Source organism: Acomys russatus, chromosome 26, assembly GCF_903995435.1.
Source record: "Acomys russatus chromosome 26, mAcoRus1.1, whole genome shotgun sequence".
NCBI classification, from domain to species: domain Eukaryota; kingdom Metazoa; phylum Chordata; class Mammalia; order Rodentia; family Muridae; genus Acomys; species Acomys russatus.
This window is the reverse complement of record NC_067162.1, coordinates 21,669,049-21,954,474: the sequence shown is the minus strand read 5'-3', so window position 1 is coordinate 21,954,474 and position 285,426 is coordinate 21,669,049. Positions and strand designations below refer to the sequence as shown.

At 45.5% G+C, this 285,426-nt stretch overlaps 6 protein-coding genes, 3 non-coding genes and 1 pseudogene across 21 annotated transcripts; 7 read left to right on the top strand and 3 right to left on the bottom strand.

Moving 5' to 3' along the window:
* The first annotated feature begins 51,027 nt into the window (after positions 1 to 51,027).
* On the top strand, positions 51,028 to 51,170 carry LOC127209718 (small nucleolar RNA SNORA48). The gene has a single exon (XR_007833229.1). It is a non-coding gene; the product is annotated as a small nucleolar RNA SNORA48 (small nucleolar RNA).
* A 25,457-nt stretch (positions 51,171 to 76,627) lies between these two features.
* On the top strand, positions 76,628 to 98,563 carry Got2 (glutamic-oxaloacetic transaminase 2). The gene is made up of 10 exons (XM_051168691.1): positions 76,628 to 76,753; positions 86,868 to 87,024; positions 89,303 to 89,431; positions 90,716 to 90,775; positions 91,791 to 91,952; positions 92,134 to 92,238; positions 92,984 to 93,134; positions 94,251 to 94,416; positions 96,478 to 96,628; positions 98,314 to 98,563. The coding sequence occupies exons 1-10, from the start codon at positions 76,665 to 76,667 to the stop codon at positions 98,434 to 98,436; spliced, it is 1,293 nt and encodes a 430-aa protein (XP_051024648.1). The 5' UTR covers positions 76,628 to 76,664; the 3' UTR covers positions 98,437 to 98,563.
* A 12,455-nt stretch (positions 98,564 to 111,018) lies between these two features.
* Positions 111,019 to 122,122, top strand: Slc38a7 (solute carrier family 38 member 7). 2 transcript variants are annotated; one of them, XM_051168931.1, is made up of 10 exons: positions 111,019 to 111,429; positions 113,500 to 113,698; positions 113,920 to 114,064; positions 114,900 to 114,998; positions 115,750 to 115,807; positions 116,029 to 116,143; positions 116,634 to 116,781; positions 117,168 to 117,367; positions 118,584 to 118,638; positions 121,542 to 122,122. In XM_051168931.1, the coding sequence occupies exons 1-10, from the start codon at positions 111,160 to 111,162 to the stop codon at positions 121,642 to 121,644; spliced, it is 1,392 nt and encodes a 463-aa protein (XP_051024888.1). In that variant the 5' UTR covers positions 111,019 to 111,159; the 3' UTR covers positions 121,645 to 122,122. The 2 variants fall into 2 exon arrangements, with proteins under 2 accessions (XP_051024888.1, XP_051024889.1); XM_051168932.1 differs by lacking the exons at positions 116,634 to 116,781; positions 117,168 to 117,367; positions 118,584 to 118,638.
* An 18,327-nt stretch (positions 122,123 to 140,449) lies between these two features.
* On the top strand, positions 140,450 to 219,047 carry Cnot1 (CCR4-NOT transcription complex subunit 1). Of its 8 annotated transcripts, none has more exons than XM_051168953.1 (49): positions 140,450 to 140,612; positions 151,125 to 151,400; positions 155,827 to 155,934; positions 156,653 to 156,751; positions 157,828 to 157,896; positions 157,985 to 158,039; positions 158,503 to 158,706; positions 160,373 to 160,541; positions 161,959 to 162,085; positions 162,402 to 162,512; positions 168,308 to 168,478; positions 169,278 to 169,405; positions 170,299 to 170,539; positions 171,759 to 171,878; positions 172,615 to 172,737; positions 173,447 to 173,598; positions 176,366 to 176,516; positions 177,850 to 178,051; positions 179,179 to 179,307; positions 181,351 to 181,475; positions 181,714 to 182,000; positions 182,787 to 182,865; positions 185,977 to 186,207; positions 186,667 to 186,807; positions 188,488 to 188,667; positions 189,952 to 190,068; positions 190,709 to 190,819; positions 191,102 to 191,179; positions 191,363 to 191,540; positions 192,566 to 192,696; positions 193,774 to 194,070; positions 195,253 to 195,393; positions 195,487 to 195,591; positions 196,641 to 196,760; positions 200,535 to 200,726; positions 201,327 to 201,469; positions 202,282 to 202,390; positions 202,679 to 202,848; positions 203,763 to 204,015; positions 206,241 to 206,489; positions 207,963 to 208,126; positions 208,555 to 208,672; positions 209,878 to 209,979; positions 211,244 to 211,417; positions 212,748 to 212,897; positions 213,877 to 214,057; positions 218,021 to 218,153; positions 218,478 to 218,612; positions 218,771 to 219,047. In XM_051168953.1, the coding sequence occupies exons 2-49, from the start codon at positions 151,299 to 151,301 to the stop codon at positions 218,847 to 218,849; spliced, it is 7,134 nt and encodes a 2,377-aa protein (XP_051024910.1). In that variant the 5' UTR covers positions 140,450 to 140,612; positions 151,125 to 151,298; the 3' UTR covers positions 218,850 to 219,047. The 8 variants fall into 8 exon arrangements, with proteins under 8 accessions (XP_051024910.1, XP_051024912.1, XP_051024908.1 ...); XM_051168955.1 differs by having other exon boundaries at positions 179,179 to 179,322; positions 203,763 to 203,994; XM_051168951.1 differs by having other exon boundaries at positions 179,179 to 179,322.
* Positions 176,782 to 176,916, top strand: LOC127209717 (small nucleolar RNA SNORA50). Its single transcript, XR_007833228.1, has one exon. It is a non-coding gene; the product is annotated as a small nucleolar RNA SNORA50 (small nucleolar RNA).
* On the top strand, positions 189,434 to 189,570 carry LOC127209716 (small nucleolar RNA SNORA46). The gene has a single exon (XR_007833227.1). It is a non-coding gene; the product is annotated as a small nucleolar RNA SNORA46 (small nucleolar RNA).
* On the bottom strand, positions 214,422 to 215,030 carry LOC127209349 (ATP synthase subunit epsilon-like protein, mitochondrial; annotated as a pseudogene).
* A 1,174-nt stretch (positions 219,048 to 220,221) lies between the features above and the next one.
* Positions 220,222 to 223,292, bottom strand: Setd6 (SET domain containing 6, protein lysine methyltransferase). The gene is made up of 7 exons (XM_051168963.1): positions 222,956 to 223,292; positions 222,735 to 222,876; positions 222,434 to 222,628; positions 222,194 to 222,317; positions 221,205 to 221,385; positions 220,976 to 221,118; positions 220,222 to 220,850 (listed from the first exon to the last, which is right to left on the bottom strand). Exons 1-7 carry the CDS (start codon positions 223,275 to 223,277, stop codon positions 220,542 to 220,544), a joined length of 1,416 nt encoding a protein of 471 aa, XP_051024920.1. The 5' UTR covers positions 223,278 to 223,292; the 3' UTR covers positions 220,222 to 220,541.
* Positions 223,293 to 225,844: 2,552 nt separating this feature from the next.
* On the bottom strand, positions 225,845 to 261,440 carry Ndrg4 (NDRG family member 4). Of its 5 annotated transcripts, none has more exons than XM_051168725.1 (17): positions 261,327 to 261,440; positions 242,421 to 242,515; positions 239,420 to 239,464; positions 233,089 to 233,194; positions 232,706 to 232,826; positions 232,560 to 232,622; positions 232,334 to 232,394; positions 231,225 to 231,311; positions 231,082 to 231,138; positions 230,719 to 230,822; positions 229,852 to 229,908; positions 229,719 to 229,770; positions 228,859 to 228,906; positions 228,691 to 228,726; positions 228,512 to 228,563; positions 227,232 to 227,270; positions 225,845 to 226,536 (listed from the first exon to the last, which is right to left on the bottom strand). In XM_051168725.1, the coding sequence occupies exons 2-17, from the start codon at positions 242,490 to 242,492 to the stop codon at positions 226,382 to 226,384; spliced, it is 1,155 nt and encodes a 384-aa protein (XP_051024682.1). In that variant the 5' UTR covers positions 242,493 to 242,515; positions 261,327 to 261,440; the 3' UTR covers positions 225,845 to 226,381. The 5 variants fall into 5 exon arrangements, with proteins under 5 accessions (XP_051024682.1, XP_051024680.1, XP_051024681.1 ...); XM_051168723.1 differs by lacking the exon at positions 261,327 to 261,440 and adding an exon at positions 260,840 to 261,003; XM_051168724.1 differs by lacking the exons at positions 227,232 to 227,270; positions 261,327 to 261,440 and adding an exon at positions 260,840 to 261,003.
* Positions 261,441 to 263,867: 2,427 nt separating this feature from the next.
* On the top strand, positions 263,868 to 264,958 carry LOC127209234 (gem-associated protein 8-like). Its single transcript, XM_051168836.1, has one exon. It carries the CDS (start codon positions 263,954 to 263,956, stop codon positions 264,671 to 264,673), a length of 720 nt encoding a protein of 239 aa, XP_051024793.1. The 5' UTR covers positions 263,868 to 263,953; the 3' UTR covers positions 264,674 to 264,958.
* Positions 264,959 to 285,426: the final 20,468 nt, after the last annotated feature.

Genomic DNA, 285,426 nt, shown 5'->3' with positions numbered 1-285,426 from the left:
TAAGTTGTCTGACGGGTTTCCTGGATATGACTCTGTCCCAGATAGATGGTATTTGCTCGATTCCTTGGAAGAATAAAGAAAGTAACAGAAGTTTCTGAAGTGGGCTTGTTACAGAGGAAGATGTACGTGAGTAATAAAGCACCCCTGCCAAGTGCAGATATGCTTTGCCCTGTGACTGAAAAGTGCAGCCCATTGGAAAAATCAGAAATACAAACACAGTAACCCATCCAACTTGGGTATGTGTTAGCCAGTGACTGAGAGCCTGGCTCATCTGAACTTCTCACTATCCTATCTGGGTTCTCAATTAATGTCACATAAAGAAAGAGAGCACAACATTGCAAAAATTATTTAACCCCTCCATTTCCACATCTATAAAAGTAGGGACAGTACTGAAACCTAGCTCAGGGATGCTGTGAGAAATAAAATTTATGGATGTTTTTGAAACAGCTTTTAATACATAGTATAACATATACTTTTTAACATGTGCTATCTAACTAAATATATGAAATATCATGTTGAATACCTGATTGGATATTGGCTATGTAATTGAATATCAATTTTTTAAAAATTAAGCATTGTGAAAAACCAAACAAGACATATCTGTGGGCCACTTGTGGCCCTTTGTGTTGTCAATCTCGAGACCTCTGCTTGTTTTCCAGCTGCATCTTTCATCTTGAGCCACGTCTGGGTATAGTGCTATCTTGCTTCTCCTATATGGTTTCAAGAACAGCCCTTTTCCTGATGTCAAACACATGATGCCAAGCCCTCTGCCCTATAACCTGCCTTTCCCTTCATCTCATGGAGTCCTGGCTGGAAAACTCACAACACAGAAAACTTTTTGAACAGCTCCTGCTTCCTAGACTCAGATGGGTCGAACTGAAGCCTACGTTTCAACCTTTCTTCCCTGTGCTGTTCGCAGATGGTACTCAACACCTCCCTCTAGTGAACGTCCTAGCAGTCAGCAACATAGTGGGGACATGGGTCGGACACAGTTGGGAACGAGGCTTAAAAATAACCGCTTTCAAATTAAAATCTTAAATTGGACAGGAAAAGGAGGAGGAAAGGCAGGACAGGTAGGGCAAGTTTTGTTTGTTTACACCAGTGAATGAAGAGATAAAGAAAAGGAATATTTTGAAGGAGATGGGAGTGTGTGGCAGAATTGCTTTCATCTCCAGCAATGTTGTCAAAACACCCATGGATGATGCAAATGCCTGTCACACAAACCCAGAGGAAGCTTATTTACATGTTTGAGATGCACGGGGTTGTAAGTGATGGTTTAATTGGGGAAATCTGCCTAGTCATTTGAACAAGCAGACCTAAAAACAGACATACATAACATAGTGCTGAGAGGAAAATAAACTTCAGATGATTTCTCTTCCGTTGCCTTAACACAGCCCCCCCCCCATCTCCCTCTATCCCAGTTTCATTTCCATCGTAGAAAAAAAAAAAAAGACACTGCTCAGCATTTCCCAAGTCTCCTTAACCTTTCTGACTTCCTCACTTGGGGCCAATGGAAAACAAAGCACTCTCTCAATGACTGCAGACAGGCTCCAGGCAGCACCCAATCACTAGACTGACCTCTGGGTCTGGTAGGGTCTTCCTAAAAGCAAACCATGCAAAGGCTGACTGACTGAGGTATGTAGACAATCTAACTTGGTAACTAGAAAATAAAAAGCATTCAGAAGACAGGTTTTTTTCCCCTTATCTTTGCCTCAGTAAGGAACTGACATGTATTAGAAGGGGGAAAGATTATTTTGTCTCTAATAAGAATTTTTTAACTGGGAAGAATTATATCATCTAGCAATGATAATTGGCTCTAAGTTGGTCAAGTTTCTTTACATTTTTATTCAGGTTTTCAAATGTTATGCAATGAATAATAAATAATCCTTAACTCGAATTCTGTGGATGCCATCATATTAAATACATATTGGCTTCTATTCTTGTACTCACCCACTCTATCCGATTGTCAATCTAGTGTCAGTTATGTGTTAAGGAGTTTTAAAAGCTATGGTTTTAATCAGGCATGGCAGCCTATATCTGAGGTCAATCTGGAGCAGGAAGATTGCTTGAACTCATAAGTTTGATATTAGATCGGTCTGGGAAATATAGCAAACAATACATGTCTAAAGAAAATTAAAGCTAAGATTCCAGCTCACTTTTGTGTTCTTTTATGCCTCTCCAGAAATTGGTATTCTGACAATTTTTAATATTTTTATTTAATTCCTTGAGAACTCCATACAATGTATTTTTAAGAAAAAGAGAAAAGCTGAATATCACTTGATATAGTTGTAACCTCTCAAAACATGCAAAAGTGCACACCAAAACTCAGAAGGGCCCTGTAGAGCATGAACTGTTTCTTTCTTTTTGTTTGTTTGTTTGTTTCTCTGTGTAGCCTTCGCTGTCCTGGACTCACTTTGTAGACCAGGCTGGCCTCGAACTCACAGAGATCCACCTGCCTCTGCCTCCCGAGTGCTGGGATTAAAGGCGTGCGCCGCCACGCCCGGCTACTATTTTATTATCTTAACTGTTCTTTCTAAGGAGCCCTTTTGGTTGTCAGTATCCGACAGCAGCGGTAAAGTTTACCAAATACTCTCAACCCGCCTAACTTCAGCACTAGGGCAGTGGACAGTTCCGTGGTGCCTAGCGAACTGGTCTCAAAAGCTGCGCAGGCATAACACAGAAATGAGGGTAGCTTCAAGCCCCGAAGGCAATTGCCCTCGACGGGACAAAAATCTATGTCCCAAGGTCTCAGCGTCCCTGTCTGCCAAGGGGACATTTTTTTTTTCTGCCACGAGGTGTTTGCTTTCTATTGCTGTGATAAGGAAAAGGAAGGTTATTTTATTTTATAGCTTACAGTCCACCGTGAAGAGAAGTCAGGGTAGAAATCAAAGCAGGGACCTGGAGGCAAAAACTGAAGCATAGGCCATGGAGAAATACTGAGTAGTGGTTTCCTGTTCGTGACTTTCTTATAGCACCCAGAACGCGTGCCCAGGGGTGGCAACCCTCACCATGAGCTAGATCCTCTCACACCAATCAAGAAGATGCCTCCACAGATTTACTTACCTACGAGGCAATCTTCTCAGCTGAGGTTCCCTCTTATCAGATGACCTGAGTTTGTATCAAGTGTATCAAGTTGACAAAAACAAACAAACAAACAAACAAAACTAGCCAGCACATACACTAAGTTCAAACCCAGGGCCTTTCTCATCTTCATCAGGAGAGCTACCACTGGGATACACCTGCAGCACAGTGAGACAATTCCAAACAGTAATGGTTGATGTAATCTCTATCTATCTTTCTCTCTGTCTTCCTCCCTCCTTCCCTCCTAGTTATTATCACACCTAGGTTTTCTATAATCACCTCACCATGTCTTAGTTTAACCTACTGTAATGTGAAAGACTGTGGCATTTATTCTCACAGTTGCAGAGTCTAGAAGTTGTTTGGTTCTTGTCGACCCTTTTCTTGGTTTATTTATAGCTCCCCTCTAAGTATGTACTCCAGGACAGAAAGAGGGAGAGAGTTCCTGCAGCTTCCTCCTTCTACATAAGGGCACTAATTTCATCATGAGGGCCACACCATCATGGCTTAATCTAATCCTAGCTACCTCACAAAAGTTCTACCTTCAAATAGCATCACACTGGAGATTAGAGTTTGGGATTTCACCCTCATTCAGTCCCTAGCACCGAAACTCGAGCCTAGGTTTGAGTTGCTGAAATCCAGTAGCCAAATTAAACTGGCCATGGATAGCACCTCGCTACAGAACAAAACTGGAACATTGATCCTTGATGCTTGGATAAACTGTTAGTACATACCACTGGAGCTGGAGCTGAGACAAGGTCAGTAAACACTCCCACTTGCCCACCCACAAACCTAATCTGCAGCCTCTTGGCTTTCAAGACCCAGGTTCCCAGAAACATGAAGGACTCAATTTGTCCATCACAACTGCCTCCTTTCAGCCTGAGTTTTTTGACAGCCTAACAGTAGGAAAGTTATTATGACGGCCTGGGTTCTGCCAAGGACATGTGATGTATGTGCCTGCTGCTGCGGCACACCAGAAAAGCCTTCAGAAAGTCACTCTGCCTTAGGACAATGCCAGACATCTTCTTTCTGGGACAAGGACACTCATTGCTTTCACTGGTAGAAGTCACTGCTTTCACATATAGCATATATTGTGCCAGGCAACTCGACTCCACTGGTTAAAGGCCATCTCTGCTTTAAACTGTTTTTCATAGAATAATCTAATAAGTGTGAGTCCCAGATTTATCACTAAATATATGACCTTGCTAGTCAAAACTCAGAATCTAGTTCTGTGAAATGCCAATAACATAAAATTTACACTGTAGGTCATTGTAAGAATTGTAACATACAAAAAAAATCCCTGAAATGTGTTTAGTGCAGTCCCTGGACAAAATGAATTTCTACATGTTAAATGTTATTGAAATCACATCCAACTATAGCAACTGAACAATGCAAAAATACAAAGAGTTGAGCTTAAAACTTGGAGACACTTTAGGAGAAATGCAAAGTTTTTTCTTTATTCTAATCATTTCATTCTTATGCAATTTAACATTCATTAACATTTCATTTTGACGTGATAAAATTTTATTTAAGAAACAAAGCTAATCAAGATATCCATTTAGGGAGGAAATGTCTATGACTATGTGGATTTAGTCATGCACCAAATGCTTACTGAGTCCTAGCTCTGTGTGAAAGTGCAGAACGACAGGGTCACAGCGATGAGCAAGACTCTATATCCTCTGAGAGGAAACAGATGCCTAAAGTGTCAGTAAGAGCCCTCTATAGGATGAAGGTAGTAAGAGAAGACCTTATGATGAAGAGCCAGCTCCACTCAGAAGTGTTGGGTGTGGTAAGCGAAGCCTCTCAGTTATAACTGTTGAACTGGAATGTGAAGGGGGAAAAGTAGTTAGCAAGTTAATCCATGGGGAAAGGGGACCTGGAGCACAGCATACACACCAAGGAATCATGGGAGAACATGGCATCTTCTAGGAATGCCACATTAGACTACATTAACATCAGAACAGTGGAGAAAGAACGGAAGAGAAATGGAGCAAAACGATCCCCAGAAGTAAAAGCTCTCCATTATTTTTAAATGACCGCAGTGGAGTTATCATCAACCCTATGGAGTAGTAACATTGTGTATTGTAAAAGTAACTTTTATTTGCCTGGTTGTGATTGTCATCTCGGAGGCTTACTGCCTCCATCCGCTAATCTAGGCCTAGACCTGGACGCTTCGAGCCTCCGTACAATCTAATCTAGGCCTAGAATGCTCTCAGCCTCTGAGATTTACTGCTGAATAAGATCACTGTTTCTAGCTCTTTCTGAACTATGGCTGGTTGGCTCAACTCAGCCGTTCTGGCTCAGGCTCCAACTCCTCAAACTCAATGCCCCTCCCTGCTACTCTCTATCCTCCTCTTCAAACTCAATGCCCCTTCCTGCTACTCTCTATCCTCCTCTTCAAACTCAAGGCCCCTCCCTGCTACTCTCTATCCTCCTCCTCAAACTCAACGCCCCTCCCTGCTACTCTCTATCCTCCTCCTCAGACTCAATGCCCCTCCCTGCTACTCTCTATCCTCCTCCTGACTTCCTCTTGCTCTCTATGGTTTTTTTGTTATGTTCACCCTTGTCAACTGGTTGCTTGCTCTTACCTCTTGGCCTATGGTTGACTTTATTTATTTCTGCTCAAGCAGAAAGCTTTTGGGGTGTGTGCTTGGGCTGAGCCACACCGACAAGTAGAAACAGGTTTTTCCAGTAAACAACACAAACTTGGGGGTTCACAGTGTGATCAAATATCCTACAACAGCATATAGTGAAAGCATGTGTCCATCTTTATATGACTAGTTTGTGTTAAACACACACACACACACAGAAGTTGAGAGTCCCAACTCCAGGTGCTGTGCTCTGTTCTCAGAGTGGCAGCTTGCAAAGGGCTTACACATTGCCTGGGAAATTATTAGGAATAGACCTTTCAAAGCTTCATACAGTAACTTCTGGTCAGTATCTCTGACAGCATAGAGTAGAAATGTGTGTCTAAACACTCTGCAACTGGCTCTGGGTCACACTGAAATGTGCCATTCTGGACTGTACTGGAAAGAAAAAGAAAACAAAAGATCATTTCTTTGGCATAGCAGTCTGAAAGCTTGCTAGGAACTTATGTACATCACAAACATTTACCATGAAGCATTCTGAAAACATTATGAAGATGTTTAGTTTGCCAGGTGATTTGGTGGTTGGACCTTAGAAAGAACACAGTTGTGGGCGACCAGAAAATTCATCCCTTTTCCACATAGAAACCCAAGGGGGAAAAAACAGTTTCCAGTGTTCCTTCTAGAGTTGACTAGCTTTTTAAAAATTAAGTAAATTCATTTCTTTTCTTTTGCTTCTTTTCCCTGTGAGATGTGTGGGAACACATTACAGAGCTCAGATTAGCCTTGAACTTGTGATTCTCCTGCCTCAGCTTTCCAATTCCTAGAATTACATGTACCACCATGACCAGCCAAGTAAACTCATTTCTACCATTATAACATACTAGAGTGCAGGCAGACGTGAGTAGAAAGTCTATTAAGCCCCTTTTACTATCATTCACCTCTGTGTTCTCTTTGATTACTGTGTGTCATATATTTAATAAAATAGTGATAACTGGGCTGAATGTGGTAATGCATAGTTGTGATCTTCGTATGCAAGAGGCGAAGCAGAAGGACCATGAGTCCTGGGCTACATAGAAAAATTTTGTCTCCTCCCCTTGAACTATATATTAAGACCCTGTCTCCAAAAAAAAGGCAAAACGAAGCAGTGTAACAACAGAATGGATAACCTCATTCATGAAAAGAATAAACTAATATTTGAGTATATATACAAATGCATAAAATATGTTTTAAAAAATCAAGCAGACTTCATATGACTGAATATATCATTTGAAAAATGCAGTCTGAACACTGTGGTTATAACATTGATTTTTCTGAAATTAGAACCATTCTGCGTCCAATCAACCTGCCCTATGTATTGCTGACATCAACCATTGAGGTGATGAAGAAAAATCTGCTTTGTGCTAGTATCTGGCAAACTAACACAAGTTAATTTGTCAATTAAACTATCAGTGTAATAGAGGATGTTACACACTCACATTAGCAGGTTAAGAGAGGGGAACTGTATTATTCATAAAGAAAAACACAAGTCCACACCAGAAATTCAGATATCACTTAAAAGAAGATGAACAATGGGAAAGTAAGTTAAAGATGGGATCTGAGTGACCTCTAGCGTTAAGAAGGAGAATATGATGAGAAAGAAAATTGCCCATGGTGCAGAATCCTTTTTTTTTTTTTTTTTTTTTAATCCTATTATAGATATAATGTGTGTTTCATATATAACTTCATTGCATCATAGTTTTTATTTCCATGTGCTGAAAAGCCACCTAAGGAAAAAAAAGATCACCTAAGAAATAGCCTGTAGGATTTTACATTTCACCCTTCACTGAAACTCTGCTCCAACTTACAGAGTGTTAAAATGTCTTCTGTGCAGCGCATGAAAAACTTTGAGATCTCAGCCTCACCATGCAGACATCTTCAAGGAAAAAGAATGCCTGCCATTAAATGTTAAATAACAGTAGGTTTCCCAATTGACATTGAGAAAAGGTCAAGGGGATGCAGAGAGGCAATAAAGCCATTCCAATTTTAGTAGTGTTTGAGAGAGTGCTTACATTCAGGGCTTCACCTTCTAATGTATGCATTGATTTTTCTAAAAGCTCAGCTCTGATCACCTTCAATCAAGGTTCTTCAACCCCCCTGATTGCTTACCAAATTAAGAACAAACTCTTAGGCGGGTCATTCACGGGCTTGTGTAAAGTGACCCCCCAACCTTCGTCTCCTGAGAGGAAAGTATTGTAATATGACGTCCCAACATGTGCTGTCCGTGCATGTGCGGACCTCCCACCTGCCAGCATCTTTACTGCAGTTTTGTAGGCTTCTGTGGAAGGACAGCCCCAAGTCTGGGGGGAAATGGGCCTTATTTCTGACAATCTTATTTCATGCCTTATTTCTAATGTCTGATAGATATGTATCATTATAGTCATCAGTTGGCCTAACTTAACTGCTATACGGATAATATGTGCCCTGCATGTGTTGCCGTTGCCACCTCTGCATGACAGAAAGAAAGGTAGAGCAAAATAAAGGCAAAGGCATTTCTGCCACTCACCAATGTTAGGCTATGTCTCGAGCAAGAAAACCCACTCTCCCAGTTCCAGCTCCACACTGTAAAGCCAGTCCCACAGGAAGCGCTTTGCGACGCCAATGAGAAAATTAAAATCAGACAGCATATGGAAAGCTGCACACAGCAACTATTCCTCTCTTCCCACCCAAGCACCACCTACCTCTGCTCACCTCTCCATCTGAAGGAGATTGGGTGTCAGAGGACACCATCATGTCCTCTGGCTAGAGTGTCAGATTTTCCTATTCCTGCTTCTCCTGTTAAAACTGTTGTCGGCCATAGATTCAAGGAGATGTTAATCACACATCTGGAGTCTGATTACAAAGAAATACCTGATAATCACACCTGGATTAACCTTTGGTTTTGGCCTTATATGCTTTCTGCTCTGACTTGCCGCTTGGCCAGCCAGCTTTCTGGGCTCAGTAAATGAGTAAAAGTACCTTAGTCATATGTAGCCTTGGCTCAGGATGGAGAATCAAAACAAAGCTTTATTAGGTCATCCCATTTATATAAGGCATCTAGATGGTCAAAACTCAAAGAAACATAGTTAAATGGTAGTTTCCAGGAACAATACTGAAAGGAATTGTTCAATGGGAACCGAGTTACAGATTGGCAGAAAGAAGAAGTTCTAGAGACTGACTGCCCAACAATGAGAATATATTTAACACTAGTGCACTGTATATTTTAAAATACTTCAGATGAAAAAAAAAAGAAAGGGGATTTAAAAAAAATACCTAAGATGGTAAGTTTTGTACTGTATAGATTTTACCACAACTAATGGCTGTTTAAAAGCTCAGGGTGGAGCTCAGAGGTACAGCGCTTGCCTCACAGGCATGAGGTCCAGAGTTCAATAACCAGCATTGAATCTCAAACACACACAGAGGTGGGGGCAGACAGACAGAGACAGAGAGACAGAGACAGAGAAGGGGGACAGACAGACAGACAGAGAGAAAGAGGGAGAGCAGGGGTGAGAGGGAAAGAGAGAGAGATGGAAAATTGTCTTTTAATAACCTATTAAATAATTAGCCCCAAGTAAGTACCATAAATCCTATGTTGTTTTGAGTTTATGTTAAGGGTGATAAAAGGTGGGTTTTGCCCCCTTTGAATAGCATCTAACACATAAAAAGAGGGATTGATACTAACTCATTCTAGAAATTAAAAAATGAGGAGGGTGATCATCATCTTTTGCCTGGGGCAACAGACAGTTCTGGGGATAACTCTTAGTAAAGTCAGGGTTCACACAATTACTTATGTAATGCCTCAACAACAGTTACTAGCAATTCCTGATACCCCCTTACCTCCCCTCACCCACCCCCCAAAAAAAGACAAAAGGGGTAGTTTCAAGGCCAAACACAGACTTTACCTCTCCCTGTTGAGCAGGTAGGAAGAAGGTGGAAAAATTCAAAGTCTGCTTCTGCAGGTTGGATATCTTGCCTTATAAAGGGCCCTCTCCAATGAGCTGCCTAAAAGCCCAACCCTTAGTATTCACCTAGTGCTGAAACTGATGGAAACTTTGTAGTCTACTGCAAAAAGGAGCTGCAAGAACCACAGCATTGTGTCCACAGACCCTTGTCCTGTTCCCACTCAGTGTCCCCTGAGACACTGTCTCCAAAATGCAATCCAGGGTGTACTGTAGCCTGGGGTCACAGTTTGCTGTTGTTTTTGTCATCATGGTCTTCATCGTTGTCATCGTCGTTGTCAGGTTTAGGGGAGGTTAAATTAGCTATTTTGAACATTTTATTGATAGATAACACACAGAGGAGAGCGCAGGAGTCATAACCACACAGACTAATAGAGTTCCTTCCACCAGCTGACTATATTCTGTGTAACCAGTCTCCATCCGATCAAAGAAGCACGGCATCACCCCAGCTTCCAAAGCCCCCTCTGTGCCTCTTTGAAATTCCCCTGACGAAGGCAACTATAACACAGATGTGATTGCTCCTCCCATCACACGTTACTTTCATCTTTTTGTAGCTTTATATAAATGAGATAAGAAGGAGCTCCAGATTCTCGAGATCCTATGTAACTATAATTTGTTCACACATACTCCTTGCTATAATGTGAGTTTACTATGTAAACATGAATTGCCCGTTTGACTGGGATTGCACTTCTCTAGATCTTGGCTTTTATCCTACCTGACTTGGGATTCCTGTCAAATTTTTTGTGCCTTAAGTTTCTAGTAAGATTCTAGGACTGTTTTGACAGCAGACACAGAATTTCCTTGCCAGAAATTCTCAGATCCCATACTTTAGTTCCAAACACAATACCGTGTTAGAATCAGAAAACTCAGGTTTTCCTGGGGCCATTATGGCACATCCATGCTGGTAGACACTCTGTCATTGCCTTAAAAGCTAGTCTTGACATTTCTACATTCTATCGAACTCCATTCCAGTTGTTAAGTTCTATAGGAGTTCTATGAGCCAAACCCAGAACGGATTTCTAAGCTACAAAATTAATAAAGAACTAGTCCCTAGTATGAGGAAAAATTGAGTTTATTAAAGATAAGCATGCTCTCCTACTTCTGACTAAATATCAAAAGGGAATAAAGTCAGCATCATGGAGACAAACGTGCACAACATTTACTGTGTCACTATTCCTGATAGCTGAACCACAGCATTACGTTAAGGGCCTACAAACAGATAAAAGGTCAAAGAAGATGTATTTATGTATGTGCAATGGAATAGTATTCAGCCATAAAGAAGAGTGAGATTCTGTTGCCTATAGCAACATAGATGAGACTGGAGAGACATTGTGTTAGTTAATCTGTTCTCAGAAAGATACATGCATGTTCTCTTTAATATCAGAACGAAGAACTGTGATTCCTAAAGCTAGGAAGGTTAGGAAGATGAAATAAAGGGAAACTGGACCAAAGTACCGAAATGTGGACAGAAGGAATAATATCTCTCTCTCTTTCTCTCTCTCTCTCTCTCTCTCTCTCTCTCTCTCTCTCTCTCATATGTCCCACAGCATAGCGGGGAGACTATAGGTCCCAGGAACCCATTGTGAGTTCTACAGAGTCTACAAAAGAGAATCCCAAAGGCTCAAAGCACACAAAATATAATAAAGATCACGAAACTAGAGAGAAGATCAGAGGGTGGGTGGAGAGCTCTTAGAGAAGAAACAGTAATATGAGAAGAAAGCAAAGAGAGGATCTGAGGGAAGCAAGAGACCAACCAAAGCAGGGCAGGGACATGGCGAAGACAATGCAGAGAAGAAACCAAGAACACGTATAATGACATATACATGAGAAAGTGCCAAAGGAAACATGTTTGTTTGTACATATTTTTTTTGAAAAGGTAAGAAAAACAAAACAGCAATTACCCTAATTTGACCAGTATATGTTGTGTGCAAGTGTTAAAATATCACACTGAGCAACTATTTCATGGCAACAAACAATAAAACAAACATAATGCTACTATTATGACTCACACAGAAAATTTATCTCAAACACAGCTCTATATCATGACCCCAGATCTGGGAGTGTCAAGAAAATCATACATAGTAAGATGAAGTATGAAGCGTCCTTTACATACTGTGTACCAGTAGCCATATGCAATGTATATACGCATGTGTATATGCATAATATACAATCATCCCAGGTTTACTGGTATTGGTATTGTTAACGGGCTGTGTGTGTGTGTGTGTGTGTGTGTGTGTGTGTGTGTGTGTGTGTGAAGTGTAGGCCCTCACATGCTACAGCAGACATGTTGAAGTCAGAGGATAACTTTCCCAAGTCCATTACCATCTTCTTCCTTCCCTGTTTCGAGGCAGGATGTCTTTTGTTGTTTGCCCACAAGTTTCCAGCTGGTTGACCTGTCTCCACCTCCAATCCTGCCACAGTGCTGAGATTATAGATGTGCACCACGATACCCAGCCATTAATCCCAGCACTCAGGAGGCAGAGATAACAAGATCTCTGCCAGTTCGAGGCCAGCCTGGTCTACACAATGAGTTCCAGAACATTCAGTACGATGTAGAGAGACTCTGTCTCAAAAGCCAACACAAACAAGTGTGTGTGTGTGTGTGTGTGTGTGTGTGTGTGTGTGTGTTTCCTTTCAAAGCTGGGCTCTGGACATATATGCCCAGGCTAACCCTTAAATATTAGTACCCTGATAACCCCTTAATATACTAAGCCACAGCAGACATCATCACCAAAGTTAGGAAAGGACAAGTCTAAAACAACCAATAGAAATGTGTCATGTAGCCGGGTGTGGGAGCGCACGTATTTATTCCCAGCACTCAGGAGGCAGAGGCAGGCAGATCTCTGTGAATTTGAGGCCAGCCTAGTCTACAAGTGAGTCTAGGACAGCCATGACTACACAGAGAAACCCTGTCTCAAAAAATCAAAATTTTAAAAAAAGAAAGAAAGAAAGAAAAAGAAATGTGTTGTGTAATAAAAGATGGAGCACCTCTATAAGTCTCATAGATGACCCATAAGAACCTGGCCATGTTGTGTTTTGACTTATACTAATTGCTTTCAACTACTTTTCCCAGGAGGTAAATGATTCCTCATATATTTTACTCATTTTAAACAACCAACCATATCATAATAACTATCTGAGGCTTTAAACCCAAACCTCTCTAAGACACAGCCTGAAATTCCAGTGTCACTCATATGTTTAATAACCAAAAAGTAATACTCCTGATTTTCCTGTTTGAACGTAGAAAATTGACTCCTGGGAAGGCAGAGAAGCCAATTTGCAGCGAGCAGCTTTCATTTCCCACTTTTAATTCAAATCTTTATGAAATTGTTTGAAGTCGTGGCACTCATAGTGGCATTCCAAGGCAGCTCATGAGCGGCCCTGGGGAGGGGGGGGCGACATTTATATGTAAAATATGTCTGCATACCAACCCAACGGTCTGCAGACTTTGAGTCTTAGAAAAGGGGCATCTTTCCAGCCACAGAGAAAGTGATGAGGGTGACAAAAGATAATCTAGTTAAACTAAGCATGAGATCCCTTCAAAGCTGCCCACCACGGCTGCTTTGTTTCCTGTATAGAAAGAACTGTACCTGTCACTCATGCATAAGCACCTCCCAGAACCAGAGGCAAAACCAAGGGCGTGTACAGCGAAAAGCCCTTGGTATATATGCGGGAATGAAATCTTTGTGATCCCATGACATCATCAAGATGGAAGAAGAGGTAAACGGGGTGCAAGAAAAAAGGAGTGTGCTGAAAGACAGAATCATCTGCTTGAAAGTAGCTACGGGGATGGGAAGATGGCTCAGTGGGTAGGAGCACTTGTTCCCAAGTATGAGGACCAGAGTTCAAATCCTCAGCACCCATGTAAAAATCTGTGTGTGCCTATAACCCACATTTGAGAAAGAGACAGGGAGATCCTGAGAACTTGGCAGACCAGAAAGCTTCTGGCTCAGAGACCCTATCTCAGGGAAACAAGGTGGAAGGTAACAAAGGAAGATTTGTGGTATCCTTTTCATACACACATGATTGTACGCCAGTGCACTTGTGTGCAGGCACCATATACATAAAACATACATACACATAAATGATATAGGAGAGAAAACAGAAGTGTTGAGTATATTAGAATTACATAAGGGAGCTGGGCACATGGGCACATGCCTGCAAGCCTGACACTTAAGGGGCATTGTCATAAGGGTCATGAGTTCTAGGTCAGCCTGAACTGTTTAAAGAGTCTGCTATAACTTGAATGTGAAATGTCCCCCAATAAGTTTGTGTTTTGAATACTTGAGCCCTCTGTTGATAGGCTGGGGGGGGGGGGTGGAGCCTAGCGGAAGTAAATCAATGGCTTTGTGCTTTTGACAGTTATAATGGGCTCCCCTAACTGCTCCTCTCTCTCTGCTTCCTGTCTGCCATGAGGTGAACACTCTCTTCCACCGTCTCCCACCGCCATGATGCTCTGCCCAGACATATGAAGCCAGGTGGCCTTGGATTAAGCCCTCTGAAGCCAGGAACCATACAATGAATGTTTGCCTCCTTAAGTTTTTTTCTCAGGCTACATGAAAGTAATACAAAAAAAAATGCTGCCCCACAAAAAAAAAACCCTAAGTAAATAAATAAACTATATTTAAACAATAAAAGAGTAACCAGCTCCCCCAAAGAGATATAAAGGCCACATGAGATGGGGTGTGGAGTGCAATAATAGACTGCGCCAAACAAAGGCACCCATGACCATGACAAGTGACGTTCCAGGGAGAGGAGGGCGGAAGTAAGCAGAGAAGGGAGGACTTCGTACAGAGGCACACATGGAAAACAGACGGCACTTTAAGGGCCAGAACGAAAAACGCGGGACTTTCCAAAGGAAAATGCATCAGGTCGTGTGTTTGCGTTGATGAAACAAGGGGCAAGAGCAAATGGTTGCAGAGGAGGAAACAGAAGCTTTAAGTTCCCAAGCTGGATACACTTGTGAGGAGGCCTAGACCAGCAGGGTGCAATAAGGGAATTTAGAAAAGATGTCCATAGCTCCTCTGTGAAGAACGATCACAGCGGCAGAAGAGGTGGGCATTTGTCGGATTGTCCCTGTGAGGCTGGGACACCTGGGGTTTCTCCCAGCAGCTTCACTTTGTTCCAGAAAAAATAAAATAAAATAAAAAGAGAAGTTACAGGCAATGGGAGGAAGACAGGAGGAAATTTTGAAGGAAAGGGGATGAGATTTTACAGCTTGCACATCCTAAGCTCACTGCTCTCCAGCCGCTTCGCCTGTAAGGCAGGGATGCGCTGCCTTCATCACGTGGTTATCAGACCTCAGGGCAACTTGTGTTTGGCTTGAGGGTCTCCGGGGCCTGTAGGGATGATCGTCCTGACCCCTCCTCGGTAGTTCAGCTTTGTTTTCAGTCATGCTAAGAAGCTCCCTGCCAGGCAGATGCTCTACCACCAAGCTACACCTGAGCACCTCAATGGCATCCTGAAACCAGTTGTCACCTGAGTTTATGTCAGTAAGGACTCCCATATGCACAAAGAACGTGGCGTGTAAGGTGACTGAGGAGGACTTCCGATGTAGCTCCATGGCTTGCCCATTCTACACGAGGGTCCTGGCTTTGATCTACAGCCCTCCAAAAAAAGAGGGGTTCCTAGGGTGCACCCACAAATACTCTTGGTCTTAGGCTGACTCAGAGGACTCCCACATCCAGGAGAGCTCCAAGTCCATTCTGGCAGCGAGAGCATGTGGCTAAGATGCTGCCTCTGTCCAGAGAACTACTGCCGTGCTGTGCTCCGCCGCTGGCGCTCAGGTGCAGGTGTTTCCAACGGAGAAAATGGTGTCCTGGAACCCAGAGATCTGGTTCCTCCCACCTGCAAAGTTCTGGGAACACTTAAACACAGCTACCTCTTGCCTTCCCTCAAGGACAGCTTTGCAAAAAATAATAAGTAAATAAATAAAACAGACAGCTTTGCAAGGCTTATATTTACAACCAGACCTTTCTTTTTTATATAATATTTTTAAGATGTATTTATTTATTATTTATACAGTCTTCTGCTTGTATGTACACCTGCACACCAGAAGAGGGCACCATATCTCATTATGGATGGTTGTGAGCCACCATGTGGTTGCTGGGAATTGAACTCAGGACCTTTGGAAGAGCAGACAGTGCTCTTAACCTCTGAGCCATCTCTCCAACCCAACCAGACCTTTCTTTAAGTAGCAATATCATGGTCTTTTCCCCACTATGTTTAATCCTTAAGATGAATCTTAAATATGCAATGATTTAAAACTTTAAGTGTTACCATGTGTATTGCCGTAAGTAGCAAACTATATCAAAACACTGAATTCTAAGTAAGCACTGTGGAGTCTTAAAGGACTTCCCAGATATATTTTAGAAAAAAATCTTAAGGTAGACATATAATCTTTAAAATCCCATGCTAACATTGACTTAACGAAGACAGAAAGTTACAAATAAGCTTTTGCTATTTACATGCGGAAAATTAATTATCTTCCAATGGCAAGTTTACAGATTAAAAATAAACATGAAGATCTAAATTGTTTTGATGGGGCAGCTCCATAGATAGTCACACATTTTTCATTATTTGAAATGAGTCTTGGTTCCAGTAAGTGCAGTCTCAAAATAAGCATTACCAAGGCTGATCTGCTTCTTAGCAGAGACTTCCTGTTAAAGGGTTCCTTTGCTTCCTTGTTCGTTCCTGCCTGTTTGTTGTTTTGCAGTACCAATGATCAAAATTAAGGCTTAATGCCTATTCGTCAGGTGCCAGACCACTGAGCTTCACTTCCAGCCCTTATTTGGAGAAAGAATCTTACTAAATTACCCAGATTTGCCACTAAGACCCAGGGATTTGCCTGTCTCTGCCTCCCCAATGTTAAGATTACAAGCCTGTGCTGACACGCCTAGAATTTTTTTATGTGGCTTCTGGGATTCAAACTGAGGTCCTGTGACTATGTGGCCAGCATTTAACTGTGGTGTCTCTCCAGCCCCCGAGTTGGGCGTCTTTTAAGAACAGTAACTGGGGCTGGAGAGACGGCTCAGAGGTTAAGAGCACTGACTGCTCTTCCAGAGGTCCTGAGTTCAATTCCCAGAACATGGTTTACAACCATCTAAAATGAGATCTGGTGCCCTCTTCTGGCATGCAGGCGTACATGCAGGCAGAATACGGTATACATACTAAAAAAAAAAAAATCTTTTTTTTTTTTTTTAAACAAAACGAAACAGAACTGCTCCAGTTTCATTCTGTTGCTGTGATAAAACTCTCAGATCAAAGGCAATTTGGAGGAGGAAATGGTTTGTTCCAGATTACAAGTGAGTCCAGCACCCCCCCCAAAAAAAAAAAAAGAATCAGGACAGACACTGAACTAAGAGCTTGAAACCCTGGAAAAAGGCTGCTTGATGACTCACTCCCAAGCACTTGCTTAGTTACTTTCTTACACAGCCCAGAACCACTTGTCCAGGTACGGTACTGCCCACAGGGGGCTGGGCCCACCTATATCATACAGAGATATACCCACTGGCCAAGCTGACCTAGGACGTTCCTCAGCTGAGGTTCGCTCTTCACAGAAGACTCTAGGTTGTATCAAGCTGACAACAAAAACCAACCGGCACAGTAACCAAGCCAAGTGTGCTGATGAATGCCTATAACACCGTCACTCCAAAGACCGAGGCATGAGGACCATGTGTTCAAGATCACCCTGAGCTACACAGCAATTACATGCCAGCCTGGACCACAGCGTGAGACCCTGTCTGAAAAAGACTCCTCTCTCATCCAGGTGTGGTGGCGCACACCTTTAATCCCAGCACTCGGGAGGCAGAGGCGGGCGGATCGCTGTGAGTTCGAGGCCAGCCTGGTCTACAAAGCGAGTCCACGACAGTCAAGGCTACACAGAGAAACCCTGTCTTGAAAAACTCTAAACTAGATTAAAACTATGAAGAAAGTAATGACTTTTCTACCCTAGGCTCAGCATCAAAATTAATTTCTCATCAAATTAACTATATGACATTTACATATACACACATACCTATTGTTTAATAGTTGGGAGCCTCATTTGGTTATACCTAGGAAAGTTTGAGAAGTTGGTTTGAGTTTCTAACATTTTTTTCCTTCTTCCTGGGATAGAATGATAACTCCGTGTAGAGTCCCACTGTTCAACAAAAAGAAAACTATATGAAAATGACCTCATCAGAGGATGGAGAAAAAAAGATGGGAAAATGATCCAGGATACACTGACATGATTGCAAAATGTGTTGGCGGTCCCACAGGGTGTGGCATAAATATACATCATTAATAAATTAGGTATTTGTGCATACGGATACAGACGTCTGTCAGAGCATTGTGAATACTGGAAATCACTGTTATGAAATTAATAGAACCCATCTCACTATTTAAAACTGCTGCACCACACATTAATGCCGCCATGGCTTTTTAACATCACTGCCCCACACGGAAGCATTTAAGGACTTGAAAAGTACATTTGTTAATGTCTTCATAGAAAGCAATGTGTTCAGCCTGTTCTTTGAAATGAAGTGTCAACCACCTCTGCAATTCCTAGAAATGAGATGTTAAGAGTCTGTGGTGACAAGAATGGGCTCATTGTGGACTGCTGATAGTACAGACACCTACAAATGCTTCGGTGTGCTTCAGGGCTGGCCTAATGATTTGTGCCTAATGGCTCACAAAGAGCATATCGAAGCCTTCTTTTCCCTGAACATCATCAACTCCCAAGACCTTGTCAAAAAAAGAAGAAGAAGAAGACGTGGTTGTCACATGCTGTTCCCCAAGTGTCCCTCACCCAATGCAACCTTTAAATGCATTTGGTGGCTTTCAAAGGTGCAGCAAAAGTCAAGGGGAATTCAATAGTGCGCATCTGAGCTTTAAGAAGGAAGCTTAAACCTAGAATCGTGTTAGAGAAATGGGTGCTTTTTGGTGAGAAGAATAAACTGAAAATCCTTATTTTATCCAGTTAGAATAAAATAATAGCTAATGACGATGGAGCACTTGCCACTGTGAGATGCTAACAAATGGGTTGTCTCAGTCTTTACAGCTTGCCTGTAAGTATCTTTATCTTTGTCATTTTATATATGAAGCCACACAGACACTAACAGACACTAGCCTGCCTTATTTAACAACTGGAAAACTCATGACTCAACCCAGGTCTCCCTAGTTCCAGAGTATGACTCTGGAATTACTCTCTGAAGTTGCCAAATGTTATTACATGGAAATCTATGGGCCTAGAACATTTTCCAGAAGTCATACATCTATTCATGAAGAAATTCTTAAAAGAGAGACTTTGGCATCGGCCCAGGTCCACATTCCAGCTTCCATTTGTGCCCCGTATAACGCTGAGTACATAGTCAACACATGAGTAAACTCAGGTGAGTGCCATGAACACACTGGATAAGAGCAACCCTACATGTGAGTATATTCCATGTTTTTGAGTCCCTTTATTTAGAAAGAGCTTTTTTTTTTTTTTTACTATGGTACTAAATTATTTTGCATCTAATCTAGATCATAAAATTGGAGAACCAGACTTTGGGGACTAAAATGATAAGACACTATTAAATAATTAGTCTTAGAGTAATCCCAGGTCCAGGCTAAACCCCAGAGTTCTCTTCAAATGAACCAATATTTTCACTGTCAGCCATCCTGGCAAGAGCTCTTTTGGGGACAGTAAGAAAGGACTCAGAAAAAAAAAAAAAAAAAAGAAAGAAAGGACTCAGGAGAACTCCCTTGGACAGGGGAAATTATGTCCCTTTCCTTGTGTATAAGAGCTGCGGGGGGTCATCCAGGGCTGACGGCTTCTAAGCCAGATTGACACAGCCCCAGAAAGAATCAAGAAGCCAATCTGACATGAACATCTAAGGTTGCAACATAGCTGTAATTTTTTTTTTAATTATTACTAACTTTCAGTAAGAATCTGTGTTATGATCTAGAGTAAAGTTCAGCAAACATTTTCTGCAAATCATTTAGGCTTTGTGGCCATGCTATCTCTGTCTCAAGAGCTTAGCTCTGCCACTTTTTTATGCAAACAAATGAGGGTAGTCATGTCCCAATAAAACTTTGTTTATATACATTGAAAGTACAACATAATTATCACTTGAAATGTTAAGCCATTTAAAAAATATATAATCTATTCCTAATTTATAGCTTATATATAGTCAGCTTTCAGACTTGAACCATGGGTCAGAGTTTGCCAGCCCCTGCTCTAAAAAATTAAGGAGGAAAACATGTCTTCCTGGGAGAAAAAGGCGGTGAAAGAGAAAGGAAAGAAAACATCTTCCCGCTGGGCAGTGGTGGTGCATGCCTTTAATCCCATCACTCGGGAGGCAGAGTCAGGCAGATCTCTGTAAGTTCTAGGAGAGCATGGTCTAGAAAGTGAAACCAGGACAGCCAGGGTGACACAGGGAAACCCTGTCTCAAAAAACCAAAACCAAAAAGAAAAAAAGAAAAAGAAAACATCTTTCCTTCTCCGGAAACTTGAGTATAGAAACTGACGGCAACAGTCACCATCGAAAGAGTAATTTTTTGTTAGCAACCCAGGCTAACCTCCAGCTCTCTCCATATGCCAGAATGACCTCAAGCTTTTTAAATTTTTTTATTAATTTATTCATATTACATCTCAATTGTTAGACCATCCCTTGTATCCTCCCATTCCTCCCTCCCTCCCACTTCCCCCCTACTCCCCTCCCCTATGTCTGTGACTGAGGGGGACCTCCTCTCCCTGTATATGCTCATAGGGTATCAAGTCTCTTCTTGGTGACCTGTTATCCTTCCTCTGAGTGCCACCAGGCCTCCCTATCAAGAGGACATGGTCAGAAATGGGGCCCCAGAGTTTGTATGAAAGTCAGACCTCACTCACCACTCAACAGTGGAGAATGTCCTGTCCATTGGCTAGGTCTGGGTAGGGGTTCGAAGTTTACTGCCTATATTTTCCTTGGCTGGTGCCATAGTTTGAGCAGAAAGGACCCCAGGATCCAGATCCACCTATCATAACATTCTTCTTGCAGGTTTCCCGGACCCTCTGGATCCTTCTATTTCCCCATTCTCCCATGCTTCTCTTATCTAAAGTCCCAATAGGATGCCCTCCCCTCTGACCCACTTTCCTGATAAGTGAAGTCTTTCATGGGACATACCCCTTGGGCTAGTGTCTCGATATAAGTGAGTCTATACCATTTGACTCTTTCTGCTTCTGGGTTAACTCACTCATTACGATAATTTCTAGTTCAATCCATTTGTCCACAAATTTCGGGAATTCCTTGTTTTTAATAGCTGAGTAGTATTCCATAGTGTAAATGTACCACAGTTTCTTTATCCATTCTTCTACTGAGGGACACTTAGAGAAATTAAACACCACCAACCCAAATAACCCAATTGAGAAATGGGGCTCAGAACTAAACAGACAATTCTCAGCAGAGGAATATCAAATGGCTGAGAGACACTTAAAGAAATGCTCGCCCTCTTTAGTCATCAGAGAAATGCAAATCAAAACAACTCTGAGATTCCATCTTACACCCATCAGAATGGCTAAGATCAAAAACTCAAGTGATACAACATGCTGGTGAGGATGTGGAGAGAGAGGAACACTCCTTCATTGCTGGTGGGAATGCAAACTAGTACAACCACTTTGGAAATCTATCTGGTGCTATCTCAGAAAAATGGGAATAGGGCTTCCTCAAGATCCAGTTATTCCACTCCTTGGAATATACCCAGAAAATGCTCTGCCACACAACAGGGACATAAGCTCAACCATGTTCATAGCTGCCTTATTCATAATAGCCAGACCTCAAACTTTTGATTCCCTTGTATGTCCTTCAAGTTTTGATCACAGCCATGTACCACTACTCCTCACCTGAAAATAAAGTAGCACACGCCTTTAATCCCAGCACTTGAGAGGCAGAGGCAGGCTGAGTTTGGGGACAGCCTTGCCTACAGATTAAGTTCTAGAACAGCCGGAGCTACACAGAAAAACCCTGTTTCAAAAAAAAATTTAAGACAGCCATTTTTCATGGAATGCTGAATTTCTTCCAACTTAACCCAGCTCATGTTGTCTGAATGTTAGCATGTCAACACAAAAGCAAGGTGTCCCCTACCCTGCTGAAAACTAGCAATTGCACCTGTAATCCTAGGATGTACAGAACATACCCTTACAGTGTTTCTTTCTCCCTCATTTTATTGACTTTTTAGTTTTAAAAACTCTATGTGATTATTCTTTTTGTTCTGTTTTGTTTTTCTTTTCAAGACAGGATTTCTCTGTGTAGCCTTGGCTATACTGGACTCACTTTGTAGACCAGGCTGGTCTTGAACTCACATGGATCCAGCTACCTCTGCTTTCCTGAGTGTGGGATTACTGGCATTCACCACCGTACCTGGTGATGTGTGATTATTCTTAATTCATGTCTTAGCCACTAATTTTTCCCTAAATCTGCTACTACAAAAACAGAAAGCAAAAGTATTACTTAAAACAACAAAATTATCTTTAGTTATTTATTACATATCAAGAGATATACTTTTTTACAACCTGGAGACAAAAGATAAAATATGATGCCAATATTCAGCATCTAAGGACATAGATCACTGTGTGGAGTGCTTTCTCAGCACACAAGAGCCCTGAGTTTGATACCCAGCACCACATAAAACCAGTTTATAGATGCCTGCGATCCTGCACTTGATGGGGAGACAGAAGAACCAAAAGTCCAAAGTCATCCTGGGATACACTGAGAGTTGGAAACCAGCATAGGTTACATGAGACCTCTCACAAAAAAGAAAGAAAAAAAAAAGTACTCAGAAAGGTCCTTATATAAAAACTGCAGCATGTTTGTCTTTTCCTCCATATTCTAAGTGAGCCTCTGCATGTGTATGTGCATACTCCCATGGGATTTTCTCCAGTCTTTACTTGTGTGCAGACTTTGAAATAAAAACTCTCATTAAATACATTCATCTTTTCGATTAACCAAAGGAGAGTTTTGTGAACATTAACGTAGCATAGAAAATCAATCCATCACAATTAGCAAAAGGCAATTGGAAAAACCTCCTGGCTTTTATTTTATTTTATTTTTATTCAGGCACACTCAGTTTGTTTGGATGGAAAATCATTTTGCTACTCATTCCATCAGCCAGAATTCTTGAACCAATGAAGCCGACGGACACTAATGAGAAGGCATTTTTCATGTCGGTTTCATCTGACTCAACACTAAGTTGCTTAATGAATTACATTTGGGTTTCATCTTAGAGTTGATTAAATATTTAACATTTGGAACAAAATTATAGCCACATTTGGTAAGTTAGCGGTGAGGTGCAAAATGGCTTCTAGCAACCAATTTCAGAAGTGCAGTTACAGGCAGCACTATTAAATGTAATCTAACCCGAGTGGGTATGGTAGTGCAAGCCTTTAATCCCAGCACTCAGGAGGCAGAGGCAGATGAGTCTTTGTAACCCGAGGCAATCCTGGTCTGCATCAAGCTCCAGGACAGCCAGGTCTACACAGTACCCCGGCTCAAAAATAAAAATAAAAATAAAAACTCAAACCCAATGAACCAATAGCGCGTGTTGGAAAAGTCAAGCCCAAGAAAGCGGTTGACATGTCTGGGTACACCTTGATCCACCACTTCTTTTAGCCGGATGCTAGGTTCCTTTTAAGAAACTGAAAACTAAACTTACTTCTTTTAGGATACTGAAAACTTAATTTTTCAGGAATTGGCCAAACTCTTGAAGAGATGGAGGCTTTCTCGTTGACTTCAGTGTACACCTCTCCGCACTGGGGGAAAGGTCTGGATTTTAGCTGCTGGGGTAATGTAGGGCTAAGTACCAACATGCTTGAGTGTAGGATTTATTATTAGAGTCGGGGTGATAGTTAATGAAAGATGCACAAGATAAGAAACACACTGCAATACAGCACATTCATGGGGTCCTTCTCTACTTATGGACACTTGGCCATGAAGAGAAATAAGACTGATACAATTCATCTTTTTTAAGTTCTAATTTAAACATAATTTAAGAAAATTAATATATAGTTCTGATTTAGAAGTAGTGTGGAGTACTAAATTCAAGGTTTCTCAGTAGAACTGCTCCTTCAATTCAGTGATTAACTAACTTTATAACATCATTGGGATAAAATTAACACAACAAATGGCACATATTTAAGAGGAAAAGTTCAACCAGTGTCGATGTATACACTCACAAAAGGAATTATTGCTATCAAGATAATAAGCAGGCCGGGCATGGTGGCACACGCCTTTCATCCCAGCATGTGGTAGGCAGAGGCAGGTGGATCTTTGTGAGTTCGAGGCCAGCCTGGTCAACAAAGTGAGTCCAGGACAGTCAGGGCTACACAGAGAACCCCTGTCTTGAAAAACCAAAAAAAAAAAAAAAAAAAATCATTCCCATCATACTCAGACTTTTCCACCCCACCCCACTTCCACTTGGTCTCAACAACCAGCCCCTGTACTTCTTTGTTGTTGTTGGTGGTGGTGGTGGTGGTGGTGGTGGTGGTGGTGGTGGTGATGGTGGTGATGGTTTGGTTTGGTTTTTTTGTGACAGGGTTTCTCTTATTTGTCACTTGCTTTCATCTCCCAGGTGTTAAATGGTCCTTTACTAAATACCTGCCTGAGCGCTTTTTACTTAGGTGGGTATTTAACTGTCATCATGGATTTCATCTTTGAAATCATGAGGTTGATGGCCATCCACCTGGCAGCCTGTGTCTGTCCCCACCACCCCAAAAACTTTTAATGCTTCCAGAGAGTTCTCCAGCTAAAGATCAATGGTGTTGACAGTCTCATCAAAAATAGTATAACCAGTGTGCACAGTGGATGGGTTTTGTTTTGTTTTGTTTTGTTTTGTTTTGTTTCTGTCTCATCCACTCCCTTGGGATTTCCTCCAGGGATTTCAGGTGTGAGTGTGTACTTCGGGGTTTGGGTTTCGCTTGACTGAGTGAGATTTTTCTCTGTTGTGTTGTTGTTTGTTGTCCGTCCTGCAGGGGAATAAAACAAGGACTCTGAGCATGCTGGGTAAGAATTCTACCACTCAGCTACATCTGCAGCCCTCTTTGAGGCTGTGGTTACCCTGGACAGAGGCAGACAGCACCACTTTAATCTGAGCCTGTCTATTCTGTTTTTGTTTCTGTTTTGGGGTTTTTTGTTTGTTTGTTTGTTTTGAGCCTGTCTATTCTGGATGACCACTTCCACTAGAATTGTCACACCCTTGGACATGTTATCGCAAGCAATATTTTGGAGATAGAACTAGGGACTCATCTTGATCACCAAGGCAAAAATGGTATCTCTCTCTCCCCTCTCTCTCTCTCTCTCTCTCTCTCTCTCTCTCTCTCTCTCTCCAGATGAAAAATTCTGAGGCAGTTTGTCATCGCCTCAGGAGTTCCTAGCAGAACTGAACGAGTGTGTGCAGGGGTATGAAGCCACCCACCAGAGCATGAAATTGTCAATTTTTTTTTTAAACAGGGTTTCTCTGTGTAACAGCCCTGGTTGTTCTTGAACTCACTCTGTAGACCAGGCTGGCCTCAAACTCACAGAGATCCACCTGCCTCTGTCTTCCGAGTGCTGGGACTAGAGAGGTGTACCACCACGGCTAGCTAAATGATATTTTTTGTTTGTTTTTGGAGACAGGGTTTCTCTGTGTAACAGTTCTAGCTATCCTGGACTCACTTTTGTAAACTAGGCTGCCCTTGAACTCACAGCGATCTGCCTGCCTCTGCCTCCCGAGTGCTGGGATTAAAAGCTTGCAACACCATGCCCAGCTAAAATAAAGAATTTTAATAAAATAATGTTTGTGGAAAAAATATATTGAATTGACTCCTAATAACTTCTCATTATGCCCACAGATTAATGCATCTAGCAACATCTTTTGCATTTGGGAGGCAAAGGCAGGCGAACCTTTGTGAGTTCGAGGCCAACCTAGCCTACAAAGAGAGAGCCCAGGACATCCAGGGTTCTGTGTAACAGAAAAACCCTGTCTCAAAACAAAAACAAAAAAATGCTACAACCTGAGACTTAGATGCCTAAGCTCTGAATATGTCCTTGGCGTTAATATGAAATGTGTCTCCAAGTAAGTTCTTCTTCCCCTCAGGGTATAAAATTATCTCTTTCCACATCTGACAGTCTACATACATGATGCTCAGGGTAATAGGGCTTTCAGTGTGCTAAAATCTCATAAGGCATATGTCTTCAAATATATAGGTTATTTTAGAGATACTCAATGAGTGTGTTTTTAAACTATCAGCTAGTTTGAGCCAGGCGGTGGTGGCACATGCTTTTAATCCCAGCACTCAGGAGGCAGAGGCAGGTAGATGGCTGTGAGTTCGAGACCAGCCTGGTCTACAAAGCAAGTCCAGATCAGCCAAAGCTACACAGAGAAACCCTGTCTCAAAAAAAAACAAAACAAAAAACAAAAAAAACAAAACAAAAAAAGCTAGTTTGGTAAAGTTGTTGTAGGTTCTCCTTCAAGATCCATGATTTCATTAGGCCTAGGTAATTGGTTAGTTTTCCAGAAGTACTCATGATTATTCTCTTCATGAGTGGGTGATAAGTCCAATTAGAGAGCTGTTGGTCACCAAGGTATGTGTGCCACTACTGCACTCTTGGTTCATAGGTGTCATAGCTTGGTAGGACTATTGGTTGCTTCCTTCCTTTGAGAGCTTGCATAGCACTTTCTGATACCATGAAAGCTATAGTCTATATGTTTGGAGAGTCTCCTGAGTAACCCTGACCAATAACTCCAAAGAGGACTTCTCATGCCTTAGTGTTGGAGATTTTATTAGGTTGTCTTTCTCTCTTGGAGGGAGCATTGTCAGGCCAGATGACAATATTTCATTGAGGCTATGTATGTATATTTATGCACAGGCTTATGTGTGTCACAGTTTTTTAGATAAATAATTAGTAGTACGATTTTTTATGACTTTTTCAGACATCCTTATTGCTATTTTACCTTTCTCTCTCTTTCTTCTGTATCCATATCCCTCTCCCCTCCCTAATTAGAGTAGCCACTCCTTCTACACAAAGAACTACAGGCAATTAAAGAAGGCTGAGAGTGGAAGAAATAGTCTTCCCCAAGGAAGAGCACACAAATACCAAATGGTGAGCTCTGAAAACATGTACATACAAGGAGCATTATTCAGACTGAGTATGCTATATTTGGAAATATATATGTATGATACATATATGCATGTAATGATAATTAATTAAAAAAAGAGGTCATGAATTTGAAAGAGAGAAAAGAGAGATATATAGGAGGATTTGGAGGAAAGAAGGGGGAGAAATAAATGAAGTAACTATGATCTTAAATAAAAGAAAAAATTTTTAAATTAGATTTTTTTAATGCCTGCTTAGTCTACCCTAAGAAAAACACCCACAGTCTCTCTGCTTCCTTGCATCCTTTCTGTAAAGACACATACTAAATAGCGCATGATAAGGATGAAATGTGGACAGAATTGCCCCCAAAGGAACCAGCTGCCCAGTGATGCCAAATTATCTTCTCAACGGTGGGGGGTAAAGTCTAAGAAGTCATTTAGGGCAATGTTTAAAAACAGAAATTCTAAAAATGATGACATTTTGCAAGAAAAGATGGAAGATGTCTTTAGCAGCAGCAGCAGCAGAAGAAAAAGAAGAAGAAGAAGAAGAAGGTTTCAGGGGTTTGGAGCTATGGGCACTTGATGCACTATTTCAGACCCTAAGGTAAGATGGGATGTCATGGTGGGGGTGGGAGACCTGGTGAAATAAAGCTCTTTGTCTCATAGTGACCAGGGAGCAGAGAGAGAAAGAGGAAGTAGTGGAAGTTTCTAATATACTCTTCAGAGGCATAAATACCCACAATGACCTACTTCCTCCATCTTGGCCCCACCTCCTATAGGTTGCTCCATTTCAGATTAGCACTTCAGCCAACCACAGCATGTGCAACATGGCGTTGGGCCATTTTGATCCAAACTGAAGAAAACATCTTGCAACCTAGGTGTAAATATTGACTCTACCACTCCTCACCTGCATGACGTCGGGCAATTATTCCTACCATACAGGATAATGTTGTGTATTAAATAATGCAATGCATGCGGAGAGCTTGGGAGGTTGGCCAGCACACAGTTAGAACCCAGTTCCATAGTGGCTGTTATCATTACTGCTCATCACCATTATTAGTAACTAGTTTCATGTTACTACCTTCATACATTCACGTTATTCCTTTCCCCATGCCTCAGTTTACCTTTTCATAAAGCAGGTATAATGAGATTATTCTAAGATCAGAATGAGACTGTGATTGAAGTCATCCAAGCCAAGGCCCAAGAATGACAGCTATAGCTCAGTCATACAGTAAACTGTGATTTCAGTGTGCCAAATTTAATAATCACTAGTCAAGAAACACTGGACAGTTTGAAGCAACTGGAGGAGGTGGGGACTGGTAGCCAGCTTTATTTATTGTCAAGGCCAGCACATTCATAAACTCTCCTCATTAAAATTTGCCAATTAATGAGCAGTGGCATAGCCCCTAGCAAAGGTCAGCCGAGGCCTAAGCAAACTTATCAAAAATTCAGAGAGGTTCAGAGTTTGGGAAAAGTTCATTCTTCCCTTAATTAACGGATCTAATTACAATCCTGACATAACAAAATGCAAAATGCAGTCTTCAAAAGACACCAAGTCAAAGGTTTAACAGCCCAGATAACCTCCTCCTTTGGTACAGGATGACCCAAATGTAGAGGAGGAGGGAGGAGGGACTCTTACAGTACAGTCAACAGGGTGGATGAAAGGGCTTTTCAATAAATGAAAGCTTGGTAGCACATCAGAATCCCAGCATGGTAAAGAAACTGAGAGGGAATAAAAATCCTCCCACATCCCGGGATCTGGGTGAACACAGAGTCAAGACTCTGGCTAATCGTCCTTCTTAGCAGACATCAAAGCATCTATTGATGACCTTTCCAGGCTAGTTATGAATAGCACTTTGACATCCTGAAGAGTCAGGGTCTGTCATTGTTGCCTCATTTAGATAAAAACTTAAAGTACATGGACACGGGGTGGATATGCTGTGTTTAAACTGTTTCTGAAATAACAGGTCCAGGGTTTCAAACCATGTTAGTACTAAAGTGAGCATACAGCCTGACCCACTCGCTGCCCATCCACTCGGGGAGCCGCCATCTTGGACGGGTTGACTCCATTTATTCTACGACCTAGGACCAGCTTCACAGAGGACTTCAAAACACTTTGGGGAGCTGAGGTTTTGATTCATTCCATAAAAGCAAGTGGGTAGAATGATGGGAGACATTAAATCTTAGCACTCCCCACTAGTTTTAAGGGTCTTTAAAACTTTTAGACAGCAAGAGGTTTTTCACTCATAATGCCTCAAAAACTTCAGCAGTTTCTAACAAAGCGCACATGAGCAAGGTGAGAAATCTGCTCAAGAATTAGAATAAGCACATCATAGGAGAGTACAAGTCTGAAAGAAGAAACATGCTCAAAGGCGCAAAGTGACTCATTTAAAGTCAAGGAGAAGCATGCAACTCTACCTCAACACATCATAGGTGACATTCCCGCCTATATGTTTATTCATTCTGCTTCTGTTGAGCATCTAGCATGTGTTCAGCCTTATTTGTCTGCAGGATGTGACAGACAGTGATCATACCCCTCACAAAGCTCCTACGTGGGTTTGGAGAGATGGCTCAGAGGTTAAGAGCACTGCTTGTTCTTCCAAAGGTCCTGAGTTCAATTCCCAGCAACCACATGATGGCTCACAACCATCTATAATGAGCTCCGGTGCCCTCTTCTGAAAGGGAAGGCACACATGCAGGCAGAGCATTGTATACATAATAAATAAATAAATCTTTAAAAATTAAAATAAAAACAAAGCTCCTATTCAAATAGAGGGAAAGAGATAATTAAACCAATCAATAAATGGTAACCAGACATTGTTGTTTAGAGATGATCAAAATGGAAGGCTGATGCTGTACTTTGGATACCCAAAAGGTCTCCATGTTATTGGTTCAGTGCTACTGATAAATGACAGAAACTTTAGGAGCAGGGACTTAGCCAAGTCTTTAGCTCACAAAGAGCATGCACTTGACAACACTCTGGGCTACAGGTCCTATCCTCTTCCTTCTCCTATCCTTCATCCCCTGACTTTACATGAGATGAGCTGTTTTTTTTTTTTTCTTTCTTCCATAAATCCTCATGAAAAATATGCTGCATTATCACGGGGCCCCAAAGCAATGGAACCAACTTATCAGGAACTCTATGAACTATACCACTCCCCCCAAAACCTTAAACCAAAGTAAACTTTTTTTTTCTTCATAAGTTGATGGTTTCTGGTATTTGTTATACATGGTAAAGGGGACAGATAACACAGATACAATAAGGACTGGATGGCTATTGGAGGTGGAATGACCAGGGAAACTCACCCTAAGTGAACACATCTCAACTGAGACTTGAATGGCACAGAAAGTTAGCCAAAGGAAGCCTAGAGCATAAAGCACAAAAGCAGAACGAATTACTGGGAAAAGAAAAAAAAAGACCAAAGTTGCTTACAAACAACCAGGTGAGGGTGTATAGACCAGAAGGAGAGAGGAGGAGAGGCGTGTGAGAGGAGATGTGCAAAGAGCACATCAATGGTAGGATATATATGCATTGTGCTGCAAATAAAGCAGAGTCCACTAGGGGTTCTAACCACAGGGCTGATCTGAACTCCATTTAAAAGACCATTCTGGAGGCTGAAGAGATGACTCAGAAGTGAAAGGCAGGGACTGTCCTCGCAGAGGATCTGCAGTTTCATCATCCACATCAGACAACTCACAGCCACCTGTACCGCTAGTTCCAGGGGATCTGATGTCCTCTTGCAGCCTCCCAGGGCCTTCACACTCACAAGCACATTCTCACACACAGACACAAAATAAAAATAAGATCAAATAAAAGCACAAAGTCAGGAACCCGTGAAAGGTGGTGGTATGGAATTACAGGGGTGTCAGGGAAGTAGGGACGTTAGGGAGCTGAATTACCAGAGTGTGTAAAATGGTGAAAGAACTAACTTAAGCTTTTAAAAAGCTTCTGCAGCTGGTGAAACAGTTCAGCAGGTAAAAACACTTACTGCGCAAACGTGAACATTAGTGTTTAGTCCCTGGAACCCATATAAAAAGCCAGATGTGATAGCACACATCTGTAATCCCAGCAGATCTGTAGTGAATTAGAGACAGAATTACCCAAAACTCATGGGCCAACTCGCCTATACAGCTGGGCATGGTGGCACATGTCTGTAACCCCAGCACTTGGAAGGCAGAGGCAGGTGGATCACTGTGAGTTCCAGGACAGCCTGATCTACAAAGCAAGTCCAGGACAGCCAAGATAACATAGAGAAACCCTGTCTCAAAAATTAAAAAAAAAAGAAAGAAAGAAAGAAAGAAAGAAAGAAAGAAAGAAAGAAAGAAAGAACCTGCCTCAAAGTTAAGAGAAAACAGCGGGGTGAGGTGGTACATGCCTTTAATCCCAGCACTGAGGGAGGCAGAGGCAAGTGGATCACTGTGAGCTCAAGGCCAGCCAGTCCAGGAGAGGCAAACCTACACCTACTAAAGAATTTTATGTTAAGGGAAATAAGCCGGGCACAGAAACACAAGTAACACATGCTCTCTCCTAACGATGGAAGCTAAACAGTGGATTTGAAAGAAATACAGACTAGAATAGAGGGTTCTAGAGTTGGGGGTGGTGTGAGGAAGGATGGAGAAAGGGCAGATAGAGAGTACAAAAGTGCAAATCCTCTGCAAGAGCAACCAACGCCACCTCTCCAGTCCAGGAGAAATAACTTTTAACACTGTATAGCACAGTGAGATAACCAGAGTTTACAGCAACTAACTTAAATTTTGTTTCTCTGTATAGCCCTGGCTGTCCTGGACTCGCTCTGTAGACCAGGCTGGCCTCAAACTCAGAGATTATCCTGACTCTGCCTCCCAAGTGCTGGGGTTAAAAGGAGTGCACCACCAGGACCGGTTTAATTGTATATTTCCAAATAGCTAGCAGAGAAGACTTTTTAATATTTTCAATACAAAGAAATGAAAAGTGTCTGAGGTAAGACATACCCAAGCCCATCTAATCAATACACATTGTATACCTGTGTTGACAACAGTTGGAGTGGTGAACATGATGGCTGACTTTGGAGGTGGAGTCACAGACCTGCGAGTGGATTAGTTAAATAATTATGTGTCATTGGATGAGAAAAATAGACTTGAAGAAGTGAATGTGAGAGAAAGAAATTCTTTCTGTGTGATAAACACACACACACACACACTTTCAATACCAAACCTTGGGAGGCTGAGGCAAGAGGATTGATCCCAAGTTCAAGTTCACCCTGAGCTAAGGGATAGAAAATACCCATGAGAAAAATCAACTAGACAGGTGGATGAGAAATAGCCAAGCCTAAGATCCACGTCAAATTAAGAATTACGCCCTTATTGTCATTTGAAGGCAGGAGATTGGGAAGAGGCGCCCAAACAAAAGGGAGTACTCTTCCAGAAAAGCAGTCCAAGGGGCCCGCGCGGGAGGGAGGGATAGCTCTTGCTCAAAAAGGCGCCGTTCTGGGGGCGGTGGCAAAACAAGAAAAGAAAAGAGAGAGAAAGAAAAAAAAAAGAGAGGGAGGGAGGGAGGGAGAGAGGGTGAGACAAGGGATGCGGGGGAGACAGCTAGGAGCTCCGTGCCGCTTTGAAGATGGAGCGTCCTTTCTGTAAAAGGCCCTCGGAGGCATCTGGGAAAGCTCAGATCACCTCGAGGCGCTGCGCAGGGAACGTCGGTCCTTCATAAAGAGAAGGGAGAACTGTCGGCGCTCGCACACAGCTGTCAAGTGTCACTGAGCACCGCTGCTGGGGGAAGGAAACCAGATCTAGCCTGGGGTGAGGCTGCCCCCTCGCGTCCTCCGTCGTTCACGACCTAAGCGGCGATCCGAAATCATGCTTGTAAAGAAAGTTGCAGTCTGTTTTCTCCCAGGAAGCATAATTTTCTAGAAGTTAATCCCACAGTTTCCCTTACAAAAACATCAAAAAATGAGGCGAGGAGAAAATTCCAGATTACTTTAACCACCACAGCCCCCCCCCCAAAAAAAGTGTTTGTTTGTTTATCTACAGCATCTTCAGACCTGTAATCTTCAGCTCAAGAGCCTAAAGAAGGAGCAGAAGTTCGAGGCCAGCCCCGAGCTATATAGTGACTGCTCAAAGGGGCTTTTGTTGGATTACTTGTTTTTGTTCTTGAGTTTATTTTGGTTTTGTTTAGTTGCTGCTGTTTTGGTTTTTGCAGACATCACTACTAATATTAAAATGTTTGCTTTTTTCAGGCATGCCTTATATACTTTAAATAAAAATAAGTCATTTCTGATCAGACAAAACGGAGCAGGGGTGGGGGCGTGGCTGCAGAATCTTCTCTCACGCAATGTTTGTTTAGGTTGACAGCTTAATATATTCAGATACTTGGTGTTCCTTTAAGGGGCTCCGGGGAACGGCGATCTTGCTATGAAAGTGGCATGTGCTGCTGACTACCCAGTATGTTGATGTGGACTCCCCAGCTAACAGAACCTGAGGCAAAGAGTTGAGTGAACATACTGTCAGCAAGCAGAAGTGTGGCCAGGTGGAACGTGCAGGAAATCCCAGCACTGCCAGGGTGAGGCAGAATGCTCCCAGATTGGAAGCCAGCCTGCAGTACACAGCGAGTTCCAAGCCACCCTGAGATCCATAGCAAGACACGGAGAACCTACCATGGGTGGGGGGACAGGGAGAGGTGAGGGGCGGGCAGGGAATGAAAGGAGGGGAGGAACTTGGGGAGTAGAGAGGGTCAGAGCAAAAAAGCAAAAGGGGATCCAGAGATGTGTTAGCGTGCTTCCTGGAGCTCAATCCCCGGAGAGCTTCTGAGCCATCTCGGGAATGTTTGTCTGAAAGGAAGAAATCTGGTACATCTTCAACCAACTCCCATTCCTCCTTGGTAAAGGTCTGCTCTTTTCTGCACCTGGTCTGAGCTTGTAGGAAACAGCTGGCTGTCTCCCTTCACGGCCATAGCAAAGTCTGGAGACACCAAATGAGAAAGACACCTAAGAAACCACAGAACCGGTGTTTAAGGTCCACCTCAGCTGAGTTGGAAAGACACATCAAGGGGATGGTAACTTCCAGGGAGCCTCTGGTCATGAATAACTCCAGGAAGCCTTGCTCTGTGGCGCGGCATTTGCTACTGGCTAGCTGGTGAGTTTTGGCACCTTTTCCCACTGAACTCAGATTTCTTCATCCATAAAGTAATAATAATGGTAGCTATAATTAAATGCTCTTCTGAATAATAAATGTGTTAATATATGTGAGGTGCCTAGTGCAAGGAGAAACGCACATTAAGTTGTTATAGTATTGTTAATAAGATAACAATTATAAGAACAATATTTCTCTTGCCTCGCTGGTCTCCAGCTCTGGCTCACATCTGTGGACTCCACTGTGGGACTCGTTCCCACTTTGTTTCTTCAGACACACGAAGGTTGTTTTTTGTCTTGCCTCATTTCTCTCTTTCTTCGCTGTGCTCACCTTAGTTTATAAATTCTGCTTTGTTACTCAGACTACTTAGCATCGTCCTCTGAAGTACCAGTATGTGTAAGTTATTACAGACACTGTCCCCAGCTAACCCCTATCCTCACCCACACAAATACTTTAACGTCGTAGCATGTTATCCTTGGAAATACAAGAAGACCAGAGCTGGCACCTGCGCGAGCCTTGCTGCTTTTAAAGTACTCACTCTGCAAAGTTTTGCATCCCTTCTCGGCACTTTTATCCCCACACTAGGCATGCATCTAGGGAACAATGCAGCCTCGGAATATTATCTTACTTAAAGTATTTTGTACCAGTATGCCACAAGACAAAACAGAGGTGACCACCTAACACTAAGCAACACACGACATCTTTCTTTTGCAAGCCCTGCCCCATATCTAACCTAGCAGCCTTCGCTTCCTAAGTGTGCAGTATTAGCTCCTGTTTTCATCCACTTGCTGACTATTTTAGCACCCACGCTAAGATGATTGATGGATTAAGTGTTCAGAAAAGACTCAAAGGTGGTTAAAGTGTGCATTAACGCATCAAGATCCCTATGGTCTGCGAGAGAAGATAATAAATACTAAGTGTTCCTCGCTATAACAGTGAGTGATGTGTCTCTGCGAGAAGACAGTGGGATCTTTGGGGGAGAAGCCAAGCCATGTTTGTAGTCCCTGCAGCCTGCAGGAGGCTCCTAATATGCTCTGCTAGGAGAAGGAGAAATGAAGGAACCAAGGAACTCGGTTTCTCAGAGGGAAGAAGAATACGATCTGCTACAAAAAGCTCTTAGACAGTTTTGCTCCGGCTTGCATATCCTCTCTAAACCACAAGTGGAATTTTAGTTTCCACTGTAACACTATGAGGAGGCAGGGTCTCTATCCCACGAGGGCTCTGCTCTCAGTGGCTGCTTTCCCGCTGTTTTAAAATGACGAATTGAGCCCCACTTGGTCTTTGGCTCTTCTTCCCTTCCACTGTGTAAGGGGCATTGTTCCTCCCCTCTGCGAGATAATAAAGCGTTCAAGGCAACCATCCAAGGAACAGAGACAAGGCTCTCACCAAACTCCAACCCTGACTTTGCACCCTCTGGACTGTGAGAATTAAGTTAATATCCTTTATGAGCCACCCAGTCTGTCATACTCTGCCAGAGCTGCACAAAATAGATGAAGGAAAATCTTATAGATGACGTTGAATTAAAAGGTCAGAAGCTGGGGTTGTAGCTCACCTGGTAGGGGCTTGCCGGGCATTCATGAAGCCCTGTGTTCAATCCCCAGTACCACATAAACCTGAATTATTGACATACACCTGTATTCCCAAAACTCAAAAGGTAGAGACGGGAGGATCAGAAGTTCAAAGTCATCCTCAGCTATATACGAAGTCCAAGGCCAGCCTAGGCTCCATAGATCTTGTCTCGAAAGAACATTGGGAAGGATTTCAATAGATTCAAGTATGTGTGAGTGCATTCTTAGTTCATGGAAGGAAGGCAACAGGGAACCGTTTATGCATGGTTTACGACTGTATTAAGCACATGGTGGGAAATTAGAATATTTGTCAAGGGACAGCAGAGGGATAAGATGGAGAGAATGCTGTGTGACACTTAACTGAACTGAATAGTTGGTGACCCACTATTTTATGACCAAGTCAAGTCATGGGGCACTGTTGAAGGACACGCGCACTTTATCACTTACCATAGAAAGGCTAGATTTGGGGCTAGAGAGATGGCTCAGCAGTTAAGTTGTCTGCTCTTCCAGAGGTCGTGAGTTCAATTCCCAGCAACCATATGGTGGCTCACAACCATCTATACTGGGATCTAATGCCCTCTTCTGGCATGCAAGCATACAGGCAGATAGAGCACTCATATGCATAAAATAAATAAATAAATATTTTTTATTATTATGTATACAGTGCTCTGCTGCATGCACATCTGCAGGCAGAGGAGGACATCAGATCACATTATAGATGGTTGTGAGCCACCATATGGTTGCTGGGAATTGAACTCATGACCTCTGGAAGAGCAGACAGAGCTCTTAACCGCTGAGCCATCACTCCAGCCCCATAAATAAATATTTTTAAGGCTAGATTTTTACCTTGCTGTGAAGATGACCTCATCCAGAATGGTTCTTTCTACAAGTTAGGCCACAAGTTCATAAAGAGGCATTTACATATTCCACGTAGCATGTGAACCTCAAGTTGAAATCTATAGAAATAATGTTTTACAAACAGTCTTAATTTCTATATGTGAAGTTTTAATTGGCGGACCGATTGAAGTGTTCAACACTGTTTTCCTCATTCAGGCCAGACCTGGAGACAAAAAGAAACATCTGTGGAAGAGAAGAGGGGCCCAAAGTATGGGATAACACACTTGTTGCCAAGGGGTGACGTCATTGCCAGGAGCTTGAATCTGATATGGGAAAAAGCGAAGGAACTAAACTGGCTAGCGAGCCTCACCACCGTGTTTGTGGGACACAGTAAAGGATACTGTAGAGAGCAAATTCTGAATGCTGAAACCGGCAGCTGAATAACTGATGTGGCAGTGCTGGAGAGATGGCTTAGTGGCTAAGAGCACGTGCTGCCCTTGCAGCGGGCCTGAGTTCAGCCACCGCAAACACACCGGGTAGCTCACAACCACCTGCAATTCCAGCTCCAACGGATCCAATGCCCGCTACTAGACTCCACGGGCACCTGTATCCGCACATGCACATGGAGACTCATGAGCATACCTCATTTAAAAATAAAAATAAATCTTTAAACAAAAAGAACTGAAACACCCTGAAGAATGAACAGACTCATGTCATCCACGAGAGACATCCACTTGGGCACCACCGCAGGTAACCAAATATAGGTATGAAAATTCCCTTCCCTTTTATAACAGTGAAGCTTCAAATTCTGAAAATTATTCATACCCAAAGACTCCTCCAGAGAAATTAGAAAGAACCACCTGTCTCCATCTGGTACTTTGCTCTGTTAATGACTTGTATACATGTGAACAAAGGGTTCAGTGCTCCTATTAATTACCTAAAAATTATTAATCTCCCTTTCCAGTAGAGATTTAGGCAACCAAGAGTCGGATCCCCGCGGTGGTTAGTGTTGAAAGTCACCTTGACAGAATCCAGATTCTGGGAGCTGACCCTCCAGGCGTGCCTGTGGGGGATTACCTTAATTGTATTAATTGAGGGGAAAGATCTGCCCACTGTGGGCAGCACTGTTCCCTGGGTAGGGGATCCCAGACTATATAAAACAAAGCAAGAGAACTAAGTAGCAGAATGAGTTCATCCCACCCTGAATCCTGATTGATGAGGAGGGCTGATCGGCCACTTCAAACTCCTGCTGTCTTTGCTACCCTGCCATTGTGGCCATGCCTTGGAATATGAGCTGAGGCAGGCCCTTTCTCCTTGGGGTTGCTTTGGGGCTGTGTTTTGTCACATCAATGGGAAAAGAAGCTAAGACAGCCTCCTAATACTTTAATGCATCATAGAAAAGAAAGATGAGCCCTCCCTTACCTAGGCACCATTACCCTCCCCACTCCTTCTCATGTCCCCATTCTGTATACCAGTCTAAGACACTAGAGAAAAACAAGTAATTGTGTTGGGTTTTGCTCATACATATCCTTGAAGTAGAAATGATAGGACCCCAAAATTTCTAAGCATAGCACATGGTAGAAGTCACTCTTCAAGCCAGGTGTGGTGACACACACCTTTAATGCCAGAGCTCAGGAGGCAGAGGCAGGTGGATCTCTGTGAGTTTGAGGCCAGCCTGGTCTACAAAGAGAGTTCCAGGACGGCCAGAGCAATTACACAGAGAAACACAGCCTCGAAAAACAAAACAAAACACAAAAGAAGTCACTCATCTCTGTCACCATCAGAATGACTTTTCCTTATTACCTGACATCACATGTTTCAACTAAATTCGTCACGGGACCATTGAATGTTTGAGGTATGTTTTTGGTTGGTTGGTTGGTTGGTAAGTTGGTTGGTTTTTCAAGACAGAGTTTTTCTGTGTAGCCTTCACTGTCCTGGATTCCCTTTGTAGACCAGGTTGGCCTCAAACTCACAGTGATCCACCTGCCTCTGCCTCCCAAGTGCTGGGATTAAAGGCGTGAGCCACCACACTTGGCAAGGCATGGTTTTTTCAATGCTATCAGTTTTCCTATGTATGCTGCCTGCAGTTGGGGAATGTTTACTTCAATAGCCTCCAGCCTTGCAATCTGTCTTCCTATTTATGACCTCTACTTTAAACTGTAATTTGGATTTCTCCCATTTTTCACTCCCCTGATAAATATTCCACTAGATCCAAAATTGCTCTTGAGAACTGCAGCCATGAAGAGCTTACTGGAACATTCACTCCAAATTACATAATGCTAAAGAGAATTTGGAAGGATGATTTTGGTTTTGTCTGAAAATCACTTACATGTCACTACATTCAGCACCTGTGGTGACGTGGATGAAGCTTTGAAAGTAGGAACTCAGCCTTATAAATGGCATGAACATAGAGGGACAGAGCTATTGTGTGACATGGGGCAAGAACAGCCTGTTCAATTATGAGTTATGGTGCTTTACAGTCACATCATACCATTTTGTTATAAAAAGTCCTGTAGAGTTGCTCATGTTACTACCACAGTCCAACATCTGTGAAAAAGTATCAGGCCTCATCACTTACCATACATCTTGGCTCACAGTTCAAGGGGAGACACTGAAAGTGGCAGAAGCAAGAGACAGGTAGTCACATTATGCCCATAGTCAGGAAGACAGAAAGCTAAATGCTTAAACGTACTTGGCTTTCTCCTTTTTCCTAGCCTAGGACCCCAGGCATGGGATGGCGCTGCACACGTTCAAGGTGAGTCTTCCCACCTCGGTTAAACCTCACAGACATGCCCAGGGTTGTCTGCTAAGAGATTCAAATCCAGGCAAATGGACAGTGAGGATTAAACACCACAGAAGGTACTGGGGGAAGCCAAAGAGAAGCCGAGGAACATGGAACAACCCATGCTGCTCTGAGAGTATAAGACACTAAGTCCCCACTCCCAAAATTGATGTGCTGGAGGTTTATCTGCCATCTCTTCCACAAGGGCCTGTTTTTGAGCTAGAGTCTTTATGGAGGGAGTCATGGGGTCCTTAGAGTGATGCTTAATTCATTGTGACCTGTGTGCTTATAAAAGCAGGAAATCCAGCCACAGAGACAGTTACACAGAGGGAACAAGTAAGGTGAAAAATACAAGAAGATGGCTAAGGAGAGAGGGGGGAAAAAAAAAAAAAAAAAAGCTTCTCCCACAATTTCAAGAGCAGCTGTGCTGATGCCTCGGTTCAGGACTCCTGTCTTTCGGAGTTAGGAGAAAACACATTTCTGCTGTTTAAGCCACTTAACTTAAACAGGGTCTGCTACAACCACCCTTGCAACCAGAGACAGAGGATAAGCACAGAGAAAAGAAACTTCCAACCCCACCCGGCTCCCCACTGACTCAATGCTACAGTGGAGGACGGGGGTCAGGGTGGCAGATGGAGGCACACCTACTCCCAGGTATGAGGCTGCTGTTCACAGCACACTGCCATCCCTGAGCTCCAGAGGCTCAGATGGAGTGGTGTCAAGTTTGAGGGGAGCCAGAGCTATGCTGTGACTTGGTCTCAAAAAGATGGGCTTGGAGAGATAGCTTGGTCTGTATGGTACTTGCATTGCATGCACAAGAATCTGAGTTTGATCCCCAGAGCCCAGGTTCAAAAAAAAAAAAAAAAAAAAAAAAGAATCTAAGCATGATAGCACATGCTTACGATCTCTGCACTGGAGAGGCAGAAACAGCAATGCCTAGGGTACACTGGCCAGCATAGTCTCTTTATCAGCCTCCAGGCCAATGGGGTACCCTATCCTAAAAAACAAGGTGCATGGTTGCTAAAGGAATGACATCTGCAATCATCCTCTTGCCTCCACATGGATGTGGATATTTGCCACTGATGTACATACACACAAAACACACACACACACACATACACACACACACAAAGCTAACTTACTTCAGTCTTATAGCCTAAAGCTGTCTTGTTTTCAACCAAAAACTACTGGACATAAAAAATTTACAAAAATTTTAAAGCAAGGAACAAAAATATCAGGTTACATGATCGCCAACAGAATCAGACCCATTTGACACCAATGTTGGGATTGAGGGAACTATAAATAGTTACATTAATAAATAACTAAAAAGAAAGTGGCCAGCATGTAAGATTAGATGAGTTATTTCAGCGAGGAGGTGGAAATTATAGTAACTTACTGTATGAGAGAGGAAAAAGATAGTACTAAGATAAAGACTGCTTTTAACATACCAACAACTCAATTGACATAGCAGCTTGGGGCAGGAGTGGGGGGTGGAAATGCCGACAGTCATCTGGAATATAGTCTACAGGAATTACTCAAATGGAACACGAGGAGCAACAAGCATAATGAAACACCAAAACCTAAAAGACAACACCAAACCATCTCATAAACATGTAATTCCAGAGAGAGGTTCAATTTCTTTTCCTGGAAAAGAGAAAATAAGGTAGAAAAAATATTCAAAAACTAATGGTATAGAATATTCCAGAATTCGTGATGACACCCATTGTTTGACGAGATAAACATCAAGCAAAGCAAACCTGTGTATGTGCGATACAAATTTCTCAGAAGGACAAAGAGGAAATACAGTAAAGCAGCTGGAGAAAGGCACATTACACAGTCAGGAACAAGAATAAGAACCCTGGCAAATGTCTTTGTAGGAACCATGCAAGCCAGAAGACAGTGGTATAATATTTTAAGAGGCTTCTGGGAGGAAAGACACACAGACACCAGATTCTGTACTCCTTAAAAAAAATTTTCAAAATATGAAAAAGAAAGTTTTCTCAGACAAAATAGAAAAACCCGAAAGAATTTCATTGCTCATAGACATGCGCTGCAAGACTTTCAAGAGAAAGTTGTTCAGACAGAATAAATATGATACTGACAGAAATAAAATAAATAAAAGTAAATATGTAATTATGGTTCTATTTTCATTGTCCAAGTGAAAATGGATTGCCTAAAGCAAAAGTAATGTTATAAAATAGAATGTGTCAGACTAAAATGCTTGCTGATAAAGGACAGGAAGAGGGATCGGCGTAGAGCATTTTAAGATCTTTACGCATGAAACAGTGTTGTTTCCGGGGGCTACAGGAGGGGCTCAGTGAGCAAAGAGCTTGTCTTACAGGCAGAGGAACTGACTCAAATCTTCAGACCCCTGTAAAACCTAGCAAAGTGGCATGTGGCTATCATCCTGGCGTTCCTGTGGCAAGATAAGAGAAGCTCTGGGAGTGCATGGGCCAGCTAGGCTGGGGTGTGCAGCAGACACAGAGACCCCATCTTCAAACAAGGCAAACAACACCCCCACAAGGCTCTCAGACCTACACACACAGTGTGGCACACACGCATCCTATGCACACACGATGTCTGGGGAGATCAACACAAAAAATATTAAAACCAATTATGAAAGCAGAGATAAGCCGGGTGTGGTGGCACACGCTTTTAATCCCAGCACTTGGGAGGCAGAGGCAGGCTGATTACTGTGAGTTCAAGGCCAGCCTGGTCTACAAAGTGAGTTCAGGACAGCTAAGGTTACACAGAGAAACCCTGTCTTGAAAAACCCAAGAAAAAAAATTTTTTTAAATAGAGATAATAATACAGAATTTGTTTTTGGCTTTTGTTGCTGTTGTTGTTGCTGCTGCTGTTTTTAAAACAAGAGTCTTTCTACATATCCCTGGCTGGCTTCGAACTCACAGAGATCCACCTGCTTCTGCCTCCTGAGTGCCGGGATTAAAGGAGTGCACCATCATGCCCAGCTAATAATACAAGACTTAAACATAAGGCCTCTAGCATGGTTTTCATAAGAAACTGGCTCTAATTACAAGACATAGATTGGATAAAGGATGTATCATACGGACTAGTGATATGGTTCAGAGCTTGAGAGCACTTGCTGTTCTTCCAGGAGACCCGAGTTCAGTTCCCAGCACCCATGCTGGACAGTCACAACCACCTGTAACTCCAGCTCCAGGCATTCTGATGCCTCCCTCTGGCCTCCGCAGATACCTGCGTTCCTGTACACATGCACACATACCTGCGTGTATACATGCACACGTGTAATTTCAAACACACAAATAAGTAATCCAGCATGAAGGAGCATTCCTGTCATCTAGCACTTGGCAGCCTAAGGCAAGAGAATATGAGCTTGAAGCCAGTCTAGGTGACAAAAGAAGACCCGTCTCAAGTAAACCAACAAGAGACCCATGGCTTGCTCCTTTTACCTGGTAAAGGCTTCACTGTAAAGTACTACAAACCAGAATGCAGCCTTCACCCACATAACTGTCAACATCCAGAAGCTATGTGCTGTGTATCTGAAGTGTCCCCCAGGAAGCTCACGTATTCTAAGATGAGGCCTTTGGGAGATAAATAAATCCTGAAGGCTCTGACTTCATGGATGGTTTAATTCATTGAGGGTTTCTAGACTCGAAAGCCACAGGAAAAGGCAGAAACCTTGGGAGGTAGAGTCCAGTCAGAAGTGGTGGATATATTCTGGTCCTAATTCCATATTCTCATTCTTTCCGCCCCATCACCTCCCCTTCTCTTTCCTCCCCTCTTCCTCCCCTTCCCTCCCTCATCCTCTCCTCCTCCTCCTCATGACTTTATGAAGCACTTTTGCTACACCACGCCATAATGTTCTGCCTCAGTACAGATCAACAGAACCGAGCGACCGGGCATGCTTGAAACTAGGATTGAAAGCACACTCCAAATGAAATCTTTTGTCCTCTAAACTGTCTGCCCCAACTATTTTGTCACAGCAACTGAAAGCTAAGACAGTGACCCATTCTGTGATAGCTTGTTACATTATCCGAAAGAACCCAATACAACTGCAGAAAGGGGGGAAATATTTGAACAGAAGCCTCATCATGGAGATGCACGGTGAGATACGCCCCCCTTCTGTTGGAAGGAAGAAAGGCAATAATAGCAGAATAGCTGAGAACGCAGAACACCTAACACTCCTCTACCACTGATGGACATGCAAAGTGCCACTGGGATTTGGGGATGCAATTCAGTAGTTTCTTACCAATATAACCATGCACTCTCAGATGACACGACATCTCCTTAAAGGTGTTCACCCAAATGAAACGAAAGCCTGTGTTCACAAAGCCAAGCACACAAATGTTTGTACCAACTTCCATCATCTTGCCTGTCCCCCCAATAGCTATCAACTAGAAAGCTAAACAAACGGTATCACTTTAATGTAGTCTTGTAGTTTGTCTGTGAGACAATCGATCAAGTAACAGGTTTTGATTCCTGAAGGAGCTCTCAGCTGGTCATACATCTGGAATATGACCTCCACATCTGGAAGGAGTATGTCCTAAGAATGCTGACTACCATAGAAAGGACCGACGGGGCATTTGATGTGTTGAAAAGAGGCTGATCACAGGTGGCCTCTTCTCTTTGAGATTTAGTCTAATGCAGTTTCAGAAAAGATGATGAATCACAGAATAGCGGTTTAAGGGAGGTTCACTCCGGTCCCTTGCTACACTTGCAGTGTTCCACAGGCATTGATAGGAAATGAATGGTCTGACAACACAGCCATGGCCACGACTACAAAGGTATTCAGGAAGAGAAGCAACAGCCACAAGCCAGGAATGCTACATCAAACTCGGACGCCCATGTTGGGGAGACAATGAGGTGGATTTAGCTTCACTGATAACTCCCCTGTTCTTCATGGGCCTGTACTGCATTCTAATGCTGACTCTGGAATGGAACTCACTACTGCCCTCCAGAACTTGCTCCAGAAAGATTTTGTCATAGGTTTTTTTGGGGGGAGGGAAGGAGGGAGTGGGGGTTCAAGACAGAGTTTCTCTGGGTAGTTCTGGCTATCCTACCACTCACTCTGTAGGCCAGGCTGGCCTTGAACTCAGAGATCCACCTGCCTATGCCTCTCAAGTGCTGGGATAAAACACAGTCACCAAAACACCCAGCTTGTTTTGTTTTGTTTGCTTCATTAAAAAAGCGTTTCAATACATATTTCTGTCTGTTCAAGAACTCCTTACATAGACCAGGCTGACCTCTCATAGTCTTACTAAGAGAGAAATTTAATTTTTGTTCTTCAAAACATGGACTATCCCATGAACTTATTTCTAATCCAGTTGCAAGACAAGTGAGTCCTATTTTCTCTCAATAATCACCTGCAGTAGGTTCTAGCCATTAGATTCCCAGCATTTCCCCCTTGGGTTTCCTGAAGTCCCCCTAAGGTTTTTCGTGTGTGCACCTAGTCCTTTGAATTCAAGGCACTCTAACAGACGGGGAGGGTAGCTTGATAACTAACACAAATGCTACCCAGCCCCTCCCTCCTATTCCCAAATCCTATCAGTGGAATGAAGTAGCTACCAGTTGAGATGTTATAGGTCAGAAACCATGCCAATCAAAATGGACGTCAAGCTGAGCATGGTGGTGTGGTGGTGTTTGCTCATAATCCCAGCACTCAGAAGGTTGAGGCAGGAAGATCCCAAGTTCAAGGCCAACTTAGGCTAACATACTGAGAACATCTCTGAAAGACAAAAGAGGAGGGGAAAACGGCAGGTAAATATGATCATATTTCATTGTATCCGTGTATAAAATTCTCTAAAATAAAATGTTTAAAAAGAGACTAGTGGAGCTGGGCGTGGTGGCGCCTGCATTTAATCCCAGCACTCGGGAGGCAGAGGCTGGCAGATAGCTGTGAGTTCAAGGCCAGCCTGGTCTAAAAAGCAAGTCCAGGATAGCCAAGGCTATACAGAGAAACCCTATCTCAAAAAACCAAGGGAAAAAAAAAGATTATGGAAAGATGAATATGGTCAAAGTACTTGAAGGAAAATATCTATGGGACAAACTTTCATGTACGATGAAGATACATTGCTAACTAAAGTGTCTTGCTGGCTAGTTTTATGTCAGTTTGACACACTTGGGAAAGAGGGAACCTCGATTGAGAAAATGTCTCCACAAGATCGGACTATGAGGCATTAGTGATTGGTGGATGAGACTGCAGCCCAGAAAGTGGTTGCCATCTCTGGGTTGGTCCTGGATTCTACAAGAAAGCAGGCTGTGTTGGCCATGAGGAGCAAGCCAGTAAGCAGCACTCCATCACAGCCTCTGCATCAACTCCTGCCTCCAGGTTCCTGCCTGTTTTGAGTTCCTGACTTCCTTCAATGACAGACTACAATGTGGAAGCGTAAGTCAAATAAACCCTTTCCTCCCCAACTTACTTTTGGTCACAGTGTTTCATCACAGTAATAGAAACCCTAACTATGATAGTATCTTTCAGTAAAAGTATTTGTTTTTCATGTTTTTAATCAATGAATAATACTAGGTTTTATATTTTCACATCATTTCTTGCATAACTTTTTGTTCGTGTTCTTGAGTATCTCTAAAAAGGTGCACATGACTGTGGTTCTATTCGAGCATACCTTATTATATAGAGAGCATTGTATTCATGTTGAAATTTTTCTCTGTTATTTTGATGTAAATAATATATGTCTTCAGAAATGCAGATATTGAGCATGAAAAATAAAAATAAGAGTTTTAGCAGACTCTTATTTGTCAACGTTGCTGAACTTACCTAACCCCACACAAAGCCGTACGGATGGGAAGAAAGACGTCAAGAGGAAGTGTCATCTTACTTTGGTTGGGACATCTTTCTGTAGACCACAGTCTTACTTCCGGTGGCATGCCTTTCCTAATACTAACGACAGAAGCCTGGGGCCTTCATGTGTCTGTTTTTTGTCTTTTAGAAGTTTGGGGCAATGCTCAGATCATTTTCAAAGATACATTACAGGACAACTGTGTTGAATAAAAAGAGAGATTTGGGTATGCCCGACTCTAGCTCAGGAAGACAATACAAAGATCCCATACCTTCTGGGAGCGCAAAGTAGGAGCCCCTCGGGACAGGACAGGTTGGGGGGTGGAAATTATATCCCCATTACCCACCACGTCAACTTTTTCCTGACAATAACTCATAATTTCAAAAGCAAATTTTAAAAAACAGAAACCTTTTCTGCCAAAGTCTAGAGCCTTTTAAAGGGTTTTTATCAGCAACAAAAGGAATTTAGCTTCCAGAGGCAGGCTGAATCTCTGAATATTAAAATCTCCACCTTGGGAAACTTTCAAGCCTTCAGACAGCCTCTTTCAAAGTCATGAATGAAAGTCACTCAACACACACGGCGCTCAGGGGCTCCTTTTATCTGCTGAAGAAAGACCACACAGCAGTAGCTTAGGAGCCACAGACCAAATGACTGACCTTGAGTCACCTTCTGTATCAGGACCGGCCCAGGCAAGATAGAGAGTTGAAGTTGTCACTGGTAGCAACAGCAATTATGATCTCATGATACAAAGAAGCCAGTCAAGGGTAATAAAAAAAAATTTTTAAAGCTAAGTCGTATTATTCAGAGGGCTCTTAGAGCTTAAAAGACTCTCACATGTGCTGTCTTCTTGGCCCTTTCACGTTAAAAACAACCTTTCCACTTTCCCCTTCTGTCCAGAGAAGAAGCAATTCCAGAACCAAAGAACAGGTCCACTGGCACCAGGATGTTTGAATGGGCTTGGTTTTTACCTGCTTGTGAAATAGAATGGGTTTTATTATTAGAGATGCTTAGAGGAACCCTTAAGTCATCCCTCCAAACTCAGACCTTCCTCTTCCTCTTCTCTCCCCACCCCCTTCCCTCCCATTCCTCCCTCCCTCCACTCCACTTTGATCACATTGACGTGATGGACATGTGTGTATACACACACCGAGGCCAGAGTCAACATCCAGCGTCCTCTTCTATCTCCCTCCACTCTGTTTCTTTTAAGATTTATTATTTTTGCTTATGTACATGGGCGTATGTCTATGTGTCTGCCACACATATGAGAGTGCCCTTGGGGACCAGAGGTGGCATCAGATCCCATGAGGCTGGAGTTTACAGCCACCCAACATGATTGCTGGAGCTGAACTTGGGTCCTCTGGAAGAGCAGCCACCACATGTCCTTAACCACTGAGCCATTGTCTCTTCGGCCTCCATCTTAAGCGTTTGATATAGGACCCCTGAGGGAAGCTGGGGGTTGCTGTTTCAGCCAGACTAGCTGGCCAATAAGCCTGCAGTTCATCTGTCTGCTTTCTCCTCCCTGGGCACAGGGATTACAGATGTGGGCCGTCAGAGCCTGACTTCCTCCATGGGTTCTGGGAGTCAGAATGTGGCCCTTCACTCCCTGTGCTATCTCCTCGGCCTCTGGTCATCCCTTTCTGGGACAGCCATTCTGTCAGGCTGACACCTGTTCCTCCATGTCATCAGGGAGGATTACTGAGCTCCTCCACCCAGTTGCATTTCCCACATAAGCCAACTACACATTTGTCTGAATTGCCACCAAACCCAAGGGCCAAGGTTCTAAATGAAAACAAAAACAAAAACAAAAACTTGGGTGCCGTCAACCTTGCACCACAGTGGTTTAAAGTGTGTTTCTCTGGATCCGTGAGCTGCCACCTTCATGATTTAATCTGTTGCTCTCTGCCTTGTTTCTGGTTTTGTTTTGGAAGTGTTTGCTTTGTTGCAGACTCTCTAAATAAATGAAAGAGAAAGATCTGAATGTAGTGAGACTTGGGTGGCTAGAAGTTGCCACAGAAAGTCCCAGTGAATAGGGAAGTACAGAGATAGGACCCCAGAGAGCCTCGCAGGGGAGCGGAGCAAGAACTCTTCAGCGTGTATGGGGCAGGAAGGTACCTGGGCCTAGCGAAAGAATCACGTGGTAGCATGAAAGAATGCTCATCCTGGGCTTGGAAAAAAACCTAATCCCCAAGAGGCAGACCAGAAAACCACAGGACTCACTGTACCCACTGTGAGGACAATCCGCAGCAAAGCTCTGATCCAATCCCACTTAACCCTTAAAAGCAATACCTAAAAGGATCGTACTAATTACAAACTACTTGTGTGTATTCCAGAACAAACTTCAAAAAGATTTCTAAGGACACAAAAACGAAAAGAACAGATGTATGTGGCATGCAGTGTGACACTCTGAAGGTTTGTGTCTTTCCCCAAACCCACACCACAACTTCATTCCCACGTGTCAAGAAGAGATGGGGCATTTAAGATGCTGACCGGGGCAACCCTTGAAAGGATCTGTGATTTCCAACAGGTTTGAGGGAGCACCTCCCCCTTTCTTCATGTGAAGACAAAGTAAGGAGATGCTTTCTTTGAGCAGTGAGCCCTGGCTAGACAATCTGCTTGCCCTTCATCTTGGCCTTCTCAGCATCCAGAGCCGTGAGGAATAAAATTCTGCTGCTCATAAACTATCCAGTCTATGGAATCCTATCATAGCATCTCAAACAAACTAAGATGCTCAGTAGGGTAAATTTCAAGTCCAGCATCTGATTAGAAGTTAATAGGAGTACACAAAAAGGGCTATTTTAAAAGTAAAACCAAGAGGTCAGGAAGGTGGCATGGTAAGTAAAGGTGCTTTCTGCACAAGTCTGCTGACCTGGTGACTTGAATTTGATCCCCAGAATCCTTTTAAATGTAGAAGGAGAGAACGGACTCTACAGAATTGTTCTCTGATCCACACAAGTACACCACTGCACACATGTCTACACACACAGAAAAAGAGAAAGAGAGAGAGAGAGAGAGAGACCATGCACATACACACACCAGGCATATACATGCGCATTCACACACGCCATGCACACACACACCATGCACACACACGCCATGCACACACACACCATGCACACACACACCATGCACACACAAATAAATAAATGAATAGATAGACAGATGATAGATAGATGATATGTTTGATAGATAGATAGATAGATAGATAGATAGATTTTTAAAGTAAAATCTGTACCACTAGAGAAAAAGGAAAAACCAGACAGTCAAAACTAACCCAGAGCCGGGCATGGTGGCGCACACCTTTAATCCCAGCACTCGGGAGGCAGAGGCAGGCGGCTCTCTGTGAGTTCGAGGCCAGCCTGGTCTACAAAGTGAGTCCAGGACAGCCAAGGCTACACAGAGAAACCCTGTCTCAGAAAAAAAAAAAAAAAAAAAAGATTAAACAGACATGGAATGGTTAGTAGTATGCCTGCATTCCATGTCCTTCTAGATTAAAGTAGATGCATGAAAGATTAAAACAAAATTCATGTCAAGCTTTTAGAAATGACAAGACAGAGCATGATGGGTGAAAACAACATGGGAGAAATAACAGATTAAATGTTGCAGAGTGAATGCCAGTGAATTGAAGGAAGAGCAACGAAAAGTATTCTGCACAACACAGTGAAAGAAACGATAGAATCCAGAAAATTAAGAGTGTCAGTGAAAATAAAGGCAACTCCAGGTAGTTTTATGAGAATTTATATGAGTATGTATATGTAATTATATACGCTATGTATATGCATATATGTATATGTGTAACCTTGTGTGGATGTGTATGTGTATGCAAATGCACAATGTTTGTGTATGCATATGTATATGTATTTGTATGGATATGCATGTGTGTATAAATATGCATATATATCTTTGTGTATATGGATACATGTGTGCTGTGTACATGTATATATGTATATATGTGCGTGAGTATGTAGATTCCTGTGTATATGTATGTATGATATGTATGTATGTAAATACATGTACATGTGTGCATGTGTGTATGTATACGGAAGTTGGAATAGTCAAAGGAGAAGAGTAGGAAAAAATATATGAGGAAATCATGGTCAAACTGTTTCCAAATTAAGTGAAAACCATAAACCCACATATCAAGTAATTCAAATGAACCCTAAACACAAAAAAACCATGACCTTTAAAAGAAAGGTAGTTCAGCAAACAGAAGTCTAGCCATCAAGCCTGACTGACTAGCCAGGTTCCATCCCCAGAACCCACATGGAAAGCAGGCACAGCTGGCTGGCTGGCTGGCTGGCGCATCTTAATCCCAGCATCCTACAGGGCCAGTTAGCTAGGAGCAGAAACAAGAGGCCCCGCCTCCATGGGGCAAGCGGTGGGAACCAACTCTCAGAGGTGGTTCTCCAGCCTATGCAGGTGTCTGTACAAGCGTGCATGCACACTCACTAATTAAATCTTATCTTAAATTTTTAAAATGGATATCAAGCCATACGGAATCAAGTAATTCTCACAGTGGTGAAAAGAAAACACTTAAGTTCAATGGAAGGAAAAAAATGCATGCTGTACTGAAAGAAGCCAAAATAATCATGACAGCACATTCCGAGCTGGTAATAAATGCAAAAGAAAAAAAAAACAATAAATCAGAATAGCTAAAGCACTGAGAAAACCGTCCATGTAGAATTCTGTACCAAGGAAAAGCTTATTGCTAAAGTGAATGGAAGCCAGTGAATATGAACCTTGAAAGTGTCTAAGTGAAAGGAGACAGTGGTAGAGACGGCAGTGTCCAAGAAAGACAAGCCACGTGGACGAGTGGACAACTGTTAAGGAGCTGGGGATGATAACAGAAGAGTTATCTGAGAATTTCCTTTCAAGTGATGAAAATGAGATGGTCCAGCCCATTAAAAATGCTCACTGCACAAGCCTGAAGACCTGAGTTCAATCCCCAGAACCCAAGTAAAGGTGAAAGGAAAAAAACAACTCAACAAAGTAATTCTCTAACCTCCACGCATGCCATGGCATGTGCACCCACCCACACATTATAACATGTGCATGCATACACAAAAATAATAATAACAATAACTATTATTGTTATGAATGCTATTTTGATGTTCTAAAGCTAGCTTGGACAGCGGTTGCACAAAATAAACTAAAACTGAATTGTATACTTCTAAGTGAAATTATACTTTTACGTCCCAAGCCATCTGGCTGGCTACAAGTATTATTTTATAATCAGAAAGTATTAAACTGACTCCTGGCAATGGGCAAAGAGACGCCTTGTTGGTGGTGGTGTTCTTATATCGGCCAGTGAAGAGCAGATGGCAGTCCTTTATTCATCCCAGCTTGATGCCTGGCTTGGTGGCCAAAGCGGTTTTATGCCTAGGATTATTAAAAATCAAATCCAGGCAGTGCAGTGCAAGAGGAGGAAGACAGAGAGAGACCTGCATTCCTCCATCTATGAGGTGCTGGCCATGAAAGATGCCTACAAACCTGCCCCTCAACCCCAAGGCCCAAGTGGGCCATAGACACACAGAGAGCCCTGCAGCGTGGGAGGAGGAAGACAGACAGAGACCTGCGGACTGCCATGCCACCCACAGACCTGCCCATAGACAGCTGCTTGCCACCATACCACACAGTGTAGACGGAGGATGTCACCCAGGGACCCCACAGCCATGCGCTGTCCTACAGTGGGAGCCACCACAATGTATGAGCATGGGGTGGACAGATGGGAGAGAGAAAAAAAAAATAAATGGAGCAGCTTGAGCGGTATGAAGAGAGATGGAACTGGAGACTCGAGGGTAGAGAGGAGGAGTAGCCTGTTTTGAGTGACCAGCCCTGCCACCTGGAGCTATGGTGAGGTCCCGGCCCCAGCCGCCACTGAGGGCCATGTCTGCATCCGTGGCTATGCAGCAGTGGCAGGGTTAGTCAGTGTCAATGTCCATGGCTCATGTAACCACTAGAAAACATGAGGAAGTCCCTAGTGGGGCAGCCACCAGGGACCACATGGATTCTTCAGGGACTGTGCAGAACTGGCCCCACCCCTCACTGGCAGAAGCGCTCAGGAAAGCAAGGCCTTATGCCTTACCCAGGCAGCCCAGTGGAGCTGAGTGTGGGTGAACCGGCCCTGAGGGCATGAGTATGGGAGAGCTGACCCTGCCACAGAGGTGATAACCGCCCTCCACTCCCACCCGTGCCTTTGTATTACCCACACAATAAAAATAAATAAATAAATCTTTGTTAAGCACTAAAGTGTATATATATATATATACTAATAAACCCAAAGAAATATCTAAAGTCACGGAAGAGCTGAAGTGTGGCTCAGGGGTAGACCCCTACCCTAGTGAGCCAGTGGCTTGGGATTTGCTCTCTATTACCACCTAAAACAATACATATTTTAAAGGAATATATCAAATTCTTGTGGCTTGGAATGTAGCTGTTAGTAGTGGGCTTTCTTAGCATGGAAAAAAATCTCGGGATTAGATCCCCAACACCACGTATGGTGGTTTGAATAAGAATGGCCCTATCAGGTGGTGGCGCACGCCTTGAATCCCAGCACTCGGGAGGCAGAGGCAGGCAGAGTGCTGTGAGTTCAAGGTCAGCCTGGTCTACAAAGCAAGTCCAGGACAGTCAAGACTAACACAGAGAGACTCAGTCTCAAAAAACCAAACTAATAATCATAATCATAATCATGGCCCTATAGGCTCATATGTTTGACTACTTGGTCCCCAGTTAGTTGAACTGTTTGGGAAGGATTAGGAGATGTGTCCTTGTCACAGGAGGTGTGTCACTTGGGTGAGCTTTAAGGTTTCAAAAAGTCCATGCCGTCCCCAATTAGCTCTCTGCTTTGTGCTAGCAGGTAAGAATCTAAGCTCTAAGCTACACTCCAGCACCATGCCTGCCTGCCTGCTGCCGTGTTCCCCACCATGAAGGGGATGGGCTGCTTTCTGGAACTCAAATACCAATAAACCCTTTCTTCGTTAAGTTGCCTGGGCCACAGTGTCTTATCACGGCAATAAAAAAGTAACTAAGACACTACAGAAGACCCTGTGTAGAGGCATATGTCTATAATACCAGCACTTGGAAAGATCAAAAATCTGAGGTCATCTGTAATGAATATAAACATGTTTCTGCTTTGATCCCAAGTGTGGGATGGGGAACAGACTTGTGAGAGATCAGGTGATGTTTATCCACTAGAAGACGAACCACCTTGTGCGGGGCCTTGGTTTTTGCCAGCTGAAACATATCTTAGTACAAAATATAAATATATGAGCCCAAAACAGGATGCTGGGGCTTTTTGGGTCTTGGTATTGTTTGCTGTTCATTGCTCCACTTCCAGACGCTCCTAGAGAGAACCACCCCAGCCAAGGCTTCAAGGCTCCAGCGAAGGCTTTGGGGCTTCGGGTTCCGGGTGCTGTTCCAGGTTCCAGCAGCAACTTTGGTGGAATTTCTGGTCTGCTGTAATCCTGCTGATTACGCCAGGAGAATCGCTCTCAGGAACTGAGTCCAAAAAGGTCTACTTCTCCTGTTCCCATTAACCTCTTTTCTCTCTTATGTTGGGTAGGTGGGCTGGAAGGGAGGTATAAGCATTTAAAGAACCTCAAATAAAGTAGATTTGGAAAAGGTTGAAGCGTACAGACATCCTCAGGTACATAGTGAATGCCAGGCCAGTCTGTGGTGCAGGAGACTCAGTCAGAGAGAGGAGAGAGAAGAAAACAAAAAAACAAAAAACAAAACAAAAAAAAAAACAACAACAACAAAAAAAAAACAAGCCAGGTTGTGAAAATACTGTTTTAGGTATTCAGGCAAAATATTTTAGAGAAAGTGGAATTTTCTTTTTCTATAAGATATCAGTCAAAAAACCTACAACTCAGTGCTAGAGCATATGGTTCAATCCCCAGCAATGAAAGTAAAATTTAAAATCTAACACAATGGCAATGTGTTACAATATCTTTAAAAACAAAGAAAAAACTCAGCTGGGCATGGTGGTACATACCTGTAATCCCAGCATTCTGGGAGGCAGAGTCAGGCAGATCTCTATAAGTTCAAAGCCAGCCTGGTCTACAAAGCGAGTCCAGAACAGCCAAGGCTACACAGAGAAACCCTGTCCCAAAAACCAAAAAGAACAACTCTTTACATAGAAAGCTTTTTTAAGTTAGGGAAGACAATGCATGCTAGCTTTAAGCATCAGCCCATAGCTAGTGATGGCCACCCATTTGCCTTGTAAAAAATTAACAATTAAAATCTAAAGTGAAAATCTGCAAGACTTCAAGAGGCTTAGTTCAACTCTCTGCAATACAGCTCTTCCCTTGAGAGGATGCAGCATTAACACAGGCTCCTTCAACAGTGACTCACACACTGGAGGTGGGAAGTGACCATCCCAGTGGGTAACGTCCCCTTGGTGATGTGAATTCCTAAGTGAAGGTCCATCACAGTCATAAGGAGTCCCACGGATCTTTTCGCCAGGTGCCGTGATCCCCAGTGAAATCTCCATATCAGAGCTCCAAGACCCTGACTCTAGCCCTCAAGATAGTCAAATGACCACAGCAATTACCTAAGGCTTCCCTGACCAAGTCCACATACCAGTGTGTGTGGGAAAGAATGCATGCTGCACCATGCAACCCTCTCTAGCACCATAAAGAAGGAAGAGACATGTTTCTTGCTCCATGTTCTTGTTTTAAAAAGCTGTTCTCAAAGTAGGTATGGTGGACCCACACCTGTCATCCCACCACTCAGAGGCAGGAGGAGAGTGAATCTGAGGCCAGCCTGGGCTGTAGACCAATGCTCAAAGTGCCAAGTGTGGGGGCTGTAACTCAGTGGAGGAAGGCTTGCCTGTCATGTGTGAAGCCTGGAGCACCATCTCCAGCACTGGAATAAAAGCAAAAAGAGAAAGAGGAATGGGGTTGGTGGGCTCTAGGTTTTGATGGCAAGGTAGGTAGGTACGATGGGGAAAGAAACATAAGTAACTGGTGACTCTGAAATGCTCTTGGGTTAAGAGCACTAACTCCTCTTCCAAAGGTCCTGAGTTCAATTCCCGGCAACCATATGGTGGCTGACAACCATCTATAATGGGATCTGATGCCCTCTTCTGTCCTGCAGGTGTACATGCAGGCAGAATAACCTATACATAACAATAAATAAATAAATAAATATTTTTAAAATGTGTGAACTACCACCCATTTTTTTTTTTTTTTAAAAAAAAAGAAACACTTTTAAGAAAGCAAGAAAAAAAAAGCAAGAGATAGTTGAATGTTAGACTTAAGGTCCTTTGCAATCATTTTTTATAATCCTCTATTAAAGCATTATAATTTTTAATAATGTTCATTCTCCATACTCACTGGGTCTACTCACAAGCCAGAGGTAGCGTAGGGAACTTTTAAATCAAGACATTCAGATAGAGTGATAGATAGATAGATAGATAGATAGATAGATAGATAGATAGATAGAAAATTGATAGATAGATAGATAGATAGATAGATAGATAGATAGATGGATAGATAGGATGACACCCTGGTCCTTAGATAGACAAACAGCATCCTCAGATCTCCACACAGCAAGTGACAGCTAACAGGGGAGTTAAGCTCTCCTGACTTAGAATATATTTGGCTAAGATTTCATTCCATGTTCATATACTAAAATTACATCATAGAGTCTTTTAAAAAAAAAAAAAAAAACCTAGCCAGCCATGGTGGCACACACCTTTAATCCCAGCACTCCAGAGGCAGAGGCAGGAGGATTACTGTGAGTTGGAGGCCAGCCTTGTCTGCAAAGCAAGTCCAGGACAGCCAAGGCTGCACAGAGAAACTCTGTCTCGAAAAAAAAAAAAAAGCAGCTCAGCTGAGTGTTTGCCTAGCATGCACAAACCTCTAGGTCCTGTACTCAGCACCACAGAAAGCCAGTCATAGCGGTTCAAACCTGTAATCCTAGGACTCAGGAGGTGGGAGCAAGAATATCAGAAGTTCGCCGGGCAGTGGTGGCGCATGCCTTTAATCCCAGCACTCGGGAGGCAGAGGCAAGAGCATCTCTGTGAGATCAAGGCCAGTCTGGTCTACAAAGGGAGCCCAGGACAGCCAAGGCTACAGGCTACACAGAGAAACCCTGTCTCAAAGAACCAAAAAATAAAAAAATAAATAAAAATGTGGGGTGGGGTTCTAGCCTTTTAAAATAGTATTGTCAAGACTGGATCAGCAGTCAAGAACTTCCTTTCAGCAGCTGGCTGCACTCCTCATCGTTGGCAATGGGCAACAAGATGTGTCTGTGGGCTATCCGGATCTTCTCGCTGTCCCTTGATGCCAGGTACTCATTGATGATGGCCACATAGAGAGGCCCATCGACACAGATCCACAGATCTTGAATGTCCCTTTTCTCAGGTATCGCTCTACTGGAAAGAAACGCCAGCCCTGACTGACCAGGACAGCTTGGACAATTTCTTCTTCTTCTTCCTGTGACCTGACATCTTGCCTCAGTTTCCCTCTCAGCTTGCTAACACGGTGACTGCCTGGCACTTACACAGTAATTCAGAGATTTAGTATATTACCATCATGGTGGGAAACATGGCTGCACACGGGCAGACCAGGAGAGGTCTGGAGAGTTCTATCCCCAAATTGGCAGGCACTAGGAAGAACTAGGTGATGCTTCTTGAGTGTTGGGATTAAAAGTGTGCACAGCGGGGGCTGGAGAGATGGCTCAGCGGTTAAGATCCCTGGCTGTTCTTCCAGAGGTCCTGAGTTCAGTTCCCAGCAACCACATGGTGGCTCACAACCATCTATAATGAGATCTGGTGCCCTCTTCTGGCATGCAGGTGTACATGCAAGCAGAACACCATACATTTTTTTTTAAGTGTGCACAACTACAACCAGACCTAAACAACAACAAATGTATTTTTATTATGGCACCAAGAGCCTTGTGCATGATAAACACACACTCCATCGGTGAGCAAATCCCCAGATCTAAGAGACTTCTTTATCTTTCAAGCTAGGAGCTCACTATATAGCCATGCTGGACTCTAACAATTATCCGACTCAGTTTCCTAGGTGCTGGGAATAGGGGTAGACACGGAAGAGTGTCACCAAATGCTGTCTTCTGGACTTGATATGACTGTAGTCCTGTTATACAGGACTTGTTTGCCTCAGAGCCAAACAACTGCTATCTTGAGGCACTCAGCTGCACTCACTTGCAAACAATCACTCTGCCTGAGCTAGCTGACTGTATGCATGCCCTCATAGCGAGGTAGGGAGTTCAGCCGAGGCTCATCTTGACCTCAGCTGAGTATAGGGATTTCATAGAGAGAGATCCCATGAGATGACACATGTCAGGTGTGTGGCTTGCTGTCTGACTCAGAAATGCTCACTACATTTTAGCTATGGCTCTTAGATAACTGCATCTGTACTGAACACTCCTCAAAAAAAGGTCACCATCAAGTCACTCCTTACGTGGGTAAGTGCATGCGGCTCACCCAGTAAGTGCACTTCCTAAACCCTTGACTCCAGGCTGGCATTGTGATGCTCCTGAGCCATCAAATGTAGCAGAAGTGAGGCTGTGTCTGGCCCTCTCCTTTGAGAATCCTGACAACTCCCACTTGCTCCCTAGAAAAGCTGTGTTTACCTCTCTGTAAGGAAAACTGGACTAACTAGTGGTGGAAAACACCCTGGGCTGCACCAAGGAACACTATCTCAAGCCAGGCGTGATGGCGCACACCTTTAATCCCAGCACTCGGGAGCCAGAGGCAGGTGGATCTCTGAGTTTGAGGCCAGCCTGATCTACAAAGCAAGTCCAGGACAGCTAAGGCTACACAGAGAAACCCTATGTTGGAAAAACAAAGGAAAGAAAAGAAAAACAAACAACAACAACAAAGAAACACTATCTCAAAAATCTAAAGAAAATCTGAGTGGGGTAGTACATGCCTAAAATCTCAGCACTTGTTGGGGAAGGTGAGACAGAAGTTCAAGACCAGCCTTAGCTACATAGTGAGTTCCAGGCTACCCAGCCATGCTTTAAAAAAAAAAAAAAAAAAAAAGGACCCCACATATCACAGTAACAGATTGAACTCTAGAAAATCATGGTAGCGCATACCTTTAATCCTAGCACTCAGGAGGCAGAGGCAGGCAGATCACTCGGGGCCAGCCTGGTCTACAACGTCTCGAAAAACCAAAAAGAAAAAAAAAAGAAAATCCCCAAATACTTGGTGTGGTGGTTTGAATAAAAATGGCCCCCATAGGCACATATATTTGTTTGCTTGGGGAGTGGCACTATTTAAAAGGATTAGGAGGTGTGGCCTTGTTGGAATAGGTGTGGCCTTGCTGGAGAAAGTGAGTCACTGTGATCAAGTGCTCAAGCTAGGCCCAGCATCTCTCTTCCTGCTGCCTGAGGATCCAGATGTAGAACTCTCAGCTCCTTCTCAGCACCATGCTCCCTGCACGCCGCCATGCTGCCAGGCATGATGACAATAGGCCAACCCTCTGAAACCGTAAGCCAGCCCCTAGTAAATGCTCTCCTTTGAAAGAGTTGCCACGCCGTGTCTCTTCACAATAGAACTGCCTGCGACACTTAGAAACAAAATAATGCTCATCCAACTGGCCCTGGATTGAAAATAAAAATCCAAAGGGAAATCAGAAAGTTCTTGAGCAAGATGAAAGTGAAAGCACGGCACATGGGAAAAAGACTTCAGAGTCATAAGCATTGTTTGTTTCTGCCTTAGAAGCCAGAAATAAGAAGAGAAAAAAAATCAATCCAAATTAAACAGAAGAAAGCAAATAATAAAGACCAAAGCCAGACAGTGGTGGCACATATGCCTTTAATCCCAGCACTTGGGAGGCAGAGTTAGGCAGATCACTGTGAGTTCAAGGCCAGCCTGGTCTACAAAGTGAGTCCTGGACAGCTAAGGCTACACAGAGAAACCCTGTCTCAAAACAAACAAACAAAAAATCAAAGTAGAAAAAAAAAAGAGGAAAGCAAGAAGCTGAAAATTCTTTGAAAAAAAAATCAGTAAAATTAACAAAATTTTGGCCAGAGTGAAATATAGGAAGTGAGTGTGTCATTTTAATTTCTACAAATATTAAAATAAGCAGCAAGCACAGCAATTTCGTGTTAATAATTCAAAGCTGGGCTGGAGAGATGGCTCAGCAGTTAAGAGCACTTACTGCTCTTCTAGAGGGTCTGAGTTTGATTCCCAGCACCCACAGGGTGCTCACAACTAAGTACTCCAGAGGAATTTATGCCTTGGTGTGCACAGACAAACGTAGTGGATGTAAACATGTCTTTGTACTGGTCCCAAGTGTGAGGGTGTTTGTCCACTGGAAACAGACTTGTGAGAGGGCACGTGATGTTTGTCCGCTGGAAGAGGAGCTGCCTTATTTTTGTTTTTGTTTTTTTTTGTCTGTCTGTCTGTTTGTTTGTTTGTTTGTTTGTTTGTTTTTCGAGACAGGGTTTCTCTGTGTAGCCTTGGCTGTCCTGGACTCGCTTTGTAGACCAGGTTGGCCTTGAACTCACAGCGATCCGCCTGGAGGAGCTGCTTTATATGGGGGCATGGTCTTTGCCAACTGATAAGCATGCTAGTGTGAACTCTGAGAGGAGAGATGTATGAGCCCCCAAAACAAGAGGTCTGGCTTCCGGCTTTTGCATCACTGCACATCACTGTTCATGACTTCGAGATGCTCCAAGAGAAAAATGCTCCAGAGAACACTCTGAGGTTCCGGGTTCCTGCTGCTGCAGCTGCAGTCCCTTCTGCTGAATTTCTGGGTTGCTGTTTAATGGGTCTGGTGGAATCCTGACAACAAAGAGTGGAATCCGCCCAAGGAACTGAGTCTAAAATGGTATAGGCAGTAAATGACCCCAAATAAAGTAGTTTTTAAAGCTGGGTGTAGTGGCGCACGCCTTTAATCCCAGCACTCTGGGAGACAGAGGAAGGCGGATCTCTGTGAGTTCAAAATCAGCCTGGTCTACAAAGTGAGTCCAGGACAGCCAAGGCTACACAGAGAAAGCCTGTGGGGTTGTGATAAAGATGCTGAAATACAGTTCTTCACAGTTAAGGGCTTGGAGCAGGGGGAGCGGCATGACACTCAGTTTTCTTTAAGGGGCTGGTCACTGGGAATTTGAGTATGGGCAACACAAATTGAACTCTGTGTATTTGGAGGTGCGGCACAAGAGTGTGGGGGCAGACCTGGGAGTAATGGGAAATGAGTGTGATTAGGGTGCATTGTATGAAATTCCCAAATAATTAATACAAAGATTATGTTGGGGAAAAAATAAAGTTCACAATTCAAGCTGGGAATAGCTCAGCAACTTTGCCTAGGTTCAATCCCCAGTACCACAAATAATAATAACGATAATAATAACTATGTACAACTTAAATGTTTTAGCTTGTTCACAAATTTATGCAACTATCACCACAACCGATGTAAGACAGACACCCTTGGAGGCTAACCTAAGACACCCCTGCTGAGAAAGCAGATGGACCGCTCAGCCAGGCCTGCAGTGCTGCGGGGTGCAATCTGAAACATGACCACAAGATGGCAGCCTCCACCTACAGATGCTACAAAGCAAGCATACAGGCAGTTTTAAGGAAAGCTAAAAGGCTCCTTAATACCTACCTCCTCCTACAGATTGGAGTTGAGTTTGGTGCTGAGAGTGTCTGATGCTAGTAGCCGTCCACCCACTACAGCTGAGCCCAAGCTCACACAATCCTAAGCCCTTTCTACTGTCCTGGAATATTCATATTCTCTCCTCGAACCCCGATGAGGCCTCGAACTCACAACGATCCACCTGCCTCTGCCTCCCCTTATGCTGCTGCCTCCTAAGTGCTGAGATCACAAGCATGTGTCGCCATCTTGGCCCGTCCCAGTATTTCCACATGACTGGAAAAACAAAAATACCCAGTTCTCTGAAAAGAGCTAAGAGTCAGTTGTGATTTCTGTTGGCTCTAGGACCTGTCCCTTTAAAATTGGTCATTCTGTGTAGCCACGGCTTAAGGCGACCTGCAGTTCACTCTTTCCTCTTTCTCTTTCTCTTTCTCTTCCTTTTCTTCTCTTCTCTCTCTCTCTCTCTCTCTCTCTCTCTCTCTCTCTCTCTCCAGGTTGCCGTTTTCTCTGAGTCCTCGCCAGTGTCAGGGTGGGTGCTGCTGCTCCAGTCATTTCTGCTCCGGTAAATAACCTCCTACCCACATTCCTGTTAGTAACGCTAAGCAAAACTCATTGAGCCATAGGGTTTGGACCTTTCTGGAAAGAATGGGGAGAGGGCTGCATCTCCCCAGGAAAAAATCTCTCATACACCAAGCTCAGACGGAGAGTTCTTTCTTGATTTGCCTTACTTCTGGCCATTATAATCAGCAAGTCAATGTGTGCTTAAGTTTTACTAATAAAAGATTAAAGTTCAAATAGGGTCTCATGAACTGTCCAAGGCTGGACTTGAACTCACTATGTCACCCAGGCAGAGTAGCTGGAATTACCGATGTGTACCACCAAGCTTGGATTCTGGTGCCTTTTTTTTTTTTTTTTTTTTTTTTTTTAGATAAGGTCTTACTTTTGGTTATTTGTTGCTTGGTTGGTTGTTGGTTGGTTTTTTGAGACAGTTTCTCTGTGTAGCCTGGCTATCCCAAACTCACTTTGTAGACCAGGCTGGCCCGGGACTCACAGAGATCTTCCTGCCTCTGCCTCACAAGTGCTGGATTAAAGGCGTGTGCCACCATGCCCAGTTTTATTATGATGTTTAAGATGGGTTTTGTTGGGGACTGGAGAGATGGCTCAGAGGTTAAGAGCACTGACCGCTCTTCCAGAGGTCCTGAAGTTCAATTCCCAGCAACCACATGGTGGCTCACAACCATCTATAATGAGATCTGGTGCCCTCTTCTGGCCTCCAAGGGTACAAGCAGGCAGAGCAATGTATACATAATAAATAAATAAATAAATCTTTTAGAAAAAAATTAGATGGGTTTTATATCAATGAAGAAAAAAGGCTAGATTAATGAGGGGTCCAGCCCAAACACACCCAAGGTCCTCAGCTATGTCATATGTCATAGGCTTAAGAAGAGATGAGTTCCACACAGCATGGTGCTGTGGTGGAAAGTTTTGGTGTCTTTCAAAACTCAGTTATGTTATTTGTAAACATGTTTTTGTTTTCATCCCAGGTGTGGAATATGGAACTGATTCAGATTGTCCACAGCAACAGACTGTTTGTCTCGTGCAGGCTCTGAGAGGGGGACCCTCTGCCAGCTGCAGATAATTCTGAGGCCTCTGGAGAGGGAGTAAATGCCAGAGCCGGGAGAGAGACAGGGGGCTCTCAGATGGAAGGAGAAGGCTGCTGCTCCCCCTGATGCTCCTGGCTGCTGTTGATGCAGTTTGATGAGGAGAAGTTGGAGAGATCCTAAAACGAAGATTGGACTTGCCCCTGGGAACGTGATGACCTTAACCAGCAGGAAGCAGCTAAGGAGAACCATGTCCCCCTCTCCCCGCTAGCCTTCTTTCTCTCCTACCTGGTGTTGGGGGGCGTTGGAAGATATTAGGAGGGATTGGGGTGGAAAAGGAAGGTAGGGGCATAAGGACCCCAATAAAATAGATTTAAAAATATGTGCAACACTGTCCCAAGTACACAGGCTCTTCTTTCTGGCTTAGACATCTAATGTAAGCCAATGGATAGGAGCTTCATAGACAAATATGAATCTGGCCATTAGGAAAAGCACTGTCAAACCCAGTTCTGTCTCACAAGGCAATCTCTGGCGAGAATGTCATTGAGTTGTTTGTTTGTTTGTTTAAGTTTTTTTATTTATTGTGTATATGAGCACTCCATTTTCATGCACACCAGAAGAAGTAATCAGACTCCATTGTAGATGGTTGTGAGCCACCATGGGGTTGCTGGGAATTGAACTCAGGACCTCTGGAAGAACAGCCAGTGCCCTTAACTTCTGAGCCACCTCTCCAGCTGATGTTTTTTTAAAGTTTTTCTAGACAGGGTTTCTCTGAGTAGCTCTGACTGTCCTGGAACTCACTCTGCAGACCAGGCTGGTCTCCAACCCACAGAGATCCGCCTGCCTCTACCTTACCAGTCCTGGGATTACAGGTGTAGGCCATCACCACCCAGTGCTATGGGTGAGATTTTGATGACCCAATGAGATGCATAAGAAGGGACATAGTTGTACAGACATGATGGGCTCTACCAGATTCTGATTTTACAGTCAATGTTGCCGGGCATGGACTCTGCCTCGGCCTCCACAGGCCTTCATGGAGAAAACAGACCAGGAACATAGGGCATTGTGTAATAAAGCACAAAATGTAATAGCATAAGAAGAGAGTCCTGGGGGCTGGAGAGGTGGCTCAGCGGTTAAGAGCAGTGGCTGCTCATCCAAAGGTCCTGAGTTCAATTCCCAGCAACCACATGGTGGCTCACAACCATCTATAATGAGACCTGGTACCCTTTTCTGTCTGATGCCCTCTTCTGCCATGCAGGCATACATGCAATTGTATCTACATAAGTAAATAGATTTTTTAAAGATTTATTTATTTATTTTATGTATATGAGTGCTCTATCTGCATGTATGCCTGTACGCCAGAAGAGGGCATCATATCACATTATAGATGGTTGTGAGCCACCATGTGGTTGCTGGGAATTGAACTCAGAACCTCTGGAAGAGCCGACAGTGTTCTTAACGGCTGAGCCATCTCTTCAGCCCCCAGTAAATAATTTTTTTTTTTAAAGAAGAGTGTACTGATCCATGTTCTGTTGCTATGACAAAATATCTGAGAAAAAGGAAGATACACTGATTCTCACATACCCTGTTTTCAGTGGCTTCAGCAATTACATCTGTAGGGTGTGTTACAGTAAAATGTATCAGTTCCGCCTAAGATGGCTAATAAATAACACAGAGTGTGAAGTGTACCTTAAAGCTGCCAGCACTACGCTGGGAAGAATATAAACTGATACAAATCTACTGCTAAAACTAACATAAACCAACTACTCTAAACTTCATATCATACACAAACCCCAAGCACTTGCCACTGTGGTGATCCTCGGGCCATTTCTCTTCTCCACTCCCCCAGTGTAAACCCTTTTGCCCTTCTCAACTGTCAATCTTAGCTCAACCACCCTCTCCAGGAAGTCCCGCCTTCCCCTTCCTGTCCTTCTGCCCAGTTAATTGGCTAAACAGCGCTTTATCGACAGTTGTTACATCCATTCAAGACATTCCTCCACAAGGGTGGTTTTGGTTTGTTTTGTTTTGTTTTGTTTTGTTTTTCCTGCTTGTTTTTCTTTTTGTTGTTGTTTGTGTTTTTTGTTTTGTTTTGTTTTTGTTATTCAAGACAGGATTTCTCTGTATAGCCCTGGTTGTCCTAGAATTCGGAAAGCTACCTGCCTCTGCCTCCAGAATGTTGGGATGGTGCGTGATCCAGCACCACCTGGCGCTTCTGTAGGGTAGTTAAGAAACCTAAAAGAAGCTGAAACCGGGAAAGCCGAGGTCCTTGAGTGTACTGGAGGCTTCCCAGGAGCAGGTGTGCCTAACTCAGGAGTCAGGGTTCCAGAAGCTCACGGCACAAAAGCCTTCACTGACTCAGAGGCTTTGGGCTCTTATGTTGTGAACTGGAAGAATAAAATTCACTGGCCACAGGGAGAAAGTAGTTGATTATAGACTCACAGGTCTTAGCACAAGAGAAAATAAGTAGAGCTCCCATTACAGAAGTAGCAGGTCCCAGAGAAGGGTACCATTGATCTGCTGATCTGGGTGTTTTTTTTGGGGGGGTGGGGGAGTAGGGGGAGTGGGGGGGTGGTTGTTTGGTCGGTTGGTTGGTTTGGTTTGGTTTTTCTTTTTCTTTTTTTTCCCCCAAGACAGCCTTTCTCTGTGTAGCCTTGGCTGCCCAGGACTCGCTCTTCAACCAGGCTGGCCTCGAACTACCAGATATCCGCCTGCCTCAGCCTCCCCGAGTGTTGGGGTTAAAGGTGTGCACCACCTTTACAGGACTTAAGCAGAAACTGAGTTAAGGAATGAGAACCAAGCTGCTCAGTCTGATACACACGCACGCCTCTCCAGCCCAGGGATGTACATGGGAGTTTCTATTGCTTCTTCGTGAATAGCTTCCAGGAAGCTATGAAAGAATAAGCAGAAAGAAAGATATTAAGAAACTGGAGCAGAGCCGGGTGTGGTGGCGCACGCCTTTAATCCCAGCACTCCGGAGGCAGAGGCAGGAGGATCGCTGTGAGTTCGAGGCCAGCCTGGTCTACAAAGGGAGTCCAGGATGGCCAAGGCTACACAGAGAAATCCTGTCTCGAAAAACAAAACAAAACAAAACAAAAAAAAAAAGAAGAAGAAGAAACTGGAGCAGGAACTAGAGCCCCAAATACTTGTGGAATTTCTGGCCTGTGACTAGAATTACCAGCATCTGAGGTCCCTTGCCTGACCTGCCTATCTCTTGTTCTCATCAAATTCCGGGAAAGGAGTAAGGCATGGTTCATTGATATCTTAGCATAAAATATTTGTGCATAAAAGGGATATCCTATCTAAATAGCAGTCTTCACAGCAAATATTAGTGGTGCTGGAATTTTTTAACATTTATTTTATGTGTATGAACGTGTTGCCTGCATGTGTGTACGTGTGCCGCATTCGTGCTTGGAGCCCACAGAGGTCAGAAAAGGACACAGCATCACCTGGGACTGAAGCTAAGGATGGCTGAGGGCCACCTTCGGGTGCAAGTGCTTTTGAACACTGAGCCATCTCTCCAAAGCTTGTGCTGGAAGTTTTACTTTGCTTTGAGAGGCTTCAAGCAGACTCCAGAGAGAGGGGCCCCTTTCCTTCCTCTATTCCTTTAATAATAGGAAAGGTACCTGTTACGGAGTTGTGGTCATGCATGTTAGGAGTTTTTGGTCAGATATTTAATACACCATGAAACATTTTGTGGTCATTTGATTCAAGTTGACCTCCAACTAAGGATGTGATCAAAGTCTAACATTGTTTAACTAACAAGAAAAATGGAGTCAGCTGTCCTTTAACAGGCAGAGAGAGACAAAGAGAGGGAGCAGCTAGAGCAAGCTGCATCCCTTGAAGCCATGTCCCCCCTTCCTTCAGGTAGTTCCCACATCCCACCTCCTACCACCTCCAAGTAATGCCATCAGGCTATGAATCCACAGTGTCCAGGGCCCTCATAATGCACAAGAGCCACATACACTGGTTTTGGTGGCTTCTGAAATGGCTTCCTCACGATCACCTCTCAGAAGCACCTCCTCTGAACACAGCCCTGGGTTCATGGGCCTCTGTGGGGCTCGTCCTGTGTAGACCGTAAGTTGTCAGTGAAGGAGCCCTTGGGAACTTACCTCCAGGTACTCAGAGGACTCCTGGGAAAAGGGTTCCCAACTTGAAACCTGAGTTACAAACTGGAGTTAACTGAATAAACAAGACAGGAGAAAGAGAAGACTAGCCCCAGGGACCAGTGTTCCTGCCCAAGCAAGCATCTAGGACCTCCTTCAGATTTATCACACACACACACACACACACACACTCACACACGTGCACACATAAAGATACCCTGTTGTCACCAGTTACCTGTTGCCTCAAAACAAACCTTCCAACTTGGTATTTTGTAACTCAATACCAAGATCTTTTCATTTGACCTGGGCTCACCTGAGAACTGTTCTGGAAACGGCTCATTGCTGGTCCTCTGCCTTCTACTAGTTCCCCTGAGGTGAGCTGAGCCAATTGCCTTGCAGGCCTGTCAGCTGTTTGCTATGTCCCTGGGACACACTAGTTCTCCTCCTCCGTGTTGTCATACCCTCTGGGAAGCCAGGCAGAGCCAATTTCCACCACGATGGGCTTAGTTCGGGGCAGCAGTGAAAGAGGACCTGTCCAGGCACAGGGCCCACCCAGGCTTAACACAACAAGCCATCGTGCCTGCCCCACATTGTATTGGTCAAAATAAGTCACAAGGGTCACCTGGATCTAAGGAATGGGGGGAGGGGGCGCCAGGCATAATGGTGAGACAGGGCAAGACAGTGCAGAGGTTCCTCCATCTTGTATTCTTGGTGAGGCCATTCCAGGTGTAACTAGAATTTTATGTCCTTGATGAAGAATCCCGTGGAAAATTACCCAACACTATTCTAGGAACCAAAGGTGAGGATGCCCTATCTAACTTAGCCTTTGTTAAAACTAGGAACCTCTGCCTGGTGGTGGCGCACACCTTCAATCCCAGCACTTGGGAGGCAGAGACAGGCGGATCGCTGTGAGTTCAAGGCCAGCCTGGTCTACAAAGGAAGTCCAGGATAGTCAAGACTACACAGAGAAACCCTGTCTCAGAAGGAAAAAATAAAAGGGAACCCCCTCCAGATAACTGCTTATTTTAGCATCTGTTAAAACTGCTTGCTTCACCAGGTGGTGGTGGTGATGCATGCCTTTAATCCCAGCAGAGGCAAGTAGATCTCTGAGTTCGAGGCCAGCCTGGTCTACAGAACAAGTTCCAGGACAGCCAGGTCTACAAAGAGAAACCCTGTCTCAAACTCTCTCTCTCTCTCTCTCTCTCTCTCTCTCTCTCTCTCTCTCTCTCTCTCTCTCTCCTTGCTGCTTACTGTTTGTTTCAAACTGCTCATTTCTGTGAAAATCCCTGCAGCTGCTACTGAGATGCCAGGATGTGGTTTCTGCCATTAAAAGCCCTGTGTTCTGGACACTTGGGGTCACACCTAGGTCCCCAAATAGCTAGGATGGTCCCAGCAGGCTGGGTTAAAGACTCTCAATTGGCTATAAACTGTGTCTGAGTGGTCATCTTTGGTGAGCCACCCATAAAATTGACACACATCTGTAACTCCAGTGCTAGGGTATCAAAGACAGGAGGATCCTGGGGCTGGATGCCAAGTCAGTATAGTCAAACTGGGGAGCTCCGGGCCAGTGGGAGCTCAAAGAAGGTGGCCCATGTTGATGAAGATGACACCTGAGTTTGTCTTCTGCCTTTCATGCGAAACACTTGTGCACGCACACATTTTAAAATGCAAATAATAGGGCAGAGGCAAGCAGATCTCTGTGAGTTCGAAGCCAGCCTGGTCTACAAAGTGAATCCAGGACAGCCAGGGCTACACAGAGAAACCCTGTCTCAAAAAATAAAACACCAGCCGGGAGGTGGTGGCACACGCCTTTAATCCCAGCACTTGGGAGGCAGAGGCAGGTAGATCACTGTGAGTTCGAGGCCACTCTGGTCTACAAAGTGAGTCCAAGATAGCCAAGACTACACAGAGAAATCCTGTCTCGAAAAACCAATAATAATAATAATAATAATAATAATAATAATAATAATAATAATAATATAAATAAAACACCAGCAACAAAAAAGCAAAGAATCCACCTGAGTCATACAGGTCTGAGATCAATTATGCTGCAATGTAGACTCAGCTCTCATTTTTCTAACAAAGACTTATTACCATATCAATAGTAGAAGGTACCTTTGTTTACACCACCCATCCATTAGTTGATTTCTTTCCCCAATATTTCCACATCCCCAAGAGCAAATCATTCATATAGTAAGCTTCCATTTCCGTACTATTGTTTGGAGCTAAGTCTTCTACTTCTGCACAGTTTGTGTCTACTGACTAGAAAACGTGTCTGAATGGCAAACGCCTTGGCAACCAAAGACAGTAGGTTTTGCCTGAGAGAAACTTGGAGATGTCCCTCTCTAGAGTTGTCTCAGCACTGTAAAAAGTAAACCTTCTCCTCCCCTTCCCTCTGAGGATATTGGTTAATATTTCAAGGTAATGAGTAATCTCTCCAGGCTATGAGAGGATGCATGCAGATCAGCAGTTTCTTTCTTTCTTTCTTCTTTTTTTTTTTTTTTTTTTGTTTGTTTGTTTGTTTTGGTTTTTCGAGACAGGGTTTCTCTGTGTAGCCCTGGCTGTCCTACATTCACTTTGTAGACCAGATTGGCCTCGAACTGACAGCGATCAGCCTGCCTCTGCCTCTGCCTCCGCTGGGACTAAAGGTGTGTGCCACCACACGCAGCTAATCAGCGGTTTCTTAATTTCAGCTTGACACCCAAATATGATCACGTTTAAGCCATACTCTTCTACCCTTTATCTCCATAGGTTCATGGCCACCTCATAGTGCAAAAAATGTGCTCAATCCAACTTTAAGAGTCCTCATAGTCAAGCCGGACATCGTGGCATACGCCTTTAATCCAAACACTTGGGAGGCAGAGGCAGGTGGATGGCTGTGAGTTCAAGGCCAGTCTGGTCTACAAAGTGAGTCCAGGACAGGCAAGGCTAACACAGAGAAACCTTGTCTCGGAAAAACAAAAACAAACAACAACAACAAAAAAGTCCTCATAGTCTTTAACAGTTCCTACACTGTTTCAATGTACAGGTGCAGAGTCTTTTCTGAGACTTGGGCAACTTCTCAAGTGAGTCCCCATACAAGCAAAAACAAGTTACATACTTCCAGCACACAATTGCAATACTGGAGATGTCCACTTGGCTGCCAAGGATGTTTGCTGTTCAGATGGGGATGAATGCGGACAGAGGAAGGAAACACAGGACCAAGGCAAGACCAAAACGTGCAGGCAAAACACTTCATCTTTCCTCTGCATGGGCCACTCCACTACAAACCCAGGTACCACTGGCTAACCGATACACTGTCTTGGCTGCTGTCTAGCTGTGAGTTACCAATCTTTACTGTCACCCCAGGAATCCTGTGTCTTCTTATGCTTTGTGAATATAAAACTGAAATATGATTCCTGGTATAAGCCTCTGAGCAGTCACATCTTGGCCCATTGACAACTCTGGTTTGCTGTTTTATTAAGTGGATAATAACAGAGCTGACTTCTTAGCATCCTCATCAAAACCATGTGAAATATGCATAGAAAGCCTGAAGCTATAATTTCTCCCCCACTGTGCCCTGCCAATTTATTAATCTATTAGAGACACGGGAGGGGGGAGTGAGGCGGGTAGGGGGGGGCGGGAGCAGGAAGGGATGGAGCACTTGGATTCTATGTAGAAATATGAGCTTGACTCAGACTAGCAACCTAAAGCACATGAGATCTCATTCACAGCCTTTGTAATCTCATCTGTAAAAATCAGAATATCGGAAGAGCTTTTATTAGGGCAGTGGAGGGAGTGCATGTCTTTAATCTTTAGAGGCAGAGGCAGGCCGTTCTCTGTGACTCTGAGGCCAACCTGGTTTCCAAATCCAGTTCCAGGACAGCCAGGGCTACACAGAGAAACCTTATCTCAAAAATCCAAAAAGGAACAGCCGGGCGTGGTGGCGCACGCCTTTAATCCCAGCACTCGGGAGGCAGAGGCAGGCGGATCGCTGTGAGTTCGAGGCCAGCCTGGTCTACAAAGTGAGTCCAGGATGGCCAAGGCTACACAGAGAAACCCTGTCTCGAAAAACCAAAAAAAAAAAAAAAAAAAAAAAAAAAAAAAAAAAAATCCAAAAAGGAAGGGAGGGAGGGAAATGGGAGGAAGGGAGGAGAGAAGGAGGAAGGAAAGAAAAAGGGAAAGAAGGAAGGAAGGAAGGAGCCCATTACAAGGAACATGAGACCCACGAGATCATTCTTTGGGCAAAAACACTTCATGAATCCAAGATATTTACATTGACAAGGTTTCTTTGTTACACAGAGCCCTGACTATCCTGGACTGTCTTTATAGACCATGCTGGTCTTGAACTCACAGCAATCTGCCTGCCTCTGCCTCTGCTGGGACTAAAGGTGTGTGCCACCTCATTGGTTTACCATAGAAAAGGATAATGCAGGGACAGGGGAGATAAATCAGTAGGTAAAGTACTTCCTACAGAAGTATGAGGACCTACGCTCAGTCTCTAGAGCTGACACTAAGAAAACAGGTGGGGGAGGGGGGCTGGAGAGATGGCTCAGAGGTTAAGAGTACTGCCTGTTCTTCCAGAGGTCCTGAGTTCGATTCCCAGCAACCACATGGTGACTCGCAGCCATCTATAATGAGATCTAGTGCCCTCTTCTGGTCTGCTGGCTCACATGCGGGCAGAGCACTGATTAATAAATAGTAAATAAATGAATCTTTTTTTTAAAAAAAACAGGCGCGGGATACAAGATTAGCTTTAAAAAATTAGTAGTTCTCTTATATACAAATACCAAAGGGGCTAAGAAAAAAAATCAGGGAAATGACACCCTTCACAATAGCCACAAATAATATAAAATATCTTGGGTAACTCTAACCAAACAAGTCAGAGACCTGTACGATAAAAACTTAATTCTTTGAAGAATGAAATTGAGGAAGATATCAGAAGATGGAACGCTCTCCCCTGCTCATGGATCTGTAGGATTGACATAGTAAAAATGGCCATCCTACCAAAAGCAATCTACAGATTCAATGCAGTCGCCATCATAATTTCAACACAATTCTTTGCAGACCTTGAAAGAGCAATTCTCAACATCAAATAGAAAAACAAAGAAACCAGGATAGCTAAAAACAACCCTGTAAAATAAAAGAACTTCTCTGAAGGTATCACCATCCCTGATTTCAAGTTGTACTGCAGAGCAATAGCAATTAAAACAAAAAACACTTTATGGTATTGGCATAAAAAACAGACACATTGATCGGTGGTTTCAAATCTAAGACCCAGACATCATACACCTATGAACATCTGATTTTTTTTAAATAAAGAAGCCAGAAATATAAACTGAAAAAAAGAAAGCATTTTCAACAAATGGTGCCGGCATAATTAGATGTCTGCATGTAGAAGAATGCAAATAGATTTATACTTGTCACCCAGCACAAAACTCAAGTCCAAGTAGATCAAAGACTTCACCATAAAACTAGAAACAGTGAATCTGATAAAAGAGAAAGTGGGAAATAGCCTTAAACATTTTGGCACAAGAGACAACTTTCTGAACAGAACACCAATAGCGTGGGCACTAAGATCAACAATTACTAAATGGGACCTCATAAAACCAGAAAGCCTCTGTAAGGCAAAGGATAGTGTCAATAGGACAAAACAGCAGCCCAGAAAATGGGAAAGGATCTTCACCAACTCCACATATGACAGAGAGATAATATCCAAAATATATAAAGAACTCAATAAACTACACATCAACAAACCAAATAATCCAATTTTTAAAAATGAGGAGGTACTAGGCTGGGCATGGTGGCACACACCTTTAATCCCAGCACTCGGGAGGTAGAGGCAGGTGGATCGCTGTGAGTTTGAGGCCAGCCTGGTCTACAAAGTGAGTCCAGGACAGCCAAGGCTACACAGAGAAACCCTGTCTTGGGGCGGGGGGGGGGGGGGGGGGGGTCCTGTGCCAGGACTGGAGAGATGGCTCAATGGTTAAGAGCATTAGCTGCTCTTCCCAGCACCTACATGGCAGCTCACAACTGTCTGTAACTTCAGTTCCGAGGGATCGAATTTCTTTTTGTGGCCTCCCTGGGCAGTAAGCACACACATGGTGTACATGAAGGCAAAACACCCACACACAAAGTAAAATGAAATTTAAATCCTTTTTTTTTTTTTAAGCCTTGGGATTTTTATGGTAAACAAGTTAAGTTTATGAACAGTAACATTGCAGGAAGTAGAAATAACAAGTGAAAGTTAATTCACATGTACTACAACAGGAATTGCTTTCATAACACCGGGTGTTAACTTCTCCAACAGTTGCTCACTGAAGCTATTATAGCCCACACAACAAAATGCTGTGGTAATGAGCTGTGACGTTAGCTTTTACATAATGTAGCCACACAGACTTCAGTTAGTTTGTTGTTCAGAGTTGTTTGTTTGGCTGATGCTCTGGGTTTTGTTGTTGTTTGGTTTGCTTTGCACCCTATACCATCCTGATAAGGCGTGCTAAATAATTTTGAGATGTTTTGCCACATACCTACATAACCATAAACCCTTAGGAACCCCCTAGTCCTGCAGTTTCTAAGCTATATAAACCCCTTTCTCCAATGTTCAATGCTGACCTCTCAAATCCCACGTTTAGGGAGAGGCAGTCAGTCACTAGGCCGGCTCTATTATGCATATATAATAAAGCATGCTATAAATTTGGCTAATTTGGGTGATGGTGTTTACTCTCATTCAGCGAGATTAACACTAGCCTTCCAGATTTCTAGCTCTCTGAGTAAAGTGCACTTTAAAGATTGCTGACTTCGTCTATCAGCATTGGTAGGTGGCAGAAACTCAGATACTCTACTTACAAAACCTAAAATCCTCCTGTCTCAGCTTTCCAAGTGCTGATATTATCCGGCCACATCATGCCTAGTGTCATACTAAAGATACACACTGGTGTCACACTGAAGACACACATTGGTATCACACTGAACACACACACACCGGTATCATACTGAACACACACACTTGTGTCACGCTGAACACACTCACTAAAGAGACACTGGTGTTGCTCTGAAGACACACACTGGTGTCACACTGAAGTCACACACTTGTGTCACACTGAACACACACACTAGTGTCACACTGAACACACACACTGGTGTCACACTGAACACACACACTAGTGTCACACTGAAGATATACACTGGTGTCACACTGAGGAGACAACACCATAGTGGAGAGAGGCAGAGCACACATGATAACATCTGTAAACAAAGGGAAGCCAAGCTTCTGCACAAGCTGGCAGGAAAAAATCCCATTTCCCCAAGATAACAGGTGACAGGGATCCTAATAGCACCTTTATTTTTGTTTCTAGCCTCCAGACTGGAAGAGAAACTTCTGGGTTGGTTGTTTTGTTGGGTTTTTTTTTTTTTTCTTGTCTGTCTGTCTGTCTCTGTGTGTGTGTGTGTGTGTGTGTGTGTGTGTGTGTGTGTGTGTGTGCGTGTAAAGTTCACGAGCCTGCAAAGGTCAGAAGAGGGCATTGAGTCCCCTGGAACTGACGTTACAGGAAGTTGTAAGTTGCCTTGTGAGTCTAGGGACTGAACCCAGGCCTGCAAGAACAGTAAGTTCTCTTAAGCCATGTCTCCAACTCCGAATTTCTATTGTGCTAAAGTATTGGTTTTGTGGCATTTGTCACAGGAGCCCAAGCAAACTAATACAATAGCTGTTGTATTAACTTTTCCTGAGCTGTTGAGCAATAGCCACAGCAAACAGGGTACCAACAGACTGAAATAATGGTGGCGAACTAATGTGCTTACTGGACTTACAGGAGCAGGGGGGATCACTTATAGGCAACTGACCCCAGAGTAGCAGCAAAGTCCTAGCCCACCATGGATGTCAGTCTTATAGACGGTGTCTTATGGAGTCCCACTTTTAGTTAGCCTTCTACCTTCCACCCACTGCTAGCATCTTCTTGGATTACCTTCGGCTGGAGGCTGAGAAGGCCAGAATCCCCAGCGGCCTTCCTCTCCCAGCCCATCTTCTAGGGTATATTAGGGTTCTTGAGAGGACTTACAGACTGTAAGAGATGTATTAAAGTGCCTTCCAAGCTGTGGTCCAGCCAATCCAGCAACGGCTGCCTATGAACAGAAGGTGCAAGAATCCACGAGGCTCGGGGGCCGTAGAGACGGCTCAGCACTTAAGAGCACTGACGGCTCTTCCAGAAGTCATGAGTTCAATCCCCAGCAACCACACGGTGGCTCACAACTATCTATGATGTGATCTGATGCCCTCTTCTGGCCTGCAGGTGTACATGCAGAGCACTGTATACATAATAATAAATAAATAAATCTTTTTAAAAAAAGAATCCATGAGGCTGGATGTCTCAGCTGGTTTTCAGTACACGCAGGAGTCCCAAAGAAGTGGGTTCTAATGCCAGCGAAGGAATGGACTTGCTAAATGCAGCAGAAGGTGGGGTTTAGATTAAAGGTGGGTCTTCCCACCTCAAAGATCCAGTTGAGAAGTGGGCCTTCTCACTTCAAATGATTTAATTAAAAACATTTCCCACAGGTGCCCCCCAGCCATTTGGGTTCTAGATAATTCCAGATGTAGTCAAAGTTGACAACCAACAATAGCCATCACAACTGCATAGTGCTAACAGCTTTCTTATCATTACCAGACTGGTGGGCTTATTTAGTTGCCATAGCAACTGGGCCAAAGCTATGTGTTTTCATTAGGGTTTCTATTGCTGAGAATAAAACACCACAGCCAAAAGAAACCTGGAAGGAAAGGGTTTATTTCAGGTTACATGTCCAGATCACAGTTCATCACGAAAGGAGGGCAGGGCAGGAATCAGCAGGCAGAAACTAAAACAGAGACCTCATCAGAGTGCTGACTACTGGCCTGCTCCTCCTGCCCTGCTCAGTTTGTTTTTTCTCATACACCCCAGGGGTGGCACTTCTCACACTGAGCTAGGCCCCTCCCACATCAGTCATCAATCAGGAAAATATCCCCCCCACACACAGACTTGCCCCACAGGACAGTCTTACAGAAGCAATTTCTCAATTAAGATCCTCTCTTCCCAGATATGTCTAGGTGTGGGTCAAGTTGGCCATAACTACACAGCACACTCTCTATGCCAAGACAGTCACAGAACGGTCATGATATGCCAGAGAGAAAAGACTACAACAGTGCAGGAATCTCAAGCCATTGCCCATAGGAACATAGGCCAAGGTCACTGAGGCCCCATATGACTGAGACAGTAAGTTAGGGCTAGACCAGACGGCCCTACCACGTGTCTCCATGTAGGGACTCTGGGCTCCACCATGTAACAGACCTGGCAGAAATGAACGTGTCCTAAAGAGGCACTGTGTCTCTGGATTTGCCTGTTGAAACAATGGAACTCAAAGAAATGGGAATTCCTCCAGGAATCTCATAGTGAATGAAGGAAAGGGCCCCAGCTAGAGGAGCAACTTGTCTCCCAGAAAGAGATTCCACACTCTTCTAGCAAATTGTCCACAACCTTACAGGCTGGGTCAGTGATGGGCGGGACCTAGACAGTGATGGTACAATGGCTGGCAGGACCACACCTCGACTGAGAATCCTTGACCCACTATTTAAGTTGTAATCTCTCTTCAGAACCCCAAGACAAAGTTGGGGAAGTGGGGGGGGGGGGAGGTGGGAGAGACTCTCTGGATTTCTTTGTCCAGCTTCCCAATGTGGCCACATTAAATAAATCTTATTATGCCTTCCACTATTAATTTCAATTTAATTTGTTTATTGAGGATGGGTGGCTGAGCCTGGTTCGGAGCATATGCTGTGGCCCCCAAGTTCGATAACAATCACACAGGCAGTTTGGAGTGACAGGGTAAATTAGTCTGTCAAGTGGTTCTATTGTATACAGATTTCTGAAGCGTGCTTTGGAAGCAGCCCGTGTTCAGAGTGGCTTGTCTCAAACCCATTCCCCCACCCTTTAAAAAAAAATTTTTTTTTCCAAATATAAAGATTCGATGTGCAAAAGTTTGTCGTTGGCCGTGAGTTGTTTTCTATTTACTAAATGAGGCCCTGTTTTTAGGCATAATCTGCTAATCTCGGTTAATCCTTTCAAGTGCCCCACAAAATACACCTGCTGTCCTCTCTGTAACAGGAACATGGAAGCATTCCCGACCTTGGGAGACCTGCATTTAGGGAAAGTCCCACTGGTGGGCAAAAGGTTGAAAGGAAAGGCACTTTGTGTCTTGAAGGTTGTGGACCATTGGAGATTAGGCGGTTGGGATTCTTCCTCGGCGTCAGGCTACGACTTCCCAGCTTTCAAACTGGCACAACAGCAGCTGCCTCTGGCTTACCGAATGATTAACTGGATGCAGCGCGCTAGCACCGCGTTCTGCGCATCCCCGCACACTGCAAGCTTCGCAGGTTTCGTAGGCGGTGATTAGAGATGTCCTTGCGAGTTTTCATGACCTCCGTGGAGGCGTCGTCGTTCTACCCCAGACCGCAAGGGGCCGCTGCAACGTGACTCGCTCCCGCCGCCGAGACGCTCTAGCCATATACTCAGGGACGACACTGTCCTCACCTTTTAGGAGCCCGCGCCTCGGTTCCTGCGGACGCTTTCCGTGCTCTCGGCTCTGCCACCGTCCACTGCCGTCCACCATGGCCCTGCTGCACTCCGGCCGCGTCCTCTCCGGGGTGGCTGCTGCCTTTCACCCAGGCCTTGCGGCTGCATCCTCTGCCAGAGCCAGGTGAGCTACGGAGATGGAGCGGGACCACGGGCCTGGCCCTGCCCAGCTGAGCTGTGAACGCTGCGAAACCTACACCCTGCCCCGCGCGCGAACATAGGCGCGCACCCTCACCCCACTTTGTCCCCAAAGGGTGCCTGTCCCGTGGCTGAGAGCCTTGTGTCCACGCCTCGTGGTGACCCCAGGACCCCTCATCCCTCCCCTGCATCGCTGGACAGCGAGCCAGCGCAGTCCAGGAGGACGGGAATTGTGGCTCATGATTGCACCCAGACCCCAATTCTAGCGCGCGTTGGGGGGGTCCAAGATGCGGACTGGGCGCGGTGGGGTGCGGGGCGAGGGGTGAGCACGTGGGCGGCGGCGCCGGGCCAGCCTCTCGACGATTGGGTACAGCACCGGAGCTGCCTGGCTGATTGGCTGTGGTGCAGAGGGGGCGCGCGTGCCCTTGACCAGCTGCCCTGCGGGATAGTAGGCCCACCTGTCGGGGCCCGGAAGGTTATGTCTGGCTATGCGGTACGGAAACTGGCCGCGGAGTATATATAGTTGGAAATGTTACCACATGGAGGGAGGTTCTCGGGGCGTCCAAAACCCCTAGTTCGTCTGCATCCGTGACCTTGGCGCGATGCATCCTTCCCTCGGTGTCACCACTCTAGTACCTGGTAATACCCTCCCTTGGCAGACCATTCTGGTCTTTCGATGGGAAAGGGTTGAAGTGTAATACACTACCTTTGTTTTAAACCCTTGGGAGATTCAGCTGGCCTGAAGCCATCAATCTTTCATCTCAGTCGGCGCTTTCGTTCTGTAAATATTTCGAAACCCAGTTTCTCCGAGCCAAGCACTGGACCAGTTGCTGGTGATACAGCTGTGAGCAAGGCAGAACGGACTAACTTTGTTTAAAAAGGAAAAAAAAAAAAAAAAGACAACTGTGTCATCTTAAACTGAGACGTAGAGAGAGAAAGTTCGGGGCCTAAACGGAGCTAGTTAATTCCTAATTCTTCCTTGAGCCAGGAGACACGATTTACCCAAGAAAGCAGATTTGAGAGTCTCCTGGAGTAGAGCAAAAACCTCCCCAGAGCACACAGTGACTAACTAGGAACAAAGACTACTTAACCTTTTATGCTTGCTTTAGCCTTTCCTTTGAATGTGTTCGGGTAGTCTTCAAGCCAACAGAACAGCCTGTCCTTCCCTGAGCCCGTTTTTGGCTCATTGCCAACCTGTGCTCTTTTAAGCTTAGCCACCTGATGGGCAGAATTAGGGAAAAGTTACTTATGCTGCATATTTGGGAACAAAAAAGAGAACACTTCGCCGGGCGTGGTGGCGCACGCCTTTAATCCCCGCACTCGGGAGGCAGAGGCAGACGGGTCGCTCTGATTTCGAGGCCAGCCTGGTCTACAAAGGGAGTCTAGGACAGCCAAGGCTACACAGAGAAACCCTGTCTCCGGGGGGTGGGCGGGGAAGCACTTCTATGGGCAGGAGAAAAACTTTTCCCATTATCTTAATCTTAAAATACCCCTTGTTTTTATGTACATAGCGGAAAGACCTGAGCTTAAACTGCTTGGTTGAGGTTCCCTATGGATGCTTAGTGATTCTTTCAGTCTGAGAGCCTGACTACTGTTCCTTTTCTTCCTTTTCCCAGATAGAATGTAAGGTACCAGGAAGAGCAGAGGTCTTGGCAACTTTGTTCTGAGTTGTATCTAAACACATCAGTGGCAGGCATGGTTTTTGTTTGTTTGGAGTTACTATGTAGCCCTAGCTAGACTGTGTGTACCAGACTGGTCCAAAACATGCTGCAGCCATCCTACCTTTACCTTCCCCCACTGGGGATAGGACCCAGGGCCTCTGTATACAAGGCAAGCACTCTGCCACTGAGGTATGTCCAAGGCATGGAATGCCTTTCACTTTTATATCTTTATTTCAAGCTGCCTTCTTTTTTTTTTTCTTTCTTTTTTTTTGTTTTTTTTTTTGTTTTGTTTGTTTGTTTGTTTTTTGTTTTTCGAGACAGGGTTTCTCTGTGTAGCCTTGGCTGTCCTAGACTCCGTTTGTAGACCAGGCTGGCCTCGAACTCACAGTGATCCTCCTGCCTCTGCCTCCCGAGTGCTGGGATTAAAAGCATGCACCACCACTCCTAGCAAGCCTTCATTTTTAAACAAATGAAGCATTTCAGTGTTTTTTGTTGTTGTTGTTGTTGGTTTTTTGTTTGTTTTTGTTTTTTTGATTTTTTTTTTTTTTTTGCCTTTTTAGATCAAAATCTACACATAAAGGGATCCATAGTGCTGCAAAAATTAAAAAATGTTAGGGGGCTGAGACAGGGAAATTGCCCTGAGTTCCAGGCCAACCTGCGCTGGCGTGTGAGGCTGTAAATAATTAAGAAAGTGTTTCAAAAGCTGCTTAAGCCTCTGGGAAATAGAAAACATTTGAGCTAGAACTACTTATCTGAATACTTTGTACCTAGCATCTTTTGGTTGGGTGGTCACTGTTGCTCAATGTTTGTGGCCCTGTGCCTCTGTCCAAAGGGCATTGTAGGAATCACAGTGTAGGCCATAGGTTATCAGTTTACCCCCCAGAGCACTTTTGTCTTCATCTACTGCCATCTCTTTAGGAATATCAGCGCTCTCCCGTGTCTGTAATCTCCACAGTTAAGGCGTGGGATAATGAGGAACACAGAGACCCTGGAACTCGGTCACTCACAGCCAACCAAGGGATTGCTGCTTAAAATTCAGGGTTGTGAAATCATTTGGGGCATTTGTTTAAAGAGGTAGGCAAGAATATTCACGGGGGTCCTGGGGGTCCTGCTCAAACTATGGCACCAGCCAAGGAGAATATAGGCAGTAAACTTCGAACCCCTACCCAGACCTAGCCGATGGACAGGACATTCTCCACCGTTGAGTGCAGAGTAAGATCTGACTTTCATACAAACTCTGGGGCCCCATTTTTGACCACGTCCCCTGGTTGGGGAGGCCCGGTGGCACTCAGAGGAAGGATAGCAGGTTACCAAGAAGAGACTTGATACCCTATGAGCATATACAGGGGGAGGAGGTCCCCCTCAGTCACAGTCATAGGGGAAGGGGAGTAGGGGGGAAGCAGGAGGGAGGGAGGAATGGGAAGACACAAGGGATGGGCTAACAATTGAGATGTAATGTGAATAAATTAATAAAATATTAATTTTTAAAAAAGAATATTCACGGGTAAGGCGTCTAGAGAATGTGTCTGCTGCATAGTGTTTGTGAGTGTGTTGTTCACACTATTAAGCAAGAAAGACAACCGCCTGTCCTTGTGAGGGGTAGAGCTCTGTCATTGTTTAAGGGCCTTTTTAAAAAATGAAAGTTGCTTTCTGGGCCTGTGAATGTCCTTGACACTCAAAGTATTCATTTCACTCAGCACTTAATGACAGTGATGTCGACAGGCAGGTGGCTGCATGGCGTCTGTCTGAACTGGTCATGAGAGACAACCCAAACCTATTTCAGTTGTTTCCAACTGTGTGTTTCCTCCTCACAGCTGACAGCAACAGTTAAAAAGAGGAAAGGGAAGAAATTTGTAGTTGGTTGGTTTTGGTTTTTGAGACAGGATTTCTCTGTATAACAGAGAACTGGCTGTCCTGGAACTCGCTTTGTAGACCAGCCTGACCTCAAAGTCACAGAGATCTGCCTGTGCCTGCCTCTGCCTCCAGGTGCTGGGAGTAAAGGTGTGTACCACCACTGCCTGACTAGGGAAGAATTCTTTACCCCTGGCCTAGAGCTAAGAATGGGAAAAGATGATAGTGTCACCTGAAAATGTAAAATAATAATAATTTCAGAGCTAGGAAGACATGCATTTGACCATAAATTCCTATGGCCATATGCCGTTTGAATTCACTATATATTGGTCTTGCAGACCAATGACAGACCAGTGACAGACGAAACTGTAGTAGTGACTTAGAAACTGACGCCAATTAACATCAGCTACTCTGTGCCTGGCTCTTCTGAGTGTGTTTTCATTCTTAATACGGACCCTGTGAGAGGGATGCTTTACGCCACGTCTGGCATCACTTGTCTTGCCTCTACTCAGACAGTTCATAGTGGGTAAGCTGCTTGGATCCCTGCAGTTTGCTCTGGACAGGCTGTTAAAAGAGATCATTGAAAGAAGTAAAACCCTGGGAAACCCCAAGCCAGAAAAACGTGCTCTTAAATAACATAATGAACAGCCCACCAAGCACAGCTGTGGGGCCCAGGTTCTGTTGGGAGCCCTACCCAGTCACGCCGAGCCTCATGGAGCATGAGGCTGGCTGGTGAGTACTAACTGGCAGCAGGTTCCACGGGACAGTGCTGGGTAGGGAAATCCTAGTGAATAATTCACTGTCACCTGCTGAAGCATTTGGCAGAGTCTAGATGGATGAATACGGAAAGAACCTGAACACATGACCGAAGTCACTTCCGGCTTCTATTGCAGCAGCAGCAGCCAGCTTCCACACCCTCCACCTTTAGCGTCCTCCTACCGCTCTCATCCTTACCACTCAGCTCACTGGTCCCTCCTCCCAGAAGCCCCCTTAAGCTCCCTATGCTTCCTTCAAGGACTTTGGTTGTCTTTTTTTGGGCGTCGCCAACCATTTCCCTGTCCCAGTGTCATCACTGAACCACAGCCAGGCTGCAATGTTGGCTTCTCCCTGCTGCTCACCCCACGGCTAATCTAGTATGGAGGGTTAGTGTTGCGCTCTTTGCAGTCCCAACTCCTAGCACACTAGTGCACAGCAGCTATATAATCATCACCTCAGGACATCGCCAAGCAGCTGGGCGTGCTGTTTCTTGTTTTTGATTCTTTGGGAATTTCACATCTCCCCATCTCTTCACATTCATCCTCCACCCTTGCAACCTCTTCACCAAAAGAAAAAAAAAATGATATTTAAAAAGGAAAATCTTGTCATGAAAGCTAGTGTGTCACACAGGATACCCTTTTTCCACACATCTTTACTTGCAAACGTTCGTTGCAATGACTCGTTGGTCTCGTCTGAGGCCTCTGGCTTCAGCTACACTAATCAATACTGATCTTTACCAGGACTCCTCTCAGATAGCCTGTTGTCATCCTGTGTCATGGACATCCTGCAGCTTTGCATCTGGAGGACCAGCCCTTTCATGCGCTCCAGCAGTTCATAGGTGGCGGTAGATGTTGGGGTAGGCCAACTCAAAGTCCTGGGTGGTAGCTGAGTTGGTCAGCCTACCAGTTCTCCTATCTGCACCACCAGGCCAGCTCTCTAGCACTGCCCTGCCTTAGCTCACCCACGGCCGTAGCCAGGCAGGAGCAGGACCCATAAAAATAACAAAATTACAGTTATGAAGTAGCAATGAAATAATTTTATGGCTGGGGCTCACCACAACTAGAGGAACTATATTAAAGGGTCTCGGCACTAGGAAGGTTGAGAACCACTGCCTTAAAGACTTTGTGTATATATCCAGGCATGCTGGCCCACACCATTAATCCCAGCACTCATTGAGGACAGCCTGGTCTACAGAGTGAGTTCCAGGCCAGTCTGCCAGTCTGACATAGTAAGAGAATCAATATATCTCTCTCTCTCTCTCTCTCTCTCTCTCTCTCTCTCTCTCTCTCTCTCTCTCTCTCTCTCCCTCCCTCCCTCCCCTCCCTCCCTCTCTCTCCCTCTCTCTCCCCCCTCATACAGACACAACAACAATTTTGTTTATATATATGAAACTGTAAAAAAAAACTTCTTGCTTATTTCTTCTTTTAAAAAAAAAAAAAAACTGTAAAATGATCCTTTCCTCGGAGGAATAGTCTAGGATGAAGTGAAAGCCTTCAGTTGGATGCATTCATGCACCTGTTCTGCCAGGAGGTGGCATTTACTATAAGGAAAGCTGAGGCTCTCAGAGGCGCCCAGACCCCCTGCAGACTCCGCAGTAAAAGCCTCCCTTGTGAGGAGAGGACTAAGACTGGATGATTCAGGGACTGCCATCTGTGAGGCTGGCATCCTCTTTGCTATTTGTATAATTAAATCTCAGGTAAGGGAGAAAAATAACAAAAGTTCTTTGTATTTCTCAAAGATTTGGGGGGGGGGTGTTTTGGTTTTTTCTTTTTTTTTTAATTTTTTTATTTTTTATTTGTTTGTTTTTGTGGGGTTTTTTGTCTGGTTTGGTTTGGTTTTCGGTTTTTCGAGACAGTGTTTCTCTGTGTAGCCTTGGCTGTCCTAGACTTGCTTTGTAGACCAGGCTGGCCTCGAACTCACAGTGATCCACCTACCTCTGCTGGGATTAAAGGCATGCACCACTACTGCCTGGCCTTTTTTCCTCTTGAGGAAGAAAAACAGTTGCATTTTTCCTGGTGTAGTATGGTCTCCGCCACTTGTTACCTAGCTGTTCATGTCTGTTTCCAGTGACAACTGAGGAGGGAGGGAGGCAGGCGGGCGGGCAGGCAGGCATCTTAAGCAAACTAAGCTCTTGACAGTTTATCTTGCGTGCTTTTCAGCATGTTAGAGTGGTGGCAGAGAGCATCTGCATACCAGTGACTTCAGCTCTGCTCTCCCTAGAGCATGTCAAAAGGCTTTAAAATATACTTAGAAATCAATGTCTGCCCAGTCACAGAAATTATCTGCGTGCTACCAGGTAACCAATCCATTAATTAACACATTGTCTGAGCATGTAAAGGTCATTACAAATTGTCTTCAATGACATAGTATGGAATGTAATTGTCATTCCCAAAAGAAACACATTACCCCAACCTGACCATGAGAAAAACCTAAAAAAGGGGGCTATGCCTTCATCTGTGTTATTCATTTGTTTGTTTGTTATATAAGCACTGTATTTGCATGTATGACCACGGGACAGAAGAGGGCATCAGATTTCATTACAGGTGGTTGTGAGCCACCATGTAGTTGCTGGGAATTGAACTCAGGACCTCTGGACAAACAGCCAGTGCTTTTACCCACTGAAACATCTCTCCAGCCCACAATCTGTGGTTTTGTTTTGTTTTGTTTTTTTCTATACTTAGGCTGGTTCAGGACGAAACAAGCTGAAAAAACAAATTTTAAGATAGCACATTCAAAGTAGTAGAAATGTGGATTCACATTTGCCAGGAAACTTAACGAGCTGATTGCTGTGAGTGCTGAGGACTTTAACAAAAGCCTTTTATGTGAGGATTTTGTAATCCAGTCCATCAGCCCTGTCCAGAGGTGGGAAATGTTTCAGTTAGGCACTGAGTCTTTCCACAGTATTGACGTATGGTGAGGGCGGGGGCTTTGGTTTTTGTTTTTTAAGCTGCAGAAACCCTAGTATAAGCTCCAATAGACAAAAGTACCTGAACAAGATTTAAAACAAACCGAGGAGCTGGGCATGTGGTTTAGCTGGTAGAGTGCTTGCTTGCCATGCAAAAGCCCTGAGTTTCATCCCTAGCAACCACATAAGCTAGACATAGTGTTGTGGCTTCTTAGTTTGTGGTGTGTGTGTGTGTCTGTCTGTCTGTCTGTCTGTCTCTCTGTCTCTCTCTCTGTGTGTGTGTGTGTTTAAGAGAGAGGTTTGCCAACTCTTTTGTAATGGACAGTAGACTTCTGCTATCCTGTAGAATGCTTACCATGTAAAACCAAACTTACAGCCATTGGTTGCCACTGGCTTATTCGCCACATGTAAACTAAAAACAAAATCAAAAGAAGATATAAAAGAAAGCTGAGAAATGGCTATTGAACATTCTCTTGCATCTTAGGATTTACCAAGAGTCAAGGAAAGATGAGAGACACTGTCTAGCAGTGTAATTACCTGGCCCAGGTGACTTTAGTGGGAAGAGTTCAGTGGATGAAGTCCGTGCTATACAGGCAGGAGGATCTGAGTTCAGGTCACTAGCACCGGTGTAAAAGCTGGACACAGTGGAACATGTCTGTAAACTTGGGGCGGGTGCGGAAACAGGTGGAACCTGGGGTTCACTGGCCAACCAACCAGTCTAGCCAAAATGGCAAGCTCCAGCTCTAGTAAGAAATCCTGTCTCCAAAAAAAAAAAAAAAAAAAAAAAGAAAGAAAGAAAAGAAAAGAAATCCTGTCTCAGTCTGACAGTGGTGGTTCACTGGGAGGCAAGAGGCAGGTGGATCACTATGAGTTCAAGGCCAGCCTGATCTACAAAGCTAGTCCAGGACAGCCAAGGCTACACAGAGAAACCCTGTCTTGAAAAACCAAAAAATAATCCGGGCGTGATGGCGCACGCCTTTAATCCCAGCACTCAGGAGGCAGAGGCAGGCGGATCGCTGTGAGTTCGAGGCCAGCCTGGTCTACAAAGCGAGTCTAGGACAGCCAAGGCTACACAGAGAAACCCTGTCTCGAAAAACCAAAAAATAAAAATAAAAAATAAACCACACACACAGAGAGCCAGGCGTGATGACACACACCTGCAATCCCAGCACTCGAGAGGCAGAGGCAGATGGATTGTTGTGAGTTTGAGGCCAGCCTGGTCTACAAAGCGAGTCCAGGACAGCCAAGGCTAACACAGAGAAACCCTGTCTCGAAAAGCCAAAAAAAAAATAATAATAATAATAATATATTTGCATTTTAATGCCAGGTGTGGGGATAGGGGGCTACTTCAGATGGTCCACAGCAGCTGACTATGATTTGCCTCATGCTCAGGCTAGGGTGATTTTTGCCAGCTGCAGATAGTTTCTGCTGTTGTGTGACATTTGGAACTCTGTGGGGTTATCAGAGAGGTGGGTTGCTGGTTGCTGTTGGTTGTGGTTTGTTAAGTATTCGTGCACAAAGAAGAAATTAGGTCTCCTAATGGCGAAGATCAAACTTGCCCCAATAAACTTGACGCCCCTAGTCAGCAGGAAGTAGTCTAACGATAATACCACCCCCCTTTCTGACCCTGACTTTATTTGGGGATCTTTTTCCTTTTCTCTCTATCCTTTTTCCTCTCTTACCTAGGTTAGGGGGTGGAAGAAAGAAGAACCTACAAAGTAACAAACGCTGGCTACAAGGCATGAATTCTCTCTTACTGCGTGGACCAGGTCCAACTGGACAACTGTTGATTGCCCAGGATGCAGTGCTCTGTATTGCATCCTAGGAGCTGTCTTGTCAGGCTGGTCAATTGTTGTGGTTTGCAGGTTTTATGGCTGGGTAGGACCACTGACTGCTCTTCTCCCATGGCTGCTTGCATAGCATTTTAGGATCCTCTGAGAGGTAGTCCACAGGAGGCGGCTTCCAGATCAATTTCTCCAAGCTTTATGTCTAATGTGTGCTACTTTCAGCAATAGGGCCTTACCTTCCATTTCTGGGACGCATCCAAGGACAACAGTAATAGCCATATTATTTTGGGAGTCTCCTAGACTCCCCTGACCAACAACCCGAAGGAAGGTTTCTCATACCTGGCATGGGACTTTTGTCAGCTAGTTAATGCTCTTGGGGAAACACTGTCACCCAAGTGACATAGCTTTATGCCGTGTGTGTGTGTGTGTGTGTGTGTGTGTGTGTGTGTGTGTGTGTGTGTGTGTGTGTGTAATGACAAACGTTTTCCTATGGCTTCTTCAACCATTCTTAGTGTTATTGACCTCCCCCCTACCCCTCTATTGGCCTCCCTCTCCCTTTCCACTTCCAGCTAAATCCCAACCCTTGTTTTTCCCACTTCCCCCTTCATAACACAGTGTCCTGTCCGCCTCTCTACAGTACCTTCTCTCCTTTGCCCGTAAGGTCCCTTTTGTCTTCCTGGTTTCTGTGGTGACTCCAGGATATATACTTAACATCTAGAGATTCTGAGCTGGAGATCACAGGTGAGAGAATGTGCAACACCTGTCTCTCTGGGTCTGAGTTACCCACTCATAATTTCTGGTTCTGCTCATTTACTTGCAAGTTTCATGATTTCATTTTTCTTTATACCTGAATAAAATTTCACCATGTACCACATTTTCATTATTCAGTAATCAGTTGAAGAAAAAAAAAAGTTTTAAACCTGTGTTTATACCCTATCCTACCCGAAATAACCGGGGTGTCTCTCTCTCTCTGCCCCTTGTCATAGCTGTGTTGAAGATACTGATGTCCGGTCGTCTGAAGGCTTTTATGCTTTTGGATGATGGCTGGCGCCTGCCTCTGTGATACACATGAGGCAGGATCTTTGGCAAATCAGAGACATATCTGGCTTGTGTGGCTGAGGTAAATATTTCTCATTTCAGCTCCTGGTGGACCCATGTAGAGATGGGACCCCCAGACCCCATCCTGGGAGTTACCGAAGCCTTCAAGAGAGACACCAACAGCAAAAAGATGAACCTGGGAGTTGGTGCCTACCGAGATGATAATGGAAAGCCTTACGTGCTCCCCAGCGTCCGGAAGGTGAGCTTGGCACCTGTCTCCTACTGATGTGGGATGTGGACCAGGCCTCAGAGGTCCTAGGTTCAAGTTCTGCCACTGGCTTTGTGAATCACCTGTGTTTCCTTTGCCGTTACCTTCCATGGCTGTGAAAGTGGATCAGAGTCACATGGTCTTCTCACAAGACCATGTAAATCAGGCATGGTGCCCAATCCTGAGGGGGCACAAGAGGACTGGAATTTCAACATTGTCTCTTAATGAGAGGAATAGCCAGCTGTGGATGAGGCTACTGTTACGTTGCATTTCTCTCATCTTGATTGCTGTAATAAAATCAGTCCAGGTACAGAGGTGTGTGCTGCCGCCCTTCCTGCTGAACTATAGGATAACTTCATTCAGTCTGTATTTTTGTTGCATTTGTATTAGTAGTGTTTCTGTTAGTTTTAAAGTTATTCAAGGCTGACGATAAAGATGTGGTAGGATGTTTTCTGGCATGCAAAAAGTCCTATGTTTGATAGCCAACATTACAAGGAAAATCCTAAAACCGTATCCAGTGACTGATAAACTATTTTTGACGGCTACACCACAACCAAGCACTACTGTTCGTTTTCTCATCAACAGTTTACCACAACCCTATGATTTCGGAATGGTGACTGTCTTGCCCACAGTCACACAGTGAAAGTTCTTGGACTGGCATATATCCTGAAATGCATTCCTTTCATGCATTTAACTTGATTTTGTCATCTCACATATACCTAATATGTTGCTTGTAAGTTTTACTCTCGGGCATTGCAAGAGAGCCCTATTGTGTTAAGTGGTAACCAAGAAAGACTCTGTCCCTTTCCATGTAAAAACCTTTAGCCAGGGGCTGGAGAGATGTCTCAGAGGTTAAGAGCACTGGCTGCTCTTCCAAAGGTCCTGAGTTCAGTTCCCAGCAACCACATGGTGGCTCACAACCATCTATAATGAGATCTGGCACCCTCTGGAGTGAAGGTGTGCATGCAGGCAAAACACCGTATACATAATAATAAATAAATATTTTTTTAAAAATAAAAAAAAAATTAAAAATTAAAAACCTTTAGCCAGGATGATGGCATGCATCCCAATACTTGTGCTGGACATAGTGACAGACATCTCTAATCCTAGCCCTCAAAGGGCAAAGGGAGGCAGATCTCTGTGAGTTCAAATCCAGCTTGTTCTATATAGCAAGTTCAAGGACAGCCAGGGCTACTTAGAGAAACCCTGCCTCAAATCAAACCTTTTTTTTTTTTTTTCCAGTTTTTCAAGACAGGGTTTCTCTGTATAGCCTGTCCTGGACTCACTTTGTAGACCAGGATGGTGCCACCACTCCGTCTTCAAAACATTAAAAAAAAAAAAAAAAAAAAATCTCAGCAAGGTTGAAATAAGATAAAGGCAGGTTCCAAGTTAGCCTGGGTGTTTTAGCTACTTTTCTGGTGCTGTGACAAAACACAGTGACCAAGCAAATCTAAGTGTTTAATTGAGCAATGCTTCAGAGGGTAAGTTCATGACAACAGAATAAGGCCATGGTGGAGGAACACCGGAAAGCTCACATCTTGATCTGCAAGTAAGAGAAAGAGAGGTGCTAGCAGGTGGTGGCGCACGCCTTTAATCCCAGCACTTGGGAGGCAGAGGCAGGTAGACCTCTATGAGTTCAAGACCAGCCCATTCTACAGAGCGAATTCCAGGACAGCCAAAGTTATACAGAAAAACCCTGTCTCAAAAAAGAAAAAAAGAAGAAAGAAAAGAAAGAGACAGAGAAGTATACTAGGCATGGCAGAAGTCTTGAAACCTCAAAGCCGGCCTCCAGTGACACACCTCCTCCAACAAAGCCACACCTCCTAATCCTTCCCAAATAGTTCCACCGACTGGGACAGAGTATAGAGTATTCAAACATATGAGCCTATGGAGCATTCTTATCCAAACCACACTGGTCCATATAAGGAAACAATAGCTCAAAATAAATAGTGGAATTTTATTTTGCAAGAATAATAATATAAAATAGTAAAAAGTATTTCTGTTCTATGAAACAAACTGTCAAATATTTCATTTATCCTTCTTCTTAAACAGTAACTTCATATGGAACATAGGGCTTGCCAAGTGGCCTGTCCCGGCTGAACAGGAAGACCACGAAGGCCCAGGAGTTCATAGCCAGCGCAAATAGTAGAGATATCCCAAAGGGAGGGTGGGGGTATTCGCTTCTGACATTTACTTCATAAAACATTTATTGTCATCACAGTAGGACGAAGGAGGGAAAAGAAACTAAAATTTGCCTTTCCTTATCTAGGCAGAGGCCCAGATTGCTGCAAAAAATTTCGACAAAGAATATCTGCCCATTGGGGGACTGGCTGAATTTTGTAAGGCTTCTGCAGAACTGGCCCTGGGCGAGAACAACGAAGTGTTGAAAAGTGGCCGGGTAAGCCAGGCGCTGTTTACATATGTAGCAAAATTTTAAAACATGAACTGTTAGCTCAGTTTATGTGTGTGTGTGATGGCTGAAGTGACCACACTTACTAATAACTACTTTTTAGGTAGGAAGCTTATATCCATTAACTTGAAATTTTAACAGAATTTGTCTGATAGCTTTGGTCCAGTTTGTTGTTAGATTGACTATGTGTTAGAGATGCCCCCTCTGTGCCTCGTTTTAGGCCTATAATTATCCCCGCAATCATGTGTTAAGCTTCCGGCTTGGACAGGAGAAGCAACAGGGAACTAGCTATGAGTAGACCATGGGGGCGGGGCTGGTGTGGCTGTCCTCTGCTGCCCTGTCACAAGGCATAGACAGAGAGGAGACCAAGATCCTAAAATAAAGGCTTGCACACTGTGGTTTACTTTCTTTTGTAAGAAGGGGGTGAGGTGGGTGTGCTTGCATATTTGCTGCATATGCCTAAGCTGTAAAAGCACAGAGGCTGGACCGCTCAGTGGTGGAATGCTACCTTGGCATGTTTAAAAGCCCTGGGTTCAATCCCTAGCACCACAAAAAATAAAAACAAAATAAAGTATACTAACATTATCCTAATATACTTGTTGACTAGCTGTTTAAAGAACTTTGGTATCAGGAGGTTGCTGGGTTTTACATTATTTCTAAAATAATGTTTGACCATAGTGACTATTTTAGTGTCTTTATATTTTTTGTGTGTACAAAAATCATTCCTTTTGCCTATTGAGAAGGAATTTTTGCGCCCTGAAATTTTCCATATAACATGATGGTTCAAAGCCATCCAGATCAAATGCTTGCTTCACAGGCCTGATGACTTCACAGAACCCTCATGAAGGCTGAAGGAAAAAAAACAGCCACAAGGAGTTATCTCCTGTCATCCACACACATGCCATGGCACGTGCATACCCTCATCCTATACACAGTGTACACACACACACACAGTACAAATAACTAAACAGGGCGCTGGAGAGATGGCTCAGTGGTTTAGAGCCCTTGTTGCTCTTCTAGAGAGCCTGGGTTTGAGTCCCAGCACTCACATGACAGCCATGTGTAACTCCAGCTCTCAAGTTCCAAGGGATCTGATGCCTCCTCCTGACTTCCTGGGGCACCAGCCGTGAACATGGTGCACATACAAACATGACAGACAAGACACTAATAGAGCGTAAATAAGTATCCCTATAAAATAAATAATTAAATAGCTAAAAGACTTGAGTTCAGAAGTGCAAAGGGTAGAGACTGACTTCTGCGTGTCCCCTGCAGTTTGTTACTGTACAGACCATTTCCGGGACTGGAGCCTTAAGGATCGGAGCCAGTTTTCTGGTGAGTGGAGCTCCTTCAAGGAAGAACTTTCAGTTGAAGGTTGACAGGACTGGTGTGTGGCTACTCACCCGGCACCAGTCTTCCTCTTTCCACAGAGTCGGCAGGTGTCCTGTTGTCTGGTGAAAGACAGACAGCAGTGTAGAGAAATTATAAGGAAGAAAGTAACAATGAGTCGGTGTGCTGAGCATATGCGGGGCAGGGGAGGTTGTTGGGTTTTGGCTTTTAGTTTGTTGGGGCTTGGGGGCGGGGTTTGGCTTTTTATTTTTTGTTTTTAGGACATCTGGGCTTTTTTGCAATTCACAACATAGACCAGAGATCCACCTACCTCTCCCAAGTGCTAGGATCAAAGGAGTGGGCCATTACGCTCAGCACAGCATGTAGTATTACCAGGAGGAGCCCGTGTTTTAACTTACTCGGTCCCTATCTGAGTTAGGTTTCTGTTGCTCATGGAAAACACCATGACCAAAAAGCAAGTTGGGGAGGAAAGGGTTTATTTATTCAGCTTATGTTTCCACATCACTGAAGGAAGTCAGGACAGGAACTCAAACAGGGCAGGAACCTGGAGGCAGGAGCTGACGCAGAGGCCATGCAGGAGTGCTGTTTAGTGGCTTGTTTTACATGGCTTGCTCAGCCTGCTTTCTTACAGAACCCTGGACCACCAGTTCAGAGGTGGCACCACACACAGTGTGCTGGGCCCTCCCCCCCGTCAGTCACTAATTTTAAAAATGCCCAACAGTTGGATCTCATGGAGGCATTTTCTCAATTAAGATTCCCTCCTTTCAGGTGACTCTGGTTTGCATGTTAAGTTGACGAAAGGCCTGCCGGCACTGTCCCTGCAGGAGGAGGTCCCATAGTGAGGCCTGTGCAGGTGTTTTACCTCATAGCCAGAATAAGTGTCATAGCCTGCCTCCCAACCCAGGCTATCTTACTACTGAGAGGAGGAAAAACCTTTCAGGAAAACACTAACATTTTGTCCTCTTTCTTCATGTTTCGTTCCTTTAATCCCATCTTTTAGCAAAGATTTTTTAAGTTCAGCCGAGATGTCTTTCTGCCCAAACCATCATGGGGAAATCACACGCCCATCTTCAGGGATGCCGGCATGCAGCTACAAGGTTACCGATACTATGACCCCAAGACTTGCGGATTTGACTTCTCGGGAGCCATAGAAGACATATCAGTAAGTGTGGCTTTCCAGGCCAGACATTTGATGTCCAGCGGTTTAATCGTGACTTAGAGGAAGCCAGCTAATTCCCAGGTCAAGCGCGTTCTCTTTGTCACTTCCCAGCTAGCTGTGACCTGTAACACGTCTGCTTTTCCCTTTAAAGCCGCACAGCAAAATCTCCATTGTTTCTCCTTAGAAAATCCCAGAGCAGAGTGTTCTCCTCCTGCATGCCTGTGCTCACAACCCCACAGGCGTGGACCCGCGTCCCGAGCAGTGGAAGGAAATGGCGTCTGTGGTGAAGGTGAGCAGCGTGAAGTGTCTGTAACTGTTGGCTTAGCTGCAGCCTGCCCCAAGCCCACACGTGGGTAGGCTGCCAGGAAGGGGTCCATAACTGATGGTATGTGAACGGTTTGAAAATAATGTTCATCCTTCAGCATAGATGTGGTGGATGCTGATAACAAGTCAAAAACTTGTCTTTAGCACAACAGCCTTGTTACCCAAAGGCCTGCTGGTGGCTCCTCCATTGCTCATCCCTTTAGACACAGCTTCATGTCCCCTCCTTTCCTCACTGCTTTGCTCAGCATTGCCTTTTCCTTGAGAGGAGCTGGCTGTGACTGAAGACACTAATCAGAATTCCCATAGAGAAGTACCCCTGTCATCCTCAAGCCCCATCCCTACTGCTTCTGTCAAATCTCAGCTTCAGAGTGAGGCCCAGAAGCAACCTGCAGGGAGCGCCTCATAGCAACATCTGTGAGCCCTGGGTTAGGACAGTGCTTCATCAGACAGGCTGTTGCTAGTCCTGTGCCTTAGCTATGCGTCCTGCACAGAGATTAAAGGTCTCTTTTCTCAGTGTTTGCTCAAGAGCCATAGCCATCAAAGTATTTTTTTAAAACCACTTTAAAGTGTGTTGATAAATTGACTCTGGAATTCAGATGTCTTCCCAACTGTTGACTGGGTGAAATAAGCAAGGTCCGTGACAGCACACGTAATAGTGGGGCATCTGCAGGTGACCTGTCTCAGACTCCGGTCTTCTTGTTCCTTCCCAGAAAAAGAATCTCTTCGCATTCTTTGACATGGCCTACCAGGGCTTTGCCAGTGGTGACGGTGATAAGGACGCCTGGGCTGTGCGCCACTTCATTGAGCAGGGCATTAATGTCTGCCTCTGCCAATCGTACGCCAAGAACATGGGCCTGTATGGTAAGCTAGGGGCCCCCAGGGAAGGTGTGTTCTGAGCTCAAATGAGAGCCTGGGAGAATGGCACAAAGCAGAGAAGTTAGAGGGAGAGCATAATCCCTGGATGTGTGTCTGTCTGTCTGTCTGTCTGTGTCTGACTGTCTTTGTGTGGGGGTGTGTCTGTCTGTGTCTGTCTTTGTGTGGGGTGTGTGTCTGTCTTTGTGTCTGTCTGTGTCTGTCTTTGTGTAGGGGTGTGTCTGTCTGTCTGTGTCTGTCTTTGTGTAGGGGTGTGTCTGTCTGTCTGTGTGTGCACATGTGTCTGTGTATTTGTATGTTGGTTATATGTAATATTCCTGAGATGGGGGGATCGTACTGTATATTCCTTAGCCCTATTTTCGGTGTCCTTAAATTCCTGTAATTAAAAAAAATAAGACCAATTGCATGCAAAGTAATTGATACAGGAGCCAAGAAGATTAATACACTAAAAAGACATCCTGGGCCAGCAATATGACTCAGTAAGCAAAGGTACTTACCACCAAGTCTGATGACTGGAGTTCAACCCACATGGTTGAAGGAGAGACTGACTCCCACAAATTGTCCTCTGACCTTCACATTCGCACAGTGGTACACTACATCAACCCTGGAAAAAAAATAGTTTTAAAAAAAAAGCCGGGTACGGTGGTGCACACCTTTAATCCCAGCACCCAGGAAGCAGAGGCAGGAGGTTTTCTGTGAGTTTGTAGGCAGCCTGGTCTACAGAGTGAGTTCCAGAACAGCCAGGGATACACCGAGAAGCCCTGTCTTGGAAAAAGAAACATTTTTTAAGAGATCCTGAATGTTTTCTGTTGTGCCTCAATTCAAAATGCAGCATTCTGACCAATAAGAACTATTTCTTTCTAATAAGGAGCTATTAGGTGAGGTGTGGTAGCTCATACCTGTAATCCTGTCACTCTAGAGGCAGAGACAGAAGACTCACCTGTCTCCAAGCCAGCCTAGGCAACAGAGTGAAGATGCCATGTCTCAAGGCATAAATTACTGTTGTGGGTTTTCTGACAGAAACAGATACCGTGTAGCACGTGTCATCTGCTTGTCAGCTACTTGTTTTAGCCCACGAGAAGACAGTATTCACTGCCTTTTCAGGTGAGCGTGTGGGAGCCTTCACTGTGGTTTGCAAAGATGCCGATGAAGCCAAAAAGGTGGAGTCCCAGCTGAAGATCCTGATCCGACCCATGTACTCCAACCCGCCTCTCAACGGGGCCCGGATCGCCGCGACCATCCTGACCTCTCCAGACTTGCGGAAGCAATGGTAACGAGTGCTTGCTGTGCCTTGCCGCCCAGTACCTTACAGTTCCACATATGGAAAAGGCAGAGGGAAGAAAAGGGCTGTGCATTTTGTTGGCACAAATAAGTTTGTGTCTCCCCATAAATTACATGATTCAGAAACGGCAGACTCTTTGTTCTGTCATCTCTGCATTCAGTAAAACCTGCCTTGCCAGAGCCAGGCACAGTGGTGCACGCCTTTAATCCCAGCACTCAGGAGGCAGAGGCTGGCGGATCGCTGTGAGTTTGACGCCAGCCTGGTCTACAAAGTGAGTCCAGGACAGCCAAGGCTACACAGAGAAACCCTGTCTCGGGAAAAACAAAACAAAACAAAACAAACAAAAAATCAAAACCCACCTTCTCTTGATGTCGAGTTCAGTTGAAGTACCTGGCACAGGAAACTTCCTCCAAAAGATATTGTGGTTTTGTGATGCTGGAGGTCAGGCCCGGGGTGTATGTAGGCAGCACTCTGCCACTGTACTGTACCCCCAGCCCCTGTACTTTTCTTACTGGGTACCATGGATTCACTGTTTCTGCATACTAGTTTTTTTATCTATATTCAATCTCAATACCTATTCTTCTATTAATCTTTCTTAATAATTTTTAAAAGATGTATTTATTTTGGGCAAGAGAGATGGCTCAGCAGTTAGGAACTTACTGTTTCTGCAGAGGACCTAAGCTCGATTCCTGGTACCCATGTAGTGGTTCAAAACCCATTCATAACTCCAGCCCCACGGAAGACTCACCCTTGGCTACAAAGTGAATTTGAGGTTCTCCTGGACTACATGGGAACCTGACTCAAAAAGAAAACAAAACAACATGAAGAACATAGTGTTGAGGGAGTTAGCTGACAGGAAGCACTTGGTCGATTGTGTGAGCAGTCAGAACGTGATTCTCTGACAAGAGGAAGGTGGCAAGGTTTTGCTAAGTGAGCACTACATGTAGGATACACAGGCCACATGCTTAGTCCCTGTAGGACCCAGGTTTTCAGAGTGAAGGAAGCTGGGTGACGCCTGTTGCCAAAAGTTAACATTCTGATTTCAAAGGCCAGGAGCAACCCTGCCCTGGCCAGGATTAACGCTGCCAACTTCTTGCTTATTTATTTGTTATCTTTTTGTTTGGTTTTGGTTGGTTGTTTTGTTTTTTGTTTTTTGTTTTTCGAGACAGGGTCTCTCTGTGTAGCCTTGGCTGTCCTGGACTAACTTTGTAGACCAGGCCTCGAACTTACAGCAATCCACCTGCCTCTGCCTCCCGAGTGTTGGGATTAAAGGCATGTGCCTCCACGCCCGTCTTTATTATCCTTCCTTTGCAATAAAGTTTCACATGGTAGCCCAGGCTAGTCTCCAACACAGCCACCTGCCGGCTGTGGCCTCTTTTTATGTGAGTGCTCGGTCTGCATGTACACCTGCAGTCCAGAAGAGGGCACCAGATCTCTTTATAGATGGTTGTGAGCCACCATGTGGTTGCTGATAATTGAGCTCAGGCCCTCTAGAAGAGCAGACAGTCAAGCCTACACAGAGAAACCCTGCCTAGAAGAAGAAGAAAAAAAATCTCCACCACCCACTGGCTGTGTGACCAGGCTAAGGACTGAGCATTAAGACAGTCAGGAAAAGAATGTGACACGGAGCCGGGCGTGGTGGTGCACGCCTTTAATCCCAGCACTCGGGAGGCAGAGGCAAGCGGATCACTGTGAGTTCGAGGCCAGCCTGGTCTACAAAGTGAGTCCAGGATGGCCAAGGCTACACAGAGAAACCCTGTCTCGAAAAACCAAAAAAAAAAAAGAATGTGACACGGAAGGTCTGGAGAGATGGCTCAGAGGTTAAGAGCACTGTCTGCTCTTCCAGAGGTCCTGAGTTCAATTCTCAGCAACCACATGGTGGCTCACAGCCATCTATGATGTGATCTGATGCCCTCTTCTGGCCTGCAGGTGTACATGAGCAGTCATATACACATAAAATAAAAAGAATGTGACGCGGAATGCGCCGGCCTCTGACTTATACGCGCTTGTGCTTGGCTACAGCAACACGCCCCTCTGCTTTCCTAACAGGTTGCAAGAAGTGAAAGGCATGGCCGACCGCATCATTAGCATGAGGACCCAGCTGGTCTCCAACCTGAAGAAAGAAGGCTCCTCCCACAACTGGCAGCACATCACCGACCAGATTGGCATGTTTTGTTTCACTGGCCTAAAGCCTGAGCAGGTGAGTGCGCCTTGACCCGCCAGAGCCAACCAGCAGACAGTAGACCAGTCCTGTCCTTTGCAAGCCAGAATTTGCCCCAGGTCGCCTATGAGTTCAAGGCTCCTTAATTTAGAACCCTTCTAGGTAAAGGTGGCATGTACTCCTGAGCATCGTTAGGAGGTGAGGTTTCATTAATGCTGCCTAGGCTGGTCCCTGAGGCTCCAGCATCCACACCTCAGCCAGGACCTGGGACTATGTTCCTTATCACAGAACCTGGCTTGTTTTCCACCTTCTTTTTTTTTTTTTTTTTTTTTTTAAAGACAAGATTTTCCTATGGGTGTCCTGAAATAAGAGGTGTGTGCTATCACCTCAGCCTTGGTTTCTTTTGTTGTTTTTCCTGTGTCCCCTGTAATATTTCAGTCTTCTAAAGTATATACCGTGGGGGGGGGGGCATATTTGGTTGGTTTCCAGTGTGGTGATAATGGTAGTGTCTTGGGGTCAAGGGGGACTTTTGTGGGGCTTTGTTTTTTGTGCTGCTGGGGATCAAACCCAGGGCTTTGCACATGGCTTAGCTTGTCTGCTTGTGTTTATGAAGACTGCTGGTGCATCAAAGAGGAGAGGGAAAATGGCTATTACATAACTAAATTCTGAGTCTGCTTAGTTTGAGATTTTTTACCCCTACCTGTTTATGCCTTAGCATAATCCTACTTTAATATTTTGGTTTGGTTTTTGAGACAGGGTCTACTACATAGACCAGGCTGGCCTCCAACTCATGGAGATCCACCTGCCTTTGCCTCGCAAATGCACCCAGTGCCTGGCTCGTACTCCCCCAGCCCCCATCTGCACACATGCACACACACACACCATGGCATGTATATAGGCTGGAGGACAACGTTCAGGAGTCAGTTTTCTCCTTCTACCATGAAAGTTCTGAGCCTGAACCTAGGTCTTCAGGATCAGTAGCAAGCACCTTCACCTGCTGAGCCATCTCACAGGCCCCCATCCTACTTTAAAATAGCTTTTTAGAGCCGGGCATGGTGGCGCACGCCTTTAATCCCAGCACTCGGGAGGCAGAGGCAGGCGGATCGCTGTGAGTTCGAGGCCAGCCTGGTCTACAGAGTGAGTTCAGGATGGCCAAGGCTACACAGAGAAACCCTGTCTCGAAAAACCAAAAAAAAAATAAATAAATAAAAAAATAAAATAGCTTTTTAGTTGCAAAGGAGTGTGCAGACTTGTGGGCCAGGATTACATCCAATGCAGACAGCATTGCATGATTCTCCAGTGTACTTGTAAAATATATTTGCTCTAAAAAAAAAAAAAAAAAAAAAAGCTTTTTATTCTTCTTTCACTCTAACCAAACACACCAAATTCTGACCAGGCTGCGGTGGCGCACGCCTTTAATCCCAGCACTCGGGAGGCAAAGGCAGGCGGATTGCTGAGAGTTCGAGGCCAGCCTGGTCTACAAAGGGAATCCAGGACAGCCAAGGCTACACAGAGAAACCCTGTCTTGAAAAACCAAAAAAAAAAAAAAAAAAAAAAAAAAAAAAAAAACCAAATTCTAACTTTAAGTGAGAAAATAAAGATTTTGGGTTTTTTTGTTTTGTTTTGTTTTATTTTTTAACGAGTTGATTGACTGCTGGGTGCCCTGTCAAGGCTGGAAAACCATCCTCTCTGGAAGTAGTTGTCAAACTCTTTCGTCTCTGCAGGTGGAGCGGCTGACCAAGGAGTTCTCAGTGTACATGACAAAGGATGGCCGAATCTCCGTGGCAGGGGTCACCTCAGGCAATGTGGGCTACCTTGCCCATGCCATTCACCAGGTCACCAAGTAATTACCAGGGTGCAAAAGAACAGAGACCACCTTTCCTTCAGCCTTTGCTTTTGTAAGAGCCGGGTGCGGGGTGAGGGAGGGTGGGTGGTGGCAAGTAGATCATGTTTTCAACCACAATGCATAAGCACTTGGCGTTGACCGTGTTCCTCCGAGAAGAGGTAGGGCAGAGGCCTCTGCGGCTGGGATCAGGGCTTCGTCGGCTCTAAACCAAACTGTCCCTTATCCTTTCGTCTCCAGCTTTTTCTGAAAGAGTTTACACAACCAAGAAAATCACAGCACCAAAAACCTGCCAGCAATGGCATTGGAATAGGTCAGAGGCTTTACCAGAAGTGTCAGATGGTGTCAGGGGCTCCTCTGCGGACCCAGCTAGACCACTCATATTAGAGGCTGGGGGGAGGGGGGGCCTATTTTTGTCATTCTGTTTGTCTTCCCAGTATGGAGCAACTGTGTCAACAGATCACATAACAAAAATTATGCTTTACAAAAACCAACACATCTGTTGCCACTTGAACAAGGACAGTAAAAGATGGCGTGTCTTGTCGGCCCGCCTCTCCCTGTCACTGCTGTTCTGTAGCCTAGAGCTCTTCCCGTTCTACTGCTTCCCTGACCGCCAGCCTCATCATGTCAGGAGTTATTTAAGAATGGAGAACACAGTTTTCCTGCTCATGTCCGTACCCTCCTTTCTCAGCAAAGAACTGTGGAGAGGGGGAAGCTGCACTTTATTTCAGTGTCCTCTTCAGTGATGGATTGGCTCCTACTGGGATGGGGCCTCTGCCCAGCTGGCCCTCTTCATTCATCCTGACTGCACATCACTCAGACAGTGCAGGGTGGGATCAGAAGGAGATATTCTGGGGGTCGTGTGCTGTCAGCCTGGCACAGACTCCGCCCTCTGGAAAGATAACCACCATCTGCTCTAATCTGTAGACTTACTGCCGCCTGGTTTCTCTGTTACAATAAAATTACTATAGACTCAGCCACTGTCTACTTTTCTACTTAATGGGAGGAAGGGTTAGGAGTGGATCTCTATTCCAAAAGTCTTGAACTGGATCTAGGACAGTCATGAGTTAACAGCCTCCAACCTCTGTGGAAGATTATTAAGGGGGTGCCTGGCACTGTGACATTAGGAAGTCCTAATTTGGAAGAGGTGAGCGATGAACTTCAGGGCTTTATCCCAAAACCTGAGGATCACACCCTTGCCCACCCACTCTTGTGTTTTACATTGTATTGCTCTGAAGTTCCTAGCTCTCTTCTCTACAACCTCCAGGTAGGGATGGGAGGGATGGGGGAAGGGGGGACATTGTATGCATGGCCCCCTTGTGGAGGTCTGAGGACACTCTTGAACTCAGTCCTCAAATGCTTTCCACACCTTTGAGACAAAGTGTCTATTTGGTCTGGAATTTAACCATGAACACAAGTCTGACCTCGAGGTTTCCGGGAATCCGTCCCTGTGTGCTTCTGTCTAGGAGTACCAGGACTACAGGAGCACACTGCTACACCCATCTTTTTACATCAGTTCTGGGGATCCAAACTCAGGTTCTTGTGCTTGCTGGATGGTTCTGTTCTCTATTCACCTGCGACTGCTTAGTTCTGAGGGCCAGTACAATTCTTAACAAAACTGGGGAAAGTAAAAACATTCATATGGAAATACTAAAGACCACAGATAGCCAAAGAAGTCCTAAGCAAAAAAATAACAAAATGCTGGACCTGGTGGCGCACGCCTTTAATCCCAGAACTCAGGAGACAGAGGCAGGCGGACCACTGTGAGTTCGAGGCCAGCCTGGTCTACAAAGCAAGTCCAGGACAGCCAAGAATACACAGAGAAACACTGTCTCGAAAAGCAATACCTGATCTCAAACTATGCCACAAAGCCATAGTAACAAAGATGGGGCTAATGGAACAAATAGAGGACTCAGAAATAAACCCACACAGCTATAGGTATCTAGTGTTCTGGGGGAGGGAGTTGTTTGGGTATTAGGCGGGGGCAGTTTCTCTGTGTAGCCCTGGCTGTCCTAGAACTCACTGTATACTAGGCTGGCCTTGAACCCAGAGATCGTATTGCCTCTGCCTCCCAAGCACTTGGTTTTAAAGGTATGAGCCACCACCACCTAGTTTTTGAATAAAGATATCAAGAACATACACTGGGGCCTGACAAGATGATTCAGTAGGTAAAGTGCTTGCCACCAAGCCTGATAACTGAATTCAATTCCAAGGACCCACAGGATAAAAGCAGAAAACTGACTCCTATGAGCTACCTTCCAACCTCTGGGTGTGAGCTATGGCACGTGTGCAGATCCATAATACATTCACACACACTATGAAAAGACATTAGTAAATGCTGCTGACAACAACTAGATACCCACTTGTAGAAGGATGAAATTGGGAGCTGGAGAGATGGCACAAGGGTTCAGAGGACTTGTTTGTAAAAGTAACATTCTCCTGGCTCAATTGTTGTCTGGGAGGCTTACTGCCTCCTGCTAACCTAGGCCTAGAATGTTTTCAGCTTCTGAGACTTGCTGCTTAATATAAGGTCACCCTTTCTTCTTCTTACTGAGCTCTGGGCTGTCTGGTTCAGCTCAGCTGTTCTGGCTCACACTCTTCTCCCAGCTGACTTATTTAAATCTGGCTTCTCTCTCAGCTTGGAATTGCTCTGCTTGGCCTCAAACTAACTCAGCAATCTGCTCTAATCTGACTTCTCATTTTCTGGTTCATTCCGTTTTCACCTGAGTTCTATTCTCTGCAACTCATCTCTTCATTACTGTCCTGGTAAAACTGCCTCTTAAGTAGCTTCCCTTTCCTCTCTCTTAAGAGTTGGGTGGGGGCTGGAGAGATGGCTCAGAGGGTAAGAGCACTGTCTGCTCTTCCAGAGGTCCCGCGTTCAAGTCCCGGCCGGCAACCACGTGGTGGCTCACAACCATCTATGAGATCTGGTGCCCTCTTCTGGCAGGCAGGCACACATGGGAGCAGAGTACTGTGTACATAATAAATAAAAATTTAAAAAAAAAAAAAGAGTTGGGTGTATCCTTTTCTATCAAATCTTCTCTTATTTGTTTGTCACCTTTTCTGCCACTCAGTTAGACATCACTTTCAAACATGGGTGCTTCCTTCAACAAACTAATTTTACCTTCTTTTGGGATTAAAGATATGTACCACCACGGCTCAGCCTATGCCTTTTTTTTTTTTTTTTTCCCAGCTGATACTTGCTTTATACCAGGCTGGCCTTGAACTCAGATCTGTTTGCCTCTGTCTCCTGGATTAGAGGCGTGCTTGTATTCCAGCTGGATCACACAGACCTAGAAGATCTTTGGATATGATCTCTTGCCAGCCAGATCACACAGACCTAGAAAATCTTTGGATATGATCTCTTGCCAGAACAGCCATGTCCTGAATTAGCATTCCTCTACACTTGGTTACTCTTGCTGAGGACCCAGATTTGGTTCTCAACACCCACATGACAATTTACAACCATTGGTAACTCTAGTTCCAGGGCATCCACTATACTCTTCTGACCGCCAAGGGCACTAGGCACACACACACAGTTAACAATCATACAACACATACACATAAGACAAATCTGAAAAGGAATGAAAACTTACATCTCTCCACTCTGCTCTAAAATCAACATGGTGGCATAGAGCTTTCGTCCCAGCACTCAGAAGGCAGAGACTATGTGTGAATTCAAAGCCACTATAGTCAACATAGCAAGTTCCTGGCCAGCCAGGACTACACAGTGAGAGCCACCCCAGTCTCTCACTCACACTCTTAATTCATAGTAAACCAAAGACATCAATTTAAAACCTTAAACACCAAAACTACCAGAGAAAAACACAGGGAGATACTGGTGACATAGGTATGAGCAAGAACTTTCTGAAAACCTTAATTCTCATTGCCGTGCATTTTGGAGTTGGGGCCTTCAGGAAGTGCAGAACCCTGCTATGGTGTGGTGTCAGGGCCCTCATAAGAGGCAGCGTGCCTCCTCCCTCTGCTCTCTACATAGTAAAGAGAATGAAGCAGATCAGGAAAGCCCACACCAGCAGCTTCCCTAACGGCACTCAATTCCAGACTTCCCTCCTCCTAGAACCCCAAGCACTCATAAGTGATGAACTATCTGTCCAGAACCAGACTCCAGACGTGAGACAAGCCTTTCTAGAGTAAGCAAGCTACAATCCGTAGAACCACAGAGATTAGGTCTAAGGTACTGGAAGGAACACATAAGTCCCATTAGGAACAGGGAATAGAATAGACAGTTACAAATGGATGGGGGAGCTGTAATGGGAGGATCAGCTGGGGAAAGGAGGGAAGATGGGGATGAGGGAGGAATGTAGGCTCAATTTTCTTAACAATTATACTTTATTATGAACTCACTAACAGAGTGTACCTCACCGACAACCCGACTAACCCAAACAATAGGAAAAGGAAAGTAAAGAACACAATAATGGCTGGGCGTGGTGGCGCACGCCTTTAATCCCAGCACTTGGGAGGCAGAGGCAGGCAGATCGCTGTGAGTTCAAGGCCAGCCTGGTCTACAAAACTAGTCCAGGACAGCAAAGGCTACACAAAGAAACCTTGTCTCAAAGAGAGAGAGAGAGTGGCCGGGCGTGGTGGCGCACGCCTTTAATCCCAGCACTCGGGAGGCAGAGGCAGGCGGATCGCTGTGAGTTCGAGGCCAGCCTGGTCTACAAAGTGAGTCCAGGATGGCCAAGGCTACACAGAGAAACCCTGTCTCAAAAAACCAAAAAAAAAAAAAAAAAAAAAAGAAAGAGAGAGAGAGAGAGAGAGAGAGAGACCACAATAATGAAACCTTAAGGATATCAGTTCCAAGGAACAATTCTCCTGGCACAGTCAGCAGGATCTCAGCAAACCCACAATTCAACTAAGGTTGCTGCTGGAACCTGGAACAGCAGCTGAGGCCCAGAGCCCAAAGCCTTGAAGCCTTCCCTGGAGCAGTTCTGTCTAGGAGCATCTCTCAAAGTGTTGGTGAACAGCCAAAACAATCCCACAATCCCAAGTCCTCTCTAAAGCCTCTTGTCTCGAGTCTCTACTAGGATGCTTTCAGCTGGCATCATCCAAGCTCCCCAACGAAGTGGTTCGACAAGTCTGTTCCCCATCCCACACTTGGGATCAACACAAAAACACATTTATCTCTCCTATAGAGGAAGTAGAGGGAGGACAGCTAAAAGTAAGGGCCATTGGAAACCTAATACAGTAGAAGCTTCCTAAATATATACATTTATAATGGTGATCTAAATGAAATCACCAAAAAATGGGGAAACAGAGCCCCAACTAGCCCTCTCTCCCCCCCCCCTTTTTGTTATTTTTCGAGACAGGGTTTCTCCATGTAGCCTTGGCTGTCCTGCACTCGCTTTGTAGACGAAGCTGGCCTTGAATTCACAGTGATCCATCTGCCTCTGCCTCCCGAGGGCTGGGATTAAAGGCATGCATCACCACGAATAAAATAACTCTTAATGACATTCTGCTATACTCATAGACCAGTGCCTTCCTTGTTCAGTCATCATCAGAGAAGCTTCCTCCTGCAGCAGATGGAAGCAAATACTGAGACCCACCAGCAGATATTATGCAAAGAGTGAGAGACCTTGGAACACTCAGCCCTAAATGGGATGTTTCCATCAAATCTCTCCCCTTGGGTCTCAGGGAACACCAACAAAGATATGGAAAAAGTGTAAGAGCCCAAGGGGTTGTAGGATACCAAGAAAACAGTGCCCTCTAAATCAACGTGACCAAAGCTTACATGCACTCACAGAAACTGAGGCAATACACACAGGGTCTGCACCAGTCTCCACCAGGCCCTTTGTGTATATATATTATGGCTTTTAGTTTAAAGTTTTATGGTATTCCTGAGTGTGTGAATGAGTGGGTTTCTATTCTCTGTGTAGTCTTGACTGTCCTGGACTCGCTTTTGTAGGCCAGGCTGGCCTCGAACTCACAGTGATCCGCCTGCCTCTGCCTCCCAAGTGCTGGGATTAAAGACATGCCCCACCACACCCTGCCAGGTCTCTATTTCTTGTTCCTTCTCTTGGGTTCCTTCTGTTTGTTTGTCTTGTCCAATTCCAATATTTTAGTTTTTGTTTTACTGTTTTATTTTTATTTAAAAAAAAAAAAAAAAAAAAGACAAAACGCCCTGGTGATGGAAATGCTTGGTCTCTTGCATGTGATATCAATATACAAGCCTTACTCCTTTGATAAACATTTTTTTCATTTTATTCATGTGGAGCGTGAGGGGGCCGGGGTAGGAGAGCATGTTAGATCCCCTGGGTCTAGACGCAAGTTGTTGTGAACAATGGGAAATGAATTCAGGTTTAATCTCACTCATGTGTGATTAAAACTTTATAGAGCAAGGGCTGTAGAGATGGCTTAGTTAAGAGCTCTGCTGCTCTTCCAGAGGTCCTGAGTTCAAGTCCCAGCAACCACATTGTTACTCACGACCATCTACACTGTGATCTGATGGCCTCTTCTGGCAGGCAGGCATGCATGCAGCTAAAGCACTCATATAAAATAAATAAATACATCCAACAACCAAGCAAAATGGGAGATTTTTAAAAACTATCAGCAGGAGCCAAGTGTGGTGGTACACGCCTGTAATCCCAGCATTCAAGGAGGCAGAGGCAGGCAGATCTCTGTGAGGTCAGCCAGTCTACAAAGTGAGTCCAGGATAGCCAGTCAACACAGCCAAGGCTACACAGAGAAATACACACACACACACACACACACACACACACACACACACACACACACACACACACGGGCTGGGGAGATAGCTCCAGGATTAAGAGCATTGCCTAGTTCTATTCCCAGCACCAACAGGACACTTGACAAGTGTCCGTAACTCCAGTTTCAGAGGATCTGATGCCCTCTTCTGGCCTCCATGAGCAGTTGACAGTTACATCAGCAGTGCAAATAGATAGACAGACAGACATATACCCATATGCAGTAAATAAAATTAAAAATAAAAGTAAATAAAATTTTTTAAAAATATTGAAGAAATTCTGCTTGTGTGATACTATGCTACATGTTTGTTGAGGCAGACGGGCACAGAGGATCTCTGTTGACTGCTTCTTCTGACTGCACTTGAGTCTGGTGCTCTCAGTAACATTGCCTCTATTTTCATCTTGTGTTTGGAGACCTGTTTGTCTTAGTTTCCTGAGACAGGATTTTATTGTGTAACCCAGGCTAGCTTCAAACTCACTTCAATCCTACCTCTGCCTCTTGAAAGCTGGGTTTACAGGCGTGTGTCCCACACCACACCCAACTTAGCATTCTGTTGTTGTTGTTTAATGAGACAGTGCTGTTGAAAGGCTCAGCATGAAAAGGCACTTGTCAGAAGCCCTGATCACCTGAATTCAATGCCCAGAACTCACAGAACGAAAGGAAAGAATCAACTCGTAAAAATTGTCCTATGAAGCCGGGCGTGGTAGTGGCACACGACTTTAATCCCAGCACTCAGGAGGCAGAGGCAGGTGGATCTCTGTAAGTTCGAGACCAGCCTGGTCTACAAAGCAAGTCCAGGACAGCCAGGACTACAAGAGAAACCCTTTCTCGAAATACCAAAAAAAAAAAAAAAAAAAAAAAAAAAATTGTCCTATGAACTCTACATGCATACTGTGGAACACGAAGACACTCTCACATAAGTAAATGTAAAAGAAAATAGTTTAACTAAACTAGACAGGTCTCTGAGAGGCATAGAGCTCTTGCCTAGAGCTCAGATTCAAGCTCTAATAACCGCAAATAAAGAGACAGAAATTGACTTTCTTTATAAAGGGCAGACAGCCAAGTACAGAAGCCAAGGCTCTGGGCATTTCCACCTTCATTCAATGAACTGAGAGCCTGAAGCGCCTCAAACACTTCTGAAAGCTAGCCTTGAGGTTGCAGCCAGGGATTAATGAATGCTCAGGCTGGCCCTCTCTCTTGTCCTACGGTCCCTCACACTCCTCAGTCTAAGAAACTCTGGGATCACTCGCTATGAAAATGAATGCAGGGACAAAGATAATGAGGCCAAATAGCTTTGGCCCACTGCCCCTTAGGACAAAGATGCCAAACCTCTTAACGCTCTTTCCAGGAGGAAGAAACCGTGTTTAGTTTGGCCAAGGGACCATGCCTAAAAATAACTGGATAAACGGGTTGGCAGAGAGCCAAGCTGGCTCGGAACTATGTTGTAGGGTTAGGAAGCTGCTGTGGTCCAAGGTTAACACCAGCTAAAAACTACAATTCCCAGAGTGTCCTGCGGCCTGTGCCAACAGGATGGTCATGTGATCCAACCTCACGTGTTTCTAGAGTCCGCTCCGGAAAGACGCTTTTGAGGTTTGTGTGGGGAGGTACGGGCGGCGCAAGGTGGGGTTGTAGGATTCCTGGGTCTTTGGAATCCCCTATCAATGGTGAGACCAGGTCCCAGCAAGGCTCCGGAGTCATCTCTGTTGCACCGGCCCAGCCACGCCCTAGCCTGGCGGCTCTCCACTATGTCCTAGGCCGGGATCGAGTCAGCTCCCGAGACAAGCACGCAACCCATCGATTTTATTCCAGGCTTGGGGCTCACCCCAACCCACCCTAGCTGGGTGCTCCCTGCCACACCCCCCAATGCAACCCAAACCTCGTGTTTCAATGCTGGCCCCAGGCTGGACTGAGAAGCGTGTGAGGTTTGTTCCATCTCCGATCTAAGCATGTGTGCATCTTACTTACAGTACTGGCCTCGCCAACTGCTCACGGTGACCTTAATGTACTATTTTTCCTCCATGGGCGTTTTCCCTGTCTGATCTGGCACCCTGGGCTATTCGTAACTACTCGGAGTAACCCCACCACCACCACCTCCTCCATGCTCGTAGCCAGTCGCAAAGGCCAGTCTCTACTGACTAAAGATTTTAGGTAAAGCCTCGAGAAAAACTTGAGGCCAAATAGGGATGTGAGGAGACTCGGATCCCATCCCTTTAGGCAGAGGAAACAGCCCTCTTCTAGGATAGCAGGTAAGTTTCAAGCAGTGGGGCTGAGTAATTGGGGTAGGGGTGAGCTGCCAGATTAGTGAGAGTGGGTCCAGGGGATGAGATCACTCAACCTGAGCTTTTGGTGTGGTTGCCGGAGGGCCTGGGCAGATGGCCCAGGACTGGGGCAAGGGCGCTTAAAGGGAAACCTGATTCCTACAGAGACTTAGGGTCATGTGACCTTGACGTCCGGTTCTGTGGCATGAGCTATATGGACTGGATGGCCTTAGAACTCTCTGGAGCTATGCCTGGACCTGGGAACTCCCCAGACTGCCTTCCCTACTCATCACTGTAAGATTTTGCTGAGTTGCTGGCGGAGGGGGTGCGGAGCTTGCGTAAGAGGAAAGAGTCTGCGGCTAGACTAGTGTTTCTGATTCCGGCCCGGCAGAGGTGTGTGGACCAGGACTGTGTGTGTTCCTTAGTTACTTGATGGCAGATGTCCCAGAGCACCTTCACGGTTTTTTTTTCCCTTTTTGGGATAATGTCCCCAGCTTTGTCCATCATCAGAAGGTACACCTGGGAAGTGCCCCCCGAGGGCCTAGGTAGCCATTCTAGACACCCACAGTCATACACTAGTGGGATGGGGTGGACAGTGGTTGCGGCTAAAGAATTGCCTTTTGGGGGAAGGAAATGGGATTTTTGTTTTGTTTTGTTTGTTTGTTGAGACAGGGTTTTTCTGTGTAGTCTTGGTTGTCCTAGACTCACTTTGTAGACCAGCTGGCCTCGAACTCACAGTGATCCGCCTGCCTCTGCCTCCCAAGTGCTGGCATTAATGGCGTGCCCCACCACGCCTGGCAGAAATGGGATTTTTTTTTTAAAGATTTATTTATTTATTATTATGTATGCAGTGCTCTGTCTGCACATACGCCTGCAGGCCAGTAGAGGGCATCAGATCACATTACAGATGGTTGTGAGCCACCATGTGGTCTCTGGAAATTGAACTCAGGACCTCTGGAAGAGCAGTCAGTGCCCTTAACCTTTAGCCGGGCAGCCACCTCTCCAGCCTGGAAATGGGATTTTTAAAATTACAAATAATGAGTATATGAATGAATAAACATGCCACGGCTCCTGTGTTGAGGTCAGAGAGCAACCCGTAGGAGTACATTCTTTCCACCACATGGGTCCTAGGGGTTAAAATGAAGGGGTTTTGTTTGTTTGTTTTTTGTTTTGGGTTTTTTTTGTTTTTGGTTTTTGGGTTGTTTTGTTTTGTTTTGTTTTGTTTTTCAATTTTTTTGAGACAAAGTTTCTCTGTGTAATGGCCCTGGCTGTCCTGAACTCTCTTTGTTGACCAGGCTGACCTCGAAATCACAGTGATCCCCCTGCCTCCCGAGTGCTGAGATTAAAGGCGTGCGCCACCCCTGCCCGGCTAAAGTGAAGTCTTAATTGGAAGCACTTCTACCCATTCAGCCATCTTAGGAGCCCCAGAGTGGAGGTTGTTGGGGATTGTCTCTCCTAAGCCTCAGTTACAGTAAGTGAAGGCTCCACCCTCACCTAGTGCTGACTAGCATCAACATTGTCTTCAGGGACCATGAAAGCACTTAGAGGGCCTTACCCAAGGCCGTGAGTTAGGAAGTGGAGATGTTAGCTTTCAGCCCTCTGAGTCTAAGAGGAGAGCACTGCTTGTCCCATCGTGTGTGTGTGTGTGTGTGTGTGTGTGTGTGTGTGTGTAAGTTTTGTTTTTGGAGACAGGGTTGTACTATATAGTTCAGTACTAGCTGTGTGTTCCAAGTGGACATTAAACTCAACAACAGTCCTCCTGCCTCAGCCTCCCAAGTACTGATATTACAGGCATGAGCCACAGTGCGCTCCTTAGGGCTGTTCTTGGTGTGAGCTTAGATTTGGCTCTTTAAGAAACATCACTCAGGAGCCGGGCATGGTGGCACACGCCTTTAATCCCAGCACTCGGGAGGCAGAGGCAGGCGGATCGCTGTGAGTTCGAGGCCAGCCTGGTCTACAAAGCAAATTCAGGACAGCCAAGGCTACACAGAGAAACCCTGTCTCAAACAAACAGAAAAGAATTATTTTCAGGCCAGTGAGATAGTTTGGGCTGCTAAGCTGCGTGGCCTGAGTCAGTCCCCTAACCCCACACTGTGAAAGGAGAGAACTGATTTCCAGAGTTGCCTTCTGACCTTCACACAAAAGCACATACATTCATAAAACAAAGAAATATAAGTTTAAAAATTCTTTTCCTTCCAGGCAGTAGTGGCTCACACCTTTAATCCCAGCACTTGGGAGGCAGAGGCAGGCGGATTTCTGTGAGTTCGAGGCCAGGCTAGTCTACAAAGCCAGTCCAGGACAGCCAGGGTAACACAGAGAAACCCGGTCTCAGAAGAAAAAAAAAAGTATTTTCCTGCTGGGTGTGGTGGCACAATCCTTTAATCTCAGCACTCAGGCAAAGGCAGAAAGAAGTGTTTCGGTGACTTCAAGGACAGCCAGGACTACATACAGAGACCTTGTCTTTATTATTATTTTTTTTTTAATTAAAAAAAGTTTTCGTAGCTGGGTAGTGGTGACATATGCCTTTAATCCCAGCACTTGGGAGGCAGAGCCAGGCAGATCTCTATGAGTTTGAGGCTGGCCTGGTCTACAGAGCAAGTTTCAGGACATCTAGATCTATTACACAGAAAAACCCGGGCTGGAAAAACAAAAACAAAAAAAGTTTTCCTGAGGACTGATGCGGCAGGAGTTGCCAGGTGGGAAAAGAGTGTTGACCTGAATTTTGGAAGGCGTTGAAAGCCACACAGTTTGATGTCTGGGTTGACAGGAAGCGTGGTGGGTCGAAATGCATTGAAACATCCGTAGTTCTTCATAGCAGCTCCTGTGGGGACAGACAACCTGGCTGCCAGGTGGATCTAGGTCCAGACTGTGTTGCAGCTTGCTTCTGGCCCGTCCTGGCTCAGTGCTTTGATTTCGCTGAACCTTCTGATCACAAGGCTGCCACAAGATCAGAGGCTCTCTGACGTGTCCACCACACACCTGTCCCCCGGGGCCTCTCCAGGTGCTGACATTTTTGTACTAGGACTCTTCATGCCCTTTACTCTCTTAGCAGTGCTGCGCATAGGTAGACAAGTCCCCGTCGCTGAGCTGTATCCCCAGCCATCCACTCTTTTTTTTTTATTTATATATATATATATATATATATATTTTTTTTTTTTTGGTTTGTTTCTTTTGTTTTTTGTTTTTTTGTTTTTTGAGACAGGGTTTCTCTGTGTAGCCTTGACTGTCCTGGACTCACTTTGTAGTCCAGGCTGGCCTCGAACTCACAACGATCCACCCGCCTCTGCCTCCCAAGTGCTGGGATTAAAGGCGTGCGCCACCACGCCCGGCTCATCCACTCTTTTATAATTACAGTCTTATTTTACTTTTACCTGTCTGGCCTATAAGAGTGAAACAAGGCAGATGTGTAGATGACATGTTTTCTGTGTGAGTCACTCACACTATGTGTGACCTCAGTGCAGCATTCTGAACAGAGCAGCCCTGCATCTTAGCCACGTGGCACTCCTGCCTCGCAGTCGATTAGTGCCTGGTACTTACACTAGCCATGTGAAGTTGTTTCACTTTTTTGTGCCCCAAATTCCCTGTTTCAGGATAAACATAATATCTGTCTTTGTCTTACCTAGGTTGACGAGAGTTTCCCCCAGACTAGCAACCCTGAAGGGGCAGATCTTCTCTTAGCTACCCCAGGAATGTGGCCGTGAGGTAGAACCCAACAGCTTTCGGAAGAAAAGAAGTCTTGGGCCATGGCCCAAGTCAGCATCAACAGTGACTACAGCGAGTGGGGCTCCAGCACTGATGCTGGGGAGCGGGCCCGTTTGCTCCAAAGTCCCTGTGTGGATGTGGTACCCAAGAGTGAGGGGGAGGCACCTCCTGGAGATCCAGACAGCGGCACCACTTCTACTCTTGGAGCTGTCTTCATCGTCGTCAATGCCTGCCTGGGTGCAGGTCTGCTCAACTTCCCAGCAGCCTTCAGCACTGCTGGGGGCGTGGCATCTGGCATCGCCCTGCAGATGGTGAGTGCACTGGCAGCCCATGGGCTCTTTGATTTGCAGGGGAGGGCTTTGAATCAGAGATGACAGATAGAGGACATATGCTGTCACTCTTCCTCCCCTTATAAGTGATAGACATTACCAGTCGATTCCAGAACTATCTTTTAAACTACCACTCAAAACCAGTAGAGGAATATGAAAAGAGAAAAGAGGGAGGCAGAGGCAGGCAGATCACTGTGAGTTCGAGGCCAGCCTGGTCTACAAAGTAAGTCCAGGATGGCCAAGGCTACACAGAGAACCCTGTCTCGAAAAACCAAAAAAAAAAAAAAAAAAAAAAAGAAAAGAAAAGAGAAAAGAGAAAGGAAGAAGAGGGGCCGAGAATGAAGTCTAACTCAGGTATCAGAACTCCTCATGCTAAGACCACTTAAGATTTTGAAAATAGGGGCTGGAGAGATGGCTCAGCAGTTAAGAGCACTGTCTACTCTTCCAAAGGACCCGGGTTCAATTCCCAGCCACCATATGGCAGCTCACAACTGTCTGTAATTCCAGTTCAAATGGATCTGACACCCTCATGCTAAAATAAAAAAAAAAAAAGATTTTGAAAATAAAAAAATTAAACAAAATAAAGATTTTGAAAATCTTCCCAACAGTCAGAGAAGTTTTAATATCATTTGCATATCTAAGGGGTTTGGCTTTTGAAGCGGGCTTTTTTTTTTTTTTTTGAAGATTTATTTATTTATTACTATGTATACAATGTTCTGTTTGCATGTACACTTGCCACACCATAGAAGGCACCAGATCTCATTGTAAATGATTGTGAGCCACCATGTAGTTGCTGGGAATTGAACTGAGGACCTTTGGAAGAGCTACCTCTCCAGCCCCTGAAACAGGCTTAGGTAGCAAAGGCTGACCTTGAATTTTCTATGTAGCCAAGGATGACCTTTAACCTCAGATCTTCCTGCTTTTATACCCTGAGTGCTAGGATTACAGATAAGTGCCACCACGCTCGGCTTTATGCAGTGCTGGGGGACAGTCTCAGGACTTCATGCGTGCTAGATGAGTGCTCTACCAACTGAGCTACACTCCCCAGCCCCTGCATACTTAAGATTTTAGGTATTATATATTGATTTTTGTGGTTATGTTTAAATAAAAAAAATAAGACCCTTATGTTTTAGAATATTGAAATGTTCACTAAAAAAAATTTAAAAGATTGTTTGTACTGGCTTCAAAATACAATGGAAAGGTAATAACATAGGGGAGAGGGGGAATCTGCCACAAGAGCTATGTAATAGTGATGCATGTCTGTACTCCCAGCGCTCAGAGGGTTGAAGCAGAAGGACCTTCGTGAGTTCAAGGCCAGCTTGTACCACATAGTGAATTATAATCCAACCTAGGCTACCAAGTGAGACTTTTTCTCAATAGTCAAAGGGGCAGGGACGGGGTTTAAAGAAAGAAAAGAAAGCAAAAAAAAAAAAAAAAAAATTCATAGATTGCTGAATTTGAAGCTGTTTGGGGTCCACCCTATTGTCAGTTTGTGTGGATGCTTAAAATTTCTAATGAAACTCATTTTTTGTTGTTTTTTGTTTTTTAGTTATTTTATGTGTCTGAGTGTTTTGCCTGCATGCATGAATTTGCACCACATGCATGCATGGCCAGTCGAGGCTAAAAGACGGTTTCAGATCCCCAGAGAACTAGTGTACAGATGTTTGTGAACCCCCATGTGGGAATTGACCCCAGGTCCTCTGAAAGAGCAGCCAGTGTCCTTAACCACTGAGCCATCTCTCTAGCACCTGAAATTCATTTTTTTAAAAAGACAAATTCATGGCCGAGGCAGGAGGATCACTGTGAGTTCAAGGCCAGCCTGGTCTACAAAGCAAGTCCAGGACAGCCAAGGCTACACAGAGAAACCCTGTCTCGAAAATAAATAAATAAATAAAAAGACAATTTGAACTTGGCAACCTCTAGTTGTCTGTTAAAATTGTTCTGCAAGATAAGACCCATTTGCAGACCTGCTTTGGACACTGGCGTGGGAAGTGCCAGCAGTGAACTCACCCCACCCCACCCCACCCCCACCCTCATGTGTTCTGCTTACAGGGCATGCTGGTTTTCATCATTAGTGGCCTTGTCATTCTGGCCTACTGCTCCCAGGCCAGCAATGAGAGGACCTACCAGGAGGTGGTATGGGCAGTATGTGGCAAGCTGACCGGCGTGCTGTGTGAGGTAGCCATCGCAGTCTACACCTTTGGAACCTGCATCGCCTTTCTCATCATCATTGGGGACCAGCAGGACAAAAGTGAGATGTCGTCGTCCCCCCGTTCCCCCCCCCCCCCAGTGCCCTCCTTATCTCTTTCCCCTTGGCCTAAGGGTCCTGGGCTAGAGGAGAAAGAGTGCTACACACTAGGCCCCGCCCTCTCTGCAAATCCTGCTTCTTAGATGGACTTCCTGGTGAAGCAGGAGGGGCCACACCCTGATTGGCCTGGTATGACATTTCCCTCCTTTTTTTTTCCTGTGCAGTTGTAGCTGTGATGGCAAAGGAGCCTGAAGGGGCCAGTGGCGGCCCCTGGTACACAGACCGCAAGTTCACTATCAGCCTTACTGCCTTCCTCTTCATCCTGCCCCTGTCCATCCCCAGGGAGATCGGCTTCCAGAAATATGCCAGGTTCGGAGGTCCCAACCCAGCCTGGGCCAGACAGAGACTCTGATCAAAGGCACCTGGAGAGCCATTTCTGGTGGGGAGCCCCTCTCCTCCATGGCATCTTCCTTGGGGAGCAAGAATTGGCAAGCCAGGGGGCAGACCGGAGCTGGCAGGATCCTAGGCCCAGGACTTGGCTTTTCCATTTAGATCAAGGAATATAGTGGCCCTTTGAACCCCTGAAAGGTTGCAATCTAAATGCCCTTGTCAAAGAAGAGGTTGCCTGGCAGTGTAAAGGCAGATGCTGGCCTGGGCGTTGGTTTTTCTGGAAGCTGGAAGTGGGTGATCTTAATGGGTGGGGTTTTTTGGTTTTTTGTTTGTTTGTTTGTTTGTTTGTTAGAACTCAGAGAAAGGCAAAAGACTGGCTCCCTAGCCCCATTATCTGAGAGGCTGTGGGCGTTGGGGCTGTTTCACGCTTGGCCATCTGTGAGGTTTCCTTAAATGTTAGCACTCCAGTATCTGCACTCTTCCCCTTTGCCCCAGAATCTCTCAGTTCTCAGAGGCCAGCCACACGGGGTAGCCAGCTGTGAACCCTTGCCACACCTGGGCTGCTCAGGCTGGGCTTGGAGCCATGTGCCTTGGAGCCCAAGTTCCTGGATGTAGTCTCTGAGCTAGCATAGTTCCCCGTGGCTGAAATGCTGACAGGCTCCATCCTCCCCATGCCAGATCTGAAGCTTAGTTTTCCCCAATCATTCTTTGCTGCAGTTTGGTCCCTAGCGCAAGACTGGGCACTTCTGGGCATAGCCTTGGGACAAGCGGGGCTGGGACTGGGAGTAGGAAGTCAGTCTCTCCTCCTCGGCAGCTTCCTGAGTGTTGTGGGTACCTGGTACGTCACCGCCATTATAATCATCAAGTACATCTGGCCAGACAAAGAGACGCGCCCAGGGGACATCTTGACCAGGTAGGTGAGGGTCTGTGGGAAACACATGGGTAGAAGCTGTTCCCCAGGCCAGGCATTTAAGGATCACACAGGTGCCCTTCCTGAGGCTCCTTAGCTCAGTGACACTGACTCACCAGTGGTAGGAAAGAGGTGAGAAAAGCCTGTATTTTTTTTTTTTAACCTAGAAGGAAGAATGATAGTCTGAGGCAGGAAGACACTCAGTCACTTACATCTCACAGGTGCCACAGTGCTCTGCAAGGTCCCAGCTTGGGGAGACTACCAGGGGGAACATTACACATTTTTCCAGTTAGTCTTTTCGGATTTGTCAGGCTGGGTGTCATGTAGCCCAGGCTGGGCTTAAACTCACTATGTAGGCTGGCCTTGAACCCCTGACCCTCCTGCCTCCACCATCCCAGGTGCTGGAGTCACAGATACACACCACCACACCTAGCTTTCCGGCCCCCCTCCTCTTTTTTTTTTTTTTTTTTTTTTGAGACAGGGTTTCTCTGTGTAGCCTTGACTGTCCTGGGACTCACTGTGTACAGCAGGCTGTCCAGTCTCCCTTTTAAAGAAACAACTCAGAAAAGCAAAGTCTCAGGGGGCAGAAAATCTGGACTCTGGTCCTAGGATGACCTTTCGGAGCCCGTGTCCTGAGCCCACGTGTAGAATGCTGGTTGTTGGAGGTTGACGGATGGATGAAGAGTGAGGGCAGTAGGGACAGTTGGCGGTGCTGTGGGATTCACAGGCCGGTTCACATTGTGTTTGCCCACAGACCAGCTTCCTGGATGGCCGTGTTCAATGCCATGCCCACCATCTGCTTTGGATTTCAGGTGCCAGCACCAGGGTCCCTGCCGTCCCGTCAGCTCACTCCCCCACACTGGGAAGGACCCCAGATTATAGATAGGATGGTGGGATTCCCAGAAGAGTAGATGAACCAAGGGCCCCTGGCTTGCCCCTTATCCCTGGGACCTTTGCCCCCAAGGTACCTCCCTATGAAACCTGAGGGTGAGGCCACTTCCCCACTGTGATCATACATACTTCACCTGGACAGTGCCACGTGAGCAGCGTACCCGTCTTCAACAGCATGCGGCAGCCGGAAGTGAAGACCTGGGGTGGAGTGGTGACAGCTGCCATGGTCATAGCACTGGCTGTTTACATGGGCACAGGTGAGTGCTCCCCTCCAGAGGCCAGGCTTAGAGTCCTCCCAGCCCTTCAGGTCTCCAAGATTTCTGGTCCAGCTTTCCTAGGAATGCTCTGCATCCTTAACCCAGAGAGCACTTCTTTCGACACGGATTTTACCTTTAGTCCCAGCACTTGGGAGGCAGAGGCAGGCAGATTGCTGTGAGTTCAAGCCCCGCCTGGTCTACAAAGTGAGTCCAGGACAGCCAAGGCTACACAGAGAAACCCTGTCTCGGGGGGGCGAAAAAAAAAGAAGTTAGGAGACCAGTGCAGAAAAGCAGGAGTGTGTGGACTGGTGGGCTCCAGCAAGGGGTGTCAGGGTAGGGAGTGAGGCATCTGCCCTTGCTTACTGCTTTCTGAGGCTCACCTCCCAGGCTGCTACAAGCTTTCTGAATGATGTTGCTTCTAGCAGGAGTAGACACTCCATTCCTCACCCCCCGAGGACTGCCTGACCTCACCCCTTGTCCTTGCCCATAGGCATCTGTGGCTTCTTGACTTTCGGAGCTGCAGTGGATCCTGATGTGCTCCGGTCCTACCCGTCCGAGGATGTGGCTGTGGCCATTGCCCGGGCCTTCATCATCCTGAGTGTGCTCACCTCCTACCCCATCTTGCACTTCTGTGGGCGGTGAGCCCCTTCCCCCACTCTGTCCAGAGCCCCTGGGAGCCAGCACAATCCGTGGCCTTATGTGGAACCTATTTAGAAGCCCACAGAAAGGATCTCAGTCTAGGAGGCCTTTCCCCGTACTCCACGCAGGGTCTCTTGGCTCCAGAACATTCTGTGAGCCCTGTGAGGCTCTCCAGTCCAGATCCTTTTCTGAGCTTTTATATGGACCCAGCCAGCCTTTTGGATACCCCCAAACTATTCCTCTTATAAAGGGAATAATGGTGTCCATGAACAGCCAAAGCCCATAGCGACCAGGAACAGCGCTGGTCACAGATAAGGGCCCAGGCTCAGGGATCTTGCCTCCATGCACTAGCCAGAGAATCCTGAGCCTCTCCTCATGTGAGCAGGGCTGTGGTGGAAGGCCTGTGGCTGCGCTACAAGGGGATGCCAGTGGAGGAGGACGTGGGGCGGGAGCGGCGGCGGCGCATCCTGCAGACACTGGTGTGGTTCCTGCTCACCCTGCTGCTGGCACTGTTCATCCCTGACATCGGCAAGGTCATCTCAGTCATCGGAGGCCTGGCAGCCTGCTTCATCTTCATCTTCCCAGGTGCACATGCCCCCCCCCCAGGTGCCCCCATCTCTACCCCACAGCAGGACCTCCCCAGCCTCAGCTAGGGACTGGCAAAATTAACCACCAGTCTCTGTTGCTCACTGGCATAGCTCAACTACATACTGTCATGTCAGCATTGAGTCCAGGAGAGAAGGTTGTGATCTGTTTTACTGATGAGATGCAAGGCTAGAGTCGAGGTTCTCAACCTGGGGGCCCACCAACCTTTTCACAGGGGTTGCCCATCAGATATCCTGCATATCAGATATTTATATCATGATTCATAACAGTAGCAAAATTACAGTTAGGAAGAAGCAACAAAAATAATCTTATGAGTAGAGTGGGTCATCATAACACAAATTGTGGGCCAGGCATGGTGGCGCACGCCTTTAATCCCAGCACTGAGAGGGTAGAGGCAGGCGGATCTCTGTGAGTTCGAGGCCAGCCTGGTCTACAAAGCGAGTCCGGGACAGCCAAGGCTGTTATATAGAGAAACCCTGTCTTGAAAAACAACAACAACAAAAAACCACAAGAAATTGTATTGAAGGATCACAGCATTAGGAAGGTTGAGAACCACTGGGCTAGAGTTTTCAGACTTGCCCAGAAGCTAACAAGCTCAACTGTTGACAGCCCATTTGAAGCCCCATAGACCCAAGTCCAGGATCTCTATTCACCCTTCAATTTGGTATGTTTACCCTTGACTTGGGATCCAGCTAGTTTATTCCAGTCCAGAGGGAAGGAAGCCCTGAGGTGGCACCTTGAGAGTGAAGTCATGAGACCCGAGTTGTAGACATGGCTCAGCTGTGGATCCCCAGAAATCGCCCTTTCTGCCTGGCTGAGTGTTGTACCCAGCTTGCTTCTCTGTCCAGGAGCCTCTTCAAAGCCCTTCCCACTGGACGTGGAGCAAGGGAGCCATGCCTGCTCTGGAGTAGGCAAGATGGTGTGAGCCAGCACTAGTCACTATTCATCGAGTCCCCTTGGCTCAGAGTCCCGAATGTAGCCCAAGGGGTGCCTTGTCACCTGCTGGCCTGTCTTGGGAGAGCAGAGGCTGGGTGTCCAGCTGAGTGGTTTGTGGTGGAGGACCCGAATTTCCAAATGGAGAATAAACGGGCTCTTCTCCATCACCACCACTGCCTCTGGGCCAGGGGGTAGCTAGGCTGACGGGGAGAGAGAACCTCTGTCTCCTCCATACTCAGGGTTGCCTCTTTCCTTCTAGGACTGTGCCTCATTCAAGCCAAACTGTCAGAGATGGAGGAGGTCAAAGCTGCCAGGTAAAACAGAGCCAGCCCAGCAGGCTTTCGGGGAGATGAAAGGGGGCCTTAAAATAGGCAAGGGGTCAAAGACCTGCACACTTAAAATTGTGAGCCTTTCTGGGCTGTGGCACACGCTGCAACCCCCACACTTGAGGGCTGAGGTGAGGTCACTAGGGCTCTGAAGCCACTGATGCTGTGCCAGGTACTTTCTACCAGACGCCATCTAAAGAGAGAAGCGTTTTCAGCTTGCCGTTTGAGGGCACAGTGTGTCATGACGGCAGGGCTGTGAGGCATTTGTTCATGTGTCCCTAGTCAGGGAGCAAAGATATGACAGTGGCATTCACCTCACCTCCATTTTCTCTCATTTAGTCAGGACCTCAACCCACGGCCCCCATTCAGGGTGGGGCTCCCCTCCTCAGTTAAACCTCTCTGGAAATGCCCTTGTGGACACACCCTAGGCCATTCCAAATCCAGTCAAATTGACTGAAAATGAACCATCACACAGCATAGTGAGAACCAAGCCAGCCAGATCTACATAGCAAGACTTTGGTCTCAAAAAAGAGGGAGGGAGAGCCAGGCACAGTGGTGCACGCCTGTAATCCCAGCACTTGGTAAACAGAGGCAGGGGGATCTCTGTGAGCTCAAGGCCAGCCTGGTCTACAAAGTGAATCCAGGACAGCCAAGGCTCACAGAGAATCCTTGTCTCTAAGAATGCTTGCTGTTCTATCTTAAAGACCAGCAAGTTCAGATCCCAGCTCCCATGTAATGAACCAGGCCCCCCGCAAGTGCCTGTAACCCCAGCTCTAAGGGGTCTGATGTACCCTCCTGGCCTACACACACACACACCTGCACATGTGCACACACGCTCAACAGACACACTCACACAAATAAAAAGTTCTTGGTGCATAGTGTAACTTAGTAACAAGCCATAGGCTTGTCATGTGTCAAGCCCTGGGTTCAGTCCCTAGTATCGCTCCCCAAATTATGAGGCTCTAATGTATATTTTTTGCAATGGGTAGTCTGAACTACTCATAGCAATTTATGTACTACTGAAAGGCTTTAGAAGGAAAAGGTTGGGAGTCCCATGCCCATGATTAGGCACACCCATATCCCAGTACCTAGAAGCCAGGGACAAGAATATTTCAAGAGTACAAAGTCAATCTGGGCTACATGAGTTCAAGCTAGCCTGGGCTATACAGTGAAACCTTGTTTCAACCAAAAAAGGAATGGTGAGTTTCTTCTCTCATAGCCTGTTCCCTACCTTACCCATCTCCTCAGACATCTCTCTTTTCCCTATGGGCTATGACCTTAACTGTGTGTGTGTGTGTGTGTGTGTGTGTGTGTGTACAGAGAGCTATGAGCTATGCAGTGTACACAGACACAGGGGTTTGTGTGTGGTTTTGCTGTTTCGGGTGGAAAGATTACAATGAGTTTAAATCCAGCCTGGACTGATGAAGGAGACCTTGACTCAAACATTTACCACTACCAGAAGTCACCTGGTGAAGGAAAAACACATCGCTTCTGTATAAGTGTGTTTCCCTGAGTAATAGTTGAAAAAGGGCCAGGCTTGGTGGCCCTTTAATCCCAGCACTCAGGAGGCACAGGCAGGTGAATTGCTGTGAGTTCGAGACCAGCCTAGTCTACAAAGCGAGTCCGGGACAGTCAAGGCTACACAGAGAGACCCTGTCTCGAAAAACCAAGAAAAAAGAAAAAGAAAAAAGGGTCCCATGGTCTAAGAAGAACTATTTCAGGGCTGGGGATGTCATTCAATGGACCATGACAGAAAGAGGAGAGAGAGATGGGAGGGAAGGAAAAGAAAATAATTTTATTCTGTATACTTCTATTTCACTACTTGGGAGGCTGAGACAGGAAGGTAATGGGTGCCAGGCCAGCCAAGATTATACAGTGAGACCTTGCCTAAAACCACAAAACAAAGTTATTTATTATAAAATCTCAAAACAGACATATCCTAAGAAAATAAATCTGGCTGGGCGTGGTGGCGCACACCTGTAATCCCAGCACTCAGGAGGCAGAGGCAGGTGGATCTTGTGAGTTCAAGGCCAGCCTGGTCTACAAAGGGAATCCAAGATGGCCATGGCTACACAGAGAAATGCTGTCTCAAAAAAAAAAAAAAAAACAAGCAAACAAACAAAGAAAAGAAAGAAAGAAAAAGAAATCTGGGCGTGGTGGCTCACACCTTTAATCCCAGGACTTAGGAAGCAGAGACAGGCAGATCTCTGTAAATTCAAGACCAGCCTGGTCTACAAAGAAAGTCCAGGACAGCCGAGGATACACAGAGAAATCTTATCTTGAAAAGCCAAAAAAAGAAAAAAGAAAAATTGCCCTTTATCTCAGTGCCAGTGATAACCCCTGGCCATTTTTGTTATACATGATTGCTTCTTTTTTATTTATTTGTATTATTTTGAGTATTCTCTCCCCCGAACCCCCCCATCCGTGTGTGTGTGTGTGTGTGTGCGTGTGTGTGTGTGTGTGTGTGTGTGTGTGTGTGTGTGTACATGCACACAGTGGCCAGGTGCCCAGTTCCCCTGGAGCTAGAGTTACTGGTGCTTGTGGGCCTCCTGATGAGGACCTGTGTGAGAAGACGTGACCTTAGCCTCTGAGCCATCTCTCCAGCTCCGTGCCTTCTGCTGCTTTTTAAGTGAAATAGATCTCATTCCCTGTCACCTGCTTTCCCCTGAGCAGCTGTCTCCTATGGCCCTGTCTTCAGTGTTAGGCCCCCTAGGTGTCCTTCTCCTAAACTGTGAACTAGGGTCACATACCCTCGGATGCGAAAGTCTTTGGGAACCCTGAGTGCGTCACCCTCAGAAGTAGGGTGACTGATGATATTGGCTGCTATAGATTCAGGTCTACAGAGACATGAAAAACGTGACTGAAACCTTCTCCTGTCCTCTGCCCTACAGCTGGTGGGCACTGGTCAGTTACGGAGTCCTTCTGGTCACCCTGGGAGCCTTCATCTTTGGCCAAACTACAGCCAATGCCATCTTTGTGGACCTCTTGGCATGAACGCTGCCTCCCTGAAAACGTGACCAAGAGCCATCTCTCAGAGCTTTGGAGCCACCCCAAATCTACGTCCTGTTCCAGCTGGCGAGGTGACAATCTGGACCCCTTTTTCCAGGAACAGTCATGAGATAATCAGCCTCAAATCGGTGGACAGCTCCCGCCCAGCTGCCTTTTTGGTCCCCAGCTCTGGCCTTGACATGGATGGTGGCTGGAGGTCCCACATCACAGGAGATCCCCCTTTTCCCAAGCATCAAGTCTTTGGGACCTGTGACTGGAGAGGGTCAGTGAGTCTCAGAAGAGAGTCCATTCTGACTTCCCACTGGGAAGAAACAAAATGCATATGTGCAGGGCTGGTATCCTCCACAGAGCAAGTGAGGGCTGTGCTCAGTATCAGGGTTTAGTGCCTGCCCGTGTCTCTCAGAAGCCAATGATGGCTTCTCCTGGGACCTGGCAACTTCCAAAGGACGCTGACATCATTTAAATGTTCATTCACTCTGGGTCCCCTGTGAGTCTCTGGAAGCTTCCCAAGCCTTTAGGGCCCCTACCCTAACTTTGTTTTTATTTTATTTTGGTTTTTCCAAGACAGGGGTTTCTCTATGCACTCTTGGCTGGACTGGACTCTCTTTGTAGACCAGGCTGACCTAGAATTCAGAGATCCACCTGCCTGTCTCCCGAGTGCTGGGATTACAGGCATGCACCACCTCACCCAGCTCCTACTCTGACTTTGTCCAAACCTAATGGTCTAGGTTGGGTATCCTTCTCCTGTGTCCCCAGATATCACAAAGTCTAATGTTTACAGATGGTGCCAGCCTGGCTCTGGAGCTAGGGGCTGCCATGCCACGGTGCTGTGTGTGCTCCTCCGTTAGCTTTTTGCATAGGTAGAGGGTGTATTTGTCTTTTCTCGACTCCAGATAGGCCTGTCTTTTTCAGAGAGGTTCAGGGTGGCTCACAGGAGGGGCTTGGGACCTTTTAGACTCTCCTTCCTGGCTGGGCTGCCCAAGGTTTGAGTGAAGTTCCAACGCTATTTAGCCTGTCCTCCCTTCCCCAGCTAACCCTAGCCCAAGGACCCAGAAGGATGTTAGACTGAGGCCCCTGGACATTTCCCTTACTGTCTCCATCTTGGCTGTTCCCTGTATTCCCTCCCACCCCTCACCCCCTGCCCTACCTCTTCTCGTTCATTCATGGATGGCTTTTGTTATTTGGCAGGGGAGAGGGGGGGATGGCACCAGACCCTGTCCCATCAGCTTGCCCAGCTGCACACATCTGTGAGGCCAGGGCCTCAGTACCTGAGAATCCCACTGAGGCCTACCTATCCCAGGTGAGGGCAGGCCAGACACTTTCTATTTTAACTATGTTGGCCTACAAAAACTACCTTTTGTAAGTCCTAGGCACAGAGTTGGATCGACTTGGTTTATTCTACCTAAAACACCTATCCTAGAGGTGAGAGGGACCCTCCCCAGCAGGCCCAACTCAGGTCAGTCCAATTGAAGAGGCAGAGGCTCAGCATCCAGACCAGCTGGGTGGTTCTTTTCCGGCTCATCCCTGGTACCCCTGCTCTCTGTTCCCACTATGCTGGTTTTTCTCTGCTCCAAGTGCTGCCTTTCCGGGGTGGCCAGACATAAAGCTGGGACAGGTAGCTAGCACCCAGCTTCCGCTTGACCTCAGGACCCCCTTCCCTCCCTCTCCCTTGCCTTTCCTATCCAGTTTCTTGTCGGTGTTTTTCTACTCAAGCACACTTGGAGCTGTGAGGATGGTCAATAAAGGGATGTAACACTGCTAACCTAACCTGTATCTTATTTGTCTTGTGCTTGGGACAGAGTCTAGGCCATAAGCAGCAAGAAGGGGCCTGGGGAAGGACCTGTAAATGGCACTTGGCTATCTGAAACCAGGAATGGCACCAGTGGACACTCTTTTTGTTGTTGTTGTTGGTTTGTTTGTTTGTTTCTTTTGTTTTATTTTGTTTCTCGAGACAGGGTTTCTCTGTGTAACAGCTCTAGCTGGCCTGGAACTCTCTCTGTAGACCAGACTGGCCTGGAACTCACAGAGATCCTCCTGCCTCTGCCTCCTAAGTGCTGGGATTAAAGGTGTGCGCCACCACTGCCCGGCTTCGGTGGGCTCTCTTTGCAAGCAGGAGTCCACAAGCGGCCTCTCGTTCCTGCTTCCTTTCCTCACGGTTGCCCCCACTGGCTGGAGAGGGTCTTTTCTGAACGCTGCTTCTGTCCTCAAGCTGTCGCCTGCATCTCCATGCCCTGAGCCAGCCCCTCTGATGCACATCCTTTCCTGACTATAATCTTGGCTTGACCATCAAACTCCTCAGCATCCCTGGGTCTGTCAGGCAGACAGGCTCTGCTTGACTGGGTAGTGTCAGGCACTGCACCCAGCATGCCAAGAAGATGGCAAAACAGACTTCAGCTTTATCCCAGGGTAAATGCCAAGCAGTCATAGAAATCTGGTTGAAAGATGTTAAGTCCCAAAGAGGGAAAATAAGAGTGTTTGGATTGGGCAGTAAAAGCTTTCTGTCACTGGAACAAAATACCCAAGTCCATCAACTTACAAAGAGGGAGGGCTGGAGAGATGGCTCAGCAGTCTGCTCTTTCAGCAGTCCTGAGTTCGATTCCCAGCAACCACATGGTGGCTCACAACCATCTATACTGGGATCTGATGCCCTCTTCTGGCATGCAGGCCTACATGCAGACAGAGTAGTCATATATGTGTAAAGTAAATGAATCTTAAAAAAGAAAAGAAAAGAAAGAAAGGGGGAGGAGGTTTATTTTGGCTCAGGATTTCATAGGGTTTGGTCCTTAACCACTTGGCCTTGTTGCTTGGGTTGTCAAATTATGTCATGTCAGGTACACATGGCTGAGGAGACATCATAGTGGCCAAGAAGAAAAAAAGACAGGACAGTCAGCTAGGCATGGTGGCACACGCCTTTAATCCCAGCACTCGGGAGACAGAGGGAGGCAGGTTGCTGTGAGTTCAAGGCCAGTCTGGTCTACAAAAAGGAGTCCAGGACAGCCAAGGCTAACACAGACCCTGTCTCGAAAAACCAAAAAGAAAAAGAAGAAAGGAAGGAAGGAAAGAACAAACTCAGAAGTGGTCAGTGTAGGTGACCCTTGCATGGGTGGAGAAGAACACCCAAGGTAAAACTCTGGATGCATCTATGGCTCCCCTTTAGGATTAGGGTGCTCGCATGGTGCCCACCCCCTTGCTGCTCCAAAAACACTCAAATGAGGGGGGAAACTCTTCAAATGGACTAGTGAAGCAGAAGAGCTTTGGCCCTTTGCTCCCTCTTGCCTGGGGGTGGGACCATACTCCCCAGGAACAGAGGGTAGAAATGTAACACCCACGCCCCACCCAGGAATTGTCCCTATCTTAAATGTGCCATGTCTTCCCAAGAGACTGTAAGCTCCATGGTAGCTCTCCTGGATTAGGCATCAGCCTGGTGCCTGACCCACAGGAGTCAGGTGCTCAGCATCCGTTGGACTCCCCCAATTTGCTAATGTTTTATCGCGCCAACTACATCTAGGTACACAAGGCTCAGCAGGAGGAGTTAAATAGTGAGCTGGGGTTGCACAGGTCACAGGTCAATGGAGCCAGACAGCGTTCTTTATCAGACATAAGTCAACAAGAACCAGAGAGCACCCTCAGCCAGCCTGATGACCTCTGACCCCATAGGGCAAGCTAGGAACTCACAAACCCCAGTCAAGCACGTACTCAGACCTCAGAACCCTCAGATCCTCTCCCCCAGCCAGGTCAGGCGCCTGCTGGCTAGAAGCCTGTTTATCTAAAGGGATCTTAGTCACTGTCCTCATTTGCATAACTCGTTGGGCGACGCTGAGTCATCAGGACAGTGGCTTGAGGGTTGGGAGTACTGGCTGGCGGGGTGGGACAGGACGGAAGAAAAGGAAAAGCTCAAAAAATAAAACAAAAAACAAAACAAAACAAAAAGATAAAAAGCCGGGCGTGGTGGCGCACGCCTTTAATCCCAGCACTCAGGAGGCAGAGGCAGGTGGATCGCTGTGAGTTCCAGGCCAGCCTGGTCTACAAAGCGAGTCCAGGATGGCCAAGGCTACACAGAGAAACCCTGTCTCGAAAACCAAAAAACAAAAACAAAAACAAAAGGAAAAGCTCTTTCTTGCACTCTAATATGCAAGCAAGTCATAAGTGAAAAGCTACCTGGGGTCTCTAGGCTGAGATTCAGCGCATCTGAGGTCCAGGCCATGAGGCAAGGCTTCTGCTCTTAACCACACTGAGCAACTGAGGACCTGGTGGATGGAGCAGTCTTGGGCCTCAGTCAGATATGGATTGATTCCCGAAGGTGCCCCTTTCCCGGCAAGAACTCAGGGAATTAGCGGGGGGGGGGGGGGGAATAGGGGGGGCAGTGGGGGTGGTAGTGCATATCTTTAATTCCAGCACTCTGGGAAGAGGCCAGCCTGGTCTACAAAGTAACTCCAGGACAGTCAAGGCTACCTTCGTGTCAGGAAAAAGACAAACAAACAAAAAAAAACAAAAGAAAAAAGAAGAGAAGAACTCGAGGAATTGATTTACTTTTCTGAGCCTCCTTTCCCTGAGATATTGGGGTAGGGGTGGGGGCGAATGGCGTCACCTTATAGGTGAAGACATTTGAAATCTACCTGGCAGATAGATACTGTGTTCGGTGTTCTTTGCATCGAAAGGAATGGGCAGCTGCAGTTTCTCTTTCAGCAGATAGAGGTCACTCTTGCATAATTTCTGCCTATGGAGTTGGCGCATTAGCGCCCTCAGACACCAGGTCTCTTGAGTCAGTGGAGTCCCTGTAATTTGTATTTAGAGTTAGTCCCTCATACTAGGGCAGAGCCACCTCAGAAGCCACAGTCTCCAATCTGATGTGAAAATCAGAGTGATCAAACAATTCCAGAGATTAATTGTGGACGTGTAATATGGTTTCTCAATTTCTTCTCAGGAGGACACAGGCACTGACTGACTGGCTGAGGTGAGCCCCCAGGCCACCACCTCTGGCCTCTGGCCTCATCTTTGACTCAAGCGCCTCTGTGACTGGATAGGAGCCAGGCTCCAGCTGAGAAAGAGCTTTTGTTGATTGATTTTGGAGTTTTGAGACAGTCTTACACTGCAGCCCAGGCTGACCCTGACAGGGCAGCCCTACTTCCTCAGTTTTCCAAGTGCTGGGATTGCAGTTGTATAGCACCTGGCCTGGCTAAGCAATGTGCTCATATATTACATACATATACATTTCATCCCGACAGCAGTTGCCCCCTCCCTCCCCTCCCCCAGCCTACCCCCCACCTCTCTCTCCCCTCTCAGGCCAGATTAACTCCCCTCCCTTGGAATTCCTTCTTCTTCTTTTTTTTTTTTTTTTTTTTTGTTTGTTTGTTTTGTTTTTGTTTTTCAAGACAGGGTTTCTCTGTGTAGCCTTGGCTGTCCTGGACTCATTTTGTAGACCAGGCTGGCATCGAACTCACAACAATTCTCCTGCCTCTGCCTCCCGAGTACTGGGATTAAAGGTGTGTGCCACCATGCCTGGCCCTAATTCCTTCATTCTTGTTCCATGTACAATCTAGGAATTGCATGTGGCCCCAGAGATTTGCAGAGGTCCGGCGGGAAGAGGTAAGGAGCCCAAATCAGGATAGGTATGTGGGATTCTACCCGTGGACTGGTAGGACCTCAGTCTCTCCCTCCCTACTTTGCTGCTCTGAAAAGCTGACAAAGTGACTCTAACCTTCTGGAACCATAAGCTGTCGAATTAAATCCTTTGTTGTCTTGGCTATGGTGTCTCCTTTTTTTTTTTTTTTTTTTTTTTTTTTGGTTTTTCGAGACAGGGTTTCTCTGTGTAGCCTTGGCCATCCTGGACTCACTTTGTAGACCAAGGCTGGCTTCGAACTCACAGCGATCCACCTGCCTCTGCCTCCTGAGTGCTGGGATTAGAGGCGTGCGCCACCACGCCTGGCCTTATGTGTTTTCTGATGGTGATGACCCACAGCTTGAGAATCGCTGCCTCAGAGCGTAAAGAATCTACCATACAAGCCTGAAGGTCTGGGTTCGATCCCTGGAACCCATAAAAGTAGAAGGAGAGAATCAACTCCACAGTTCTCCTGTCACATGCACATGTCACCCACCCCTCCCTGAGAGAGAGAGAGAGAGAGAGAGAGAGAGAGAGAGAGAGAGAGAGAGAGAGCGCACTAGATTCCCCAACTCAAATCCATAAAGTGTCCTAAGATCACCCCCAAGAACTGAGTTAGCGCCATACAGAGCAGAAAGGTGAGAATTCTGAGGGAGTGGAATGGTATGTTCATGAAGGGAGGCTACAAGGAGCAGTTCCACACCCCCCACTGCCATGGACCTTCCACAAAGGGACCTCCAACCTTTGCAGCAAATCTTCCTCTAATTCAACCGCTAGGACAAAGTTCTTTCTGGACAGAGCCCCAGCTCCCAGCGTGACTCCAGCACTGACCTCCATGACCCTGGGAAGGTCCCTCCTCAGTGAAACAGAATGGTGAGATTCCATGGTTCCTTCTGAAAAATACATTAAAAGAAAAAAAAATCTTCCTACCCCTGCCACGCCCCAGTTCTCAGGAGTTTCTCCCCACTCTATCTCTCACGGGTTAGCTGCCTTTTGAAGTCTATCTTTCAGAGATTAACTGCCCACTGAAGCTAGGTGGGATACACAAAACCTCCCTTTCTGAGCACTCCCTAGACCCAAGTTACTGGACAAGGTCACACCTGGAAGGGCACTAGTCAGAAATGCTGACCAAAACAAAAACCAGACTCAAGCCCTGTTAATCAGCGTGGACACTTTGATCGGGGTATGTCTCCCCTTTAGAGCCACTGGGCTGAAACTCTCGCCAGTCTCTGTGAACTAGTTAAGTTGCACACAGCCCAGATTCCAGAAGTGGCTGCTTTTCAAGACCCCAGACAGCAGAGGCACCCATGGGACCTAGGAACTTTGCTTGAAGAACTGTAAGAAAGATATGATTTCTTACAGGGTAAGACAGTCATTGAAAGGCAAGAGCCTACCTACCGTCTTCCAACACTCTGACGTGTTGCTTGAAAAGCGTTTACCCTGTCCCTTGGCCTCTGCAGTTAGTAACAACATTGGAACTATTACTGTCCTCCTAGTTCTGACAGATTCTATTGTCACTGGTGTCCTCTCCCAGTTCTTTATTGCAGGCCTTGTAAGTAGCAGTCCTCCCACGCTTGCACTTTGAAAAGAACAACTAAGAAAAAAGAAGTGGAAATGGGTGGATAAAGAAGCATTGAAGTGCGGGTGTGGTGGCGAACGCCTTTAATCCCAGCACTAGGGAGGCAGAGGAAGGTGGATCACTGTGAGTTCGAGACCAGCCTGGTCTACAGAGAGAGTCCAAGACATACAAGGCTACACAGAGAAATCCTGTCCTGAAAAACAAAACAAAGAAAGAAAGAAAGAAAGAAAGAAAGAAAGAAAGAAAGAAAAGAAAAGGCATTGCCTGAGTCCAAGTGTTTGAGGTTAACCTGGCCTATAGAGTGAGACCTGTATGAAGAAAAAATAAATAAATAAAAATTGAAAAGCAGGGAACAGTGATACATGCTAGTAATCCCAGCACATGGGAGGCTGAGGGAGGAGGATCATGAGTTCAAACCCAGCCTGGTCTTTATAGCATGACTTTGTCTTAGAAAAAACAAAAAACCATCAGCACTCGGGAGGCAGAGGCAAGCAGATCTCTGTGAATTTGAGGCCAGCCTAGTCTACATAGTGAGTTCGGAAAGCCAGGGCTAAATAGTAAGGCCCTGTCTCATAGACAAACAACAAAAATAAAAATTAAAAAAGAGAGAGAGAAACAAAAATAATAAGCAAAAAACTACTAAAAATAATTATGCAGAAATTGAGATATTTGGATATCTGGTGGCTGTTTCTCATTCCTTTTGGAATCTATCAAAAGCTAGATGGCAGGGGAAAAAACACAAAAAGAGCTGGATGGAGGCAGGAATGAACGGCACACACCTGTAATCCCAGCATTTGGGGAGCCAGAGGCAGGTTGGGTCCTTGTGAGTTCGAGGCCAGCCTGGTCTACAAATTGAGTCCGGAACAGCCAAAACTACAAGGTGTCTGAGGAGAAACCCTGTCTCCAGTGGTAGGGGCAGCTAAATGGACTGCAGCTCTCAGGGTCATGCAGTTCCAGCCCAGCTTTCTCCAGGAGCATGCCCGGCTTGGTTCCTGAAAGCCTCTGTCCAGGGTCCAGGCCAAGAAAGACTAACCAGAAACATAAGCCAGGGCACTGGGGCTCAGGGGCTGTGAGACAGAGGGGGGGCCTCTCAGCCTCACCAGGAACTTAGGCAGTTCCTGGGCTCCCAACATCTTTCCCTCTTTTCTAGCTGCTCAGGATTAACAGAGGTCAAAAGAGAAGCCAGTCTGACCTTGTTTTGGGCCAAACCTCTGGAGTAACAATATTCACTATGAGACAATTTTCTGGAATGCAGTGGAGCACAACGGGAAGGCAGAGGCAAGCGGCGGAATGGCCGCACCCCTGGGCTTATCGATGAGAACATGGCTCAGGTGTTGGGGACGTGGCCAACTGCCTGTGAACGAATCCGGTCCATCAGAGCCACAGGTACCTCGAGTATGAGCAATCTCACACCGAGCAGCAGTGCTGCTGAGATCATGTCTGTGCCGTTCTTCTACACGATGAGATATAAACAGGAAGCCAGACAACACAAACAATGACCGATTCATCATTTCAAAGGGAGTATCATTTGTTTTTTTTGGGGGGGCGGGGTTATTTTGGTTCTTTTTCTTTTTTTTTTTTTTTTTTTTTTTTTTTTTTTTTTTTTTGGTGTTTTGAGACAGAGTTTCTCTGTGTAGCCTTGGCTGTGTGGACTCACTTTGTAGACCAGGCTGGCCTTGAACTCACAGTGATCTGCCTGCCTCTGCCTCCCAAGTGCTGGGATTAAAGGTGTATGCCACCATGCCTGGCTTTCCTAGGCTCTCTTTATGATGCCAAGCCTCAACTTCTCTGCATGGCCGGGCAGTGGTGTTGCACGCCTTTAATCCCAGCACTGGGGAGGCAGAGGCAGGCAGATCACTGTGAATTCGAGGCCAGCCTGGTCAACAAAATGAGTCCAGGACAGTCAAGGCTACACAGAGAAACCTTGTCTCAGGAAAAAAAAAATCTCAGGGCAGATGGGGTCTGGGGGAAAAAAAAGGAAAAAAAAACTTCTCTGCATGATTCCTTCAATCCTGGGTCTTTAACTGCTAATGAAGCCGCACCTTCATCAATGGCTTCTCACAGTGCCAAGCCTCAGCTGCTCTCCATGACCCCTTAGTGCCTTCAAAGCCACTACCACCTGGGTGCCTTTTTTTTTTTTTTTTTTTTTTTTTTGGTTTTCCAGAAAGGGTTTCTCTATGTTCTCTTGGCTGTGTTATCCTGGACTTTGTAGACCAGGCTGGCCTCGAACTCACAGAGACCTTCCTGCCTCTGCCTCTCAAGTGCTGGGATCACAGGCATGCGCCAACTCACTTGGCTCTTTAAAGTTGCTGTTGTTTGTTTGTTTGTTTGTTTGTGTATTGTTTGTTTGTTTTGTTTTTTCAGTGTGTGCCGTGGCACATGTGTGGAGGTTAGAAGATAATTCATGAAAACTGTTTCTCTCAGCTGGGTGGTGGTGGCACATACCTTTAATGCCAGCACTTGGGAGGCAGAGGCTGGCGGATCGCTGTGAGTTCAAGGCCAGCCTGTCTACAAGGTGAGTCCAGGACAGCCAAGGCTACACAGAGAAACCCTGTCTCAAAAAAAAAAAAAAAAAAAAAAAAAAAACAAAAAAGAAGGATGCACAGGAGCTGGGTGTGGTGGTGCACGCCTTTAATCCCAGCACTCTGGAGGCAGAGGCAGGCAGATTTCTGAAAATTCAACACCCGTCTCTGATCTACCAAGCTAGTGCAGGACAGCCAGAACACAAGAGAAACCCTGTCTCTTCAAACAAAAAAAACAAAGCCGGGCATGGTGGCGCACGCCTTTAATCCCAGCACTCAAGAAGCAGAGGCAGGCGGATCGCTGTGAGTTCAAGGCCAGCCTGGTTTACAAAGTGAGTCCAGGACAGCCACGGCTAACACAGAGAGACTCTGTCTCAAAAAACCAAAAAAACAAAACAAGACAATAAAAAAGAATCAAATGGCCTGGAGAGATGGCTCAGAGGTTAAGAGCACCTTCTGCTCTTCCAAATGTCCTGAGTTCAATTCCCAACAACCATATGCAGGCTCACAATCATCTATAATGAGATCTGCTGCCTTCTTCTGGCATGCAGGCATACATGCAGGCACAATTCTGTATAAATAATAAATAAATCTTAAAAAGAGAAGAAGAAGAAGAAGAAGCAGCAGCAAGCCGGGCAGTGGTGGCCCATGCCTTTTACACGCACACACTCCTACACACACACACACACACACACACACACACACACAAAGAATCAAGCAGTAGCCGGGCAGTGGTGGTGCATGCCTTTAATCCCAGCACTTGGGAGGCAGAGGCGGGCAGATCACTGTGAGTTCGAGGCCAGCCTGGTCTACAAAATGAGTCCAGGACAGCCAAGGCTACACAGAGAAACCCTGTCTTGAAACACTCCCCCCCCCCAAAAGAATCAAGCAATAGTTATTGGTCAAACCAAGTGTACAGATACAAATTTTTTGTTGTTGTTTATCCAAGACAGGGTTTCTCTATGTAACTTTAGCTGTCCTGGACTCATTTTATAGACCAGGCTGGTCTTGAGCTCATAGTGATCCTCCTGCCTCTGCCTCCCAAGTGTTGGAATTACAGGCTTGTGCCACTGCACTGGGTTCCAATTCAGGTTTTTAACACTGTTCTGGATCTACATAAAGTTGGTTCTGTACATAAAGCAGAGAGATTGGCAGTGCAGACATAAGAATCAATCCAGAGGCATTATTTCCCAAACTTTTAGGCTTTTAAGAACAAATACTAACTTATTTATTTATTTATTTTGCTTTTTTTTTTTTTTTTTTTTGAAACAGTGTTTCTCTGTAGCCTTGGCTGTCCTGGAGTCACTTTGTAAACCAGGCTGGCCTCAAACTCACAGAGATCCGCCTGCCTCTGCCTCCCGAGTGCTGGGATTAAAGGTGTGTACCACTACGCCCGGCTATCCTAGTGATTTTTTAAAAAAGATTTATTTATTTACTATGTATACAGTGTTCTGCCTGCATGTATGCCTGCCTGGCAGAACAAATAGATGGTTGTGAGCCACCATGTGGTTGCTGGGAATTGAACTCAAGACCTTTGGAGGAACAGCCAGTGCTCTTAACCTCTGAGCCATCTCTCCAGCATCCTATCCTAGCGATTTTTAATATCAATAGAAACACAGTAATTGATTGGAATCCATTTTAGTATTTTCTCTTTTTCTTTGGAGGAAGAGAAGGGATAAGCGAAGGGGAAGGGCAGTCTAGGGAAGTGGCGGGCCTCAAGAAGGAAACACAGTGGAGGTGTAGCCTCTCCCACCCCAGGCACTCCCACTGTTCTCCAGTCAAAGAAAGGCCTTGGCCCAACAGGGAGAGGTACAGGCCTTGTCCCATGTCAGGGAGAGCATTCACTCTGCCAGGAGAGATAGGATGTCCCTGGCTCCTCCATCTGTGGTGGAGCTCTTCCCTCCCACTCCCAAACCGTGCATATCTGGATTCTGACCACCAGGAATCTGTCTGGAAACTCACTGACTTGCCTTTGACTTCTTTACAGCAGGGATTCCTAGGCTGAGGGTGACCCTCAGTTGATACAATGTTTGCCTACCATGCAGGAAGCCCTGGGCTTTGTACTCAGCATAGCACAAAGCAGGTGTGGGTATGTCACCACACTTCTGTGTTCCTGGACTTGAAGTTGGCACAGGAGGATCAAAAAGTCAAGGTTAGAGCACTGGCTGCTCTTCCAAAGGTCCTGAGTTCCATTCCCAGCAACCACATGGTGGCTCACAGCCATTTATAATGAGATCTGGTGCCCTCTTCTAGTGTATATAATAAATAAATTAATCTTTTTTTTAAAAGCTTTTTTTTTTTTTTGCATAGCATAGGAAACAGTAACAGAATGAATAGGCAGCCTACTAAATAGGAGAAAAACCTTTGCCAACTATATCTCTGACACTGACATGAGATTAATATCTATAAGAATTCCAAAACTTAAATACTAAAATTAAACTATTCAATCAATAAATGGACTGATGAAGAGACAGTTCTCATAGGAAGAACTAAAGATGGCAATAAATGTTTGTTTGAGACAGGGTGTTTCTATGTAGTCCTGGCTGTCCTGGAACACACTTTGTAGACCAGGTTGGAGTCAAACTAACAGAGATACACCTGCCTCTTTCTTCTTCTTCTTCTTCTTCTTCTTCTTCTTCTTCTTCTTCTTCTTCTTCTTCTTCTTCTTCTTTGCTTTTTCGAAACAGGGTCTCTCTGGGTAGCTTTGGCTGTCCTGGACTCGCTCTGCAGACCAGGCTGGCCTCGAACTCACAGCAATCCACTTGCCTCTGCCTCCCGGGTGCTCTCTTTCTTCTTTAGTACTGGGATTAAAAGTGTGTGCTACCACACTGAGGGATTCTATGTGAGAACACCACAGAGGTATTTGCACATGCATGTTTATTGCTGTACTTTGCACAGTAGCCAAGAGAGCAGTCAGCCCAGGTGTCCATCAATAAATGAGTGAATAAATGTCTTAGTTAGGGCTTTCTTGCTGTGAAGAGACACCATGACCACGACAATTCTTATAAAAGAGACCATTTAATAGGGGCTGGCTCACCGTTTCAGAGGTTTAGTCCATTATCATCATGGCAGGAAGCATGGCAACATCCAGGCGTAGCTGCTGCGGCATGACCTCTGGGCTCTTGTTTGCAGGGAAGATGTTGACCTGGCCTGCAACTTCCCGGAGGAGAGAAGTGTTTAAAGGCCCTGTACCCACAGAGAAAGGGGAAGGTAACTTCTGGGCAAGTCTTGCTTGGGGAGTGAGGATGAGGTTGTATTTTAGTTTCCTTTCTGTTGCTGTGATAAAATGCTCTGACCAAAAGCGACTTAGCAAAGGATGCATCTGGCCGATACTTCTAGGTCAAAGTCATTATTGAGAGTAGTCAGGGCAAGAGCTCAAGCAGGAACTTGAAGGTAGGCCTGCCTGCTGTTCCACAGAGCATTACCTTTAACTGAGGCACTCACAGGCAAAGAATTATTGCAGGAACCATGGTACTGGTTCACGAGTTCATGCTTAGGTTTTCTTATCTAGTCCAGGACCACCTGCCCAAGGAATGGTGCATGTACTGTAACGGCATGGGTCCTCCTCCCACGGACATGTCCACAGGCCAATCTGATGTAGGCAGTCTCTCCAAGGAGAGCGACTCCCTTCTCAGGTGACCCTAGGCTGTGCTGACAGGTGGAATGCTGCCACAGCCTTTCATTCTTACAGGGGTTATCAGCTCCAAATGGATACTCTCCCAAAAGCATTCTACACCGGGAAAAGAGCCATCGAGAAGAGGAGGGCCAGACTGGAGAGGATCAAAGAAGAAAGAGGAATGCATTGTTCCTCCAGCTATCTAAAGTGGACCTCCTCCCAGCACTTACAGGTGGGGGAGGGGAACGACACCAGGACTTCATGCAAATCTCCAGTCCACAGATGAAGTTCTTTCCAAAAGAAGTCCAGAGCATTTAAACACGAGTGGGTTGGGCCTGGAGAGATGGCTCAGCGGTTAAGAGCACTGATTGCTCTTCCAGAGGTCATGAGTTCAATTCCCAGCAACCACATGGTGGCTCACAAACATCTATAATGTGATCTGATGCCCTTTTCAGCACTGTATGCATAATAATAAATATAAAAACAAAAACAAAACACGAGCTGATCTCCCTAGAACTTCTCTTTCGGCCAGCTGTTGCTATCTTCCTCCTTGCTGGACTCACTTAGCTCTGTCTGTTGCCACCCCCACCCCCCCACTGCAGAAACAGTATTCTCCAAGGTCACTGTGACAGCCAAAGACCTTGTCCGTTTTTCCTTGCTATATAGCAACCCTCCAAATGCAAAACTTCCAGAAGCCCTCCCCCCGAAAGTTGGCCTATTCCTCTCCCAGCTGCAGCCCTAGAGTCCAGGGACAGCTTTTTCCTGGCTCTGCAGCAGCTCTTTGCCACCTCCCCCAAGGCAGCAGTCCCCTTAGCCATCAGTCTCCAGTTTCCAAAGTCTCTCGGGACCGCTGCACATCTTCACCTGGGTGAGCCATGGGCACCTTCCACTGACAAATAGAACTTATCTCTATCAGTCAGAGTTCTCCAGGGGAACAGAACTGATGGAGTGAACATACAAATGTGTATGCATATATATTCACACACACACACACACACACACACACACACACACACACACACACACACGTAGGCTTTAATGCCAGTGAAGGAATGGACTAGCCAGCAAGAGGGAGAGGAAGCAGGCAAAGAGAGCAAGCTTCTTTCCACCATGTCCTTATGTAGGCAGCCAGCAAGTGTGGCCCAGATTAAATGTGGAGCTTCCCACCTCAAAAGTTGTAGATTATGCTGGGTGTGATGGTACATGCCTTGAATTCCAGCATGTGGAGGCATATATATGTATATACATATGTATATGGATATATACACAAATATATGCCTCTCTATATGTATATATGAGTATATATTATACATATATATGTGTACACACACACACACACACACACACACATATAGTAGCTTTGTCTGTCAAAGGTGTGTGCTATTATGCCCAGAGATTCACATCAGAACACCACAGATATATATAACTATATATATAAACAGGGTTGTGGTGGAGCTCAGTGATACAGATCTTTTGGGGTTTTTTTTTTTTGTCATCCCCCCCCCTCCGCCCACCGTTTTTCGAGACAGGGTTTCTCTGTGTAACCCTGGCTGTCCTGGACTCACTTTGTAGACCAGGCTGGCCTTGAACTCACAGCGATTCACCTGTCTCTGCCTCCTGAGTGCTGGGATTAAAGGTGTGTCACCACACCCAGCTAGTGATACAGATCTTGGTGAGCAAGTATACCACCTAATCTTTGTGTCTAGATTCCCAGCACTTGGGAAGCTGAGGCAGAGCAGGAATAAGAATTGGGGTTCTCCAGGACAGCCAAGGCTAACACAGAGATCCTGTCTCAAAAAACCAAAAAACCAAAAAAAAAAACAAACAAAAAAAAAGAATTGGGGTTTTGCCTGGGCAACACAGCACAGTTATGCATGACACAAACAGAACAGAAAGTGGGCTAGAGCACTTGACTGGCACTGGCACCTGTAGGGCTATGCTGACTCTTCTCTGAGGAGGGGAAGTAGTAACTCACTCAGTATAACACAGGAAGTTGGTGGTATTGCCCAGGTAGGAAATGGTTTTCTGAATGTTTCAGAGGGCTTAAAAAAACATGCACGAGCCGGGGCGGTGGTGGCACATGCCTTTAATCCCAGCACCCAGAAGGCAGAGGCAGGAGGCCAGCCTGGTCTACAAAGTGAGTCCAGGACAGCCAACGCTACACAGAGAAACCCTGTCTCAAAAACAAATGAAACAAAACAAAAACCATGCACAATCAGGTCAGCCAGGATACACAAAGAAAGCCTGTTTTGAAAAAACCAAGGTCGGGCAAGGTAGCTCATGCCTTTAATCCCAGCACTTGGGAGGCAGAGGTAGGCAGATTGCTGTGAGTTCGAGGCCAGACTGGTCTACAAAATGAGTCTAGGACAGCCAAGGCTACACAGAAACCCTGTCTCAAAAAACAAAACAACAACAACAAATCAAACAAACAGAAACCCAACACACACACATACACAATAACATACTTACTCCTTTGAGAATTTTGATCATATTTATCCCCACCTTCCAGTTCCTGTCCCCCTTTGGATCAGGGTTTCACTATGTAGCTTTGGCCATGTTGGAATTTACTCTGTAGACCAGGGAGGCCTTGAACTCACAGAGATCTGACTGCCTCTGCCTAACTGTGAGTGCTGAAATTAGGACATGAACTATTATGCCTGGCTTTTTTATTTTTTATTTTAAATAAGCCACGGGGTCTGATTTGATCTGCCCATGTATTCAGAGATGAGGGAGCATCTACTGGAACACAGGGAACCTACCAGGGGCAGACCATTGAATAAAAGTCTCTCCTTTCCCCAGCACTCTGGAGCCAGAGGCAGGTGGATCGCTGAGAGTTTGAGGCCAGCCTGGTCTACAAAGTGATCTAGGATAGCTAAGGCTACACAGAGAAATGCTGTCTGGAGGTGGGGTGGGGGGGGGTGGGGTGGGGGAAAGCCTCTCCTTTCTCCAGCCATCAATTGTCAATAGTTCCTGAGCCCCTCCTCCCTCTCTGTGCTCAGTGGGAGTTCTGCAGTGTGTCCCTCAGACATGCTTTGGCCCAGGGAAGTCACAGCTTTGAATAGGAAGAAGTCCAGAGGCAGTTAAAACTGCTGAAAATGAAAAAAAGGTGGGGGGAGGGGAAGGGGAGTGGGGTGGGAGTGCTGAAAATACAAACACAGAGAAATAAGGTCATTGATTTCTGCTCTGCTTTTTTCAAAGTACCACCATATATTTGTTTCTTCGAGACAGGCTTTCCTCTCTGTAGCCTAGGCTGTCCTGGAACTCACTCTTTAGACCAGGCCAGGCTCAAACTCAGAGATCTGCCTATTTCTGTCTCCCAAGTGCTGGGACTAAAGGCATGCACCATCAAGCCCTGGCTCATGTATGTATTTTTTTCTGAGACAGCCTGGTTGTTGTTCTCAGTTTTCTAGTGAAGCGAGAAGCCACCCAGCCTAGACACATAGTCAAAGGACTTTGACCTCCAGGGTATTGTGAAAATCTTGGTTCAGTCTCCAAAGCTGTGGAATTTTAGTAGTGATGTTGGTATGGCCTCAGAGGAGAGATGGGCAGTGGGTTTAAAAATCTCCTATAGCCGGGCATGGTGGCGCACACCTTTAATCCCAGCACTTGGGAGGCAGAGGTAGGCAGATTGCTGTGAGTTCGAGGCCAGCCTGGTCTACAAAGTGAGTCTAGGACAGCCAAGGCTACACAGAGAACCCCTGTCTTGAAAAACAAAACAAAGCAAAAAAGTTCAAAACGGGCCTAGAGGGTTGGGTCAATGTTTAAGAGTACTTGCTGTGGGGCTGGAGAGATGGCTCAGCAATTAAGAGCACTGGCTGCTCTTCCAGAGGTCCTGGGTTCAATTCCCAGCACCCACATGGTGGCTCACAACTGTTTGTAACTCCAGTTCCTGTGGATCCGACACCCTCTCACAGACATATATGTGGACAAAACACCAATGCAAATAAAATAAATAAATTATTAAAAAAAAAAGAGCACTTGCTGTTTTTGCAGAGGAGCGGGGGCGGGTTCCCAGCACTCATGGACTCATGGGGCAGCTTGTAGCTTTCATCCCAGTTCCAGGGATCCAATGTTGTCCTGGGTACCAGGCACCCTACCCCCACCCCCAACACACGGTGTGTGTGTGTGTGTGTGTGTATAGGCAAACACTCATTTATTTTATTTTATTTTTTCATCTAGGGGCTGGGAAAATGGCTCAGAGATTACAATCACTGGGTGCTCTTTCAGAGGACCCAGGTTTGGTTCCCAGCACCTACACGTTGGCAAACAACCTTCTATCCCTCCAGAGGAACCGACACCCTCTTCTGACCTCTTAGGACACTGTACAAACGTGGCGCACAGATTTACACGCACGCAAACGGCCATATACATAAGATAAATCGGTCTTTAACAAATCTCTTTCAAGTTCAAGTAGTCCTGGTGTGAGAGGTTATTCATATTATTATCATCTATCAGTTTGGAAGGTTGCAAGGAGCTCAAAGTCAGCTTACGCCACATAGTGTGCTTCAGGCCAGACTGCTGGGCTACAGTTGGCCTGAATGAGACCGTGCTTCAAAACTCAAACAAAGATCCTACAAGATAGGACATGACAGGTAACATACGCTTTCTATCCAAGAAGCAAAGGGCATTGGCATTTTTGAGGATAGCCAAGAGCAGGGGGAGAACTTCAATTTCCAGTCTTTGCAAAGCGTCCCTGCTTTAATAGACAGAACTAAAAAACAAACTTTATTTAAGAGAAAAAGAGCTACGACTTAGGTGGGCAGCCGGTAGACTACATTCTCCAGCATGCATTGCTCCTACGGGGCGCGGGCAGCGATGGAAGACAGCACGTTGCTTTTGCGACAGGAATAGGCGGGGCGTGCGACTACATAACCCAGGATGCAATGAACCTCAACTTTGGCCCGCGTCTGATGCTTTCTAATGGCTGGTGATCCTTGCTAAAGACATCTGAGGGGTTGGACAACGCTTCCGCTGGGCACTAGCTCAGCCTCTCTGGCCGTGACATTTCTAAAGACGAAGGAAAGTAGACCGGGGCTGCAAGACCCTATATCCAAGTTAGAGTAGTTTGTGCGCAGGATAAGCAGTACGTCACGGGCTCCCTTCCGTATTTATTGTCTCTTGGAGGCAGTGACCAGCCAGTCCCCATCGGCCGAACACCTCCGAGGCAGATGTCTTGTGGAGCCCCAAATCGAAGTTCTCAGCGGCTACCCATTGGCTCGCCCTCGGTGCGCAGGCGCCGGGGCTCGGACCCGGTCCCTCAGGGCTGGTGAGCGGCAATTGGCCTCAGCCCGCGAAATAGGAGTCTGGATTGGTAGTTGCTAACAGGAGCCTGATTTCTTCCTTGACTTCTGCGAGTGGTAGTGTGTGATTGGTTTAAATCCGCGGGTACCTGTCAGTGATTGGCCGGCAGTTGCGGACGGCGTGTGGCCATTGGCTGGTGCTAGAGCCATCCCTCCACCGGGCGGGTAGCGAATGGTGAAATGGGAACTGGGAGGGGAAAGGCCGCGACGTGAGCGCGCGACCTCGGGCGCCATTTTGTCGAGAAACAAGCGGAGTTAACCGAAGAGGGGGGTCGAGGAGAGCCGGAGTCGAGGACCCAGGAGTTTCCTGTGTCCAGCGCTGCCGGAGCCGACTGAGGTGAGGGCGGGCTCGGGTAGGGAGTGGCGGAGGCTTGGAGTGTCAACCTCGGGACGCGGGCACGGGTGGGAGCGGTACCGGGGGTGGACCCGGGACCGCTGGGAGCGTTCGCCCGGGAGCGAGTCGGGACCGACGGGCGGTCGGGAATGGAGACGTGGTGCGAGGCGGGAGCGGATGGACTCGGCCCCGCTCGTGGCGCCTTTGCTCTTAGGACAGGCGGGGACCGGTGCGCAGGTTCTTGGAAGCGGAGCGCCGGGAGATCCCCGGAGCGGCTCGGCCCCGGGCCTGGAGGCTTCGAGGATGGCGGCGGTTCGGGTCCTAGGGCCTCGCCTCGCCGCGCGCGCAGGCTGCGCCCTGCTCTGAGCTCTCGAGCTCCTCAACTGCTCCTTTTTCTCCCGGGCTCCCGGATGAGGGCGGTGGGCACTGGCGCCTGAGGCCTAGGTCCTTGGCGGGCGGGGACGGGTTCGGAGTTGTTGCGGACTCCCAGCGCTTTCCGGGGACTCGCTCCCCTCCTCTGCCCCCAACGCGTTGCCAAGCCCCCCACTTTCTGGTGGTTGGCGGTGGGAGGGGCGGGCGCGAGCGAGCACTTCCGTGTTACTTCTCGCCACAGGTTTTTTTTTTTGTTTTGTTCCACTCGCGCCCCCCCCCCCCGGCGCTCGCACTTTCTACCAAGTGGGCCCCCACACAGTCACCTCTGTCCCTGTGCAGTGGGGAGTGTCGGTTCTGCCTGTCCAACCAACCCCCAACCGCAACTCCGGCAAGTGCCCACTAGTGAGCCGAACACTTGTAGGTCTTGAAGTTGGTGAACAGGTCTTGGAGAGGTTTAAAAACTTAAGGCTAAACAGAGTACTCTTTGGCCATGCCACTGGCTCTTGAGAGTTCACCCCACCGGTGCTTACAGACGTTACTTGCAGGAGGAGTGTACATCGTAGGTTTACAAAAAGCGCTCTTGAAAGTGTTGTATGTAAAATAAAACTTTGAGAGATAAAGGTCCCCCTGAAGTCATCCCTCCTAACGTGGGCATTTAATCCAGGCAAACCTGGTACCAGTGAGCTCTAGGTAAAAAAGCCTTTCTTTTTTAAATCTTCAAAACTGAGTAATAGTGTTTGAGTGCCTTTTTTTTTTCTTTTTTTTGATCCCCTGTGATTACAATGGAGATTAAAAAACAAAACAAAACCAGTCAATAGTTAAGTGAATAAATGTAACTCTTTTTTAGGAAAAAGAAAAGTACCTAGCTTTACTCAACCGTAATACCCTTATGACCTCTCTCCATGAAAAAGAGTAGGGATACATGTGAAAATGGAGGATGTATAAATGGGGTCCGTTTGAGTGATTTGTGAGGACACTACAGATGATTATCCTGTTGCAGGAAAATGGACTGATGATAGCCGCCTGAACTGGAAACTAAAAAGCAGTGTCTTCGCCTGAATGCTAGTGTGTTAGTAAACGTTTTTCTGCAGTGAGAGGGGCTGACTTGGAAGTTTTGTTCTTTTTCACCTGGTCCTAGTTATTTGGTGGAAACCAGTCTAGAAAGTGAGGCACAAAAAATCCTGACCTTTAGCTGGGTGTGGTGACACTGACTGCTTGTAATCCCAGTACTACAGACTCAGGCACAGAGATCTCAGCAATTTCTTTACAGTCAAGGCTACATACCAAAACCTGTCTCAAACAAAAACGGTGGAAAAAACCAAGGGGGTGGAGAAACCTGGTCATTAATACCTGAAAGTATTTTTTTAAACCCAAGATTAAATTAAAAATAAATTCATAGCCGGGCGTGGTGGTGCACGCCTTTAATCCCAGCACTCGGGAGGCAGAGGCAGGTGGATCTCTGCACAGAGAAACCCTGTCTCAAAACAAAACAAAACACCAAAATAAATAAATAAGTAAATACTCATAATCAAGGTTAGAGGAAAACCTTTCTTTTCCCTTTTTATTTTTTTTATTTTTTTTTTATTTTTATTTTTTTGTGGCTGTTGTTGTTTTTCGAGATAGAGTTTCTCTGTCTAACAGCTCTGGCTGTCCTGGAACTTGATCTGTAGTCCAGGCTAGCCTCAAACTCATGGAGATCCACCTGCCTGTACCTCCTTAGTGCTGGAATTAAAGGCATGCGCCACCACACCCGGCTAACTTTTTTTTTTTTAAGTTTTTTTCCAGACAGGGTTTCTCTGTAACAGCCCTGGCTGTCCTAGACTCCCTTTGTAGACCAGGCTGGCCTTGAACTCAACAGAGATCCACCTGACTGCCTCCTGATAGCTGAGATCAGGCATGCGCCACCACTCCCGGCTAGAGGACAACTCTCAAGACTTGTTTCTTTCCTTTCAGTGTCTGGCTGGGTCTCCAGGACAGATAAAGGTTTTCAGGTTTGGTGGCAATGCCTTTACCCACTGATGCGGGCACTTGTCCTCATTGATGCTGCTGCTTGAGTTAACAAAAGTAGTGTCTGCCTTTTTGAAATGGTTTGTTTGATGATCCATTATCATGCTAGGCAAATGCTTTCTACTCCTGAGCTTTACCACCCCCACTTTTTTTGAGAAAAGGACTTAGGAAGCATAGGCTAGTTTTGGACTTGTCCTTCTGCCCCAGGCTCCCAAGTGCTAAAATTACAGCTATGTGCCATTACTTCTCTTTTGTTTTTTGTTTTTGTTTTTTTAATTTTTATTTATTTGGTATGTAAACAGTGTTCTGCCTGCATGTAGGCCTGTACTCCAGAAGAGGGCACCAGATCTCGTTATAGATGATTGGGAGCTATCATGTGGTTGCTGGGAATTGAACTCAGGACCTGCAAGAGCAGCCAGTGCTCTTAACCTCTGAGCCATCTCTCCAGCCCCTCTTTTAGTTTTTTTTTAAAGACATGGTTTCCTAGTGTTTCCTTGGTTGTCCTGGAACTCAATTGTGTAGAACAGACTGGCCTTAAACTCACTCAGAGATCCTCCTGCCTTTGTCTGCTGAGCACTAGGATTAAAGATACCTGTGCATGGTACAGAGTGAGTCTAGGACAGCCAAGGCTACACAGAGAAACCCTGTCTCGAAACCCCTCCCCCCCAAAAAAATTTGTGCATGGTGTGTGTGTGTATGTGTGTGTGTGTGTGTGTGTGTGTGTGTATGTAGCTAGCTTTGGCTTTGTAGACGGGGTTGGCCTTGAATTCAGAGATATACTTGCCTCTGCTTCCCAAGTGCTGTGATTATAGGCATGCGACACCTGCAGTGTGTGTGTGTGTGTGTGTGTCTGTGCATTTTAGTTTTTTCTTTTTTCTTTTCTTTCTTTTTTTTCTTTTTTCTTTTCTTTCTTTCTTTTTTTTGAGACAAGGTTTTTCTGTGTAGCCTTGGCTATCCTGGACTCGCTTTGTGGACTAGGCTGGCCTTGAACTCACATTGATCCTCCTGCCTCCTGAGTGCTGGGATTAAAGGCATGCACTACCATGCCCAGCTAGTTTTTCTTTTTTTATCTTTTCTTTTTTGGGGGGCAGGGGGTTTCAAGACAGGGTCTCTCTGTGTATCTTGGCTGTACTGGACTTTGTAGACCAGGCGGGCCTCAAACTCACAGAGATCCACCTACCTCTGTCTCCCAAGTGCTGGGATTAAAGGCCCGGCAACCTGCAGTATATTTTTAATAAGAGAACACAACTTAATTAAAAAAAATTGTATGTGTATGTAAGTATACCTTCTTGGCTGAAGAAGGCAATGGATCCTCTGGAACTTGAGTTACTAGGGGCAGTTGTGAATGGTCCCACATGGGTGCTGGGAATTGAACTTGGGTCCTGTGCAGGGCAGTACATGTTCTTAAACACTGAGCCCCAAGAATAAAACTTGTACTTATACCAAAGAGTTAGCGAAAAAGCTGTTTCTAGTGACTCTGGCCTGTGACCTACCTCAAAGGCTCCTGCAGAAGGAGCTTAAGGCCAGCTTCAACTCATAGTTAGCCTTAGTACATGAGATCTTCTCTCAAGGAAAAAATAAGCTGAAACATTTCTTTTGGGTGTTTTGAGACAGGGTTTCTCTGTGTCGCCTTGGCTGTCCTGGACTCGCTTTGTAGACCAAGCTGGCCTCCAACTCAGAGCGATCCGCCTGCCTCTGCCTCCCGAGTGCTGGGATTAAAGGCGTGCGCCACCACGCCTGGCTCTTGAAACACTTCTTGAATGACCCTGAATAAATTTTCTGTTTGATAGTGACCTCCCAGTGAAGTTTTTCTTTTGTGGTTCTGGGCGTGATACCTGGGTTCTAGCATATACTAGGCAATCATTCTTAGGTCCCAATAAATATTATGTTAAGATTTTGTATATAGACAATCTGAAGCTGGGCGTGGTGGTGCACACTGTTAATCCTAGAACTCGGGAGGCAGGGGCAGGCAGATCCACTGTGAGTTGAAAAACCAAAAACGAAAGAAAATCTGGCTGGGCGGTGGTGGTGCATGCCTTTGATCCCAGCACTCTGGAGACAGAGGCAGGTAGATCTCTTGTGAGTTTGAGGCCAGCCTGGTCTACAGAACAAATTCCAGGACAGGCAGAGCTGTTACACAGAGAAACCCTGTTTTGGAAAACCAAAATAAAATAAAAATAAAAAGGAAAGTCCAACAGTGCTTTTCTGTTCACAGTTTTTAGAAATTCTTTATTTTATGTGCATTGTTGTTTTGCCTGTATGTATGTCTGTGTGAGAGTGTTGGATCCTCTGGAACTGGATAGAGTTATAGACAGTTGTGAGCTGCCATGTGGTTGCTGGGAATTGAACCTGGGTCCTCTGGAAGAGCAGACAGAGCTCTTAACCACTGAGCCATCTCTCCAGCCCCGGTTCACTGTTTTTATATAGGCTCATGTGCATTCATGAAGGTTTGGAAGCCAGAAGACAACTTGTAGGAGTTAGTTCTCACCTGGCATCTCCTGAGGATTGAATTCAAGTTCCCAGGTTTGGTGAAAGGAGCCTTTTCCCATCGAGCATCTCACTGTTTTTCTCCAGACAGGGTCTCATTATATATAGCACTAGCTGACTTGGAACTTGATGTGTAGACCATACTGGCCTTGATTTCATAGCGATCCAACTCTCAAGTGTTTGGATTAAAGGTGGCCACCACACTGGACTGGCTCACAGTTCTTTGTTTTTTTTTCTTTCTTTCTTCTTCTTTTTTTTTTTCCTTGTGTTGTGTTTTGTTTTTTTCCTTTCTTCCTTTTGAGTCTGGGTTTTGTGTGTGTGTGTGTGTGTGTGTGTGTGTGTGTGTGTGTGTGTGTGTGTGTGTGTATTTGGCTGTCCTAAACTTGCTTTGTAGACCAGGCTGGCCTTGAACTCACAGTGGTCTGTCTGCCTCTACCTCCCTGAATGCTGTGATCAAAGGTGTGCCCCAACATGCCTGACTTGGCTCATAGTTCTTAAGCATGTTGCAAAGGCCAAAATGATCTTCTGCACTGTGCATAGTTTCTATGCTAATTTTTATAGATTTGTAAGGATATATAGCAAAGCAACTAGAAGGAGTCATTCATTGAAAAGTGTTCTTTGAGCTGGGCGGTGACAGTGGTACATGCCTTTGCTCCCAGCACTTGGGAGGTGGAGGCAGGTGGATTTCTGTGCGTTCAGCCCATCCTGGTCTATGAAGGGAGATTCAGGACAACCAAGGCTACACAGAGAAAAAACTCCACCTCGAAAAGCAAAATACAAAGTGTTCTTTGAGAAAGTACTATTAATCTGAAATCTTATGTTGTGATCTATATTAGCAGCCTCTGGAAGAGTAGATCAGTGCAGATTTAAGAAATTCATTTCAGGGGCGTGGAGATGGTTCAGCGGGGAAAGTTGGAAGGAGAGAAGGAATGCCACAGAGTTGTCTGTTGATCTTCACCGTTTGCTGTGGCATGGGTTATATACACCTACAACAATTACATTTCAAGCCAAGGCAGGAGAACCCATAGTAAGATCCTACCTGGGAAAACAAACAGTCCAGTCTTTCATTTTGGGGTATTCAGCTAACTTCCAGGATGTGACTTAATTTTGTTATACTTGTTAAAATGTAATTCCTAAAGATTGGATTAATGAGATCATGAACTGTAGTGGGAAGTTGGTTTTGATGATATGTCTCTAATGAAATCACTAGGAGGCTGAGACAGTAATATTGTGAGGTGTAGACCAACATGAGGGTGCATAGTGAGAGCCTGTCTCAAGCATAGGTGTAGAACTTTATGTGTTGTGTGTGTTGGTGATCACCTAATTCGATAAGATGTTGAGGGATGGTGTCATACTTTGAAAGACACCATATATATTGTGTGTGAGTAGATGCAGGCACAAATGTTTTTGGCATTAGTGTTGCTGTCAGAGGACAGCCTCAAGTGTTGGTCCTCACTTGCCACCTTGTATATCAGTCTTTGTTGTTTTTCTACTGCATATGCCAAACCAGCTGGTCCATGAGTTCTGGGATTCTCCTCTCTTTACCCGGATTATGACAGACATTACATTTCCTGGCTTCTACTGTGGGTTCTGGAGATTCAAATTGAAATCCTCATGTGTAGGTGGGAAGCACTTTTTAATAACTGACCCATCTCATGCTCAGCCCGCCATGTACACTTCTTTGTTGAGATTGAGCATCCTTGTATAGCTCTAGCTAACTTGAAATTTGTGATGTGAAACAGGCTGACCTTAAAGCTGCAATGGTACACGCTGGGATTACAGGCGTGTGCCACAATACTGTTATTTCCTTTTGTTTTTAAGATTATATGTGAAGTGTTTTGCCTGCATGTGTGTTATATGCATGACCAGAAGAGAAGGGTTTGATCCCCTGGAGCTATAGATGAGCTGCTAGATGTGGGTGTTGGGACGCTAGTCTAAGTCCTCAGAGCAGCAGGCACTCTTTTTTTTTTTTTTGGTTTGTTTTTTCAAGATAGTCTTTGTGTAGTCTTGGCTGTCCTGGCCTTGCTTTGTGGACCAGGCTGGCCTTGAACTCACAGCTATCCGCCTCTGCCTCACGATTGCTTGGATTAAAGACATGCACCACCACTGCCTACCTGAAGCAGGTACTCTTAGTCTTAACCTCTGTGCCATCTCTGGCTAGTCTCAGCTTTCTGTCTCCTTGTTGTTTGAGATAGTCTTGGTGTGATTTAGCCTCTGCTGGCCTGGAACTGGAACCATTCTGCATTATGCCAACTGGGCAGAGGGGGGCAGGTCTGCACTACCATGTTTCCTTCTTTCTCTTTGGGGTGAGGGGATTAGGGGCTTACCATGTACCCCTGGCTGGCTTGGAATTCATTATGTAGACCAAGTAGGTATCCACTTGCCTTTGCCTTTTGAGTGCTATGATTAAAAGCCTGTGTCACTGTGCCTAGTTTGCTTCTAAGGTGTTTGCTGCTAAGAACATTTGAGAGTCAGAGGTGCTCTAAAGGAGGAATACCCTTGGGTTCTTTTATTTTGTTTTAAGATTTATTTATTTATTATTTATATAGTGGTCTACATGTACACCTGCAGGCCAGATGAGGGCATCAGGTTACATTATAGATCATTGTGAGCCACCGTTTGGTTGCTGGGAATTGAACTCAGGACTTCTGGAAGAGCAGTCAGTGCTTTTAACCTCTGAGCCATCTCTCCAGCCCCATGAGTTCTTTTTTAATTTTTAAATGTGGGTTTGTGTGTGTGTGTGTGTGTGTGTGTGTAGTTAGCAATAGTCTTTTCAGAATTTACTCTCCTTTTTGTTTTTGGTTGTTGTTGTTTTGAGACAAGGTTTCTCTGTGTAATAGCCCTAGATATTCTGTTTTGTTTTATTTATTTATTTATTGTTTTTTTTTTTTTTGTTTTTTTTGTTTTTGAAACAAGGGTTCTCTGTGTAGCCTCGGCCATCCTGGACTCACTTTGTAGACCAGACTGGCCTCGAACTCACAGCGATTTGCCTGCCTCTGCCTCTCGAGTGCTGGGATTAAAAGCGTGTGCCACCAAGCCCGGCTGGAACTCACTTTTTAGACCAAGCTGGCCTCAAACTTAGAGATCCACCTGCCTCTGTCTCCCAGTTCCGGGGTTAAAGGCATTTGTTACTATTCCCAGCTGTGTGGAATTATTGTTGCTGCTCTTGCTTTCTTTTTTGGTTTTCGAGACTGCGTTTCTCTGTGTAGCCTTCCTTGGCTGTCCTAGACTTTCTGTTCATAGACCAGGCTGTCCTCAAACTCACAGAGATCCATCAGCCTCTGCCTCTCAGTGCTAGGATTACAGGCCTGTGCCACCACGCCCTGCCTTCTCTTCCTCCTTTTTTGGTTCTAAGAGACAAGGTTTCTCTGTCCTGGCTGTCCTTGACTCCGTTTGTAGACCAGGCTGGCTTCAGAGATCTCTCTGCCTCTGCCTCCATGAGTTCTGAGATTATAGGCATGTGCCCAAGGCCAGCCTATCTATATGTTCTTTAAAAACACACAAACAGCCTTAATCCCTTAATCCCAGCACTTGGGAGGCAGAGGCAGGCAGATCTCTGAGTTTGAGGCCAGCCTGGTCTGCAAAGTGAGTCCACGCCAGCCAAGGCTACACAGAGAAACCATGTCTCGAAAAACAAACAAACAACAAACCAAAAAAGAAAACAGAGGCAGGCGGATCGCTGTGTGAGTTCGAGGCCAACCTGGTCTACAAAGTGAGTCCAGGATGGCCAAGGCTACACAGAGAAACCCTGTCTCGAAAAACAAAACAAAAACAAAAAGAAAACAACAAAAACAAAAAACCCACAAACAGTATATAATACTTATTTTTATATATGTGTGTGTTTTGTCTATGTGTATGTCTGTGCACATTTGTGTCTGGTGCCTTTGAAGGTCAAAAAAGGGAATCAGATCCCACACACTGGAGTTAATCAGTTGAGAGCTGCCATTTAGGTTGTGGGAATAAAACCCAGGTTCATGCCTTTAATCCCAGCACTTGGGAGGCAGAGGCAGGTGGATCTTTGTGAGTTTGAGTCCAGAACAGTTAAGGCTACACAGAGAAACCCTGTTTTGAAAAACAACAACAAAGAAACCAAATTCTTGGGCTTGAGTGATGATGGCTCAATTAAGAGCTCTGACTACTCTTCCAGAGGTCCTGAATTCAATTCCCACCAACCACATTGTAGATCACAACCATCTATAATGTGATCTGATACCATTTCTGGTCTGCAGGTGTACATGTAGGCAGAGCACTGTATGCATAATAAATACGTTTTTAAAAATAAGACAAAGACTAAAAACTCAAACAGCCAGTGCTCTTAACTACTGAGCCATCTCTCCAGCCCCCTATCTGCATGTTCTTGCAGCAAGGAGACAGGTACACAGACATGTTTTGTTTTTCAAGACGGGGTTTCTCTGGGAAATAGCTCTGGCTGTCCTAGAAGACCAGGCTGGCCTCATTCACAGAGATCCATCTGCATCTGCCTCCTGAGTGCTGGGATTAAAGGCCATGGCCACCTGTTTCATGGGCCTGGGAGACAGAAAACGTTTCTCAAACTTTTGAGTACATTGTTTTCTTTTTTAAAATGTATTTATTTTATTTGTAAGAATGTTTTGCCTGCAAGTATTTATCTTTTCCATGTGTGTGCCAGGTGCCCTCAGGTCAGAAGAGGATGTCCTGTCCTCTGGAACTGGAGATTATGGGTGGTCGTGAGCCACCATGTGTGTGCTAGGAATGGAATCTGTGTTTTCAGCAAGTACTCTTCATTAACCTGTTGAGCCAACTCTCTAATAATGTTTCCCTTTTTAAAAAGCATAAGTTTTCAATGGGGCATGGTGGGGCATACCTGTAATTTTAGTGCTCTCTAGGCTGAAGTGGGAAGAAAAGTTGCCTGCCAGTCTGAGCAACTAGTGATGTCTTTAAATACAGACAGGTAGACAGACTGTGAATGAGAGTGAGATCATATCAGTTTATTTTATCAACCTAGAAATTGAATATACCCTTTGGGCCTACAGAAAGGTCTGCAGAGGTATAACCATCCTCCTGTCTTTGCCTCCAGAGTATTATAGGTGTGTGCCACTGCTAGGCTAGCTCAGAGCACAACTTTAAGATTCCGAAGCACGCCTTTAATCCCAGCACTCAGGAGACAGAGGCAGGCGGATCACTGAGTTCAAGGCCAGCCTGGTCTACAAAAGCGAGTCCAGGACAGCCAAGGCTACACAGAGAAACCCTGTCTCGAAAAACTTAAAAGATGCTTAAACAGTAGCATGGGAGTAGAGTGGATAAATGGAGTCTTGGGAACTAGTGGATACTGTGAAAAGGGGAACTGAAGTGAGGTGAGTTTGCTCACACCTGATCTTAGCTAGAAGCTGAGTGAGAGCAGTATTAAGAAACCTAAGTGTGTTCTGTTGGGTCTAAAGCTGTTAAGTGAAATTGATAAAATAGGCATCTCAAAAGCCACAGATTGTTTTATTAAATTTAAACTCTTGGAATATGTTGTATTTTAATTCAGAATCATGACATTTTTAATCCACAGTGATTGGGACATCATAATTATTTTTTAAGTGTCTTTAATAACATTTTAAATAACAAGAGATAAAAATTATTTAACCTTCTCCTGCAACTGAGTTCTGAAGTTTTATTTTTAAACAGGTGCCATGTTCCAGAACAGAGTAAGACACTTGGTAAAGAAGAATTGAAGATATTTTACAGATAACAGAGGTAGCCTAATTACAAAGAAAGCATTAACCTGCCTCTGAGGTGACTAAAGGGGAATAATGGTGATTTTGCGCCGGGCTCGGCCGCCTGCTTCCGCCCCAACCAGCAATGAATCTTGACTCGCTCTCGCTGGCCTTGTCTCAAATCAGCTACCTGGTGGACAATTTAACCAAGAAAAACTACCGAGCCAGCCAGCAGGAAATACAGCATGTAAGTACTCTATTCAGAATATAAACAGCATTGAGGCAAAAACAAATAGCTAGTTGATAATAAGTTGGCAATTTTATGTGAATATGTTGTGTGACAGCCTATAACTTTTGCTTCTTTGTGGTTTTTGGCTTTTGTTTTCTTTAATAAAGTACATAATAGATCTTATATCAGTCTATGAGTGTTTTTGTAGCTTTAAAAAAAAGATTTATTTATTGTATATGAGTGCTTTATCTGCAGAAGAGGGCATCAGATAACATTATAGATGGTTGTGAGCCACCATGTGGTTGCTGGGAATTGAACTCAGGACCTCTGGAAGAGGAGGTGGTGCCCTTAACCACTGAGCCATTTCTCCAGCCCTTTTCATAGCTTTTTATTCTATCATATAAATAAATAAATATGAAGCGAGGTGTAGTTGCACATACCTTTCATTTATCCTGGCACTTAGAAGGCAAAGACAGGTGGGTCTCTGTGTATTTGAGGCCAATTTGGTCTACATACTGAGTTCTTGGCCAGCCATGAATTCTTTCCATAAAGAAATCCTGTCTCAAAACAAACATACAGCTGGATGTGGTGGCCCACACCTTTAATCCCAGCACTAGATAGGAAGAGTTAGGCAGATTGCCACAAGTTTGAGTTCCAAAAATATAACAAAACCAAAACTGAATACTCCTGCATAAATCTTTCTTATATTTGGCTAAGGTAAAGAGGTACATCTTTAGCCGGGCATGGTGGCTCACGCCTTTAATCCCAGCACTCGGGAGGCAGAGGCAGGCGGATCCTTGTGAGTTCGAGGCCAGCCTGGTCTACAAAGTGAGTCCAGGACAGCCAAGCCTACACAGAGAGACTCTGTCTTGAAAAACCAAAACAAACCAAACCAAAACAAAAATTATCCTATGTGTGAGAGGTACTTCTAGGTACAATTAAAAGTTATTTTTTGGAGGCTAGTATCTCAGCGTAGGATTAGGTACTTCCAGGAATTCCCTGTGCTTTTTGAAGAAGTTCCTTATCAAGAAAGGGTCTGGCCTATAATCTTCCCTGAGGGCTATGTGATGCTCCTTACAAGCTCTGGGGTTACCAGATGGGGCCGAGTAAGAACCATGGTGAGAAAGGGAGTCCATTCGGCCTTTATAGACCAAGAGCGAGATGGCTGTCCCTAGAAGTCAGGGACTTCAACCTTATCCAGTAGAGTCACATAGGATATAACTATAATGTGTCAACTCTACAGGTTAGGCTGGGGTGAAAACAAGATGGGACGAGGCGGCAGATGTGCAGTTTTGCTTAGTTCACTCCCAATTAAACCTGGGTTAACATTATGTGGTAATTTCTGATCAAAGGTATACCACAGTGGGCTCAAAGGACTAGGCCAATTTTATGCCCCTAATGGATGAAGGCTGCTGTAGGAGGAATTTTTTTGTTTTTGTTTTTGTAGACAGGTTTCTCTGTGTAGCCTTGGCTGTCCTGGACTGGCTTTGTAGACCAGGCTGGCCTTGAACTCACAGCAATATGCCTGTCTGGAACTTTGAATGTACCTTTAGGTCCCTGCCCACCTTAATAGCTAGAACTTCAGGCATAAGCCACTGTCTCTGGCTTGCTGATGTGGTTTTCTGAATTAAAATGCGTTTCCAGCTGGGTGTGGTGGTACATGCCTTTAATCCCAGCACTGGGAGGCAGAGACCGGTAGGTAGATCACTGAGTTTGAGGACAAACTGCTACAAAGTGAGTCCAGGACAGCCAGCTCTACAGAGAGAAACTGTGTTGAAAAAGAAAAAGTTTCCTATCTTGGGACCTTTAAGCACTTAGGTTTCCTTAGCTATCTCTCTTGAAGGGTTTTGGGACACTGCCTCATATACTTATATCCCATTTTATGATAGTTTTATTTTCTTCAAATCACTGGTAATAAATTCCTTTTGTATACTTTTCTTCCCATGAAAAATGATTCATTAATTTATAGTGAATGCATTCCCCCGTGTAGTGTAGCCTTGGCTGTTCTGGACTGGCTTTGTAGACCAGGCTGGCCTTGGTGGGGCTCTTATTGTCTAATTACATAATACATTAAATCTAAAGATGTCTGAGGAACTCCCCATCTCTTCCTTCTTTAAAGATAGGACTTGTGTTTGGGCCTAACCTCAGACCCACAATGTAGCTGAGGATATCTTTGGATTTCTCTTCTTGCCTCTCTCAAATGCTGGGATTATAGGCATACAATAGTTTGGTTTTTGTAGCAGTGGGCAGACACTCTTTTAGCTGACCTATATCCCTAGTTTAGGACAGTTTTTTATCTCTTTTAATTCATAAAATTTATTAATATTTTTAGGGTTTTTGAGGCAAGGTCTTTTTTACATAGTCCTGGTTGTTCTGGAACTCACTGTGTAAATCAGGCTGGTCTCAAACTCACAGAGACCCCTGTCTATGTTTCTCCTGCGTTCTAGGATTAAAAGCATGTGTTTCCTGTTACTGTAGGCACAAGCAGGCCATAGTGTGTGTAGAGGCCAGAGGACAATGTTCTGGGAACCAAACTCAGATAAAAGCAAGTGCTTTGATTCACTGGCCATCTTGCCAGTTCAGGACACTCATCCTTAAAAATTTTTTATGGGTTAGAGTGGATTTGTGCATTCCACAGTGCATGTATATCATGGCACTGGCATAGTCAGGACAACTCTAGGGGGTTGTTTGTTCTACCATGTGACTGCTGGGAATAAACTGAGATTGGTCAGGGTTGGGGGTTCTTAGCCACGGAGGCATCTCATGTCCCATTTAATCCAGGGTCAATACAAGTTCTAATCCAAAGTAGGTGGTTATGTATTTTATTATTTATTAGTTTATTTAGTTAGAGTCAGTGTTTCTCTTAGTATCCCAGGTTGCCTAGAACTTGAAATCCCCATGCCTCAACTTCCCTTAGTTCTGCTGGCATTACAAGCATGTGCAGCCATGCTCAGATATTTGTAATATCTTTTTTTGAAATTAAATTTACTGGGCTGGAGAGATGGCTCAGAGGTTAAGGGCACTCACTGACTGCTCCTCCAGAGGTTCTGAGTTCAATTCCCAGCAACCACATGGTGACACACAACCGTCTATAATGTGATCTGATACCCTCTTCTGGTGTGCAGGTGTACATGCAGTCAAAGCATTGTATAAATAATAAATAAATAAATCTTTTTTTTTTTTTTTAAAAAGAAAGCCGGGCGTGGTGGCGCACGCCTTTAATCCCAATACTCGGGAGGCAGAGGCGGGTGGATCGCTGTGAGTTCGAGGCCAGCCTGGTCTACAAAGTGAGTCCAGGACAGCCAAGGCTACACAGAGAAACCCTGTCTCGAAAAACAAAAAAACAAAACAAAAAAAAACAAAAAAAAAATTACGTTTACTATTTTTTGAGGTGATAATATAACTACATTATTTCCCATTTTATTTTCTCTGTTCAAACACCCCTCCTTGCTCTTTCAAATTCATGGCCTCTTTTTTCCATTAATTGTTGTTATATACATATTTCTAAATATATAAATACAACATGCTCAGTCTACATAATGTTACTTTCATGTATATTTTAGTGACTGACTACTTGGTACTTGATAACCAATTGTGTTCTTTTGTTGTTTTAGATAGTGTTGTGTAGTCTTCACTGGCCTTTAGCTTGTATCTGCTTCTCTAGTTACTGGGATTACAGACATATGCCACCATGTTTGACTTAACTTTTAACGTCTTTAATATATACATCACATTTTAAGGATTTATTTACTTGTTAGTGTATATGTGTACCTGTGAAGGGCAGATGAGAATGTCAAGTTTTCTCAAGCTTGAGTTGTGAGGCAACTGAGCCCACCTGATAAAGAAAATATGCATTAGGATTTTTTGTTTTTTTTTGAGACAGGACTTTTCTGTGTAACATTGGCTGTCCTGGACTCACTTTGTAGACAAGGCTGGCCTGAACTCAACAGTGATTTGCCTGCCTCTGCCTCCCAAATGCTGGGATTAAAGGCGTGCGCCACCACAGCGCCTAGGTTTGTGTTATTTTAGGCAGTTCAAAAGGAATAAATTTAAAAGTAATCAGTGTGTATAGGAAGTTCCACTTCACTGATTCCTGTCATTACCTCTGTCTTTGAGAACAGGGTCTTTGCCACTCAAGCTGTTTCAAACTTGCTCTGTAGCTTGAGGCTAGCTTGAAATCCCGATCTACCATTCTTTGAATCCCAAGAGCTAGGTTTAGAGGGTGTGCCACTATAGTCATTCCTATAACTACTACTGCAAGATGAATCTGCAGCGGTGGTTTTCCTAGAACTGTATCTAATTTTGCTGTTTTGGAGCATAAGATCTAGTGTGTCATGCATACTAGGCAAGTGCTACTTACCACTAAGCTAAATTCCTAGTCTTTTATTTTATTTTTTTTAAATAACACAAACCCTCCTTTAAACTTGACGCTTTTGTGTTTCAGATTGTAAATCGGCACGGTCCTGAGGCAGACAGGCATTTATTACGCTGCCTATTTTCACATGTGGATTTCAGTGGCGATGGTAAAAGCAGTGGCAAAGATTTCCATCAGGTATTTGAGGATTACAGAGTTTATATCTATTATCCTCTATCACTTTATGAATTTGCAGTTTGGGGCATAATATATGAACATTATATAGAATAATGTCTAAAACACAATCTTACAAGGGTAGCTAAGAGGTATTGGGATTCTTCTGTCTTTTTCTTTTTCTGCCTGGCTGCATACTGATGACAGTGTTAATTTAGGATTAGGGAGCTGCTGTTGGATCTGACTGGTGAAGGAAGCAGGAACATGGCCAGTAGGGTGTTGGGGCGGCGGGGGGGGGGCGGGGAGCGGGGAATGCCTCCTTGACTAGACAGATAAGACATTTTCAGTCTTCTCTCTCTCCTTTTTTTCTTTTTTGAGACAGGATTTCTCTGTGTAGCCTTGACTGTCCTGGACTCTATGTAGACAAGGCTGACTTTGAACTCACAGAGATCTGTCTGCCTCTGCCTCCCAAGTGCTGGGATTAAAGGCATGCATAGCCACGCCTGGCTGGTTTTCAGTCTTCTCAGAGATAAGATACTGTTTGTGACTTATTAATGGATTATAATGTGGACATTTTGGTTTAATACTTGTTGCTCCTAGGTTCTATGTAGTTAAATGGGATTTTAAAAGAGTTGATTTTGATAGTAAAACTATAATATCTAATGTCCATAGATTCTCTTTACCTTTATGTGAGATGATGGTTAATGCTAACAGAAGTTCTTTTTTATTTTTACTTTTGAAGACACAGTTTCTGATCCAGGAGTGTGCCTCGCTGATTACAAAGCCAAATTTTATCTCGACATTGTCATATGCCATTGACAACCCATTGCACTACCAGAAGGTTAGCATCTTTATCTCTAGTAATATTGTGATAATCTCTCCTTTTCCTTTTTGAGACAGGGTCGGTCTGTGTTCTCTATGCTATTCTGTCTCAGGCTTCTCGGTGCTTAGCTGCTGTAGACCTGCAACAACACACTCAGTTAGAATACCTGCTCTAATATTAGGTTATTTAAAATGACTCTGAACTTACGATTTTCTGGCCTTGGTGTTTGTTTTGCCTTGCTTTTTATTTTTGTTTATTTGTTTTTTGGCTTTTCCAGTTAAGGTTTCTTTGTGTAACCATGGCTGTCCTGTAGACTAGGCTGTCTTTGAACTCACAGAGATCCGCCTGCCTCTGCTTCCCAAGTGCTGGGATTAAAGGTGTGTGCCACCATACCCACTTTGTCTTGTTTTTATTTTTAATTTTAATTTTTTTTTTTTGGTTTTTTTCGAGACAGGCTTGTCTTGTTTTTAAAAGACCTGGTCTGTATGTAGCCTTGCCTGTTCTGGAGTTCACTATGTAGATCAATCTGCTTTGAACTCACAGAGAACCACCTGATGGGATTAAAGACATGTTCTACCACACCTGTGCTTCCCCCTCATCCCCCTCAGGATTTTATTTATTATGTATAGTGTTCTACCTGCCTGTACACCTGCAGGCCAGAAGAGAGCATCAGGTCACATTATAGATAGTTGTGAGCCACCATGTGGTTGGTGGGAATTCATCTCAGGACCTCTGGAAGAGCAGTCAGGGCTCTAACCTCTGAGCCATCTCTCCAGCCCCGCTTTTTTGTTTTGTTTGTTGTTTTTTGTTTTTAAATAGTATTCTATCTTAAAATTTGAAGGATTGACTTGCTTTTGTAACTTTCTGAGAGAATCAAGGCAGTTGCTTGGTAGTAAATGGAAACTTAATAAAACCAGATTGGGTCAAGGATTAAGTTTGTGAATCTATAGCTCTAGAATAGAGTGGATTGCTTGTAGTGGCACACAATCATGTTATATGCATATTGTGTCATAATTGAATAATTTGACAACTTTGTAAATTTATATTCTTAAGCCAAAGGCTCAATCTTTAAAAAAGAAATTGTTATGTTTCAGAGTTTAAAGCCTGCGCCCCACTTATTTGCCCAGCTGAGTAAAGTTCTCAAGTTAAGTAAAGTACAAGAGGTAAGTGTTTTGAGAAAAGAGTTACAGGCAGAAATGATGGGTAAAAATAATCATTGGATTCTTTTATTAATGTAATTTCTTGTTTCAGGTAATTTTTGGTCTTGCCCTTTTGAATTCTTCTAGCTCAGATCTCAGGGGTTTTGGTAAGTTATTTTATCCTAAGTATAAGATTCTTCCTTGGTTGCTTCTGTGCCCGCCCCCGTTGGTTTTTCGAGACAGGGTTTCTCTGTGTAGCCTTGGCTGTCTTAGACTCACTTTGTAGACCAGACTGGCCTCGAACTCACAGCGATCTGCCTACCTCTGCCTCCCGAGTGCTGGGATTAAAGGCGTGCACCACCACCGCCTGGCCCCAACTTTGTTTTTTTAGCATAGAATTCTGTAGTGCTAGTTATGTTTACATTGTTGTATAACTGATCTCAAAACTTTTTCATCTTGTAAAAGTTGTCTTTCGTTTCACAAGCCCCTGCCTGAATATACCCCTATGTGAAAACATGGGAGAGGCAAACGTACGTTGGTGAATAAACACAAAGGGTACTTGTTTGGATATTTAATCTTTTTTTTTTTACCTATTATGATATAAAAATAACTTATTTTTTTGACTTTTAGCTGCCCAGTTTATCAAGCAGAAGCTTCCAGATCTTCTGCGTTCTTACATTGACGCAGACGTCAGTGGAAATCAAGAAGGTGGCTTCCAAGATATAGCAATAGAGGTCCTCCACCTCCTACTCTCCCATCTCCTCTTTGGGCAGAAGGGAGCCTTTGGAGTTGGACAGGAACAGATAGACGCTTTTCTTAAGACACTGCGCAGAGGTAAGGCATAGCCTATCACAGTCATCATAAACCATATAAAAAGCAGGGTGACATATGGGTGACGATGATTTCTTGCTCCTTGTTTTCACTTTTTTTTTGGAGACAGGATTTCTCTGTGTTTTCTTGGTTGTTCTGGACTTTCTTTGTAGACGAGGCTGGCCTTGAACTCAGTGATCCAACTGCCTCTGCCTTCCAAGTGCTGGGATTAAAGGCGTACTCTACTGTGCCCAGCTTGTTTTTACTCTTATAACAAAAAATTATAGAACTTTGTTAAAGAATATGTATAAAGTGAACCTAATTTCATCTGTGATGTTTTTGTTAATGTAAATATCATCAAAAGTAAGAGTAAGCATATTTGCTGCTTGCTCTCTTTAGGGAAACTACATTATAATATCAGGCCACTTTTTGTTGCCTTTTCTCTTTTGAAACAGGATTTCTCTGTGTATTCCTGGGTGTCCTGAAACTCACTTTATAGGCCAGGCTACCCTTGACTTTAAGGGATCCGCCTGCCTCTTCCTTCTTAGTGCTGAGATTTAAAGGCTTATACTACTATCCACAACTAGGTTGACCACTTTTGATAATACTTGTATTATTTTCTAGGTAGTTGGCTTTGTAATTCAAGATCAATAAATACTTGACCTCTAATCCTTAAAAAAAAAGAGATGTATGGTGCTCATTTACTTTGTGTGATTTAAGCTGCATCAACTTTTTCACACACAAGAAAAAAAATTTATAGTTGTAATGGATTCTTCCTTTTTTTCTTTTTGTTTTTGTTTTTCAAGACAGGTTTCTTTATCTATTCTTGGCTGTCCTGGCCTTACCTTGTAGACCAGGCTGACTGCCTCTGCCTGGGATTGAAGGCATGTGCCATCACCACCTAGCAGATTCTGCTTTCTATATGGGAATTATTTTGTTGTAAATGTTTAACATGGTATCAGTTGATAAACTGGTACTGGAATCTACCCATGAAAAGTTTAAAAGTATTTATACAGGTGTTCTGAGATACCCCAAGACTCAACTTCTGTGGTTGGTTTGAGGTCATAATGTGGACTAGTTTGGGTAAAATAAAAAAAATTTTTTTCTTTATTTCTCTTTTGTTATTTTGTTTTTTTGTTTTTGTTTGGTTTCTCTGTATCCTTGGCTGTCCTGGACTTACTTTGTAGAACAGGGTGGCCTCAAACTCACAGAGATGCCTGCCTCTTCTCCAGCCTCCCAAGTGTTGGATTAAAGGCGTGCACTACCACCGTCTGTGTTTTATCTTTCTCTTTAAAGCCAGAGTGATTCCCACCCTCAGACAGAGTTTCTCTGTGTAACAGCTTTAGCTGTCCTGGAACTCTCTCTGTAGACGAGGCTGGCCCGGAACTCACAGCAATCTGCCTGCCTCTGCCTCAGGTGCTGGGAATAAAAGCGTGTGCCACCACCTCCTAGCCAGAGTGATTTTGATTTTTGTGGATTTTTTTTGTTTTGTTTGTTTGGTGTCCTGGGATTCACTATGTAGAGCAGGCTGACCTTTAACTCCTAAAGATCTCCCTGTCTTTATGTGTTGCTGGGCATCAGACCCAGGTCTTCAGGTGCTATATAGACTCCAAAAATGTGCTGCATCTTTAGCCTCTAGATTGTTGCTTTTCAGTTGTTTATAACAGTTGTATTCTCTTTCTTTCTTCAGATTTTCCCCAAGAACGTTGCCCTGTGGTGCTTGCACCACTTTTATACCCTGAAAAACGGGACATTCTAATGGACAGGATTTTGCCTGATTCTGGAGGGGTAGCTAAAACCATGATGGAGAGCTCTCTGGCTGATTTCATGCAAGAAGTAGGCTATGGCTTTTGTGCAAGGTTGGTAGGAAGATGTTTTTAAGCATAATAGTTGAAAACAAGTACACAAAATTGGCTTAGTTATCAGGCCTAGTGTGGTGGTGCATGTGTCTAATCCTAGCACTTAGAAGGCAGAAGCAGGTGGATTTCTGTGAGTTTGAGGCCAGCCTGGTCTACAAAGAGAGTCCAGGACAGCCAGGGCTCTGTGTACCTTGTCTCGAAAAACAAAACAAATGCTAACTTATCATGTGCTTCAGAATTGTTACTTTGGAGCTTGAGAGATGGTTCAGTGGTGAAGAGGAGCTACTGCTCTTTCAGAGGACCCAGGCTTAATTCTCAACATCCACTTGGCAACTCACACTGTCTATAATTTCTGTTTCAGGGAATCCAGCACACTCATACCGAAAAACATGCAGTCAAAACACCAGTGTGCATAAAATAAAAAATAAATTGAAAAAATTCTTCCGAGTTATAATCTTTCACACACTAGTCTAGTGTTGGTGTCAACTATAAATATTCTAGAGCTGAGCTTGTGACCTACCAGTTTCCAAAATTTAGGAACCAAGTTGTTCGGATAGTCATATTTTAGCACTATGCTCTCACTTTGCTTTTTGAACTAAATTTCTTTTTTTCTTTTTTTTTTTTTTTTAAGATTTATTTACTTATTATGTATACAGTGTTTTTGCTTGCATGTACACCTGCACACCAGAAGAGGGCACCAGATCTCATTATAGATGGTTGTGAGCCACCATGTGGTTGCTGGGAATTGACCTCAGGACCTTTGGAAGAGTAGGCTGTGCTCTTAACCTCTGAGCCATCTCTCCAGCCCCTGAACTAAATTTCTAGAAGCAACATGACTTTCTAAATGTTATAGTAATCAGATTGAACTTTATTCTGGTACTGGTGAGCGCTCAGCTGGTAAAGGTGTTTGCTGGACTTATGACCTGAGTTCATTCTGGAACCCATTTGATAGAAGGAGAGAACAGTTCTGGCCAAGTTGTCCTCTGATGTCTGCACAAATGATATATACATGTGTGTGCACACAATGTAATTGTAAAAATATTTGAACTAAAAAGTGAAGTTACTAGCTGGGTGCATTGGCACAAGTAATTTTAGCACTCAGGGAGGCAGAGGCAGGCAGATCTCCCTGAGTTCGAGGCCAGCCTGGTCTACAAATCAAGTCCAGGATAGCCAAGGCTACATAGAGAAGTCCTGTCTTGAAAGAAAGAAAGAAAAAAGAAAGCAAAACAACAATAAAACCCAACAAGCAAAAAAAATTACTAGTCTTAAGCTAGTGGTTTTTATATTTTCTAGTTGCATAAATGTAACAAAACATAAATTTTATTATGTTAAGTATTTCACACCACATCTCTTTTTAGTCTTGGTGTATGAGGTGTTAAGTAGCATACTTTTGAAGTTATTTTATTTTTTGTTTCAGTATTGAAGAATGTCGCAATATAATCATGCAATTTGGTGTTCGGGAGGTGACAGCTGCCCAGGTTGCCAGGGTTTTGGGAATGATGGCTCGGACTCATTCAGGATTAACAGATGGTATTCCATTACAGGTTTGTTGAATTTAGCTGTTACACTAAAAGACTTAAGATCCTGTCTCCCCCATCCCCTTCCCCTACACACCCTTCTTTTTTATAGACAGGGTTTCTCTCTGTAGCCCTGACTGCCCTGGACTCACTTTGTAGACCAGGCTGGCCTCGAACTCACAGTGATCCACCTGCCTCTACCCCCAGTGCTGTGTGTGCCACCATGCCCAGCATATCCTGTTTGCTTTATCCTGTTTATTAAAGTGTAGTATGATAGTAATTTAAAGATGAGATGAAAACATTTATTAGTTGGATTTGCTTAATTGTAGTTTTACTGTTACAGAGTATCTCTGCTCCTGGAAGTGGGATCTGGAGCGATGGAAAAGATAAAAGTGAGGGCGCACAGGCACACACATGGAACGTAGAGGTCTTGGTTGATGTTCTGAAAGAACTGGTAAGCACGTGTCATCAGGGGGTTGGACTCCTAACAGCAGTGCGCACTCAGAAGGGCTTACTTGTTTATTAGTCCTGTGGCCAGCTGAGGAGGAGGAGGAACATGCTTTTGTAATATTTCACCTTTATTCAAAAAGCCTCTATTAGGAGCTGTCACAACTGTGTGCATGCATATATGGTGAAGGCCAGAGGTTGGCCTTGGATGTCCTCTTCCTCTATCAGTTTTCACCTTCCTTTAAAAAAAAAAAAAAAAAAAAGATTTATTTATTATGTATACAGTGTTCTGGCGAGTACACTTGCTCGCCAGAAGAAGGCACCAGGTCTCATACAGATGGTTATGAGCCGTCATGTGGTCGCTGGGAGTTGAACTCAGGACCTCTAGAAGAGCAAGACAGTGCTTTTAACCTCTGAGCCATCTCTCTAGCCCTTAACCTTACTTTTAAAAACAATATCTCAGTGAATCTAGAATCATTGATTCAGCTAGTTTGTTTAGTGACTTCCACAGGTCAATCTGTTTGGTTGTCCCCACCCCTATTAAGACTGTGACTACAGGTGCGTATAGCCATGCCCAGTTATTTTGGAGGTGCTGTGTACTGGACTCAGGTTTTTTTGGTTTTTGTTTTTTCTTGTATAAAAACCCCTATGTAGTAGCCACAGCCGAAGCCTACGTCCTCTGAAAAGAGACTGTGTTGTGGGTTTTTACAAGATGGTCAGTGAATTCCTGATAAGGAGACTTGGTGAACACAGTTTCTTTCCAGAGGTCAGGTGTCAGGTTGCTGTAGGTCTTGGAGATAGAATCAAAAAGTGGCCGTGGCAAGGTTACCCAGGGTGGCAGTGCAGCCCCTGGCTGATGTACACAGCTATCAATACTGGCCATCATCAGTAGCTTCTTGGGCACAGGAGCAGAGACAATGCCAGCAGCACTTCTCGGGTCAGGGATGAGACGCACCAAAACAGCTGCAGCGGCCTGTCACTGTGCACAGAACAGTGTGTGGCTTGCTGATCTTGTTCCCCCACAGGGATGATGGAAAGCTTGGCCAAGATGATGGCCCCTCGGATAGCAGTGGTTACCTCCTCGGAGCACTTAACACCAAGACTGACATGACCATTGTAATCCCCAATAGTGACAGAAGCTTTGAACCTGGTGGGGTGCCCCTAAGACTCCTGCCCAATCCTCTTTGGAAGCCTGGGCCTAATCGTGGGCCCTGGGTCCTCCGCTGGTCTGGTGTCATCCGCCATTTGGTGTTTTCCCAAGGAAGAAGAAAAAGAAGAAGTAGTGGTTTTCATGTTTTTTGAGACTGGCACAACTAAGCCATCTCTGGCAGAGGCCCTGCTTTAGTCACAGAATTCTTTGTATACATTCTAGGAATTACTGAGAAGGCAAGGGCGTTTTTTTTTTTTTTTTTTTTTAAGTAAGTGTAGCAAAAATACATTTATACTACACATTGAGCTTTCTGTTTTTGATTATTGAGAAACAAATTGGCCCGCCATATCAAGAAAACACCTGGATGAAAATGTGGAAGTGCTTAAATAAAACAAAGGAAAAATTAGATATTAAGAGGGATTGATGATACTGTGCAGCAGAATAGTAGATTCCGATGTAATATCTTACTCATAAACTATCAAAGAAAATAAAAGTAACAGATTAGAGATTGGAGTGATGTATGCTCATAAGGTAAAGACAAGAATTTTGTACAGTATTGTACAGTGGAGGCCCACCTGATCTGCATAGCAAATTTCAGACCAGCTCGGCTGCATCATAAGACTCAAAATATACAAATAGTAGTACTTTAAAGAGTTAGTGATGCCAGGTGTGGCCGCACATACCTTTAATCCCAGCAGAGCCAGTATCACCGAGTTCAAGGCCAGCCTGGTCTTCAAAGAGAGCCAAGGCCACACAGAGAAGTTTCTGTCTTGAAAAACAGAAAAAAAAGTTGGTTCCATGAAGCGGGGGAAGAGGCTTGGTGGCAGGGTCCTTGCTTAGCATGCTGAAAACTGAAAAGTCTCAGCACAGCAGAACAGACAAATGGAAATCCTCTAGCCTGGAGGTATGTAATATGTAGAACAGGATGGCCTGGAACTCCTTATTGTACCTCCTGAGTGCTGGGACCACAGATACGTACCATTAAGCCTACCTTACGGGATCTGAATAGACTTAATAATGGGGCAGAAGGAATCGAATCTAAGACCTCATACATGTTAATGCTAGGCAGGCGCTCTATTTGAGCTATGTTAGACGCAGTTCATAACTTTTACAAGGTATCAAGGTATTTGTCCTGTTTCTCATTTTTAGTTTTCCATGTTTGCAGTTTATTACCAAGATGTAGTTATAGAGAACCATTGTGTTTTGTCATAATTTCACCCTTAACAAAATTAGAGGGTTTTAACTCCAGTTATTTATTTTTCCTTTTTTGTTTGTTTGTTTGTTTGTTTGGTTGGTTGGTTTTTTTTTTTTCCTAAGGCTGAGTTCCTTTTCTATGTAGCCTTTGCTGTCCTTAACTCACTTCATAGACAAGCCTGGCCCTGAATTTACACCAATCTGATCATTCTTCACATTTGTGTGTGCATGAATACAGACTTGCAAATGAAATCAGAGGACAACCTTAAGTGTCAGTCTTTGCTTTCCATCTTGTCTGAGACACAATCTCACATTTTTTTGTTTGTTTGTTTGCTGCTGCCTACACCTGTCTGCGTAGTGCAGACTTCTAGGGATTCTCCTGAGCTATTTCTCTAGCCTTTCATCCTGTTGTTTGAGACAAGGCATTTTTGTTTTGTTTTGTTTGAGACAGGGCTTCTTCAGGCTTGGCTGTCTGGACTCACTCTGTAGATCAGGCTGGCCCCATAATGATCTGACTTGCTTCTGCCTTTCTGAGTGCTGTGATTAAAGGCATGCCACACCCTGCCAGTTGAGATAAGGATTCTTGTGCCTGGAGGTCATCAATTTGGCTAGGTTCCCTGGCTAATGAGTTCTAGGGACTCTTTCCTCAGCACTGGAATTATTCCACATTCCCAGAGTGCTTGGATCAAAGGAGTGCATGGGCACCATCATGCCCTGCTTTGTTACACATGGGTTTAGGGGATGTGAACACACAAGCTTAGACTTGGAGCTGAGATATCCCCTTAGCATAGTGGTTCTCAATCTTTGTGACCCTTTACTTTTTTTGTTTTTGTTTTGTTGGTTTTTTGAAACAGGGCTTCTCTGTGTTCTCTTGGGTGTTCTGGACCAGGCCGGCCTTTAACTTTTTTTTTTTTTAAAGATTTATTAAGTATACAGTGCTCTGTCTGCATGTGTGACTGCCCACCAGAAGAGGGCACCAGATTTCATTATAGATGGTTGTGAGCCACTATGTGGTTGCTAGGAATTAAATTCAGTACCTCTGGAAGAGCAGACAAGCGCTCTTAACCTCTGAGCCATCTCTCCAGCCTGCCTTTTTTGCTTTTTTCCAAGACAGGCCTTCTCTGTGTAGCCTTGGCTGTCCTGGACCAGGCTGCCCTAGAACTCACAGAGATCCACCTGCCTCTGCCTCTGCCTCCCGATTGCTGGGACTAAAGGCATGTGCCACCACTGCTCTGCTTTTGATGGTTTCTTAAATTGCCTATCATGACCTAGACTCCTTTGTCACATTTCTTAGTAGTAGTTGGGTGTTGATCAACAAGGAGCAATACTCTGAGAGCTGGTTCATCAAGTAATTTTGTCACTGTGCAATCAGAATAGTGTACTAATAAAATACAAATCAAGGAGAAACAGTCCTGCTAGTGAGCACTTGTCCTCTTACCCCACCTAACCCATGTAGTATATCACTGTACTAAGTACTACAGATGTAACACAAAGGCATGTATTTGTTTACCGAAACATAGTAAGATTGCAGTGTGAAAAGAAAAAGTATGGTTGTAGCAGTTGTTAGCACTAGAGCACTTGTCTAGGAGAAGCAAAGCTCCTGGGTGGATCCCTAGCACTGCAAAATGAAAAGACAAAAATGCAGTGGACCTCAAGGGACTGGGGATTGATTGTGAAGGATTAGGTTAAAAGTGTATATAATTTATTGTTAGACTTTTGTTTTTGTTGTTTGGTGTTTTTGTCTGTCATCTCTTCCTGACAATCCACCCCCCCCCCCCTTTTTTTTTTTTTTTTTTTTTTTTTGTTTTATATTTTATTTCTTTGAAAGAAGGATTCTCTGTAGCCCTGGCTTTCCTGAACTGGACTTGAACTCACATTGATCTCTCTGCCTCCCCAGGTGCTGGGATTAAAGGCATGTGCCACCACACCCGGCTCTTTTTCCTTTTTAAAGACTGTCTTCTCAGTATGGGTAGCCCTGGCTCTCCTGGTGCTTCCTATAAAGACCAGTCTGGCTTGCTTCTACCTCTGGAGTATTGGGATTATACAGATGAGCACCACCATACGTTGCTTGTTAGACCTTTTAAAGGGCATTTATGTAGGCTATTTTATTTTAAAGGGAGCTGGAGGGACGGCTTAGGCTTAGAGGTTTAGAGTACTTGCTGTTCTTTCAGGTTCCCAGCACTCACATGGTGCCTCACAACTGTCTGTAACACCAGTTCATGCCCTCTTTTGATCTTGATGGGAACTGAGCATGGACATGGTGCATAAACATGGCACATACACATAGATCCAAGTGAAATACATAGAAAATAAAAATCTCAAGAAAATCCTTTTTTTTTTTTTAATTTAAAAGGTCTTTAATAGGATTGTTGATATAATTCAGCGATAGAGTCATACCTCTTATGAACGAGGCTCTAGGTTCAGTTAAGGGGTATCATTGAGGCAGGGTCTTCACTGAAGCACAGGCTGAGTAGGAACTCAGGGTCTTCCCGTGTCAGCCTACTGAGTGCTAAAATTATAAAGGTGCTGCCTTACCCAGCTAATTTTTAATAGTTTGTTTGCTTTTATCCATTAGACTTGATTATTTACTTTTATTTTATGTGCATTGATGTTATGCCTGCATGTATGTGTGTCAGAATCCCTGGAATTGCAGTAATAGACACTTGTGACCTGCCATGTGGGTGTTGGGAATTAAACCCAGGCCCACTGGAAGAACAGCTATTGCTCTTAACTACTGAACCAACTTTCTACCCCCTATTCATGTAGACTTGTAATAACACTGAATTTAAAACCCATACACATACATAGGCTTCAGGAAGGCTATTTTTGAGAAATTGGCAGCATTACCAGAAATAGGCCTGTGGTTTTATTTTTTATTTTTATTTTTTGCATCTTTTTCATTGTATTTTAGTTTGGAAGCAGATAATGCATCAATAATGTTTGGTTGACTGTTTTTTGAGGTTTATATATTCAAATCGTTTTTTTTACTTTTTAAGATTTATTTATTATGTATACAATGTTCTGCCTGCACGTGTACCAGCTTGCCATAAGAGGGCATCAGATCTCATTATGGACGGTTGTAAGCCACCATGTGGTTGCCAGGAATTGAACTCAGGACCTCTGGAGGAGCAGACAGTGCTTCAACCTCTGAGCCATCTCTCCAGTCCACAGTCAAGTCTTGTAAGGAATTGGCTGTGCTGGTGCACACCTTCAGTCCGGCTGTTCAAGGCAAGCCTGGTCAAATAGTGAGTTCTAGGCTAGGCAAGGTTGAAATTTTTTAATAAAGTGTGAGACCCAGTCTGGGAAAAGACAAAACAAAACAAAAAACTCTATAAACATCTTTGTTCTTGGTGGATATTCTAAATAGAATACTCTGTTTTAGAATTATTTTAACTTGGCCAAAGCAGCAATATTTACCCATATTTGTCTTCTACTTTGAATTGGCTTTATCCTTTCAGAACCCAAGTTTGAATTTTAAGGAAGTGACTTATGAACTGGACCATCCTGGATTTCAAATTCGTGACAGCAAAGGACTTCACAATGTGGTTTATGGCATTCAGAGGGGCCTGGGCATGGAAGTATTTCCAGTGGATTTTATATATAGGCCGTGGAAACATGCAGAAGGCCAGGTAGGAATGATGCTTAGCTACAGGATGAAGAAACAATAATTCTTATGTTAGGGCAGTTTACCCATTGATTGCAATAACTTACTTTGCATAGCTCAGGGAAGTGTGGCTTGCCATCTGGTTTATATTTATATTTTCACCCTTTTAGAACTGATCAGAATTCTTCGAGGTGTAGCAGTCAAACTTTTCTAATTTGAAGTTTATATCACAAGACCTTTTTTTCAAGACGGAGTATCTTTTTGTAGCCTTGGCTGTCTGGACTTGGTTTGTAGACCAGACTGGCCTCAAACTCACAGCAATCCATCTGTCTCTGCCACCACTCCCAGCTTCCCTTTTTTTGTTTTTGTTTTGTTTCTCTGTGTAGCCTTGGCTGTCCTGAATCTTGTAGAGCAGGCTGGCCTTGAACTCACAGAGATCCACCTGCCTCTTCCTCCCTGAGTGCTGGGATTAAAGGCATGTGCAACCATGTCCAGCTTCCCAAGATCGTTTTATTTTCTCTTTCTGAACTATCTGCTATTCAAAGGGCAAACATCTCCTTTCCTCTTCTTTTTTCCAAGACAGGATTTCTCTGTGTAGCTCTGGCTGTCCTGCTTTGTAGAACAGGCTGGCCTCAAACTCAGAGTGATCAACCTGCCTCTTCCTCCCTGAGTGCTGAGATTACAGGCTTATGCTACCATGCTCCCTTTCCCCCTTTTGAAGGGTAATTATCCAGCCCCAGATTAACATCATGAAAGTGGTTCTTATTTTTGCAGCATCCCTACCTAGTTCTTTATGGCAATAAGGACTTTGTCTTTTGTTCTAGCTCTCCTTCATCCAGCATTCCCTGATAAACCCAGAGGTCTTCTGCTTTGCTGACTACCCCTGTCATACTGTTTCCACTGATATTTTGAAAGCACCACCAGAGGATGACAATCGAGAAATTGCCACATGGTAAACACTCTTGATATACAAAGCTCATATTGATAAGTAACACTATTAACAAAATTAAAGGAAAATTTATTTTTAATGAAGTTGAATAAATTCTTTTTAGGTTTCATTGTTATTAGATAAAATTTGGTTCTTCTGAGTCTGATCTTTAGGTCTTTTCTATATTTAAGTCTCATTGGCTCAAATCAAATTGGCTGTCCTGGACTGGCTCTGTACACCCTGCTGGCCTTGAACTCACATCAGTCAGCCCACCTCTGCCTCCCGAGTACTGGGATTAAAGACTTGCACCACCAAGCCTGGCCTGATTATGCAGTTTTAAATTAATCTATAGGCATAGTGGCATGTACCCTTCCCACTAATATACACAACATATTCATGAACCCAAGTACTTTAAACATTTTAGACAAGTGTTTTCCTCCCTTGCTATAACCCCAACAACGTGTACTTTTAAAAAATTTATAGCAGCCACTATATCAAGGCATGGTAGAAATGTGATTTATGTGGTTTTATTCTATAGCTGATATCGCTTGCTTTGGAGTGAATTTTAAGGCTAGAGACACAGCTCATTGATAAAGTACTTCCGAGGACATGGGTTCAGTGCCTAGCCCTCCCCCATTCCCCCCTCTCCCCCCCCCCCCCAAAAAAAAAGCATTTTAAGAAAAGCAGTTAATGGGCTGGAGAGATGGCTCAGTGGTTAAGAGCACTGACTGCTCTTGGAGAGGTCGTGAGTTCAATTCCCAGCAACCACATGGTGGCTCACAACCATCTATGAGATCGAGTGCCCTCTTCTGGCCTGCAGGTAGAACAGTGTATATATAACATAATAAATAAATAAATATTAAAAAAAAAAGAAATGCAATTTTCAGTGACCAAGCATCTTTCTTCATTCTTGTTAGGAAAAGCTTGGATTTGATTGAGTCTCTGCTGAGGCTTGCAGAGGTTGGTCAGTATGAGCAAGTGAAACAACTCTTCAGCTTCCCTATCAAGCACTGTCCAGACATGTTGGTATTGGCCTTACTACAAATCAACACCTCCTGGCACACATTACGCCACGAACTCATCTCTACCTTGATGCCAATTTTCCTTGGAAACCATCCTAACTCTGCCATTATTTTGCACTATGCGTGGCATGGGCAGGTAAGAAAAGTAATTTTTTTATTAGTTCTCCATTTCAGTTATTGACATTCTTTAAGATCTCAGTGTTTCAAGGCTAGAGAGTGATGGTTCAGCAGTTAAAAGAGTGCTTGTGTTCTACTTGCAGAGGACCTGGGTTCAGTTCCCAGTATCCGCACAACAGCTCCCTCCAGTTCTAGCATAGCCAGTGTCCTCTAAATAAATGAATCCGAAAACCACATAAGATTACTGACTGTGATAAATCAGGAAAGTCACAAATGAATCGTTGTTTTTGTTTTGGAGTCAAAAGTCACTATATCCCAAGCCGGACTGGAAATCACTATGTAGCAAGATGGCCGAGTGTATAAGGAAGCACTCTAGCAAGTTAACTATATTATTCCCAGCTCAAAGATAGCTTTAAATGGAATTTATATCTTTCCTAAGTAGAACATTTGATTTTTATTGCAAAACTAGTTTTTTAAAAAAAATACATAGTCTCTTGTTAGTGTACATGCGTTCATAGGGCTAGGGTGTCCTATCCTGCTCTTTCTCTCCCTTCAACCTAGAGCTAGGCTGGTAGCCAGCACGCCCAGTGAACCTCCTGTTTCCACTCTTGTAGGTGCTGGGATCTAGACTTAGATCCTCATGTTTTGAAAGCAAGCACTTCTTTTTACCTGTTGAGCCATTTCTCTATTCCTTCACCTCTAATTTTATTGGCTGTACTTGCCAAGTAAATCTCCTTATGCCCCCATACCCTGCTAAGGAAAAAAGCATCTCTGCCTGGCCTTGGGACTCTTGAGTGTTAGGATTATAGGATTGTGCTACTTTGCCAAGTAAACCTGCCTTAAAGATTTTTTTTGTGAGTCATTTTAGTCTTTTCATGCATCAGATACAAACACTAAGCTCAGAGTAGTCATGAACTCTTGACTTCACATACTGCATGCTGAAATGTTAGGCACACATGAGTTTAGCTTATTCTATTGTACTTTATGTTTAAAAATGAATAAGCAGACTCATGCTCATAGGAAAACAATTTTTTTTATTAGTTGACTAGGTTTGGGAAGATGTAAAGATAAAAAGAATGTTTCCATAATTACGTAGTGCTCGAGCCTGAGCTTAGTTTTTGTATTGATACTTTTTTTTTCTTTCAAAATAGAACATTGAAAATTAGCTAGGCATTTGTAGCAATACTTATCAAATGGCTTGCACGGTTGCCATTTAACCTTCCCTCCTCTTTTCTTAGGGACAGTCTCCATCAATTCGCCAACTTATAATGCATGCAATGGCAGAATGGTACATGAGAGGGGAGCAATATGATCAGGCCAAATTGTCTCGAATACTTGACGTGGCCCAGGACTTGAAGGTGACTTCAGAGGAACACATGACAGCGGTTTACTAATGCTTAACACATTTTATGCAATATACATGTGTTAGGTGTAATTTACATGTAACTAGCTTATTTGAATTAAGATTTAGAATTTTTGTACATTGAAAGGTAACAAAGAATAGTTGCAGATAGGTAAACATAACCTTTTTGGTTGGTCTGTCTTAATTAAAGGCTGGTTTGTTTGTTTTGGTGGTATTTAGAATTGCACATCAAAGTCTTAGACATGTTTTTTTTTGTTTGTTTGATTTTTTTTCCTTGCAAGACTTTTTTTTTTTTTTTTTTTTTTTAAAGCAGGTGATGATTAAGCTTTGGTCATGAGTAATCTATGAAATATAATTTTGTAGAAAATAGGTTAATTCCAACTGTAGAAAATTTATTACGGTCCTTTTGTTATCCTAAGTATCATCACTGTTAATATAAATGATATAATTGTGTTTAGGTATATTAAGCTTCCATGTGAATTCTAAAAAGTAGAGAAGGGTCATGTCATTACTTGTAATCTTCTTGCTTTGCTCTTGATATTGTTAATTGAGAAAGAGCCATGTAGTTTAATTATGAAGGCAGGCATGAGTTGACATTTTAAATGGGGCCTTAATTCTAAACTGAGCACATCCTTTTAAAACACTGACCAAGAAAATAGTAGATGTTTTGTTTAATAGACATGTTAAAACAGAAATGACAATTACTTGACTTTGTAAATGTTTTACTTTAGGCCTTGTCTATGCTGCTAAATGGCACTCCATTTGCCTTTGTTATTGACCTTGCTGCACTTGCTTCACGGCGTGAATACCTCAAACTTGACAAGTGGCTAACAGATAAAATAAGAGAACATGGGGTAAGCAGTATGCTGGAATTGCTTGTTTCTTTAAAAAATTGGTAGCCGCTGGGCATGGTGGTGCATGCCTTTACTCCCATCACTTGGCAGAGTTCAAGGCCACACTGGTCTTCAAAGTGAGTCCAGGACAGCTAAGGCTATTACACAGAGAAACCCTGTCTCTAAAAACCATTCAAAAAAATAAAATTTAAAAATTAAAAAAATTGGTAGCTAAAATGTCTAAAGGAAAATAAAAAGGAATTGGTCATTTAAAAAAAAAAAAATTAGTGGGGACTAGAGAGATGGCTTAGAGGTTAAGAGCACTGGTTGTTCTTCCAAAGGTCCTTAGTTCAATTTCCAGCAACCACATGGTGGCTCACAGCTATCTATAATGAGATCTGCTGTCCTCTTCTGGCACCAGGTGTACATGCAGGCAGACACTGTGTATATAATAAATACACAGATCTTAAAAACAAAAACAAAAAAAAATATTAATGGCTAAAATGTCTTAGAAAACAAAACAAAAGATGTTGCTGGGGGTCAAACCCATGACCTGGTGCATGCTAGGCCATTGCTTTACCTCTGAGTCAAATGCCTATCCCAAGAAGTGTACCCCTTTAAGATGACATCTAAAATGTCATCTATTGTAGATGGTAGTTCGCTATGTGTATTTCTTCAATTTGAAAACATGTAAAATAAACATATACACTGAAGCACTTTTCTTTTTTAGGAGCCTTTTATACAAGCGTGCATGACTTTTTTAAAGAGAAGGTGCCCTTCTATTTTGGGTGGACTTGCTCCAGAGAAAGATCAGCCCAAAAGTGCTCAGCTTCCTGCTGAAACTCTAGCAACAATGTTGGCTTGTCTACAGGCTTGTGCAGGGTAAGAATATGCTGGGGAATGTTTGGAAATGACTGTATTGGGCTAGGCGTGCTGTGGTTTATATCCATAATTGCACCACTCAGGAGGTAGAGACTGATAGATCATAATGTGTTTAAGGCCAGCTTTAGTCTTCGTGATTGAGTTCTTGTCCTCAGGGCTATGTGGAAAGACCCTATCTAAACCAAGACAACCAATCAAAAATGTAAGTTTAATGACTAATGTTTTGGAGAAAGTGAGCTTTGAAAGAAAATGACACTTGTGGGACTAAGGTCAAGTGGATCTCTGTGAGTTCCTGGCCATCCAGGGAGAATAGTGGGACCTAGTCTCAAAAGAGAGGGGGTCGGGAATGAGAATTTGTTTGTTTGTTTCTTTTCTTTTTTTTTTGAGACAGGGTTTCTTTATGTAGCCTTGGCTGCTCTGGACTTGCTTTGTAGACCAGGCTGGCCTCGAATTCACAGCGATCTGCCTACCTCTGCATCCCAAGTGCTGGGATTAAAGATGGGGGCACTACGCCTGGCGAATCTGTTGGTTTTAAGTCCTGAGTTACTTAACAGTGTGTTGTAGAAAATAATGACTTTCTTTATGTTGTATGGGCTTATTTATGGATTCTTAATTCTGTCTTGAAATACATATATGACTCCTTATTGCTATAATCATAATGTCTAAATTAAAGCATCCTTTCAGTTGAAATTGAGGATAATTAAGAGCCTTCCAACTTTCTTTTCAAAGTACCTTGAATTTTTATGTGACTTTCAGGTGTAGTTGGTACATTTCCTGTAGAATTGCAAATTGACTCTGGGTGTCATCTTTAGCTGTGTTTCATCTTTAGCTCATAGTCAAGCTTTGCAGGACTATTTTAAAGCAAATGAATTGAGATTTGTCTAGGAGTGATGTATGAGATTCATTTTTGTAGAAAATAGGGTAATAGGTAAGTTGCCGTTCTAATAAAACTAAGACTTCCAGCTCATGTATCTGGGATGTCAGTTCTTTTGTCTATTTTGTTTAGTTATATATTTTCAAAATACAAACCTTGTACTTCTTTGATGATTAAACAATTTTATTAAGAGTTTGTGTGTATCTGCATGTGCACCTGAATGCACTGCACTTGTGTGTATTTAATGGGAGGAAGGTCAAAGGACAACTTTCTGGAGTTATTTCTTTCCTTCCAACATGTAGGTTCCAGGATTAAACTGGGTCATTAGACTTGGCTTGTCAGCAGGCACTATCTCAGCTTCCCTACCTACCTCCACATTTATCTCTGGGTATTTTATAGAAGATGGTGTTATCTATACAGTCGATAGCTTCCTAGTTTTTCCTTCCTCCTTCCTGGTTGTTGTTTGAGATAGGATTTCTCTGTGTAACCCGCCTGTCCTGGAACTAGTTCTATAGACCAGACCTTCTAAGTGTTGGGATCAAAGGTCTGTGCTTCCAGATATATTCTCTCTCTCTCCCTCTCTCTCTCTCTCTCTCTCTCTCTCTCTCTCTCTCTCTCTCTCTCTCTCTCTCTCTCTCTCTCTCTCTCTCTCTCCTGAGACAGGGTCTCTCTGTGTAGCCTTGACTGTCCTGGACTTGGTTTGTAGACCAGGCTGGCCTCAAACTCACAGCGATCCCACTGCCTCTGCCTCCTGAGTGCTGGGATTAAAGGTGTGCGCCACCACTGCCCGGCCTGACTTTCCAGATTTTCTAATCCGAGTGATTTTCATTTTTCTCCCTTCTTTCTTTCATATTTTATTTTATGTATCTGCATGTGCACCTGAATGCCAAAAGAGGGCCTTAGAGGGTATAGGTGGTTGTGAGCCTCCACATGGTTGCTGGGGATTGAACTCAGGACCGCTGAAATAGCAGACCTCTGAGCCATCTCTCCAGCCCCTGTTCTTCATTTCTTACTCTTAAATGGTGAGAATGGAACATTCTTTTCTTGATCCTGATCTTGTTAAATGCTTTACCATGTTGATAGCTGTGGGGTTTCACAGGGTTCCCTTTTCATCCTGAATTCCCTCTGTCTTCTAGGTTTTTGCTTTGTATTTGTCTCTTTCCCCCTTTCCCCCCTCCCCTTTTGCTTTTTGGCATTTGAGAAAAGTCTCAACTATATTGCACAGACTGGCCTCTAACCCCTAAAGGAGCCATCTTTACTCAGAATACTGTGGTCTGAGGACTGCAGTTCTTTCTAGTTTGAGTTGTGTGGTTATTAAGCAAGGGTTTTGTCAAAGACCTTTTTGCTATTTGGTAAGATTATTATGTGGTTTTGTCTTTTATTCTCTTGCTATGTGATCTCTTATGTTAGTAAGATTTTGGATGTTAGCCCCTGTATCTTACTATTAAATGTTAAGAATGTCACATGGTATTTTGCAGTATGCTATAGAATTGAGGGATATTATGCTGTATTTGTCTAGTTGTACGGTTGACTCCATTGAATTGATAAGTGCTTTCCTAAGTTTTGTGAGTATTGTTGCTATTACATTTTAAAGAAACAAGGTCTTGCTTTGTCAACTGGGCTAGTCTTAAACTCCTGGGTTCAAGAAGTATTTCTGCTTGAGCTTCCTGACTGCTGAGATTCATTTCCTAATGCCACTAATAAAACATTTTTATTCAGTAGTTGAATAACCTAGGATTCAAAATCTTGGTGGTAAATAGCAGATACAAGGGTTGATCTATACAGCTGGAGCCAAGCCATATGTTCCAGAATATGCTATGAGATGATCAGATTGGTATCTTTTGGCATTCTGGGAAACGGCAAGCACATATTTCATTTTTCTTCTTCTTGTAGGAGTGTTTCTCAGGAGTTATCAGAGACCATCCTCACCATGGTAGCCAATTGCAGTAATGTAATGAATAAAGCCAGACAGCCACCACCTGGAGTTATGCCAAAAGGTCGCCCTCCTAGTGCTAGCAGCTTAGATGCAATTTCTCCTGTTCAGGTAATGAAATGCTACACTTCTCATCTTTATTTGTTCATAGATTCAGAATAGGCCAGACTTTCTTCAATAACAGCCTGATCTTACTATACTTTAGATACCTGCATGTGTGGTGTATTTTAAAGGCGATCCTTCCATAGGCATTATAACTGAGAATAGACTTTAATAATCAAATAGAAAATGACTGAGAGGAAAGATATAAAACCACTTATTTAGGTCAAATGAAGAGGGCTTCTGTTTAAAATTACAATTAGACTCTTGAAAAAATAAGCACTGTCTTTGAATCTGATGTGTCTCGTTTGTAGCTTCACGGGCCAAACAACAGTACTAGAGCATAACAACTTTCTATAACTGGGCTCTTCAGGTCTCAACTGAACTGCTCTTTTAAAAGCAAGGTACATTTAAGTTACTCCCTGACATCGCCGACCACATTCTCTTTTGGAAAAACATTTGACATCATCAGTGTGAGATGCACTGAAATGGCAGGTTGGGGTTGACGCAAGGAGAAGCACTTAGAGACTCTTCAGTGTCCACTTTATAAGACATTTGCTTGTCATTTCCCATACTCATGAAGGTGTGGGGTTGTACCAGATTTTTTGTTGTTTTGTTTTTTGTTTTTTGAGACAGTGTTTCTCTGTGTTGCCTTGGCTATCCTGGACTCTCTTTGTAGACCAGGCTGGCCTCGAACTCACAGCAATCCGCCTGCCTCTGCCTCCCGAGTGCTGGGATTAAAGGCATGCACCACCAGCTGTACCAGATATTTAAAAAAAAAAAACTCTGAATAGCACATTTGGTTTTTGCCATTTCTTTTAAAAATCACAGATGATCTTTTTGAATGCTAAAAATTATAAAATCTGATGTGTTTTAATTTAAGGACAAATTTTAATACTTTACTGTGTTGTAAGTAAAAACCGGTTAAAATTATTTCTGACTTAATACTGTTAGTTTTGTAGTTTCCTATGGCTCTGGTACATTATGGCAGGGTTTATTTCTTTAAACTTATTTCTTATATAGTATGAAAAATGACTAGCAGACTTGATACTGTTTAAATATGAAGATGTTGGGGCTGGAGAGATGGCTCAGAGGCTAAGAGCACCATCTGTTCTTCTAAGGTCCCGAGTTCAATTCCCAGCAACCACGTGTTGGCTCACAACCACCAGTAATGAGATCTGGTGCCTTCTTGTGGTGGGCAGGCATCCATGTGGGCAGAAGACTGTATAAATAATAAATAAATCTTTAAAAAGAAAATACGAAGATGTGTTTTACTGTGACTTACTATACCATATTTGCCTTTCTTCAAAACATGTATGATGCATTGTTACTTTTTTTTTTTTAGATTGACTCTCTTGCTGGAATGGCGTCTCTTAGTATAGGTGGTTCAACTGCCCCTCACACCCAGAGTATGCAGGGGTTTCCTCCAAATTTGGGTTCTGCGTTCAGTACCCCCCAGTCACCAGCAAAAGCATTCCCGCCACTTTCAACCCCAAATCAAACAACCGCATTCAGTGGTATTGGAGGACTTTCATCACAGCTTCCAGGTAAGGGGAAGTTGGGTACAGTTAGGATTATTTTTATAAATTGTATTGTGCCTAGTTAGTGTGTGCTAAATACTTTGTGACTGGTAAAAGAATGGTACTTATAGCAAAATGTGAAAGCTATGTGTGTTAATACCCCAAGTTGGGGAGAATGAAACATCCTGTTTAATTTGGTTCCTTTTAATGGAAATAAGTGATTAGGATTTTATTATAGAAAAGTCAGTTGAGTTAGTATAAGAAGGATTCTGTTTTACCAAACAGTAATACGGTTTATATGTTGGTCACTTAGTTATTGTTGCATTTTATGTTAGTTTTTGGCGCTGGGATTAAATAATGGGCCTGTCACAGGCTAACTGTGAATTTAGCCTTATGAGTGAATCATTAAGATAGAAAAGACTGTGTACACTAAATTTAAGCTTTTGTTCTATTTGACTTGTACTCTAGCTACATAGAAAATATTGGTATATCTTTAAAACCTTTTTAATTTCTTCTCAATATTGTTGATTTGTAATTTTACAGTGAAGTAAAGTTTATATTTTTCTCCTTATACATCTGTTGTGTTCTAAAACCCAAGGAATGAAATATGATAAAGTGACCTAAGTATTTATTATTGCTGTCTTGCTCTAGACCTGATGAATGATTTATTTAAACTGAAACTACTGGGCTTACTTATTAAAGCCTTCCTCACACAGATGTAACTATTGGCTTTGTGGTTTTGTTGTTGTTTACTTGTTAATTTGGGGGTTAAAGTTGAGAAGAATAAAGAAATCCTGACTCATGAGGGCTGTGAAATGATTACTTGAAATTCTTTAATTTTAATCATGGTAATAATCTTGAGTAAGTTGGTATATTCTTTGAGAACGTACACTTTAAAATTACGAATTTAATACTATAAATGATGAGGCCGGCGAAATGGCTCTTGACCCCAAGTGCCTGGAGTTGTAAGTTTGATCCTCTGAACCCATGCATGTAAAGGAGAAAAACAATTCCAAATTTGTCCTCTCACCTTCACACTGGTTTCATGGCACACATGTCCTCATATTATACATCCTGTGCCCACAATAAGTTAATTTCCTTTGAAGTGGAGATGTACTGACTAAACCTCTGGCTGCCTTCATTCTCTCTAGTAGGTGGTCTTGGCACAGGAAGCCTGACCGGTATAGGAACTGGGGCCCTTGGACTTCCTGCAGTGAACAATGACCCTTTTGTACAGAGGAAACTGGGCACCTCTGGACTCAACCAGCCTACATTCCAGCAGAGTAAGATGAAACCTTGTAAGTGGTAGTGTTGTCTGTGATTGTGAAGTGTGACTGATAGCCTTTTTTTGTGTTGGCCTTAGAATTATATAGACACACCCAGGGAGGAAGAAGTAGGTGGATCACTGTTTGAGTCCAGCATGATTTATAAAGCGAGTCCAGGATAGCCAAGGCTACACAGAGAAACCCTATCTCAAAAAACAAAACAAACAAAAAACAAAACAAAACAAAAAATACGTATAGACAGAAACATTGACTTTTATGTTGATAATAGAGTCATTATGGGATCGTGCATGTCCTTAGACTTGTGGGAACAAACAAGTTTAAATTAATTAAACTAGAGCTATCACTCCACCTGTACTCTGGATTGCCAAAACAAAAATTTTAAGAGGTGTCTTCAGGGTGTTACCACGAGAGAAACAATAGATATGGGAAAGGAAAAAACAAATTGGAGTGTTTTTTTTTGTTTTTGGTTTTGGTTTTGGTTTTGGTTTTTTTTGGTTTTTCGAGACAGGGCTTCTCTGTGTACCCTTGGCCATCCTGGACTCACTTTGTAGACCAGGCTGGCCTCGAACTCACAGCGATCTGCCTGCCTCTGCCTCCCGAGTGCTGGGATTAAAGGTGTGCACCACCATGCCCGGCTATAAAAATTTTACATGTGACATAATGATGTGGCTTTCAAGAAGTCAGGACCCCAGACGTGGTGTCACATGCCTTTAATTCCAAAATTTGAGGAAGGTGGATGTCTTGAGTATAAGGCCAGCCTACCTGGTCTATATAGTGAGTTCCTGGCCATCTAGAGCTGTCTCGAGAGACCCTTTCTCAAGTAGGGGAAGGACATCAGGGGCAGGATGAATGGAGAAACAGTGAAGAAAATTCAGATTCCTGATTCAGATTAGTTAAGTTTTTGAAGAAAATTGCACATTAGCTTCCTGGCTCATGTTATTTTATTTTCTCATAAATATCATTGTGTAATAGAGATGATCAAATTTAAGGCCACTTTTTAAGGGTAATAGTGCCCAAAAGAAGAACCATTCTTACACATCTTTCAGCATTGTTGATTGACTCATTTCTGTCTTATTACTGGGAGTAAATACTGATGATAGAAGAACTGACAGAGCCGGTATAGTTGTGTACACATGTAATCCCTGCACTGGAGAAGCAGAAGCAAGGTCTGGCCAAAAACCAAACCAAACCAACTAAACAAACAAAAAACAAAAGACAGTTAATAGCAACAGTTGTGTTCAGAAGTTCTGGGTTCTTAGCCACCCACATGGCAGCTTACAACTGTCTGTAACTCTAGGGATCTAACAGTGTCTTCTGGTTTCCAAGGGCACCGAACATATACATGATTCATAGACATACTTGTAGGCAAAACACCCATACACAATAAAACACTTTATTGAAGTGGGCCGGGATGCAGGACGGGTATTTTGGTGCGAGCCATTAATTGAAGCAGAGGCAGATGCAAGGATCTCTGGAGTTCAAGGCCAGTCAGAGATACATATTGAAGTCCAGGGCAGCCAGGGATGCATAGTTGAGAACCTGTGTAATAAGAATAACAATCGTAGTAGTAGAAGAGACCCTGTCTCCCAATTATAATGACAGTTATTATATAATTATAATAACAATACCCAACTTACTTGAAAATCTTAGCGTGAAAGGTTTGTCTGAATGTTAATGTTTTGTAGCATGCTTTGTCTCTATGTGTGTTCATGTTTTGTGTTAAATCAAGTATTTATTACAAAGCAGGAAAGACTTGGTAACCCTGAGTCATGAGTGGATGTGTTAATGGTAAATGTGTTAGGAGTTGTAACCTACTGAATTTCTTACTGCAGTATGACTTACAAAACACTGTAGTAGAACTAAGTAAAGCAATTTATTAGAAGTCTTTATCTGCCTGGCAACATCATTTGATACTTGAACCTTTGCTTTCTTTTTAAACACCCTCCAACCCACATTAGAAACATATCAGTCTCTCTAGCTTTCTGGGGTCATTGAAGAAAGACTTAAATACGCATACTGATAGCTTTTTCCTCCCAACAGCCGACTTGTCTCAGGTGTGGCCAGAGGCAAACCAGCACTTTAGTAAAGAGATAGATGATGAAGCAAACAGCTATTTCCAGCGAATATATAATCACCCACCACATCCAACCATGTCTGTTGATGAGGTGAGTATTCAGGATTTCTAATTACTTACTGTTTCAGAAACTCCAAATAAGGGCCCTTTCAAGGTTATAGTATTTCTATGTATTGTTGAGATCTTAATGTCTGTTTTAAGCTCTGGGTTGTTTTTTGTTGTTTCTGTTGTTTTTTTTTCTTTCTTAGCAAGTCTACTATTAGAGTATATAAAGAAGATTCTTGGTAAAGTTTCTTGTACTATGTGTTGTGTTTATCTTGCTTTTCTAGGTATTAGAAATGCTACAGAGATTTAAAGACTCTACTATAAAAAGGGAACGAGAAGTATTTAACTGTATGCTGAGGAACTTATTTGAAGAATATCGTTTTTTCCCCCAGTACCCTGATAAAGAATTACATATAACAGCCTGCCTGTTTGGTGGGATAATTGAAAAAGGACTGGTCACTTACATGGCATTGGGTCTGGCCCTGCGATATGTTCTTGAAGCCTTACGAAAGCCTTTTGGATCCAAAATGTATTATTTTGGTATTGCTGCACTAGATAGATTTAAAAATAGGTAAGTAAATAGACTGAACTACTTCATCCTTCTTCCTCTCCAACCCTTATCTAAAACTTCCATTCTCAGCCTTCTTAATTCTGCATATATCACACACAGTGCAACAGTTGCACATTAAATGTTACTAGTCTATTGTCTGGATGAAGTAAAGTGCCTTTTTTTGTTTGTTTTTGTTTTGTTTTGGTTTTGGTTTTTCGAGGCAAGGTTTCTTTGTGTAGCCTTGGCTGTCCTAAACTCGCTTTGTAGACCAGGCTGGCCTGGAACTCACAGCCATCCACCTGCCTTAAAATGTCATCTTTTAAAAGCAGAAGGGATGGTTTTATTTTATAGTAATTAGTTTGAATCCTCTTTAAATTTTTGATTGGATCTCTTATTTTGGCCTGGAAACCACAGTTCTATAGTTCTCCCTCACAGTCACAAGTGCTGGGATTACAGGCCTGTGTGACCATACCTGGGTAATGCTTTATTTTCTGATACAGAGCGATGTTCATGTCCTCGTCTGTCAGTTGTCATCACCCCACCCCCAGCTCCAGCAATTTTAGTGTTTATCCCTTTGTTTTTGAATTTTTTCATTTTGAGACATAGCCAGGTAAGCCTTGAACTTGTGTTCCTATTGTTAAGTTCTGAGGTTGTATGCATGCAGCATTCTTGGGTGGCGATCTTTCCTTTGGCATTCTCCTCAAAGTAACAGTGGAGAAATGATTTTCACATAGTAGTGTCTGAAACTTTTCCCCCCTATACTTAACTTGAAATGATCAAGTCTTTTTTTTGGGGGGGGGTGCACAGATTGAAGGACTATCCCCAGTATTGTCAGCACTTGGCTTCGATTAGTCACTTTATGCAGTTTCCACATCATCTACAGGAGGTAAGTGCTCTCATCTGTAACACCTTTGATTAGTTTGGAGATTTGTGAGAAATGTTGCTTAGATTAAGGTTTTTAGTTTAATTTTATTGCATGGTAGTCGGGACAACTATGTGGAGTCACTTCTCTCCTGCATGTTAACATATATTCTTGGAACTCAGCTGCAGTTCTCTGGGCTTCCTGGGCAAATGTTCTTTCCTCATGGCTCCATAACTTCCCTTTTGTGTTTTGTTTTATTTGAAACATGGTCTTGCTATGTACTTCTGGCTGCTAGGAGTTTACTAGGTATCCTTGGCTATCTCAAAATTCAAAGTTTCCCCACTTCTACATCTAAGTGCTGCAATTAAAGGCACAATGCCACAATGCCAAGACTAAGGTCTCAACCTATGTATTGTTTATTGCTTATGGTTAGGCTCAATAATAGACCAGATTTAAAAAAAAAAAAAAACGTGATTCATGGTGTGCAACTGTTTTGAGCTGTTTTCTTGGTTGAACTAAGGCATTTACTAGATCTTGTAGCTGGTGATGCTTTTGAAATTAGATCACTCAGTGATCCTTTGTGTGTGTGTGTGTGTGCGTGTATATATATACATGCAAGACAGGCCTGCTTCTAAAACAAATGGAATTCAAAATTGCTCTACAGTGGGGTATGGTAGCATGCACATTTAATCCAGCAATTTAGGAAGCTGGGGTGTGTGGATGCCAGATCAAGGCCAGCTTGAGTTCTGGTCTATGTACTGAATTCCAGTTTAGCCAAGGCTATATAGTCTGACCCTGTTTGAAGAAAAACAAACAACCCCCCAAAACAAAACTACACAAAGTTAGTTTACATATTAAAACTTTTAAATTACTCAGCAAAGAAACAGTAATTAAAATTTATTTACAGCAGTGAAGAAACTGCTGGGTCTCAGTCTCTAAAAAAATAGACCTAGGAAATAATACAGACCATTTTTTCTACTCTTAAAATTTGAGAACCTCTTTTAGTGGTTGATTTTGGCTTGCATTTGGTCATTTTTAAAATTGTTTAATCTTTATTACAATTGTAATTGTTAAAATTTTCATACTGTAGATTATAACCCTATTATAAGGAACAAGAATGATCAGATTTAAAATCTTATAACTTCTCTATAATAAGACCCCAATGGACTAATGTGGGAAAAGGGAACTACCCCCATGCCCCCAAGATGAGGAGCTCCAGGCAGGTAGGCAGAGCAGGTGTGTGTGTGTGTGTGTGTGTGTGTGTGTGTGTTAATAGAAACCTTGAATTTGAGAAGATGCAAGGGTACTACATAGGAAGGTGATAATTATATTTTAATTAAAAATTAAATTAAAACTAAACTTTTTTAATTTTTTAAAGAAAAAGCTCCTGCCTTCCTGCTGGTGATTCTAGGGACCAAATAAGGTCCTGTAAGACAAGTACCTTTTAATAAAACAAGGTGCCACTGTCTTAAACTGAGATTCTCATGATTGTCTTCTCTGACTTCTGGGGTTAAAGCTGTGTACCCCTGCACCTGGCTTTAAGCAAACAGTAAGCCACCCTCTAGCCTGAAAATGACCTTTAAAATTTTAAGTGGCAAATAGTTGTCAGCAGGCAAATCTCTCACATTACCCACCCCCCCGGTCTCTCTCTTGACAAGGTTTCTCTGTTTTATCCCTGACTGTCCTGGGCTCACTTTGTAAACCAGGCTGACCTTAAGCTCAACAGCATTCTGTCTGCCTCTGTTTCCTGAGTGCTGGCATTAAAGGTATGTGCCACCACACCCAGCAAGAAGATCTCTTGAGTTAAATCAGCTAGGGCTACATAGTGAGAGGTTGCTTAAAAGAACACACACACACAGCCACAATGTTTTAGTTATTAAGATGTTCTCTTTATCATCTATCTACCCGGCCTATAAAACAACCCAAACTTCTCCAGTTAAAATATAGAATGTACTCTCCCTATAAGGATACCCCTCTTCCAACCCACACCTTGTGCAGCAGGTATGTGTCTATTTGCAAGCAGGGCACAGACAGCCAGACGCTTTATTAAATGCCGGCATGCAGCTAGTGCCAGCCTATACTGCCTCTTTAAGGCGCACTCCATACTCAACCCTAGTTGAATGGGCGGGTTCTGGTGGAGAGCCTCTCCAATCTACACTCATGTTCTCCTTGAGGTACAGGAAGATGTGTGCAGCTTGCTCTTCCTTCCTGCTTCATATTCCCTGCACAGAGTGGGGAATTGGCCGCAGCAACCCCCATTATATGCACCAGACATATGGAGCAGGGAGAAACAAGCTGCATGTAAGTAGCCAGCATATAAGATGACCCCCAACTTTGGCACAAATTTTAGTGGTGGTGGGGAAAGAGAGTGTGTATGTGTGTGTGTGGTGGTTTTAGTTATGCAGTTAATGATTTGAGGCAACATTAGGAGAATCCCATGCCAATCCTCTTAATTTACTGAGATCTGAAAATGAAAAAGCCCACTATGTTGTTGGCTATGCTTGAACTGTCTTGAAGTTACAGTACTTCTCTGTTTTGTAGTAGGAGCCTTACTGAGATGCATTATTTGTTTATGCTGGAGTTCAATAAAAGTAGCTTGACATAAGTTTTGAATTTTGTTTTTTCCTTTCCTTTTTTGATTTTTCTGTGTAACAGCCTTGGCTGTCCTGGATTTACTTTGTAGACCATGCTGTCCTTGAACTCAAAAGCTGTCCACCCGCATCTCTGAGTGCTGGGAATAAGGGCATGCACCACCATGACTGGTTTGGATTTATTTTATTTATTTTTATTTTTATTTTTTTTTGAGACAGGGTTTCTCTGTGTAGGTAGCCTTGGCTGTCCTGGGAGTTTAAGGAATTTTATTTAGTGATACTTGAGACTGCTTTTTAAAGTTGTTTTGCCAGGCTATTTGAAAGCATTTCAATATACATTATCTTTACAGGAGATCATGGTATCCACTTATGTATTTGTGCAGGTATAGGACAAGGATTAAAGGAAACAGACCAAAAGAAAACTGAAATTGTTATTTATTTATTTATTTACTTATTTACTTATTTATTTATTTATTGACATATAAGGCAAAAGTTTTCATTTCTGTTAAGAAGCCTCAAAATGTTTTCCTCTGTGCCCATATAGTACATTGAGTACGGACAACAGTCTCGAGATCCTCCTGTGAAAATGCAGGGCTCTATCACGACCCCTGGAAGTATTGCGCTGGCCCAGGCCCAGGCTCAGGCCCAGGTTCCAGCAAAAGCTCCTCTTGCAGGTCAGGTTAACACAATGGTAACCACCTCAACAACCACAACTGTTGCTAAAACAGTTACAGTTACCAAGCCAACGGGAGTCAGCTTTAAGAAAGATGTGCCAGTAAGTAGGTCTTTTTGTTTTCCAAGGATCTGATGGTTTAATATGTAGTAGATAATTGGCCTGCTGTTTTATTGTAAACATAAAAATCAAATCAGCATTTTCCCCTGTATTTCCCAGAGACCACCATGTAATAATAATTCAGTAATGGCTCTATCTTATCAATGTAGTTATACCATGTGTATTTTTCATGCTAATGGAATCTCTATAATTTCTAAAAATGTTTTATTACCTTTTATCTTATTTATTTTGTGTATATGTGTGCCATGATGTATATGTGGAGGTCAGAGAACTTAGAGTCAGTTCTCTTCTGGCATGTGGGTCCCAGGGACTCGGAGACTCAGGCTTGGGCTTGGAAAAGTACTTTTATCCTGAGCTGTCTTGCCAGCACTTCTATTTTCTGGGATTTTCCAATGAAAACACCTCAAGTTATTTTAACTTAATGCATTTTATTACTTCTAGCCTTCTATAAATACAACAAATATCGATACATTGCTTGTGGCCACAGATCAAACTGAGAGGATTGTGGAACCCCCAGAAAACATTCAAGAGAAAATTGCTTTTATTTTCAACAATCTCTCACAGTCAAATATGACGCAGAAGGTAAGATGATATAACAACTTATGAAGTGGCCTCTCCTTTTCCCTGTTGGATGAAGGCATTGTTTTTTGTTTTGCTTTTTAAAACCCTTACTTTGTAGACCAGGCTGGCCTCAGAATTCACAGCAGCCCACCTGACTCTTGTCTCCTGAGCGCTGGAATTAAAGGCATGCGCCACCACGACCAGCCTTTTCTGCCATTTAATGGTAAGAGGTCCTGTCTAAAAACAAAAGCAAACTCCGTTTCAAAGGTATGGTTTTAGCTGGGAATGGTGATGCATGCCTGTTTTAAAGAAAATATTATTCTTGTAGGAATTAAGCAATATATATTGTTTCACAGTGAGTTGTATCATTTTTGGAATAATGTCATGCTCTCCTAATAAGGGGAGTTTTTTGTTTTTGTTTTTGTTTGTTTTTTTCTTCTCCCTCCCTCCTTTTTTAATGAGACAAGTTCTCATTAAGTAGCCCTGGCCAGCCTGGAGTTCATTATATTAACCAGAATGGCCCCTAAATTCTTTCTGCCTCCCAGGTGCTAGGATTAAAAGTATGGACCATCATGCCCAACTTTGATGGAAGAAGATTTTGTTTTATCTTCTTCCAGAAAACTATTTTAAGTGCTTATTAGACCAAGTATTGTATGGTAGAACTTTAAAAAGCATAAGAATTGATGCTTGCCTTCTAAGAGTAAATATTAAGCCAGTACTTTGAAATGACAGAGGGTTTTAGGCTGAGCATGATGACACATGGTGAGATAGAGGCAGGAGGATTTCTGTGAGTTTGAGGCCAGCTTGGTCTACATTGTGAGTTCCAAGCCACCTAAGGCTACATAGACCCTGCCTTTAAAAAAAATTAATGTGTGACTTTAATATACTGTGCCTCTTGGTTTAAGCTTGTTACACTATCATTTGGGAAGATGAGGGCCAAAGGTGAAGAGTTCGAGTGAAGTCATCCTTAGCTATTGCATAAGGAAGCTCTGCCTTTAAGAAATAAATACGTGCTGGGCGGTGGTGGTGCACCCCTTTAATTTCAGTACTCGGGAGACAGGCAGGCAGATCACTGTGAGTTTGAGGCAAGCCTGGTCTACAAAGTGAGTCTAGGATAGCCAAGGCTACACGAAGAAACCCTGTCTTGAAAAAAACAAACACAAAAAAATATATAAAACATTTCTAATCCCAGCAGTTGGGATGTAGATGCAGGGGGACCATTGTGTTCGAGGCCAGCCTCGTCTACAAAGCAAGCCTGGGACAGTCAAGGCTATACAGAGAAACCCTGTCTTGGAAAAAAAACCTAAATAAGTAAATACAATCTCGGGCTGGAGAGATGGCTCAGTGGTTAAGAGCACGGCCTGCTCTTCCAAAGGACCCGGGTTCAATTCCCAGTACCTACATGGCAGCTCACAACTGTCTGTAACTCCAAAATTTGACACCCACACACCAACACACATAAATTAAAATTAAATAAAATATTTAAAAAAAAAAAAAAAAAGTAAATACAATCTCTTAAAGTCTGAGGATTATTTGTTGTAAACGTGTCATTGGGCAAGATCAAGCCTAATAATTTATAGTATCATGTTACAGTTTCATAAGAAGCCAGATGTTGTGTGTTTTGAGTCACAGAACCTAAACCTCTGTTTATCTATTTATTTATACTAACTCTTTGCTGCCTGTGTCATGTTTCCTGGCTAGGTTGAAGAGCTTAAAGAAACTGTGAAGGAAGAATTTATGCCTTGGGTTTCCCAGTATCTAGTTATGAAGAGAGTCAGTATTGAGCCAAACTTTCACAGCCTGTATTCAAACTTTCTTGACACATTGAAGAATCCCGAATTTAACAAGATGGTTCTGAATGAAACCTACAGAAACATTAAAGTAAGAGCCCTTATATCTCCTTTAGTGATTGATTTAAGTTGATCTTAGGTAGAACTTGAGATCATTTGATTTTGTTTTTGCTGTGTGTTGTCTGTTAGATATCCATGGAAAGTAGCATAGACATTGTTTCAATGTTTACTGTATTCTATAAACTTAATTTTAGAGTACATTTGTGTGAGTATGCACATTTGTATGCTTGGAGGACGACTTTCAGGAAGGAGATGGTTATCAGAGTAGTGTCTGACACTTTGACTTGCTAAATTATCTAGCTGGCCCACGAATTTAATCTTTCAGGCATAACCCTATATATATTGCTTAAGTTTAGTCCTCTTTAAAAAATTTTAAAAATGCTTTCCATGCATGCCTTCAGAATTTTACTTTCTGTTACATGTAACAATATTTGTTTTTTGTGGCATACCATCCTGTTTTTGTCGTGTGTGTGTGTGTGTGTGTGTGTGTGTGTGTGTGTGTGTGTGTATTCACTTCTCCCTCACCTCTTTGCACATAGGTGCAGCATGTTTTCAGTTCTCTGTCTTGGTATTTAAGAAATAGTCTTAGAGAAAGCCGCTCAGGTAATTTGGTATTATATATCTGCAGTCGTTTTTACTCTAAGATTCTTTGTAGTAATAAGGTCAAACTCTTATTATACTATTTTATTTCTAAGCTACCATGTATTTTTGTGTATGTAACTTTTTCAAGTAACAGTGTAAGCCAGATAGAGCTGAGACCATCCATTGCTGAGTAACTTGCGCCTGGATTAGGAGCTAGCACTATATTTAAACCTGTGGATGGGAATTTTTCCCCGTTCTTGGTTACGCTGTAGTGCAATAAGAATTCCTGGCTCTTTGATGCACAGCTAACATGTGCCATTTTGCTGTTGCTTTATGGAGTTAAGGAACATGACTATGCTCAACTTTATTATCTCACAGCAAGGACTATTGCCATCTTTGTAAGTTCACATGTACTCTGAGGCAAATTTTAATAAAAGCCGTTCATTTGTTTATTCTGCCTTGTGAGGACTCCACTCCAATGCAGTGTCTTGCACATGGTAGATAAGTATTCCATGTAGTGAGCTCCTTAAAACATTTTTTGAAATGTAATGCCAACAGTTTGCTAATGAACACAGTAGGCCAATACCAATATGATATATGGGGTAGATCTGCTTTGAGTATATTCTCATAATTAATAGCTTACTTTTAGAAAGGACAGTGGAATTCTCAAATGAATTTGAGAATTTCTTTCATAGCTTATTCTTTTACATTTATAAATTCTATACTATTGTAGGTGCTGTTGACCTCTGATAAAGCTGCAGCCAATTTTTCAGATCGTTCTTTGCTGAAGAACTTGGGGCATTGGTTAGGAATGATCACATTAGCAAAAAATAAACCCATCTTACACACGGTGAGTTATTTATTTATTTATTTTATTTATTTATTTTTGAGACAGGAGTTCTCTGTGTAGCCTTGGCTGTCTTGGCTTTGTAGACCAGGTTGGCTTCGAACTCACAGTGATCCGTCTGCCTCTGTCTCCCAAGTGCTGGGATTACAGGCATGTGCCACCATGCCCTGCTGACACATGGTGAATGTTTTATTTGCCACTGAGCTTTTTCAAAACTGACCATGTTTGAATTCTTTTTTTTTTTTTTTGTTTTTCGAGACAGGGTTTCTCTGTGTAGCCTTGGCCATCATGGACTCGCTTTGTAGACCAGGCTGGCCTCGAACTCACAGCGATCCGCCTGCCTCTGCCTCCCGAGTGCTGGGATTAAAGGCGTGCGCCACCACGCCCGGCTTCATGTTTGAATTCTTAATTCTGTGCCCATAATCTCAGGCTCTTTCAGGATACAGAAAAGCCAGTAGAATGTGCTTGTGCCCACTTCTTTGTCAGGCAGGGGTCAGACAAAGTATTGATTGTATTTGGGAGATGGGTTTAGTGAGTGAGATAGCTTTTCTGGCATGCTTTTGTTTGTTTGTTTATTTCCTCTGAGAGCTTCTGGGACAGATTCTCAGCTTTTCAAAATTTTTGTTTTGTTTTAAAATTCCAGGATTTGGATGTGAAGTCCTTGCTGCTAGAGGCTTACGTTAAAGGACAACAAGAGTTGCTTTATGTTGTGCCCTTTGTTGCCAAAGTTCTAGAGTCCAGCATTCGTAGTCTGGTAAGTGTTACTCATAATGAATTTGTACAAGATCGATGAAACAATTCCCAAGTCAAAGCTTTTTCTTTATGTAAGTTCTCCGTAGTTAATTTTAGATATTTGTAAAGTTAGATGAAATTATAAGACTGGATTTATCAGCTTTGGTATTTTTCTGGAATGTGTTGTATGTAAGAAGAATCAGGATTTTTGTCATGGTCATGTAGATTTAAGTGTTTAGGTGTTGAAATGATGCAAAATAAAGAGTTGATTCAGAGCTAGTTTAATATCACAGCTTTTCTTTAGGTTTTTAGACCACCAAACCCTTGGACAATGGCAATTATGAATGTACTGGCTGAGCTCCACCAGGAGCATGACCTGAAGGTAAATTAGTGGCTTCATTCTTGAGGAATTCTATTCTTTAAGATGATTGAACTTTGCAATAAAGTTAGACCATGGCAGTGGGCAGGGGCAGGGGCAGGGAGCATTGCACCATTGGATTAAGCGTAGGATATATTATTAACAAAGCTCAAATTTTTTATTCTAATCAAATACTGGATTATGCAGTTAAACCTGAAGTTTGAGATTGAGGTGCTCTGTAAGAACCTTGCATTAGACATCAATGAGCTCAAACCCGGAAACCTCCTGAAAGATAAAGATCGTCTGAAGAACTTAGACGAACAGCTCTCTGCTCCAAAGAAAGACGTCAAGCAGCCAGAAGAGCTTCCTGCCATCACAACAACAAGTAAATGCAGCAGTCCACTAGCCTTTGTTAACCATATGGGCACAATTCCACATAAGTGAACTATTTACTATCCCATGTTGTTTAAAATTTTGTTTACTTTTCGGTGAGCCTTCTAATTATCAAGTGAGAGTAACATACTCTTTAGCAAATATGAGTCCATCAGTTGTTATGAATCATAATCTGGCTAGTTTGTCTCTTACATTGTTTGAAATATCAGAAGTACTTGAATGATACCATAGTTTGTACTATTTATTAAAGTTCAGAGTTTGCCAGATCAGGCACACCTACTAGGAGAATATTTTATCTGTATCAAGACATTCAGGGTTGGGTTAGGTGTAGACCTCTAATCCTAGCACTTGAGAGGCTAAAGCTAGGAGGATTGTGAGTTTGAGACCAACTTAAGCTACATAATGAGTTTGAACCAGCCTGAGACCCTGTCTAAAAACCAGTCAACTACTCACTGGGGGAGTTGGGCTTTCAGAGTTGGATGTAGTTGGGTGAGGAATTGATAGAATATGCCAACAAGCACCGTAAACCTTTTTTCTGCCCTTGTTTTGGCACCTCACAAATTGCAAGTAAAAGTGGTAACAGGCTAGGTTGAAGATAGCCAGATATTTAGAGCCTGGGCTGGGCTAATGTGGGTTCTCCCTAAGAATGCTTCTGTGCTATGGAACACTGCTACTGACAGACATATACTTGGTTCCTATTTATATGATAGGAGAATTTCTTTTAAAGACGTGACCTCTGCTGCCCCTTCTCAAGAACTGAAACCCAGTTAGTTTAAGTAGATATAAGCTCATCTTTTTTTTTTTTTTTTTGGTTTTTTGAGCTATGTTAGCTATGGCTGTCCTGGACTCGCTTTGTAGACCAGGCTAGCCTCGAACTCACAGCGATCCACCTGCCTCTGCCTCCCGAGTGCTGGGATTAAAGGTGTGTGCCACCACGCCCGGCCTATAAGCTCGTCTTAATATCTATCTAATTTTTGTATACAGTCAACAGATGTGCTCTTATCTCTTTACATCTAGCAACTTCTACAACACCAGCTACCAGTACCACGTGCACAGCCACAGTTCCACCACAGCCACAGTACAGTTACCACGACATCAATGTCTATTCTCTTGCAGGCCTGGCACCACACATTACTCTAAATCCTACAGTAAGTAAAAACTGATCCTTTCTTTCTTTTTTAAAAGATTGATTGTCCGTATTTTTGCCAGCATGTATGTATGTGCACTACATGCATATCAGGTACCTAGGATGGTCATAAGAGGGAATCAGATCTCCTAGAGTTAGGGTTACAGATGGTTGTGAGTGAGACCCGTATTGGTTCATGGAATCCTGATCCTCTGCAAGAGCAGCAAGTGCTCAACCTCCAGGCCATCTTCCAGCACCAATTTTTAAAGTTCTAGTTTGTGACAAAGTGAACTGGTTACTTTCCTGTTCACCATATTTCCCTTGGGTTTTTTGTTTTGTTTGTTTTTGGTTTTGTTTTTAAAGAAATAGGGGCTCTGTAATGCATATAGTACAAGAAGTAGGCCAGTATAGTTTTACGTGATTAGGGTTCCTAATTGTTCATCTTACCCTGCTCCACAGTGATTTATTTATGTCAGCAATGAAAATCACAATTGGATAATCCATACATAGTTTAAAAGATTCTTCTTAATGTCTACTGTAGTATTTTTGTTTTCATTATTATGCCATTCTGGCTTGATTGGTCAGACTGCAGTTTGTATGTAGAATTTCTAAGTCAAAGTTTTTAACATTTATTTTTATTTTGTATGTATGAGTTTTTTGCCTATATGTGTGCCTGAAGAGGTCAGAAGGGGTACTAGAGCCCTGGGAATGGAGTTGTGGACCATTGTGAAGTGAGTGACCAGAAACATTTCCCAGGGACTCTGCAAGAGCAGCAAGAGCTCTTCACCAATAAGTGCTCTTCTCTCACCCCTTAGAAATGGCCTTTCTGACAGTTAATTTTTAACTTAGAAAGTCATGTGTCTATAAGCAAGTAATGAGTGAGCAGTTGCCTGTTAAAATTGAAGGGGATTATAATCAAGATATAAGAAGGATCACAGGCTGTATTGACTTTTTCCCCTCGTTTGTGTTTCCTGAGGCTTTGCTAGTTATATATGAACTCTGTAGTTTCTGTATCATTGAAGCAATAGTGACCCTCCCTCTGTAGGTTGTCTTATTTAAATAAGCTGATGACATGATTTGTGCCTCTCTCTCCTTCCAGATCCCTTTGTTTCAGGCTCATCCACAGTTGAAACAGTGTGTACGGCAAGCAATTGAACGGGCTGTCCAGGAGCTAGTCCATCCTGTGGTAGATCGGTCAATTAAGATTGCCATGACTACGTGTGAACAGATAGTCAGGAAGGATTTTGCCCTGGACTCTGAGGAATCCCGAATGCGAATAGCAGCTCATCACATGATGCGGAACTTGACAGCTGGAATGGCTATGATTACTTGCAGGGAACCTTTACTGATGAGCATATCTACCAACCTGAAAAACAGTTTTGCCTCAGCCCTTCGCGTAAGTTGATTATTTTGTGTACTATAATACTCATTACTCATTTGCTAGTGGCACTGAATACTACTACTTATTTTATTTATTTATTTATTTATTTTGGTTTTTCGAGACACTGTTTCTCAGTGATGGCATCAGCTTTCCTAGACTCCCTTTGTAGACCAGGCTGGTCTTGAACTCACAGAGATCCACCTGCCTCTGACTCCCAAGTGTTGGGATTAAAACCATGCGCCACACCATGCCTAGCTAATATTGCTACTTTTAATCTCTACCCCACCTCCTTTAATGTCTTCCACTTTCCCTCTTGGTGGGATCTATAGCTCCCCCCTTTTTGGTGTTTAGGCAAACTCTATAGCACTGAAGAATACTTCCAGCCCCTGGTATCTTTAGATTCTGAGTTGGTGTTAAGACGGAGCATCACATTTGCTTATTCTGTACATAGTTGTGCTTAGTGCTGTTTAGCAGAGATTTAATACCCAACTATTCACCCCACCCTACCTCACCCCTGCTGGCTTTCTCTGTGAGACAAGGTTTCTCTGTGTAGTAGCCCTGGCTGTCCTGGAATTCAGGCTGGCATCAAAGTCAGAGCAATCTACCTGCCTCTACCTCCATGCCTGGCTCCAAGTATTTTCTTTCTTTCTTTCTTTCTTTTTTAATATTTTTTTGCTTATTTATTATGTATACCGTGCACATCAGATCATATTACAGATGGTTGTGAGCCACCATGTGGTTGCTGGGAATTGAACTCAGGACCTCTGGAAGAGCAGTCGGTGCTCTTAACCACTGAGCCATCTCTCCAGCCCCCAAGTATTTTCTTAAGGGAAGATTTTAAGTTTGGAGTCAGGGTCTCACGCATAGATGATTTTAGATTCTTGTGGGTGGAATAGATCATAGTAAAATGATTAAAAGTTACGTGGTATATAGAGTCATTGTGCCTTGTCTTTTCAAGTCACTTTCTGAGGTCAGGTATCAGATTTAGGAGTTCTTGTTTCGTTACTAATGTTCACCACAATCTGATGAAATATTTAAAAGTATTTTTGTCTTATAGGTGAATGAATTATGCATATTTTGCAGGTAATGGCTGGTACATAAGTAGAACCAGAACTTGGAATGATCTGCTTGGTGGTGTACTCCACTTCCTACTTATATTTTAAACTTACTTTTTTCTTTTATTTGTGTTCTCAATAGACTGCATCCCAACAACAAAGGGAGATGATGGACCAGGCCGCAGCTCAGTTAGCTCAGGATAATTGTGAATTGGCTTGTTGTTTTATTCAGAAAACTGCAGTGGAGAAAGCAGGCCCTGAGATGGACAAGAGATTGGCAACTGTAAGTGTTAGCATTCATCTTTAAAGTCGTGGTTTCTGTGAATTTGAAGAAGTATCTCATAACAAGAACCTCAGTGACTTTTTTTATCTGTAGGAATTTGAGCTGAGAAAACATGCTCGGCAAGAAGGTCGCAGGTACTGTGATCCTGTTGTGTTAACATATCAAGCGGAACGGATGCCAGAGCAAATCAGGCTGAAAGTGAGAATTGGGGCTTTTTTTCTCCTTAATTCACCTTGGCTTTCTATGTGTTACTGTTGCATAAATGTCTCCTCACGACTAATGGAGTGTGTTTATGTACTCCTTCTGAAGAAAGTATCTCTAGTAGCATTTCATTTTAAAATCTGGAGGGCTGGAGAGATGGGTCTGCAGTTAAGAGCACACTGGCTGCTCTTCCAAAGGTCAATCACATGGTGGCTCACAACCATCTATAATGAGATCTGGTGCCCTCTTCTGGTGGTCAGGCACACATGCAGGCAGGGTGTTGTATACATAATAAATAAAATAAAATCTAAAAAAAAAAAGTTGCTGCAAGGCGTGGTGGTGTACGCCTTTAAAAATAAAATAAAACAACAAAATCTCCTGGAACAAGTATGAAAATTCTTCTTGTCCATAGTTGTTCAGTTTTGGTATAAAAAGAATTCATGTACTTCTTAGTTCTTGTTTCCCAACTTGGACTTGGATTTTTGCATTCTCTGGTATATACCTTTTTTTAAATTAATCCTAACAAGATCGTGATGGTCTAATAGTATTTACCAGCATCAAATCAAAGCATCAAAGGAGACTTGTGTGGCATAGACTCATTTCAAGCATTTCCCGGTAATTATTGTTGAGACAGGGTGTTCATGTATAATCTAGACTGTTACTCTCAAACTTGAAACCATTTGGTCTCTGCTTCCCATATGATTGGATTACAGATGTGCCAACACATGGGCTCTAGTGAAAAAAATTACTAATGACTTTTAAGTGACAGTGACTCTTAACAGGAAAATGCAAAATTGTTGCGCATGGTCTGTTTGACATGCATGATGGCACTTTTTACTTCCAAAAAATAACCTTCAGCCTGGCACAGTAGCATATGCCTTTAATCTCACCAGAGGAAGGAGAACCTCTGAGTTTGAGTCTATCCTGGTCTACATAGTCTAGTACTACATAGAGAGTCCTGTCTCAACCGCTCCACCCCAAAATAAAAAATAAAGTTCTTTTGATTGTGAAGTGAATTCTATCAAAGAAAGCTTTCTTCTTCTAAGGTTGGCGGTGTGGACCCAAAGCAGCTAGCTGTCTACGAAGAGTTCGCACGGAATGTGCCTGGCTTCTTACCTACAAATGACCTAAGCCAGCCCACAGGGTTTTTAGCTCAGCCCATGAAGGTAAGTACTTCACTTGGACTAAGTTAAGTGTTTGTGTTATGAACTGTGGTTTAATAATACATTGCTTTCTGCTTGGGAGCTTGTTGTTGGGCATAGGGGAATGGAAGCCATTGAGCACGGCATGTAAGCATTGCATTATGTCCTAGCATTAGCTTAACTTTACTATTTAGCTCAGAGTAACTTAACTCTTGACTTCCCATTTATTTCTTTGCTTGTTTGTTTCTTTAATTTATACTTAATTTTATCTGGAGAATTTCCAAGATTGTCTAAGACATTTAACAGAAGTTGAAAATTCAAGGAAACTATTTATTTTTCCATAAACCACTTGAGAAGCTGTTGTTGATCTGCTGCCCTCTTTGCTTCTGTTAGTTTTCTGTTAGAAAGAAAATTGTGCTAAGTGCCTTTATTGAATATGTGTGGTTTTTCTAAGGCGCTCTTTTAAAAATACTTTTAAAGCCGTGTGTGGTGGCGCATGCCTTTAATCCCAGCACTCGGGAGGCAGAGACAGGCAGATTGCTGTGAGTTCGAGGTCAGCCTGGTCTACAAAGCAAGTCCAGGACAGCCAAAGCTACACAGAGAAACTTTCTCTCGGAAAAAACAATTATTTATTATAATTTCATGAATGTATATATTTTGAGCTCATTTTCCTCTCTTGTCCCCTCATATGTTGTCCTCCAGTTCTTCTGGAGCCCTATTTCTTGGTAATCTTACACTTTCATACCCTTTCCCCCATATTTATTTAAATAACATCTGATAGGCCAGCAAAGTGGTTCGTTGGGGGTAAGGCAAGAAACCTGAAATACCTGCATCTTCCACAGGAAGGAGAAAAATGGATTCCCACAAAATGTTCTCTGACTTTCATGTGTGCATTTATACTCTGAAAAAAGAAGTAAATAACCCACTGAACTTAATCAGGGCACTTTGCAAGTGCATGAGTATAAATAGCCTTTTTACTGGACCATAGACAACATCAGCTATACACTTAAAGAATGATGATTCCTTCTCCCCACACTCACTAAGTAGTGGAGGGGCCTCACATGTACATCTCTCCCATTTACAGTGTAGTGTTGAGCTCTATCTTGTGCCTGTGGCAGAAACTATGTGAATTCTATATACACTGAAGATCTTATTTATCTATTTACTTATTTATTGGCACAAATTTCTGATATCTGCCTCTTAAATTCTTTGTATCTTGTTTATATATTCTCTGAGTTTTAGAGGAATTTATACAGATGTCCTTTCAGGGTTGAGTTCAATAGTCACTTATTCTGAGCCCTTTGACCTGTCTTGACTGTTACCATTGAAAAAGATTTTGTGACCCATGGAACATTAATCTAAGAGTATAAAGATGAATATTTTGAAGGCAATTTGATGTGTCCATTTAGCAAAACAACAATAATAGTTCCCTCCTCTCCCCACCAGAGCTTATGGCCTTCCCAGCCTTGGGCTTCTGCCAGACAGTACCAAGCATGAATTCCCTCCTTGGAGTAGAACTCATTCAGCCAGAAAGTGACAGGTTGGCCCCACATTCATGCCACTATTGTACAAGTAGTCATACCTTGCCTGACAGATTGGTGCTGTAGCATGCATGGCTCATAGTTGAGTAGGACCACAGATTGCTTTTCTCCCCGCAGCAGCCTAGACAGCAACTTCCTGTGCTAAGAAAGCTACCCAGCAGAGAGGAAACTTACGTTCAGTTCTAGCTTGATTCTCCTAATCCTACAACCAAAGTGTACTGTTTATAGCATTATGGTTTTGCATCTATTTTTGGTGGACAGCCATGAGTAATTGTAGTGTTTTGAGGAGTTCTGAGGCTTCCCTGACCAACAGCCTGTAGGGAGTTACCATTTGCATTTTTTATTACTGGGGTAGCATTATCCGCCAATGCGCAGCACTTGCCATCCAATCTTAGTATTTCCCCTCCCCAGCCCTCCTCTAAATGTTTTGTTTGTGTGTATATGTGGGTTTTAATTTTTTTATTTTTATTTTTATTTTGAGACTGGGCTCAATTTGAACTCTGCGTGTAGCTAAAGGCGACCTTACCCTTGTGATCTTCTGCCTCTACATCCGTAGTGCTACACCACCATACTTGGTTTATAAGGTCCTGAGGATTGAATCCAGGGCCTTGTGTTCATGTTTTTGTTTTGTTTCGAGACAGGATTTCTCTGTGTAATCTTAGCTGCCCTGGACTTGCTTTGTAGAACAGGCTGGCCTTGAACTCACAGTGATCCACCTGCCTCTGCCTCCCAAGTGCTAAGATTAAAGTGTGTTTGTGTTTTTAAATTAGTAATTACAAAGTAGTGCTCTTGCGTGGCCACTCACCCCCAGCCCCACAGACTGAGTAGCACTATTTATGCAGCTCTGGCTGTCCTGGAACTCACAAAGATCTGCTTGCCTCTGCCTTCAAATGCTTGGAATTAAAGGTGTTTGCCACTATGCCCAACCAAAGTAGTGAGTTAAAGTTCTCTGCATCTTTTTGGTTAAATACCTCCTCACCCCAAATTTTTTTTGCAGGGGTGGAGGTAGGTTCAGTAACATTTTCTAGGCTAGCCTTGAGCTCGCATTCATCATTTCTTTACATGTACTTGATACTTCAGGCATATATTGCAATGCTCAAGTGGCTTATAGTTTCAGCGATATATTTATAACCATAAACTGCAAACGTTAAAATCAAGAAATTAAATGCTAGCATCTTCATCTAATTCTTTAGATCTCAAGATGCTGGAGTAACATGTAGTAATAAGACCTATGTTAGAATCACACATTTCAGGCAGCTGTCCTTTCAGATAGCCCTTTGAATTTCCTCATTTATTGTGCTGGGAGTCACACCAGGGCCTTTGATACAGTAACTACACACTCAACTGTTGAGCAACAGCCCAGAGTATCCATATGATTGTGTTTGTGTGCATTGGTGAAGTGTGTGTGCATATGTGGTAGATAGAGGACTGTGTTGGTCCTCATCTTGGACCTTGTTTGAGACCCAGTGTCTCTGTTTTCCTGCTCTGTATCCCAGGCTAGCTGTTCTGTAAGCTTCCACAAATATTCTTTCATCTGTCTCACTGTTAGAACAATGAGGATTGCAAATACATGCTACCATACCCATGTTTAATGAGTTTTAAAGATTTGAACTCAGGTCTTCATGTTTGCAGGGCAAGGTCTTGACCCACTGAGCTATCTTTCTAAGCCAGTAGTGTTTTTGATAGAAAAATACATAGTCAAATGTCAGTGTACACTTTTAATCCTAGTACTGAGGAGGTAGAGACAGGTAGATCTCTGAGTTAGAGACTAGTCTGGTCTACAGAGTGAGTTCCAGAACATCCAGGGCTACACAGAGAAACTCTGTCTCTGAAGACAAAATAAAGTATGGCGGAGGAGTGGGCAGCACAGAAACGATGGTGTCCAGTCATGCTTTAACATTTGATGTGAGTACTGCATTGCTTATAACTTAGACCGTTTTTAAGTTTCAGAAGGCGTCCTGAATGGCACATGTGCTGTGCTCAGTCTTTTGCATTGTTGATACAATGCTCTCTGGTCATTTAATTGTGTTGGTGCTAGCCAGGCCTCTTAAACAGCTCTGTCCTGGACTTCCATTACCACCATCTAATAATGCTGTGCTCAGGAAGGGGGGTACAGAAGAGTGCTTGCATATTTGAACAAAGAAAATAAGCTGTAGAAATATGCCAAGGATTGAGTTCTATTTCATTGGTGCATTATTGCCAGCAAATAACCTTAAAAATGTTTTCTTATATCTGGTTATTTATTTTTCTATAACAGCAAGCTTGGGCAACAGATGATGTAGCTCAGATTTATGATAAGTGTATTACAGAGCTGGAGCAGCACCTCCATGCCATCCCACCAGCGTTGGCCATGAACCCTCAGGCACAGGCTCTGCGGAGTCTCCTGGAGGTTGTAGTGCTGTCTCGGAATTCTCGGGATGCCATAGCTGCTCTTGGACTACTGCAGAAGGTTGGTTCTGAAGTTACTGCTTGTAGGAGGAACTGGGTTTATAGACTTTGAGCTGTTTGTGAGTTTATATACTTAGAAATGAGGGGTTTTTGTTGTTGTTGTTTGTTTGTTTGATTGTTTTGCTTTGTTTGTTTTTTTGAGACAGGGTTTCTCTGTGTAACCTTGGCTGTCCTGGACTTCTTTGTAGACCAGGTTGGTCTCAAACTCACAGCACTCTATGTGCCTCTGCTTCCTGAGTGCTGGGCCTAAAAGCCTGCACCACCACTGCCTGGCTTTAGAATTAAGTTTTAAAAATAAATACAAATCAAGTTTTGTTTTTCTTCAGTAGAATGTAGTTGCAATAGTTAGAAGTAGTAAAGGTGGGTAGGACATCCTTTCTGTATGGTAGTATTTTCTTGAAAAGAAGATAAATGGAAAAACTGTAAGAAGACTTAAGACAACAAATACTAAAGAATAAGTTTAAATGAGAAAAGTTGGGAGTAGAGATAAGAATTTTGAAGCTTCAGAGATTATGTAGTAGTTTGTGTTTAATTTTTCCTGCTCTGAGAGTTGAGCTGAGCATCGTAGTTTCCATTGGTGAATGCTTTCTTCTGTTCATAGGCTGTAGAGGGCTTATTAGATGCCACAAGTGGTGCTGATGCTGACTTACTGCTGCGATACAGGGAATGCCACCTCTTGGTTCTGAAAGCTCTGCAGGATGGCAGGGCATATGGATCCCCATGGTGCAACAAACAGATCACAAGGTGGGTAACCTTAGAAAAGTAGTCATTACTGGGTTAGCTTTGTAAATATGCATTATGTTTTTGTGTGTGCCTGGTCCTACAGAGGAGAGAAGAACAGATGAAAGCCCCTGGAATTATAGCTAAGGGTGATTGTGAGCCACCATGTGGGTGTTGGAAAGTGAACCTGAGGTTTTTTGCAAGACTAAAAATTACCCTAAGCCACTGAGCCATCTCTTTAGCCCTGTGAAGTAGATGTTGTAATACATAGCATATTTATTTCTAGACTCTTTTATTTTTTTGCCTATAAAGTAAATAATTCTTAAAAATCCCTGATTCTATGGGAGAAAGAATTGTTGAGTGGTTCCAGCACAGGTCTTTGAGGAATAAATTCTAGGCACACCCATAGTATACATACGTTCACGTAATGCATACCACAAGTAAGCATAACATTCGTGTATTATATTATAAATCTAAAACAAGGATTGTTTTCATGATTTCACAGCATTCATGGTAAATATTTAGTGTCTTTGATGAAATCTCTCCTATTTCCCAAATTTTGAAAGCAAAGCTTGGGCTGTCTTAACATAAGGCTATCTTTTCTTCTGGCTGAGCCTGTTTTAGTGTATTATTTATATTTTTTTATAGGGTGTTGAGAACCTCATGCATGCTAAGCCTTCAATGTCCCTACTTCAATGTCCCTAGCTTCCCATCAGCTTTAACACTTGATACTATTGTTTGTTTGGTTTGGTTTGGTTTAGCGCTATCTCTTAAGACATCTTTGTGTAGAACTCATTGCCAAAATTGTTAGTATGGTTAATACTATCTTTTTCTAGGTGCCTAATTGAATGTCGAGATGAATATAAATATAATGTGGAGGCTGTGGAGTTGTTAATTCGAAATCATTTGGTTAACATGCAGCAGTATGATCTTCATCTAGCTCAGGTATGGAAATTTTTTCCTTTTTCCTTTTTTAAAAAATGTCCAATGGTGTTTTGCATGTCTCTGTGAGGGTATTGGTTCCCCTAAAACTGTAGTTACGGAGAGTTGTGAGCTGCCGTGTGGGTGCTGGGAATTGTACCAGGGTCCTCTGGAAGAACAGCCATGTTTTGATGCTCTGGGCCATCTTTCCAGCCCCAGTGTGGAAGAAATAAGAAATTTAACTTGAATGGATTAAAGTATTCGAAAGTGCTTCTGTTTTAATTGTTAATCTCACATTTACTGTGTTGCCAGTCAATGGAGAATGGCTTAAACTACATGGCCGTGGCATTTGCTATGCAATTGGTAAAAATCCTGCTTGTGGATGAGAGGAGTGTTGCCCATATTACTGAGGCAGATCTATTCCATACCATTGAAACTCTCATGAGGATTAATGCTCATTCCAGAGGCAATGCTCCAGAAGGGTAAGGATGAAATGCTTTGCTTTCCCTGTACCCTCAGCAGTCTTTAAGAGCTGAGAAATTAGGGCACACCCTAACATCATTTTGTGACTGTTTCACCTAAAACATAATTTTCAGCAGGCTCAGTATTGTCCTAAAAGTGGGAACATTTAATCAACTGCCTTTTTGATATAGAGCTGTGTGCACAGTGACTGCTGAGCTGGCAGCACCAGAAGTCTGGTTTGAACACTGCCTCTGTTTAGGCTGGAGATAAGTATCAGTTAAGTGCTTGTAGGAATATCTAAGTTTGATCCCTAGGAAGCAACCTCGCCCCACCAAAGCCAAGTGTGGGTTTTTTCTTTCTTTCTTTCTTTCTTTGATTTATTTCTTTCTTTCTTTCTTTCTTTATTTATTTCTTTATTTATTATGTATACAGTGTACACCTGCATGCCAGAAGAGGGCACAAGGTCTCATTCTAGATGGTTGTGAGCCACCATGTGGTTGCTGGGAATTGAACTCAGGACCTCTGGGAGAACAGACAGTGTGCTCTTAACCTCTGAGCCCCCAGCCAAATGTATTGATGCAAACTTGTAACGCCAAGTTTAGGTAGTAAAACCTAATCAGCAAACCCTAGGTCTCAGTGAAAGACTTTCTCAAAAAACAAAGTGGACGAATCCTGCAGAAAATATACCCAAGGTTGTCCTTTGGCTTCCACAAGTATGTGCGATACATTTCCATGTACGCACAGAAATGCACACAACACAAGGAGTAGCTGTGCATACTAAGTAATCTCAGTGCTGGGGAGGCAGAGATAAACAGATCCTGGGGCTCATTGACCAGCCAGCCTCGTCTACTTGAGTTTTAAATGATCTAATTGTATATCTATGAAATAAACAACTATGGGATGACTGATTTTCACTCTGGATTTATCATACTAGATTGCCCCAGCTGATGGAAGTAGTGCGATCCAACTATGAAGCAATGATTGATCGTGCTCATGGAGGCCCTAACTTTATGATGCATTCAGGGATCTCTCAAGCCTCAGAATATGATGACCCTCCAGGCCTGAGGGAGAAGGCAGAATATCTTCTGAGGGAATGGGTGAATCTATACCATTCAGCAGCAGCTGGCCGTGACAGTACCAAAGCTTTCTCTGCGTTTGTTGGACAGGTAGAGCTTTTGGAAAGAAAGGTGCTTTTTATTCAACATAAGTAGGGTGTGATAATTCCAATATAAAGTTTAGTATTGTATATCTATGGTCAGAATTTACCTCCATACTCACGCAAATCAAAACATCACCACCATGCTTTGTTAATATGGCCTATGTTTTTCCTCACTATTGATCACAGCTACATAGGTTCAACATTCCTACCCTTCTAGTTGTATTTATCCTATTCCAGGTGCCATAGCCACAACGTGTATTGGGTCAGAAAATGAATAATGAAGCTGCAAAAAATTGAAAGCTACAAATTGAAGTTTGAAAGTTTGGGAAATTGAGCTGCGTTCTAAAATCAGTCAACTGTTCTATTACTGTGAAGCGACACCATGACCAAGGCAACTCTTAGGAAAGAAAACATTTCATTTAGGCCTTGCTTACAGTTTTCAGAGGTTGGAGCATGGTAGCATGTATGGGGCTGGTGTAGTAGCAGCTGAGACCTACATCCTGATCCACAGGCAGGGAGAGACAGACAGGGCCTGGCATGGGCTTTTGAAACCTCAGAGTTCACCCTCAGTGAACACTCCTCCAATAAAGTCACACACACTCCAAGGCCACCCTTCCCAATCCTTCTGAAATAGTGCCGTTCCCTGGTGACTAAGCATTCAAAAATACGAGTCTATGTGCCCACCAGCATACCAAGAATAACTCAGCAGATAAGAGCACATACTTGCAGTAGACTGGAGTTTGGTTCTTAGTGCCCATATTGGGCGACTTGCTAACTCCAGCTACAGGGACATCTTGCTTGCTCATCTGGTCTTGGCAGAAATCTGCACTCGTGCACATACCTGCACTATTAAATACAAATACAAACTGGCAAGCATGCGTGAGCACTGACATAAATTAAAAACAAATTTCTTTTTAAAAAAATAAGCAGTAACAGTGAGCTATAAAAAATAGACATAGCCCATTTATTTTTAATTATCATCACTGGCTGTTTCCAGAGATGTGAGGAAGAAAGAGGGAAAATTACTGTCCTTGCTATAACATAACTTTCTTGAACTGGCCTTAGAATTCTTTTTTAGTAAAATGATTACAGTATTTGTTCAGTAAGCTATAAAGCTTTCATTTCCTCAAATTGAAACCAAAAGATGGTTGGTTGGTTTGCCGAAGGAAGATTAATTAGGTCTATTTTGACAGTTGAGTGTGGATGAATTTGTTAAGAATTGGATTTACTTTTCAACATAAGTGGTACCAGTAAACTATGCCATGTAAAGTTCTCTGCTAAAAGAATGCAGGAAACCATAAAACTATCATCCATGTTTATAGTTTGACTTCTCATTCCATTGGATGAAATGCAAATGCATGGATATTGTGGACATTGCTTTGTCGTGGGTATGGATGTGGCACCTGTCTGGCTCTTCCTTGTTTGTTTTTACCTGTTTCTCTTGGGAAGATGGTGCAGTATACTTTAGTGTAGTCCCTTTCAGGGAATTTCTTTTTCTTTCTTTTTTCTTTTTTAATTTGTTGTGCTTTACTTCCACTTCGAAGTTTTCAAATTTAATGTGGAATAGGATTCTTTGGCTGGCCTCTCTCTTGGCTTGGGTACATTGTTTTCATAATCCAACCCTTTAGCTGTCTTATTGTTTATCAAGATAAATTGTGTTAAAATTTCCAAGATCACTTTATGGGTTTTTCCCTGTTGCTGTACTGTTTTTGAGATAGTAAGATAGTATTGCTCTATAATCTTGCCTGACCTGGACCTTGATTTTATAGTTGTACCAGTATAAAAGATTACTACATTTAAATGGCATATTCTTGGGCAGTTATAGATTAAGTAAGTTACCGATTTTTCTGCAGCTAGCTAGAGTTTCAAAGACTTTGCCACTGGCTAAATAAGAGGTGGGCATCTGTGAAAAGTTCAGATGTACAATCAAGTAAGTCTCCTGGGAGAACACTATATTAACTCTTTGTGAGTTTCTGAAAGTTATCTTTTTATATCACTTTCCAAATTTGTAGAAGCCCTCTTGTTCAGGGTTGATAATGTCTTTGTCGATTTCACTCTTCTTCATGGATTAAAACTGGAAGGAACTCTGCCATGGCTCCTTTATCCTAAGGAATTATTTTCTTAATGGCGTCCTTTCACAGAGTAAGAATTAGAAATGGGAATAAGCTAGAATATGGTTGTTTGAAAGCTAACACGTATCAGGTTGATTTTAGAGTATGGTCTCACGATCTTGATTATTTATTCCCACTGTAGATGCACCAACAAGGAATACTTAAGACTGATGACCTCATAACAAGGTTTTTTCGTCTTTGCACTGAAATGTGTGTTGAAATCAGTTACCGTGCTCAGGCTGAGCAGCAGCACAATCCTGCTGCCAATCCCACCATGATCCGAGCCAAGTGCTACCACAACCTGGATGCCTTTGTCCGCCTCATTGCACTGTTAGTGAAGCACTCTGGGGAGGCCACCAACACTGTCACAAAAATCAACCTGCTCAATAAGGTCTGCAATCCTTTCTTGACTTGTAGATTTTTGTGTTCTCTGCTACATTGTACTGTATTCCTCCTGCACCTCCCCCATCTTTTCTATTGTTTGAGACAGGGTCTCACTGTGTATATCTGGCTGGCCTAGAGCTCACTTTGTAGACATGGCGTGTCCTTAAACTCAGCTCACCTGCTTCAAGCCTTTCAAGTGCTGTGATTAAAGCACATCACTCCCAGCCTCAAATCTTTTGTAATAGCCTTTTTCCATCCAAAAATGGAAGTATAAAAGATGATATCTATCATCTTTTTAGTTAAAAGAATATGGTGCTTAACAATTTTTAAAAAATATTTATTATGTATACAATGATGTATCTGCATGTACACCTGCACACCAGATCTCATTATCCACCATGTGGTTCCTTGGAATTGAACTTAGGACCTCTGGAAGAGCAGTCAGTGCTCTTAACCTCTGAGCCATCTCTCCGGCCCTTAACAAAATTTTTAAAAAGGAGAGTGAGAATGTATCTTGATGTGTTGGTGCTTTGATAATGGTCGCAGTGTGAGATAGTAGGAGATGGTGCATTCCTGCCACCAGTTGTTGTTCTGGATGGGTAGACCAGTACCAGGAATGACATTTAATTATTGGCCAGATTTACACAATAGGATTCTTAAAAATTTGAGTATCAAATTTGTATAAGATTGTGTAAACCTTGCCTGTGGATCCTTCATGTATCCCACTGATGAATGAGCAGAGTGGAATGCAGACATACTCCATGCCAAGAGAGGTGGGAACCATTTGCTCCTTGTGAACTTCAGGTCACATTAGAAGATTTAACATTGTTAGATTTCATTCAGTAGTGTGATGAAGTGGGAAGAGACATCCAGGTTTCTGTAGCTTTAGAAAAGCCAGTGGCATTTGTTGAGAATATAGAAGTTTTGTTCAATGTTAATGAAATTAAAAGAAAGCATGCTAAGTCAAACAATTGTCCCTTTGGCTGCTAGCATACAAGTTTGTGTCCAAATGGATGTATCCTTTCCTTTGTAGGGCTTAAAAGTGCAGGCTAAGCCAGTCCTGGTAGTGCAGGCCTATAAATATTGGGAAGGCTGAGTGAGCAGGAACATCACAGTGGTACTTGCGGATTCAAACCTAGCTTTTGGGCAACTTAGTGAGACTTTAATTTAAAGGGAAGAAAAGTGTTGAAGACGTAGACATTTGGAAGGTCCTAAGTTGAAGCCAAGAATAGAAGATAAAATAACTATGACTTTGTGATGGCGCACGCCTTTAATCCCAGCACTTGGAAGGCAGAGGCAGGTGGATTGCTGTGAGTTCGAGGTCAGCCAGGTCTACAAAGCGACTCCAAGACAGCCAAGGCTAACACAGAGAGATCCTATCTCAAAAAACAAAACAAAACAAAAATTTCAAAAATTGTAATTATGACTTGAAAGTGGTTAAGGGGCTTGTCTGTGATTGTAATCTGTATGTTCTGTGTAGGTTCTTGGTATAGTAGTGGGCGTTCTCCTACAAGATCATGATGTTCGGCAGAGTGAATTTCAGCAGCTTCCCTACCATAGGATTTTTATCATGCTGCTGTTGGAGCTCAATGCACCTGAGCATGTGTTGGAAACCATTAATTTCCAGACTCTTACAGCTTTTTGGTGAGTTGTGTTTAATAGAGATTTCCTTTTGTTTGTTCTGTTGTTGTTGTTATTTGATACAGGGTCTCATAGCTCAGGTTGACCTCAAAAGTTCCTGTGTTGCTGAGGCTGGCCTTAAACTCCAAATTCTACTTATTCTAGCTTCCAAGAGTGAGCTGGGGTTACACAGGCATGCACCCCAACACCCATTTGATGGTTGGCCTTTGTTTTTCGCTGGTAGCTCTCACTAGGTAGCACAGGTTGTGCTTGGATCATAGACAGTGCTGTATACCTTGCTGACATTTAAGGACTGCTGGCTCAGTGAGGTAAAAGTCAGGTAGAACTTCAATGTTTTGCTGTGTGTTTCTTTGTAAAGTAAATTTCATATTGTCTACATTCCTGTGTTGTTTATTATATTTAAGTTTGTGCTTCTGAAATTTATCTTTCAGCAATACATTCCACATTTTGAGGCCTACCAAAGCTCCTGGCTTTGTATATGCTTGGCTTGAATTGATCTCCCATCGGATCTTTATTGCAAGAATGCTGGCACATACGCCACAGCAGAAGGTGTGGCTGCAGTTTATCTCCTACAGATGAAGCCTGTAACTACCAGGGGCTTACAAGCATTGTTTATGTCACTCAGTAGTAGTTAGTTAATTTCCCCCCCAGCATATTATTTGGTAATTATTTAATGTCACATCATGTAAAGAAGCTCATCAAGTACTTGACTACATCTAAAGGTTTCTTGCGTGACCAGATACTGCCTTTACAGCTTTGTTATGGACCATTTGTGTCAATCTCTTAATGCTTTGAGTTTTTTATAGTACTTCATATGAGAAGTTTCTTACTTTGCAATTAAATGGCAAATGAGTACTACATAGAGTACCCTCGTTTGGCTCTTTAGACCAGAAGAAAATGTAACTACTACTGTGTGTTAAACTGAGCAAGAAAGTGAAGTAACCACTTGAACCTGGTTTTGTCCTCTGATTACCATATGCAACTCATGTCAGCTCAGACACCACGTGCACACAAAAAGAATGGAATATAGTTGGTATGGCTAGGGATCTTATAGTTGATGGCTGAAAGCACAGAATTGATGCTATAAACTCAGCAAGGTTATTTACTAGGAGTTATAAGTAAAACAAGAAATAATAGAGCCAGGTGTGGTGGCGCACGCCTTTAATCCCAGCACCCAGGGAGGGAGAGGCAGGGGGATCACTGTGAGTTTGAGCCCATCTTGGGTCACAAAGTGAGTCCAGGTCATCCAGATCTACACAAAAAAACTCTTGACTCAACTTGCTGAGCCCCACCCCCCCACCCAAAAAAATTAAAAGAAAAGAAACTTACAAGGAATTATGGAATGCAGCTTGCAGTTGCTTATTTGCTTATTATACCCAAAGTTTCCTTAAGGTGGTCTCCTTTCTCTTCCTTGTTTTTCTTATAGACATAATGATAAGTGTGTCCTGAAATCCCTGGAGTCCTTTTGGTCCCAATAACTTAAAATACTTAGGTCTTTTTGTCTTTTGTTTTGTTGGATGTTTGTGTTCCTGGCTGGTTTGGCATTTAGTTTTCCTCTTCAGCTGCCTCTTGCTAGGATTACAGACATGTGCCACCACATTGAGCTAACACAAATTTGTTAGGAGAGGTCCTCGTGCCAGTGTTTTCTATTTATACTTGAGTAGGTAAGCCACAGCGTAGTGTCCTGGGCAACTTTTTGGTAGCAGAAAAGCTTCTAAATGTTACTACAACTCAAGTACATTTCTTTCTTTTAGGGGTGGCCTATGTATGCACAGCTGTTGATTGATTTATTCAAGTATTTAGCACCTTTCCTTAGAAATGTGGAACTCACTAAACCTATGCAAATCCTCTACAAGGTAATTTTATTTACAGATAACTGAGAACAGTTTTACATATGGACTATTGTTATCATGCTTGTGCAGTTATCATTTGATACCCCAGAGACCCTGTTTAAAGATACACCAGTGATAGAAGTGCCTCCACCAGTTTAGGCTTTCAATAGAAAGTTGGTGACCTGTGAACTGCGCCTTCTCCAGTCACCACCACCATTTAGCCATTTGCTACAATGTCACTGGGGACTTAACTTCTATTTCCTTAATGTTTTCTTGATTTTTCGGTTTCTCTGTGTAGCCTTGGCTGTCCTGGACTCCTTTGTAGACCAGGTTGGCCTCGAACTCACAGAGTCTCGCACCTGCCTCTATCTCCCCAGTGCTAGGACTAAAGGCATGTGTCATCATGCCCAGCTGTGATTTTTGTTTTTTCATTGTTTTTTCTTAGATTAATTTTATGTGTATGACTTTTGCATGCATGTATATATATACACACCACATGTGTGCCTGGTGCTTAAGGAATACAGAAGAGAATGTTGGATTTCCTGGAACTGGATACAGATGGTTGTGAGCCACTATGTGGGTCCTTGAAATCAAACCCTTGTCCTCTGCAAGAACAACAAGAGTTAGCTTTTGGATCATCCCTGCAGAGATGTTTGTTTATTTGAGGCAGAGTCTCGCTGTTTAGTCCTGGTTTGCCTAGAATTCAGAGACCCTCCAGACTCTGCCTCCTTCTTGCTGGAGGTAAAAGCACACACCACCTGGCTTCCTCAATGATTTTTTAATGAGATTTTCATGTACAGATGTACCCTTCCAGTAGTCTACTAATGTTCCCTGGATTTTTTTGCATTTTGATTTTTGTGTTTTACACATACTAGTTGCTACTTGTTCTTACCACCTATGTATTAGAATCACTAAATTGGTCAAGAACTACAAAAGCTACTAGCTTTGGTCTCACCCCCATTTTCTATAATTTTTTTCAGTTGAAGTATGCCTCTTTTATTTTGGTTTGTTCGGTTCCTAGTCTCTGAATATTGCTGTTGCATCATTGTATTGTTTTTGTACAGAATATTTGTGTACTTTATTTAAGGCTCCAGCCCCTAAAGCTAGGTTTTCATGGTTTCTACATGTAATTATTTTATAATCTTAATTGTATGTATTAATTAAAGCCTATAGATTTTTTTTTTTTTAATGTTAATAACATACTTTTGACATTTTGACCTTAGTTAAAATTCATAATAGGGAGAAAATACTGCTTTCTTAGTATGGAACTTTTTTCCTTTTTATGTAGGGTACTCTAAGAGTGCTGCTAGTTCTTTTGCATGATTTCCCAGAGTTCCTTTGTGATTATCATTATGGGTTCTGTGATGTGATCCCTCCTAATTGTATCCAGTTACGAAATTTGATCCTGAGTGCCTTCCCAAGAAATATGAGGCTCCCAGACCCATTCACTCCTAATCTGAAGGTAAAGTTTTAACAAACTGAACATATTTTTGTTTTTGCTACAATCTCACTGGGGATTTAACTTGTATCTCCTTAATGTTTTCTTGATATATATATTTTTTTTTTTTAACATTTTTTCTTTGATTTGTTTTATGTGTGTGAGTTTATGTGCACCATGTGCATGTGGGAGCTTGCAGAGAGGTCTCAGTAAAGTACTGGGTGTCCTGGAACTAGAGTTACAGATGATTGTGAGTTTTCATTTGGGTGCTGGGAACTGAACTCAGGTCCTCCCACAAGCAGCCAGCACTCGGCCATTCTTTTGCAACTCCTTAAGGAAATTTTTTATCTTAGTATTTCAGGCCTTTCTCTGATTTTAATCTTCCTTCTCTCCAACATACGTGTGTACTTTAGGTAATGGTACTATTAGGGGAGCTAATTCAGTTATTAATCCTTTTGGGTGTGATAATTCTCCCTGAATATTGATTCATACTATTTTTATGGTTATTGTTTCTCGTGTTTTTGATATGGTATGATTATTGGACCCCAGAATAAATGTTGGACAATTACTGGCCCCACACTATATAATTGAAGAACAAACTGATTTTGCAATGAGTATATTTCATGTGGGTTTAAATTATTTAAGGAAGGGGCTGGAGAGATGGCTCATCAATTAAGAGCACTGTCAGCTCTTCCAGAGGTTCTGAGTTCAAGTCCCAGCAACCACATGGTGACCACATGAGATCTGGTGCCATCTTCTGGTGTACAAGCATACATGCAGGCATAACACTGTATAAACACTGTATATCTAATAAATAAATCTTTAGAAAAAATTATTTAAAGAAAAGGGGCCATTGAAAAGTTTACCACCATTAACATAAATACTAGCCTTTTTAGTTTGCTCTTGACTCTCATATACTTTAAAAAGCATATATTTGGCTGGGACTCTTGGTAGCGAGTGTGGAATCGCCTTCTGTACTGATGTAAAATCTGTTTTTGAAAAATTGGTTAATGGTGCAAATTAGACTGCTACTCTTTTCTAATGAGAAATATATAATGTAATGTGTCAGGAAAAAGTTGATTTGTAATAATCACAATCTGTGTAGGTGTGTTTTAGAACACCATCCTAACACTTGGATGCGGTCAAGACAGGGTTTCTCTGTGTAGCCTTGGCTGTCCTGGACTGGCTTTGTAGACCAGGCTGTCCTTGAACTCACAGAGATCTGCCTGCGTCTGCCTCCTCCAGTGCTGGGATTAAACCTGTGTGCTACCATGCCGGGCTCATCTTATCATTCTATCAGAGACATGATTTGTTGAATTATGTGCTTTATTCTGATTCTTGATATTTGTGCCAGGTGGACATGTTGAGCGAAATTAACATTGCACCTCGGATCCTCACCAATTTTACTGGAGTGATGCCACCTCAGTTCAAAAAAGATTTGGATTCCTATCTTAAAACTCGGTCCCCGGTCACTTTTCTGTCGGATCTGCGCAGTAACCTACAGGTTAATTGGTTTAAGTTCTCGCTGTGTCTTCTGTACAGGGCAGTTTGTGTGCTGCCTATTCTGTGTTCCATTTTCAGATTAGTGTTTTCAACCTGACTTAAAGATTTAGAAACATTGTTGAATTTAGATGTGGTAGTACAGATCTGTTACCTTAGCACCAAGGAGACTGAGGCAGACAGATCATGAGTTTGTTGCCAACCTGAAGGCAAGACCTCATCCCCCCACATACACACCAAAATAACTGCCATACTTGCTTGTGGGGTGAGTTTAACTGGGTTATGAACTTTATTAGTAGTTCACCAAAGACATCATTTTCTTGTAAGACCCTACTAACATTCCTGAATGAAGAGATTGCAGTTAAATTTGCTTTATGGAAGTGGAATTGGCTTTCTAGTGTTAGCACAATATGCAGCAACTTTCTCAACAAATTTATATAATTGAAGTTGCACTTGTTTTGAATAGGTAAATATTTTATGGCTATATCATGTGCTAGGTGGTCATATTTAGTTTCCCAAGAGAACTCAAATCTCCTGGTAGAGTCACTCTTATGTCTGCTGTACATTTGTATAGTTCATAATCTTGAGCAAGTTTCTTATATTTAAATCACAAGCTGGGCGTGGTAGCGCACACCTTTAATCCCAGCAGAGGCAGGCTGTGAGTTCAAGGCCAGCCTGGTCTACAAGCCAAGGCTAATACAGAGAGACCATGTCTCAAAAAAACAAAAACAAAAAAACCCCCACAAAGAATATCAAGAACTCTGTGTCTCTTTTACGAGCCTTAAAGATTGAGAAATAGCAGAGCTTCCAGGCATTGTGATGCAGGCCTTTAATCCCAGCACTTGAGGGGCAGAGGCAGGTGGATCTCTGAATTCAAACTCTGCCAGAGCTACATTGTGAGACCCTGTCTCTGGAAAAAAGAATGAAACAGTAATGCCAGTCAGTTAGTGCTGTGGTAAAGTTCTCTCTTTTGCCCACTTTAGGTATCTAATGAGCCTGGCAATCGCTACAACCTCCAGCTTATCAATGCACTGGTGCTCTATGTAGGGACTCAGGCCATCGCACACATTCACAACAAGGGCAGCACGCCTTCAATGAGCACCATTACCCACTCAGCACACATGGACATCTTCCAGAATTTGGCTGTGGACCTGGATACTGAGGGTGAGTGAAACTGTCCAGTGAGCATCATCAGAGTCTCTGTACTTTGCCACAAATGAAATCCCAAGAACAGAAAATTTCTTTAAGCCACAGTAAAGAAAGCTTTTTTGTAAAATATGAAGGAAAAAAAATGCCCCAAATCCCTCTATATCAGTAAGCATATTGATATGTCTAATTGCAGTAAAGTGTGTTAAAATGAGTATGTTCTTTTTGGTAGCCTACATCAGAGGCTCATACTACGTTGTTTCATTAGCCTCTCTTTTCCATCGTTTAGTAGTGTCCACTTACCAGGGGAAAAGAACATACTAAATGTAGGTTGTAAGGTTAAAGACTAGACTGCTGTTTCTTCTGTAGGAAGTGTTCAGTGTGGTCTGGCCCCTGGTTGAGCTGTATTTCTTTTGGTGGTCAATATCTAGGATCCCCAGCTTAGATGCTTTTTCTTCTCCTTTCAAATTTACAGCCTCACTTTTTACTGTTACTGCACGTATGTGTGTGTGTGTTTGTTTTTGTTTGGGGGGAGGAGGGAGACTGAACCATGTCAGTTTATTAAGATGTGTAGTTTTGTCCCCAGGAGGTGAAAAAGACTTAAGTCTGCCATAACATGTTTTTGGCAGCTCATGTTTCAATCAGGGTCCACTACTCCTTCACTTTCACAACAATTCTCATGCTGCGGCCAGAAGCCTTCTTGGTGTTTGCTTTGAACTTGATCTTCAGGGCATCCCTCACTGCTTTTGCACAGATCTAGGAGAACCCAATATAGCCAAGTCCAGCCTGTTGGTAGTATGCCACTGTGGTGTCACAAGGGGCCATGTCAGGTAGAACATACATGTTCTTAGACATAACCTGCTCAGTCTGTATACTGTTTGTATGTGGTATGTTTTCAGGGCTGAACATTTGGTATTGACTAACCAATTGCTGTGCTCTTCCTTGGGAAGACAGACTGTTCCTCCCACTTTCAGCATTCCTTGGTTGCTTGTAGTTCTTCATGTGGGATTGTGGACTCATGGGGTCTCCCCCCACCCCTTAACATGTCTCTTGTTTTATCTTTGCTCAGCTCATATTTAGACAGTCATCATTGCGATTTTATGAATGCAGCTTCTGACATTCCGTGGAGACACAATCTCAGCAAACTGATCCACAGGGTCTTACAGCCTCACCACCACGTGCATGTTTCCTGAGTATTAGGTATAGGGGCATTCTGTAGATGTACCCATTGGCTCTGAGCGCCACAACTTGGCATTTTGATTGGTTTGGTTGTCTCTGTTACAAAGATACAGTTTCCTTGATGAGGCATTAGAACTACACTTGCCTATGGGTATATGGACAGTTATTTAAAACATTCAGAGTGTAGTTAGGGATTATGTTGACTTGGAAACTATAGTGGCTGTAGATTCCCTGAGATCCATGACCTCACCAGCTCAGGGTACTTGGGTTTCCAGTACCAGGCATGGTTACCCTTTTTGAATGGATCTTAAGTTCAATTGAAGAGCTGTTGGTTACCACCAAGGCAGATGTGCCATTACTGCACTTTTAGGGTTATCATGCCATGCTGGTTGTCGCTGTGGGTTCACAGGCTTCATAGCTGGGTAGGTTTTCTCCCTCCTCTGGAAGCTTGCATGGCACCTTCTTTCTAGTATCTTGAAAGCTAGTTCTCAGGGAAGAGGCATTACGTCAGGTCTAGGCAGGCTCAGGGACCTCAGGACACTAAAGTTCATGGTGAGTCTTTTGGACAGTCCTGACCAACAACTTAAGGTGATGTTAGGCATTTTTTGATAGAAGTGTTGTTGGCCCATACTTGAAATTTTCATTTAAATTATTTATAGGGTTTTAAAAATATGTATTTTTATTTTATTTAATGTGCATTAGTGTTCTGCCTGCATTTGTCTGTGTGAGGGTCTCAGATCCCCTGGAACTGGAGTTATAGACTGTTGTGAGCTGCCATGTGGATACTGGGAATTGAACCTGGGGTCCTCTGGAAGAATAGCCACTGCTCTTAACTACTGAGCCATCTCTCAGGCCCTAGATTTTTTGTTTCTTTTTAAAGAGAACTAATTGTAGGCTTTGAACTTTTTTGAGGGAGGGGTTTGGTTTTTCGAGACAGGGTTTCTCTGTGGTCCTGGACTTGCTTTGTAGACCAGGCTGACCTTGAACTCACAGTGAACCACCCGCCTCTGCCTCCCAAGTGCTGGGATTGAAGGCGTGTGCCACCACCACCCAGCTGGCTTTGAACTTCTTAAAACCTACTTTATTTGAGGTTCTTTAACGTTTATACTCCCTTCCAACCCACCCACCCTAGATAGGAGAGAAAAGAGGTTAATGGGAACAGGAGAAGTAGACCTTTTTAGATTCAGTTCCTTGGAGCCATTCCACTGGCATAATCCACAGGATTCCAGCAGACTCGTTAAATGGCAAACCAGCAGTTTGGCAGAGGTGAGCTTGAAGCGTTCGCTGGAGAGGTTCTCTCTAGGAGCATCTTGAAATGAAGCAATGAACAGCCAAGACCAAAAATATCTTGCCTCTTGTTTTTGGCATATACATATATTTTCATATTTTCAGAGTAGACCATTCTCCCACAAGAGGAAGTTCCTTTTCCAGTGGACAAATGATCACCTGTTCTCTCACAAGTCTGTATTCAGTGGAAAGACACTACACACCCTTAATCAAGTCTGTTTCACATCCCATACTTGGAATCAAAACAAAAACATGTTTACATCCACTGCAGTTAGTGATTCTTTTTCTGATTTCCCTGGTAAGATCACCTGACTCCTACTACTCCCTCACCTCTCCTACCCTAAGCAGTGGTCTCTGTTTACTTTCCTGCTTTTTGTAGTTACTCCACAATATGTACTTGCATGAAGATTTGAAGGTAGGAGCCTCCAGAGAGAAAATGTTTGCCATTGCTCACTCAATATGATCTTTTCTAGATCCATTTGCCTGTTAAGTTGATGGTATTATTTTTCTTCAGCTTCCTTTTCATTTCTGCACTCGGGAGTATTGTCGCCTGAACAGTCCATAGTGTGTGTGTTTTTATCCATTTAGGTGTTTTCATTTCTTAGTTATTGTCAATAGAGTAGTAACAAGCATGGCTGAGCAAGTATCTACGGAATAGGATCTGTTGTTCTTTGAGCGTGCGTCAAGGAGTGGTACAGTTGGGCCATATATTTGAGGATTTTTCCACACAGATTTCCCTGGTGGCTACACCAATACTCATTTTTGCAGTGTACTTTGGAAGGACTTGTACTTTTAGCTTTGCTATGTATCTTAAAGAACTAATTTTGATAGACAGATTGGTAGTGTTTGCCTATTTTCAGAAGATGTTTGAACATAAAAGCAAAATTGGATAGAATTACATTCTTTAGGTAAGTGTTTAAGGGATCCTTGTGATTTCAATGTACACAGCAATTTCCCAAGTGCTACACGAAATAAAAGTTTTAGCTGGTTGGATGTTGAGACAATGCAGAGACTTTCCCACTGTTGGGCTATTAAAGGAAATCTACAGAATGTAAACAGTGGCCCTTAAGATTTTCAGTAGAATATTTTAAAGTATGTAAGAATGTTGCTGACAGCACTCGGGAGGCAGAGGCAGGCGGATTCCTGTGAGTTCGAGGCCAGCCTGGTCTACAAAGTGAGTCCAGGATGGCCAAGGCTACACAGAGAAACCCTGTCTCGAAAAAACAAAAACAAAACAAACAAACAAAAGAATGTTGCTGACATAACATGGGAAGCATTGCAAATAAAACCTACAGAAGCAAAACATGTTGGGATCTAGTAAATCACAGAATTAGAAAGCCCTTCACAAATTTGCATGTCATCCTTGCATAAGGGCCATGCTAATTCTGTCTGAACTGCTAAAGTGAGCTCCTTGGTGTATCAGTCCCCTTCAGAAACCAAAGCCTAAACAGAAGCATTTGTATCCCCATATTGGCCATTCAGGCTGAATCCTCAATCTAATTTCCTTAATTCTAGGCCGGTATCTCTTCTTAAATGCAATTGCAAACCAGCTGCGGTACCCAAACAGCCACACTCACTACTTCAGCTGCACCATGCTGTACCTTTTTGCTGAGGCAAACACCGAGGCAATCCAGGAACAGATCACAAGGTGAGAGAGAAGTTGATTGTCAAGATGCCTTAAAAGGGCTCTTCTCACCAGGTGGTGGCAACACTGCCTTTAATCCCAGCACTCGGGAGGCAGAGGTAGGTGGATCTCTGTGAGTTCAAGGCCAGCCTGGTCTACAAAGGGAGTCCAAGACAGCCAAGGCTACACAGAGAAACCTTGTCTCCAAAAAAACCAAAACAAAAGGAGGGGGGGCAGCGCTCTTCTCTCCTGTATTCTGCTTGTAGACCAGGCTGGCCTGTCTACAGAGGCAAGCTGTAAATTTGTTTACGTATCAACTAACAAGATCTTCTATACCCCCCTTTTTAGGGTTCTCTTGGAACGGTTGATTGTAAATAGGCCACATCCTTGGGGTCTTCTTATCACCTTCATTGAGCTGATCAAAAACCCAGCATTTAAGTTCTGGAACCATGAATTTGTACACTGTGCCCCAGAGATTGAAAAGTGAGTTTAAAATGATTTAACTACATATACATAGCAGGGAGACAGAACGCTTAGAATTTGGGTCTGAGTTAAAAGGGAATTATAGCTCATGCATATTAAGATATCCTTAGGCCTAAATTTTGTCGTGAAGTTAATTTATACTTGTCTCCGCTTTCCAGGTTATTCCAGTCTGTTGCACAGTGCTGCATGGGACAGAAGCAGGCTCAGCAAGTGATGGAGGGAACGGGTGCCAGTTAGATGAACTGTACATCTCTTGCAGAGGCATCAGCCTTGGTCCAGCTGAACCAAGTTCATAAACTGAAGAATCCTTTCAGCTCCTCCTGACTTTCCCAGCCCTTTGGTTCTCGGGTGTCTGCCCCATCAACTGCTGGGGTTGGTCTCCTGTCTATGTGGGCAAGTTCCAAAGTTTAAATGCATTTTTTTTTTTTTTTTTTTTTTTTTTTTTTTTTTTTTTTGACTCTTGGCCAAAATTTAGAAGATGCTGTGAATATCATTTTGAACTTGTGTAAATATATGAAAGAGAAAACTTTTGTCTGGAACTTCTTGGGTTTGTGCAAAGTGTGTCTAAACAAAGTATATAAACTAGTATCTTGTGATAGAGGCATTTGACGGCATGCTCCTGTGTCGGCACGTTATTCCAAAGAATAGCAAAACAAATTAATTGCAACGTTTAAGTTGTTAAAAATGTAGACGTGCTAGACTCTTGATGGTCTCGGAAACAGGAAGATTCAGTGGAGACTCAATGGGGATTTGTTTGTATTTTTTTCCTACAAAGGGAAAAGCAGCTGAACCTGCTTCTTGGTCCTAAGAGGAAACCATTTCTGGTTTGGGGTTCCCCATCACCATGCTTGGGCTGTACAGCCTAGTTAAATAACAAGAGTCAAAAGGACCAACAGAGTTGCTTCTTTTTGTAAGGATCTTAAATGTTTGATGAATAGCTAGGCCTATGTAGTTTCTGGGCCCTAGCTCAGCTTTTTTGCATGTGTAAAGGCAGTAAACATTAAAGTCATAACACGCATATGAGTCCACTGTGCCTTTCTCAGTAGCAGCAGCCAGTGCTAGTGAGGAAGAAAAGTGGACAGCCCAGTCTACCGGGAAGTAATCACTTCTTAATGACCCAATTTTCCCATTACTACTTAAGATTCTTTTGGAGTCCTGCTACTGTGCGCCCAAATTGTTTGTCTCTTGCCTCACTGGTTTATTCCAACCATGCCCAGTAAGGACATTTTTGTATACCTTTTCCATTTCAACAGGAGGAAACCGGTGGAGCAAGAAAATCTGTGTGGTTAAAATGAATTTAAAAACCTCCTTACAGCTAGGCAGTTGTGGTGCACACCTTTAATCCCAGCATTCCGGAGGCAGGCGGATCTGAGTTTGAGGCCAGCCTAGTCTACAAAGCGAGTTCCAGGACAGCCAGGGCTCCACAGAGGAAACCTTATCTAAAACCAAAAAACTTCTTTAGGTATTTTTTTGGTATTACATAAGTAGTATTCGAAGCAATTCCACTTATACTTTACCTTTTCAAATGAAACTTGGATGCCCTTCATGTCCTCACAAGGTGAGCTGTGATTGAGAGCCAACCTTACATACTGGTAAGATGTAAGGTACAGTGAGTGAGCCACCTGCTTGAGATCTCTACAGGAAATAGGCTTCAGAAAGGTTGAACTTCTCAAAGTTGAGTTCAGTCCACAATATTTATTAGATCCTACTTAAAATCTGATGGCAATAGTGAAAATAGACTGTTCTTAACAACTGACAGTGATCCCCAAGTGTGCTGGTTTCAGTCCTCATGTAGCTCTGGCCTTGGATGGATCCAAGCTTGCCTTTATGCTTTTCCTTTGAGCCTGGCTGCCTAATGAACAGCAAAAGCCCCAAATTCCCAACAAAACATTAGCTTAGAAAGCTCTCACTGCTGGTCGTTGAGGAAACCTAACAGCTTGTGAGTTCCAATATCCGATGTAAGATCATCTTCTGACCATAGCGGACCTGTAAGGCTTGCTGTTCCCGCCAGCTGAGCTCAGCATAGACCTCCTTATTACTGAGTAGATCTTGCTCAGTTTTTAAGTCTGTGGCGTAGGTCTGTAGGGTCAACAGAACGCTGTCTCGAAGAAGCCGTCTCCAAGACGCTTGGAGCTTGGGGATATTTACAATTGCCAGGCTGTCCTCTTCCCTTTCTTTCTCCCCCTGTCCAGCCCGCTTTTGGTAGTCTCTAAACTCCTCAGAAGGCATGCACAGTACCTACAAGGAACATGGGGTCCTTTACTACTGCGTTTCAAGACAGACAAACCTGTAGGAAAGTTGGCCTCCCTTTGTCTTGTTTGTTTTTCTAAATACCAGCATCCCATACTCTGTCACCCCTGTACCTTGAGTGTGGTGACTAGCTCCTCTTCAGTCAGCACCTCCTCATGACCAATCACAAAGGCGCCCTCTTCCCCTACCATCTCCAGTTTGCACAAGAAGTCCCAGCGTTCACACAAGAGCAGCCTTTCAGTTTCAACCTTTGTTCCTATGAAGTAACAGATGCAGCTATTACTTCCAGCAAGTCATATGCTTCACCAAAGTTATTATGGAACCTGGGATGGGCAGACGCACCCTGCAGTGCAGCGTCTCGGACTGTCACCATCTGAATGTCAGCTGTGTCATTTGTGTTGTCAGGATAAGCCTCAGCAAAACCATACATATGAATCAGTTGCCAGTTAGCCATTTGCCCATACGTGTTGAAGATTTCATGGCCTTTAGGAATGGGCTGAGTGGCTACCATCCGGAGATAATCCTGGGATAAAAGGGAAAAGCTGGGCCACACCTTAGCCCCCACCAGCCTATGAAGATTACTTCCTCCTTGGAAGATCCTATTTGGGCTAAGACCAGGTGCCACCGCCTACTGTTAAATCCTGTAATACAGATTTCAATGAAACCAACTTTAGAGCTCAGCTTAGTATATTAGCTGCATCGCATCTACGCATAGTTAACAGCACTTAAAAGTCATTAGCTTTATTTTCTAACAAATGAGTTACAGCCAGGCTCGGTGATGCACACCCAATGCTCAGGAGCCTCTTTGAGTTCCAGGCTCGCCAGGGCTATACTATATAGTAAGGCCTTGAACGAACAAACCTCATGTCAAAATAGAAGTGGAGGCAGAGTAAGTGAAACTCACATCTGGGGCTAAGAATGTGTAGACTAAAATGGCAAGCTATGGGGACCGGGGGCCTGGATCCTTCAGTTTTCCCTCCGCCTCCAAAGATTACAGGTGTAAGCCCCAGGCTCAGGTCATTTCCCAATTTTTATATCACATACACATGTGTCTTCTCAATCCATACAGAATCAACACTTAGTTGGGGGTCTTACTATATGCCTCTGTCCTATGAACTCTTGAGAAGTGCTGAGCTATTGGTGTTCCATGATGCTCTCCACAGAGCCTGAGGTGACATGGCAGAGCAGGCAGGCAGCTTTTTTGGTGGGTGTCTGGTATGTAACAATATCAAGAGTACACAGAATAGCTAATCTCATTTTCCCTTAAGTAGGAAAATGGAGCCCAGTGATTCGTAATGCATGTAACCTAACCAGATGTAGGGTCCACTCACTGCAGAGTACTCTAGATTGGCATTATGATTGGCTATGTGGTTTAGTATGTCTGCCGCAGGCACCATCAAGGGGGAGTTGGGTTCCTTTTCTTCATCATCATCTTCCTCCAGCGGTTCTTGAAAGCTGCCGCAGAGAAAACTCAACTAAGGCCCAGTCTTGGGTGATGGACCTAGAGTTCATTGTTTTTCCCCACCTTCCCCCTAGATGAGGATCTGTTCCTGTAGGCTTTAACCACTAACCTATAGGCCATCACAAGAGCCACAAGCTGGCAGTAGAGTTCCAAGGAGCGAACGGTGGGACTGAAGAGATCCGAGTGAGCCTCCATGAAGGGCAAGACGATGGAATGGTATTCGCTGCGGATGTTCGCCAAATCCTTCTCCACGGCCTCCGGGACACCTGTACCCTTTAGGAGGCGCAGTCGCTCCTCCTCTGGCCTGCAAGGATGGCCCTTGGCAACCTGCTGCTCTCGTACAGCAGGCACCCAGTCTCCAGAGCAAAACAACTGATACAATTTTCCCCAGCCCCTCCCTCGGCTCTCACCAAAACATGGGATGCTCCAAACGCCCCAGCTCGGGCCAGAGCGCGATGTAAGGGCTCCAGGGTGAGGCTGGAGCCTGCAGCTCGTGGAGCAGCGCCAGCAGCAGCGGCACCCACCCCGACAGACTCTGCAGCGCGCCTCGCTCTAGGGAAGAGACACTGGGTGAATGCCCAAGCGCGACTCCCTTGCTAGCCTCCGAGCCAGCCCCCGGCCCCTTACCCACCTCGTTCCAGCAGGTCGCTGATGGAGCAGGTGTGGGGAGACAGAAGCACGGACCGCGGCACTGCGAACAGCAGCTCCCCGGGCTGCACGTTCTCCCGCGCCACCATGCCATAGCCGGCCACCGTGCCCTGTCGGCTCACAGCCACCTTGGGACTCAGCTGCAGCCCCACTCCCGCGCACCAGCGCAGGAAGCCGGCTACCGCGTTGCCCTCCGGCCCGGGCCCCGGGAGCTGCAGGGGCGCGCAGGCAACCCTTGGGGCCCGACAGGACGCGGCGAGGGGCGAGCCACCACTTAACCGCGCGCGCTTGGTTGGGGCGGCCATGCTGCGAGGCCCAGCGTCCTCCCCGTGCTTCCGGTGTCAAAGGACGCGAGCGTACGGGGCGGAGCTCGGGATCCTTCCGCAGAGTCCGACCTGGCGCTAAGCGCGTCCTGGAGAGCCTTAACAAAATCAGTTTTCTTCCTGGGGGCTTGGCTGCTATGCGGTATGACCGACCAGTTGTTAGTGATAACCATCTATTTCACTGACCTAATTTGCCTTAGTCAATTTGCACGTGGGTCTTAAGTGGCCTGAAGGGTTTCCACATCTAATAGACACACACAGCCACAGTTGCTTATTTACCCTTGTTTTTCATCTTCTGCATAGATACGATAGAACCTTACATTTTACTTTTTAAAAAGCAGCTGATACAAGCCGGGCGAGGTGGCGCATGCCTGTAATCCCAGTACTCAGGAAAGCTGAGGCAGGTGGATCACTGCGAATTAGAGGTCAGCCTGGCCTACAAAGCGAGTCCAGGACAGGCAAGGGTACAAAACAGCAAAAAGGCTCATATATTGGAAGGAGTCAATATCTGGTGATTGAATGATGGAATAAATGGTTGGACATGGGGAAGTTGGCAGTTTAATTACAGCGCTTGGGAAACTGAAACTGGATTATTAGGAGCTCCTGGCTAGCCTAGGCTACAGAGTTGAGACCGTGTACCAAAGTAACAAAAACCAAGCAAATAAAAAGTGGTGTTCCAGCCGGGTGTGGTGGCGCAGGCTTTTAATCCCAGCACTTGGGAGGCAGAGGCAGATGGATCGCTGTGAGTTCGAGGCCAGTCTGGTCTACAAAGTCAGTCTAGGACAGCCAAGGCTACACAGAGAAACCCTGTCTCGAAAAAAAAGTGGTTTTCCAGCTGGGTTGTGGTGGTGCAGGCTTTTAATCCCAGCACTTGGGAGGCTGAGGCAGGTGGATCACTGTGAATTCCAGGCCGCCTGGTCTACAAAGCAAGTCCAGCACAGCCAAGGCTACACAGAAACCCTGTCTTAAAACAAAAACAACAAACAAAAGTGGTGTACCCTTGCTTTGAAGAGGTCTTGCTGGCTAAGCTATTTTCTCAGTTGTGAAACAGAGCTATAGTCAGGACTGGTAAAAATCGTGTCTCAATCAGTATACAGCCTTATGGTAGAACCTTGCCCATCATGTGGTAACACCCCAGTCCAATACCCATCACCCCAAAAGGAAAAACAAAAAGCTATGTAGGGTGGCCTACATAGCCCTGACAGCCAAGAAGCTGAAGCAGGATTGGTGAGTGTTCAAGACCAGCCTGAGTTACAAATAACCCTCACTCCATCCCAAATATGTGTGACAGGCACTGGCAGTAGAGATACATAGAAATCATCACTATCCTCCATTCTCCTTCCCAGCTGAGGCAGCCAGGCAGCCTTCCCCCTGATAGAAACACCACACTCATACGCTTTATTTCTTTATTAGTTTTTCTGCACGGTTAACTTTCTACATCACCAAGGGGTTTTGCTTTGCATTTTGTCTCCTCAAAATCTCTTATCAGCCACCAGGATACACAAAATCAGGCTCTTTGTACAGAAAAGAAATTAGTGAACTCCATTAAAAGTTCATTTTGACCAAAGAGGAGACAACCACCAATGGGAAGCCACACACAGGAGAACCCAATACACGTACACACACGCGCACACACGCACATACATATATATATATATATAATGTATAGGTATTTATAGATTATCTTAAGAACACAGCAAAAAGATGTCCAATACTTGAAGTGCTATCTACAGTAAGGGACTGATTCTGCCAGCTTTAAACAGTCACATTCAATGTTCACAGAAGCACGTGAAGTGAACAGAACTGGGGATAGAATACACTCCACGGGACTCTAGAGCAGTCTAGAAATGGCTTACAATTACAGAAAGGCGTGGCATGTGCCACAGATACATGGATGTAGGTGTCCTCTTGCCTCAGAACACTCACTCAACACCACACCCCCCTCCACACACAGCTCTCCTTCATTTTAGTGCTTTCTCACCTGTCTGGGGGTGACAGAGGATGAAAACCAATGGCCAGGCTGAAACAATAGCTCTGGTTTCTGGGCTGGGGCTCTCCTTGGTAAGATGGGTGACAGGAAGACATCATAGTTGTGGGTTGCAGGAGGCTAGGGAGCATCAAGAACCTTTGGCTCCTCTCTCTTTGTTCACCTCAAGGGCCACCATCTCCCACCCAAGGACCAGGCAATATGTCCACAACCAGCCCCCTGCCCCCAGCAGCTAAGGTCATAGTATCTTTCTGTCTTGGATCAAATCTCTGTGACACGCTGGCCCAAGTTGACTAGGGCATGGCCACAAACACTCTTGGTGGTATCTGGGACCAGAGGAGCCTACAGGACTCTTAAGTACCTGCCAGCTCCCAAAAGGGACATCATGAAATTCTCAGGGGCTACACACAGCACACAAAGCAATTGACATTTGACCTCTGCCACCAGGGAAAAGAGACCAGGTGGCCTTTACCTCAGGGTAGGACCTGGTTCTTGGGTGGCGGAGTATGGGGGTTCCTGCCCTCAGATTTCTCTGTATTCTGTTTTCAGGCCCTGCCTGGCTGGCCTTACATCACCTGTCCTGCCCAGAAAGCACCAGGATAATGGCAGTCTGCTTAGAGCGCCCTCTTGTGGCTCCCATCCTCATGACTGTCACCTCTACTTAAGAGTAAGTGTGCTTGGTGCAAGAGTTATAGGAAAGGGACCCTCCCCATTGGTCTGAATCCCACCCACAGCAGAGCCTAAGCTAAGCTCATCACCCACCATCTTCAAACCCCAGGAGGTGGACCACGCTCTTTCTTCAATACTGTATCCTATATCCTGGCCCTACCTCACGGCCGTGGTGGGCAGATGAGAGGGACCACATTAACCAGTGAACATGCTGGGTGACATGGGAGTGTATGAGGCGAGCCCCTCGCACCATCTAAGACTGTTCTGCTGTACTCAGGTGGATCCCCTCATTTTGTAAATAAAAGAGAAGTAACCCCATTCCCTCCCCTTCACTCTCACAAAGATAAACTAAAGGGAAGACGAGCCAGTGCAGAGATAACAGTGGGACTAGGGGGGCAGGTAAGCAGGTGTCTTGAGTGGGATGAGGGCTTCAGCAGGATACCTCCATGGTGTGGTTCACCTGGCCCACCCCCTCACTGCTCTCTGAGTGGGCACAGGGCTGAGGGCGGCCACCATCCACAGAACTGGCACTGGTGAGGGATGCGGTGCGTGAGCGCGCAAGGCGGGTCATGCTGGCTGAGGGCACTGTGGATAAAAAACAGAGGGTCCTGAGGACAGGCAGGGTGGAAAAAGGGCGGTACAAGCAAAGCGGCCAGTGAGACCCAGTCTCGCCATGACACAGAGGTCCATCCCAAGCCAGGGTGCTGGCACTGGCGTCACCAGGCCAAGGCATGCAGGGCCAGCAACAGTGCGCAGGCCGAATGGGCTGCAGCTAGCAGGGTCCTAGGTCCCACCAGCTACACAGAGCTATGGCAAGGGCAGGGCAGGCATTGATTAGGCACCCTAGGTTGGAATAGGAAGACAATGTGTGGCCAACTAGACCTGCATCCAAAGAGTGACAGGGTAGGAGGCGGGATCGCTTCTGTGAAGGACACAAACAGCCACAAACTGCCCTGAATCTTGCTCCTACTATTGTAGGTAAGGCTGGGCCAGGGGCAGACATGATGCCTCCAAGGCCAACCTAAGCTGTGTTTGAGGTTCTGCTTCTACCTCCCAAAGCTCTGGAAGCCCCGCAGCCCACAGCAACCTAGAAACAAGACAACTGCTGAGACCAGCCAGCATCGGGTCTCACATGGGACAGATCCCCCTAGGGCTTTGAGCTGAGCAGAACACAAGAAGATTCCAAGCCACATCAAGACAGTGTGGCTACAGCAGTGCAGAGGAGCAGGGGAGGGGCAAGGCAGGGTGCCCATGCATAAGGACAGGGGCCACGGGGCTACCTGCTCCTCCACTCAGCCTTCGGTCCTTCAAGTGTGCAACTAAGAGAGAAGACAGCCAGAGAAGGCAAGGGTAGGGGAGACACAGAACGTGGTGAAGATTGGGCCAGGCCGAGGGCATTGAGATGGGCCGAGATGAGACGAGCAGACAAGTGAGTGAAGGCCAGGGCCTCGGAAAGCCCACTGCACCACCCAGCCACACACAACAGGAAGCCACACAACAGGACTGACTGCAGTCTTGGGATTCCCACCTCTCCCTCTTCTCCATCCCCGGGCTGTGGCTTAAGGCCCACGGAGGCCACATCCTAGACCCAGCGTCCTCACCACTCTACCACACACAGTCTTGCACATAAATGAATCCCCTACAACCTTCCAAAGCCCCTCCCACTCCCGCAATGCCCGGTGTACATCTCTTGAAGCCCAAGGACACACGCCAGTAACCAACAAGTGTTGCTCCTTCTTGGCCTCACAGATGTCTGCCAAGCTCCAGGAGTTCATGGGGACCAGCCTGGAGTTCTAGCGGGTCCTGCCTGCCTGCGCCTCTCTTTCTTTGCCCTACTTCTCCCAAGAAGCTGGCAGGGTGGAAGGATAGCCTATTTGTTGTTCCAAGCAGGCTCCAGAGGCTGAAGTATTTGGTGGGGACACCAACTTGAGGGAGAGCATTCCGCCTCCTGGCAGTTATGTGTTGCAGAGAGGGGAACCAGAAGTCCAGGAGGCACGCAGGAGCTATCAGAACCACACACGCACATGCGTGCACGTGGGCATGTGTTGGATGCCGTGGGCCTAGGCTGAGCCTCATCACTGTTACCTGAGGGAACGTTTCAGGAAGGATGGGGCCTGAGAGCTGTTCCCGGAGCATCTCCAGGCTTACCTTCCACAAGTTTAAACGTGCTGATTCGTCCCACCTCTTCTCTAGTCCCAGACTACTCCATGGGCCTGGGTGCTAACCCTCTGCTGTGATAAAGGGCCTCTGGGGTACCCTAGCCCAGTAGGATGTGGATGACTCATCAGAAACAGGCTTCCTTAGCAGGACCCTGATAAGTAGAGTCTGGACCCTCAAGGGCTGGGGGAAGAGTCCTCTCCCAAACGGACCCTAACATAGGGCTCAGAATAGTGCCCGAGGCTCCACCCAGGCAGACCAGCTGGCAGGGCCTGGGACACACACTTTATCATGTATGCAGAGTCTGGAGAGAGTAACCTAGCCTTTGGGGTTCAGGTGACACAGATTACACTCACCCACGGACTCCCCGTCCCTTGCCTGGGGTGGGTGGGGCTGTACTTACTGTAGCCCATGCCTTGCAGGAAGTATTTGAAGGCCTCAGTCAGCTTCCCTGGCTGCAATAAGATGGACAGAGAGATCATGCTCTGACTGGATGCCTGGGGCTGGAGGGGAGGACAGGGAACCCTCATCCTCCCTCCAACAGGCTGGGTGACACAAAGGCAGGGGACCTGTGAGTCTTACCTGTGTCACCTGAGGAAGACCACCAGAATCTGCCATCTAAAAGGAACAGAGCAGGGTGAGCTGAGGAACCCCTTCCCAACACCTGCACAGACACAGCGTTCTGCTCCCATGCTGGCCAGCAGACCCCCTCCCTGCAGCTGAGCACGGGGTGTGGGTAGGGTGTCTCACCTTCAGGAAGGTCGTGGTGGTTGGGTCCAGTTTGGAGTTACACTCAACCTAGGGACAAGGAGCCAGCTGCAGCAATACCCCTCCCTGCCCATAGGGCTTAGGCAGGTCCTAAGGGAGGGAGGGAGGGGGGATTCCCAAAGGGAGGGAGGAAAATACAGGCCAAAGGGTTTCCTTCCCCAAGCTTTCTCCTCCAGGGCTTCCTGAATCCTGGAGGCCTGTTTGAGGGGCCTGAAATTCCACTCAAAACTTCAAGTGGTACAGGAATGAAACATTGGTTCAACCCAGAAGGCCAGGGTCACTCTAGCAGAATGGATCAGAAAATCTGAACAGTGGGGGTCCAGAGGTACTAAGGGACAACAGGGGACCCTGGGGGCCCTGCCTGGGTCAAGGTGGCTAGTGAACCCACACTCTATCCTCAGAGCCTTCTTCATGAGCCCTTGAAAATTTGGTACCTTCTGAGCACCCCTGGGCTCCAGGGCCTGCAGGCACCTGTCCTGATGGGCACCCACCCGGAGACTGCCTGCTGCCAGAGCTCCAATGTGTGGTCACACACATGGCCCTATCTCGAGGGCCCAGGTGGCTCCAGGGGGAAAACGTATGGGTCAAACTTTGGAAGAAGTAGGCCTTGGGTTCTAAGCTGAGAATGTATGAAAACTGAGGTGGGTTACAGGGAGGCAGGAGGGGCGCTAGGCAGCCCTAGCCTTAGCTCTATCCGTTCTCCAGGCCTCTTCACCTGCATGACGCAGGTGGTCAGGCCCCAGTGTGTGGCCAGGTGGCAGGAGAGTATCTGGGAAATCCGTCACTCGGGGCGTGCCCCAGACTCTAACCTCCCACCCCGGCGTCAGGACAGGCACACTCACCACCCCGTCCTCGGCAGGCGCATTATCTCCAACTACCAGCATCACGGGGCAGCTACGAGACAGAGGGTAAGGGTCGTCTGGCTTGGGTTGAGGGGCAAAGGCAGGGACTGGCTGGAGGGCAGGAGTCACTCACCGAAGGGTCTTGGCATTGGGCACCGTCCCGGGCCGGTTAATGTCAAGGTCTCGGCGGCTGTGGGGGAGGGGTGAAGGTAAAGGAGGCACCCTGGGGATGGACCCAACACTGACTGCCAACCGGTCAGCTGGGGAGTCATGATCTGGCTCTGCACACACAGGACCTTTTGGGTTATCCCCATCATGGCTCCCTTTCGGAACCCCGAGGCCATGCCAGGTATATGCCATTTCCATGTCGCACACCCCTGCTTCAGGACCACACAGATGACAACCCTTACTAAGTATTTGCACCTGGGCTCTTCCTCACTGTGGTTTTTCCAGCAGGAGGTTCCTTACTGTAAATATGCGAAAGCGAAGGTACAGTGGGGTGGGCTGCCCTTTCAGAAGAAAAGCACTGCTGGGAGCCCTCACCCTCATCTGACCTGTCCTTGTACAAGGATGAGCACCCCCCTGCAGTGGGGACCAAGGGTGCAGCTGGCATCCAACCCAGCAAAGGCGAAGAACAAGAACTCGATGACCGGGCTGGAGAGATGGCTCAGTGGTTAAGAGCACTGCCTGCTTTTCCAAAGGACCTGAGTTCAATTCCCAGCACCCACATGGCAGCTCACAACTGTCTGTAACTCCAAGATCTGAAACCAACGCACATAAATTAAAATTAAATAAAAATTATTAAAAAAAAAAAAAAAAAAAAAAAAAAAAAAAAAAAAAGAACTCGATGACCTCGGTCCATGGCCCGCAGCTCTGAGGACACCACACCCCTGGCAAGAAGCTGCCCTCTCCCAGACTTCAAAACCAGCTCATCCACAAGCCAGGGACGGTGCTGCCCGCCCTGCACCTTCCTTCCCAAGGGGCACGGGGACACGCACACCTGTTGTACATGTTCCAGAAGAGCTGCAGATTGGCCTGGTTCACCACGTTCGAGATCTGTTGCCGGTAGCTCTGCACCAGCTCTGTGTTGTTCACCAGCTCCTCCTGGGCACAGGAGGACGAGAAAGGCTCTGAGAGGGCGCGCAGGGGGGTGGGGGGGTCACCTGCTGAACAACCCTAGCCGTACTCTGATCAGAAGTGGTCTGGAAGGCAGAGGAGAGGCCTCAGGTTCTCACAGGCCACCTCAGGCGAGGGACTACGGCCCAGCCCTGCTCAGGCCTGACGCAGCTGCTGTGCTGGCTGCGCTGCAGCCTGTAGCCCCCGCTCCTGAGGATGCTCACATGCAGTGCGATCCGCCCCTTACCTGGCTGAAGAGATGGGAGAGTACTGTATCTGGTAACGTGCTGGTCAAGCCAGAGAGCTGCAGGAGGGAGGGAGGGAAAGGCAGAGTGAGACACGCCTCGGGTCACCGTTACCACGGCCAGGCCATGCAGCTCTCATGTTCACCTTGGTGGCGGCCCAGTCAATCCAGCCTTTGCCGTTGGGGTCAATGTTCATCAACACCAGCCCCTCCACCAAGTCAGGGAAAATGAGCTGCCGGGATGAGGAGAAAGGCAGATTAGGCCGTGTAACTCTTGCTTGGTAAAGTCTTCAAGAGATCACAGATGGGCCAACTGTGTGTAGCTGGATCCATATGGGGGCTCCCATACCAGGGGCCTTGCTTACCCTCCTCTCTGCCCACCCTACAAATTCTCACATGTAGGTGGAATCCATGATTATAGCAGCTTTTTACCCCTTCCCCCTTCTTTTTAAAAAAAGATTTATTATTTATACAGTATTCTTGCCTGCATGTGAGCCAGCAGACCAGAAGAGGGTACCAGATCTCATTACAGATGGTTGTGAACCCCCTTGTGGTTCCTGGGAATTGAACTCATGACCTTCGGAAGAACAGCCTCTTAACCTCTGACGCATTGCATTTCTCCAGCCCCACTTTTTACCCTTTTTAATACATGTGTATGTATGTGTGGCCCTGGGTATGGGATCCAGCACCCTACCACACATAGCAGATGTATGCTCTATCACAAAGCCATATTTCTAGTTCTTTTAATTAATTTTGTTTTGAAGGCACTGCAAAACTGAGTAATAAACATCTTTAAATCTGGTAAATATTTTCCATTTGCTCATTTATTTGTTTCATCCTGATTATTCACTTATGGTTAGTGTGAGGCTCTGTGGAGCCCCTCCCTCCCTTCCTCCTTTATGTGGGCTCCCGGGATCAAACTCAGGTCTCCAGGCTTGTGCGGTTACTTGCTGAACTATCTCACCAACCCATTTGTTTTAAATATTTTGGGACAATGCTAGGGACGGGACCCAGAGCCTCACCCATGCGAGGTAAACACTATCACAGAGTCACAACCCTAGAGCCACTCTTCCCCCCACTCCCCTCTCTACTTTCTAAGTTAATTTCCTTGAAGAAAAAAAAAAAAAAGGAGGGGGCTTTTCTCAGCAAAAAGGAAGGGGGAAGAGGAGGAGAAAGAGCAGGGAAAGCCCCTTGTGGCCCAGGGATCATCTTCTTGGCCTGGCCTAGGGTCCTCAGTGAGGGTGAGGAGACTCACCGCAAACTTGGCCAGCACGTAGGCTCCGGCTCCCACTCCAATGCCGATCACGTACTTGAACCTGTTGAAGAGCAGGGCTGGTCATTCTATGGTTGGATGTCACTGCCCATGAAATTCAGCTAGAGCACGTCACACACCTGCAGCCCTCGGCTGAAGCCAGGCTAACTGCAATGCTGTGAGCACCTCCTATCCCCCAGCCCAGAGTCGGGACCTAGGGAGGACTTACCCGAAGTGCTGCACCACACTCGGGAGCATGGCAGCCAGCTGCTCCATGGAGGGGAACTGGTACCTGTAGGCAGAGGGGAAGTTCACGATCCAGGTACAGTGAGGGCACAGGCCTGGAGGGAGTAAAGAGACTCTGGGGGTACCTACCCCTGAGGGAACTGTGACGCTCCCACCTGCTGCCCAGGGGCATCCACATGGCACACCACGAAGTGTTTGGTGATCTCTTGCATGTCCTCATAGTTGAAGAAGGTGTTAAAACACAGCTTGTCTGCAAAGGCGCATCTCTTAGTAGGTGAGAACATAGGACAGGCACCAAGAATGTCAGGGGCCCTAAAGGCTGGCAGGCAGGCAAGGCAAGCGGGATGGGCTTGAGTCCACTGGGGAATCTCAGGCAGGCCAGGGGCTGAACCACAGGGGCAGGGAGAACTGAGATCTGCAGGACCGCGCAGAAGGGAGGAGACCCCGCTGCTGTGGCCGTGTGAGGCAGGGCCAAGCCCAGCAGACCCGGACCAGGACGCAGGCGCACTTACGATTGAGACCTACATCATGGTAGGTGAGGATGGCCGGGCGGTTCCCTCTGGGAGAACCCCGGATCACCACATGCAGGAGGCCGTAAGGCGTCTCAATGTCATGTTCCTGGAGGGGACAGATAGCCAAAGTGTCCTTGTTAAATCACCTCCAGTCACCCCCATGGAGGATGAGTCAATGGAGCCTCCTCCTCAGAGGTGTTCATCACAGGGACAAAGGCCTGACTCTCTACAAACCAACTTGGCGCTGCCAGCTCCTGCTCTGCATCCAGTCTGCCACAGGGTCCCAGGAGGCCAGCCCTCCCAAGAGGGCTCTGCCACTGCAGCCCAAGCCCCTACAACCACTACCAACCTACAAGGTGTGCTCCCTTCCTGCAGACAGAATGGCCTCTGCCACCCAAACTAGAATCCACAGCAAGCACTTCCATGTCAGCCGCATCCTGCTCCCACACCTGTCCTCATCCCTGTTCCCTCAAATTCCCTGCCCTGTGTTATGCATCTCCATGGCCTTCCTCAGACACGAAAGGGCTAGACATGCCTGGCTGCAAGGTCTTCTTCAGTCCCTATCCCCAGATCCTAAGGCTATGCTCTTGGCTCTGTTGCTAAGGTCCCTTCACGGGGACCTGGCTCTCTGACTCTTAACAGGGCAGGTGACTTTTCAACTCACCTCCCAGAGGCTTTGTGAGAGCTACCATATGGAGACATGGCCCAGAGAGGGGCTGTTGTACCTGGCAGCACAGAACCTTGGGCGGACACACTGCTGATTGGCCTCTTTGTAAACAGGTCATTCCTGGGCACTCAATCAGGAAACTCCAACAGATCGGTCAGAGTTGACTACCCCTTTTCCCTCTACCCACAGGGGTCCTCGTGTCATTGCCAGTGGCCCAGTGCTGGAGCTGGAGCTGTGGTCACCAACAGGAGAGGAACAGCAGTGACTGAGCACCGACTGTGTGCTAAGCTTCCTGTCTGCCACTCGAGACAGAGGGAAACTAGACTGCATTCTGCAGACAGGGACACTGACTTCAAAAAAGGAAGATGTGGGTTACAGAGCCAGCTTCCCACTGACTGGCTTTTTGGAGGTACGGTATGAGAGGTCCAGTGTTCAGACTGGGTTACCAGAAGGAAACCCCGTGACCATATGCCACACTCTGGGATTCATATTCTTCTGGGAGGCCTAAGTATCATCGCCCAAGGTCCTCAGTTAGGCCCAGGCCAGACACAGCCTCCCAGGCCCGTCCTCCCTCAGGACCCATTTGACCAAGAAAAGCTTCACGCTCACTGGTGCCCAACATTGTGACACCCATTTATTCCAAACTGGACCCCATTCCTCTACAGCTTGCCCTACAGGAAGACGTAGGCCCAGAAAGGATAAAGGGACTCGCCCAAGGTCGAGCCTAGGGCTGATGAGATGCCAGCTCAGGGCCTTGGCTCTGCACCAAGGGAGGCATTTTCTGAGAGGGAGGCTGAGGTCCACTCAAGGGACCTACCTCCTAAGCAGGCTGCCCTCACCCCTGCCAGCTCATCCCACTGTTCTCTCAGCTCTAGAGGAAGGGATGGGGCGCTGAGGTGCCCATTGTAAAAGCCCCACCCTGCCACAAAGGGGCAGTTCTCTGGGGTGGGCCTGCTCTTGCTCTTTAAGGACACAGGGGCTCCCCAAAATCAGATCTCTACCCTCTAGGTGTGTGAGGGGTGCCTGCCCTCTGCTACCAAGGTGCTCTGCAGTCCCTTCTCAAGCCCTGACGTGGATGCTGAAGTCCTTATCCCTAGGCAGACACCATCAGTCACAGCACTGGCCTCGCTAAGTAAGGTTCGCCTCCCCGGTGCAGAGAGAAGCTCCGGCATCGGGCAGGTCGTTAGTAGCTAAGGGAGTGATGATAGCCACATTTCTTGTTCTGAGGCCTAGTGACCTTGACTGAATGCTTCCAACATCTTCTCTGCCGTCTCATCCTCCCCAACCCTGGGCAGAGAACTCAGACCTATCTTGCCCGACAGAAGCTGAGCATCCCCACCACCAGACAGGGTGCTGTCAGGAGTCCGAAAACATGCCTCAAGGGCCACAGCCCAGCACACTGCCAGCCCCTCAACTCCCAGGGTAGAGTGCTCCCATTGGCTCCTGGTGACGTCAGAGCCCAGCCCCCCACCTCCAGGTGGGCGCTAGAGGGATGCATTGCGGCAGGCAGCAAGGGAGGGGGCTTTGACGTCCCCTCTCAGTCTCTCTCTTCACCAGTGACCTTGAGAGCTGGGGAGAAGAGGGTCAGAACCGGCCTTTGACACACCGTGGTGGTGGCTGTGGTACGGTTTGTTGTCAGTAGCTTCCTGGATACTCCAGGTCTGCATGGGAGGGGAGGGGCTGGTTAGGACCAGGTAAGAAAGGAGGAATGAATAAAGGATTGACGTGGGGATGCAGGCAAGACAAATCTTCCCTTGCACCTCCCTCCTTGAAGAAAAGCACTGGGTTTAGCTAGCTGTTGCTCCTCCCCCATGGCAAGAGGAGGTGTCTTGGGGCCCCACGCCCTGTCAGCTCTGTCAGCTCAATGCTCCAGGCTTGTCTTCCCACCTTTCCTTGACTCTTCTCAGAGTCCTACCTGAAGACAGAGACTGTCACCCTTTCTGCCTGACACTGCAGTGCCCTGGGGACATACAAGCAACTCCTCATGGAGACATGGCACTCTGCTGCAGCTATCCGGCATCAAGACAGCCCCCCACCCCGCCCCCGAAGGCCAGACCCTGCAGGCGCAATGCCAACAGTTGCTACGAACATGCCAGGAGCTCACACAGGATACACCAAGCTGAAGTGACCCCAAGCAACCAGACAGACATCAGGTTCACTACAAGGCAGAGAGCACAAGTGCTCAGCTCACTGCAGTCCCCAGGCATCATCCATCTTACCTAGCCCTCCACCCAGAGCCTGAACAGACCCAGAAGACAGGCACCCAGGCAGAACTGTCACCATGCAGGGCAGGAGGACACCCTGTCCTCTGTAGGTCACAAGGATGCCCCATCCTCCCTGCCCATCCTGCAGCCCCACTGGACCCCCCACTCACCCCATCCCAGCACTCCGGCATCTTGCCAAGGAAGGGGATTTGCCGAACCAGAAAGGGCAAACAAAAGCCTGAGTCACTCAGTCGTCCAGGTCCGCAGGGAGGGGGCAGCTTGGGTGGGAGACTTCAGCTCTGCGATGGGGCACAGCTCCAGTTATTTTATACACAGATCCCCGGCCCTGCCCAGACTGGTCCCTCCTCCCTGAAGGGTTTCTGAGCTGCTACTTGCTCTTTTCGAGCCCTTGCTCCCACATTGGCTGTTAGGAGACACGCCTGGCTCCGATTGGCTTCTGAGGTCCTCGCTCACCCAGCCTCGCCTCAGCCCCTCCCTGCCCTAGCGACACAGCATCCTGATGGTGTCTGGCCCCTGCAGCTCAAGGGGACTTACTACCCCAGCACAGGCCTTCAGGTACATGGCTCTAGGGAAGCAGCAGCTAGGGCCACACAGGCACACAGAGGCATCTCTTTTACTACTATGCAGGGCTTGGCCCGAGACACTGGACATGCAGACCTGCCTCAGCACTTGCTTCCATTCCTCTGGGGGCCCAAAGGTCCTTGGAGGGCCCTAGTCCCAGCATCTGGAGGACCTGACTCCCAGGCCCAGCCTTCCCAGTAAGATGACAGCATCGGTCACCTAACCCCGAGGACAGCTACGGGTTGGGGAGAACACCACCAGTTTTAAGAGCACCCGGGCTTACCCATTGCTTCAGGGTCTGCCACTTCTCTACCCACTGGAGCGTCTCTCCCCTTGGGGACCTCCCACCCTGCCTATATGGAGGCCCAGGGATGACACACGGCCCTGAAAGTGGGGGTACTGGGCAGACTGCAGGAGCAGAGAAGCAGTAGCCCTCCCTGACCTCATAGTCCCGCACGAGAATAAGGCACTGGAGGAGGAAAGGCGGTAGGCTGACATGCTTGCGTCCTACACATGCACTCAAACCAGCCAGTATGGAGCCCAGCTCCTCAGTCTCTGCAGAGGACATTCAAGATACCCCGGGCTGCATGACATGTCCATCTGGCCAGTGAGGCTCAGGGCGGTAAGCTGGTCTGAGGTACACAGATGGGGCATACAGAGGAGCAGGAGGCCAAGGGGAGCTGAGGAAGGGAAGTAGGGCCAGGCAGGCGCTGGAGACAGGAGGCCGAGGGCTGAGAGAACAAGCGTAACAGGAACATATTGGGAGCTGCGCGCCTGTGGCCCCATTCTGTCCTCCTGGGTGGAGGAGCGCACTGCTGGTCCTTATTTGTGCTGGTAGCCCTGCAGCCTGGTGGGTCCCAGGGGAAGGTGGCCAGCTCCCCACCCAGGTGCCTGGTGACCTGCTTTGCAACAGTCACATGACCTGTTTTGCAAGTCATGTGCATTATGCCTAGTAGCAGCCTCTGTCTTGGGTACCAACACCTTTCCCTTTGCCACGTCTGAATGGGCAATTCCCAAACAGAGACGTAGAACAGTGCCCCTGGCCCTCTTATTCTGCTCTGCACCCCCCCCCCCAAATCTTCCCAGGAGCTTCTCAAGGGAGCAGAAAGAAGTTAGATTGTTTTCTCACTCAGCTAAGGGTCAGTGGGGCTTATATCCGTCTCAGCGTTCTAGACCCAAGGTATGACCACTGAGGGGAGCAGACACTTCTGTCAGGGTGCCCCACATGCCAGATCCTAAGTGCTTTTTGCATTATCTCACTAAGCACCTCCCGCTTTTCAGACACCTGGTAAGCTGCCCCACCTCACATAGGTAGAAGCCACAGACCCAGGCATCAGGCAGCCTACTGTGACTGTGTGCTCCGGTTGGCTGAACCTTGTCATGGTCACTGGGGGTGTCTGAGCACTGGGCCCTTGGACACCGTCCCCTCACAAACACTCCGAGCCACTTGCTTCACTGTGCAAAATGAACAGGCTGAGAGCACTGTGGATGGTGGACATGGACGGGCCTAGACTAGGGTCTTCTGTACTTTCTGGTTTCTCTGCCTTGCTTCTTTCTCCTGCAGCTGACCTTGCCAGGCTAGAGAGAGTGACACTGCCTGCCTCTGTGACTCTGGGGATGGAGGTGGCGCCCCAGCTGTGGCCCAGATAACAGCCATCTTTGTGGCTGTTTTTCTATAAGAAAGAAACCAAACAAACCCTGCCTCTGTGTAACACTCCCAGGGTGACAGGAGGGTTCCTTTGGAACATGCTGCCTTTCACCAAGCACAGGGCCATGAGAACCATATCCCACCATCCACAGCTGCCCTAGGCTGATCCACTTACAGCCCCTTCCCCCCTTCGCCCAGGCCAACACACAGTCTCATTTGGAACATAGGACAGAGACTTCCAGGACAGGGCCTGCTCTGACTTCTGGCTGTCCCTTCTGAATTTGCTAGTCCACCTCCCAGCCATGTACCTCCCATTCCTTTTCTGGGCCCCGATTAGCCCCCAACTGCTAAGTCCTCTAAGTTCCTTTCAGCTGAGGCGTGGGATCCCAGGGGATGTGGACACGGGCATACGGTCTACCGATAGAGAGTTTCCCTTCATGTCCTTGAAGAGGCACATGGTCAAAGGACCGACACAAAGGCCCAGATCATCATTCTTGCTTGGCTAAGATGCTTCAGATGGAGGAGCTGGCATGGAGCACCGCCTCCTGTATCCAGACCACGGGACTATTCCACGGAGACTGATCCAAATAGAGGTCAAGTGGAGAGAAGGGTGTGGCCTGGGGGGGTGACTTCCATCTGGCATGGAGGAGGGGGTCTGTATCTGGATGGCCAGTGGTGTCTGGCCCAATAAGCCTATTTCCCTCTCCATCCTATGCCTGCTGTTTGACACATTCTGGTACCAGGAGATAAAGTTACCAGGGGACTCAGAAACAGCTGGCCAAGTGAGCAAAATCACCATTCGAAGAAATAAAAACAAAGCCAAGTTCCATTTTCATGGTACCTTTGGCATCAAACTAAAGGGGAACATGGTTGTCCAGGCAACAGCTGCTATGGCAACAAGAGTTATTTCACAGTCAACCTAGCTTTCGCTGGAAGAAAATGCTGATTCAGATGACAGCATACCTCCCTCGCTGCCTTCTGCACACTCATCGCCTGAGGCCTCTGCTTCCTTCTGGATTGTCCTATTCACAGAGGCTCTAACTCCTCCCTGGGCAGGGGGAGCTGCTGTGAGCAGTGGAGGTGGTTCTCAGGTCATGAGGTTGTCCTGCCCTTGACATCAGAGACTGAGGCGCACAGACGGGCTGTGACTCTCCTCTAGGAACCAGCCCAGTGGAAAAGAGGTCCAGATAGATACGGGTCCCATATTCGAGAGGCTGAACCTCAACCTACCTTCCAGTCTGTGTCCACAACTGAGAGGAAGGCGTCAGGGTTATCCTAAGGGAGGCAAGCAAAGGTGGACAGGTTAGCCCAGCTCCCGGGGCCCTGCACTGAGTAGAGTGGTCTTCTGGTCCCCAGACTATATGTTCATGCTAACAGAAGTGACTCACAGGCTTACCCAGGGCAAGGACTTCTACCCTATAGGTTAACAGGAGACCCAGCAGGCTGCAGGATAGGCAGGGAACACCGAGATTCCTGCCTGAGTTCTGGCTCTGGATCACTGCAGAGGACGATGAAGGGGCAAAGAGGTACCATGACTGTCACCCCCTGGGGCAGGGTGGGTAAGCTGAGGCTTGTTCAGTGTCCTGGCCTATGCATATTAGGTACTGTCAAGGCAAGTAGCACTGCCCACCTTACACTCTCAAACCTCTTGGGTCTACGTGAAAGTGGCTGTGGCATCTTTGATTAGTGCCTGTCCTGCCTCTGGACTCTACGTGCCATGATTGGGTGGGAGGGGGCAAGAAACTATATCTGGCCACGTAAAGCCTGGACTAGAGTGGGCTCCCAAACACGGCTAATCTGGATGAACCATCTGACTTCACAAATAAGGGGCGTATGGCTCAGAAGACACCCACAGCAGCACTGCAGGCAGCTCCAACATTCAGGAGGTTGGAACAGGAGAGTCTCTGGTCCAAGGCCAGCCTCAGATATGTAACAGACCCACTGATTCTTCCAGGGCCTGGAAGGACTGCAGGGGTCAAGCAAGGGAGGGCAGCCACTTCTGAAATCCTTTGGGAAGGGGGCTGCTGGCACACGGGGGTAGGGCTGGTCAGTGATGGATCCTTACACCAAGCGCCTCAGTGAGAGGGCTGAAGAGCAAGTGTGGGAAGGTAATTACCTCAGGGAATGAAGGGGGAGGCAGTTCTGTTTAAAAAAAAAAAAAAATCTGACAGAAAGGATGAGGCAGATAATGGTAGGGTGTGCTGTATGGGCGTGAGGGGGTTGGGGCCCGCAAGCCAAGAGACAGCAGAAAAATAAGCCAACATGAATCCCTGGGAGCCACAGGCGGTATCTGAGATCAGAGCAAAGGACAGGAGGGGTGGGGAGACCGGGGAGGTGCTGAGAGGGAGCAGCCAGCGTCTCACAGAACCCATGACTCCGCAGGCCCTCCAGCCTTCAGGGCCGGCCAGTCTAAAGTGGCTTACAGAGGTTGAGGCACATACAGAACACAGCCCTCCTCCCTCTGCATTGGCTCCAGAACCTTTCATGGGCACCAAACTCCACTTCTCTAAGATGGCATGTTGTTTGCCCAGAACCCATGAATCTCCTCTCACACAATTTAAATCAGGACTGGCTTGCCTTTAACACACTTTCTAGAAGACATATGTCACAGAAAGAGGTGCCTTGCTCTACTGCTAACGGAACAGGGGCAGAGGATTTTCTCCGGCTAACGCAAGCCCTGGATGTGGACACCGTGGCTAACCACAGACGTTCAGAACATTAAGAGGCCAGACAGGCGCTGCACTTGGGGCGCTAAGAGATCCTGCTACTATCACAGGCCGAGAAACGGCAGCTCCCAAAGACAAAGGCACAGCTAGCCGACACCTCAAAGACTTTGAGGGGAGTCACGAGGCGGCTGTATTGGGAATTTTTAAATGCCTTTTTGGAGAAAGCGGAGGTGACCAGGTGCCCAGCGAGAGCCTTGTGCTGACTCAAGGACTAAGATCTCTGCATGAGCCTGAAACACAGACTCCAAACGGCAGAGTGGCAAACTATGGCCCCAGTGGCCAGTGGTCTGATGTGAGACTGGGCGTAGCAGAAGGAAGAGGCAGGCTGCCAGGAGCAAATGGGAGAGGACCATGAGTTAGGAGAAAGAGACAGCGATGTGCTGCAGGAGACTGGACAGACCTGGGCACAAGGCAGACCAGTCCAGGCTCCAGGGTTAGGGTTTGATAACAGCACACGCCAGGAGCGACGACAAAGTGGCCAGCAAAGGCTTCCTGGGAACACGTGAGCAGAGGCCAGAATTAAAGACAGAACCTGAGCTAAAATAAAAAGTCTTCCTTCCACAAAAGGAAGTGGCCGGGAGGGAACGTGGCAGAAGCACTCAAGGTTCAAGGAGGCTGAGAAGGAGGGGGGCAGGGAAAGAGGAGGCAAACCCCCTGCCTCAAGAATGAACGTGGCAGTCTCTGAGTGGGATGGCAGCCACTGGAGACTTTTCAAAAAAAAGATTTATTTATTATTTATTATGTAGACAGTGCACATTAGATTACATTATAGATGGTTGTGAGCCACCGTGTGGTTGCTGGGAATTGAACTCGGAACTTCTGGAAGAGCAGTCAGTGCTCTTAACCGCTGAGCCATCTCTCCAGCCCCAGCCACTGGAGACTTGAAACATAGGACTACTGGGTACACTTTTAAAGGGTAGCACTGCACAGGGAGAGAAGTGCGGATACAGGGAGGAGGTTCCTGCAGGTAACCTAGCAGGAGGATCTGCTGAAGACCAGGAGCAATGGAACCTGGGATGAAAAGCTTGACAAATATGCTGGCCCCACAGGCCACCGTCATATAACCCAGGAGTCAGCGCGTCACTTGAGGTTATGTGTATAAGGAAGGACCAACTATGTTCTGTTCAGGGGCAGGGCTATGGCTCCATGTGGTTGGACTCCTCAGAGGAGCCAGCTAAGCCACTGGATCCCAATTCTTGCCGTTTCTTCTAGAAGGGGGTTGGGAAGGTAGGTGGAAATAGAACACACGGAGCTGAAGGCGGAAGGCACTGGGCTCCTGCCTTTCCCAGCTTCAAAGCAAGGTGAGCGGGGTGCATGCCCAGCCATGGGGGCTGGGCACTCAGACTTGGCCGTGCAACTTTCCCAAGGACTGAACCAGTCAGTTCTGGGTGGGCCTGAACTCACAGGGAGGTTCTCCACACCACAACAGACAAGACTGTGGAGGAAACACGCAATTTCCTTTTTCACCACAAGGTGGCGCTCAGAACCTGGACGGAACAACTCACCAGTTCGGTCACATCCTGGCCACGGAGCAGAGGCTTTTCCTCAGGGAAGCGCAGCTCCTGCAGCCCAGCCATGGTCACGTCGTGGAGCAGAAGCCCTGGGAAGAAGGGAGCATAAGGTTGGGCCTTGGTCTGAAGTTGCCGGTGAGGACATCAGAGGCCCCGGCTGCTGCCCCTAGGGGCCCACAACTGATTTCTCTCCAAGCCTGCTTAAGTCAAGGTATATTATATTATATTTGCTCTTTTCAAATAAAATCATGTTTTGCAGAGCTAAGCAGCACAAGATGATCCTTTAAAGTTTCAAACAAAACCGTGCATTTATTGTAAGGCAAAGGCCCTCTGTGGGGAGGCAAGAAAGAGGCAGGCTTGGAGCGGCCTGAAGTCCTTTGCAGAGGCCTTGGTAGACCAAAGCTGAAGAGGATAAAGGGCAAAAGTTCCCTTTGCTGAGACTGGAACAGGCCGTGGGTCAGGACAGAAGACAAAGATAATCAAAGCCTACAGCCACCAGAGGGTCCCAGACTATGATTCTGGGAGATTCTGGCAAACATGGAAACTTCTGACCCTTTTAGGAAGAAAGGGTTACATCTATACAGTGTGTACACATTTGTCGTGTGTGTGTGTGTGTGTGTGTGTGTGTGTGTGTGTGTGTGTGTGTGTGTGTGTGTGTGTATAGGCACAGCAACAAATATCAGGCAGACAGACAGACAACCCAGGATGATGAGGTGCATGCTGGAGAGGCAGTGACCATTAGGGTGTAATGGCAGAGGCCAGAGCATACTCAGGAAGGAAACTGCCCTAGACACTCATTAAGACATTCAAAGAAATTCCGATTAAAATAAGATATACAGCTGCCATGGTGGCGCGTGCCTTTAGTTCCAGCACTTGGGAGGCAGAGGCAGGAGGATCTCTGTGAGTTTGAGGCCAGCTTGTTGTATATAGCAAGTTGCAGGCAAGCTTTGACTTTATACTGGAATAAATATGTAAGACTCAAATAAATAAATAGTAAGTCATTTTTCCCCCTTTCTGGCCTTGGAATAGGCAAAATTTGCAGTGCCAGCTAAGGAGTACCCAAAGCAGCCTGTCCCAACTTTTGGTGGCCCTGGGGATGGAACCCAGAGCCCCACACATTACACCAGCACGCTGCCTCTGAGTTCCATGTCCAGCCCCAGACTGGCTAAGTCTGCATGCCACAAAAACACTGACAACTCTCTTCTAGAGGTCAGTTTTGCAAAATGAATGAAAATTCCTCAAAAGGCTCAAACCATGGACTGGGGATACAGCTGGGGTGTAGCCAATACGAAGTCCCCAAAAGACTCAAGAATCCAGTTGTCAGACCGAGCACTCACCGGGGGAGACTGCATAAGGAAGCAGGAGGTGACAGAGGGCTGGCTTAGCCTTAGGAATGCTCACCAGTGTCACCATCAGGAGGAGAGCTGGAAGAAGCCAAAAGTCTCTAGATTCACAAGTCACTTTGGTAAACTGACTAAGACTGTTTTAAATCATGGTAAATGCTGTGTAACAATTGATTAAAATGCAGCAAACAGGGCTGGTGAGACAGTTCAGCAGGGAAAGTCATTCGCCACCAACTCTGACAACTAGAGGTCAGTTCCCAGAACGAATGGGAGAAGCAGACAGCCGCACAAAAAGAGCCTGGAAGGCTGATCATCACTCAGGAGGGAGTGTGGTGGAGGGAAAGCTAGGGCAGGGCAGACAGTGAGTTCTAGGCCATCTTGAGACGCTCAGTGAAACCCTTAAAAAAATATTACCAATAAGCAAGTAGTTTCAGGCATTGCTCCTGTAGGGGTGGATGAGATTGAAAATTTGTGCCCAGTCTGAAGTGTGGGTGACACATTAAAAAAAAACAAAACACCAGTTAATTAATTTTTATTAATTACTTATGTAGCCTTAGCCGACCTGTAACTAACTCACTATGTAGACCAGGATGGCTTAGATTATATTTACATGTATGGGTGATTGTCTGTGTGTACACATACATGAAGGTGCTCGCCAAGGCCCGAAGAGAGTGGTGTTTGTTTGTTTTTTGAGACAGGGTTTTTCTGTTACATAGAGTCCTGGCTGTCCTGGAACTCTCTTTGTAGACCAGGCTGGCCTTGAACTCACAGAGATCCGCCTGCCTCTGCCTTCCAAGTGCTGGGACTAAAGGTGTGTGCCACCATGCCCAGGCCCCATGCCTGGCTGTAATTCTTCCTTTTTTTTTTTTTTTTTTAATGTTTTTATTAATTTATTCTTGTTACATCTCAATGTTTATCCCATCCCTTATATCCTCCCATTCTTCCCTCCCTCCCATTTTCCCCTTATTCCCCTCCCCTATGACTGTTCCTGAGGGGGATTACCTCCCCCTGTATATGCTCATAGGGTATCAAGTCTCTTCTCGGTAACCTGCTGTCCTTCCTCTGAGTGCCACCAGGTCTCCCCCTCCAGGGGACATGGTCAAATGTGAGGCACCAGAGTACATGAGAAAGTCATATCCCACCCTCCACTCAACTGTGGAGAATGTTCTGACCATTGGCTAGATCTGGGTAGGGGTTTAAAGTTTACTGCCTGTATTGTCCTTGGCTGGTGCCTTAGTTTGAGCGGGACCCCTGGGCCCACAATTCTTCCTTCTTATAAGGCATTTCATGGCCTGTGAAGAGCTTACTTCTGCTCTCCCATGTCACCCTGATGGGAAGTGAGGCGAGGCTAACTGAGGCCTGGCTGGATGCCTATTGCTCAGCGCTCACGCTAGAATGCTGTATCGCCTAGAGATGAACGGATGGCTCCTAGAGGCCTGGCTGTCTTTTCTCCCTCCCTCTCCAGCCCTGTCTCTAGCCTTTCTTAGCAGTGAAGCCCGCTCCCTTTTCTCTTGCAGTGGGTCCCCAGCAGCTGGCTGGTCAGAGATACCCTTCCCCAACCCTCTCCTGTTTGGCACCTAACCCACATGTGGCCAGGTGGCTGCTGCTCAGCACAGGAGGCTGGAGGAGGACCACCCTAAGCCCTGGGCCCCCACAGGCTCGCACCCTACACCCCTGCTGAGCTCTTTGTTTCCAGAGGTTTCCCCGGAAACTAGCTAACAGTGCAGATGGCTATATTTTTAGAACAGCACCCTTTCTTCCCCCTCCCCTCTGCCCTTTCTTCCCTTGCTTTCTGCTGTGTGCACACTCACCCATCCACCACAGTGGAAGCTCAGCTGGGGCGGGAGCAGGGGGCACCTGAGAAACCTCCCTCATTACGACTTTCCTAGCCACCTGCCTCCCTGTACACCCACCTCATTTCAAGGCACTGGGGTGTCCTACCCTCCCCCACCTGCTGTGAAACCACCTGGAGACCGGTCTCTCTAGGGACAATGCTATTAAAAGAGTTGAGGGTGGGCAGTGCGAGGACAGATGGCCTGTGAGGAGGGAGTATCAGGGAAGGGGTAGGGAGAGACAGTGAGAGAACCTGGCCTGCCTCTGTCCTTGGGAAATGGGCAGGCCAGCCTGTTCTGGCTAGGGCGAGGCTCCAGTGACATTCCCCTGTGGGCAGCGAAGGACATTCTTCACTGGCTGGGTGGTAGAGGAGATGGCTGCTCTTCCTGGGGGAGCCTAGCCTGTGAGTGAAACACAGGTGGGTGACAGGCAGCCCTGGAGCCTAAACATGCCGCCTGTTCTTTCTCCTCTGCTTTTGACTCTAGACCACTCCGAACAGGCCTGGAGTGACCGCACCCCTCCCACCCACAGGGTCAGGCCATGGCAATGGTGGTTACTGTGCTGGCAAGTGTTCACCATCACTCCCTGCCCAGCTTTGTGTGGCAAATCCCAAGGAAACCCACTGACATGCAGAGGAGGGACCTCCGGGGCTCACCTTGGAGCAGACAGCAGCTGTATAAAGGTCATGCTGGCCTGCGCTGTAGCTCCCCGGTACAGTGCCCAGCCTGAGACAACTCTACTTCCTGTCTCAGGCACCACAGAGAAGAAAAGCTCTATAATGGAAGACTTTTGTCCCCAGCCCAAGTACTAATCAGGCTGGGGCCCTTTCGAGATCACATGAGATTAAGGGTGTTACAGTTCTACACCTAAAAATGTGGCAAAAACACTCAAACAGACCCAAACGAGGTCTTCCTCAATGATGGGACTGAGGCAGTGCAACCCTCAGATTAAGGATGGTTAAAAACAGAGCAATTAGGGCCAGCAAGGTGGCTCAACAGGTAAAGGTATCTATCGTCAAGCCTGATGACCTGAGTTCAGACCTGAGTTCAAGCCCAGAGACCGTGTGGTAGAAGGAGTGACCAGATTATTACAAGTCGTCCTCTGACCTTCCCATGCACACCATGACAATGCACACATGTATGTGTATGTGCACATATACACACAGATAAAAGTGTAACAAAACATTTAAAAACATGTGTATTAGAAAAAATATATGTATTACCTCAGACCTGTGGGAAAATGGCAGAGCCCAACTGGGGTGGGAAGGCTCAGAGGGATGGCAAAGCCACCTCTGATCCATGTGTGCATGTTGACAGTGTGCGCAGATGTCCGCCGTGGCTTCCCTAGGATGCTGACAGCCTGCAGCTTGCTGCCCAGCTGAAAGGGCTCCCCCATAGAGTAGCCGGCGCGTCTGCCTCTCCAGCTGTGCACCATGCACCCTGCCTTCTTGTCCAGCTGTGTGAAACTCTGCCTCCTGCTTCGGCTGTGTGTGACAAGCCTGCTGAGCGTTCTCCATGAGGAGCCCAAGCCACCCGAGGCCAGATCTTCCGTGGGTGTCTTCCTCATTCTCCCTCTGAGCCTTGTCGGGGCAAGTCCCTGGAACTATGCAAGGACTAAGTGGTGGTGGTGATGGTGGGGCTTTTTGTCTTCCTTTTCTTTTACTAAGTAGGCAACTATCAAAGGAGAGGAACTGGTCAGCTACTGGTAGGATGGGTAGTGGGTGTTTAGGATCCATATGGGGATTCTGGAGAGATTCCACAGTAGATACATTTAGTATCCAGGAGTGCTCCCTGATCCAAGATTCCCATGAACTCCCACTCTGAAACACTAGATCCAAGCAGTGTCCAGTTCACAAACTCAGAAGCTCCAGGTGACCCGCTTTTGTGCCAGGGGAGCCAAGTAAGAAGAAACGACCGAGGACTAGCTCCTGCTTTCCCACCTGTGAGGGGGTAACTGGCCGGTCCCCACTGCCCAGCTGTGCTGTATTCCTGAGGTTACAAGCTCCATTATCACAACAGCAGCCGAGTGAACAAGCATTTGAAGGCAAACAACCCTGGGGTAGGGGTCACCACCGGAGAAGGTTGTCACAAGGACAGCCACCAAGCTAGCATACCCCAACACCCTTCCAGATGCAGCTGGAATAGTGTCCCCCAACGTTCCCCTCACATCTAACTCTGAACCCCAAGGCCCCCCAATATTAAAGGGTTGGAGCCATCCTCTGTGGATGCTGCCCCCTTTCCTTATCCTGACCACAGAGGGTGAGGCTTTTCTTCACCGGCTCCATCTCACTGGTGAGAAGAAGGCACAGGAGGAAAGGCGCACCCCAGGGAAGATGCAGGAAGGGTCCACACGAACGTCCCCACCCTGAGGACACAGGGTGTCCCCTCCAGTTCCCCTGCAGCTGCTGCCTCCTGGTTTGTTCTAGACCTGAAAGAGACCCACCCTCCTGCTTTCTCACTGGGTTCCTATGAATGGCTACTCCCCCGCCCCAGCCATTTTCTTGTCCTCCAAGGGCTACAAACTGAAAGACGATGCTAAAGTTCCTGTCAGGGAGGCCTGGGGGTGGGGGGGGGGACATGCTCACATATGTGGGCTGGCTAGACTGCAGTAGGGGCAACTTATTTGGGGGAGCAACTTGGTAGTTTGTCAACTCTATAATTCTGAGTCTGGGCACAAATCCTAAAGGAAACACCAGAGCTACACTGAGAAGTACATGAGGCCCCCGAAAATTCTGCTAGGAAGAGTGAAAATGCTTAAGCAATTCACATGAATAGAAGGCGACCTAAATATCTACGCTTAGGCGTATCATGCAACCATTAAAAATACAGCGTCACTCTGAAACACGCAGTTAGGGACAAGGCCGTGCCACACAGTAAGTATTAAAAAAAAAAATTTCCATTTATGTAAGAGAAATGCACCAAACAGGTGCCTATGTTGGCAAATTCGAAACAAAACCCTCATATGACTCCATAACAATTCACCTAGCAGGAAGGGTGTTGGTTTGGAAGTGGGCAGATTTCTATTCCATATACCAAATTTCATCTCATCTAAAACACTAAGACACTACGCACATTTTATGTATCAATTAACACAAAAACTATTTGCAATAAAACCATAACACACCCCCGATGAATTGAGACAATCACAAGCTAACTGGGAGAAACAGGAATGAAAGCATGGTGCAATGCTGTTAACATGCAGGCCTGACGCTATGGATTTGGGGGTTCAGAAGGACCTAGCAGCATTCAGCTCCTCACTCTGCTGCTGGCACAGGCCCTCAGTCAGTCCTTAGCTCTCCATGACCGTGACACTCTGGAAGCAAGCCTGGGCAGTGAACTTGAACAATGCTCTCAGCCTGTACTTGCTTTTGATTAGATTCAATGGTAGGCGTTTGGGGCAAGGACGCAGGCGAAACCCTGTGCCATTCTCTCAGAGCTGCCTGGCACAGTGGGCTTACGACACTGCTCTGTCCTGCCGCAAAGGACGTCGACCTTGACCGCTGCTGGGAGGTGGTACCTGCTAGGCATCTCTGCCGGGGAACTATCTTTCTTTGTAACTGGTTATCACACAGGAAGGCACTCTGGCAACACCCAGTTTCATCTCATGCTTTCCCAGGCTAATTTTAGCAGCCCTTGACGACTCTTGTCCACAATTCCTACTGTTGCGTTTGTCTAATGATAATTTTCTATTTCCGTCATCCCGCTAGTTGGGATTGTGTGAGAAACAGCTACTCTATCTCCTCTGTGTAGCTACCCCCACCACCCCCCAATTTCATCACACAGTGACAGACCCATGGAGATTTGTTCTACGGCCAAATTCTATTGCGGCTAGTTCATTCTTCCAAGTGGGTCATATCTGCCTGCCTCGCATCCCTTTTGGGTGGCACTTTGTTCTTTCAATGTGAGTCCATCAGCCTTTTGAGCAGCCACTAACTGTCTGGCTACATTTGGCAGTGCAGTGCTTTCAGCATGCCCTATGGCACTCTCTTCTCTAGGGTCCCAGGCTGCTGTTGTAGAGGATGCAGGACACAGGGGCAGGTAGGGGAGATACTTCCAGTGTCACTGTTCTAGGTCCTATCTGCAGGCAGAGCCAGGGGATGTAAGGCACTAATGCAGATGCTTGCTTTAAATCCATCCTAATGTGTGCGTGCCAGGAGCCTGGGACTAGACTTCCTTTAAGTACAGCCGGACACCACAGACTTTAGCAAATGCTGAGATGGCTGGCTTATACTATCCGTCTCTTTCTCCATGCTGGAGATCAGACTTCAGGCCTGTGCATGCCAGGAGATCCATGATGTTTTATTTTTAATTATTCCTAGAGCTGGTCCAAGAGGGTTTAGCACTGCCATGTATGAGAAGAGGGAACGTGCACGCGGTGTATGTGCGTGCATGCTCCTGCCTCAGGCCTGTAGCTAGCTCAGTGGATCTCTTTGCCTCCTTTGGATTACGGATGGAGGCATTTCCATGGGTTCTGGAGAGCTGAACTCTGACCCTCACTTGGGGGGTGTCCCAGACTGTGAGTTCCCACCACTCATGGCTTTGTCTTTGAAATCACAGGGAAGGATGTTTGGAACTTTAAGATCCTGATTTAATCCCTTAAGACAACAACAAAACTCCCCCAGCTTGACATCGTGGGGTCTGCCTTTAATCCCAGCACGCAGAGGCAGGAGGATCTCTGTAAATTTGAGGCCAACCAGGTCTACATAGTGAGCTCCAAGACAGCATGAGCTATATATTGAGACCCTGTCTCACAAACAAAACCCTAGCTCCCTTATAGGACTCCAAAGAAAATGAGAACTAAATGGCTTCAGTTTCCCTCACTCCATTGCTGCTGACACCTGCTCCAGTCTCTAGGATCCTGGAGCGGCCATGACAGCAGAGCTGGGTGGCTAACTTGCCGTGAACTGCAGGGGCCTCCCAGCTTTAGAGGTGGCCACAGATGGAAAGCTTGCACTCTCGCCAGGGGCTCTCTCTGAAGCTGCAAGCTGAGGCACAGCACCAATGTGCGAGCTCCACTCTCCACTCTACAACACAGCTCCAGGGCGACTTCTAATCCCCTGACCAAGGGCAGAGGGAACAGTGCATGCAGGCCACACTGTGTAGAGCCCAAGCAGGTGCCTGCTGCACCAGGGAAGATGCCAACACAATGCCTGTTCTTTTCTTTTCCTTACTGAGACCCCAAAACTTTAGATGGGAAGTGTGGTGACGGGAGCAGTCCTCAGTGAGATGTAACATCTAAGGGTGTGGCATGTGACCTTGGGCAATAGTCTTTAAGGACGTGGGAGTCAGTTCCCTTTCGCCACGTTGGCTTCTGTGGATGGAACTCGGGTTGTCAAGCCCAGCACTTGCCTTTATCCATTGAACTAGCTCATTGGCCCAAGATATACTTTTCCTTGGCTCTTTCCCTGCCAGTTGGCTAGAATACAGATATGATGGCAGGAGCTTGAACAAGTACTTTGGCTGCTGAGGTAGGATACTAGGAACAGCAGTGGCAATGCAGAGGCAACTGAGCAACACCGGTAACTGGGAATCCAGGCCCTGTGTGGAAGAGGGGAGCACAGCCTGCTCAATCGGTGACTGTCATCAGTTTTCTGCCCTGTGTGGTTGACACTAAAGTATGTTTGCAACATTTTTTTTCCCCTGGGAGTCAGGAGACCCACCTGAATATGTAAGAAGTCACAGGGGAGGGGAGGGGAGGGGAGGGGAAAGGGAGGGGAATGGAAAGGGAGGGGGGAGGGGGGAGGGGAGGGGAAGGGGAAGGGGAAGGGAAGGGGAAGGGAAGGGAAGGGGGGAGGGGAAGGGGAAGGGAAGGGGAAGGGGAAGGGAAGGGAGGGGAAGGGGAAGGGCTTTTTCCACATGCAAACAAGAAGTGTTCGTGCTCCTGGTCCTGTAGTCCCCTATCATGTGTCATTGTACACCCCCTCCCCCCATCACACTCTCTCCAGGGGCCTTACACAGGGGCCCTACGCATCACCCACCTCTGGCCACAGCTCACAGGACTGCACTGGCTGGCAATTGCACATGCGACTGTGACCTACACAAGTTTAAAAAGCTTCTTTTGGTACTTTCGTCACAAATTTTCAAAGTTCCTCAGCACAGGCATCCCACTCGATTCATCTGTATCTGCCCAAGCTGGCCACTTTCCCAGAAACAAAGACACACTTGTCCCGGATCCTGGTGTGAGACTCAAAAAGGTAATAAGGAGAGGCTGGAAAATACTTCCCCTCCCCCTGCCCAGATTCCGTGACACGGCCTCAGGACGGAGGGCTGACACACACACACTCCTAACCTCATTCTCCTCACCAAAGCCTCTCTCCAAACCACCTGTTAAATTAGCACTTTAGAAATCAATGTTGCCACGGAAAAGGAACCCACAGCACAAACCACCTGCCAGCCTCCTCCATCCAAGGGCCTGGTCTGTAGGAGGGTGCTACCTGCTGTGCTCTCCTCGTGCGTGCGTGCGTGAGCACCCTGAGCACCCATGCCTCCCTCGGAGGGTCCTTAACCCTTAATCTATGTGCTTTAAGCAGGAATGATGGTGCCTCAGTGGTGACCTAAGCCATTCACTGGCTAGATACAGTCTGGCGCAGGGTCACTGGTGGACAGGACAAATGTGAAGGCCTGCAATGCTCTGAGGTAGCCTGCCTCAGCTGCCCAGTAACAGGCACCTGTGAGTGCCGTCTCACCCGGCTAAACTTTGGAGGGCATCATTTGAGGTCTAAAGCTTTCTGAACATTGACATGACACTCAGGTTTTTTTGTTTTTGTTTTCTTTCAAGACAGGATTTCTCTGTGTGGCCCTATCTACAGCCCTGGAACTCGCTCTGTAGACCAGGCTGGCCTCGAACTCAGAGATCCACCTGCCCCTGCCTCCCCAGTGCTGGGATTAAAGGCGTGCATTTGCCACCACTGCCTGGCTTGACACACAAAGTTTTAATCTGAGCATTTCAGACCCTGGGCTTTCTGGTCATAGATGCTCCATGAGAGGAGACAAAACCCCCAACTCTCAAAACTTTGAACCAGCTTTGGTCTCAGTCACATAAGAGATACTAGACCTGCAGGCTTCAGGCTCTGTTTCAGGATGAGGGAGAACACACTGACAACAGCAGATTCTAACCTGTTAGGGGCTGGCACAGAGCAAACTGCTCACAGCTCTGTGTGCCTTCGGGGATGGAGGCCACAGAACGGAGAGAGTGGGGTCTGGGGGCTGCAGTTTAACTCAGGGTGGTGAAAGGTGTCACCTTGCTGAAGAGACACAAGCAAAGGCTGAGGAAAGCAGGAAGGAGGCTCGGGTGTCTGGGCAGAGCACACAGGATGGAGGAACAACCTGCTTGTCAGGATAATGGAAATGAAGGACGCAGCTGGAGCAGAACAGCAGCAGAGGGAAGGGGAGGTGATGGGAGGGGAGGGGAGAAGAGGGGAGGGAAGAGGAGGAGAGGAAAGGGGAGGGGAGGGAGGAGAAGGGCGGGAATGGGGAAAGGGAGGGGAGGGGAGAGAGGGAAGAGTCAGAAGAGGGGAGCAGAGGGGAGGGGAGTTAGGGAGGAGAGGGGAGGGAGGGGAGGGAAGGGGAGAGGAGGAGAGGAGAGGGGAGGGGAGGGAGAGGAGAGGAGAGGAGTTAGGGAGGGGAGGGGAGGAAGGAAAGGCCAAGTAGGGATAGATCACTTCCAGCCTTGAAGGCTGATAGAGAAACTGAGGCAGAGCCCTGAGATGGCTCCAGTAATCCCAAGGGGAGGTGTTGTGGAAGTTCTGGTTTATGACATGTGAACGTGTGAATGCGTTTTTGTTTTAATCCGAGGTGTGGTATATGGGGGAGGGGGGCTGCTCCGGTTTGTCCACAGCTGATAACAGCCTCGTGAGAGAGTTCATGATGTAAGTCAGGCAGGAACTACCTCGTGCGGGGGCGTGGTCTCTGCTGGTTGGGATAAATATGAAAGCAGAGGGGGGCGGGAGAAGAAAGAGGAGGAGGAGGGGAGGGAGGGGGGAGGGGGAGATATGCTGCTGCATTAGCTGTTGCCGGCTGAATATCCGGATCACGGAGATTGGTGTTGCCCCAAAGAACCCAAGGACCCTACCCAGCAGGAAGTAGCCAAAGAGAACCACGCCCCTCTCCCCACTGACCTTCTTTCTCTCCTTCCTGGTGTTGGGGTGTTGGAAGGGATTGGGGTCAGAATGGAGATTAGAGGCATTAAGGAACCCCAAATAAAGTAGGTTTAAAAAAAACCCAAAGCCTATATGGAGGTAGAGGCTGGAAGAGCAGAAGCGCAGGGTCGTCCTCAGCTACACAGACCTACGAGGCCAGGATGGGTAGAAAGCAGCCCTCCGAGCCTGGTGCTCCAAGCCAAGACAGCAGGACCTTCAGACATGAAAGACATGGGGAAGAGGGCAGGGGTAGGGGAGCCAGGTGGAGGTGTGGACAGGGAGAGGGGAAGAAAAGCATGTACTCAGGTCCTCGGGAGGCTGGCACTTCCGACATTAACATGAGGTCCACAAGTGAGTGTAAAGACAGAGTGATGCTCGACCAAAGCCAAGTGGATGGGGACACGGCCAAGTCTTAGAGATGGCTCAAGGTGAGGCAGAGCCTCCACTCAAGACCGAGCTTCTGCTGGAATCCTTAGGGAAGAGTTCTTTACTGGACACATCAGGAGGATGACTTGTTATCATGAGGAAGGGCCTAAGGAATCTCCCAATCCAAACAACCAAGCTAACAAGAGTAGAGCGGGCAGTGGTGGCGCATGCCTTTAATCCCAGCACTTCAGAGGCAGAGGCAGGCAGATCTCTTGAGTTCTAGGCCATTCTGGCTGTTTCAAGACAGCGAGGGTTACACAGGGAAACTGTCTTAAAGAAGAAGAAGAAGAAGAGGAGGAGGAGGAGGAGGAGGAGAGAAGGAGCCCAAACCACAGTCCAGTGCCCATCATGGCTGCCATGTACGCCAGCACTGCCTTCTTTATTTTATTTCAAGTTCTGTGCCACCACTTGTATCCAGAAATCTATTATAACTTCTAAGTCCTCTCTGCCCTGGGCTCAAAGAGCCAAGTGAACCCCAGCATTGTCCCTATGGAACTCACACACACACAGTCATGGTATGGGTGAGCTTGGGGGTTCCACTGGCTTGGAGACAGCCTGTCCTCCCTATATTTGAATGGCCACACTACCATCCTCTCTAGAACAGTATGTGTCTCTTCAAATGTAGGACTCTCCAAAGATGCCTCCTGAGCTACGGTGGTCAAAGGACCTCCATGCTAACTTAGATTACCCCTCGCTGTGTGTCAGGAAGCACCCCACAGTGAGAAGCCTTGGGCACCAACAGCCCAGAACTCCTGTCATGTGAATGAGGAGCAAGCCTGGGCACTATCTGTAAGGATCCCCTCACTATGGGACCCCACCCCTGCCTGCCAGACACATCCACCAGAGCATCAAGATGTTAACACTGCTAAAACCCATCTCTGGTACCCAAGGTCTGGCCACTAGAGCCACCAGGAAACAACTTTGGATATAGGATATGGGCCTGAAGGCTACAAATCCTGGACTCACCTATGGGACCACCCTCATACTCTGGAGAAAGGCATCCCAGAAGTACTTCCTGTCCCTTCCCAACCGCTTAACTGGAGAACACCCACAGGCACATAGCACTCACCCTGCTATCTGCCAGAGGTGGGCTAAAGAAGCTGGCATGTCTCAAAGGTGTGTGTTCTACCAGTCACTCTGGAATTCACATTTCATCACAGACTGGATTCCAATGGCTTAGGAGCTAGGAAGGGTGTGTGTGTGTGTGTGTGTGTGTGTGTGTGTGTGTGTGTGTGTGTGTGTGTGTGTTGTGTGTGTGTGTGCGTGCATAAGATGCACACACATTTTTCTGTATCCAAAGGCACTAGGGTGTGGCAGGCAGGGTGGAAGCACACAGCCAATTGAGGTTTCTATGGCGCATTCTCAGCTGAGCCCAGGACCACACTGGGGCACAGGTAAGCTCAGCTCCAGGCCGTACAGCCAAGGCTGACAGGAAGCATCCATGCAGACCCCCAAGCCAGACCCAACCCTAAGGGGCCTGCCTACCTTCTCTGCAGGCCACATCCCAGTGCCTAGGGTGATGACTCTTCATTACCTGGACTTAACGCCCTTACGGTTGGTTCTGGGCATCAGAAGGCCCACAGTCAGCACTGCTAGGTGCAGTTAAGGTGTCTGTAAGGGCGACTTGCTGCATCTTCCAGGCAGCATTCCTCACATCCTTGGCCTGGTGGCCCTCCCTACTGCCGGGCCAACAGCAGAGCAGCTTGCTCTGAGTGTCTGATCTTATAACACAGGACAGTTTCTACTTGCCTCTTACAGGGGACAAAAGTAGGTGCGCAAAGCACCCCCATCTACTAACCCAGGAACTTTCTCCAGAGGATGTCTTTACTCTCATCTGTAAAGAGACTTTAGTAAGGATGCTAACATTCTTAGGTTCTAGGGACTAAGGTCAGAAAACCTGCCTAGGGCCCTTCTTCCAGCTAGAACACCCTAAAAAACATAAAGGGGAAACTGAGGTATGTATTTCTGCTGTGAGGCTGGAAGTAAGGGATTGCATACTGTGCCCTAGTGCTCTACCTCTGCCCAAGCTGTTCACCCGGCTGCAGTATCTTTCTCTCCTTGAGGTCTTGGAAAGACAGCTCCCACAAGCCCTCAGAACAACTGTGCACCATCCCTGGATTGCCCCTCAGCAAGACCGACCTAGCTCTCTCCGAGCTTGCAGGACTGGTGTTTCACAACTGGCTGCTACCACTTTCTCCAATAAAGACTGACAGGACGAACATCCCTGAATGGGCTCCTCTACACTCACCTTAATTTGTTTCTAAAATGTAAGCCACAGGTCATATGCTGTTGGGATCTGATACACCCCACTACCAACCTGCTTTCGTGAGCATGGTACCATCTTCTCTTCCACACAGTGGGACACCCCGTCCCCCCTCACCTCACCATCTGAGGACCTGGAAATCCCACTCCCTTGCTTGTCTGGGCACCACAGGCCACACCCCAGTGAAACAGATGTGTTTCTGAGATGTGTATTAAGACGGACGACCTGGAGACCAACATTCAGGGTCCTGATTGCCAAGTCCCCAGAGGCAGTTTTATGCCTCAGCACCCCTCAACAGGCCCAACAATAACCAGGCACTCTTTAAAGGTATCCTGCAAAACTGTGGGAGACGCACCATGACTGTGGTGGTTTGAACGAGGGTGGCCCCTATAGGCTCATACACTTTCAAACTTGGTCCCCAGCTGGTGGCTGTTTGGGAAGGATTAGGTGTGGCCTAGTTGGAGGAGGCCTAGTCCCACTCTCCTCTCCCTGTTTCTGGCTTCTGGATCAAGATGTGAGCTCTCGGCCGCCTGCAGCCATGTCTCTGTCATGACGGTGATGGACTCATTCCTCTAGAACTACAAGCTCAAAATAAACCCTTTTCTTCTCTAAGTTGCCTTGGTCATGGTGTTTTATCACAGCAACAGAGAAGTAACTAATACAAGGACTTAAACCCAAGGTTCTACACACAGAACTGCCAAATCTTTGCTTTTTAATTATACAAAATCAAGCAATTTGTGCCTTTATTGTGGTTTTGTTTATTTGCTAAAGATACAGTCTCACTGTGAATCCATGGGCTGATCTGGAACTCACTTTGTAGACCAGGGTGGCGTCAAACTCACATAGATCCAGCGGCTTGTTTGCCAAACGCTGGCATTAAAGGAATTCACTACTACACCTACCCCCCAAACACATTTTTTTAAAAGTTGCCAAGGTAGCGGGGGGGTGTAGCTCAGTTGGCAAAGTGTTCGCCTAGTATGTACAAAGCCTTGAGTCCGATTCCCAGCATCACATGGGGCTGGCGTGACGACACACACCTGCACGCTCAGGAGAATCCGAAGCTTATAGTCATCCTCAAATGTACATTAGGTACACAGTCACCTGGCTTACAGTACAGGTGTGCGTGTACACACACACACACACACACACACACACACACACGCCAGCACTCCAGAGGCAGAGGCAGGCAAATCTCTGTGACTTTCAGGCCAGCCTAGTCTACATAATGAATTCAAAACTAGCCAGAGCTACACAGTGAGACCTTGTCTCGGGGAGGTGGGGGAGCAGGCGGGGGGGGGGGGGTGAACATGAGAGCTCTCAGAAGCCATCTTGGAAACATACTGCTTGAGTATAAATACATGAGAACAATTGCTGGACTGTCTGCAGACAGACAGACACACAGACATCCCACTGGACCAAATCAAACCACACAAAAGAACAATCACCAACTGTACCAAGCCACCATGCCTGCCCCTGAGGTCTGGGAGGCACTTGTGTGTGGACTGACACTGGGCCAGCCTCCTTCACTGTGGCTCATGCCTTCCCACTTTTGAGGTCTGATTCTCCTCCTCAAGTTACTAACAAGAAGTCTGGAGCATAGAGTTTATCACCGCCCCGGAGCAGAGAAGCAGAGAGGACCCCTGAAGCCCACCCCCTGGAGGGGGCCAGGAAGCTGCAGCCACAAAAGGACCAGCCACCTGGGAACCTCTGGTGGCCCTAGCACCGCCTTCTTCCCTTTAGAACACTGGGTCCAGGCGTGACAATTCAGTGGCATTCTTCTGGTTCCAGAGCAGAGAGAACCAGGATCTCTGAGGAATGAGCTCAGAGATCAAGGCAGACGGCCTTCAAGATGCTGCAATGGCTGACAGGCATGCTCACATGCAGTGGGCGCACCCCGCAGACTGGACACACACCACCCACTCTCAGCTGTGCAAATGTAGGAAAGCAGCTAATACTGTTGGCAAAATAGGTATGGTGGTGAGACGGGAGTCATTAAAAACCACCAGAACAAACTTCCTAAGCCTGGATAAGGACGAAGATCCAGAGGCCTCTGCAAAATCATCCTGGGGGCACAGCTGATGAGCAAGGTGTGTGAGCTTGGACCAAACCAGGAAGTATTTGAGTACTTGATGCGCACAACCGACCGCAATAGCCCATCGCCCCATTACTGCACATCACTCCACGGAGAAAAGTAAAAACAAAACAACCTCCCCGCCCCAGTTGCCCGTCAGCAGGGGTAATATGGAGTATGTGTGGCAGGTTCCAAGTCCCTACCAGGAAAGGAGCCAAGGCAGGTAGAATCCTTCATTATCAGAAGGAGCCAGAGGGGAGAGAGACCCCTCAGTCCCCAGGCAGATGGGTCACCTGCTCTGTCTCAGGCGGCCTCATAGTATCTCTTAGGTGTGTTTATGATGAGACAGTAAGATGGAAGTCAAACACACTGAAATCACACTAGCTGTGGCTGAAGTCTGAGTCCAAACCAAGGAGACAGGGAGAGGACAAAAGGGAGTTGGGGGTGGTGATGAGAGAGGAAGGGTGCATGAAGGATACAACGAGGGACGCAGAACTCCTCACAGAAATTCGGCACCCATGCGTCAGCCTCCTGGGTGGCAAGATGACAGTTGTGCACCGCCGTGCCGGGCCCCGAGCTGGGTCTGGCACACTGGGAGCTTATGACAGTGACAGAGTCCTGTCAAAGCCTGGACGGGGGTTCGGAAAGCCTGCCGCAGCACAATGAGGACATGAGGGCACACAGCACACAAGACCCCAGCCGACCATCACTGCTGCCCCTCTAGGCAGGACTCTAAGCTCCAGGCTTTACAGATGCTTCCTTCCAGTCTGAGTGTTTTTGGGGTGGGGTTAACCCGGCTGCACCTCTCTTTAGGGTTAGTGGCCAGGTCTCTCTCAGAGGAGTGCCATAAGGAAAAGCTGAAGGGAAGCGGTGGGTACCAAAACCACCCAGCCAGGGTTACCAAGGCCCCAGGAAATCACCTGCCTTTCTCTGTGAGTCCAGTATGGCCCACGGTGGCTTAGCATACAGCCCAAACCCTCATCTGGCCTACTTCTTTCCTCTAACACCCCACCACACACACACACACACACACACACACACACACACACACACACTCACAGCCCAAACCTTCACCTGTCCTACTTCCCTCCTGTAACTCCTTCCACCACCATTCCCAAAACACACACACACACACACACACACACACACACACACAGTCCCTCCAGTGCCACACCACTCCCAGATCAAGTCACTCACACTCTAGGGAACATGCAGACCACCCTTTGCTCCTTCAGCTTGAAATGTGACCTCCCCACTTGGGAGGCAGAGGCAGGTGGATCGCTGTGAGTTCGAGGCCAGCCTGGTCTACAAAGGGAGTCCAGGACAGCCAAGGCTACACAAAAAAATCCTGTCTCGAAAAACCAAAACCAAAACAAAAAAACAAAAAACAAAAAACAAAAACAAAAAAAAAAAAAACAAAAAAAAGAAAGAAAGAAAGAAAAAAAGAAATGTGACCTCCCTTTCCATGAACAAAGTTCTACTTTCAGTGCCTTCAGATGTGGCACCCAGATCCTATTCCTCCTGTTTCCTGACGCACACACAGAGTGGTCCCTTCCTCACCTGACAGCAGGCTCTTATGTTCTACCAGGACTCCAAGAATATGTTCATCAAGTATACATGGATTAAGCACCTGACAAAGGCCCAGCTGGGTTCAGTGGGGTCTGGACAGGGTTTGTCACTTCAAGCCCTGATATCTATCTCCTCCCTGGGAACACAGAAGCATCCGCTGCTGTAGGAAGAGCATCTACCCTTCAGATACCTGGCCCCTGTCCTTGCTCCCTTTCCTATTTCCTCTAGGCATCCAGCTTCTCCAAGGCATTCCAGCCCCAGGCCCCAGGATGCCCTCAGCGGAACATCTGATGTCTTCTCCAGAGTGGCCCCAAGGTGGATGGCTCCAGCCTCCATGGCTCAATGTAGCTTCCATCTATCTCCCAAGGCCACTTGACTCTACTTCCACCAAGAAACTTCCCCCCAGAGAGAAAGGAGGCTCTGACCATCACAGGAGAGCAAGAAGAGGCCCTTGCACAGGTTCTCCCCACTCCCCCAGGAAGCCCAGGGTTGCTTTCTTAGGGGGCATGTGACACTTGATTGGAAGACTGAGACTCCGAAGCTCCTCTAAGGATGCTGAAGGGAGCTCTGCTAGTGGGACACGGCAGGGGGCCTCTTTCGCGGTCCAAGATCCGGCGCAGGCGCCCCACCCTCCTAGACACCGGCGCCCGGAACTCAGGTTTTGCTCCGCTGGGAACGCGCACCCGGGAGCGACCCTTCCAACCTGGGCCACTGCGCCCAGAGACCGCCCTAAATTGGAAAGCGACGGGAGCGAGCGGCAAGCTGCGATACCTGTCAGCAGTTGGAGCCTGTGTCCCAGCACCTTCATCTCGGCGTCGGAGGAGTGCGCTGGGCCGCCCGGGGCGAGGCGCGCGGTAGCCGCAGAGAGGAGCGGCGGGAGAGCGGGAGCAGCAGCCGGTAGTGCGGTGCGCTCGCCGCCCCCTCCAGCAGGGTTTAAAAAAATCCACCAATGGCACAGCCGCGCACCCCAAAAGGCAGCCGCCGCCACCTGGCCGTGGTGAGCGCCGAAGGAGGGGGGGGGGGAGTGTGGCACCGCGGGAGGGGCCCCGCGCGAACAAAGACGCCTGCCGCCCCCGGCCGTCGCGGCTGGACGGGCGCCGGCTGCGGTCTCCGGGGGTCCGGGTCAAGAAGCCGAGGGGTGGCTGGGCAACAGGGCGTCGCCCTCGCGTGGGCGGAAGGTGGCCGCGGGAGAAGGTGTGGGACTGCGGTGTGGCTGCGCCAAGAGGGGAATCTCAGGGGTGAGGGCGCGGCGACTCACCCAGACTGCCGAGCGACACGGTCGCGCAGGCGGGAGCCGGGCCTGGACGCCGCCGCCCACCAGCGGTGCAGATTCCCAGCACGAGCGAGCCCGGGAGCTGGGGGCGGGGCGCCGCGCCGCGGGGGCGTGTCCACGTGGGTGGGTGGGCGTGGGCCGCGCTGCACGTCCCACTTGGCTGGACGCGGGCTGCTACGCGCTGTGGGAGTGGGCGGGAGGCCCGGTGGGACGAGCGACAGGCCTGGCGCAGACACAGTCAATCTGCTGCGCCCGACCCGCTGCTAGCCTCTGGCGGGCTCCCAGAGAGGGTCCCAAGTCTGCACAGCATCTCTGCGCGCAGCTCCTGAGGCGCTGGCTTAGGGTTTTGTTCCTTGGGGAACCTTGGACCACTCCGGGCCTCCTCTACCTGTCCTCCCCTGCAGTCTGGCCCCACCCGCCGGACTTGGGAACCAATGGGGAGCCGACGCCCTGGGAGGTTGCAGGGAGCCTGGAGTTCAGTGGTCCTGGAGCTAACGCTCCCCGATTTGCAAAACCTGGAGGTTTCCTAGAGGAACTCAGGCCATTTCCTGGCAAATACGTTGTTTTTTGTTTTTGTTTTTCTGGGCCCCCGAAATTCACTCTCCATTGCCAGGAGCAGGAGAAAGCAAGATCTTACTCTCTTGGAACTCCCCCTACTAGGGTCTAGGGCTTGGTTCCTCAGGAGGGCCAAAGGCCCTGAAGTCTCGTTCTAAGGGCTTGTGAGTATCACAAACCTTGAAATTGGGGTAAGATAAGAGTTCCTGGAAACCTGTTCTGTTCAGGTTCCAAAGGTGACTGTGGGCCCCTTACCTTTTCCTGCCTTTTTGGCCCACAGAGAAAAATACTAGACCCCGAAATCTCTGAGGCCCTGCATGGAATGGGAGTGGAGTGTGAAGAGGAGACAGCCTTGTGACTTCAACCACCTCAGTAAGAGCTGCTTTGCCGTGAGGCCTTGGCTCCAGGTGGGCAGCACCTGAAATGGAGTTAACCCCGCTGCCTGCTGGGGAAGCAGCTGAGATTTTGAGGCTGCAGGTGGGGGCTGTTTATGTTACTGCTTGTGGCTGAAGGGACTCTAGCCAGCCTTGCCCTTCTCCCCGTTCCCACTGCCTTGCTATAAAAAAACAAAACAAACAAACAAAAAAACCCGCTGGGTTACTTTCTTAAAGACAACCACCGCGGTCTAGTCCTTTATTTGGCCACTTCTTCCTCCCTAGGCTACCAAGGTCCAGCTATCGAAGTACTCAAGCCCAGCAATCAAAGCTCCCTTTGGCTCACCTAATTAACATGCCTAATTAAAATTAAACAACTCATCCTAACTTTATAAACTGCCATTTTCCTATGGGCCAAGTCTGTCTCCTCTCTATCCAGAAGCAGTCCCTTGTGCTCCCCCTCCCCTGCCCGACGCCCTCCCCCACCCCCCCCCGACCCCGGACAAATCACCCTTCCCCACCTCTCCTTCTCTTCTCCTCCTACCTCATTATCTATCTCCTGTCTTGTCTCTCATTCTCTGCCCTCTGTCCCTCTGGGGCAAATACATCTCCTTTGTGCCGAGAACTTGGTCTTGGGGTGTCCTGAGCCGCTATCCCTCCTTTCAGTGCCTCAAATTTGAACTGAGGTTCTTGTGTTGAGACCAAAGCAGCAAGCTTAGCGTCTGCACATTTGGGAAATCCCTCCCTCTTAGTCTCTCCTTTGTTAAAGGAGTTGGGTGGGGCAGTCTGTAGTAGTGGAAGAATGAACATTCCGGAAATGTCTTTCTTCCCTTAGCCTTTGGTTCTGTAGGTAGAGCTGGGGCCCGCCCCTTCAGACACTTTATTTTTTTTTCACCCGTTTGTGACTTCTAGCACTTTACTCTTTTCCAGACTCTTCATACTCTGTGGAACTAGGATGGTGCTGACCTCAGAAGACTCCTGTAAGAATTGTGTGTGTGTGTGTGTGTGTGTGTGTGTGTGTAGGAGATGGTTCAGGGTTAAAGCGCTTGCCCTGCAAACAGAATTAAGATTCCCGGAACCCAGCTGGTCATGGTGGTGCTTACCTGGGAGGCAGAGGTTGGTGGATGGGTTTCTGTGAATTCAAGGCCAGCCTGGCCTACAAAAGCTAGTCTAGGATAGCCAGGGCTGTAACACAGAGAAACCCTGCCTCGAAAAACCAATCAGTAAATAATCCCAGAACCCACATAAAGCCCAGCAGGCATGGTAGCCATCTGTAAACATAGCACTCAGGGGGCAAAGACTGCATCCTTGGGGCATGCTGGCTATCTAGACTAGCTGGATAGTAAGCTACAGTCTCAGTGAGTCTCAGTGAGAGACACCCCATGCCAACTTCAGGCAAGCACTGGCATACACATACATGGGCACTCCCATGTGTATATATGTATATGCACACATATATACATCCCCCATAAATTAAATGGTAGACTGTGAAGAACACAAATTAGTGTTCAGTAACTAGTTGCTGTTGATGATGATGATGATGAAGTTGTCAGACTTTCCAACTTCTATCCTTCTCAATAATTTCAGAACAAGGCGCAGGATAAAACGCCCACTGCCCGACGTCCCATCACATTTGTAAGCTTTGTGCCCACGAGTTGGACTTTCCAATCAGAGATAGAAGCAATGGCATCAAGATGGCGAGCAAGCGAATCTTGGTATTCTCACCCAGCATATGCAAAATACTGGCGACATTATTTTCACGCAATGGCTTGGATGCACAGCTACCAGAATGCCTACAGGAAGTTCAGGGCCTCCTGTTTCAGTTCCCCATGGTTCTCTCCTCATGCAGTTCTACCTTGGAGCTCTCATGTTTATGAAGCTGGGCATCCCTCAGCCTTCCAAGCGCAGCAGCACGTGGCCTGGCAGGAGCCACCCTACACCTCTTTATATTTTCAAGGCTCTAGGCAGCCTCTGGATGCCCTAGGTGGGACCCAGGAAGCCACAAGAGAAGGTGGGGAGCTGTGTGGAGGGGAAAAGCAGGAGTCGGAGTCAGACGATGAGGTAGAATGCGATCTGAGCAATATGGAAATCACCGACGAGCTGCGCCAGTACTTTGCAGAGACCGAGAGGCACAGAGAAGAGCGAAGGCGACAGCAGCGCCTGGACGAGGAGCACCTGGGTGGCTATGTGAATGCCGACCATGACCTGTACTACAGCTGCCACCAGTCAGTGGAGCCCCCGTCAGAGAAGCCGGGGGCGCGGCGCCAGGCTGAGATGAAGCACTTGTATGGGGACAGTGCTCCCAAGATCCTGGCCATGGAGGCTTCCATACAGCTGAATTTTGACAAGAAATATGACAGAAAGAAGCCCAAGTACTGGCCTGTCATCCCCCTGAAGTTCTGAACCCTGAGCACAGGGAGCCTAGGGAATGCCTCCTGAACACAGCCCTCGGCTTCACTTCCTTTGTTTTTGGACACATTCTCTTCATCTGTTCTTCTGGACATTTCTCAGAGAAAGAGGTTCATAGACTGGCAGAGACATGTTCAAGTCCCAGTGGGTCCTTCATATGGCGGATGCCATCTACCAGCCACCTAGAATTCTGTCAGCAGGAGGGACACTGTTGTCAGCATGAGAAAGATGCCCCTGACAGAAAGCCATAGTTGTGTGTGTGTGTGTGTGTGTGTGTGTGTGTGTTGAACTGTCTCTTGAATTCCTAGTAATGTCCAGTTCATTAAAGTTCTTACTTAGAGATGGAGGAAAACAGGACCTAGAGGTTATAAAAGGCTTCCTGGCATTAGTTCTGGTCCATGTCTGTGTGAGGCACAGTGTCTGTGACAGCCTTGAACTGATAACGTACAATCTGCTTGGCTCAGATGACCCGTTAATGTCAGGTGCACATTCTGTTGTATCAGGATTTGTGTTTCATCCCCTGAATGTGGCAACTTGCTAAGTGATGAAAAAGGTGACTGTCAGAGCTGTCTGGTCAGGCACAGGTGCTGTGGGAACTTACTGTTCTGGAGTCATGGCAAGACTGTCACTGAGCCAGTGGAAGAAAAGAGCCCACTGCCAGGTCCCCGTGCTATGGGGCATCCTTTCCTTCATTTTCAGTTCCTGTGGAGGCTGCCTGATGCTCGGAGGAGTGGAGTTTTAACAGAGAGGAGCAGAACACAGCAGAGGGCCAAGCTCATGCAGGGACTGGGTGCCCCTAAGAAGTGTCCTTGGCCTTGTTCCTAGATCCTTGGAAGATGCCTCATCAGTCACTGCTATGCAGAATAAGCAGAAGACAGGCAGTGCCATGCCTGAGCTGGAGAAGCAAGCTTCCATTTCTTCTTTTGAAAGCATACTGAAATGTCAGGCAGGGTGTTTGCTGCAAGAAACAACCTCTTCTGGCTAACTGGGGCACAAGGAGGCTTTAGTTAGGATATCTTGGAACACTCAGGGTGGCAGGAGTCAGGCTTGCTCAGCAGGCAGCCTTGATCTGGTCCTAGAACTGCCAGTACCCTCCCCAGGCCTGGGTGTTGCAACTAGCAGCACCAGTAGACACAGACCCCGGATACGGCCATCTGGACCACAGCTGTCTCTGAAGCAGAGTGAATACTGCTGCCACTGCCGCCATCCTCACCAGGTGCACGGATGCTGGGTTTATCAGTTTCTCATTCACAGCCCAGAACACCACATCTGGTCGGTGGAGCCCAGATGAGGCCCTTTGATAAAGCTGCGAGGGAAGTCAGGAAGATGTATTCTGTTCTACAGTGGGAAGTGGGCTCTGCCTTATAGGACTACCATAAATGCTGGGAGCCAAATAAACACCCAGAGGCACTTCAGAGAACAGTGGGCTTTCAGTACCCTTAGGAGATGACACACATGGACACTTAACTTGGATCCTGGTGCTGAGTAACATGTTGTCCCTGGTCCCTGAGATTTGCACTGCACTGCGAGCCCCAAGTGTCAACCACCAGTGCTCCCTCATGTTTTCTCATCTTGATTCTATTTTCCAGTAGGTGAAAGACAAAAGGACCTTCAAAGCAATGTGGCTCACTGCCCTTCCAGATGCAGAAGCAGCCCTGCCAGGAGGACAGGTGACTGGGTTTTTCCATTGTGGTGATGAATTGGGCTGAGTCACCGTCCCTCGTCCCTCTCTGGTCCCCTCGTGATCATGACTGGGAGCAAGTGGAAGAACTAAATGATGGGGCTCTGGGGGCACAGATGAGCCTGGGGCCATAGAAACGTCATCTCTTAGCTGGGCGGGACCGCAGGTGCTCCCTCCCCTCCCAGCTCAGTCATGAGCTAGACAGCTAGCTGGAGGAGAGCCCTTCTCACCTTCCTGACAGTGACTTCTTTCCCCTTGGCGCTGAGCACTGTGCTGTAGAGTCCACTAGAAACGAGTTGACCCAACATCGATCTTTTCTTTAGACGTCATGTCCTGATGGGAGAAACCAGCAGATAACCCACAGTCTGGGCACCAGGGAGATGCAGACAGGGTGTATAATTGAGGTTACTGTGGAGTGCATTGAGGGCCTTGGGTCTCTCTCTCTCTCACACACACACACACACACACACACACACACACACACATATGTCTATATACACACTGAGAGATAGCAAGACCTTGTCTATACTTTTTCTTAAAAGCCAGCATTAATGTTTTAGGCTGTAACCATTAGTTTTATGTTTATCTTGATAAAAATTATTCTTTTTGGCAAGCTGAGACAGAATTCTGTTCAAAGCCAGCCTGGACTACACAGTGTTTTCCAGGCCAGCCTGAGTTGTCAAGTGAGAGTCCATTTTAATAACAAACAAAAATTTTCCTCTAACAGCTGCACTGTTTTTTCCCGCCTTTGGGTACACCTAATTTTCTTTGCCAACCCTATATTACTTGAACATTTAAGACATGTTTGGTTTTTTTCTCATAATTGGAAGCAATATTACAAGTAGCTCCTGCCACCCAAGCCTTTGCACATGTCTGGCAAACCAATTCGGCAGCCTCCCCTTGTCTGGTTGCATGGTCTCTGACCACCTGTCACTGCAGCTCTTCCCATCTGGAAGCCAATGTGTGCTTAAAGCTTGACTGTCTCCACACCTGTACAGGCTCTGGGGAGAATCCAAGGGAAAGAAAGGTGTGTCTGTCACCAGCCTCTACCTTGCCACGTGTGCCAGCCTGGTGTTAAAGCCCGGGGCTTTGACCCTGTTCTGTACTTATGTAAAAAGTATTAGCATCAGAAGAGACTGAAGCCAACCAGCTCTCTCTTCTGTTTTTGCAACTTCCTGTTAATCATTTCAAATAAATATCAAAACAAAACCGATGCAGACCTGTGGATGAACTATTTAGCTGAGTCAAACAAGTTGATGTCTTTAGCTGATACTTTGTTACAAGGCGGGGCAAAGGTGTCCTTGCCTTAGTTTCCCTCGCCTTCCATGGTCAAAGAAAAGCACCCCTCCTGGCTGTGGCCTTGCACCTTCGTGCCCGCTGGCTGGAGCATACGCTTGCAGAACTAACCAGAAGCACGGCTTCCATGGCCTCCCAGCGAGTCTGGGAAGCCCAACAGATGGGGCATGGCAGAAAGAAGATGACAGGTGTGAGGCGCACTGGAGAAGAACAAAGCTCTTTCCCTTCACACACCCGTCAGAATCTTGAGGCACTGGGAGCTGGAACCCCCTCCCGTGTGCTCAGGCTTCTTGGCCTGTCATTGTCATAGCCCCACCCTAGTCTGAGCTTAGGCCAAGTGCCACTTGTCCAACTTGGGGTCCATTCAATCCTGTGGCCGGATCAGCCAAGGATACCTATTCCCAGTGCCACGGTGACCATGACAGTAGATGTGGGTGGGACCAGGGATCTCTGTCAAGTCACCTACTTGGGAGAGTGTAATGGGAACTTGTCTTAAGTGTTAAGAAAGAGTATGTATTCAGTAGACACCACACTTTGGAGTTTGTATTTTCCTAGGCGGGCTGTAGACAGTTCGAGGCCGGCAGGTCCATACCAGCCACATGATTTCTCGGGAAACACGTTCCCATGTGCAGCATTGCTGTGTTCAGTCAATGGTTTTCAGCTCTCCGGTCTCTTGGGACACAGCCCCATCATAAGTTTGGGAAGCCTCTTCTTAGAGATTGTCCTTTCCTTTCTTGGACCTTGTTATTGTTGCAACCGGTCTAACTAGTACCCTGGCTCCTGCATAAGCCCTGGCCCAAGCCCTGGGAAGCCCCTAAGCTGACTCTAGGGTAGACCAGCTCTTTTCCTAAAGTCCTACCTCATGCCATTTTCCTGCTTGCCCAGCCTGCACCCAAGAGGTCAAGCCATCTATAGCCAGTTCAGGCTTCATGGCTTCGGGCTTTACAGTAAGCAAATGCAAGTCCTGCCCTCAAGGAGACTTCCACCGGTATTTGTTGAATAAACCAGTGAGTGACTAAGCGAGTAAAGAGCCATGCTGACTTGCTACATCATTGCTGTAAACCTGTGTTAGATACCACTCTCAAAATTGTATGCCCTAATCCCTGGAACTGTGACAGTGTTAGTTGACATTAGGGAATGAAGGTTCTAGAAAAAAGATGCCAATAAGCTGGTTTACTTGTGCTTGCTAGGCAAGCACTGTACCACTGAGCTAAATCCCTAACCCCTACTTTTTTTTTAATTTTTGAGGCAGGGCCTCTTGTATTCTAGGCTGTGTAACTGATGATGACTTTGAATTTCTGGTCCCCCTGCTGTACCTCCTCTCAAGTGCTAGGGTTTCTGGAGTGTGCCACCTTATCCAGTCTGTATGGTACTGGGAAAATCAAACTTCTTTCATGCATTCTACCAACTGTGCTATATCCCAGTTCAGCTGGCTTTCCAATAGGGAGCTTGAGAGCTGGAAAGATGACTCAGCAGATAAGTGTACTTGTCCCTCAAGTCTGACAACCTGAGCCCAATCCCCAGGATACACATGGTGGAAGGGGAAAACCAACTCCAGCAAGCTGTCCTCTGACCTCCATGTGTACACAGTAGAATATGCAACCACCCCCCACCCCCGAACAAATTAATGAAAACTTAAAATATGGAGATTATCCTAGGGTCTCCAGGTGCTCCGTGTCATCATAAGGGGCCTGGAAAGTAGAAGGAAGAAGCAAGAATGGGGCAAGAGAGATCTTGAGGAGGGTTTGGTTTGACAAAGTTGTTGGCACTACAGTAACAGTAAGTGTGCCATCCCCAAACAGACACCGTGTGTGTGTGTATGTATGTGTGTGTGTGTGTATGTATCAATTAGTTTGAGCTGATGATTGAGAAGAACCAAATACATAGAAATCTTTTTGGCTCCCATTTGCCTAAAGCAGGGCATACATTTGTGGACTCTGTCTGTCTGTCTGTCTGTCTTTGTTCTTTCAGGGTCTGAGTATGTAGAAGCAGGTAGGCCTGGAACTTAAGATCCTTTTGCTTCAGTCTTTTGAGTGCTGGGATGAAAGGTATGTTGCCACCACAGCCAGTGAGGACGTGCGTTTGTAAAGGTCCCCTTCATGGCTTCCTAACAGAGGGACAGCTGGAGAACAGTGGGACCACTAAAGCCTCATGGTGAATCTAACTGGCCCTATCTTCCCTTGGTGCTTCCTCCGTACACCTGCTGTCCCCACTGTGTCTCCCAGAATCCTCTTTGTCTCATCACTTCCCTGAAGATGTGCCAGATGCCCTGTGAGCCTGAGTCTACCCACATGATTTGCAAATCCTCCCATGATAGATGTAATCTATCTTCTGTCTTTGGTAAGTATGATTCACAGGACCCCAGGAAAGGAACTTGGGGCTGGAGACAGAGGGAAAGTAATTTTCTTTCTCAATACCACCCCACTGTGGGCTAGGCCTTCCTGGTGACAACAGCTCCTGTGTCTGGCAGTCCTCACAGTGGCTGGTCACTAGCATGAATATTCCAGTTGTCATTTGGGGAAATGGCTCTGAGAGGAGGTACTGTGCCTCCAAGGCAAAAGTAGGAATTCCTTCAGAGGTCTCCTGCATCTAAGTCTTAGCTGCTCCTTGCTCCACCAGCCACGCCTGCTTACCCCATACATTATTTATGGCCAATTATTCGCCTCCTGCTGGCACCAGATGCTGCCTGCCAAAGCTGTGACCTCTGTGTCCTCCAAAGAGGACCAAGAGGTGCTCCTTCCCTGCCAACTTCCCCTGTCCCCATGTTTCCCCCTTTCCGGGTATATGGTACAAACTGCCCCTCTTCCTACATACAAGATAACACCTTATAAGCATAGTTCCTGCTTTCCCAGCTGGCGTAGTGGGCAAGCTCCCCACCTCCCTTCAAAGCTGGCCCATAGGCAAGTCCTCTCCAGTGTGTGGAAGGAAGGGCGTACCTAGAGCATGTGCATTTGTGTGTTTGTGTGTGTGTGTGTGTGTGTGTGTTAGGAAGGAATGTCCATGCCATATGTGTGAATTTGGTTTTGGTTTTGGTTTTTGAGACCGGGTTTCTCGGTGTAGAACTGGCTGTCCTGGACTCACTTTGTAGACCAGGCTGACCTTGAACTCACAGAGATCCACCAGATCTGCCTCCCAAGTTCTGAGATTAAAGCTGTGCGCCACCACACCTGGCCATATGTGTGTGTGAGTCCGAAAATTCAAAGTTGAACTTATTGCCTCCTCTGGTCTTGCAGCTGAGCGTGTAATCAGGATGATTTTCAACTCCCAGGAGCAGCTCTATCTGCGAGCACTTAAGACAACCTTTCTTTGCTGTTTGTCTCAGTCTTGTTCTGAGGTCCCAAATCATTTCAGTAATTCTGGCAGTGCTCAATGCCATCTCATTCTAAAATCAAGCTGTACTACCGCAAACACACATCCACTCATCTTCCACCCCATTCTTTAATAATTTTACTACATTTAATTAATTTATTTAGTATATGTTTGTGTGGGTGCACTTGTGTGCCATGGTCTGTGTATGGTGAGAGGACAACTTAAAGGAATTCGTTCTCTCCCTCCACCATGTGGATCTCATGAATCAGACTTGGGCACCTTTCACCATCTGTGCCATCTTGTCAGGCCCTTCCACCCCATTCTTCATAGGAGCAACCACAATAATTACTGCAAGCTCACTTGAGTGCTATTCTACTGGTTGTTTGTTTTTGAAGACAGGGTTTCTCTGTGTAGCCTTGGCTGTCCTGGATTCAGTTTGTAGACCAGGCTGGCCTCGAACTCACAGGGATCCACCTACCTCTGCCTCTCGAGTGCTGGGATTAAAGGCGTGTGCCACCACCACCTGGCGCTTGTCCCCATTTTAACCAGTAATAATTACACCTCAGATAAGCCTCGTTGGCTACAGTACTGTTAATGCCCTTATGCAAAGCTGCTAGCCCCATTTTACAGATGAGAACCTAAGGCATGGGGAAGTTAAGAAAGTTGCTGAGAGCCTGCGATGGAGCGAAGACAGGCTAGATGCCCATGCCCACACTCTTGACACTGCTGAAAGCCCCTGACTACTTCATGGGACAGCCCCTTCCTCATGACACTTCTTCTGCCAGACTTCTTCCTCCTCCTCCTCCTTCTTCTCTCTCTCTCTCTCTCTCTCTCTCTCTCTCTCTCTCTCTCTCTCTCTCTCTCTCTCCCTTCCTTCTTTCTTTTTTGGATATGGAGCTTTGCTGTATAGTCCAGGTTGGTTTTGAATTCACGATTCTGCCTCTGCCTCCTATATGCTAGGGTTACAGGTGTATGCCACCACATCCGGCTTCCCAACCCTTTCTCTGCACACCCTAGGACCACCTCCAGTTTTCAGCCCTGCACCACTTCCTGCTGATGGTAAATGCACTTGTCTCTATTGTCTGTCCGAGTTAATTATTTCAAAAAGCCATTTGGAACTCACTCTGCTGGATCTGATAGATTCCTTTTGGCTAATTTGTTTTTTAAAATGTTTTCCATCTTTTTTTTTTTTTCCCTTTAAACTCAGGCTCACACAAGCCTGTGGATTTCAGAGCTGGAGCAGTGGAGTAGGAGCGTGGCACCAGCTCCACAGGGGTCAGCGAGGCCTTGGCTCACTGTGTTCCCCAGGCTCAGCAGCCAGGTGGGGCATGGAGACCAGCCTCGGATCTGGAAAACTACATCAGATCCTTTTAAGAGGAGGCAGCTTGGGAAGCTGGAGAGACAGCACAGCAGCTAACAGCACTTGCTGCTGTCTCAAGTTCATCTCCCAGCACCATGTCAGGCTGTTAACTCCAGTTCCAGGGAATCTGAACCTCTTTTGGCCTCTACAATTTATACACATTTGGTTGGTGTGTATGGAAACACACACACACACACACACAAATAAAAATAAATGAGTCTGAAAACATGGCCCACAAAATCAACTAAGCAGGATTCATAGGGCTCACAGAGACTGACGTGGCAATTGCAGAGCCTGCATGGGCCTCTGCTTGGTCTTCTATATACATGTTATGGATGCTTAGCTTGGGATTTTTGTGGGATTCCTAACAGTGGGAGAGGGATATCCCTGACTCTTTTGCCTGCTCTCAGGACCCTTTTCCTCCTATTGGGTTGCCTCCTCCAACCTTGATATGAGGATTTGTGCCTAGTCTTATTGCATCTTGTTCTGTTGTGTTTGGTTGATATTACTAGGAGGCCTTCTCTTTTCTGAAGGGAAGTAGAGGAACAGTGGATCTGGGGGAGAAAGGTGGTGGGGAGAGGACTGGGAGAAATGGAGAGGGAGGAGGCTGTGGTTGGGGTGTATCATATTACAGAAGAATAAACAGAAAAAAGAAAAAGAATGAAGCAGAGGCTTGCTTCAACTGGAGGAATTTGTCCCCAGATGCTGAGGGCAGCTCTACCTGGGTGCTAGACTTGAAAGGATGCTTAGTTTCTTCCTTGTATTCTCCTGAAGTTGTATTTTCCAGTGTTTCATATTTATAACAATGTACAGAGGGCTGAAGATGCAGCTCAGAAAGGGACAACTTGCCTACCATACACAAGGCTCTGACTCTACTCCCCAACATGGGGAGGGGTTGTATAATTTTAACACTAAGATTAAAGTTATTATAATGTGTAATTAAAAAGAAGGATAAATCATAAAGGGAAATCTAGTCCTTTAGGCAAAGCCTTGGGCAAGTCTTGTTTTATGAGCCTGGTAGATGAACATTTATAAACTTAACACCACACCCAAAGGCCCCCTGAAAATAAAATAGAACTCAATGGGAAAAGGGACCAAAATCTGGGTTAGCAACTGTAATAAAGTAATTGCTAGCCGGGCGTGGTGGCGCACGCCTTTAATCCCAGCACTCGGGAGGCAGAGGCAGGCGGATCGCTGTGAGTTCGAGGCCAGCCTGGTCTACAAAGTGAGTCCAGGACAGCCAAGGCTACACAGAGAAACACTGTCTCAAAAAACAAACAAACAAACAAAAAACCAAAACCAAAACAAAACAAAAAAGTAATTGCTTATATGCAAAATAGAACTGGAGTTTTTTAAACCATTGACTTCATGGTCTGTTGACATTTTTCCAAGTAGACTGCAAAGCAGAGAGGGTCTGTATGCTTCCCTTGCAGCAGGTGTGGACCAAGTTTCGGCCAATGCTGAGCTGTGTTCTAAGCTTATGGGATTCAGGAAGGGAACAGATGGAGCCTCAGGTTGGACCAGCGCTAAGTCCGGCCAGATAAACTGTGCAGTTACACACTCTGACAGATGGCACCGCAAAGGATGGCAATGGTCCTCCCTAACCCAGACTGCAGGTCTCACCAACTAAACTACAGGATGTGGTGAGTGTGGAACTTGGTGGGCTAGGAGGGGCATGGAGACCTGCCCAGGGTCAAAGGCTGTATGGCAGATGTGACTGACCCCTAGTGTGTCATGTATTCTCAATTTTATTCTTTTCGGGTACCCCTGTTTCCATTGTCCTTTGCTTTCAAGTTCATCTACAAAGGTCCTGTCTGTCTTTTCTCCTAAATATAGGGCCATTTTCTAGTCCCACAAACAACTTAGGTGTGTGCTGGTAGGTTTATATCTCTCCTCCTCCTGTTACTTTCCCTCCCCACCCTGTTGAGTCGTACTCCACGGGGTCTCGCTCTATAGCCTAGGATGGCCTAGAACTCACTGCGTAGCCTACTTTTACCTCAAATTTAAGATCCTCCTGCCTCAACCTCCCATGGGATTGTCTTTGTCAGTTTGTTTGTTTGTTTGTTTTGTTTTGTTTTGTTTTTAAAGACAGTGTCTTACTTTGTAGCCCAAGCTTAACTCTAACTCTCAATCCTCCTGTTTCCGCCCCTGGAGTCCTGGGATTTACAGCGTGTGCCACCACACTTGGTTCTTCCCAGTGGTCTGAGGTTCAGCCTGTCTGGTGAGGTATGGTAACTTTTTATGGTTGCTGCAGTGCTGACAACACTTCTCCACAGCAGCGGTTACAGTTTTCATTGATGAATCTTCTGTCTCTTTGTTACTGAAGACTTAACCTGGGGTTCCTGTGAGTATGACTTTATCTGAAAACAGGATATTTGCAGATGTAGTGAGGCAAAGCTGAGGTGGCCAGGGTGGACTCTAATTCAGCACAACTGTGTGTTCTTCTAAGCGGGGAAAGAGGCCAGAGCCTGAGCACCATGGCGGGAAGATGATAGACTCTGTGTGTGTGTGTGTGTGTGTGTGTGTGTGTGTGTGTGTGTGTGTGTGTGTGTCCTATGGACACAAAGGCAGAGATAAGAGTGCTGTATCGAGAAGCTGAAGACTGTCAAGGTCAACCATGGACCCCAAAAGCTGCGAGGCACGAGGGAGTTTTTCTCTGGTACCTTTAGGGGAAGTGCGGTCCTCCTGACTGATTAAAGGACTACAGGGCCTTGGCTCCCTGTCTGAAAAAGAGGGGCCAGATGAATTCATTCTTTTCGAGTCCTACCTTACTCAGCTTTGTAGAGTAATAAAGAGATGAAGAATCATTGACCCTTGTGAGCTTGTTCTCAGAGTGCTGGGCAGGGTCCAAGGAGACCCGCAGAGGCATTGGTCCAAAGGCTGTGCGCCTGTGGGCTCATATGATCCCGCCCCTTCAATCCTCAGGCTGCCTTCAGTGGCTGCACCATCCCAGCACCAATGACAAAGGAAAACCCATCATAAATGCTGAGCCAGCTCTTCTGTCATTACAAGTGCCCCACTCAGGCACTAAAGTCCTGATGTCAAGCCATTTCTGACTTGGAGGCTTTTACCTCTGCATTATTTATCACGCTGTCTCTATCGGCCTCTTTCTTAACAAATGTGAGAGTTCAGAAACACTCTCTCTTTTCCATCTTCCAAGAGTGCAAAACTAAAAGGGTGATGGAGCCCAGCTGGGGCTTGTGTGGATAGGTACCCCAGCCTCTCACACTTATTCAGAGAGTGTGAGGTTCAGGAGGGATAAAAGTCAAGTCCAGCCATAATAGCAAAGCCGTGCCAATGACATAAGAACAGATTGAGGATGAAGGTGTTCTGTTTATTTCTGGCTGAGTAAGCGTAGATTACTCTGAGGTCCCTAGATGTACAGATCAACCAAATGCTTCCTCTGCCTGGAATACACAGGCTGGAGGGCTAAGGGAGGGTGGGATTGACATTTGTGACGCTCATCAGCACTTAGAACGGACACTGCATGTAGGAGACAGTCTTGGAGAAACAAGCTCCCCCTGGAGTCAGTGCTGTGGCCTGTGGCCCACTCATGTTGAAACCTACTCACCTCATGGTCAGGGTTAACACCCCTTGAGAGAGATTGACTGCTTACTTTCATTTTTGCTGTGACCAAACAGCTGACAAGAAGTTACTTCAGGCTCAAGTTTATATGGGCTTACAGTTCAAAGGACTACATTCCATCAATGTGGGCAGGCCATGCAGCACATGAGAAGAAGGTCACAAAGCTTCAGCAGACAGGAAGTGGAGCGGGGCTGCTGAGCCTCAAGATCCACCCCAGTGGCTTCCTTTCTTACTGAGACTCCACCTCCTCAAAGTTCCACAATATTCCACAACAGCACTACTAGCTGGGGGCCTAGTTTCAAACACACAAGCCTGTGGGGACATTTCACATTCAAACCACTAATCCCTTCCACAGTGTGAAGAGGTATCCAGGAGGCCCCACTTATAAACTAGGAAGTGGGCCCTCACCAGGCAGCAAATCTGCCAGCACCTTAACCTTAGACTTCTTAGCCTCCAGAACTGAAAGAAGTAAATATCTGTGGTTTATCATTTTTTTTTGTTTTTGTTTGTTTATATTTTTTGAGACAGAGTCTGATTTTGTAGCTCTGGCTATCCTGGAACTCACTATATAGAGCAGGCTGGACCTGAACTCAGAGATCTGCCTGCCTCTTCCTCCAAAGTGCTGAGATTAAAGGCATGTGCTACCATACTCAGCAGTTTATAAATTTTTGTTTTGTTTGTTTGTTTGTTTTTTCGAGATAGGGTCTCTCTGTGTTAGCCTTTGTGTCAGCTATAAACCAGCAGTTTATAATTTTTAAACTATGTTTTATTTATCCATATATGTGGATAGATATGCAGCTGTATGCTTGTACGGAGGTCAGAGGATAACTTTCAGGAGTCAGTTTTCTCCTTCCACTACGTGGGGCCTGGGGACTGAACTGCAGTTGTTAGACTTGGCAGTAAGCACTTTACACACCTAACAGTCTCACTGGCTGAACTGGGTTTGTAAGTTACCATCTGTAATGTTTTGCTATTGCAGCCTGAATGAACTAAGACGCCCACCCCCCTCCAATGTCATCTCCCTCTTCCTCTCTCCTTCTGTATTCACTTCCTGTTGTGGCTGTAACAAGCTACCATAGGTTAGGTGGATTAAAAGAACAGTGTCACAGTCCTGGAGGTCAGAAACCCTAAACTTTGCTGGGCTGTGGTGGCGCACGCCTTAAATCCCAGCACTTGGGAGGCAGAGGCAGGCAGATCACTGTGAGCTTGAGGCCAGCCTGGTCCACAAAGTGAGTCCAGGACAGTCAAGGCTACACAGAGAAACCCTGTCTCGAAAAACAAAACAAAACAAAACAAAAAAGCAAAACAAAAATAAAAACAAACCCCCCCCAAAAAAAAGAAAAAGAAAAAGAGAAACCCCAAACTTCAAGAAAGCCCTGTAACGCAGAATGTTCCTCCTCCTCCCCCTCCACAGGAACTGGCAGCCCCTCTTGCTAGTTTCTGTATACCCTCCCTTCGGGCACCCACATCCACAATGGGTGACGAGTTACATATCATGCAGGGAAGCCACCCTTGAGACTATTGAGCAAGATGCAGAAGAACTTCATCATGCTAGGGTTAGGCTTTGACCCCTATGTCGACAGGTACATCACCTGCCTCCACTCTTTATCCACATCACCTCCCCTCATTTTAACCACTTCAGTTCTTTGTCTCCTCTTTCACAGCCCGCTGGCACATCCTAGCTTATTCAAGGCACAGGTTCTACATTTGGGGGCAAGGGTGGAGATTCCAGACTCCTTATCTCAGCCATGATGGTGTGTAGGTGCACTGGCTTGCTGCTGGTGGTGATGGTCAGTCTGCACTGCAGCTCCTTTCTGACTTACCATCTCCGGGGTTGACAGCACAGAAGTAGAAGCAAGTTCAGGGACCCTTCCTCATCTGGATGCTGTCATCTCAGAGCCAAATGCTTATGAGTTACTGTCTCACGCTGTCTGGGAATACAGCCCAGGGACTAACAAAACAAGCTGTGCCTTCTCATTTTACTACTGTCCTAAGGGAACAAAGACCGGGTGTGAGAATAGTTTTTGTTTTACTGAGAAAACAGGGACTGTCAGGTTTTCCTGGAGGACAGTGATGGCTGCCCCTTCTTTTTAGGGCTCTTAAAACAGTTTAAATGCAGAAGACACAACATCAGGTTGTGCTGTGTCCTTGAGTCCCTGCTGCTTGTCTTTCCTACAGCTGAAGTTTAAAAAGCGTCTGAAGCAGTTGGATTCAGTCATCTACGCTCAGTGGCCTGGCCTCACCCCAGTTCCGCCCACCCTCATAGGCCAGCGTTGCCCAGAGCCTTTGCATACATTACTCCTCCCACCTGGAGCACTTCTCCACCAAGTAACTGACCACACATTCTTTGCTTGCCCTCCTTGATGGCTTTGCTCTAATGGCCCCTTCCCAGGAAGGCCCCTGAGACTGTTCTCTTGTAACTGCAGCGCCATGCTGTCCCAGCTACCTCACCTAACCCTGCCTTAGTTTCCCCTCCAGCACTGGCCACCTTAGGGGTCACTTATTTACTTTGCTTACAGTCTTCCCTTTCTGCAGTGACAATTCTGGAATCTTGGTATCTTTAAAAAGCACAGAAATAAGGCTGGGTGTGGTGGCACACGCCTTTAATCCCAGCACTCTCGAGGCAGAGGCAGGTGGATCACTATGAGTTCGAGGTCAGCCTGGTCTATAAAGTGAGTCCAGGACAGCCAAGGCTACACAGAGAAGCCATGTCTTGAAAAACCAAAAAAAAAAGTTTTTGTTTTAATCCCAGGTGTGGGGATATGGGGCTGCTTGGGACTGTCTACAGCAGTAGACTGTGTTGTGCTTCATGCTCTAGCAGAGGCGTGGTGTTGCCAGCTACAGCTATTTCTGCAATTGTGTGCCATTTTAGAATTCTGGGAACTTTTCAGAGGATTATATAAATTTTAGGGCCCTGTGAGGCATTGGTGGTGGTTGTTGGTCATTCGGGGGGGGGGGGGGGGGGGTTTGGTTACAGTTTGTTAATAGTTGTGTTCAAAGAAGAAATAAAAAAAGAAAGAAATTAGATATTATCTCTCTCTCTTCCTCTCCTCCCCTTCTATCCTTCTTTCTCTTCTATCTAGTGATAGTGGGTGAAGCCAGGGGGATAACAGGTAGGAAAAAGAACCTACAAAGTAGCAAAGACCAGCTACACCTTTCCAGTGAAAGTTCCGTAAGACTCTGTAAGGATGAGCTTTACCCATTTTGTTACCACTGTGAACCCAGGCCTAGGATATTACTTAATCTGAGTCTCCAAGGAGAAAATGTATAATCCATGTCTAAAACTTTATAAGTATGCCAACAGTCTACCCTTGCTATTTCCACATCTAGGAATTTATCCCTCGGAAGTAAGGAATGCTAGAAATGTTACAAAAGCAAAAGGCTGGAAATACTAAGAGTGGATATTTAATTACCACTTACCCTGTGCCAGCCTCACTTCTAAACATTTTATGCATAGGAACGCATTTAACTTCATAGCATGGCAGCTCACATCTGTAGACCCATCACTAGTGGATTGCTGTGAGTTTGAAGTCAGCGTGGACTGCATAGGAAGCCTGGGTCTCAAAACAAACAAACAGACACACCTGGCCCAAATTCAAACGTTCTGTGGGTCAAACATGCTGTGCGTCATCGCTGTGGTCTTCAGCACAACTGGTTGACGTGCTGATATAGAAAAGAGAAAACGTCCCTAAACATCTCGCGTGTGTTCTCTGAAATCACGTCCCCCAAATTACACTGATCGTGTTGACAGATACTGCTGGGAAGGAGGCACCCTCGCTTTCTCAAACTTGAAGGCAGCCAGGAACCAGGATTGCAGAGGATCCCACAGACAAAAGCGCATGAGTTCTCAGTGCTGCCCTCTGTTGGCTTTGATAAGCCGGGAAGCGATTCAATGTTGTCTTCTGTAGTCTTTTTAAATAATTAAAAAGCTATCTGTAAGCATCTTATTTATTTAATTTGTGTTTTACCCGCATGTATGTTTGCGCACCATGGAGGTTGTGTGCCTGGTGCTCTGAGAGGCCAGAAGAGCCCCTGGAATTGGAGTTAGAGATAGCTGTGAGCCTCTATGTGAGTGCTGGGACTGGAACGTGGATCCTTTGGAAGAGCAGCCAGTGTTCTGAACTGCTGAACCATCTCTCTAGTCCCCTCTAAGATAATTTTTAAAAACTTCCTTCTTGTAGGCATGGTGGCCCATGCCTTTAGTCCCAGCACTCTGGAGATAGAGGCATGCAGAGCACTATGAGTTCGAGGCCAGCCTGTTCTACAAAGTGAGTCCAGGACAGCCAAGGCTACCCAGAGAGAAACTCGGTCTTGAAAAACCAAAACCAAACCAAACCAAAACAAAACAAAAAAACAGGGGGAAGAGGTCCCCCTCAGTCACAGTCATAGGGGAAGGGAGTAAGGGGAAAATGGAAGGGAGGGAGGAATGGGAGGATACAAGGGATGGGATAACAATTGAGATGTAATATGAATAAATTAATAAAATATATTTTAAAAAAAGAAAGAAAGAAAGGGCTTCCTTATTTCTATTTAAGCTTCCTCTTTTTGTCTCAAATTATTTTGGTTATTTTGGGAGCCTAGACTGTCAAGATGGAAGAATTGTAAATGACTTGGAAAACCATTGTGATATATTAATTGCAAACAGTCGGTTACTAAAGAGAATCACCTTACATTATGGCTACATTTAAAGACTGAATACACTATGTGTTAGCGGTTGTCATTCTGAGGATGTGAAATCACTGGTGGTTGCTGGCCTCAAAATGGCTGTGTAGCTGTGGATGCCCTTGTGAACTCCTGGTCCTCCTGCCTCTACCTGTTGGCATTATAGGTATGTACTACCATACTGCCTTGCAATTATAAATGTTTTAAATTTTCTAGTCTTTGTGTGCTTTACATATTTGAAAGAAGACGACTTACTTTTATCTTAAAGGAACTTGTTTTAGTAGAAAAGCTAGCCCTTTGGGAAGATCAGCTGGTAGTTAGTAGCCATCCAGTCTTATGTGAACGTCCTTTGAGCATCAGTTCTGTTTCCAAAGGCGTGTTCAGCGGAAAGCCTTGCACATGCGTCTGCTGTCAGTCTAGCCACGGTTACCGTAGCATTGTGAACATTTATGCAGGGTCCGAACCCTTCACAGAAGGTGAGCGTACAGTAAGGTGGCCTTACTGGGACAAACCCTGAAGCTGTTTGAACCAAACAAGATAGTGAGATCTCTGAGTAGACATACACCGGTTACAGAACAGACTCCAACACAGGCAACTGGCTTGTGCGTGCAAGTGTAAAGGCATTGGAAAGAAGTGGCAGTCACCCCAAAGAAGGCACTAAGAGCCAGGCATCGGGTGTAGGAAGTGGTGGCAAGAGGGCTCTCTTTTGCTCTGGATTTTGAGGTATTTTGTAAGTCAGTATATGAAGAAAAAAAATATTTTATGTAACCAATTCGAAGTGTGCAGTATATGTATGACCGCGTTTTAAAACAAGGAAGCCATTCTGGGGGGTAGGGTGCAGCTCAGTAAGAGAGCTCTTGCTTAGCATGGATAAGATCCTTCCCAGCATCCTCAAAACTAGCCCCCAAACTCTAAAATGCCCCCTCCCTGGGCTACAAAGAGGCTCCATTTAGCCAGGTCACTTTCAGAAGTAGACAGAGGCTTGGTCCTGTGAGAGGACATCAGGTATGTAAACACTGGTGCAGCCTTAGGGCACACGGCATTGATGCATCCCAAACAGCAGTCACTGTGAGGAGCTTGGAACTGTAAGGGAGCAAGTGACAAAAACCAAGAGGGGCTGAGTGTAGTGAGACACGCCTCTTACCCTAGTACTCACGGAAGCTGGGGCACAGTTGTGAGTTCTACGTCTGCCTGGGCTACAAAGTAAGACTCTATCTCAATAAATCAGTAGGGTGGGGGGGGGGGGGGGGGGAGGGAAACCAGTTCATTCTGAAGTTGCAGGTCTCCCCAGAGCCTTTTTTTAAAAAGTACAGTTATGCCGGGCGTGGTGGCACATGCCTTTAATCCCAGCACTGAGGAGGCAGAGGCCGACAGATCACTGTGAATTCGAGGCCAGCCTCGTCTACAAAGTGAGTTCAGGACAGCCAAGGCTAACACAGAGAAACCCTGTCTTGAAACACCAACCAACTAACCAATAAATAAAAAGTGCTGTTATGATCTCCATTTTACAGGTGTGGAAAATGAGGAGCAGTGGCACACCCCCAAACCGCGCACCTCTAAAATGGCAAATCTGGGGCTTGAACTTGGGTGCCCTCAGGCAAGACACTGGCCTCTACTTGGGAAATGAGACATCGGAAACTATGAAGGAGATGAGAGCTGGAACTCTGATTCAAGCTGGCTTGAGGGGCATCAGACAGTCTGTGATTCAAGCTGGCTTGATGGGCATCAGACAGTCCGTGTTATGCAGTGCGGAGGAACACAACCCAGGAGTTTTCCTGGTTTCACTGCAGGCAGTGACTGGGGGCTAGCTGGGGGGGGGGGGTTCCCGGTGGCTCTGTGACGGGCCTCGCCTTGCTGCAGTCAACCATCTTCTCCCACGTTTTGTTGATGCTCTCCAGTACTGACTCCTTAGCTATGTTCTCTAGCCGGTGCCTCTACTGCAAAAAAGAAACAGGGGACTGGGAGCCTATTTGAGTTCTATTTTTACCAAAACCCCATTAGCAGGTTTCTATTAGAACAATTAAAGTGTCAAGGCCTGCTGTTCCGCAGGCTGTGAAAGAGGACTGCACTGTGAGCTACTGAAGGCACAGAACTGGTGGTTTCAAAGACAGTCCCCACCCCCCACCAACCCCCACCCCGTGGTGATGTTAGTTTTAGCCCCAAGGTAGGTTTTCTTAGCAGATAATTTGATAACACCCTCGGCAGCTGGGCTTGATATAACTGTGGTTGAAATAGCCTCATTTGCCTTTGGTTGAAAGGCTTCAACCTGCTTTGGGGGAATGTAAATTTCTCTCACACCTTGCCAGGCACACAGAAGCCAAGTCTGAAATTTTGCCAGAGCTCTGGAGATGGCTCCTGTTTCTACTTTTATACCTTGAGATCAGCTCATCCCATGTGAGCCGGGTCCTGTCCTCATTCTGTGGTGACTGCCCCCACCAGATGCACCTGCACATTTGGAGTGATGCATCTTGCAATTCTGACTTCATGGAGCATCTATCTGGTTAGAACCTGTATGGTCCAGGCAGCAGGGAGGCCCGGGCCAAAAGCACTACAATTTGTTGTTTGCCTTCGCACATAGTTTAATTCCCTTCCCATACCTTACTGCAATGTAGTTTACTATCTTTCTCATCCCAAGGGCAGGAAGGATGGCCAGCCACCTACGCTGGCACAAGGCAGAATCCCCTTCCTGGAGGGATGGATAGATGGATGAGTGACTGAATAGGACCTGTGCAAATTCTGGAATGAGCTTGACTTGCCATTAGCATGAAGCAGTGCTTTGAAACAGAAAGTGGAGTCCTATTTATACTGCAGAAAATGTTTATGCGATGGGTGTAGTTTGGACCAGGATTTCTACTCTTAAGAATGACAGTATGAGCCAGGCGGTGGTGGCGCACACCTTTAATCCCAGCACTTAGGAGGCAGAGGCAGGCGGATCACAGTGAGTTCGAGGCCAATCTGGTCTACAAAAGCAAGTCCAGGACAGCCAAGACTACACAGAGAAACCTTGTCTCAAAAAACAAACACAAACACAAAAACAGAATGACAGGGCTGGAGAGATGGCTCAGAGGTTAAGAGCACTGACTGCTTTTCCAAAGGTCCTGAGTTCAATTCCTAGCAACCACATGGTTGCTCACAACCATCTATAATGAGATCTGGTGCCCTCTTCTGGTGTGCGGGCACACATTCAGACAAAACATTGTATAATAAATAAATAAATAAATAAATCTTTTAAAAAACAAAACAAAACAGAATGACAGTATGGTATTCCCTGTGGAAGGAACCAAGACGGAAGGACCAAGAGCTCTGCAAGAGATACTTGGTGGTGTCATCGGAAAGGGCTGGCCTGGTTCTATTGCTAACTGGCCAGTGCACAGGCTCATCTAGCTGTCAGCTCGGCCTAGCCCTAGTTGCTGTGAGACCTCTGACATCCACTTAACCTCCTGGTTTAAGCAGTCACTTACATCTGGGTAAATACATTCTCATTTGTGGTCAAGAGAAAACATATTTATAGCAGTTAAAGCAATGCCCAGGCACAGAATAAACCCTCAGTAAACAACAGCCATTATTAGTACCTCTTGGACTCAGAGGTACCTTAAACTCTGTGCCTCTCTCTTCCTCTTCCCTAAAGTAGTTCTTTAAGAAACTTTTCTATTCATCCAAAGATATGCAAAGGGAATGAAAAATGACAAGTCAGGCCTGCAGGCACAGGTATATATGCTAAGCAACTTGGGAGGCTGAGGCAGGGAGATTCCCATTTAAGGCCAGCCTGGGCTCCACAAGTGAGACCCTATCTCAAAAAGACAAAAAGAAAACAATGCTAATTTTGTGTTAGGTCTTTATTGTAAGTTTTGTTTTGTGTGTGTGGGTTTTTTGTTTTTGTTTTGTTTGTTTGTTTGTATATCCTTGGACTTGCATTATAGACTAGGCTGGCCTCAAACTCACAGGGATCTACCTGCCTCTGCCTCCCGAGTGCTGGGATTAAAGGCGTGCATCACCACTGCCCAGCCTTTATTATAAGTTTTTTGGTTGTCGTTTAAATTAATTAATTTAGAGACAGGGTCTTTTGTGTGCCTGGGCTGGCCTCTAACTTACTATATAACCCAAGATGATGCTGCCCTTCTGGTCCTCCTGCCTCCGAGGGCTTTGTGCATGTTAAGCAAGAGCTCACCAAATGAGGTAATTGCCTTTTGATGGTTTAAATGAGCAAAGCTCTCTGGCAGGGCAGAACTGTTGAGAACTTTAGCTTCTCTCTGGATAGACCTGAGAGACCCTGCCTTTCTTTGTTTATTTTGTTTTTCAAGACAGGGTTTCTCTGTGTAGCTCTGGCTGTCCTGGAACTCTGTAGACCAGACTGGCCTCTAATTCAGAGATGTGCCTGCCTCAGCCTCCCAAGTGCTGGGATTAAAGACATGTGCCACCACCTTCCCAGACCTTGCTTTTATGTCTGCTGCTCTGAAGGGAACTGTCAGCTAAGCATCTCTTTTGATAAAATGGATACCCCACTGTCACTCTGAGGAAACACCGCTCCTGCTGCTAAAGCCACAACTGCTGCTTTAGGAGGCCTTGCAGCAGGCCACTTGCTCCAGCTTTGGAAGGCTCTGCTCCAGGGGGTCTAAGCCTTGATGAACTTCAGATGACCCTGTTCACCCTGTGAGGACAGGAAGGGGAGCACCTCTCCAATGACTCAAGCCTTTGGTGAAATGCAAAGTGGTGATTGGTCCTTGTGGGAGTGAGTGGCTATGGGATTGGAGAACACACATGGGTAAGGCTGTGACTGGCAGAATTCCAGTCTGAGCACTGGTGTGACACAGGTTCTTCTGACTACATAAACAAGGGTTGCTGCTTGTTATGGGT

Excerpts from the sequence above, each read along its gene's own strand:
- Ndrg4 (XM_051168723.1), bottom strand. The coding sequence starts at position 260,876 with ATGAAGGTGCTGGGACACAGGCTCCAACTGCTGACAG. Across the intron at positions 231,139-231,224 it reads TTGACTGGGCCGCCACCAAG|CTCTCTGGCTTGACCAGCAC; the intron begins GTGAACATGAGA and ends TCCCTCCTGCAG. Across the intron at positions 230,823-231,081 it reads TCTCCCATCTCTTCAGCCAG|GAGGAGCTGGTGAACAACAC; the intron begins GTAAGGGGCGGA and ends TCCTGTGCCCAG.
- LOC127209234 (XM_051168836.1), top strand. The coding sequence starts at position 263,954 with ATGGCATCAAGATGGCGAGCAAGCGAATCTTGGTATTCTCACCCAGCA.
- Got2 (XM_051168691.1), top strand. The coding sequence starts at position 76,665 with ATGGCCCTGCTGCACTCCGGCCGCGTCCTCTCCGGGGTGGCTGCTGCC. Across the intron at positions 92,239-92,983 it reads AAATGGCGTCTGTGGTGAAG|AAAAAGAATCTCTTCGCATT; the intron begins GTGAGCAGCGTG and ends GTTCCTTCCCAG. Across the intron at positions 94,417-96,477 it reads CCAGACTTGCGGAAGCAATG|GTTGCAAGAAGTGAAAGGCA; the intron begins GTAACGAGTGCT and ends CTTTCCTAACAG.
- Setd6 (XM_051168963.1), bottom strand. The coding sequence starts at position 223,277 with ATGGCCGCCCCAACCAAGCGCGCGCGGTTAAGTGGTGGCTCGCCCCTC. Across the intron at positions 222,877-222,955 it reads CAGCGACCTGCTGGAACGAG|AGCGAGGCGCGCTGCAGAGT; the intron begins GTGGGTAAGGGG and ends TCTCTTCCCTAG. Across the intron at positions 222,629-222,734 it reads TTGGAGCATCCCATGTTTTG|GCCAGAGGAGGAGCGACTGC; the intron begins GTGAGAGCCGAG and ends CCATCCTTGCAG.
- Slc38a7 (XM_051168931.1), top strand. The coding sequence starts at position 111,160 with ATGGCCCAAGTCAGCATCAACAGTGACTACAGCGAGTGGGGCTCCAGC. Across the intron at positions 111,430-113,499 it reads CTGGCATCGCCCTGCAGATG|GGCATGCTGGTTTTCATCAT; the intron begins GTGAGTGCACTG and ends TTCTGCTTACAG. Across the intron at positions 117,368-118,583 it reads CTTCATCTTCATCTTCCCAG|GACTGTGCCTCATTCAAGCC; the intron begins GTGCACATGCCC and ends CTTTCCTTCTAG.
- Cnot1 (XM_051168950.1), top strand. The coding sequence starts at position 151,299 with ATGAATCTTGACTCGCTCTCGCTGGCCTTGTCTCAAATCAGCTACCTG. Across the intron at positions 168,479-169,277 it reads GGAAACATGCAGAAGGCCAG|CTCTCCTTCATCCAGCATTC; the intron begins GTAGGAATGATG and ends CTTTTGTTCTAG. Across the intron at positions 209,980-211,243 it reads CTATGCAAATCCTCTACAAG|GGTACTCTAAGAGTGCTGCT; the intron begins GTAATTTTATTT and ends CTTTTTATGTAG.